Genomic DNA, 207983 nt, shown 5'->3' with positions numbered 1-207983 from the left:
ATAAAGGTTCCCTAGTGCAACAGCGGAAAGGGTTTTATTCAACCCTATTTGTGGTCCCGAAGCCGGATGGCTCGGTCAGACCAATTCTGAATCTAAAATTCCTGAACCTATATTTGAAAAGGTTCAAATTCAAGATGGAATCTCTCCAGGCAGTGATCTCCAGCCTGGAAGGGGGCGATTTTATGGTGTCACTGGACATAAAGGATGCATACCTTCATGTCCCCATATATCCGCCTCATCAAGCGTACCTGAGATTCGCTGTACAGGATTGTCATTACCAGCTTCAGACATTGCCATTTGGGCTTTCCACGGCCCCAAGAATTTTCACCAAGGTAATGGCGGAGATGATGGTGCTCCTGCGAAAGCAAGGAGTCACAATTATCCCATACTTGGACGATCTCCTGATAAAGGCAAGATCAAGAGATCAGTTACTGAAAAGCGTGTCTCTCTCCCTGAGAGTACTACAACAACAACACGGCTGAATTCTAAATCTGCAAAAGTCGCAGTTGGTCCCGACGACTCGGCTGGCATTTTTGGGCATGGTTCTGGACATGGAAAAAAAGAGGGTTTTTCTCCCAATGGAAAAAGCCCAGGAACTCCAGAACATGGTCAAGGACCTGCTAAAACCAAAAAGTCTGTCAGTTCATCAATGCACTCGAGTATTGGGAAAGCTGGTGGCGGCCTACGATGCCATTCCGTTCGGCAGGTTCCATGCGAGAACTTTTCAGTGGGACCTTCTGGACAAGTGGTCAGGGTCCCATCTACAAATGCATCGGAGGATAAGCCTGTCCCCCAGGGCCAGGGTCTCTCTCCTGTGGTGGCTTCAGAGTGCTCACCTTCTGGAGGGTCGCAGGTTCGGCGTTCAAGATTGGGTTCTTGTGACCACGGACGCGAGCCTCCGAGGATGGGGAGCAGTCACGCAAGGGAGAAATTTTCAGGGAATATGGTCAAGCCAGGAGGCTTGTCTACACCTCAATGTGCTGGAATTAAGGGCCATATACAACGGCCTACAACAAGCGGAGACCCTTCTTCGCAACCTACCTGTTCTGATTCAGTCAGACAACGTCACAGCAGTGGCGCATATAAACCGCCAAGGCGGAACAAGGAGCAGAGCAGCAATGGCAGAGACCACCAGGATTCTTCGCTGGGCGGAAAATCATGTAAGCACTCTGTCAGCAGTCTTCATTCCGGGAGTAGACAACTGGGAAGCAGACTTCCTCAGCAGACACGATCTCCATCCAGGAGAGTGGGGACTTCATCAAGAAGTCTTTGCAGAGGTAACAAGTCGTTGGGGACTTCCTCAAATAGACATGATGGTGTCACGCCTCAACAAAAAGCTTCGGACGTATTGTTCCAGGTCGAGGGACCCTCAGGCAGTGGCGGTAGACGCCCTAGTGACACCGTGGGTGTTTCAGTCGGTCTATGTGTTTCCTCCACTGCCACTCATCTCAAAAATATTGAGAATCGTAAGACGAACAAGAGTGCAGACAATACTCATTGTTCCAGATTGGCCTCGAAGTGCCTGGTATTCAGATCTTCAAGAAATGCTCACAGAGGATCCGTGGCCTCTTCCTCCCAGGGTGGACCTGTTACAACAGGGGCCCTGTGTTTTTCAAGACTTACCGCGGTTACGTTTGACGACATGGCGGTTGAACACCAAATCCTAGCTAGGAAAGGTATTCCGGGGCAAGTCATCCCTACTCTAATCAGAGCTAGGAAGGAGGTAACGGTGAAGCATTATCACCGTATCTGGAGAAAATCTGTATCTTGGTGTGAAGCTAAGAATGCTCCTACGGAAGATTTTCAGCTGGGTCGTTTTCTCCACTTTCTACAGACAGGAGTGGATATGGCCCTTAAGTTAGGCTCTATTAAGGTGCAGATTTCGGCCTTATCTATATTCTTTCAGAAGGAATTTGCTTCTCTCCCAGAAGTCCAGACTTTTGTAAAGGGAGTGCTGCACATCCAACCTCCTTTTGTGCCCCCAGTGGCACCGTAGGACCTTAACGTGGTGTTACAGTTCCTTAAATCACACTGGTTTGAACCTCTTCAAATGGTTGAATTAAAATTTCTCACTTGGAAAGTGGTTATGTTGTTGGCCTTGGCATCTGCGAGGAGGGTGTCCGAATTGGCGGCTTTGTCTCACAAGAGCCCCTATCTGATTTTCCATGAGGATCGAGCAGAGTTGAGGACTCGTCCTCAATTTCTACCTAAGGTGTGTCGTTGTTTCATATGAACCAACCTATTGTGGTGCCTGTGGCTACGGGTGACTTGGAGGAGTCCAAGTCCCTTGATGTAGTCAGGGCCTTAAAGATTTATGTAGCCAGGACGGCTCGGGTTAGGAAAACAGAGGCACTGTTTGTCCTGTATGCAGCCAACAAAGTTGGCGCTCCTGCTTCTAAGCTATTGCTCACTGGATCTGTAACACGATTCAGCAGGCTCATTCTACGGCTGGATTGCCGTTACCAAATTCTGTAAAGGCCCATTCCACTAGGAAGGTGGGCTCTACTTGGGCGGCTGCCCAAGGCGTCTCGGCATTACAGCTTTGCCGAGCAGCTACTTGGTCGGGTTCCTTCAAACACTTTTGCAAAATTCTACAAGTTTGATACCCTGGCTGATGAGGACCTCATGTTTGCTCAATCGGTGCTGCAGTCATCCGCACTCTCCCGCCCGGTCTGGAGCTTTGGTATAATCCCCATGGTCCTTACGGAGTCCCCAGCATCCTCTAGGACGTAAGAGAACATAAGATTTTAAACCTACCGGTAAATCTTTTTCTCCTAGTCCGTAGCGGATGCTGGGCGCCCGTCCCAGTGTGGACTATTTCTGCAAGGCGTGTATATAGTTGTTGCTTACATAAGGGTTATGTTACAGTTGAGATCAGTCTCTGGCTGATGCTGTTTTGTTCATGCTGTTAACTGGTTTGGTATATATCAGGTTGTACGGTGTGTATGGTGTGGGCTGGTATGTATCTCGCCCTTAGATTAACAAAAATCCTTTCCTCGTACTGTCCGTCTCCTCTGGGCACAGTTCTCTAACTGAGGTCTGGAGGAGGGGCATAGAGGGAGGAGCCAGTTCACACCAATCTAATGTCTTAGAGTGCCCATGTCTCCTGCGGAGCCCGTCTATACCCCATGGTCCTTACGGAGTCCCCAGCATCCTCTACGGACTAGGAGAAAAAGATTTACCGGTAGGTTTAAAATCTTATTTTCTCCTAGTCCGTAGAGGATGCTGGGGACTCCGTAAGGACCATGGGGTATAGACGGGCTCCGCAGGAGACATGGGCACTTTAAGACCTTTAATAGGCGTGACCTGGCTCCTCCCTCTATGCCCCTCCTCCAGACTCCAGTTATAGAAACTGTGCCCAGAGGACACGGACATTTCGAGGAAAAGGATTTTGTTAATCAAGGGTGGGACACATACCAGCTCACACCACAAACACACCGTACAACATGGTATAAAAGTAAACCAGTTAACAGTATGAACAACAACAGAAAACAGCAACAACCTGATTTCAACAGCGACACAACCTGTGTGTACCTTATCAATAACTATGTACAATTATTGCAGATTTCAGTCCGTACTGGGACGGGCACCCAGCATCCTCTACAGACTAGGAGAAAAAGATTTACCGGTACGTTTAAAATCTTATTTTCTCTTACGTCCTAGAGGATGCTGGGGACTCCGTAAGGACCATGGGGTTTATACCAAAGCTCCAGACCGGGCGGGAGAGTGCAGATGACTCTGCAGCACCGATTGAGCAAACATGAGGTCTTCATCAGCCAGGGTATCAAACTTGTAGAACTTTGCAAAAGTGTTTGACCCCGACCAAGTAGCTGCTCGGCAAAGCTGTAATGCCGAGACGCCTCGGGCAGACGCCCAAGATGAGCCCACCTTCCCAGTGGAATGGGCCTTTACGGATTTTGGTAACGGCAATCCAGCCGTAGAATGAGCCTGCTGAATCGTGTTACAGATCCAGTGTGCAATAGTCTGCTTGGAAGCAGGCGCACCAATCTTGATGGCCGCATACAGGACAAACAGTGCCTCTGTTTTCCTAATACGAGCCGTTCTGGCTACATAGATTTTTAAAGCCCTGACCACATCAAGGGACCTGGAATCCTCCAAGACATCCGTAGCCACCGGCACCACAATAGGTTGGTTCATGTGAAACGACGAAACCACCTTGGGTAGAAATTGAGGACGAGTTCTCAATTCCGCTCTATCTACATGGAAAATCAGATAGTGGCTCTTGTGAGACAAGGCCGCCAATTCTGATACCCGCCTTGCCGAAGCCAAGGCCAATAACATGACCACTTTCCAAGTGAGAAATTTCAAGTCAACAGTTTGAAGAGGTTCAAACCAATGTGATTTAAGACCACGTTAAGGTCCCACGGTGCCACTGGGGGCACAAAAGGAGGTTGGATCTGCAGTACTCCCTTCACAAGAGTCTGCACTTCTGGAAGAGAAGCCAATTCCTTCTGAAAGAATATTGATAATGCCGAAATCTGCACCTTAATGGAGCCTAACTTCAGGCCCATATCCACTCCTGTCTGTAGAAAATGGAGAAAACGACCCAGCTGGAAATCCTCCGTAGGAGCATTCTTGGATTCACACCAAGACACATACTTCCTCCAGATACGGTGATAGTGCTTCGCCGTTACCTCCTTCCTAGCTTTAAGTAGAGTAGGGATGACTTCCCCTGGAATACCTTTCCTAGCTAGGATCTGGCGTTCAACCGCCATGCCGTCAAACATAATCGCGGTAAGTCCTGGAACACACAAGGCCCCTGTTGTAACAGGTCCTCTCTGAGAGGAAGAGGCCAAGGATCTTCCGTGAGCATTTCCTGAAGATCTGGATACCAGGCCCTTCGAGGCCAATCTGGAACAATGAGTATCATCTGAACCTTTGTTCTTCTTCTCAATATTTTCGAGATGAGCGGAAGTGGAGGGAACACATAGACTGCCTGATACACGCATGGTGTTACCAGCGCATCCACCGCTATCGCCTGAGGGTCCCTTGACCTTGAACAATACGTCCGAAGCTTCTTGTTGAGGCGTGACGCCATCATGTCTATTTGAGGGAGTCCCCAGCAACATGTCACTTCTGCAAAGACCTCTTGATGAAGCCCCCACTCTCCTTGATGGAGATCGTGTCTGCTGAGGAAGTCTGCTTCCCAGTTGTCCACTCCTGGAATGAAGACTGCTGACAGAGCGCTCACGTGATTTTCCGCCCAGCGAAGAATCCTGGTGGTCTCTGCCATTGCTGCTCTGCTCCTTGTTCCACCTTGTCGGTTTACATGCGCCACGGGCGTGACGTTGTCTGACTGGATCAGAACAGGTAGGTTGCGAAGAAGGTGCTCCGCCTGTCTCAGGCCGTTGAATATGGCCCTTAATTCCAGCACATTGATGTGTAGACAAGCCTCCTGGCTTGACCATATTCCCTGAAAGTTTATTCCCTGTGTGACCGCTCCCCAGCCTCGGAGGCTCGCGTCCGTGGTCACGAGAACCCAATCCTGAATTCCGAACTTGCGACCCTCTAGAAGGTGAGCCCCCTGGATCCACCACAGGAGAGAGAGATCCTGGCCCTGGGGGACAGGCATATCAACCGATGCATTTGGAGATGGGACCCTGACCACTTGTTCAGTAGGTCCCACTGAAAAGCTCTTGCATGAAACCTGCCAAACGGAATGGCCTTGTAGTCCGTCACCATCTTTCCCAACACTCGAGCGCATTGATGAATCGATAATCTTTTTGGTTTTAGCAGATCCTTGACCATAGTCTGGATTTCCTGAGCTTTTTCCACTGTAAGAAAATCCCTCTGTCTTTCCGTATCCAGAATCATGCCTAAGAACGACAGCCGAGTTGTCGGAACCAACTGCGACTTCTGAAAATTTAGAAGCCAGCCGTGTTGTTGTAGCACCCTCAGAGAGAGCTCCACATTTTTCAGTAATTGTTCTCTTGATCTCGCTTTTATCAGGAGATCGTCCAAGTATGGGATAATTGTGACCCCCTGCTTGCGCAGGAGCACCATCATTTCTGCCATTACCTTGGTGAAAATCCTCGGGGCCGTGGAAAGCCCAAACGGCAACGTCTGAAATTGGTAATGACAATCCTGTACCGCATATCTCAGGAAGGCCTGATGAGGAGGATAAATCGGGACGTGTAAGTAGGCACCCTTTATGTCGACTGACACCATAAAATCCCCCCCTTCTAAGTTGGAGATCACAGCTCGAAGAGACTTCATCTTGAACTTGAAAGTTTTCAAGTACGGATTGAGGGATTTTAGGTTCAGAATCGGTCTGACTGAGCCGTCCGGCTTCGGCACCACAAAGAGGCTCGAATAGAACCCTTCCCCCCGTTGGGACGGGGGAACCGGCACAACGACCCTCTGTTGACACAGCTTTTGTATCGCAGCATTTACTACTACTCTTTCTGGAAGAGAAACTGCAAGGGCCAACTTGAAAAAGTGGCAGGGGGGGGGGGGGGGGGGGGGGGCATTTCCTGAAACTCCAGTTTGTACCCTTGGGACACTATGTCTAAAATCCAAGGATTATTATCTTTTATTTATATGGCACCACAAGGATTCCGCAGCGCCCAATTACAGAGTACATGAATAATCAAACAGGAAAACAGCAACTTACAGTTGGTGACAGTATAGGACAAGTACAGGGTAAATAAGCATAGTTACATCAGCAGATGACACTGGCATAAGTATCAGGTGGCAGAAGACTGCTGGAGTTGATGCAGTTGAAGATTATTAAAGTAAGAAAGGATAAGCACATGAGGGAAGAGGGCCCTGCTCGTGAGAGCTTACATTCTAAAGGGGAGGGGTAGACAGACAGGGGTGACACAGATGGGGTACATGGAGAGTGTAAAACAGAGGGTTAGGATGAGATTTGGCTGGGTTTGGTGAAGAATTGGGTCTTGAGAGCCCGTTTGAAGTTTTGTAGAGAGGTGGAGAGTCTGAGGGGGAGAGGTAGGGAATTCCAGAGAAGTGGTGCAGCACGTGAAGAATCTTGGAGGTAGGAGTGGGAGGAGGTGATCCGTAGGCAGGAAAGTCGTCGTGCATTAGCAGAGCGAAGAGGACGTGTGGGAATGTAAAGGGAGATAAGATCAGAGATGTAGATGGGAGAGGAGTGGGTGAGGGCTTTGTAAGCGAGTGTGAGAAGCTTGAAATGGATTCTGAAAGGGAAGGGGAGCCAGTGAAGGTCTAGTAAGAGAGGAGAGGTAGAAGTAGTGCGTTTGGTGAGGAAAATGAGCCGGGCAGCAGCATTGAGGATAGATTGGAGTGGTGAGAGGTGTTTGTCAGGAATGCCAGTCAGGAGGAGATTACAGTAATCCAGTCTGGACATGACCAGTGAGTGGATAAGAGTCTTAGTAGCATCCTGGGTCAGAAAGGGTCTGATCCTGGAAATATTTTTTAGATGAAAACGGCAGGTTTGTGAGAGGTGCTGAATGTGTGGTTTGAAGGAGAGGGAGTAGTCAAGGATTACTCCAAGACAGCGCACTTGGGGGCTAGAGGAGATAGTAGTGCCATCAATAGATAATGAGATTGTAGGAGGTGAGGTTATGCGGGAGGGAGGAAAGATGATCAGTTCTGTCTTTTTAAGAAAGCGCTGGGACATCCAGGAAGAGGTAGCAGAGAGACAGTTGGAGATACGAGTGAGGAGAGCAGGGGAGAGGTCTGGAGAGGAAAGATAGATTTGGGTGTCATCAGCATAGAGATGATATTGGAAACCAAAAGAACTAATGAGCTTACCTAGTGAGGACGTATAGAGAGAGAAGAGGAGAGGACCAAGGACAGAACCTTGGAGTACACCTACAGTTAGTGGAAGTGAGGGGGAGGTGGAGTCATGAGAAGAGACAGAGAATGAACGGTCAGAGGTAGGAAGACAGCCAAGAGAGGGCAGTGTCGCGCAGACCAATGGAGTGAAGGATTTGCAGTAGGAGAGGATGGTCCACAGTGTCAAAAGCAGCAGAGTGTCACGATCCGGGTATCTGGACGCCATTTCTTACCCATCAGATGCCTCCTAAGGCTGGCTCAGCGCTCCAGGACCGGATCCCATCTGTTATCCTAATGTTCACATTCCTGCATCCTCTCCTGTCTCTCTGAGACGCTGTCACAGTAACGCCTTATTACATCTGGCATGGCGTCTCCCGCGGCCTCCGCCGCCGTCCCTGAGCTTCTGCATGCAGAGTGTCAGAGTGGCGATTACGTCAGCCGCGGCCTCCGCTGTGTCCGCGTGGTTGGATGTGCACTTGTCAGCCTGGCGTCTCCTGTCTCCAGTGGCCGGCGCCGCCATTACTGTTTTCATTACCACATGGATTACAAACCAAACTTCCCTCCAAGTGTCTGCATGGGCGCAGCCATCTTGGATTCTGTCAGCTGATCATTTCCTCCAATCTGTTGTCAGTATTGTTAATCTGCATAATTGCCTAGCCAATCCCTTCCTTGCTGCAGGTATAAATACACTGTGCCTGAGCAAGGAAGGCGTCAGTGCTTTGGTTGTCAAACCTAGTTCCTGTTTGTCTCTCTCCTGTGATTGTCTTCCAGGTTCCAGCTCCTGTCTCAAGACTTCCACCATAGAGACCCGCACCAGCATTCCACCTGCGGTGTAGCCTGACTCTCCAATCCATTGTGGATTCATCTGTTTCCAGCTACAACATTACCTGCTTCCAGCTCAGCTTCCAGCAGAGTACAGCTTCCCTTAAAGGGCCGGTGTCCTTTCTACACTTTACCACTCTCCACCGGTATTATTATTTCTCCGCTCTCAAGTTCTACATTTCAGTTCATATTTCATCGCTCCCAAGTTCATTTATTATTTAACTGGTTCCAGCCAGTATCCACTCCGTGCTAACAACAGTCTGGTTCCAGCCAGTATCCACAGCAGCTGTTTTACCTTCAGCAACCCAGCTTTTCCTGGAACACCAGCTGGCACAATCCTGGGTTATCTCCATTGCTACAGTCGGGCCTGGTAAGGACTTTCCATCTAGAAGATCATAAGAACTATCTCACACTACCAGTGCCCTGTGGCTCCTGCCATCCTGTAGTACCCAGGAACTGTATTTATTATTTGCTGACTTTTACGTTTTCTATTACTGCTGCTGTGTTGCGGAGTTGTCATAATAAACATCATTGACTTTTATCTAAGTTGTCGTGGTCACGCCTTCGGGCAGTTATTATTCATGTTACTTACATGTCCAGGGGTCTGATACAACCTCCCAGGTTCCGGTACATCTCAGCCCCTACAACTGAGGCTGCCTCCCGTCAGCTCAGGCCCTCAGTTGTGACAGTAAGCACTGACCTAATGAATCCAGCCGGAGACCAGGATCAAGCGGCCAGGCCGATGCAAGAACTGGCAGCCCGACTAGAACATCAGGAGGCTGCACAGGGCCACATCATCCGCTGTCTCCAGGATCTCTCTACTCGGCTGGATGGGATTCAGACAACTCTCCGTGGATCAGGCGCATCTGGTGCGTCAACCACAGTGACTCCAGCTATAACCCCACCCACCTTACCCATTTCTGCTCCACGTCTTCATCTTCCAACGCCAGCAAAATTTGACGGATCTCCAAGATTCTGCAGGGGATTTCTCAACCAGTGTGAGATTCAGTTTGAGCTACAACCTGGCAATTTTCCCAGTGACCGTACAAAAATTGCCTACATCATCTCTCTTCTCAGTGGCTCCGCCCTTGACTGGGCATCACCGTTATGGGAGAGGTCCGACACCCTGCTATCTTCTTACACTGCATTCGTGTCAACATTCAGGCGCATCTTCGACGAGCCAGGCCGGGTAACCTCAGCTTCATCCGAGATTCTCCGTTTACGCCAGGGGTCACGTACTGTAGGACAATATCTGATACAGTTCCAGATCCTGGCATCCGAACTGGCATGGAACGACGAGGCCCTGTATGCTGCATTCTGGCATGGCTTATCTGAGCTTATTAAAGATGAGTTAGCTACCAGAGACTTACCTTCTAAGTTAGATGAGCTAATCTCACTCTGCACGAAAGTTGATTTACGTTTCAGAGAGAGAGCAACTGAGCGTGGAAGATCATCTGCTCCAAAATCTTCTGCTCCTCCTCCTCGTCAACTGTCACCATCTAAAGATGAGCCCATGCAAATTGGCCGTTCCCGTTTAACTCCTGCTGAGCGCCGAAGACGTCTCTCTGAGTCTCTTTGTCTTTACTGTGCAGCTCCGTCTCACACCATCAATGCCTGTCCCGAACGTCCGGGAAAACTCCAAACCCTAGCTCGCCCAGGAGAGGGCCGGCTAGGAGTAATGATCTCCTCTCCATCTCCTCATGATTGTAATCTCCCAGTCTCGCTTCAAGTTGCTCAACGTTATCGGAACGTCATTGCTCTCCTTGATTCCGGAGCAGCTGGGAACTTTATTACTGAAGCCTATGTTAAACGGTGGTCCCTACCCACCGAGAGACTTCCTTCCTCCTTTTCCTTAACTGCCGTGGATGGCAGTAAAATTTTTGATACTGTTATTGCTCTAAGGACTCTACCAGTTCGTCTGAGAGTGGGAGTTCTTCATTCCGAACTTATTTCACTTTTAGTGATTCCAAGAGCCACACATCCTGTGGTCCTGGGCCTTCCATGGCTCCGTCTTCACAATCCTACAATTGATTGGACGACTACGCAAATCCTGGCATGGGGTTCCTCCTGTGCAGAGACATGTTTGTTTAAAGTATTGCCTGTCTGTTCTTCCTCCCCCAGGTCGTCTGATGTTCCACCTCCTCCATATCAAGATTTCACGGATGTGTTCAGTAAAGCTTCTGCTGATATCCTTCCTCCTCATAGAGAATGGGACTGCCCGATTGATCTCGTTCCAGGGAAGGTTCCACCTCGAGGCCGAACTTATCCGTTGTCTCTGCCTGAGACGCATTCTATGGAGGAATACATTAAAGAGAACCTAGCAAAGGGGTTCATTCGACCTTCTTCTTCCCCAGCCGGCGCAGGCTTCTTTTTTGTAAAAAAGAAAGATGGTGGTCTGCGGCCGTGCATCGACTACAGAGGTTTGAACGACATTACCATCAAGAACCGTTATCCTTTACCCCTGATTACTGAGCTCTTTGACAGAGTTAGCGGAGCTACCATCTTTACAAAGCTGGACTTGCGAGGTGCATACAATCTCATCCGGATCCGTGAGGGTGACGAGTGGAAGACCGCCTTTAACACCCGTGACGGACATTATGAGTACCTCGTCATGCCCTTCGGATTGAGCAATGCTCCAGCTGTCTTCCAGCATTTTGTCAATGAGATTTTCAGAGACATTCTATACCGTCATGTCGTGGTCTATCTAGACGATATCCTCATTTTTGCCAACGATTTAGAGGAACATCGTTTTTGGGTTAAAGAGGTTCTGTCCCGTCTCCGTGTCAATCATCTCTATTGCAAATTAGAAAAATGCGTCTTTGAAGTCAAGTCCATTCCGTTTCTAGGGTACATTGTGTCCGGTTCCGGACTAGAGATGGATCCTGAGAAACTACAAGCAATTCAGAATTGGCCGGTACCCTTAACCCTCAAAGGGGTCCAGAGGTTCTTAGGGTTCGCCAATTATTACCGAAAGTTTATACGAGACTTTTCCACCATTGTGGCGCCTATTACTGCTTTCACCAAGAAGGGTGCTAACCCGTCCAAGTGGTCTGAAGAAGCCATGCAAGCTTTTCATCTTTTAAAACAGAGGTTCATCTCTGCGCCTGTCCTGAAACAGCCTGACATCGACTCTCCTTTCATCCTAGAGGTGGATGCCTCCTCCGTTGGAGTAGGAGCGGTGTTATCTCAGAGGGCTAAAGATGGCCATTTACATCCTTGCAGTTTCTTCTCCCGGAAGTTCTCCCCAGCTGAGCGCAACTATGCCATTGGCGACCAGGAGTTGCTAGCCATCAAGCTCGCTCTAGAAGAGTGGAGGTATCTGTTGGAGGGAGCTTCTCATTTAATCACCATACTTACAGACCACAAGAACCTTTTATACCTGAAGGGCGCACAATGTCTCAACCCTCGTCAGGCCAGATGGGCACTTTTCTTTTCCAGGTTCGACTTTAAACTCCAGTTCTGTCCGGGCTCTCAGAATCGCAAGGCCGATGCCCTTTCCCGCTCATGGGAGCAAGAAAATGAGTCAGAGTCTTCAGACAAGCATCCTATTATAAATCCGTTGGCATTCTCCACGGTAGGGATGGACTCTACGCCCCCATCAGGGAAAAGTTTTGTGAAGCCGATGCTAAGGAAGAAGCTCATGCATTGGGCCCATGCTTCCCGTTTTGCCGGACATACAGGTATCCAAAAAACCCTGGAGTTTATCTCTAGGTCCTATTGGTGGCCAACTCTGAAAAAGGACGTCTTGGAGTTTATTGCATCTTGCCCAAAGTGTGCCCAACATAAAGTATCCCGCCAGTCGCCTGCGGGGCAACTGGTTCCACTATCCATTCCCCGTCGACCATGGACCCACTTGTCGATGGATTTCATTACAGACTTACCCATGTGCAACAAGTTCAATACCATCTGGGTGGTAGTTGACCGGTTCACCAAGATGGCACACTTCATTCCTCTCACCGGTCTTCCGTCAGCTTCCAAGTTGGCTCAAGTATTCATACAAGAGATCTTCCGACTCCACGGTCTTCCTGAAGAAATTATCTCAGATCGAGGAGTTCAATTCACAGCCAAATTCTGGCGAAGTTTATGTCAAGTCCTCCAAGTCAAGCTAAAGTTTTCCACGGCTTACCATCCTCAGACCAATGGTCAAACCGAGAGGGTGAATCAGGACTTGGAGGCCTTCCTCCGCATCTATGTGTCCTCCTCTCAAGATGACTGGGTTCAATTACTTCCCTGGGCCGAGTTCTGTCATAACAACCAGTATCATTCTTCATCTGCTTCAACACCATTCTTCACTAACTTTGGATTCCACCCTAAAGTTCCTGAGTTCCAACCGCTTCCAGCAACTTCTGTTCCCGCAGTGGATATCACCTTGCATCAGTTTGCCAATATCTGGAAGAGCGTACGATCAGCTCTGCTCAAGGCATCGTTCAGGTACAAGAAGTTTGCGGATAAGAAGCGTCGAGCAGTTCCTGCTCTCAAGGTGGATGATCGGGTATGGTTATCCACGAAGAATTTGAGGTTAAGAGTTCCCAGTATGAAGTTTGCACCTCGCTATATCGGTCCTTTCAAGATTGAACAAGTCATCAATCCTGTTGCTTACAGACTCCAGTTGCCTCCCTTCTTAAAAATACCCAGGACATTCCATGTTTCCCTGTTGAAACCGCTGATCTTGAATCGGTTTCATTCCTCACTTCCTCCAACTCCGAAAGTCCAAACTCAACGAGGCGTTGAGTATGAAGTGGCCAAGATCCTGGACTCACGTCACCGTTACGGTCAACTACAATATCTTATTGACTGGAAGGGTTATGGTCCTGAGGAACGTTCATGGACCAATGCTTCTGATGTCCATGCTCCTGCCTTGGTCCGGAGATTCCATTCCAAGTTTCCTCAAAAGCCAAAGAAGTGTCCTGGGGCCACTCCTAAAGGGGGGGGTGCTGTCACGATCCGGGTATCTGGACGCCATTTCTTACCCATCAGATGCCTCCTAAGGCTGGCTCAGCGCTCCAGGACCGGATCCCATCTGTTATCCTAATGTTCACATTCCTGCATCCTCTCCTGTCTCTCTGAGACGCTGTCACAGTAACGCCTTATTACATCTGGCATGGCGTCTCCCGCGGCCTCCGCCGCCGTCCCTGAGCTTCTGCATGCAGAGTGTCAGAGTGGCGATTACGTCAGCCGCGGCCTCCGCTGTGTCCGCGTGGTTGGATGTGCACTTGTCAGCCTGGCGTCTCCTGTCTCCAGTGGCCGGCGCCGCCATTACTGTTTTCATTACCACATGGATTACAAACCAAACTTCCCTCCAAGTGTCTGCATGGGCGCAGCCATCTTGGATTCTGTCAGCTGATCATTTCCTCCAATCTGTTGTCAGTATTGTTAATCTGCATAATTGCCTAGCCAATCCCTTCCTTGCTGCAGGTATAAATACACTGTGCCTGAGCAAGGAAGGCGTCAGTGCTTTGGTTGTCAAACCTAGTTCCTGTTTGTCTCTCTCCTGTGATTGTCTTCCAGGTTCCAGCTCCTGTCTCAAGACTTCCACCATAGAGACCCGCACCAGCATTCCACCTGCGGTGTAGCCTGACTCTCCAATCCATTGTGGATTCATCTGTTTCCAGCTACAACATTACCTGCTTCCAGCTCAGCTTCCAGCAGAGTACAGCTTCCCTTAAAGGGCCGGTGTCCTTTCTACACTTTACCACTCTCCACCGGTATTATTATTTCTCCGCTCTCAAGTTCTACATTTCAGTTCATATTTCATCGCTCCCAAGTTCATTTATTATTTAACTGGTTCCAGCCAGTATCCACTCCGTGCTAACAACAGTCTGGTTCCAGCCAGTATCCACAGCAGCTGTTTTACCTTCAGCAACCCAGCTTTTCCTGGAACACCAGCTGGCACAATCCTGGGTTATCTCCATTGCTACAGTCGGGCCTGGTAAGGACTTTCCATCTAGAAGATCATAAGAACTATCTCACACTACCAGTGCCCTGTGGCTCCTGCCATCCTGTAGTACCCAGGAACTGTATTTATTATTTGCTGACTTTTACGTTTTCTATTACTGCTGCTGTGTTGCGGAGTTGTCATAATAAACATCATTGACTTTTATCCAAGTTGTCGTGGTCACGCCTTCGGGCAGTTATTATTCATGTTACTTACATGTCCAGGGGTCTGATACAACCTCCCAGGTTCCGGTACATCTCAGCCCCTACAACTGAGGCTGCCTCCCGTCAGCTCAGGCCCTCAGTTGTGACACAGAGAGATCAAGTAGAATAAATAGAGAGTAGTGTCCCTTAGATTTAGCAGCATGGAGGTCATTGCATACTTTTGTAAGGGCAGTTTCAGTGGAGTGGAGAGGACGGAAGCCAGACTGGAATGGGTCAAGTAGTGAGTGTGAGGAAAGAAAGGCAGTAAGGCGGTTGTAGACAATACGATCAAGGAGTTTGGAGGCAAAAGGGAGGAGAGAGATGGGTCGGTAGTTGGAGAGAGTGTTTGGATCAAGGGTAGGTTTTTTTAAGAATAGGAGAGATGAGTGCATGCTTGAAGGCAGAGGGGACAGTGCCTGATGAGAGGGAGAGATTGAGAAGGTGGGAACAAGCAGAAGGAGAGAGGTAGCGGAGGAGGCGGGAGGGGATAGGGCCAAGTGGGGAGGTGGTGAGGGGACAGGAACGAGGTGAGGGGATCCAGGGCCGACTGAAACCAGACCTGACTGAAGAACCGGAGACGCCCCCCCGCAGGCACGGACTCCCGCAGGGGAGCCCCAGCGTCATGCGGTGGACTTGGTAGAGGCGGGGGAGGACTTTTGGTCCTAGGCGCCTGACACTGCAGGTGACCTCTTTCTCCTTCCTCTACCCTTTGAAGCGAGGAAGGACGAGCCCCTTCCTCTTTTGTATTTATTAGGCCGAAAGGACTGCATCTGCTGATGGGGAACCTTTTTCTGTTGTGTGGGAACATAAGGAAGAAAAGATGACTTACCCGCAGTAGCGGTAGACACCAGGTCAGCAAGGCCGTCACCAAACAAGACACTACCTTTAAAGGGGAGAGCTTCCATATTCTTCTTGGAGTCGGCATCAGCATTCCATTGATGAATCCACAGCGCCCTCCTGGCCGAGACCGCCATGGCATTGGCTCTTGATCCCAAGAGGCCAACATCCCTTGCCGCATCCTTTAGGTAATCTGCAGCGACCTTGATATAACCAAGAGTCAAAAGAATGTTATCCTTATCAAGGGTATCCATATCAGAAGCCAAATTATCAGCCCACTTAGCAATAGCACCACTCACCCATACCGACGCCACAGCAGGTCTGAGCAATGCACCAGTATTAACGAAAATAGCCTTAAATGTCGTCTCCAGCTTGCGATACGCCGGATCCTTGAGAGCAGCCGTGTCAGGGGACGGAAGCACCACCTTCTTGGACAATCAGAATAGAGCCTTGTCCACATTGGGAGACGACTCCCATTTCTCCCTGTCATCAGAGGGGAAAGGATATGCCATAAAAATTCACTTGGGAAACTGCCACCTTTTGTCTGGCGACTCCCAAGCCTTTCCACAAAGCGCATTCATGAGAGGGGGGAAACTTCACCTCAGGCCTTTTCCCTTTAAATAAGCAAACCCTTGTGTCTGGAACAGCAGGTTCGTCAGAGATATGTTAAACATCCTTAATAGCCACAATCATGTACTGAATACTCCTAACTACCCTTGGGTGTAAAGTAGCCTCATTGAAATCGACATCGGAATCAGAGTCCGTGTCGGTATCTGTATCTACCATCTGGGTAAATTAACGTTTTTGTGACCCTGAGGGGGTCTGTACCTGAGCCAAAGCGTCCTCCATGGATTTTCTCCATGTTTGTGTCTGAGAATCAAATATATCCAGCCTCTTAGACAATAAAGCCACATTTGCATTCAGTGTACCTGCGCCCCCAGTAACTTCCTCTGGGGAGGAACACTCAGCCTCAGACATGTCGACACATAGTACCGACACACCCACACTCACACCGGCCAAAAACAAGGGGACAGACCCACAGGGAAGCCTACAGAGAGAAACACAGAGGGAGTATGCCAGCTCACACCCCAGCGCCCATATACTACAAAGTTTTGCTCCCTTGTTACTTTGAAGGAGCTTGGAGGTCCAGGCCAGCGTCTCTGCAGCGGCTGTGGAGAGACAGAAAATGGCGCTGGTGAGCTGTGCGGCATACCCCGCCCCTTCCCGACGCGCTGTAGTTCCGCTTAAATGTGAAATATTTATACTGGCGGGGTTATTATATACGGTGCCCGGGCACCGAATATGCCTCTTGCCAGTCAGATTGACCCCAGTAACTGCTGCCCAGGGCGCTCCCCCCCCCAGCACCCTGCACCCTGTAAGTGCCGTTGGTGATGTGTGTGGGAGCATGGAGCGCAGCGCTACCGCTGCGCTGTACCTCCGTTACTGAATTCTTCTGCCGTCTGATGTCTTCTGTTCTTCCAATACTCACCCGGCTTCTTTCTTCTGGCTTCTGTGAGGGGGGTGACGGCGCGGCTCCGGGAACAAGCAGCTAGGCGAACCAAGTGATCGAACCCTCTGGAGCTAATGGTGTCCAGTAGCCTAAAAAGCAGAGCCCTTAACTAAGAAGAAGTAGGTCTGACTTCTCTCCCCTAAGTCCCACGATGCAGGGAGCCTGTGGCCAGCAGGTCTCTCTGAAAATAAAAAAGCCTAACATAAGTATTTTCCAGAGAAACTCAGTAGAGCTCCCCTTGTGTGTGTCCAGTCACTCCTGGGCACAGAGTCTAACTGAGGTCTGGAGGAGGGGAATAGAGGGAGGAGCCAGTTCACACCCAGTCAAAGTCTTTTTAGTGTGCCCATGTCTACTGCGGATCCGTCTATACCCCCATGGTCCTTTTGGAGTCCCCAGCATCCTCTAGGACTTTTATTGAAAAAGGGGATGAACTAAAGTTCTCAAATCCCGTAATTTCTCTATTTCTGGATATCAGCAATAGCACAGAACATGCGGTTTGTATGCCACGACCAGCAGTCCATCAGGTGACAACGTAACACAGCCTTTAGCAGCTATGGAGTTATGGTTCAGCTACAGTGATATAGGAGTAACTCGTACATTACAATTACATCAGCATGGACACAGGGAGCAGCGCACATGTCCGCACTACACGCTCACAGTCTCCCAAACTGTTGCATGTGGGTGTGAGGCGTGTGCTCACGCACTGGCAGCAGCAGTTCCTTCATCATACTGCATGTCATGTGACCGTTACGATCATGTGACCCCAGTGCTGGCACTCCTGCTGGCTGCGATATAAGTAGTGCTGTGTGTGTTACAGAAGGGAAGGAGGGATAGGGCCATCTGCTGCTAGTACTACAACAGGGAAGCAGCAGGGTTTGCGCCTTGTCCTCTGAGCTGATGGCTGCACTTTGGTGGGGCTGTTGGACAGTAATACTTCTCAGCAATGGTCTCGCACATGCTCTGACTGGGGGGATGCTGTATCCCAGAGAAACCCCAACCAGGGAACTGAAGGAGCTGAATGGGATCTGGAGTTTCCGGGCAGATAAATCCCCTGAGAGGGACGAAGGTTTTCAGAAGCAATGGTACAAAGTTCCACTGAGGGAGGTAAGATATTACTTTTGTCTCCTACAAATATTGCACTGAGATTGTGCATTGTTTTGTAAGTTTCTATGTGCATGTCTTCTGGCACACCGTCCTATGGTGGTCATTCCGAGTTGATCGCTAGATGCTTTCGTTCGCAGCATAGCGCTCAGGCAAAAAAACGGCAGTCCTGCGCATGCGGCGCAATGGGCATGCGCGTCATACTCTTACAACGAATGATGTAGTTTCACACGGGTGGTCTTCTGGTTGCCGAATGTTGGGATCCCGGCGCACAGTATACCGGTGCCGGAATCCCAACACCCGGCATACCGACACATATTCTCCCTCGTTGGGGGTCCACGACCCCCTGGAGGGAGAATAAATAGCATGGCGCGAGTAGCGCGCCACCATGCCCGCAGTGCTCGCCACGCTGTTGGTATGCCGGCGGTCGGCCTCCCGGCGTCGGTATGCTGGTCGCCGGGAGCCCGGCCGCCGGCATACCATACTACACCCATTTCACACAAGGTCTAGCGAAGCTTTTCAGTCGCACTGCTGACCGCAGAGTGATTGACAGGAAGTGGGTGTTTCTGGGTGTCAAATGACCGTTTTCAGGGAGTGAGTGAAAAAACGCATGCGTGCCAGATAAAAACGCAGGACTGGCTGGGGAAATGTAGGCGTGGCTGGCCAAACGCAGGGCGTGTTCGTGACGTCAAAACAGGAACTAAATAGTCTGCAGTGATCGCAAGCTAGGAGTAGGTCTGGAGCTACTCTGAAGCTGCACAAAATTATTTTGTAGCCGCTGTGCGATCCTTTCGTTCGCACTTCTGCTAAGCTAAAATACACTCCCAGAGGGCGGCAGCTTAACGTTTGCACGGCTGCTAAAAGCAGCTAGCGAGCGAACAACTCGGAATGAGAGCCTATGGACCTTATTCAGGTTAGATCGCAAAAATTGCAATGATGATGCGGGCGCATGCGCTGGGTCCATCCTACACCTGCATTTACTGTAAATGTGAACGCCTCTGTCAGTCAGGCAGAGGTGTTTGCGGGGAGGCAACGGTCCATTTCCTAGAAGAAACGTTGCTGGGGCTTCGTCATGGAAATTGAGGCATGATCGGGGCGGTTGCGTGATGCCACATGCAGCCGTTTCTATCAAAAAGATGCCAGCGACTGCGCCAGCAGGAGGCATCCACAATTTCTGCGATCATGCTGAAATTGCAGTGCAACCGCAATTTCAGTGTGGTCGCAGAGGGGGTGCGGCAGTTAGCATGCTGGGCGGCCCTACCCTGCGATGGGCTGCCCCCAGCATCTGAGCAAAAGGATTGCAGAATTTGCAGTCGTTACTGAATAGGGTCTATATATAAGCACCTGGCGACACTGTTATCATGCGGCATTATGTCAACACCTGCACAATGTTGACTTGTTCACAGTGTCGACATGTGAAATATTGATAATCTGCAGGGACCAGAGGGTTAAGGTATACACAATGTGCTCCGTGAGCAACATCGCCTTGTGTTCCCCGTCCTGGGCCGGGCTGCCCGACGGTGGGCATACACACTGGGGGTAATTCCAAGTTGATCGCAGTAGGAATTTTGTTTGCAGTTAGGCAAAACCATGTGCACTGCAGGGGAGGCAGATATAACATGTGCAGAGAGAGTTAGATTTGGATGGGTTATTTTGTTTCTGTGCAGGGTAAATACTGGCTGCTTTATTTTTACACTGCAAATTAGATTGCAGATTGAACACACCACACCCAAATCTAACTCTCTCTGCACATGTTATATCTGCCTCCCCTGCAGTGCACATGGTTTTGCCCAACTGCTAACAAAATTCCTACTGCGATCAACTTGGAATTACCCCCACTGTGCGATATCACTAATGATTTTTCACGCACAGTGACGTCATGCCGCTGCCGGCTGGAGTATGCTTCTTGGGACGATGAGTCCAGATTGAGTTGCATGCACGGCTCAGACCGTGGGTCGCTAAAAACAACCCGCGCATAGCTCGGCGGCATGCACACTGGTTGATATATTAAACTATATCACTCAGGAGGGTGAAAATGAGCGATACAGTTCACTCTATTGCAAAGTGCTTACCTACCTTCAGAGTTAGGATTCTGGGGAGAGGTTAGGTTTAGTCACCAGTGGAAAGGTTAGGGGTCAGCAATATCCACCGCTGGAAGCACCTCAGGATCAGCTGGAAGCCGTGTCAACATTTGTGAATGTCATCAAAATATACTGAACCCTCACGCCGTCCTGTGTAGAAGCCCCAATGTATTATTCGTCAGATGCTAGTATGATAACTTTACTTCCAAGTTTAGACCAAGCTGTGCAGGCAGTTGGTATTCACTAACAGGGCCAAGCAGTGAAACGCTAAGCTTTTCAGAGCTTGGTCAGTAGGACATTCTCCCTCTCTTCCTCCTGCTTCTTTTTCTTCTGGGGGGTGTCTACCAAGAGGAAATTTTATATAGATAATAACTCTACCTATGACTGTTTGATGTCATCTGGGAATGTTGTCAGGATCCCAATGGTCACAATCCTGGCTGCGACGAAGAGTATAAGGGTTAGGCACTAGATCAGGGGTGGGCAACATGCGGCCTGCGAACCGATCCTGCCTGGCCTGCTGTCTCCCATCAGTGTGCAATGACAAGCGGCCCGACTGGCTGAGCCGCTTGTCATTGCGCCACACTGCTGCGAGACGCAGCTCCGCTGAGGAAATCCCAGTCACGTCACAGGGTCTGCTGACCGGGATTTCCTCTGTGATGTCATGCGCTGGGCGGCATGGGGGGCGGAGCCACAGCAGGAGCGGCGGGCAGCAGCAATGATTCCGAGGAGCGGACAGCAGCAGCGACTCCGTGAAGCATGGACAGCGGGGATCAGGCAGCGGATCATCTTCCACTGTGAAATAAAGGTAAACCCCCTGCCCAACCAGTACCTGAAATGGATCTGTACTTAAGCTGCAATATGGCTTCAGGGGAGGGGGGAGGGGAGATAAAAACTGCTATATAGGTGGGGGAAAGGGGGGTAGGGACTGCTATATAGATTCAGGGGAGGGGGGTGAGGACTGCTATATAGGTTCAGGGAAGGGGGGTAGGGACTGCTATATACAGTAGGTTCAGGGGAGGGGGGTAGGGACTGCTATATAGGTTCAGGGGAAAGGGGGTAGGGACTGAGGTGCATGCGCAGTTCAGACCCGATTTACAAGATATTTTGTGTTTGGCCCTCGACTATTCACTGGAAGTGTTAAGCGGCCCCACAGCTGAAATAATTGCCCACCCCTGCACTAGATGGAGGTTTAGGCTACGGGAGGGGTGGGTTAGAGTTGGGGTTAGAATACTCACTGGGATCTGTTGGCTTTGTGAGCATAGGGATTCCGCTGCTGGGATGTTGTACCCAACCCGTTGTCTGTCATCAATTTAGTATACATAATATTTAGGTGTCTCTATTTATCAGAGAGTGAATTATATTTATCATTGGCATATATTTCTCTTTGTTAACCTACAATATGTATGACTGATTATCTCCGCACTACACACGGTTTTAGTGCTGCTGAGGAGACGCAGGGAGAGATCCTGCACAAACCCACCTCTCCACCGATGTACTCTAGTTCTTCTATGAAATCAGCATAATAAAGCGTGGATAGTTCCATGAGATCAGTAATATATTAGGCTATTTCTTAAAATGGCTGTTGTCACATGGGCTTTTCTAGCTAGTTAAAATATGTAGGTTGACTCTTCCATGATGACCCACACAAATGCATAGGCAACTTGTAATCAGTAATATCTGTAGAAGCATGTTTGATCTTTTCTCTGACGTCCTAAGTGGATGCTGGGACTCCGTAAGGACCGTGGGGATTAGCGGCTCCGCAGGAGACTGGGCACAACTAAAGAAAGCTTTATGACTACCTGGTGTGCACTGGCCCCTCCCACCAAGACCCCCCTCCAGACCTCAGTTAGATTCTTGTGCCCGGCTGAGCTGGATGCACACTAGGGGCTCTCCTGAGCTCCTAGAAAGAAAGTACATTTAGGTTTTTTATTTTACAGTGAGATCTGCTGGCAACAGACTCACTGCAGCGAGGGACTAAGGGGAGAAGAAGCGAACCTACCTAACAGGTGGTAGTTTGGGCTTCTTAGGCTACTGGACACCATTAGCTCCAGAGGGATCGACCGCAGGACCCGACCTTGGTGTTCGTTCCCGGAGCCGCGCCGCCGTCCCCCTTACAGAGCCAGAAGCATGAAGAGTCCGGAAAATCGGCGGCAGAAGACTTCGGTCTTCACCAAGGTAGCGCACAGCACTGCAGCTGTGCGCCATTGCTCCTCATGTACACCTCACACTCCGGTCACTGATGGGTGCAGGGCGCTGGGGGGGGGGGGTGCCCTGAGGGCAATATATGACACCTTGGCTGGCAAATCTACATCATATATAGTCCTAGAGGCTATATAGATGTAAAATTACCCCTGCCAGTATTCCAGAAAAAGCGGGAGAAAGTCAGTTAAAAAAGGGGCGGGGCTTCTCCCTCAGCACACTGGCGCCATTTTCTCTTCACAGTGCAGCTGGAAGACAGCTCCCCAGGCTCTCCCCTGTAGTTTTCAGGCTCAAAGGGTTAAAAAGAGAGGGGGGGCACTACATTTAGGCGCAATATATGTATACAAGCAGCATTTTGGGGGAAAAATCACTCGGTTATAGTGTTAATCCCTGCATTATGTGGCGCTCTGGTGTGTGCTGGCATACTCTCTCTCTGTCTCCCCAAAGGACTTTGTGGGGTCCTGTCCTCAGTCAGAGCATTCCCTGTGTGTGTCGGTACGGCTGTGTCGACATGTTGGATGAGGAAGGTTACGTGGAGGCGGAGCAGAGGCCGATAAATGGGATGTCGCCCCCTGTGGGGCCGACACCAGAGTGGATGGATAGGTGGAAGGTATTAGCCGACAGTGTCAACTCCTTACATAAAAGGCTGGATGACGTAACAGCTGTGGGACAGCCGGCTTCTCAGCCCGCGCCTGCCCAGGCGTCTCAAAGGCCATCAGGGGCTCAAAAAACGCCCGTTACCTCAGATGGCAGACACAGATGTCGACACGGAGTCTGACTCCAGTGGCGACGAGGTTGAGACATATACACAATCCACTAGGAACATCCGTTACATGATCTCGGCAATGAAAAATGTGTTACGCATTTTCTGACATGAACCCAAGTACCACATAAAAGGGGTTTTATTTTTGGGGAGAAAAAGCAGCCAGTGTTTTGTTCCCCCATCAGATGAATGAATGAAGTGTGTAAAGAAGCGTGGTTTCCCCCGATAAGAAACTGGTAATTTCTAAAAAGTTACTGATGGCATACCCTTTCCCGCCAGAGGATAGGTCACGTTGGGAGATATCCCTTAGGGTGGATAAGGCGCTCACACGTTTGTCAAAAGGTGGCACTGCCATCTTAGGATACGGCCACCTTGAAGGAACCTGCTGATAAAAAGCAGGAGGCGATCCTGAAGTCTGTATTTACACACTCAGGTTATATACTGAAACCTGCAATTGCCTCAGCATAAATAGGGCTGCTGCAGCGTGGTCTGATACCCTGTCAGATAATATTAATACGCTAAGACAGGGATAATATTTTGCTAACATTGAGCATATTTAAGACGTTGTCTTATATATAAAGGATGCACAGAGGGATATTTGCTGGCTGGCATCCAGAATTAATGCAATGTCCATTCTGCCAGGAGGGTATTAGAAACCCGGCAGTGGACAGGTGATGCTGCCTGTAAAAGGCACATGGAGATTCTGCCTTATAAGGGTGAGGAATTGTTTGGGGATGGTCTCTGGGACCTCGTATCCACAGCAACAGCTGGGAAGACATTTTTTTACCTCAGGTTTCCTCACAGCCTAAGAAAGCACCGTATTTTCAGGTACAGTCCTTTCGGCTTCAGAAAAGCAAGCGGGTCAAAGGTGCTTCCTTTCTGCACAGAGACAAGGGAAGAAGGAAAAAAGCTGCACCAGCAGCCAGTTCCCAGGATCAAAAATCTTCCCCCGCTTCCTCTGAGTCCACCGCATGACGCTGGGGCTCCACAGGTGGAGACAGGTGCGGTAGGGGCGCGTCTCGGGAACTTCAGGGACCAGTGGGCTTGCCCACAGGTGGATCTCTAGGTTCTGCAAATAGTATCACAGGGATACAGGCTGGAGTTCGAGGCGACTCCCCCTCGCCGTTACCTCACATCAGCCTTGCCGGCTGCCCTCGGAGAAAGGTAGTACTGGCGGCAATTCACAAGCTGTACTTCCAGCAGGTGAAAGCAAGGTACCCCTCCTTCAACAAGGCCGGGGTTACTATTCCAAAATGTTGTGGTACCGAAACCAGACGGTTCGGTGAGACCCATTCTAAAATTGAAAGCCTTGAACACTTATATACGAAGGTTCAAGTTCAAAATGGAATCGCTCAGGGCGATTATTGCAAGCCTGGAGAATTTCATGGTATCACTGGACATCAAGGATGATTACCTGCATGTCCCTATTTACCCTCTTCACCAGGAGTACCTCAATATTGTGGTACAGGATTGTCATTACCAATTCCAGCCGTTGCCGTTGGTCTGTCCCCGGCACCGAGGTATTTACCAAGGTAATGGCCGAAATAATTATCCCGTACTTGGACGATCTCCTTATAAAGGCGAGGTCCAGGGAGCAGTTGTTCGTCGGAGTAGCACTATCTCGGAAAGTGCTACAACAGCACGGCTGGATTCTGAATATTCCAAAGTCGCAGCTGGTTCCTACGACGCGTCTACTGTTCCTGGGTATGGTTCTGGACACAGAACAGGATAAAAAGGGTTTCTCCCGGAGGAGAAGTCCAAGGAGTTGTTGTCTCTAGACAGAGACCTCCTAATACGTATACAGGTGTCGGTGCATCAATGCACGCGAGCCCTGGGAAAGATGGTAGCTTCTTACGAAGAAATTCCATTCGCCAGGTCCCATGCAAGGATTTTCCAGTGGGATCTGTTGGACAAGTGGTCCGGGTCGCATCTTCAGATGCATCGGCGGATAACCCTGTCTCCAAGGGTCAGGGTGTCGCTGTTGTGGTGGCTGCAGAGTGCTCATCTTCTAGGGGGCCGCAGATTCGGCATACAGGACTGGGTCCTGGTGACCACGGATGCCAGCCTTCGAGGCTGGGGGGCAGTCACACAGGGAAGGAACTTCCAAGGCTATGGAAAAGTCAGGAGACTTCCCTACACATAAATATTCTGGAACTGAGGGCCATTTACAATGCCCTAAGTCAGGCTAGCCCCCTGCTTCAACACCGGCCGTTGCTGATCCAGTCAGACAACATCACGGCGGTCGCTCATGTAAACCGACAGGGCGGCACAAGAAGCAGGATGGCGATGGCAGAAGCCACAAGGATTCTCCGATGGGCAGAAAATCATGTGTTAGCACTGTCAGCAGTGTTCATTCCCAGAGTGGACAACTAAGAAACCTCCACCCGGGAGAGTGGGGACTTCATCCAGAAGTCTTCCAAATGATTGTACACCGTTGGGAAAGGCCACAGGTGGACATGATGGCGTCCCGCCTCAACTAAAAGTTACAAAGATATTGCGCCAGGTCAAGGACCCTCAGGCGATAGCTGTGGACGCTCTGGTAACACCGTGGGTGTACCAGTCGGTGTATGTGTTCCCTTCTCTGCCTCTCTTACCCAGGGTAATGAGAATAATAAGAAGGAGAGGAGTAAGAACTATACTCATTGTTCCGGGTTGGCCAAGAAGAGCTTGGTAACCAGAACTCCAAAGAAATGATCGCAGAGGACCCATGGCCTCTGCCGCTCAGACAGGACCTGCTGCAGCAGGGGGCCTGTCTGTTCCAAGACGTACCGCGGCTGCGTTGACAGCATGGCGGTTGAACGCCGGATCCTGAAGGAAAAGGGAATTCCGGAGGAAGTTATCCCTACGCTATTTGAAGCTAGGAAAGAAGTGAACGCAAACCATTATCACCGCATATGGCGGAAATATGTTGCGTACTGTGAGGCCAGGAAGGCCCCAAAGGAGAAATTTCAGCTAGGTCGATTTCTGCACTTCCTACAGTCAGAGGTGACTATGGGCCTAAAATTGGGTTCCATTAAGGTCCAGATTTCGGCTCTATTGATTTTCTTCCAAAATTGAACTGGCTTCACTGCCTGAAGTTCAGACTTTTGTTAAGGGAGTGCTGCATAGTCGGCCCCCGTTTGTGCCTCCAGTGGCACCGTGGGATCTCAACGTGGTGTTGGATTTCCTGAAGTCGCATTGGGTTGAGCCACTTAAATCCGTGGAGCTATAATACCTCACGTGGAAAGTGGTCATTCTGTGGGCCTTGGCGTCGGCCAGGCGTGTATCAGAATTGGCGGCTTTGTCATACAAAAGCCCTTATCTGTATTTTATATGGATAAGGCGGAATTGAGGACTCGTTCCTAAGGTGGTATAATTTTTTAATGTGAACCAACCTATTGTGGTGCCTGCGGCTACTTGGGACTTGGAGGATTCCAAGTTACTGGATGTAGTCAGGGCCCTGAAATGTATATGTTTCCAGGACAGCTGGAGTCAGGAAAACTGACTCGCTATTTCTCCTGTATGCACCCAACAAGCTGGGTGCTCCTGCTTCTAAGCAGACGATTGCTCGCTGGATCTGTAGCACGATTCAACTTGCACATTCTGCGGCTGGACTGCCGCACCCTAATTCTGTAAAAGCCCATTCCACGAGAAAAGTGGGCTCTTCTTGGGCGGCTGCCCGAGGGGTCTCGGCTTTACAACTTTGCCGAGCTGTTACTTGGTCGGGTTAAAACATTTTTGTAAGAGTCTACAAGTTTGATACCCTGGCTGAGGAGGACCTAGAGTTTGCTCATTCGGTGCTGCAGAGTCATCCGCACTCTCCCGCCCGTTTGGGAGCTTTGGTATAATCCTCATGGTCCTTACGGAGTCCCAGCATCCACTTAGGACGTCGGAGAAAATAAGATTTTACTCACCAGTAAATCTATTTCTCGTAGTCCGTAGTGGATGCTGGGCGCCCATCCCAAGTGCGGATTGTCTGCAATACTTGTTTATAGTTATTGCCTAACTAAAGGGTTATTGTTGAGCCATCTGTTGAGAGGCTCAGTTATATTTCATACTGTTAACTGGGTATAGTATCACGAGTTATACGGTGTGATTGGTGTGGCTGGTATGAGTCTTACCCGGGATTCAAAATCCTTCCTTATTGTGTCAGCTCTTCCGGGCACAGTATCCTAACTGAGGTCTGGAGGGGGGTCTTGGTGGGAGGGGCCAGTGCACACCAGGTAGTCATAAAGCTTTCTTTAGTTGTGCCCAGTCTCCTGCGGAGCCGCTAATACCCATGGTCCTTACGGAGTCCCAGCATCCACTACGGACTACGAGAAATAGATTTACCGGTGAGTAAAATCTTATTTTCTGCATAAAACTTAAGTATCCCTGCAAGAACACAATATAGATGCTGTCAGGTAACCATGGTTTTACGTGAGATGTTGAACAGTGATTGGGGGTAATTCAGAGTTGATCGCAGCAGCAAATTTGTTAGTAGTTGGGAAAAACCATTTGCACTGCAGGTGTGGCAGATATAACGTGCGGAGAGAGTTAGATTTGGGTGTTTATTTTGTTTCTGTGGAGTGTAAATACTGGCTGCTTTATTTTTACACTGCAATTTAGATTTCAGTTTGAACACACCCCACCCAAATCTAACTCTCTCTGCCCCACCTGCAGTGCACATGGGTTTTGCCCAACTGCTAACATATTTGCTGCTGCGAACAACTCTGAATTAGGCCCATTAGCAGAAAACATATAGTGTTGATTGTTTAGTGGCACAGTATTTTCTAAGACAACTAATTATCAAAGTAATTAACTCCAGGTAGAGAACTTGATTCATAGGGGGGGGGATTTTAATTTACCGTGCGGGGAATAGCCTCGGGTCTGAAGTTATTTAATTAATCAGCATTTTCATTGCCCTGTAAACTATGGGTTAACACATGTAAACCCACTGATTCCACGTACAAATGGAATCTAAAAGGTTTTCCTGCGTACTAAATATAGAAGGGTACTGCCTCTGGGGCTTAGCACGTTGGGTTCTTGCAGCTAACTGAATTGGGTAGCACGTTCAGTTAGCTGTGGGGTAAACCCTGCTCCTAACTGAATCTCCTCATAATAAAAATGTATCAGCGTCGTAGGGAGAGATAAAGGCAGGTATCTAATTGCCTGCAATAATTTACCACACAGCATTAACGGCCTTTTTAGCTCTATAGTATTACCAAGCTATCCAATTACAGGCCATTTTTCAGTGTGGTAAATGACCTGTTTTTGGGTCAACACACATGGGATCTGAAAAGTTCAAGGACCCATGCGTGCCGGCAGTCAGGGGCAAATTGGATAGCCCTGGGGGAATCCATTAATCATGGTAATTTATAGCGGTTAATGGATATCCCACAAAGTGTAAGATTTGTAAGCTTTAGATTGTAAGCTTGCAAGCAGGGCCTTCCTACCTCTATGACTGTTATCACCCAGTTTGTTATTGTTATTTCAAATTGTAAAGCGCAACGGAATTTGCTGCGCTATATAAGAAACTGTTAATAAATAAATAAAGTGGAGAAGTTGCTCATACCAACCAATTAGCTTATGTCAGTTTACAGTCTCTCCCATAATTTAAATTTATTGACCTGAGGATAGAGCATTTCTGAAAAGGATTAATCATTTCCTTTTTTATTTTCAATAAATGTTTTTTAGTGAAGTCGCACAAAGATTACATTACATCATAAAGTATATCCGTCACACATAAGTACCATCATGCCAGTGTAAATATGACAAAAAAAGTACACCAGGATACAGTGGGCAGGATTCAATTCTTTTCACCCCTTTCCACACCCGTTATATTTCTGCCCTCAGGGGCGTGGTATCATTATTTCTCTATCGTCCTAGTGGATGCTGGGGTTCCTGAAAGGACCATGGGGAATAGCGGCTCCGCAGGAGACAGGGCACAAAAAGTAAAGCTTTCCGATCAGGTGGTGTGCACTGGCTCCTCCCCCTATGACCCTCCTCCAAGCCTCAGTTAGATTTTTGTGCCCGGCCGAGAAGGGTGCAATCTAGGTGGCTCTCCTAAAGAGCTGCTTAGAGAAAGTTTAGCTTAGGTTTTTTATTTTACAGTGAGTCCTGCTGGCAACAGGATCACTGCAACGAGGGACTTAGGGGAGAAGAAGTGAACTCACCTGCGTGCAGGATGGATTGGCTTCTTGGCTACTGGACATCAGCTCCAGAGGGACGATCACAGGTACAGCCTGGATAGTCACCGGAGCCTCGCCGCCGGCCCCCTTGCAGATGCTGAAACATGAAGAGGTCCAGAATCGGCGGCAGATGACTCCTCAGTCTTCTAAAGGTAGCGCACAGCACTGCAGCTGTGCGCCATTTTCCTCTCAGCACACTTCACACGGCAGTCACTGAGGGTGCAGGGCGCTGGGAGGGGAGCGCCCTGGGAGGCAAATGAAAACCTATTTGGCTAAAAAAATACCTCACATATAGCCTCCGGGGGCTATATGGAGATATTTAACCCCTGCCAGAATACACTAAAGAGCGGGAGACGAGCCCGCCGAAAAAGGGGCGGGGCCTATCTCCTCAGCACACAGCGCCATTTTCCTTACACAGCTCCGCTGGTCAGGACGGCTCCCAGGTCTCTCCCCTGCACTGCACTACAGAAACAGGGTAAAACAAGAGAGGGGGGGCAAAATAGTGGCAAAAATTATATTATAAAAGCAGCTATACAGGGAGCACTTATTATAAGGCTATCCCTGTCATATATAGCGCTTTTGGTGTGTGCTGGCAAACTCTCCCTCTGTCTCCCCAAAGGGCTAGTGGGGTCCTGTCTTCGTTAAGAGCATTCCCTGTGTGTCTGCTGTGTGTCGGTACGTGTGTGTCGACATGTATGAGGACGATATTGGTGTGGAGGCGGAGCAATTGCCAAATATGGGGATGTCACCTCCTAGGGGGTCGACACCAGAATGGATGCCTTTATTTATGGAATTACGGGATAGTGTCAACACGCTAAAGCAGTCGGTTGACGACATGAGACGGCCGGACAATCAGTTAGTGCCTGTCCAGGCGCCTCAAACACCGTCAGGGGCTGTAAAACGCCCTTTGCCTCAGTCGGTCGACACAGACCCAGACACAGGCACTGATTCCAGTGGCGACGGTGACGAATCAACCGTATTTTCCAGTAGGGCCACACGTTATATGATTTTGGCAATGAAGGAGGCGTTACATTTAGCTGATACTACAGGTACCACTAAACAGGGTATTATGTGGGGTGTGAAAAAACTACCTATAGTTTTTCCTGAATCAGAAGAACTAAATGATGTATGTGATGAAGCGTGGGTTGCCCCCGATAAAAAGATGCTAATTTCAAAGAAGTTATTGGCTTTATACCCTTTCCCGCCAGAGGTTAGGGCGCGCTGGGAAACACCTCCTAGGGTGGACAAGGCGCTCACACGCTTATCTAAACAAGTGGCGTTACCCTCTCCTGAGACGGCCGCACTTAAATATCCAGCAGATAGGAGGATGGAAAATATCCAAAAAAGTATATACACACATACAGGTGTTATACTACGACCAGCTATAGCGACAGCCTGGATGTGCAGTGCTGGAGTAGCTTGGTCAGAGTCCCTGATTGAAAATATTGATACCCTGGATAGGGACAATGTTTTACTGTCTTTAGAGCAAATAAAGGATGCATTTCTTTATATGCGTGATGCACAGAGGGATATCTGCACACTGGCATCACGGGTAAGTGCTATGTCCATTTCGGCCAGAAGAAGTTTATGGACGCGACAGTGGTCAGGCGATGCGGACTCAAAACGGCATATGGAAGTTTTGCCGTATAAAGGGGAGGAGTTATTTGGAGTCGGTCTATCAGATTTGGTGGCCACGGCTACAGCCGGGAAATCCACCTTTTTACCTCAAGCTACTCCCCAACAGAAAAAGACAGCGACTTTTCAACCGCAGCCCTTTCGTTCCTTTAAAAACAAGAGAGCAAAGGGATATTCATATCTGCCACGAGGCAGAGGAAGGGGGAAGAGACACCAACAGGCAGCTCCTTCCCAGGAACAGAAGCCCTCCCCCGCTTCTACAAAAGCCTCAGCATGACGCTGGGGCTTCTCAAGCGGACTCGGGGGCGGTGGGCGGTCGTCTCAAGAATTTCAGCGCGCAGTGGGCTCACTCGCAGGTAGATCCCTGGATCCTGCAGATAATATCTCAGGGGTACAGGTTGGAACTAGAGACAGATCCGCCTCGCCGTTTCCTGAAGTCTGCTTTACCAACGTCCCCCTCCGAAAGGGAGACTGTTTTGGAAGCCATTCACAAGCTGTACTCTCAGCAGGTGATAGTCAAGGTACCTCTTCTACAACAGGGAAAGGGGTATTATTCCACTCTATTTGTGGTACCGAAGCCGGACGGCTCGGTAAGACCTATTCTAAATCTGAAGTCCTTGAACCTGTACATAAAGAAGTTCAAGTTCAAAATGGAGTCACTCAGAGCAGTGATAGCGAACCTGGAAGAAGGGGACTTTATGGTGTCCTTGGACATCAAGGATGCGTACCTCCACGTTCCAATTTACCCCTCACACCAGGGGTACCTCAGGTTCGTTGTACAAGACTGTCACTATCAGTTTCAGACGCTGCCGTTCGGATTGTCCACGGCACCTCGGGTCTTTACAAAGGTAATGGCCGAGATGATGATTCTTCTTCGAAGAAAAGGCGTATTAATTATCCCATACTTGGACGATCTCCTAATAAGGGCAAGGTCCAGAGAACAGCTAGAGATGGGATTAGCACTGTCTCAAGAAGTGCTAAAACAGCACGGCTGGATTCTGAATATTCCAAAATCCCAGTTAATGCCGACAACTCGTCTGCTGTTCCTAGGGATGATTCTGGACACGGTTCAGAAAAAGGTTTTTCTCCCGGAGGAAAAAGCCAAGGAGTTATCCGAGCTTGTCAGGAACCTCCTAAAACCAGGAAAGGTGTCTGTACATCAATGCACAAGAGTCCTGGGAAAAATGGTGGCTTCTTACGAAGCAATTCCATTCGGCAGATTCCATGCACGAATTTTTCAGAGGGATCTGTTGGACAAATGGTCAGGGTCGCATCTTCAGATGCACCAGCGGATAACCCTGTCTCCAAGGACAAGGGTATCTCTTCTGTGGTGGTTGCAGAGTGCTCATCTATTGGAGGGCCGCAGATTCGGCATACAGGATTGGATCCTGGTGACCACGGACGCCAGCCTGAGAGGCTGGGGAGCAGTCACACAAGGAAGAAACTTCCAGGGAGTGTGGACGAGCCTGGAAACGTCTCTTCACATAAACATTCTGGAACTAAGAGCAATCTACAATGCTCTAAGCCAGGCAGAACCTCTGCTTCAAGGAAAACCGGTGTTGATCCAGTCGGACAACATCACGGCAGTCGCCCATGTAAACAGACAGGGCGGCACAAGAAGCAGGAGTGCAATGGCAGAAGCTGCAAGGATTCTTCGCTGGGCAGAGAATCATGTGATAGCACTGTCAGCAGTGTTCATCCCGGGAGTGGACAACTGGGAAGCAGACTTCCTCAGCAGACACGACCTTCACCCGGGAGAGTGGGGACTTCATCCAGAAGTCTTCCACATGCTGGTAACCCGTTGGGAAAGACCAATGGTGGACATGATGGCGTCTCGCCTCAACAAAAAACTGGACAGGTATTGCGCCAGGTCAAGAGATCCGCAGGCAATAGCTGTGGACGCGCTGGTAACGCCTTGGGTGTACCAGTCGGTGTATGTGTTTCCTCCTCTGTCTCTCATACCAAAAGTATTGAGAATTATACGGCAAAGAGGCGTAAGAACGATACTAGTGGTTCCGGATTGGCCAAGAAGGACTTGGTACCCGGAACTTCAAGAGATGATCACGGAAGATCCGTGGCCTCTACCTCTAAGGAGGGACTTGCTTCAGCAGGGTCCCTGTCTGTTTCAAGACTTACCGCGGCTGCGTTTGACGGCATGGCGGTTGAACGCCGGATCCTAAAGGAAAAAGGCATGCCGGAAGAAGTCATTCCTACTTTGATTAAAGCAAGGAAGGAAGTAACCGTGCAACACTATCACCGCATTTGGCGAAGATATGTTGCGTGGTGCGAGGATCGGAGTGCTCCGACGGAGGAATTTCAACTGGGTCGATTCCTACATTTCCTGCAATCAGGATTGTCTATGGGTCTCAAATTGGGATCTATTAAGGTTCAAATTTCGGCCCTGTCGATTTTCTTTCAAAAAGAATTGGCTTCAGTTCCTGAAGTCCAGACTTTTGTTAAGGGAGTGCTGCATATACAGCCTCCTGTGGTGCCTCCAGTGGCACCGTGGGATCTCAATGTGGTTTTGGAATTTCTAAAATCTCATTGGTTTGAACCACTAAAAAGGTGGATTTAAAATATCTCACATGGAAAGTGACCATGTTACTAGCCCTGGCTTCGGCCAGGAGAGTGTCAGAACTGGCAGCTTTATCTTACAAAAGCCCATATCTGATTTTCCATTCGGACAGGGCAGAACTGCGGACTCGTCCGCATTTTCTCCCTAAGGTGGTGTCAGCATTTCATCTGAACCAGCCTATTGTAGTGCCTGCGGCTACAAGTGACTTGGAGGACTCCAAGTTACTGGACGTTGTCAGAGCATTAAAAATATATATTGCAAGGACAGCTGGAGTCAGAAAATCTGACTCGTTGTTTATATTGTATGCACCCAACAAGATGGGTGCTCCTGCGTCTAAGCAGACGATTGCTCGTTGGATCTGTAGCACAATCCAACTTGCACATTCTGTGGCAGGCCTGCCACAGCCTAAATCTGTTAAGGCCCACTCCACAAGGAAGGTGGGCTCATCTTGGGCGGCTGCCCGAGGGGTCTCGCATTACAACTTTGCCGAGCAGCTACGTGGTCAGGGGAGAACACGTTTGTAAAATTTTACAAATTTGATACTCTGGCTAAGGAGGACCTGGAGTTCTCTCATTCGGTGCTGCAGAGTCATCCGCACTCTCCCGCCCGTTTGGGAGCTTTGGTATAATCCCCATGGTCCTTTCAGGAACCCCAGCATCCACTAGGACGATAGAGAAAATAAGAATTTACTTACCGATAATTCTATTTCTCGGAGTCCGTAGTGGATGCTGGGCGCCCATCCCAAGTGCGGATTATCTGCAATAATTGTACATAGTTATTGTTAACTAATTCGGGTTATTGTTTAGGAAGCCATCTTTCAGAGGCTCCTCTGTTATCATACTGTTAACTGGGTTTTGATCACAAGTTGTACGGTGTGATTGGTGTGGCTGGTATGAGTCTTACCCGGGATTCAAAATTCCTCCCTTATTGTGTACGCTCGTCCGGGCACAGTACCTAACTGAGGCTTGGAGGAGGGTCATAGGGGGAGGAGCCAGTGCACACCACCTGATCGGAAAGCTTTACTTTTTGTGCCCTGTCTCCTGCGGAGCCGCTATTCCCCATGGTCCTTTCAGGAACCCCAGCATCCACTACGGACTCCGAGAAATAGAATTATCGGTAAGTAAATTCTTATTTTCAGCTCGCTACCCCCGAAGTAGGAAGTCACCCAACCCTTTACACAGCTAAACCTGATCACTATGGGCGCAACATGCGCAGTAACGGAGATAATTTTAGAAAGGAAATTGGGCGTGATATATCATTTGAATCTCACCCAGTATATTTTCAAGGTAGTCCAGTTTCATCTAGGTATCTGCCACTTATTTCAAGTTCTTGTCGACAGACCAAAGGCTTCAGCTATCTTTTCACATTTTCCAACCATTCTAAGTGTGTATGTATGTATGTATGTATGTATGTATGTATGTGTATATATATATATATATATATATATATATATATAATATATATATGTATGTATGTATGTATGTGTATATATATATATATATATATATATATATATATATATATATATATATATATATATATATATATATATATATTTTTTTTTTTTTCCTCTGACATCCTAGTGGATGCTGGGTACTCCGTAAGGACCATGGGGTATAGACGGGCTCCGCAGGAGACTGGGCACTCTTAAAAGAAAGATTAGGTACTATATCTGGTGTGCACTGGCTCCTCCCTCTATGCCCCTCATCCAGACCTCAGTTAGTATCTGTGCCCGGCCAGAGCTGGATGCACCCTAGGGGCTCTCCTGAGCTTCCTAGAAAAGAAAGTATTTGTTAGGTTTTTTATTTTCAGTGAGATCTGCTGGCAACAGACTCACTGCTACGTGGGACTGAGGGGAGAGAAGCGAACCTACCTGCTTGCAGCTAGCTTGGGCTTCTAAGGCTACTGGACACCATTAGCTCCAGAGGGATCGAACACAGGCCCAGTCCTCGGTCGTCCGGTCCCGGAGCCGCGCCGCCGTCCCCCTTGCAGAGCCAGAAGAACGAAGAGAAGTTGAAAATCGGCGGCTGAAGACTCCGGTCTTCATTAAGGTAGCGCACAGCACTGCAGCTGTGCGCCATTGCTCCCTTAGCACACCACACACTCCGGTCACTGATGGGTGCAGGGCGCTGGGGGGGGCGCCCTGGGCAGCAATTAGATTACCTTACTTGGCGAAAAGCACATAATACAGTCTGATAAACTGTATATGTGCATTAACCCCCGCCATTAAAGTACATAAAAGGACAGAAGCCCGCCGCTGAGGGGGCCGGGCCTTCTTCCTCAGCACACCGACACCATTTTCTCTTCACAGCTCAGCTGGAAGGAAGCTCCCCAGGCTCTCCCCTGCAGTATCCTGGTACACAAAGGGTAAAAAAAAGAGAGGGGGGGCACATACATTTAGGCGCAAAACTGTGTATATAAGCTGCTATAGGGGAAAAATCACTCAGTATAGTGGACATCCCTGTATTATATAGCGCTGTGGTGTGTGCTGGCATACTCTCTCTCTGTCTCTCCAAAGGGCCTGGTGGGGGAACTGTCTTCAAATAGAGCATCCCCTGTGTGTGTGGTGTGTCGGTACGCGTGTGTCGACATGTCTGAGGTAAAAGGCTCCTCTAAGGAGGTGATAGAGCGGATATGTGTGTGGGAGGGTGTCTCCGTCGACAACGCCGACACCTGTTTGGATATGTGTAAGTGCTGAGGTAAAATTATTGCACAAAAGGTTAGGGAACAGAAAGGAAATCTACCCTGGTCTGTCCCTATGTCACAGAGTCCTTCAGAGTCTCTCTATGTTCACTATCCAAAATAACAAAGTATCGACACGGAGTTTAACTCCACTGTCGACTACGATAATGCAAAGTTACGTCCAAGAGGGCTAAAAGATATTCAATATATGATTATTGGAATAAAAGATGATTTGCATATCACTGATGACTCATCTGTCCCTGACACGGGAGTACACATGTTAAGGGGAAGAATGCTGAGGTAAATTTCCCTCCTCTCATGAGGAAAAAGAGCGGGAATCTCCAGACAAGAGACGGCAGCTTCCCACAAGAGCCAGGATGTGTTGAGAATCTTCCCCTTGGGTGTCCTGTTTGCACTAGCTATTCTCAGGGATCCTGCAGATAGTGTGCACATTCTAGTATACTACCCAGACCGGCGATTGTGTCGGCATGGGTTTATAGCGCTGTGGCAGCGTGGACAGGTACCTTATCAGCAGAGATTGAGACCCTAGTATGCATATAAATATTTTATGATGCTGTCTTAAGTGATAGATATATAATTATAAAGCATGCCCAAAGGGACATGAGTATACTGGGTCCTAGAGACAAAAGCTATGTCGATTTCTGCTTGACGTGTCCTGTAGAATATACATTGGACAGATGATGCCGACTTAAGAGGCATATGGAAGGCTGAGGATTGTGTGGAGAAAGGTTCTCGGGCCTGGTCTCCACAGCTATAGCTGGTAATTCTGATATTTTGCCTTATATTCCTGCACAGCCTAGGAAAGCACGACATTATTAAATGCAGCTTTTCGAAATAAAGAAACAAGAAAGTCTGAGGTGCGTCCTTTCTTGTCAGAGCCGGGGGCAGAGGAAAGAAGCTGTACAACACAGCTAGTCCCCAGGAACAGAAGTCCTCCCCGGCCTCTACAAAAATCCACCGCATGTCGCTGGGGCTCCACAGGCGGAGCTAGGCCCGGTGGGGACACGCCTTCGTAAGTTCAGCCACAAGTGGGTTCACTCCCTGTTAGATCCCTGGGCAATAGAAATTGTATCGCAGGGATACAGGCTGGACTGTGAGAAGATGCCCCCCGGCGGGCTTCCCCCCAAGAGAGGGAGCCAGTGTTAACTGCAATTCGTAAATTGTATCTTCACCAGGTGGTGGTCAAGGGTCCCCTCCTTCAACAAGAGGGTGTTATTATTCGACCATGTTATAATCCCGAAACCAGACGGTTCGGTTAGACCCATATTGTATTAAAATCCCTGAACATATACCTGAAAAGGTTCAGGTTCAAGATGGAATCGCTAAGAGCGGTCATTGCAAGCCTGAAATGAATCGGGACATAAGGGATGCATACCTTCGTGTCCCCATTTATCCACCTCATCAGGCGTACCTCAGAATTGCGGTACGGGATTGTCATTACCAATTTCACCAAGGTAATGGCGGATATGATGGTGCTCCTGCGGAAGCAAGGTGTCACTATTATCACATACTTGGATGATCTCATAAAAGCGAGATCAAGAGAGCAGTTGCTGGACAGCGTATCACCTTCTCTGGAAGTGAAACGGCAACACGACTGGATTCTATATATTCCGAAGTCGCAGTTGGTTCCTACAGCTCATCTGCCTCGCCTAGGCATGATCCTAGACACAGACCAGTAGAGGGTTTATCTCCCGATAGAGAGAGCTCAGGAGCTCATGACACTGGTCAGGAATCCATTGAAAACCAAAACAGGTGTCCGTGCATCACTGCACTCGAGTCCTGGGAAGGATGATGGCATCATACGAGGCCATCCCCTTCGGCTGGTTCCATGCAAGGACAATGGAACTTACTGGACAAGTGGTCCGGATCACATCTTCAGATGCATCGGTTAATCACCCTATCCCCCAGGACCAGGGTGTCTCTCCTGTGGTGGCTGCGGAGTGCTCACCTTCTCGAGGGCCGCAGATTCGGCATTCAGGACTGGGTCCTGGTGACCACGGATGCAAGCCTCCGAGGGTGGGGGGCAGTTACACAGGGAAGAAAATTCCAAGGTTTGTGGTCAAGCCAACAGACTTGCCTTCACATCAGTATCCTGGAACTAAGGGCCATATACAACGCCCTAAGTCAAGCAGAGTTCCTGCTTCGCGACCAACCGGTTCTGATCCAGTCAGACCGCAGGGGCTCATGTAAACCGCCAGGGCGGCACAAGGAGCAGGGTGGCGAGGGTAGAAGCCACCAGAATTTTTCGCTGGGCGGAGAATCAAGTAAGCGCACTGTCAGCAGTGTTCATTCCGGGAGTGGACACGACCTCCACCCGGGAAGGTGGTGACTTCATCAGGAAGTCTTCACGCAGTTTTGCAAATTGATGGAAACTGCCTCAGGTGGACTACATGGCGTCCCACCTCAATAAAAAGATAAAAAAGGTTTTACGCTGGGTCAAGGGACTCTCAGGCGATAGCTGTGGTCGCACTAGTAACACCGTGGGTGTTCCAGTCGGTCTATATATTCCCTCCTCTTCCTCTCAGACCCAGGGGCTGAGAATTGTAATAAACGGAGGAGTGTGAACAATATTCTTTGCTCCGGATTGGCCAAGAAGGACTCGGTACCCGGAACTGCAAGAAATGCTCTCAGAGGACCCATGGCCTCTGCCTCTCAGTCAGGACATGTTGCAACAGGGACCCTGTCTGATCCCAGACTTACAGCGGCTGCGTTGGACGGCATGGTGGTTGAACGCCGGATCCTAGCGGAAAAGGGCATTCCGGATGCAGTTATTCCTACGCTGATAAAGGCTAGGAAAGACGTGACAGCAAGACTTTTTCACTGTATATGGCGAAAATTGGTTGCTTGGTGTGTGGCCGGGAAGGCCCTACAGAGGAATTCCAGGGGGGTCGATTCCTGCACTTCCTACAGTCAGGAGTGACTATGGGCCTAAAATTAGGATCCATAAAGGCCAAGATTTCGGCCCTATCCCTTTTTCTCTCAAAAAGAACTGGCTTCACTGCCTGAAGTTCGGACGTTGTTACAGGGGTGCTGCATATTCAGCCCCTTTTGTGCCTCCAGTGGCACCTTGGGATCTTAACGTGTGTTGGATTCCTAAAATCCCACTGGTTTGAGCCACTTAAGACCGTGGAGCTAAAATATCTCACGTGGAAAGTGGTCATGCTTTTGGCCTTAGCTTGGACTAGGCGTGTGTCAGAATTGGCGGCTTTGTCATGTAAAAGCCCATATCTGATCTTCCATATGGAAAGGGCAGAATGGAGGACTCGTCCCCAGTTTCTCCCTAAGGTGGTATCATCGTTTCATTTGAACCAACCTATTGTGGTGCCTGCGGCTACTAGGGACTTGGAGGATTCCAAGTTGCTGGACGTAGTCCGGGCCCTGAAACTTTATGTTTCCAGGACGGCTAGAGTCAGAAAAACTGACTCGCTATTTATCCTGCATGCACTCAACAAGCTGGGTGCTCCTGCTTCAAAGCAGACTATTGCTCGCTGGATCTGTAGCATGATTCAGCTTGCACATTCTGCGGCTGGACTGCCGCATCCTAAATTAGTAAAAGCCCATTCCACGAGGAAGGTGGGCTCTTCTTGGGCGGCTGCCCGAGGGGTCTCGGCTTTACAACTTTGCCGAGCTGCTACTTGGTCGGGTTCAAACACTTTTGCAAAATTCTACAAGTTTGATACCCTGGCTGAGGAGGACCTTGAGTTTGCTCATTCGGTGCTGCAGAGTCATCCGCACTCTCCTGCCCGCTTGGGAGCTTTGGTATAATCCCCATGGTCCTTACGGAGTACCCAGCATCCACTAGGATGTCAGAGAAAATAAGAATTTACTCACCGGTAATTCTATTTCTCGTAGTCCGTAGTGGATGCTGGGAGCCCGTCCCAAGTGCGGACTCTCTGCAATACATGTATATAGTTATTGCTTAACTAAAGGGTTATTGTATGAGCCATCTGTTGAGAGAGGCTCAGTTATTGTTCATACTGTTAACTGGGTATAGTTATCACGAGTTGTACGGTGCGATTGGTGTGGCTGGTATGAGTCTTACCCTGGATTCCAAATCCTTTATATATATATATATATATATATATATATATATATATATATATATATATTGTTTTTATGGCAAAAAAGGAGATTGACTTACTGACTGCCTCATCACAAAACCTCTTAAACCACAAGGCCTACGATCTTGAAACTTGGCAGGTAGCTTCTCCTTAGGTCCTAGGTGCTTGCTAAGAACCGGTTTTACTAATGTCACTGTCCATCCACGGAAATTGCAAAAAATTGAGGTATATATGTTCCAGTATAACTCCGGAATGCCTGCAGCAATTTACACCAAACTTGGTACATATATAATTTACAATCTGAGAACAAACACTGTGTGGGTAAGACACCCCTAGCGGTGGGACAGCAGCACAGAGTATTTCAGGAGACCGCATAACTCCGGAATGCCTGGACCAATTTACACCAAACTTGGTACACATATGACTAACAATCTATGAACAAAGACTGGGGGGGGGGGGGGGGGGGGGAGTGACATGATGTGAGGAGGGGAATGGAGGTAGCATGAACCAACACAGAGTTATATAGTGGAAGTAGCAGGGTCCTCCAGCAGCACAGAGTATATCAGGAAATGCATAATGTGATGTACTGTATAAGAAACTGTAAATAAATCTATAATTTCACAGGGGAACTGACATGATGTGAGGAGGAAAATGGAGGCAGCAGGAAGCCATAGACTGAGAGTTACACAAAAAATACAGAGATAGTAAACCACTGCGCTCTAGGCGGCTGCAGTTGCGTAGAGCCCGGGTGTCACTCTACACCCTACAACATAAACATACACGGAAAAAATGAGGACTACCTCAACTGCGCACAGCTTAAATAGTCCACTTAGATGTCTTACATATTCAGAAATACGCCAGTCTGTAAAAAGATAGGAGGTAGTCTTCCAATCTTTTTTTCTTTAGTCCGTTAGGTAAAGAAGTTCCCTCTGGATTGATCCAATGTTCCTCAAAAGAAAAATGGAAGAACAATATCGTGTAGAATGTCCTAAATTTGAGAGTGACTGGTCATTCTAGATTTCGTGGTTTATCAGGATGGTTCATACCGTACTCTCGTCTAAAACGGAAGAGTTTCCACACATAAAGGTTTCTTTATGGGTCCAAACTTCTCCTAACTGGATGGAGGCTATTCGTACTCTTTCAATTCCTCCCAAAGTTGTACCCCAACGCAAAAGATAATAGAGAGAATAGCCCAATTAATAGACCACAGTGGAGTCCATTCCATCAATCCCACTGATAGCCAGAGGAATAAACCAGCGTACCATACTTACACTCCAAGAGTGTTCACTAAGCCCATAAAGGTATCTTTAACAGTTATTCATAATAGGACAAATCAATGAATGTCAGAATATAAATGGGTAAGCGTACCCCACTTACAGCCTTAATATCCATAATATAAACAAAAAATAATAATAATAATCTTGTAAATGTTACAGTGCAAATACTGTTAATTTTCTCAGTGCAGTAAACCGGTAAGCCTTATATTAGTAAATAATTTCTTGATATCGAGTATCCACTATAAATAACACCCTGATCCGTATCTCAGGTACAGGCAGGCTATTACTAATTGAAGTTGTCTGGGCAGACGTATCTAGTATGCCTCAAAAACAAGCTGTAGCAAAATATATATATATAGCGGACAGCAGCAGCGACTCCGTGAAGCATGGACAGCGGGGATCAGGCAGCGGATCATCTTCCACTGTGAAATAAAGGTAAACCCCCTGCCCAACCAGTACCTGAAATGGATCTGTACTTAAGCTGCAATATGGCTTCAGGGGAGGGGGGAGGGGAGATAAAAACTGCTATATAGGTGGGGGAAAGGGGGGTAGGGACTGCTATATAGATTCAGGGGAGGGGGGTGAGGACTGCTATATAGGTTCAGGGAAGGGGGGTAGGGACTGCTATATACAGTAGGTTCAGGGGAGGGGGGTAGGGACTGCTATATAGGTTCAGGGGAAAGGGGGTAGGGACTGAGGTGCATGCGCAGTTCAGACCCGATTTACAAGATATTTTGTGTTTGGCCCTCGACTATTCACTGGAAGTGTTAAGCGGCCCCACAGCTGAAATAATTGCCCACCCCTGCACTAGATGGAGGTTTAGGCTACGGGAGGGGTGGGTTAGAGTTGGGGTTAGAATACTCACTGGGATCTGTTGGCTTTGTGAGCATAGGGATTCCGCTGCTGGGATGTTGTACCCAACCCGTTGTCTGTCATCAATTTAGTATACATAATATTTAGGTGTCTCTATTTATCAGAGAGTGAATTATATTTATCATTGGCATATATTTCTTTGTTAACCTACAATATGTATGACTGATTATCTCCGCACTACACACGGTTTTAGTGCTGCTGAGGAGACGCAGGGAGAGATCCTGCACAAACCCACCTCTCCACCGATGTACTCTAGTTCTTCTATGAAATCAGCATAATAAAGCGTGGATAGTTCCATGAGATCAGTAATATATTAGGCTATTTCTTAAAATGGCTGTTGTCACATGGGCTTTTCTAGCTAGTTAAAATATGTAGGTTGACTCTTCCATGATGACCCACACAAATGCATAGGCAACTTGTAATCAGTAATATCTGTAGAAGCATGTTTGATCTTTTCTCTGACGTCCTAAGTGGATGCTGGGACTCCGTAAGGACCATGGGGATTAGCGGCTCCGCAGGAGACTGGGCACAACTAAAGAAAGCTTTATGACTACCTGGTGTGCACTGGCCCCTCCCACCAAGACCCCCCTCCAGACCTCAGTTAGATTCTTGTGCCCGGCTGAGCTGGATGCACACTAGGGGCTCTCCTGAGCTCCTAGAAAGAAAGTACATTTAGGTTTTTTATTTTACAGTGAGATCTGCTGGCAACAGACTCACTGCAGCGAGGGACTAAGGGGAGAAGAAGCGAACCTACCTAACAGGTGGTAGTTTGGGCTTCTTAGGCTACTGGACACCATTAGCTCCAGAGGGATCGACCGCAGGACCCGACCTTGGTGTTCGTTCCCGGAGCCGCGCCGCCGTCCCCCTTACAGAGCCAGAAGCATGAAGAGTCCGAAAAATCGGCGGCAGAAGACTTCGGTCTTCACCAAGGTAGCGCACAGCACTGCAGCTGTGCGCCATTGCTCCTCATGTACACCTCACACTCCGGTCACTGATGGGTGCAGGGCGCTGGGGGGGGGGGGTGCCCTGAGGGCAATATATGACACCTTGGCTGGCAAATCTACATCATATATAGTCCTAGAGGCTATATAGATGTAAAATTACCCCTGCCAGTATTCCAGAAAAAGCGGGAGAAAGTCAGTTAAAAAAGGGGCGGGGCTTCTCCCTCAGCACACTGGCGCCATTTTCTCTTCACAGTGCAGCTGGAAGACAGCTCCCCAGGCTCTCCCCTGTAGTTTTCAGGCTCAAAGGGTTAAAAAGAGAGGGGGGGCACTACATTTAGGCGCAATATATGTATACAAGCAGCTATTTGGGGAAAAAAATCACTCAGTTATAGTGTTAATCCCTGCATTATGTGGCGCTCTGGTGTGTGCTGGCATACTCTCTCTCTGTCTCCCCAAAGGACTTTGTGGGGTCCTGTCCTCAGTCAGAGCATTCCCTGTGTGTGTCGGTACGGCTGTGTCGACATGTTGGATGAGGAAGGTTACGTGGAGGCGGAGCAGAGGCCGATAAATGGGATGTCGCCCCCTGTGGGGCCGACACCAGAGTGGATGGATAGGTGGAAGGTATTAGCCGACAGTGTCAACTCCTTACATAAAAGGCTGGATGACGTAACAGCTGTGGGACAGCCGGCTTCTCAGCCCGCGCCTGCCCAGGCGTCTCAAAGGCCATCAGGGGCTCAAAAAACGCCCGTTACCTCAGATGGCAGACACAGATGTCGACACGGAGTCTGACTCCAGTGGCGACGAGGTTGAGACATATACACAATCCACTAGGAACATCCGTTACATGATCTCGGCAATGAAAAATGTGTTACGCATTTTCTGACATGAACCCAAGTACCACATAAAAGGGGTTTTATTTTTGGGGAGAAAAAGCAGCCAGTGTTTTGTTCCCCCATCAGATGAATGAATGAAGTGTGTAAAGAAGCGTGGTTTCCCCCGATAAGAAACTGGTAATTTCTAAAAAGTTACTGATGGCGTACCCTTTCCCGCCAGAGGATAGGTCACGTTGGGAGATATCCCTTAGGGTGGATAAGGCGCTCACACGTTTGTCAAAAGGTGGCACTGCCGTCTTAGGATACGGCCACCTTGAAGGAACCTGCTGATAAAAAGCAGGAGGCGATCCTGAAGTCTGTATTTACACACTCAGGTTATATACTGAAACCTGCAATTGCCTCAGCATAAATAGGGCTGCTGCAGCGTGGTCTGATACCCTGTCAGATAATATTAATACGCTAAGACAGGGATAATATTTTGCTAACATTGAGCATATTTAAGACGTTGTCTTATATATAAAGGATGCACAGAGGGATATTTGCCGGCTGGCATCCAGAATTAATGCAATGTCCATTCTGCCAGGAGGGTATTAGAAACCCGGCAGTGGACAGGTGATGCTGCCTGTAAAAGGCACATGGAGATTCTGCCTTATAAGGGTGAGGAATTGTTTGGGGATGGTCTCTGGGACCTCGTATCCACAGCAACAGCTGGGAAGAAATTTTTTTACCTCAGGTTTCCTCACAGCCTAAGAAAGCACCGTATTTTCAGGTACAGTCCTTTCGGCTTCAGAAAAGCAAGCGGGTCAAAGGCGCTTCCTTTCTGCACAGAGACAAGGGAAGAAGGAAAAAAGCTGCACCAGCAGCCAGTTCCCAGGATCAAAAATCTTCCCCCGCTTCCTCTGAGTCCACCGCATGACGCTGGGGCTCCACAGGTGGAGACAGGTGCGGTAGGGGCGCGTCTCGGGAACTTCAGGGACCAGTGGGCTTGCCCACAGGTGGATCTCTAGGTTCTGCAAATAGTATCACAGGGATACAGGCTGGAGTTCGAGGCGACTCCCCCTCGCCGTTACCTCACATCAGCCTTGCCGGCTGCCCTCGGAGAAAGGTAGTACTGGCGGCAATTCACAAGCTGTACTTCCAGCAGGTGAAAGCAAGGTACCCCTCCTTCAACAAGGCCGGGGTTACTATTCCAAAATGTTGTGGTACCGAAACCAGACGGTTCGGTGAGACCCATTCTAAAATTGAAAGCCTTGAACACTTATATACGAAGGTTCAAGTTCAAAATGGAATCGCTCAGGGCGATTATTGCAAGCCTGGAGAATTTCATGGTATCACTGGACATCAAGGATGATTACCTGCATGTCCCTATTTACCCTCTTCACCAGGAGTACCTCAATATTGTGGTACAGGATTGTCATTACCAATTCCAGACGTTGCCGTTGGTCTGTCCCCGGCACCGAGGTATTTACCAAGGTAATGGCCGAAATAATTATCCCGTACTTGGACGATCTCCTTATAAAGGCGAGGTCCAGGGAGCAGTTGTTCGTCGGAGTAGCACTATCTCGGGAAGTGCTACAACAGCACGGCTGGATTCTGAATATTCCAAAGTCGTAGCTGGTTCCTACGACGCGTCTACTGTTCCTGGGTATGGTTCTGGACACAGAACAGGATAAAAAGGGTTTCTCCCGGAGGAGAAGTCCAAGGAGTTGTTGTCTCTAGACAGAGACCTCCTAATACGTATACAGGTGTCGGTGCATCAATGCACGCGAGCCCTGGGAAAGATGGTAGCTTCTTACGAAGAAATTCCATTCGCCAGGTCCCATGCAAGGATTTTCCAGTGGGATCTGTTGGACAAGTGGTCCGGGTCGCATCTTCAGATGCATCGGCGGATAACCCTGTCTCCAAGGGTCAGGGTGTCGCTGTTGTGGTGGCTGCAGAGTGCTCATCTTCTAGGGGGCCGCAGATTCGGCATACAGGACTGGGTCCTGGTGACCACGGATGCCAGCCTTCGAGGCTGGGGGGCAGTCACACAGGGAAGGAACTTCCAAGGCTATGGAAAAGTCAGGAGACTTCCCTACACATAAATATTCTGGAACTGAGGGCCATTTACAATGCCCTAAGTCAGGCTAGCCCCCTGCTTCAACACCGGCCGGTGCTGATCCAGTCGGACAACATCACGGCGGTCGCTCATGTAAACCGACAGGGCGGCACAAGAAGCAGGATGGCGATGGCAGAAGCCACAAGGATTCTCCGATGGGCAGAAAATCATGTGTTAGCACTGTCAGCAGTGTTCATTCCCGGAGTGGACAACTAAGAAACCTCCACCCGGGAGAGTGGGGACTTCATCCAGAAGTCTTCCAAATGATTGTACACCGTTGGGAAAGGCCACAGGTGGACATGATGGCGTCCCGCCTCAACTAAAAGTTACAAAGATATTGCGCCAGGTCAAGGACCCTCAGGCGATAGCTGTGGACGCTCTGGTAACACCGTGGGTGTACCAGTCGGTGTATGTGTTCCCTTCTCTGCCTCTCTTACCCAGGGTAATGAGAATAATAAGAAGGAGAGGAGTAAGAACTATACTCATTGTTCCGGGTTGGCCAAGAAGAGCTTGGTAACCAGAACTCCAAAGAAATGATCTCAGAGGACCCATGGCCTCTGCCGCTCAGACAGGACCTGCTGCAGCAGGGGGCCTGTCTGTTCCAAGACGTACCGCGGCTGCGTTGACGGCATGGCGGTTGAACGCCGGATCCTGAAGGAAAAGGGAATTCCGGAGGAAGTTATCCCTACGCTATTTGAAGCTAGGAAAGAAGTGAACGCAAACCATTATCACCGCATATGGCGGAAATATGTTGCGTACTGTGAGGCCAGGAAGGCCCCAAAGGAGAAATTTCAGCTAGGTCGATTTCTGCACTTCCTACAGTCAGAGGCGACTATGGGCCTAAAATTGGGTTCCATTAAGGTCCAGATTTCGGCTCTATTGATTTTCTTCCAAAATTGAACTGGCTTCACTGCCTGAAGTTCAGATTTTTGTTAAGGGAGTGCTGCATAGTCAGCCCCCGTTTGTGCCTCCAGTGGCACCGTGGGATCTCAACGTGGTGTTGGATTTCCTGAAGTCGCATTGGGTTGAGCCACTTAAATCCGTGGAGCTATAATACCTCACGTGGAAAGTGGTCATTCTGTGGGCCTTGGCGTCGGCCAGGCGTGTATCAGAATTGGCGGCTTTGTCATACAAAAGCCCTTATCTGTATTTTATATGGATAAGGCGGAATTGAGGACTCGTTCCCAATTCCTTCCTAAGGTGGTATAATTTTTTAATGTGAACCAACCTATTGTGGTGCCTGCGGCTACTTGGGACTTGGAGGATTCCAAGTTACTGGATGTAGTCAGGGCCCTGAAATGTATATGTTTCCAGGACAGCTGGAGTCAGGAAAACTGACTCGCTATTTCTCCTGTATGCACCCAACAAGCTGGGTGCTCCTGCTTCTAAGCAGACGATTGCTCGCTGGATCTGTAGCACGATTCAACTTGCACATTCTGCGGCTGGACTGCCGCACCCTAATTCTGTAAAAGCCCATTCCACGAGAAAAGTGGGCTCTTCTTGGGCGGCTGCCCGAGGGGTCTCGGCTTTACAACTTTGCCGAGCTGTTACTTGGTCGGGTTAAAACATTTTTGTAAGAGTCTACAAGTTTGATACCCTGGCTGAGGAGGACCTAGAGTTTGCTCATTCGGTGCTGCAGAGTCATCCGCACTCTCCCGCCCGTTTGGGAGCTTTGGTATAATCCCCATGGTCCTTACGGAGTCCCAGCATCCACTTAGGACGTCAGAGAAAATAAGATTTTACTCACCAGTAAATCTATTTCTCGTAGTCCGTAGTGGATGCTGGGCGCCCATCCCAAGTGCGGATTGTCTGCAATACTTGTTTATAGTTATTGCCTAACTAAAGGGTTATTGTTGAGCCATCTGTTGAGAGGCTCAGTTATATTTCATACTGTTAACTGGGTATAGTATCACGAGTTATACGGTGTGATTGGTGTGGCTGGTATGAGTCTTACCCGGGATTCAAAATCCTTCCTTATTGTGTCAGCTCTTCCGGGCACAGTATCCTAACTGAGGTCTGGAGGGGGGTCTTGGTGGGAGGGGCCAGTGCACACCAGGTAGTCATAAAGCTTTCTTTAGTTGTGCCCAGTCTCCTGCGGAGCCGCTAATCCCCATGGTCCTTACGGAGTCCCAGCATCCACTACGGACTACGAGAAATAGATTTACCGGTGAGTAAAATCTTATTTTCTGCATAAAACTTAAGTATCCCTGCAAGAACACAATATAGATGCTGTCAGGTAACCATGGTTTTACGTGAGATGTTGAACAGTGATTGGGGGTAATTCAGAGTTGATCGCAGCAGCAAATTTGTTAGTAGTTGGGAAAAACCATTTGCACTGCAGGTGTGGCAGATATAACGTGCGGAGAGAGTTAGATTTGGGTGTTTATTTTGTTTCTGTGGAGTGTAAATACTGGCTGCTTTATTTTTACACTGCAATTTAGATTTCAGTTTGAACACACCCCACCCAAATCTAACTCTCTCTGCCCCACCTGCAGTGCACATGGGTTTTGCCCAACTGCTAACATATTTGCTGCTACGAACAACTCTGAATTAGGCCCATTAGCAGAAAACATATAGTGTTGATTGTTTAGTGGCACAGTATTTTCTAAGACAACTAATTATCAAAGTAATTAACTCCAGGTAGAGAACTTGATTCATAGGGGGGGGGATTTTAATTTACCGTGCGGGGAATAGCTTCGGGTCTGAAGTTATTTAATTAATCAGCATTTTCATTGCCCTGTAAACTATGGGTTAACACATGTAAACCCACTGATTCCACGTACAAATGGAATCTAAAAGGTTTTCCTGCGTACTAAATATAGAAGGGTACTGCCTCTGGGGCTTAGCACGTTGGGTTCTTGCAGCTAACTGAATTGGGTAGCACGTTCAGTTAGCTGTGGGGTAAACCCTGCTCCTAACTGAATCTCCTCATAATAAAAATGTATCAGCGTCGTAGGGAGAGATAAAGACAGGTATCTAATTGCCTGCAATAATTTACCACACAGCATTAACGGCCTTTCTCTAACGTCCTAAGTGGATGCTGGGGACTCCGTAAGGACCATGGGGAATAGCGGCTCCGCAGGAGACTGGGCACATCTAAAGAAAGCTTTAGGACTATCTGGTGTGCACTGGCTCCTCCCCCCATGACCCTCCTCCAAGCCTCAGTTAGATCTCTGTGCCCGAACGAGAAGGGTGCACACTAGGGGCTCTCCTGAGCTTCTTAGTGAAAGTTTTAGATTAGGTTTTTTATTTTCAGTGAGACCTGCTGGCAACAGGCTCACTGCATCGAGGGACTAAGGGGAGAAGAAGCGAACTCACCTGCGTGCAGAGTGGATTGGGCTTCTTAGGCTACTGGACAGTAGCTCCAGAGGGACGATCACAGGCCCAGCTTGGATGGGTCCCAGAGCCGCGCCGCCGGCCCCCTTACAGAGCCAGAAGGCAGAAGAGGTCTGGAAAATCGGCGGCAGAAGACGTCCTGTCTTCAACAAGGTAGCGCACAGCACTGCAGCTGTGCGCCATTGCTCTCAGCACACTTCACACTTCGGTCACTGAGGGTGCAGGGCGCCGGGGGGGGGGGCGCCCTGAGACGCAATAAAAACACCTTGGATGGCAAAAAAAATGCATCACATATAGCTCCTGGGCTATATGGATGCATTTAACCCCTGCCAGAATCCATAAAAAAAGCAGGAGAAAAGTCTGCGAAAAAGGGGCGGAGCCTATCTCCTCAGCACACTGGCGCCATTTTCCCTCACAGCTCCGTTGGAGGGAAGCTCCCTGTCTCTCCCCTGCAGTCACTACACTACAGAAAGGGTTAAAAAAAAGAGAGGGGGGCACTAATTAGGCACAGTATTAACTATACAGCAGCTATAAGGGGAAAAACACTTATATAAGGTTATCCCTGTATATATATATAGCGCTCTGGTGTGTGCTGGCAAACTCTCCCTCTGTCTCCCCAAAGGGCTAGTGGGGTCCTGTCCTCTATCAGAGCATTCCCTGTGTGTGTGCTGTATGTCGGTGCTTTTGTGTCGACATGTATGAGGAGAAAAATGCCTGTAATAGTGATGTCACCCCCTAGGGGGTCGACACCTGAGTGGATGAACTGTTGGAAGGAATTACGTGACAGTGTCAGCTCTGTATAAAAAACAGTGGTTGACATGAGACAGCCGGCTACTCAGCTTGTGCCTGTCCAGACGTCTCATAGGCCGTCAGGGGCTCTAAAGCGCCCGTTACCTCAGATGGCAGATATAGACGCCGACACGGATACTGACTCCAGTGTCGACGGTGAAGAGACGAATGTGACTTCCAGTAGGGCCACACGTTACATGATTGAGGCAATGAAAAATGTTTTACACATTTCTGATAATACGAGTACCACCAAAAAAAGGGGTATTATGTTCGGTGAGGAAAAACTACCTGTAGTTTTCCTGAATCTGAGAAATTAAATGAGGTGTGTGATGATGCGTGGGTTTCCCCCGATAACAACGGATAATTTCTAAAATGTTATTGGCATTATATCCTTTCCCGCCAGAGGTTAGGGTGCGTTGGGAAACACCCCCTAGGGGGGATAAAGCGCTCACACGCTTGTAAGGGCTCTACCTTCGCCTGAGATGGCCGCCCTTAAGGATCCTGCTGATAGAAAGCAGGAGGGTATCCTAAAAGGTATTTACACACATACTGGTGTTATACTGCGACCAGCAATCGCCTCAGCCTGGATGTGCAGTGCTGGGTTGGCGTGGTCGGATTCCCTGACTGAAAATATTGATACCCTAGATAGGGACAGTATATTTTTGCCTATAGAGCATTTAAAAGATGCATTTTTATATATGCGTGATGCACAGCGGAATATTTGCCGACTGGCATCAAGTCTAAGCGCGTTGTCCATTTCTACCAGTAGAGGGTTATGGACACGTCAGTGGTCAGGTGATGCGTATTCCAAACGGCATTTGGAAGTATTGCTTTATTAAGGGAGGAGTTTTTTGGGGTCGGTCTTTCAGACCTGGTGGCCACGGCAACAGCTGGGAATTCCACGTTTGTACCCCAGGTCGCCTCTCAACATGAGAAGACGCCGTATTATCAGGCGCAGTCTTTTCGTGGACAAGCGGGCAAAAGGTTCCTCATTTCTGCCCCGTGACAGAGGGAGAGGAAAAAGGCTGCAGAAATCAGCCAGTTCCCAGGAACAGAAACCCTCTCCCGCCTCTGCCAAGCCCTCAGTATACGCTGGGGCTTTACAAGCAGAATCGGGCACGGTGGGGGGCCCGTCTCAATGAATTTCAGCGCGCAGTGGGCTCACTCGCAAGTAGACCCCTGGATCCTTCAGGTGATATCTCAGGGGTACAAATTAGAATTCGAGACGTCTCCCCCTCGCCGTTTCCTAAAGTCGGCTTTACCGATGTCTCCTTCTGACAGGGAGACAGTTTTGGAAGCCATTCACAAGCTGTATTCCCAGCAGGTGATAATCAAGATACCCCTCCTGCAACAGGGAACGGGGTATTATTCCACACTGTTGTGGTACCGAAGCCGGACGGCTCGGTGAGACCGATTCTAAATCTAAAATCTTTGAACACTTACATACAGAGGTTCAAATTCAAGATTGAGTCACTCCGAGCAGTGATTGCGAACCTGGAAGAAGGGGACTACATGATGTCTCGGGACATCAAGGATGCTTACCTTCATGTCAAAATTTACCCTTCTCACCAAGGGTACCTCAGGTTTATGGTACAGAACTGTCACTATCAGTTCAGACGCTGCCGTATGGATGGTCCACGGCAACCCGGGTCTTTACCAAGGTAATGGCCGAAATGATGATATTCCTTCGAAGGAAGTGAATTTTAGTTATCCCTTACTTGGACAATTCCCTGATAAGGGTAAGATCCAGGGAACAGTTGGAGGTCGGTGTAGCACTATCTCAGGTAGTGTTGCGGCAGCACGATTGGATTCTCAATATTCCAAAATCGCACCTGGTTCCGACGACGTGTCTTCTGTTCCTAGGGATGATCCTGGACACAGTCCAGAAAAAGGTGTTTCTCCCGGAGGAGAAAGCCAGGGAGTTATCCGAGCTAGTCAGGAACCTCCTAAAACCGAGCCAAGTCTCAGTGCATCAATGCACAAGGGTTCTGGGTAAAATGGTGGCTTCCTACGAAGCAATCCCATTCGACAGATTCCACGCACCAGTGGGACCTGCTGGACAAATGGTCCGGGTCGCATCTTCAGATGCATCAGCGGATAACCCTGTCACCAAGGACAAGGGTGTCCCTCCTGTGGTGGTTGCAGAGTGCTCATCTTCTAGAGGGCCGCAGATTAGGCATTCAGGACTGGGTCCTGGTGACCACGGATGCCAGCCTGCGAGGCTGGGGAGCAGTCACACAGGGAAGGAATATCCAGGGCTTATGGTCAAGCCTGGAGACATCACTTCACATAAATATCCTGAAGCTAAGGGACATTTACAATGCTCTAAGCTTAGCAAGACCTCTGCTTCAAGGTCAGCCGGTGTTGATCCAGTCGGACAACATCACGGCAGTCACCCACGTAAACAGACAGGGTGGCACAAGAAGCAGGAGGGCAATGGCAGAAGCTGCAAGGATTCTTCGCTGGGCGGAAAATCATGTGATAGCACTGTCAGCAGTATTCATTCCGGGAGTGGACAACTGGGAAGCAGACTTCCTCAGCACGACCTCCACCCGGGAGAGTGGGGACTTCACCCAGAAGTCTTCCACATGATTAAAAACTCGACAGGTATTGCGCCAGGTCCAGGGACCCTCAGGCAATAAGCTGTAGACGCTCTGGTAACACCGTAGGTGTACCAGTCAGGGTATGTGTTCCCTCCTCTGCCTCTCATACCCAAGGTACTGAGATTGATAAGATGGAGAGGAGTAAGCTCTATATTTGTGGTTCCGGATTGGCCAAGAAGAACTTGGTAACCGGAACTTCAAGAGATGCTCACGGAAGATCCGTGGCCTCTACCTCTAAGAAGGGACCTGCTCCAGCAAGGACCCTGTCTGTTCCAAGACTTACCGCGGCTGCGTTTGACGGCATGGCGGTTGAACGCCGGATCCTGAAGGAAAAAAGGCATTCCAGATGAAGTCATCCCTATCCTGATCAAAGCCAGGAAGGATGTAACAGCAAAAACATTATCACCGCAATTGGCGAAAATATGTTGCGTGGTGCGAGGCCAGTAAGGCCCGACGGAGGAAATTCAACTGGGTCGATTCCTACATTTCCTGCAAACAGGAGTGTCTATGGGCCTGAAATTGGGGTCCATTAAGGTTCAAATTTCGGCCCTGTCAATTTTCTTCCAAAAAAGAACTAGCTTCAGTCCCTGAAGTTCAGACGTTTGTAAAAGGGGTACTGCATATACAGCCTCCTTTTGTGCCTCCAGTGGCACTTTGGGATCTCAATGTAGTTTTGGGTTCCAAAAGTCACATTGGTTTGAACCACTTCAATCTGTGGAGTTAAAATATCTCACATGAAAAGTGGTCATGCTGTTGGCCCTGGCCTGGGCCAGGCGCGTGTCAGAATGGGCGGCTTTATCCTGAAAAAGCCCTTATCTGATTTTCCATTCGGACAGGGCGGAATTGAGGACTCGTCCTCAGTTTCTCCCCAAGGTGGTTTCAGCGTTTCACCTGAACCAACCTATTGGTGGTGCCTGCGGCTACTAGGGACTTGGAGACCTCCAAGTTGCTAGACGTTGTCAGTGCCCTGAAAATATATGTTTCCAGGACGGCTGGAGTCAGGAAATCTGACTCGCTGTTTATCCTGTATGCACCCAACAAGCTGGGTGCTCCTGCTTCTAAGCAGACTATTGCTCGTTGGATTTGTAGTACAATTCAGCTTGCACATTCTGTGGCAGGCCTGCCACAGCCAAAAATCTGTAAATGCCCACTCCACAGGGAAGGTGGGCTCATCTTGGGCGGCTGCCCGAGGGGTCTCGGCTTTACAACTTTGCCGAGCAGCTACTTGGTCAGGAGCAAATACGTTTGTAAAATTCTACAAAATTGATATCCTGGCTGAGGAGGACCTGGAGTTCTCTCATTTGGTGCTGCAGAGTCATCCGCACTCTCCCGCCCGTTTGGGAGCTTTGGTATAATCCCCATGGTCCTTACGGAGTCCCCAGCATCCACTTAGGACGTTAGAGAAAATAAGAATTTACTTACCGATAATTCTATTTCTCATAGTCCGTAGTGGATGCTGGGCGCCCATCCCAAGTGCGGATTGTCTGCAATACTTGTACATAGTTATTGTTACAAAAATCGGGTTATTATTGTTGTGAGCCATCTTTCAGAGGCTCCTCTGTTATCATGCTGTTAACTGGGTTCAGATCACAGGTTATACGGTGTGATTGGTGTGGCTGGTATGAGTCTTACCCGGGATTCAAAATCCTTCCTTATTGTGTACGCTCGTCCGGGCACAGTATCCTAACTGAGGCTTGGAGGAGGGTCATGGGGGGAGGAGCCAGTGCACACCAGATAGTCCTAAAGCTTTCTTTAGATGTGCCCAGTCTCCTGCGGAGCCGCTATTCCCCATGGTCCTTACGGAGTCCCCAGCATCCACTACGGACTATGAGAAATAGAATTATCGGTAAGTAAATTCTTATTTTTTAGCTCTATAGTATTACCAAGCTATCCAATTACAGGCCATTTTTCAGTGTGGTAAATGACCTGTTTTTGGGTCAACACACATGGGATCTGAAAAGTTCAAGGACCCATGCGTGCCGGCAGTCAGGGGCAAATTGGATAGCCCTGGGGGAATCCATTAATCATGGTAATTTATAGCGGTTAATGGATATCCCACAAAGTGTAAGATTTTATCCCACAAAGTGTAAGATTTGTAAGCTTTAGATTGTAAGCTTGCGAGCAGGGCCTTCCTACCTCTATGACTGTTATCACCCAGTTTGTTATTGTTATTTCAAATTGTAAAGCGCAACGGAATTTGCTGCGCTATATAAGAAACTGTTAATAAATAAATAAAGTGGAGAAGTTGCTCATACCAACCAATTAGCTTATGTCAGTTTACAGTCTCTCCCATAATTTAAATTTATTGACCTGAGGATAGAGCATTTCTGAAAAGGATTAATCATTTCCTTTTTTATTTTCAATAAATGTTTTTTAGTGAAGTCGCACAAAGATTACATTACATCATAAAGTATATCCGTCACACATAAGTACCATCATGCCAGTGTAAATATGACAAAAAAAGTACACCAGGATACAGTGGGCAGGATTCAATTCTTTTCACCCCTTTCCACACCCGTTATATTTCTGCCCTCAGGGGCGTGGTATAATTATTTCAGCTCGCTACCCCCGAAGTAGGAAGTCACCCAACCCTTTACACAGCTAAACCTGATCACTATGGGCGCAACATGCGCAGTAACGGAGATAATTTTAGAAAGGAAATTGGGCGTGATATATCATTTGAATCTCACCCAGTATATTTTCAAGGTAGTCCAGTTTCATCTAGGTATCTGCCACTTATTTCAAGTTCATGTCGACAGACCAAAGGCTTCAGCTATCTTTTCACATTTTCCAACCATTCTAAGTGTGTGTGTATGTGTATGTATGTGTGTATATATATATATATATATATATAATACACTGCTCAAAAAAATAAAGGGAACACTAAAATAACACATCCTAGATGTGAATGAATGAAATATTCTTATTAAATACTTTGTTCTTTACATAGTTGAATGTGCTGACAACAAAATCACACAAAAATGATCAATGGAAATCAAATTTATTAGCCCATGGAGGTCTGGATTTGGAGTCACACTCAAAATTAAAGTGGAAAACACACTGCAGGCTGATCCAACTTTGATGTAATGTCCTTAAAACAAGTCAAAATGAGGCTCAGTAGTGTGTGTGGCTTCCACGTGCCTGTATGACCTCCCTACAACGCCTGGGCATGCTCCTGATGAGGTGGCGGATGGTCTCCTGAGGGATCTCCTCCCAGATCTGGACTAAAGCATCCGCCAACTCCTGGACAGTCTGTGGTGCAACGTAGCGTTGGTGGATGGAGCGAGACATGATGTCCCAGATGTACTCAGTTGGATTCAGGTCTGGGGAACGGGCGGGCCAGTCCATAGCATCAATGCCTTCGTCTTGCAGGAACTGCTGACACACTCCAGCCACATGAGGTCTAGCATTGTCTTGCATTAGGAGGAACCCAGGGCCAACAGCACCAGCATATGGTCTCACAAGGGGTCTGAGGTTCTCATCTGGGTACCTAATGGCAGTCAGGCTACCTCTGGCGAGCACATGGAGGGCTGTGCGGCCCCCCAAAGAAATGCCACCCCACACCATTACTGACCCACTGCCAAACCGGTCATGCTGGAGGATGTTGCAGGCAGCAGAACGTTCTCCTTGGCGTCTCCAGACTCTGTCACGTCTGTCACATGTGCTCAGTGAGAACCTGCTTTCATCTGTGAAGAGCACAGGGTGCCAGTGGGGAATTTGCCAATCTTGGTGTTCTCTGGCAAATGACAAACCTCCTGCACGGTGTTGGGCTGTAAGCACAACCCCCACCTGTGGACGTCGGGCCCTCATACCACCCTCATGGAGTCTGTTTCTGATCGTTTGAGTAGACACATGCACATTTGTGGCTTGCTCAAGGTCATTTTGCAGTGTTCTGGCAGTGCTCCTCCTGTTCCTCCTTGCACAAAGGCGGAGGTAGCGGTCCTGCTGCTGGGTTGTTGCCCTCCTACGGCCGCCTCCACGTCTCCTGATGTACTGGCCTGTCTCCTGGTAGCGCCTCCATGCTCTGGACACTACGCTGACAGACACAGCAAACCTTCTTGCCACAGCTCGCATTGATGTGCCATCCTGGATGAGCTGCACTACCTGAGCCACTTGTGTGGGTTGTAGTGAGGTCATACAGGCACGTAGAGGCCACACACACTACTGAGCCTCATTTTGACTTGTTTTAAGGACATTACATCAAAGTTGGATCAGCATGTAGTGTGTTTTTCCACTTTAATTTTGAGGGTGACTCCAAATCCAGACCTCCATGGGTTAATAAATTTCATTTCCATTGATAAGTTTTATGTGACTCTGTTGTCAGCACATTCAACTATGTAAAGAACAAAGTATTTAATAAGATTATTTCATTCATTCAGATCTAGGATGTATTATTTTAGTGTTCCCTTTATTTTTTTGAGCAGTGAGATATATATATATATATATATATATATATATATATATAGCAAAAAAGGAGATTGACTTACTGACTGCCTCATCACAAAACCTCTTAAACCACAAGGCCTACGATCTTGAAACTTGGCAGGTAGCTTCTCCTTAGGTCCTAGGTGCTTGCTAAGAACCGGTTTTACTAATGTCACTGTCCATCCACGGAAATTGCAAAAAATTGAGGTATATATGTTCCACTATAACTCCGGAATGCCTGCAGCAATTTACACCAAACTTGGTACATATACAATTTACAATCTGAGAACAAACACTGTGTGGGTAAGACACCCCTAGCACCCCTAGGGGTGGGACAGCAGCACAGAGTATTTCAGGAGACCGCATAACTCCGGAATGCCTGGACCAATTTACACCAAACTTGGTACACATATGACTAACAATCTATGAACAAAGACTGGGTGGGGGGGGGGGGGGGGGAGAGGAGGGGGAGGAGACACCCCTAGCACCCCTAGGGGTGAGGCAGCAGTACAGAGTATTTCAGCAGACAGCATAACTCCGGAATGCCTGGACCAATTTACACCAAAATTTGTACACAGATGACGTACAATCTGGGAACAAACACTGTAGGGGTAAGACACCCCTAGGACCCCTAGGGGTGGGCCAGCCGCACAGACTATATCAGGACATGCATAATATGTCAGTGACAACAGGGCTGCATGTGACAGCGGCAGTGACATGATGTGAGGAGGGGACTGGAGGTAGCGGGAAGCCATCCACTGAGTTATATAGTGGGAGGAGCAGGGTCCCCAGCAGCACAGAGTATATTAGGAGATGCATGATATGTCAGGCAGGACAGGGTTGCATGTGACAGGGGCAGTGACATGATGTGAGGAGGGGAATGGAGGTAGCATGAACCAACACACAGAGTTATATAGTGGAAGTAGCAGGGTCCTCCAGCAGCACAGAGTATATCAGGAAATGCATAATGTGATGTACTGTATAAGAAACTGTAAATAAATCTATAATTTCACAGGGGAACTGACATGATGTGAGGAGGAAAATGGAGGCAGCAGGAAGCCATAGACTGAGAGTTACACAAAAAATACAGAGATAGTAAACCACTGCGCTCTAGGCGGCTGCAGTTGCGTAGAGCCCGGGTGTCACTCTACACCCTACAACATAAACATACACGGAAAAAATGAGGACTACCTCAACTGCGCACAACTTAAATAGTCCACTTAGATGTCTTACATATTCAGAAATACGCCAGTCTGTAAAAAGATAGGAGGTAGTCTTCCAATCTTTTTTTCTTTAGTCCGTTAGGTAAAGAAGTTCCCTCTGGATTGATCCAATGTTCCTCAAAAGAAAAATGGAAGAACAATATCGTGTAGAATGTCCTAAATTTGAGAGTGACTGGTCATTCTAGATTTCGTGGTTTATCAGGATGGTTCATACCGTACTCTCGTCTAAAACGGAAGAGTTTCCACACATAAAGGTTTCTTTATGGGTCCAAACTTCTCCTAACTGGATGGAGGCTATTCGTACTCTTTCAATTCCTCCCAAAGTTGTACCCCAACGCAAAAGATAATAGAGAGAATAGCCCAATTAATAGACCACAGTGGAGTCCATTCCATCAATCCCACTGATAGCCAGAGGAATAAACCAGCGTACCATACTTACACTCCAAGAGTGTTCACTAAGCCCATAAAGGTATCTTTAACAGTTATTCATAATAGGACAAATCAATGAATGTCAGAATATAAATGGGTAAGCGTACCCCACTTACAAGATAATAATCTTGTAAATGTTACAGTGCAAATACTGTTAATTTTCTCAGTGCAGTAAACCGGTAAGCCTTATATTAGTAAATAATTTCTTGATATCGAGTATCCACTATAAATAACACTTTGATCCGTATCTCAGGTACAGGCAGGCTATTACTAATTGAAGTTGCCTGGGCAGACGTATCTAGTATGCCTCAAAAACAAGCTGTAGCAATATTAGATAGATAGATAGATATATATATATATATATATATATATCTCACTATTGCTCTTCATATATATCCATCATTTCAATATGCAGGAATCAATGTAACCAGGGTAAATATCCAATCTATCCTCTGACACATGTGTCATATTGGTGAGTTAGAGAGGTGAAGAGCAAATGAGCTGCTGCAGATTGCAGAAAAGGGGAAGAAAAAGGCACTCCTATCATAGATGTAGTGGGGTGGCTACTGTTCACTGTGTGACATGCATTAATACAGTGAATGAGCGTGTCCCATCTGCACCTAAGGGTTAGAAACAGGTAGAATGCTTCTGCTTTTGAAAAGATCACCCACGGGCACCCTGATGTAACAGCGCAGGATGTCCTCTGAGTTCTCCTTGCGACAATGAGAGAGCATTGAAAAAAGGGAGATTTAAAGATACATGTTATGAGTAAGATGAAATAAAGAGCACCAATCCCCTTATGAGTGTATGCTGCTTCCTTGCATGTGTAAATACATTGATGCAAGGTGAGCGGTACCTCTTTTTTGCCTATAGTGCCTGGAAGAAAGTAGTTTGGTAACAGTGCTGGGACCCTAATGGTAGTAAAGGTCCTGATGCCGCAGGGTATTGCAGGATCCGTTACCCACCATGTGGACCCGCCGGCTGTCACTCGAATGGAGGGTACCTAAGATTGCGCGTGGATATCAGGGTGTGTGGTTCCGGCTCTGGCTGCACTGCACTGAGTCTCCTCAGACAGCTGTTTCGCTTTCTGGCTTCCTCAGTGAGACAGGTGTCTTCAATTAGTAATAGCCTGCCTGTACCTGAGATACGGATCAAAGTGTTATTTATAGTGGATACTCGATATCAAGAAATTATTTACTAATATAAGGCTTACCGGTTTACTGCACTGAGAAAATTAACAGTATTTGCACTGTAACATTTACAAGATTATTATTATTATTATTATTATTATTATTATTATTATTATTTTTTTTTGTTTATATTATGGATATTTATATCCTAGATCCTGAATAAATACTATGATTATTTCGCTACTACCTCTTTATAGGAACCAATGACATGCAATCTATGGGGAGACTGCACTTACCATGAAGTTTGAACACACACTAAACCATCATTGTTACTTATTTACTCTACGCCAGTAGCATTTATTACGAGAGACTGAAGTATTGTTGGTAAATCTATCTACAGTGTTTCTGTTTCCTGTGTTATCCGACTATACCAGCCCACTATTTGTCTCCTTCTGTTAGGGGACTGTTAAGGCTAACTGTTGCAGGAACTAGTGTCAGTATTTATCATATTGGCCCTGACTGCGTCAGGCATATCTCCCCATGGCGTGTTCATACCACACGCAAACCTAGGTATGTTTTTTTTGTCATTTTTTTTTTTTTGTTGTTTTCTATTGTTTTGTCATTTTTGTATTTATGTGTGTATGTTTTTGTCCCAGTCCTGGTTGGTGGCAACAGCTTTTAATGGTAATTAATAAAAGTTAGATTTTATGCAATATTTTTCAATGAGTGCCCCCCAAAAAACGAGAGTCTTTTCCTCTTCTTCTTTTTTGGTATACTAGTCAGGGGTGCACCTCCACATGAGTTACTGCTATAGTATCCTTCAATGAAGGATTAAATTCTAAACTAATGTGGTTTTTTCCAATTCATTCAGTGTCATATCATATTTCACCACCTGTGCTCAAGTTTCCCATATCCCCTTTCTCCCTCTACATTAAAAAGTATTCCTGAATATGTAAGACATCTAAGTGGACTATTTAAGCTGTGCGCAGTTGAGGTAGTTCTCATTTTTCCGTGTATAGACTGAGAGTTGTATAGTGGGAAGAGCAGTGTACCTTGGGGGACCAAAAAGGAGTCCGACCACTACACAAAGTGGGTCAGGGAAGCAAGATATGACTATATACTAGATCTCCAACTAGCGTCAGTTAACAACTATAATTCTAATTTACCATCCTCATCCCGTTGCGAAGCACGGGTATTCAGCTAGTTGTGTATAACAACGACTTCAGTAAGAGCAAAAGAATGAGGAAGAGGAAATAGAAAGATAGAAAGAAAAAGAGAAAAGAAAGAAACCCCACCATCACTACTGCTAGTGGAAACAATTGGGGAGTCTTGTAAAAATAGTCTGGTTTTATGCCATTGGGTTGATTTGAAACATTTATTTTTTTTGCATGGCTTAATAATTTTATATATGCAAGGACTAGAATTTTGCAGTTTTGCTCTTTAGGTCCAACGCTATCTCTACATACTTATTAAACACACAGTTCACTGAATGTACTTTGTTTCCATAACTGGTGACCTACTTCTCTAAGTGTTGTGTTTCTATGTTATAATAGTATCCCAACCAATTTATGTTTCTTCCTGCAGACCGGACCTGTTATAGACATGCCAGTACCTGCAAGCTACAATGATATCACCCAGGACATCACTTTGAGAAATCACATTGGATGGGTCTGGTATGAGAAGGAAATCTGGCTGCCCAGCCGGTGGTTGGAAGACCAGGCCTCTTCCAGAATTGTCCTCCGTGTTGGCAGTGCCCACTACTTCTCTATTGTTGTGAGTACAACTAAACCTCTGACAGACCCGTTATGTGCAAAACAGACTAGATAAAAAACAAAACAGTTTTCATATTGGTTTTTAACAATTAGAAAAGTATTTTTCTAAAAAATCACTTTGGTAGGCTATAATTTTGGTAAACATTTTCTTTATTTGTTTTATATTCCGTTGCAGTTTCCACAGTCTTATGTGACTATCATGTAACCACAGTCACATGGCACATGATGTAGTGAGCAGAGAGACTTTTGGAATGGCCCTGAACTCTGTAAAATCCTGTCCCCACTGCCATCACATGACATACCGAGGGTCAGTTTGTGAGCGTAGCTGGCAGACATATCCACTTATTTATCAATGAGTGATAAATTACACAAACCAATCCGCTCATAACTTTCATTTTTCAAACACTGTCTGTAACATGGCAGGCGTGAGCTGATTGGCTGGTGCAATTTGTCACTCACATTGAAATTTCTCTTACGTCCTAGAGGATGCTGGGGTCCACATTAGTACCATGGGGTATAGATGGGTGCCTTGGGAGCCATGGGCACTTTAAGAGTTTTAATAGTGTGGGCTGGCTCCTCCCTCTATGCTCCTCCTACCAGACTCAGTTTAGAAAATGTGCTCGGTGGAGCCGGTCACAGCTAGGGGAGCTCCTGGGAGTTTTTCTAGTTTTATTGTTTTTTCTAAGAGTTAGGTACAGGAAGGCTGCTGGCAACAGCCTCCCTGCTTTGTGGGACTTAGGGGGGGGGGGGGGGGGAGGGGGAGGAGTAGGAATCAACTCTAGAAGTTAATGTTTCTCTATCTCCGCTGACAGGGCACTGAGCTCCTGAGGGTGCTGATCGCAAGCCCACGAGGCGACCGCTCACTCCCGCAGCACGACCGCCACCCCCTAGCAGAGCCAGAAGATAGAGTGGTGGCATGAGGGTAGGAGCGCAGGTCTGACAGGCTGCACTCCAGAGGGCTCAGCGATACTGATGTGCGGCGGTGTGAAGGGCGCTCTGGGCCAGCCCAAATGCCCTACACTGATCACTGATGCTAACAGGGGCTAATCCCACTGTTAGCAGCCAAATCACCTCAGGCCAGTATAATCCGTGAAAGCGGGAAGACGCGCCATTACAGGGGGCAAGGCTTCTTCCTCAGAGCGGATCCAGCACTCACCAGCGCCATTTTCTCCCTGCAGATCACACTGATGAGATGCTGACAGGGAGCGCTGACCTCCACATAACTCCAGCATACCTCTGCGGTACCAGGGTGTTATAGACAAGGGGGGAGAGTGTAGATAGAACTGTTAAATCTATTAAGGTTATTCAGTCTGCGCCGGCTGGTTACTGTATAAACTGCCTACTGGGGCGCTGTGTGGCTGGCTCCATATACTCAGTGTCTCTCTGAAGGTACTCTGGGGGAAACTGTTTCTGCATTTTCCTGTGTGTGTGTGTGTGTGTGTGTGTGTAAGCTCACATAAACATATCTTTGAACTCTGTATCTTGGCCCTCATTCCGAGTTGTTCGCTCGGTAAAAATCTTCGCATCGCAGCGTTTTTCCGCTTAATGCGCATGCGCAATGTCCGCACTGCGACTGCGCCAAGTAAATTTGCTATGCACTTAGTAATTTTACTCACGGCTTTTTCATCGTTCTGGCGATCGTAATGTGATTGACAGGAAATGGGTGTTACTGGGCGGAAACAGGCCGTTTTATGGGCGTGTGGGAAAAAACGCTACCGTTTCCGGAAAAAACGCAGGAGTGGCCGGAGAAACGGAGGAGTGTCTGGGCGAACGCTGGGTGTGTTTGTGACGTCAAACCAGGAACGACAAGCACTGAACTGATCGCAGATGCCGAGTAAGTCTGAAGCTACTCAGAAACTGCTACGAGGTGTGTAATCGCAATATTGCGAATACATCGTTCGCAATTTTAAGATGCTAAGATTCACTCCCAGTAGGCGGCGGCTTAGCGTGAGCAACTCTGCTAAAATCGCCTTGCGAGCGAACAACTCGGAATGACCCCCCTTGTGCTGCAGAGTGTATCTTCTCCTGAAGAGTCTATTCTATGTACTCAGGACTCTAATATACTGTCTCAGCCTTCTGAATTCGAACCCCCATGGGTGGATTCTCTTAGGGGAATGATATCCCAGATTTCATCTTGGATAGCTCAAATTGAGACTGAAACACAGGTTTTGAGAGTCTGAAGTTTTGTCGTATTCAGCTCCCACTACCTCTTCAAAGACCCCAGTTGTTTACCCTAAGAAACATGCTCTTGCCCAGATAATGCAAGCCGACACGGATACCGATTCTGATACAGGTGACGGTGATGGGGATATGCGGGAGGGGGATGCATCCCTTGCTAAGGGGGTGCAACTCATGATTGAGGCTATTGAGGACATTTTACACATTACCGAAAAGGTATCTGAGCAAGTAGAGTAGGCTTATTTTACTGACCATAAGAAATCCTCCTTACATTCCCTGTGTCTAAGGAATTAAACGCATTGTTTGAAAAATCCTGGGAAAACCCAGAGAAAACAATCCAGATCCCAAAAAGGGTTCTCATTGCTTTTCCTTTCCCTGGGGAGGATAGGAAAAAGTGGGAAATCCCGCCTGTAGTAGACGCTTCTGTGTCTAGGTTGTCTACAAAAGTGGTTTTACCTGTCCCTGGGTCCACCGCTTTAAAAGAGCCGGCTGACCATAAGATTGAGACTACGCTCAAATCCTTATATACAGCTACCGGCGTAGCGTTAAGACCCACTAGTGCTTGTGTGTGGCTTTCAAAAGCCATAGTAAAATGGTCAGGCACATTACTAGAGGAATTAGATTCTATGAATCTAGTGACATTGTGACAAAGTGACATTGAATTGTTTTTATGTCACATACAGGACTCTGCAGGTTTCATGGTGGAGGCCATGAAGGACCTTGGCTACCTTAATGCGAGGGCCTCTTCCGTGGCTGTCTTGGCACGTAGGGGACTCTGGCTGCGCCAGTGGTCTGCGGATGCGGAATCCAAAAAGAGTGAGGCTATGTTTGGGGTAGCGTTAGATGCGTGGATCTCCACGGCAACTGCGGGTAAGTCAACTTTTCTTCCCTCAGCAGCACCGCCGAATAGGTAATCTTATCCTACGTCTACATTGCAGTCCTTTCGGACTGCGAAAGTTAAAAAGTCCAAACCCCCTTCAGCTTTCGTTAGAAGAGGTCGGGGGAAATCCAGAAAACCTGCACTAACAGGTTCACAGCAACAGAAACCTCGTTCTGCTTCCTCAAAATCCTCGGCATGACGGTAGACACCCAGCCTAGAGATCGGGCAGGTGGGAACAAGATTGAGAAATTTCAGTCATGTCTGGGCGTCATCAGGGCTAGACCCCTGGGTACAAGATATTGTTGCCCGGGGGTACAGACTGGAGTTTCAAGACCTCCCACCTCACAGATTCTTAAAATCAGGCTTACCAGCTTTGCTGACAGAAAGTGCTATCCTACAGAAAGCCATTCAAAAATTGCTAAAGTCAAATGTCATTGTTCCAGTTCCACCTCACCTCATGAGTTAGGGTTATTACTCAGACCTTTTTTTGGTACCGAAACCGGAGGGTTCGGTCAGGCCAATATTGAATCTAAAGTCATTGAACTCTTATTTGAGAGCATTCAAATTCAAAATGGAGTCTCTGAGAGCGGTGATCTCAGGTCTGGAGGAGGGGGAATTCCTGGTATCCCTAGATATCAAGTATGCGTAACTTAACATTCCGATCTGGCCGACTCACCAGGCTTATCTCAGATTTGCGCTGCTGGACTGTCACTATCCGTTCCAGGCACTGCCGTTTGGACTCTCCACGGCATCGAGGGTGTTCACCAAGGTCATGGCGGAGATGATGCTACTCCTCCGCAAGCAGGGTGTGAACATAATTCCTTATCTGGATGATCTGCTGATAAAAGCGTCTTCCAGGGAAAATCTGTTGCAGAGCATTTCTCTCTCAACTCAACTACTCGAGGATCATGGATGGATGGATGGATGGATCCTGACTCTTCCAAAGTCGCATCTGGAGCCGACAAGGAGACTGTCCTTCCTGAGGATGATCCTCAACATGGAAGTACAGAGGGTGTTTCTGCCGGAGGAGAAAGCGTTGGAGATACAAACATTGGTCCAGGATGTCCTGAAGCCAGCCCGGGTATCTGTTCATCAGCGCATTTGCCTTCTGGGGAAAATGGTTGCCTCCTACGAGGCGCTACAGTACGGAAGATTTCATGCACGGTCTTTCCAACTGGATCTCCTGGACAAATGGTCGGGATCTCATCTTCACATACACCAGAGGATACGTCTGTCACCGAAAGCCAGATTCTCGCTCTTCTGGTGGCTGCAAACTTCTCACTTACTCGAGGACCGCAGGTTCAGGATTCAGAATTGGATCCTCCTAACCACGGATGCAAGTCTCAGAGTTTGGGGAGCAGTCGCCCAAGGGGAAAACTTCCAAGGAAGGTGGTCAAGTCTGGAATCCATCCTTCCGATAAACATTCTGGAACTAAGGGCCGTGTACAACTGTCTTCTACAAGCAGCACATCTTCTAAAAGATCGGTCTATTCAGGTTCAGTCGGACAATGTAACGACAGTGGCCTACATAAACCGACAAGGCGAAATGAAGAGCAGAGCTGCAAGGTCAGAGGTAACAAGAATCATCCTCTGGGTGGAAAAGCACGCGGTGGTACTGTCAGCAATCTTCATTCCGGGAGTAGACAACTGGGAAGCGGACTTCCTCAGCAGACACAATCTCCATCCAGGAGAGTGGGGCCTCCACCCAGAGGTGTTTGCAGAGGTGACAAGTCTTTGGGGCATACCTCAAATAGACATGATGGCCTCCCGCCTCAACAAGACGCTTTGGAGGTACTGTTCCAGGTCGAGGAACCCACAGGCAGAGGCGGTGGACGCCCTGGTAACTCTGTGGGTGTTCATGTCGGTGTATGTGTTCCCTCCAATTCCATTCATCCCAAGGATTCTCAAACTAATAAATAGAACGAGAGTTCAGGCGATCCTCAATGCTCCAGACTGGCCAAGAAGGGCTTGGTACGCGGATCTTCTGGAGTTAATGCTAGAAGATCCGAGCCATCTTCCTCTACTAGAGGACCTTCTGCAACAGGGGCAGTTCGCTTATCAAGACTTACCACGGCTACGTTTGACGGCATGGAGGTTGAACGACAGATCTTAGCTCGGAAGGGCATTCCAAACAAAGTTATTCCTACCCTGATACAGGCCAGGAAAGGAGTAACGTCTAAACACTACCATCGGATTTGGAAAAAGTACGTGTCTTGGTGTGAATCCAAGAAATTTCCTACGGTGGAGTTTCAATTAGGGCAGTTTCTCCTCTTTCTGCAAGCAGGTGTGGATGTGGGCCTGCGTTTGTGCTCCATATAAGTCCAGATTTCGGCCTTGTCCATTTTCTTCCAGAAACAATTGGCTGTCCTCCCTGAGGTTCAGACTTTCTTGAAAGGGGTTCTGCACATCCAACCTCCCTTTGTACCTCCTACGGCACCTTGGGATCTTAATGTGGTGCTGCAGTTCCTGCAGTCGGATTGGTTTGAACCTTTACAGGAGGTTGATGTCAAGTTTCTGACTTGGAAGGCGGACACACTATTGGCTTTGGCATCTGCTAGACGTGTGTCTAAATTGGCGGCATTGTCCTGCAAGTGCCCCTACTTGATTTTCCATGAAGATAGAGCTGAGCTCAGGAAGCATCAGCAATTTCTTCCAAAGGTTGTGTCGGCTTTTCATATCAACCAACCTATTGTGGTGCCAGTGGCTACTGACTCCTCAATTACTTCAAAATCCTTGGACGTTGTGAGGGCTTTGAAGATTTATGTGAACAGAACTTCTCGTCACATAAAGTCGGAGGCTCTGTTTGTCCTTTATGATCCCAACAAGGTTGGGTACCCTGCTTCCAAGCAGACGATTTCTCACTGGATCTGGTTTACTATCCAGCATGCTTATTCTACGGCTGGCTTGCCGTGTTCAAAATCTGTTAAGGCCCACTCTACTCGTAAAGTGGGTTCTTCCTGGGCGGCTGCCCGGGGTGTCTCGGCTTTACAACTTTGCAGAGTGGCTACTTGGCCAGGATCAAACACGTTTGCTAAGTTCTACAAGTTTGATACTTTGGCCTGTGAGGACCTAAAGTTTGGTCAATCTGTTCTGCAGGAGCTTCCGCGCTCTCCCTCCCGTACTGGGAGCTTTGGTACATCCCCATGGTACTAATGTGGACCCCAGCATCCTGTAGGACGTAAGAGAAAATAGGATTTTAATTACCTACCGGTAAGTCCTTTTCAGGTAGTCCATAGAGGATTCTGGGCGTCCGCCCAGCACTTCGGTTTCCTGCAATTGTTACTTAGTTAATTACTGCTGTGTTACTTGATTAAGTACGTACTGGTCAGCCGTTGCTGAATTGTTTCAAGTTCGTTATCTTGGTTTTCTATAATGTGTGAGCTGGTGTGAATCTCACCACTATCTGTGTATTTCCTTCTCTCGAAGTATGTCCGTCTCCTCGGGCACAGTTTCTAGACTGAGTCTGGTAGGAGGGGCATAGAGAGAGTAGCCAGCTCACACTATTAAACTCTTAAAGTGCCCATGGCTCCCAAAGGACCTGTCTATACCCCATGGTACTAATGTGGACCCCAGCATCCTCTACGGACTGCGAGAAAAGGATTTACCGGTAGGTAATTAAAATCCTATTTTATGAGTCATTGATAAATAAGGGCAATTGTCTGCACTCTAGAATGGTTTTGAAAAGGATTCTTAAGAGATTAAGTTTTGGGGGGGGGGGGGGGGTTTCAATTAGGAAATGACATGGGATTGCGGCTTTAATGATTTTGTCAACTATTATTTATTTGTCACTAGCCATTTTCATTACTTAAATATGTCTGCTGAAGTTTCAGAAAGGAAACTGCAGCAGCACATTGACAGTAAAGGGCAAATTTAATTCCAAACATGGATGTGATGTGCTGCTTCGGGTGTAGCAAAACTATGTCAGCATACCAGCTTAAATAATATATACAGAGTAGTGAGAGGGTACTGTATATTTCAATGATATCTTGAGGGGGGGGGGGGGGGAGAATTGCCCTAGGGTGGTGCACAGTTGTGGACGGTATTGAGACATAACTTTTAATTACTCATCAGATCATGTGATAAAAACTATCAAAATGTAAGATAAAATCCATGCCAATCAGTGAAAGAAATAGTGTGGCTTAAAAATGTGCTCTGCGCACTAGATGCCAGTGGAATGTATAATTAATAAAGTATGCTTCACTTTAATGAAAATGTGTCCCTGTTTCTTATTAGTTTTTTTGTTGTTGTTGTGCATTACTATGTAACACCAGTTGTCGATCACTTCTTGTCACATTAGTATCCATAAACAGATACTCTACGTATGAAGGAAATTCTGTGTGTGTGAATTCAATATCTAATAAGCAGATATCCCATATATATCAAAATTCCTGTATCTATTAATTTGTATCTGTTGAATCCCTCAGGGTGTTAACCCTTCATTTATTTTGACAATTAACTCATGTTACATATCTATCAAGATGCTGCCAGCACTGAGACACAGCTGAAGTAAACGATTTCACAAGATATACCAGTAGTGTTACCAGTATCATCCATCATTCACAAACAACATATTTGTAATTTATATTTCTGCAGCAGGGTACATTGGTGTCCACAGGGAAACATCGGGGTGTAGAGTGGATCTTGATCCAGAGTTACCAACAGGCTAAAGCTTTAGGCTGTCCCAGGATGCATTGGGGCCTCCTCTATAACCCTGCCTCCAGGCATAAGAGCTCAGTTTCGAGTTGGTGCCTGCAGCAGCAGGTCACATACAGCCCTAATAAAGCTTTTCTAAGAAGATTTCTTCTCTAGGCTGTCAGCGCTGTATGTCAGGGTGACACTTCAGCGTATCGGCTCCATCATCACCTCCCAAGCAGCGTTGCATACTTCCGCTGCTCAGTTCCCAAGTACTAACAGCAGAGACGTCCCGGCTTAGGTCGCAGACTGCTCTTCTGGTTCACGTGGCTGCTACGGGGAGGAGGTAAGAGGGCCCCCAGGCAAGATCCGCCATTAAATCACGTTCCGTCCACGACCTAGGGAGACGGGTCGCGGCGCTGGCGTGGACGCTGTCACCTAGCAGGGACTCCACTAGACCACCAGGGCGTCTGAGTACAGGTCAGGGTGTTCTAACACCCCATTTAATAAGACTCTCTAGTACCTGGGGTGGAAGTCCAGCATAGGGGAGCTGGCGCCTGACCTGTAGCCCCTCCCCAGGCACAGGGCGCCATCTCCTCGCTGATTTCCCGCCCTGGAGCTGCCTCACACTCTCCCTCACAGAAACACTGAGCATCATCTTACAGCATAGAAGCAGTAGCTGGTCTCTGGGATTGCAGGGCAAAGTCTCCCATGTAAAGTCGCCTGTATACAGAGCCGTGACTTTACATTCACTTGAGTATCCTACGTGTCTTGACACAGACAGCGTTAGCTGAGAAAAAGTGTACTGTTTACAGAATATAATGTACGAGTATTCTGATATATCCTCCAGTCACGGACCACGCTGTGAGAGAGATTACAATAAATATATATATATATTTACAGTGCAGTTTCATTGTGATAATTTCTGCATTGTCTATGACTGTGTGCCTGTATCTACTCTGTAGTTTCACTCTCAGTGTTTCCCAGATGTAACTGTCACTATATTCTGTACCCTGAGGGCTAGGTGCGTCTCGGTCCGCTAGTATAGTGCGACACAGTATTTATCCAATACGTGTATTCTAGTGTGTGCTCAGTCACATAATACCCGATTTTATCCGCAGGTTTTGTGCTCTGTCTGGCTTTTTCGTACTAAGTCGCTCTGTTGTTGCATTCTCACATATGTCTCACAGAAAGGGCAGTAAATCAGTGGAAGCTCCTACATCATGCAGAGCATGCTCCAAGGATTTACCAGAGGGGGAAGTGTTGTATAATGGTCTGTGTACTATTTGTCATACATCTCCCAGTCAGTCCGCAGCTCCTGCATTTATTCTAAAGCGTACCTGGCTGCGTTCACCTACCTACTGGGTATTCTGGTGGAATGTCTAACGCCCCCTATGGGACCACATGTGTAACTACAGTCACAAATTGTCCCCATGATTAATCCGCTTTGGGTGGAAAATCTATCTAACCAGCTGCAGAAAAATCAGTCATTGGTAAGACAAAAAGGGGCCCCAGGTCACTCCTGTGACCCTGGGTCATTTAAGTGGGCTGCTTCCTCCTCACAATCTACAATCCTCTCTGATGTTTCATCATAAGAAGGGGGGGAAGCACACGGTTCTATCAGACACTGAATCCTGTGTTACTGATGAAGATTCTTCCTTGCAGATTCCCCCCTGGGCTGTAAAAAGAGCGTGGGTTCAGGCACTGGAGGAAGAGCTGCCCAAGGATATATGTGTCATTGCCAGTAAATACCTGTCTCTTTTTTTTTTTTTTTTTTTTTTTCCAAAATATTTTATTGGACATTCACAAAAAATATAAGCATACATTACAGTATACAACAACTGAAAGTGATAACAGCGGATCGACATGGCATAATAGAAAAATAAACATTAATGGTCAGGCAAAGGAAGAAACAAGTTACAAACTATGTCAGTTTCACAATTCCTAGAAAGGGGGGCGACCTAGGATAAGCAATTCAAGATTGTACCAAGTGGTATATTTTACAGCCTGTCGAAGGGAAATCTTGATAGTATCATCGAGCATCTGTACATAAGGGAGCCAAATATCAAAGAATTTTTCAATTTTACATTCTTTATCAATAGACATCTCAAGCCACTCCATATGAAATAGGTATGATAACCTTGGCAGTAACAGAGCTAGGGACAATGAATCAGTAGTTATCCATTGTGACAGGATAGCCTTTTTGCTTGCAGCTGCTATTTTGGTCAACAGCCTGCGCTGGCCAAGGGACAGCCCAGGCGTTGAAGATTGACAGTGGACGTCCCAAATAGCCCACTCAGGGGTGGCCACCACATCGATATGTAGTTTATTTTTAACATAGTTTTGTACTAAATCCCAGAACTTGAGGACTTTAGGACAGCTCCATAAACAGTGATATATATATCTGCCTCAGGCGCTCCGCATTTAAAACATTTGGAGTCAGGAGCCGTACCCATTTGGAATCGTAATTTCGGTGTGATATAGGAGCGATGTAATATTTGGTAGTTCATTTCAGCATAAGATGCTGACGAGAGAGTTTTGTAAATACCTGTCTCTTGAAGTTATATCAACCAAAAACGAACGGCGGCATCAACTTCCCTGATGTCACTGGGTATAATCATTCAGCTATCTTGCGACATTTAAGAGACTGGTTACAGGGGACATCGATTTATACTGATGTTCTCTTGGAACAAGAGTTTTTGAGGGACATTGCATTAATAGGCTTATTACATCAACATGATCAGGAAGTGGAGGAACATATTAAATTAAATCCTTTGCTTTGGACAACGCGGAAGCTCTGGCACATCCTGCGTCACAAAGCTGGACTCAATGGTTTCTATTCTTTACACTTACCCCTGGTTAAGAATCCTCAATTCCTAGACGGCATGGCTGCTCATCCCTTCACCCTATGGAGACACGCAGGAGTGGAGAATATTGGGTCTCTAGTGTCGGGGGAGAAACGCCCTCTCACTTTCACAGAATTATCCACTAAATATGCCATGGTTAGGCCATATCCTCTGGCCTTCCTACAGACACGCTTTTATGTAAGCCACGTCCTACAGCATTTTTCAGACAAAGACTGGGATAACCCCCTAGACGCCCTCTTGAAAAATGCAGTCCCGCAACGTAGAGCTATCTCGATCCACTATACCTTTCTTAGAGATATTATGGATCATACCAAAGTGTCAGGAGGAGTGTCGGGGTGGCTGTCCCACTTCCCCGAACTAACAATCTCAGATTTGGAAAAGACCCTCCTATATTCTCGCAGAACTCTCCCATCTAGTATGTATACTGAACTATTCTTAAACATATTCCATAATGCATATCTTTCCCCGCTGCGCCGATTTCATATAGGTACCTCCGCGACTCATAACTGTCCGAGGTGTCATCAGGAGATGGCAGATAATTACCATTGCTTATGGGCGTGCCCTATTGTAAAATATTTCTGGCATTTAATACGCAGATATGCTGAATTGAAACTGACAAATTATGTCCCATTTACCCCGGAGTGGGCAATTTTCGGAATGGTTAACCCTATGCATCGAATAACCCCGGGTAGTAAGAAATTACTACTAGCCATAAGCGCAGCGGGTAAAAAAACTATATTACAAAGTTGGCTAGATAATTCACCCCCTCAGTTACCATTGTTTTTTAATAAACTGTACTTTCTGTTCCGAATGGACTGGGTAGAGACACTCCTGCATAAGGAAAGAGAAGTGGAGCGTTTCTTTTCACTCTGGGAGTCATACATAGACACGCTCCCACTTACCACTAGAAATCAGATTCATCATAGTCTTAAAGACACCACTTGGTATCTTACCAGGCTGATAACCCATGACCCGCCGATAACCTTGGCGTAGAGAGACACCTACTCGTACATATGGGCTATTATTGAGATTCAGGACTCGCAGTCTTATTGGTGTTTCTGTGTTCAGAATTTAATTTTGAGACATAGCTGTTGACGATTACAGATTTCCTCGACATCTAGAGATGTACACCTTGAACATTTACTGTTATATTCAGATTGACTTATTCGCATCATAGATTTTACTATAATGAGAATCTGTGTTAATGTACTAATTCAGCTTAAACCGCATGTTGTTACTAGAAGTATCAAAGCAACATTGTAACTATTGTGGTATGCTTGTATCATCTTTGTTACCTCAATAAAAATATAAAAAAAAAAAAAATACCTGTCTCTTATTACCACCACCACCTATTACGTTCATGAGGTGTCTACTGAGACCGGTGTAATGGCAGCCAAGGCGTTGTCCACGTCTGTCCTGGCTCGCCGCATACTGTTGTTGGGGTCGTGGAAAGTGGACCTGGACTCCAAAACAACCTTGGAGCTACTCCCCTTCACTGGGGACATTTGTTTGGGGAAAACCTAAATGAAATAGTGTCTGAATTTGTAGCCGCTTTTTTCCCCCACTACTAGTCCTTCTGAACAGAAGGCAAAAGGTACCACTTTTCGGCCTTAAGGGAAAGCAAAAGGTCAGGCATATCTGAGACAATCTTGTGCTACCAAAACCACAAAGCCCAAAGCAAAACAATCCTGGGCAGCCCGCTGCATGACGGGGCGGGCCTTTCCCTGGGGGACCCCAGGGTGGGAGGCCGACTTCTACAGTTTGCCCAGGTCTGGTTAAAGACTACTTCAGATGCATGGGTACTGGAAGTTGTCTCTCACGGGTATGCTGTCTCGTTCCCTCGACAGTTTTGCACTACGGTCCTCCTTTCCCCCTATGCTGGGCCTCGGCACCGGGTACTGTAGAGCCTATGTAAAATGGATTTTCGTAAATCTGACCTGTGCTCCCTGCCCTGGTGGATATAGTGTGGTCCCTGTGCAGTACAGTGTCCACACCAGCGGCGCGGCCCATCTCCTGGGACCGCAACCAGACCACGATTTACCGGCGGGTCCTACCTGGGGGACTCTCTTACGTCCTCCCTGACGTGCAGCCACGCGATCCTGGAGAGCGTCAGCGGTGGTGTGCCTGATGACCGGTGCGCCTCTGCTGCAAGTACCCGGTAACCCGGCCGCGGGAGTATGCATCGCTGCTGGGGAGGTGATGGAGCCGCAGCACAGTATGTCAGAATGACATATAAAGTGGTGCGTCCCTTGAAGTCTACTTTAAAAAGCCCCACCAGTGCCACAAGGCGGGGTTATAGGGGAAGTGGTGCAGTACAACCTGGAAACAGTCAAAGCTTTAGCCTGTTGGTGCCTCGGATCAAAATCCAACTCTACACCCGGATGTATTTCCTGTGGAATCCCAGTGTACCTCGCTGCAGAAACTACAATTCTTTTATCATAACAAATGAAAGGGGAAATACACTGAGGATACAGCAATTACAGATTGATACTCTATGCAGGAAATTGTATATGTATCTGTTTATTGATACTAATGTGACAAGAAGTGATCCACAACTGGAGTGGCATAGTAATAAACCACCAAGAAACAGGGACACACATTCATTAAAGTGAAGCATCCGTTATTAATTATACATTCCACTGGCATCTAGTGTGCAGAATAAATATTTTTAAACCATAATCTTTATTTCTTTCACTGATCTTCATTAATTGTATCTTTTATATTTCGCTAGTTTTTTTTCACATGATCTGATAAATAATTAAAAGTTTTATGTTTTAATACCGTCCACAAATGTGCACCACCCTAGGGCAATTATTTCCTCCTTTTCTTGGTTGAATAACCTTGCTTGTGGAAGCACCCCCAAGTCTTCTTCTGAAAAGAATGTTTCTACGAAAAATCAATGGGGGCCTCTTGAACAGTACAATTGAACCTGTGTAACTAGTATTCATACAGTATTTTTCAGATCTGTGGAAGACCAGAGTATAGTATATTACAGTAAAATAAATATATATATTTTTTTCATTCTTTAAGCCCAAGGTGTGTGGCTTCTTCACTGAGTACGGTGCAAAATCCGTGCCGGGGGCATGGAACTTTGCACCCTCTCTAAAAGGAGAAAGGCCCTGTTACTCCCCAACCCCTCAGAGCCAAAAGGCCTACTGAGGAAAAAAGAGGATCTTCAGGTGCCCCCTTGCCAAAGTTCAGAGGGGCCCCAGGAATCCCCGACACCCCCCCCCCCCCCCCGCCCCTTCCCTCCATAGGGGAGCAGCGGTCTTCAGGCTTCCCCCACGGCTCAGGGTTGCCTCGTTCTCCTCGGGGTTGTCGAATCTTCAGCTCTCCCCAAAAGGAAAGAAACTCGGCAACCTAGAGGTGGAGGGGCCCATAATCCCCACAGAACTGTGACACATTCACAAAAAACATAACAAAATAAATAAAAGTGAGGTGAATAGTGCAAAAATAATGCAATCAAAATAAATAAATAAGCACTAGCCAAAAGGCCAGGAGGGAATAAAAATTATCCTTGCCCTAGCCAAAAGTTCAGTATTTAGTGCAAAGTAACTTACTAGCGCTAGGTGATGTCCCAGACACCATCACCCTGCATTTTCAGTCACCTCTGGCTCTGTCAGCACCAGGGGCACATAGCACCATGGGCTTCAGGCTGCTGGCTTCTTGGCCAGAGGATCAAGTGGATAAACCATCTCTTACTGGTGGGGTGACCAGTCCCAGCAGCGTACATGGACATCTACACTTGATCTTGGCCAAAAGGCTGAGAAGCGATATGAAGAAATACTAATCTTAATTAGCTACAGAAAAAAAATGGTCACGATCATAACCCGATCATAAAACAGATGCTTACTTACACTCCTGGAATGTCTGGGAGACTCCCAGATTAAAGAGGGCTCTCCCAGGAGAGTATCCCTGCCTGCTTTCTCCGCCCTATTCTCTTGGGGCATGATAATGTGATCCCTTGACCACAGCTGCACAATGCTGCAAATCGTGACATTGCATGAGGTGCTGGGCCCGTGTTGTTGCCTTTTGTGGTTCTATTGCTACTACCTAGACCTCCCCTCCAGCACTGCCTGGGTAAAAAGTCAGCAAGTATGATATAACAAGTTAGTGCCTGCCTGTATAAAATGGTGCCATAGGCAGTTGTAGTAAGCTTGCATGGCATTTCAATCACTGGGTGCTGGCGTGCTCTTTTAAACACTGCTCACGTGAGAGACACATCAGACAGGCGCAGAAGAAAGCTGAGAATGTGAGTCGAAAATCACAGGATGAGGCAATTGCCTCAGCACTCTTGGGGGGACATACTGTACAAAAAGGGTGTATAATTCTGGTGGGGGTGGGGTAGATGGAAAGAAGGTGAATGGGGCTAAACCGCAAAGATCAAAAGAGCAGTAATCACATGTAATAGTAAACACGTCTAAACCAGGTGTATATTGAATTTCTTGTTGTATTTTTCACACTTTTTATTATCTATATTAATCTAATTTATTTATGTTGGATATAACACTAATAGTGAATTGATGTTGTTGCAGCTGTTGCTATCTGAATCAAGAGAGCTGTGATCTCAAGTAGCTGCACCTCCATGCAAACATTTTAATAATAAAATGATGATGACAATAAATGTGTTGCGGCAAATTAAAACATTTATATGTTGGTACCAATTAATTTGATATAAAAATGAAGTAAATTAATATATGGAGGAAATGTAATAGGTGTGAGAATCAAAGTGAGAGATTTTGGTAAAATTCTCCTGTTTTTTTAAAAAGTGCCAATCATTCCCATTGCAAAATCAACCTGGTTTTGCCATGTAAATGATTGCCACTTTAAAAAAAAAAAAAAAAAAAAAAACAGGAGAAATTTACCAAAATCTCTCACTTTCTGATTCACACACCCTATTGCATTTCCCCCCTGGTCTTTTAAATAACCTTCTACAGCAGAGGTTCTCAAACGCGGTCCTCCAGGCACAGATGGTTAAATCAAATTAACTGAGTTGGTAATTAAGTCACCTGTGGCCAAGCTTGGATATAGTTAAACCTGGACCGCTGGGGTGCATTAAGGACCACATTTTAGAACCTGTGCTCCTCAGAATATTTGTGTGTGCAGTATAGATGTACTGTAGCAGTTTCATCACATTTGTATCATTTTAGTTCAAACTGATACTTCATGCGAAAAAAGAAGGTGGGAGAACAGCGCTATAGATATATATATCTTACTTGATATATTAAAACCTAGCCTTTGCCCACACCTCTACTTGCGTAGACGTCTTGTTATTGCTCAGCGGAACTAATTTTACAAAGACAGTAGTGGCATCTAACATTGTGATGTATTTTTTTTTATATTGTAGATATTGATTACAAAATGTCTTTGTAAACAATATTTGCAGTTTTTCCTGAGATCTATGCCTGCAGTCCTGAGCGTTTGTCCCTGCGACAGTACACTAATCACCAATAAGCAATAATTCAGTTTTCTATTTTTTTTTTTTTTATCCAAAGCACAAAATCCAATTCAAGGGATAATTAATCTCACAGTCCAGTCTAAAGGGCCCTACACATTGGCCGATGAGCTGCCCGACAGCGGATACGGGCGACCCGGCGGCGGGGGGGGGCAGTGACGGGGGTCATTCCCCCCGGCTCCGTAGCAGTGCAGGCAAATATGGACGAGGTCGTCCATATTGGCCTGCATGCACAGCCAACGGGGCACCAGTGATGAATGAGTGCGGGGCCGCGCATCGTTCATCGCTGGTGCCTCCACACTCAAAGATATGAACGGTATCTCGTTCATTAATGAACGAGATCGTTCATATCTTTGAGTGATGTCGGATAGTGTGTAGGGCCTATTAGTTCACTTTAGTCCAGAGGTTCTCAAACTCGGTCCTCAGGACCCCACACAGTGCATGTTTTGCAGGTAACCCAGTAAGTGCACAGGTGTATTAATTACTCACTGACCCATTTTAAAAGGTCCACAGGTGGAGCTAATTATTTCACTTGTGATTCTGTGAGGAGACCTGCAAAACATGCACTGTGTGGGGTCCTGAGGACCGAGTTTGAGAACCTGTGCTTTAGTCAAACAAATGTTATCTAGTAGATCCCAAATCCATTGCTACTTAACCTTCAGTAACACTGAAAGGTTGCAAGTAACAACCTCTAAGGTTTGCAGCAAGTAAAGCAATGTCCTTTGACATTGTGCACTGTACAGTATATGAGAATTGGATATGCCCTTCTAAAATGTAAAGACATAGTCAGAGAAAACAGACAAATGTTAAGACCATTCTGTTGTACAATCCAGCAATTAGAAGACTATTACCCAGTCAATAAATAGCAAGCAGTATAGTCCCTGCTGTCTTGGATTCCTCGCTAATATGATGCAGGTAAACGGTGGATCCTGGATTGTAAAGGTCCTCCAAATATTGGTGCTGGTCCAGCTGTGTGAAAGTCTGCAGTGAGTGTCTGTTGGGGGCTCAACGCGTGTCAGTGTGAAAGTGCCCACATCTTCCTCAAGATGTACAGTACTTCATGCACTAGAAACTGATTTGACATACCGGTAATTAAGTGCAGTTTTTACTAATTACGTATCCAGCGGATTTGTTATTTTAAAGATTGCCTATTATCCCTGTCATTATAATGTACATAGAGGCATCCATTATTCATTGGAAATATAGTTATAATTTTTTATTTCGTAGTAAGAGCCTGATTTTGTATTCTTAAATTTGTACCATATACCACACTGATAAAAATAGGATTCTGCTCCTACACCTTCCACCTGACAGGAGACGTGTCTTGTTTGACACCAGATATATTTCACTGCTATATAATTGTGTAGATCAGTAGTTCCCAAACTGGGCGCCTTGGGGAACTTGCAGGGGTGCCCTGGGTTGGTGGTCCAGGATCAATTCAAATTACATATGGTCAGTGTAATAGGCAAAACCAGTGCTAGTGAATTCCAGTCATAGGGGTATATTCAATTAAAGTCGATCCATTCCGACATGAATTTGTCGGAATGGATCCGACAAGGGCTATTCAATGAACGTCCAGATCCGACTGTCAGATTTGGCCGCTCCCAGTGTCCGCTCCGCGCTGCTGCTGACAGCACTGATGGCACTCAGCTGCTGTCCCGTCCTCTCCACCGGAGGATGAACGGAGGTGGTGCCCTGCAACCCGCTGCATGTCTACCCACTCCCCCCACCTCGTCCTCAATCCAACTTTTTTTAAAGTCAGATTGAGATTGTCGGAAAGGGAGCAAAAACCTGTCGGATTTGGCCCCGTTTCCAACAGAAGCACGCGGATCGGCGGCTATTCTGCCAATCCACGTGCTTTCCGACAAGTCGGATTTCCCGACTTGTCGGAAAAAATTAGGCCGGATTAAATAGGTCGGAACCCCTTCCAACCTATTACAGTCGGAAACTGACATCTTTCCGACAAGACAGCAGTTTCCGACTCTAATTGAATATAGTCCATAAATTATGTGGACAAACAGAAGTGAATCCTGTCCCTCGCCACATAACTGAACCTAAGGATAACATATAAACACAATTTACTCCATTTAGTATTTTTTCTGAATTTCTCAATATAAAACTTTTGGCCTAGGGGTGCCACGAAAAAAATTCTGATACTTTAGGGCACAGGTTCTCAAACTCAGCCCTCAGGACCCCACACAGTGCAAGTTTTGCAGGTAACCCAGCAGGTGCACGGGTGTATTAATTACTCACAGACACATTTTAAAAGGTCCACAGGTGGAACTAATTATTTCACTTGTGATTCTGTGAGGAGACCTGCAAAACATGCACTGTGTGGGGTCCTGAGGACCGAGTTTGAGAACCTGTGCTCTAGGGTACCGTGACTCAAAAAAGTTTGGGAGCTACTGGTATGGATGGTTTTTGTAGCCTTGGGATGGCTGTGGTTCTGTATGTAGTAAACTGGGTTATTGGTTCTATTGTTCATTAAGTGTCAATATCCCTTCATTACAGTGGATTAATGGTGTTCAAGTGACCCATCATGAAGGAGGGCACCTGCCATTTGAAGCCAGCGTAAACAACGTACTAAAGGGTAATACGGGAAATTTCTGTCGCATCACTATTGCGGTAAATAACACTCTGACTCTGAACAGCTTGCCTCCTGGATACATCCAATACATGCGAGATACCACACTGTAAGTATAATAATGCGTGTGTATAAATGTATACCATTGTGTGTGTCTAAAGCAATTGAGAGAATAAAAACAAACATCTGGCTGATATAACAGCACAAATGTTCAAAAATACTATACTATTAAATGAAGCCAGGACTCTACATAATTCGAGCACCAGGGGAGATATGTCCTCTGTGAATCAGAGTAATGGGAGCAGAGAGCTGTGGAGAGTTGTAATGCGGTCTGAGGAGTAAGAGGATACATATAGGCAAGGTGTACAGGAGTGTGATACAGAAAAGGATTGAGGAGGAGATAGAGAGGGATTATGATGTGGATTAAAGAGGTTTTTAATGTCTGTGGGGGGGTGACCAGTGTGTATAGTGGACAGAGGCTTCCGTTGTTTAATAGCCGATACTGTTTATCACGTTTGAGTTTGCTTGACTTCTAAATTGTCAGGCTAACAAAATGTAAGTCCTGAATTGATCACAGATGTGTTCAGAGTTTGTAAAAGTATGCACATCTTTTATTTTCCCAACAGGTCTAAAGACACCAATTTGATTAAAGGCAAAAGATGGATTGGAATGTATATTTTCCAACCACGCATAACTGGTTTTGCCTTTAATGAAAATGCTGTTTTAAACCCTACCTGGAAAATCGCAACAAAAAAACTTGCTTTTGATACACCTGATAATGCCCATGTATACGTTATTGGTATATAGTAATATGCTTCCAGTAGTTAATTGCATGGTGTTTTTAGACCCGCATTTATATTTCCAATCCTTTTGCACAACCGGTTTCCTCCAATGATACACACTGTACCAGACCTATTTACTTTGCAGATAATTGCTTCTCTCAGAATGCTTGCCGGAAAGCCTTGTATAACTATGTGTTTACTAATCTGCTATTCTTTTGTAACAACTGGCTATTCAAGATTACTGATCTTACTTTTAATCTTAGATATCCCAAAGGATATTTTGTTCAAGAAATAGATTTTGATTTCTTTAATTATGCTGGCATTCATCGTCCTGTGGTTCTGTATACAACACCGGCCATTTACATAGATGACATCACAATTAATACAGACATTCAGCAAAACACAGGTGGGTCAAATTTATTGGCTGTCGGAAATCATGGGCCTGATTTATTTACATAGGCTGCGAAGTGACAGTCTTTACCTCCTTTACCTCCTTTTTGAACTGTACTAAAATAAAGTATTTTATAATCCATTATTGTTGAATAATTTTCTACCTTTTCATAGTAACTAGTGGGTGTGATACAGAAGAAAGACATTATAAAGGTTGACAGCATTAGGTATACAGCAGGGACGTGCGGTGAGGTAAATGGCTGTTGGAGGTACTGGCAAGTTATATGTAGCAGTATATGCTGCTGGAAATTAGGTGAGATTTGATCAGAGATGTGTGGAAAAGATAGGCAGGGGAGGCACTGCCTCGCCTGCCAGAGACTTTTTACTCCAGAGTTTTGACTATAAAAACTATTAGAATAATACAAAGAAGAGATTTCTAATATATTCTTTGTATTGTTCATATACTTTATATAGTCAAAGCTTTGGCGTATACTAGAGTATGACAAGAAAGGCTCTGCCTCACCTCACCACATGTCACAGGTAGACGGTCAAAAGGTTAACATGAAAAAAGTTGACACAAAAAAGTGTTATGTGTTTTTAAACCGATATCACACAAATTTGTGTGAAATGTGTCCCCTCGTGGGCTTGTCACGCTTCGGGCGTGGCAAGCAGGTTACTAAAGGTAATAGTTTGTGACATGGATAGTAAATGCAGCAAAAGTTGTAAAACAAAAAACAAAAAAAAACAATAAAACATTTTTTATGTCGACCCTTTTAACTGTCAACTTATTCACTATCAACCACCTCCCTAACTAGCATATATCAATTTCTTATCTAATGCATTGAAGTGAGGAGCAGTGATGTGCAGTAAAGGGGGGTACTCACGGAGCGATCGCTGCTTAAAATCTGAGCAATCTGACTAGATTGCTTAGATTTTAAGCCTGATCGCTCCGTGTGTACCCCCTACAGCGATAGCGATGCGCAGCCCCGCGCATCGCTATCGCTGGTGCTAGAGGCCAATCTAGCGGGTCGCTCACTTCACCCGCTGGGAGAAATAAGCGCCTCCCCCCCCCCCGTCTCCTCCCGCACGCTCAGCACACATCGCGATGTGCTGAGCGGCGCGAGAGATGTGTGCTGAGCGGTTCGCTCAGCACACATCTCTCCCGCATCGGCCAGTGAGTACTGGCCTTAACTCCTAGCAATCACTCGGAGATTAATCGTTATGTCAGACTAAAGAAAATTAATATCTAGTGTGCTGAGGGCTATAGCAGAGGTGGGGTATTTTTTTTTTTTTAAAACACACTAATTTCTTAAACCATAATGAGACTCATTAATGTGAATTAAGTCTCTTGTTGAGCTGGTTTCTTTTTAAGTTGCCATTATTCAGTCTGATGCCCCTTAGTCAGGGGTAGACCCAGGATTTAATATAGTATCTACAGTATCTCTATCTTTACATCACCAAAACCAACTGACAATACATGTAGTGATAACGCATCTACGTACATTAAGCAAATGTGTTTATTCTAATAAACAAGGTATTGCTGAATGGCCACTCATGTGCATAGTTGGGCCACATATTTGGTGGGGCAAGTGCTATATATTTGGTTGCTGTAAAAATCAGTGTAACAAATATGCTGTAAAAGGACCCATGCACTGCAGCTGACAAAATGCAATTTTCTCATACGTCCTCGAGGATGCTGGGGACTCCAAAAGGACCATGGGGTATAGACGGATCCGCAGGAGCTTGGGCACACTATAAAGACTTAAACTGGGTGTGAACTGGCTCCTCCCTCTATGCCCCTCCTCCAGCCCTCAGTTAGACTTTGTGCCCAGGAGTGATGGGTCACACACTAGGGGAGCTCTCCTGAGTTTCTCTGAAAAGACTTTATGTTAGGTTTTTTATTTTCAGGCAGACCTGCTGGATACAGGCTCCCTGCAGCGTGGGAGTGAGGGGAGAGAAGCAGACCTACTTCTTCTTCTTAGTTTAAAGGCTCTGCTTCTCGGCTACTGGACACCATTAGCTCCAGAGGGTTCGATCACTTGGTGCGCCTAGCTGCTTGTTCCCGGAGCCGCGCCGTCACCCCCCTCACAGAAGCCTGAAGAAAGAAGCCGGGTGAGTATTGAAGAAAAGAAGACTTCAGTGACGGCAGAAAACTTCAGTAACGGAGGTAACAGCAGCGGTAGGACTGCGCTCCATGCTCCCACACACCAACGTCTCTAGCAGGGCGCTGGGGGGGAGCGCCCTGGGGGCATGTTGCTGAGGGTCTAAAATGCTGGCGGGGGGACATATTTAGGTGCCCGGGCACCGGGTATGTTCACCCCGCCAGTGTGCCGCAGGGGGGAGCAACAGCGGTTGCGCTGCGCTCCCTGCTCCCACACACACACCATCGGCCTGCAGGGTGCAGGGCGTTGGGGGGGAGCGCCCTGGGCAGCATATGGGTATATAATATGTAGATCACTGGCGGGGGGACATACTTCGGTGCCCGAACACTGGGTATGTTCACCCCGCCAGTGTGCCGCGAAAGGGAGGGAGCAGCAGCGGTAGCGCTGCGCTCCCTGCTCCCGCACACAATCGGCCTGCAGGGTGCTGGGGGGGAGCGCCCTGGGCAGCATTTATTGAATGATCCCGGGCGGGGGAACATACCCGGACACTGGGTGTCTTCGCCCCACCAGGGTACCGCAGCGTGCGCGCTGCGCTCCATGGCTCCCACACACCAACGGACTCCGTGGGTGCGGGGCGCAGGGGGGAAAGCCCTGGGCTGCGTTTAGACATAAAGGGACATATACAGGGGGAAACTTCCTGTATATAAGTTCCCCAGCTCATTTAGGTATATATATTTCTCTGACGTCCTAGTGGATGCTGGGGACTCCGTCAGGACCATGGGGATTAGCGGCTCCGCAGGAGACAGGGCACAAAAGTAAAAGCTTTAGGATCAGGTGGTGTGCACTGGCTCCTCCCCCTATGACCCTCCTCCAAGCCTCAGTTAGATTTTTGTGCCCGGCCGAGAAGGGTGCAATCTAGGTGGCTCTCCTAAAGAGCTGCTTAGAGTAAAAGTTTTGTTAGGTTTTTTATTTTCAGTGAGTCCTGCTGGCAACAGGCTCACTGCTACGAGGGACTTAGGGGAGAGAAGTGAACTCACCTGCGTGCAGGATGGATTGGCTTCTTAGGCTACTGGACACCATTAGCTCCAGAGGGAGTCGGAACACAGGTCTCACCCTGGGGTTCGTCCCGGAGCCGCGCCGCCGACCCCCCTTGCAGATGCCGAAAAGTGAAGAGGTCCAGAAACCGGCGGCAGAAGACTTTTCAGTCTTCATAAGGTAGCGCACAGCACTGCAGCTGTGCGCCATTGTTGTCAGCACACTTCATAGCAGCGGTCACTGAGGGTGCAGGGCGCTGGGGGGGGCGCCCTGGGCAGCAATGATAGTACCTTATTCTGGCTAAAAATACATCACATATAGCCCCTGGGGGCTATATGGATGTATTTAACCCCTGCCAGGTCTCAGAAAAACGGGAGAAGAAGCCCGCCGAAAAGGGGGCGGGGCCTATTCTCCTCAGCACACAGCGCCATTTTCCCTCACAGAAATGCTGGTGGGAAGGCTCCCAGGCTCTCCCCTGCACTGCACTACAGAAACAGGGTTAAAACAGAGAGGGGGGGCACTTATTTGGCGATATGACTATATATATTAAAATGCTATAAGGGAAAAACACTTATATAAAGGTTGTCCCTGTATAATTATAGCGTTTTTGGTGTGTGCTGGCAAACTCTCCCTCTGTCTCCCCAAAGGGCTAGTGGGGTCCTGTCCTCTATCAGAGCATTCCCTGTGTGTGTGATGTGTGTCGGTACGTGTGTGTCGACATGTATGAGGACGATGTTGGTGAGGAGGCGGAGCAATTGCCTGTAATGGTGATGTCACTCTCTAGGGAGTCGACACCGGAATGGATGGCTTATTTAAGGAATTACGTGATAATGTCAACACGCTGCAAGGTCGGTTGACGACATGAGACGGCCGGCAAAGCAATTAGTACCTGTCCAGGCGTCTCAAACACCGTCAGGGGCGTTAAAACGTCCTTTTACCTCAGTCGGTCGACACAGACACGGACACTGACTCCAGTGTCGACGGTGAAGAAACAAACGTATTTTCCTTTAGGGCCACACGTTACATGTTAAGGGCAATGAAGGAGGTGTTACATATTTCTGATACTACAAGTACCACAAAAAAGGGTATTATGTGGAGTGTGAAAAAACTACCTGTAGTTTTTCCTGAATCAGATAAATTAAATGAAGTGTGTGATGATGCGTGGGTTTCCCCCGATAGAAAATTATTGGCGGTATACCCTTTCCCGCCAGAAGTTAGGGCGCGTTGGGAAACACCCCTTAGGGTGGATAAGGCGCTCACACGCTTATCAAAACAAGTGGCGGTACCGTCTCCAGATAGGGCCGCCCTCAAGGAGCCAGCTGATAGGAGGCTGGAAAATATCCTAAAAAGTATATACACACATACTGGTGTTATACTGCGACCAGCGATCGCCTCAGCCTGGATGTGCAGCGCTGGGGTGGCTTGGTCGGATTCCCTGACTGAAAATATTGATACCCTTGACAGGGACAGTATTTTATTGACTATAGAGCATTTAAAGGATGCATTTCTATATATGCGAGATGCACAGAGGGATATTTGCACTCTGGCATCAAGAGTAAGTGCGATGTCCATATCTGCCAGAAGTTGTTTATGGACACGACAGTGGTCAGGTGATGCAGATTCCAAACGGCACATGGAAGTATTGCCTCAGTCCTTTCGTCCCCATAAGGGCAAGCGGGCAAAAGGCCAGTCATATCTGCCATGGGATAGAGGAAAGGGAAGAAGACTGCAGCAGGCAGCCCATTCCCAGAAACAGAAGCCCTCCACCGCTTCTGCCAAGTCCTCAGCATGACGCTGGGGCCGTACAAGCGGACTCAGGTGCGGTGGGGGGGGTCGTCTCAAGAGTTTCAGCACGCAGTGGGCTCACTCGCAAGTGGACCCCTGGATCCTACAAGTAGTATCCCAGGGGTACAGATTGGAAATTCGAGACGTCTCCCCCTCGCAGGTTCCTGAAGTCTGCTTTACCAACGTCTCCCTCCGACAGGGAGGCAGTAGTGGAAACAATTCACAAGCTGTATTCCCAGCAGGTGATAATCAAAGTACCCCTCCTACAACAAGGAAAGGGGTATTATTCCACACTATATTGTGGTACTGAAGCCAGACGGCTCGGTGAGACCTATTCTAAATCTGAAATAGTTGAACACTTACATACAAAGGTTCAAATCAAGATGGAGTCACTCAGAGCAGTGATAGCGAACCAGGAAGAAGGGGACTATATGGTGTCCCGGGACATCAGGGATGCTTACCTCCATGTCCCAATTTGCCCTTCTCACCAAGGGTACCTCAGGTTCGTGGTACAGAACTGTCACTATCAGTTTCAGACGCTGCCGGTTGGATTGTCCACGGCACCCCGGGTCCTTACCAAGGTAATGGCCGAAATGATGATTCTTCTTCAAAGAAAATGGACGATCTCCTGATAGGGGCAAGGTCCAGAGAACAGTTGGAGGTCGGAGTAGCACTATCTCAAGTAGTTCTACGACAGCACGGGTGGATTCTAAATATTCCAAAACCACAGCTGTTTCCGACGACACGTCTGCTGTTCCTAGGGATGATTCTGGACACAGTCCAGAAAAAGGTGTTTCTCCCGGAGAAGAAAGCCAGGGAGTTCTCCGAGCTAGTCAGGAACCTCCTAAAACCAGGAAAAGTGTCAGTGCATCATTGCACAAGGGTCCTGGGAAAAATGGTGGCTTCTTACGAAGCGATTCCATTCGGTAGATTTCACGCAAGAACTTTTCAGTGGGATCTGCTGGAAAAATGGTCCGGATCGCATCTTCAGATGCATCAGCGGATAACCCTGTCTCCAAGGACAAGGGTGTTTCTTCTGCGGTGGCTGCAGAGTGCTCATCTACTAAAGGGCCGCAGACTCGGCATTCAGGACTGGGTCCTGGTGACCACGGATGCCAGCCTGAGAGGCTGGGGAGCAGTCACACATGGAAAAAATTTCCAGGGAGTGTGATCAAGTCTGGAGACTTCTCTCCACATAAATATACTGGAGCTAAGGGCAATTTACAATGTTCTAAGCTTAGCAAGACCTCTGCTTCAAGGTCAGCCGGTATTGATCCAGTGGGACAACATCACGGCAGTCGCCCACGTAAACAGACAGGGCGGCACAAGAAGCAGGAGGGCAATGGCAGAAACTGCAAGGATTCTTCGCTGGGCGAAAAATCATGTGATAGCACTGTCAGCATTGTTCATTCCGGGAGTGGACAACTGGGAAGCAGACTTCCTCAGCAGGCACGACCTCCACCCGGGAGAGTGGGGACTTCATCGGGAAGTATTCCACATGATTGTGAACCGTTGGGAAAGACCAAAGGTGGACATGATGGCGTCCCGCCTGAACAAAAAACTGGACAGGTATTGCGCCAGGTCAAGAGACCCTCAAGCAATATCTGTGGACGTTCTGGTAACACCGTGGGTGTACCAGTCGGTGTATGTGTTCCCTCCTCTGCTTCTCATAACCAAGGTACTGAGAATTATAAGACGTAGAGGAGTAAGAACTATACTCGTGGCTCCGGATTGGCCAAGAAGGACGTGGCACCCGGAACTTCAAGAAATGCTCACAGAGGACTCATGGCCTCTGCCGCTAAGAAGGGACTTGCTTCAGCAAGTACCAGGTCTGTTCCAAGACTTACCGCGGCTGCGTTTGACGGCATGGCGGTGGAACGCCAGATCCTAAGGGAAAAAGGCATTCCGGAAGAGGTCATTCCTACCCTGGTCAAAGCCAGGAAGGAGGTGACCGCAAAACATTATCACCACATGTGGCGAAAATATGTTGCGTGGTGTGAGGCCAAGAAGGCCCACGAAGAAATTTCAACTCGGTCGATTCCTGCATTTCCTGCAAACAGGAGTGTCTATGGGCCTCAAATTGGGGTCCATTAAGGAAAAGTGACCATGCTGTTGGCCCTGGCCTCGGCCAGGCGAGTGTCAGAATTGGCGGCTTTGTCTCACAAAAGCCATATCTGATTGTCCATTCGGACAAGGCAGAGCTGCGGACTCGTCCCCAGTTTCTTCCTAAGGTGGTGTCAGCGTTTCACCTGAACCAGCTTATTGTGGTACCTGCGGCTACTAGGGACTTGGAGGACTCCAAGTTGCTAGATGTTGTCAGGGCCCTGAAAATATAGGTTTCCAGGACGGCTGGAGTCAGGAAAACTGACTCGCTGTTATCCTGTATGCACCCAACAAACTGGGTGCTCTTGCTTCTAAGCAGACGATTGCTCGTTGGATTTGTAGCACATTTCAACTTGCACATTCTGTGGCAGGCCTGCCACAGCCTAAATCTGTCAAGGCCCATTCCACAAGGAAGGTGGGCTCATCCTGGGCGGCTGCCCGAGGGGTCTCGGCATTACAACTCTGCCGAGCAGCTACGTGGTCGGGGGAGAACACGTTTGTAAAATTCTACAAATTTGATACCCTGGCTAAAGAGGACCTGGAGTTCTCTCATTCGGTGCTGCAGAGTCATCCGCACTCTCCCGCCCGTTTGGGAGCTTTGGTATAATCCCCATGGTCCTGACGGAGTCCCCAGCATCCACTAGGACGTCAGAGAAAATAAGATTTTACTTACCGATAAATCTATTTCTCGTAGTCCGTAGTGGATGCTGGGCGCCCATCCCAAGTGCGGATTGTCTGCAATACTTGTACATAGTTATTGTTACAAAAATCGGGTTATTATTGTTGTGAGCCATCTTTTCAGAGGCTCCGCTGTTATCATGCTGTTAACTGGGTTCAGATCACAGGTTGTACAGTGTGATTGGTGTGGCTGGTATGAGTCTTACCCGGGATTCAAAATCCTTCCTTATTGTGTACGTTCGTCCGGGCACAGTATCCTAACTGAGGCTTGGAGGAGGGTCATAGGGGGAGGAGCCAGTGCACACCACCTGATCCTAAAGCTTTTACTTTTGTGCCCTGTCTCCTGCGGAGCCGCTAATCCCCATGGTCCTGACGGAGTCCCCAGCATCCACTACGGACTACGAGAAATAGATTTATCGGTAAGTAAAATCTTATTATTTATTTAATTTGAGCGGGCTTAAGCGCGCTGGGAAGGGGCGGAGTTTAGCCCTCACAGAGGAGTCAGCGCCATTTTCTTCATATCCCCGCCAGGACTTGCTGGATAGTAAGATGGAGGGGGAGCACAGTGTTTTTAAAGCTATATGGGTGTCATATAGCATTTTGGGGCAGATGTATTAACATGGAGAAGGCATAAGGAAGTGATAAACCAGTGATATGAGCAAGGTGATAAAGGCACCAGCCAATCAGCTCCAAAAAGTAAATTAACAGTTAGGATCTGATTGGCTGGTGCCTTTATCACCTTGCACATATCACTGGTTTATCACTTCCTTATGCCTTCTCCAGGTTAATACATCTGCCCCATTGTTTGATAATGGACGCATAATCACTCTTCTATTACATAAATTCACTGTTTCCCTGTTTGTACTCACTATTGGTATGTCGGCAGGTGTGAGGGCTTTGTCACAAGCTGCTGTGGGGATAACTGTCGGCTTCCCCGGCGCATGGCGGTACTTGATTCGGGAAATTAAGTATTAGCAAATTGGTGTTTGTGTGCTTAAAACAGTAAACACGATAGGGGAGATACAGTTGTTTGGGGATGCCCTGTCGGCATCAACGGGATTTCCTGGGTAAAAAATGATCAGGCTGTTATTGCCTTGTACCTGTAAGTGTGTGTGTGTGTGTGTGTGTGTGTGTATACATATATATATATATATATATTGGTATATGTGGGGGGAGTGTTATCAAAATTGTATTTGTATCCTTCCCTCAGGGCCCTCGGGGTTCCGTGATTATTTTTTGCCCGCTTACTATTCCTTGCTGTCGACATTTACTAAGTTTCTGTCGACCATAACGTTCCTGGTAGATCCACATCGGGGGCATGTCAGTACATGGTCATACACATTCACAACACATTACTGTCACTAGGGACCTGACAGGTCTGGACAATCCACTTGCGTATAGGTTATATCTATATGTGTAGATATAGGTTATATATGCATGGTTAGGATAGATGTGTTTTATTGTGTATTACAGGATGTATATTCATGAATGCTGAAATAATGGTATTCTTATCATGTGCTGGTCGCTCTGTTGATTAAGCTCTAGATTGGCCGTGACGAGTTGGTTTCGATCCTCTCAAGGAGTCCGAATATTATTCTCTTCACAACACGGAGAGAAAATTATGACAGTCAACTCCTGGTCGACGCAGAGCCTGGACGCAAAGGATCATACACAGGCAGCTAAGTGAAATTTTATTTCTATACTTTGACCTTGTTTGCGCTGTATGCACTTGAGGGAGTGTTGTATTCGGGTAGGAATCCGATAGAATTACCCTACCCAGTGTGCGTAGGCTTGCCTATGTTTATTCTACCTTATAACATTACAGCAGGCTGCCACGTGACAGCAGGAGGTGTGACCGGAAAAATGCGGAGGATGTCTCCGGGAGATGTTGGAGGGAGGTATACAGCTATTTGGTGTGGCCTCTGTTCAGTCAATCTCGGCAGATTCCACTGGTAAGTCTAACTTTGTGAGTTAGCCTCTTTCACAACGGTTGGTGACGCATTCTTTTGTGGGATGCAGTCGTTTTAACCGGTTCGAGTCCGTTCTTTTTTCCTTTTCTGTGCAGACAGTGGAAGGTGAAAAGGTAAGTGTTCTGCAGCCTTGTTAGGTTCGCAGTAGTGGATGTCGTTTTCTGTTTCCGCCACATCCACCACTTGTCGCTGAGTCTATCGGGCTGGGCCCCACTCCGGTGGGCACTTGTCTACTATGTTTCAGTTGGTCCAGGAATAGACTAGGACCTGTGGGTTATTTATAGAATCCAAAGGGGAACATTCTGAGTTACGGTTGTTTCCCCTTACTGTTTTTCTAATAGTTCTTGCCGTTCCACTGTGGAAGGAAAGATAGTACGCGATGCAATACAGAGGTGCGTCAGGATCAGGACATTGTCCGGTGGTTCCTGTATAGAGGTGCAAATCGTTGGTTCTCTCTGACTGTTCTTCGACACAGGGATTGGCTGTTGTTTCCAACGACACTGATGTTGGAGGTGGGTTTCAGAGTAGATAATGACCGGTTAAAGTTCGGTGTTTTTCCATGTGAAAAGAGGTCTGAAGATCCAGAGTTGGATCGGTTTTACTGGGACACTTCATCAAGGTGTTCCGTTACTTAACCGGTTGGCTGCGGCCGGAGTGGCCTTTTTTGGTGAGAGGCTCTAATGCCAGAGTGGTTTTCAAGAGGCCAGTTGGAAATGTGGTCCGGGTCTCATCTGCACATGCACCTGAATATAATCCTAACGGCCAGGACATCGCTCCTGTGGTGTCTGCTCGGTTCTCTCCTTCTAGAGGGATGAAGGTTCGGGTTCCGGGTGTAGATCCTGGTGTCCGTGCATACAGATCTCCGAGACGGAGGAGCAGTACTTGCAAGGGACGTGTTTCCAGGGGATGAGGTCGAGTTGGAAAGCTTGTCTGCTATAAACTTTCTTGGATTAAGAGTTAGTTTCGACAAACGTATTCTTCGTGTTCTGCCCGTGTTAGTTCTGCTAGACGACTTGTCAGCGGTGGCATAAGTAAACCGCTATGGCGGAACAAGGAGCAAAGCGGCAATGGCAGAAGATGCACAGTTTTGCAGTTGGGTGGAGAGTCTGGTAAACGCTATATTAGCAGTCTTCGTTCTGGAGGTGAACGACGAAAAAATTGATTTCCTCTGCTGGCGCGATCTCCATCCGGGAGAAATTCAGTCGTCATCGAGAAGTTTCACAGATGTGACAAGTCTGAGGATTGTCGCAATTGGATATGTTGGCTTCTCGCCTCAATGAGAGGCCTCAGGGATATTGTTCCAGGTCATGGGATGCTCAAGCTATAGCAGGGGACAACCTCGTGACACCGTGGGTGTTTTTTAGTCGGTCTAGGTGGCCTCTCCGCTTTCATTTTTGTTTGAAGGTGATAAACGTGCGATGAACAAAGGTTCAGGCGATCCTCTTGGATCCGGTCTAGCCAAGGAGGGTTGGCTATGCAGTTTTTCATGATTTACTCATAAAAGATTCCTGACCTCTTTCTATACGTGAGGATCTGTTACAACAAGATCAGGGCGTGTTTCAAGGCTTACCGCGGCTGCGTCTGATGTTGTGGCGGTTGAATGCCATATCCTAAGCTGAAAGGGTGTTCCCAGTGAAGTCTTTAACTCAATTCTTCAGGCTAAGAAAGAAGTACCGCATAAGCTTTACCACTGTAGTGGGTGTAACTATGTGTTTTGGTGTGTATCCAGGAAGGCTCCTATGGAAGTCTTTCAGCTAGGTCGTTCTTATCCATACTTTACAAACTGGTGTGGATGCAAGTTTAAAGTTGGGAGTGTGGCCTAATAATTTCTTTACAAAAATTTCTCTCTTGGACAGTGGTCATGCTCTTGGCTTTGACATCCGCAAGTCGGGGGTCGGAAGTGGTGGTTTTGTCTCACAAGAACCTGGTTTGATCTTTCATGTGGATAGAGAGGAATTGAGAACTCTGTTAGTAGTTCTGCCGAGAGTGGTTTCTGGGTTTCGCAGAATTTGGCCTATTTTGATGCCGGTAGTTACTTAGGCATTAGCTGATTCAAATTCTCTCGATGTAGCCAGGGATTTGAATATTTAGGTCGCCAAGTTGGCTCAGATTGGAGAAACAGGGGCTCTGTTTGTCTGATATGTTCGCAGTATGGTTTGGGTGGCTGTGTTATGCAGTCGGTTACATGTGGGATCTGTGATGCTATTTGGCATGTTCATTCTACGGCTGGATTGCCGTCACCGAAGTCGGTGGAGGCCCATTTTACTGGGAAGATGGGCTCTTCCTGGGCGGATGCCCGAGGAGTCTCGGCGGTTCAACTTTGCCGAGTGCATACTTGGTCGGGTTCAAACGCTTTTGCTATGCTCTACAAATTTGATACCCTGGTTGAGGGGGACCTTTTGTTTGCTCAATCGGTGCTGCAGAGTCGTTCGCACTCTCCCGCCCGTTCTGGAGCTTTTGTTTTGACCCCATGGTCCTTTTGGAGTCCCCAGCATCCTCTAGGACGTATGAGAAAATAGGATTTTGGTACCTACCGGTAAATCCTTTTCTCTTAGTCCGTAGAGGATGCTGGGAGCCCGTCCCAGTGCGTACTGTGTCTGCAGTTATTGTTTTGGTTACACTCTAGTGGTGTTTCTTCTCTGTCAGACTGTTGCTGACGATGTTCAGGCCATGGCATGCGGTGTCTTATTATTGGTTGTGTTACATATTCTCTCAGCATGTGGCTGTGTCTTTTTCATGCCGTAGGCTGGTTTTCTATTGAATGCCACGCTCTGCGGTACGTTCGTGGTGTGAGCTGGTGTGACACTCACCGTGTTTATAAATTCTTTCCTCGAAATGTCCATCTCTCCTGGGCACGGTTTCTAACTGAGGTCTGGAGGAGGGGCATAGAGGGAGGAGCCAGTTCACACCCAGTTTAAGTCTTTATAGTGTGCCCAAGCTCCTGCGGATCCGTCTATACCCCATGGTCCTTTTGGAGTCCCTAGCATCCTCTACGGACTAAGAGAAAAGGATTTACCGGTAGGTACCAAAATCCTATTATTGGCCACATTTTTCAACCTCCCCTATTTTTGTGTGCAATAGATAAGCATATCTCTAGTTCAGGTAAAAGTTGTTAACAGAATAAGCGGTATATGCAATTGCGGTCGAATTCCCGAAAATGTCGAAAAACTGGACTTTTTCGCCAAAAAAAAGAATTCGACAATGCAATACAGTACTTTTCGTCAAAAAAATTGACTTTTCAAATTCGACTTTTTGAAATTCGACATTTGACAAATTCGACATTTCTGCAATGGTACAAATGCGGCTTTTCGACAAAAGTATATTCAGTTGAAGAATGTAAATTCGACAACAGTGCTTTTTGACAGTAAATTCGTCATTTTCAATCAGCCTCACTTTGCTGGCGGAATGTAATAAAAAAAATGTAAAACATTTTTTTTTGTGGTTTTTTTATTGCTGATAGCATATCTATTTATATTAGAAGGGATTAGGTACTTTGGTTTGTCTATTTAGGAGGCACAAGTATTATTTATATATTTTTAAAAAAAAATATTTTTTATTTTTTATGGAATGGGTTAAAAACCCGAAAAAAAATTGCGTGGGGTCCCCCCTCCTAAGCATAACCAGCCTCGGGCTCTTTGAGCCGGTTCTGGTTGCCAAAATACGGGGAAACAAATGACAGGGGATCCCCCGTATTTTAACAACCAGCACCGGGCTCTGCGTCTGGTCCTGGTGCAAAAAATACGGGGGACAAAAAGAGTAGGGGTCCCCCGTATTTTTTGTACCAGCACCGGGCTCCACTAGCTGGACAGATAATGCCACAGCCGGGGGACACTTTTATACCGCTCCCTGCGGCCGTGGCATTAAATACCCAACTAGTCACCCCTGGCCGGGGTACCCTGGAGGAGTGGGGACCCCTTCAATCAAGGGGTCCCCACCCCCAGCCACCCAAGGGCCATGGGTGAAGCCCGAGGCTGTCGTCCCCCCATCCAAGGGCTGCGGATGGGGGGCTGATAGCCTTGAGTAAAATGAAAGAATATTGGTTTTTTTGCTGAAGAACTACAAGTCCCAGCAAGCCTCCCCCCCCCGCAAGCTGGTACTTGAAGAACCACAAGTACCAGCATGCGGGGGGAAACGGGCCCGCTGGTACCTGTAGTTCTACTGCAAAAAAAAATACCCAAATAAAAACAGGACACGCACACCTTGAAAGTACAACTTTATTACATACATGTCGACACACACACATACTTACCTATGTTGACACGACGTTCGGTCCACTTGTCCAAGTAGAATCCATGGGGTGTACCTGAAAATAAAATTATACTCGCCTAAATCCAGTGTCCAGTGATATTTGTAATCCACATACTTGGCAAAATAAAAAAACGCGTTTACCCGATCCACACGGACTGAAAGGGGTCCCATGTTTACACATGGGACCCCTTTCCCCGAATGCTGACACCCCCTGTGACTCCTGTCACAGAGGGTCCCTTCAGGCAATCGGGGAGCGCCACGTCCTGGCACTCTCCTGATTCCCTATGCGCGTCTGAGCTGGCAGACAGCGCATCGCACAGCACCTCCATTAGTTTCAATGGTGGGAACTTTGCAGTCAGCGGTGGGGTTACCCGCGGTCAGCGGCTGACCGCGGGTGACCTCACCGCTGACCGCAAAGTTCCCACCATTGAAGATAATGGAGTGGGCTGTGCGATGCGCGTGTGACAGCTCCGACGCGCATACAGCCAAACAGGAGAGTGCCACGACGTGGCGCTCCCTGATTGGCTGAAGGGACCTTCTGTGACAGCAGTCACGGGGGGTCTCTGCATTCGGGGAAAGGGGTCCCATGTGTAAACATGGGACCCCTTTCTGTCCGTGTGGATCGGGTAAATGCGTTTTTTTGTTTTGCCAAGTACGTGGATTACAAATATCACAGGACACTGGATTTAGGTGAGTATTAAGTTTATTTTCAGGTACCCCGGATTCGTCGACATTGGAGAAGTGGCAGTCGGCGTGTCAACATAGGTAAGTATGTATGTGTCGGCATGTGTGAAGTTGTATTTTCACGGTGTGCGTGTCCTGTTTTTATTTGGGTATTTTTTTGCAGAAGAACTACAGGTACCAGCCCCCCCCCCCCCCCCCCCCCCCGCATGCTGGTACTTGTGGTTCTCCAAGTACCAGCTTGCGGGGGAGGCTTGCTGGGACTTGTAGTTCTTCTGCAAAAAAACACAATATTCTTTCATTTTTACACATGGCTATCAGCCCCCCATCCGCAGCCCTTGGATGGGGGGGACAGCCTCGGCTTCACCCCTGGCCCTTGGGTGGCTGGGGGGGGGGGGGCCCTTGATTGAAGGGGTCCCCACTCCTCCAGGGTACCACGGCCAGGGGTGAATAGTTGGGTATTTAATGCCACGGCCGAAGGGAGCGGTATAAAAGTGTCCCCCGGCTGTGGCATTATCTGTCCAGCTAGTGGAGCCCGGTGCTGGTACAAAAAATACGGGGGACCCCTACTCTTTTGTCCCCCGTATTTTTTGCACCAGGACCAGGCGCAGAGCCCGGTGCTGGTTGTTAAAATACGGGGGATCCCCTGTCATTTTTTTCCCCGTATTTTGGCAACCAGGACCGGCTCAAAGAGCCCGAGGCTGGTTATGCTTAGGAGGGGGGACCCCACGCAATTTTTTTTCGGGTTTTTTACCGTTTTTTGTACCAGCTGAAATGTCGATTCAAAATCCGTCAATTGGTCCGTTTTTCGACAGCGGGACTGTCGAATCCGTTTTTTATTGAATATGTTGAATTCCGGCACCCGCCGGACGGAATTCGACGGTCGAATTGTGTCGAATTTAAAAACGGGCGAAAAATTGCCGCAATTCGCCCGGAATTGCATATACCCCTAAGTCCTTTTATAGGAGACCTCCATTTAAATATTTTTGGTCTTAGAGCACATCTTCCAATACAGAAATACCAGAGGCCTCCTATGCATGGAAATTACACAGTTTTGGAAATACGCCCACCAGAGTTTCTGCTCTTGTAACACAATCTTCCTGCATCTGTATTACAGGAGCCTCACATCACTGTTATTATTCATTGGGAATCCTCCTCCAGCCTCTAACTCTCATGAGGAAATATAATACAGCTAGCGATATATATTATGCTGGAGACACAAGCTGTGATATTGCCATGTGTCGTACAGGAGGGCGATTTAGTTCCGCACTGGGTTATTAATCCAGACACCAGTCCTGCAGGAGGATATATGTCCGATACCGACTATAAATTAAATGTGATGTGTTCCACAGTATATTTTTCCAATGTCGGTGGTGCTCCCAGAGCCAGTAAGGAATATAGTCTGTTCAGAGGGAGAAAAAAAGAGACTCTTTGTTGGGGCAGTCTTGTAATGAAAAATTAATAGAAGATAAAATTTTACTTTTAATTACAACTGTATAAAATGAATATGGCAAAAGACAAACAAACATTGTGCTGCACACAAACTCATATAAGTTTAAATATATATTTATATTAGACGGGATATATTTGAACAATTTTTTCCAAAGAATATTTTCACCAGGACAATCACAGGCTATTACCATAAGGACACACTTTAACGCGAAGTTCGTTTTTGGCATTTATCCTTGCTTTTTATCATTGTTTGTTTGTCTTTTGCTGCATTAATTTTATACAGTTGTAATTAAAAGCAAAATGTTATCTTCTACTCATTTTTCATTACAAGACTGCCCCAGCAAAGAGTCTTTCTTTGTTTCTCCCTCTGAACATACTATATTGCCATGTGTGCATGGCCCGAAAATGACTACAATGCCTGAAAATGATCATTTCAAAATCAGTGTTGTTATTATTGAATATGTTGGCATATGACCTCGCAAGATGACCTCTGTTAGCCTGTATATGCAAGGATCTTCTGGTCACACAAGACTCTTTAACCCCAAGTGATTGAGCCTTAAGGGGGGTACTCACGGAGCGATAATCTAAGCAATCTGACTAGATTGCTTAGATTTTAAGCATGATCGCTCCGTGTGTAGCCCCTACAGCGATCGCTATCGCTGGTGCTAGATTGGCCAATCTAGCATGTTGCTTAGTTCACCCGCTGGGTGAAATGAGCGCCCCCCCCCGCACGCTCAGCACACATCGCGCTGTGCTGAGCGGGGGGAGAGATGTGTGCTGAGCGGTTCGCTCAGCACACATCTCTCCCTAGATCTGCCCGTGAATACGGGCCTTTACTCTCCATATGACCAGATCCCATCCAGCTTAAGCTCTTGGTACAAGCATCAGGTGTCACCAAGTTTACATGCGCTCTGGCAGAGAGTGTATCAAAGAAAAGCTCAAAAATAGTAATGTGCATAAACTGTGAATGTTACCCTTTGGGTATCTGAGCTGTAAAGGGGGGTACACACGGAGAGATCCGTGCTTAAAATCTAAGCAATCTTGCTAGATTGCTTAGATTTTAAGCATGGATCTGCCGTGTGTATGCCCCCCAGCGATAGCGATGCGCGGCCCCGCGCATCGCTATCGCCGGTGCTAGATTGAGCCTGCATGCAGGCCAATCTAGCAGGTCGCTCACTTCACAGTTGTGTGAAGTGAGCGGCCCCCCGTCGGCTTTCCCCCTCGCTCAGCACACATCTCTCCCGTGAGTACCCCCCTTAATGCCAGGTGATTATTTAGACAATTTACATTTTGACACACTTCCACAGAATTGTAGAAAGAGAAAATCAGAGTCTTTATATTGTATTGTAATGACAGTTTGTACAGTCGTATAAAGCCTTGGTTAACTGACCAATGTACATTTGACTGGTATAATTAACCTGGAGATGTTTGTTTGTTTGTTTTTTACTAGGTTTAGTGAACTATGAAGTGGCAGTTGTTGGTTCAGATTACTATTCAGTAAATGTAACCTTGCGTGACCAAGATGGACAAGAGGTAGCCACTGGTCTAGGAGCTGTAGGACAGCTCAAAGTTGTCAACGCACATCTATGGTGGCCTTATCTGATGAATGTAAATCCAGGATATCTTTACTCTTTTGAGGTAAACTGAAGAGAACTCTCTTCTATTGACTGTTGCTGTCAGTTGGTAGCCGTAGAAGTTATGTGGATTGATGTAATCCCATGTTATCCTTTTGGAGCCTCTGCTCTAACCTAACACTTCCTCTTGAGCATTATCAAGGGCCTGTGAGAAGTAGAGGAGGTGTGGACGGTTCTAGTGCCATGTGAGAGTGTACACCCCTACACTATCAGCCCCAATGTTTACTTAAACAAAAGTAGAAAAATTGCAGCGTTTTGCAGTGAAAATAAAAATACCATGTTAATACTTATAATATATGGATGCCTGGCCATGAATACTGCTGACCTGCCACTCTTCTCTTTATAGAGACAGTCTGCGGTGCCAGTCACAAGTGATGACCTGGGCTGTAAGCTGAATCTGAACCACTAAACTGGTGGGCGGGCATTCTAGAGTGGGGAGAGCCCTGTACCATTTATAAAAAAAAATTGGGGTCCAACTTCATTTTTTTCTGGTTCTCATCATAATTTCTGTTTTTCTATAAAATCAATAATTAACTATAAATATATAATGCCTTCAGACCTCCCCAAATGCTCGTGCAGAATGGGTCCTGCAAATGCGCAAAGTACAAATAATTTGTACTTTGTGCATCACGTAGCAGATGCTACGGAATCTGAATAATCCCTATTGGGCATTACTGTAAACTTGTACTAATTGTCACCTCTTAAAGTAACATGGTAATTAAAATCTATTTTCAAAGAGGCAGATAAAATAGGATTCTCAGATGATTAATATTTTATCTTCTACCATAGATAAATCACTTAATTTGAAGTTCTGTATTTAATGTGATCGCATATGCTACAGAAACACTTGCCCTGTATACCTGTCTTACAACATATGAAAAGCCTTCTCTATATGTTTGGTAATGTACAGATGTAACCGCGCTCATCGTAGCTATAGCTAGGCGCATTTGTGCCTTGTTTGCCGCGACCGCATTATCGTCTAAGGCGTGCACTCCATTCACTTTGAATAGGGCGGCAAAATACGCATCCTGGCTAGGGACGGGCGTGCCTAGCTGTGCGTGCATGTAGACAGGGATGCAGCCACGATGAGCGTGGCTACACCCTGTATTTTGGTTCCATACTATTAACTGAAACAAAGGGAATTACCAAAGAAACAGCCTGCAGCTATTACCAACATTGATCTTCATTTCTGACTTCCTTGCAACACTGATGCATGATATGTGTACCCTATACAAATGAATATTGTCTTCAGCAGTAACCTTTTCTGTGTCAACGCTGCTCCGAAGACATTTAATCTAATCTATTAGTACAGTATTTCTTTGTTTTTTTTGTTGCGGTGGGAGAAGTGTCCCAAGCCACACAATGGTGTCAATCCAATTAACTCACACTCGCACGTCAGGCTGACGAGTTGCTATTGCAATAGTGTGTAAACACCAGCAAAGGCATTGTAATCTTCCCCATTTCCCCTCGAGGCCCGATCTTGACCAATCGGGCTGCAAACGAAAATCCACTAGTCCAACAGTATGTAAGTGCGGCATGTAGCTGCACTTCTACACACCCACAAATAAATTGTGGGTAATTGGATTAACTTTAACTTGTAGAATTTGTTATGATTTGCAGGTGAAGGTGACAGCTGCTACCTCTGTGGATGTTTACACTTTACCTGTCGGAATAAGAACAATCCAAGTGACAGGACAACAGTTCCTCATCAATAGAAAACCTTTCTACTTCCATGGTGTCAACAAACATGAAGACTATGATGTAAGTGAAAGAGGACAGCATGTGACATTGGTAGTCCAGTTTTAACTCCTTTATCATGAGAAGGATCTGCTGTAATCCCTCTTAGATTTACTTGCTTTTCTTTGTGATATAAAATCCATGTTTCTCCTTCATCCACTAGGGGCCACTGGAGCGTAGTTACAATGGGGAAATAGTAGGCAGTAATTGGGAGCTGGCACTTTAAAATTCTCACACTGTGGCTAGCTCCTCCCCTACTATCTCCCCTCCAAGCCAGTCTTACTTTGTGCCCGAGGTGAGCTGGTTCACTTGGGTTTAGCTGAAGAATTTTTTTCTTATTTTATTTTTCTTACTTACACTCACAGACTGGCAGCTCTGCCACTGCCAGTCTGCACCGCGGGAGCTGCCGGCGGGGTCCCATCGCAGCTGCGTGCGGCTCAAGATGGGCCCCGGCTGAGGGAGACGCTGAGCTCTCCTGAGTTGGCCGGACACCGCTGCGTGCGGCGCGTGTCGGGGCCGCTCCACCAGCAGAAGATTCCGGCAGCATGGCAGCGGTGAGTATAAGGGGCCGGACACCGATGCGTGCGGCGCGTGTCGGGGCCGATCCACCAAGAACAGCAGCAGTGGTGAGTGAGCTGTACTTTATTTGTGGTGGCTATTTATGTTTTTAGAGCAATGCACTGTTTATTGTTGTACAACCCACTCCAGAAGGGCTCTCTGGGGCTGTAATATACTGAGTGCTTCATTGTATCCTACCTGTTCCTCCTTATGGAGAAACAGACATGATGAATGGGGGAGGCTGAGTATGTGATTACAAAGTACAAACGGGGTGTGTGTGTCATTCTGATACCATCGCTCACTGATGACCCCCCGCACGGATCCCCGCTCAGCGCGACTCACAGAGCCGGCACAGGGATCCCGCTGGAGCGCAAAGCAATTTTTAAATTGGGCGCCTTGTACGGAGGGGGCGGAGCTAAGTCCCGCTCTGTACAGCGGGCTCAGCGCTCCCTGCTCCCCGGCGGCGACTCGCGCTCTGTACAGCGCAACACTCCCCGGCGGCGGCTCGCAGATACAGGGCTCTACTAGCTCTGTATAGCGGGCTCAACGCTCCCCGCTCCCCGGCGCTGACTCGCAGGTCCAGCGGAGGGTACAGGGCGCTTCCCGCTTCGGTAGATAGAGTTTTGCAATAAGGCGCCATAACCGGGGGGCGGAGCTAACTCCCGCTCTGTACAGCGGGCTCAGCGCTCTCCGCTCCCCGGCCACTGTTATAGTGTAGTGGCAATTTATCTGAGTTTAATGCACATGGTGCTGGTGAGAATGTAATATAGTCAGAGTGGCTCAGCACTAATCCAGTCATCCACTATATAGATTTAATCTCATAATCCAGAGGAGTTTCACTCTGGCGGCCATTTCCTCCCTGCAGGGGAAACCTCTGCCACATCCAGGTACAGACCTGGCTTCATATTTACAGTGTCTCCTATAGCCTAGTGGGCTAATCTTGCATACTCAGAGATAAAGTCCCATGTATATTGGATGTTCAGTTATAAGAGTTAACATAGCTCCGCCTTGCCACATAACATTTCTCCCCAGCTTTTATCACTGGCTAACCGCCATTTGGGGTGACCATCCGGGTTCTCCTTCCCTTTATTATTCCTTTATGTCACTTGTAATTTGGGGAATGTGTGTGGCATCAGACAAGTACACTAGTAGCGGGGACATCTGAACACAGGGACCAGGGTTGTGATCCCAAAAAAATGGAAGAAATACCTGTTAGGAGGGGATTGTGCGGGGCAGCCATCTCTTCAGCCCTCAACGCGGGGGTGTTGCCTTCCCTTTATATTATTCCTTGGTGTCACTAATTACTAATGCTATTTGTAATTTGGGAATGTGTGTAAGGCATCAGACAAATAGCGCGGTGGCTCAGTACGCTAGTAGCGGCTATCTGAACAGGGGTTTGAATCCAAAGCTCCTATAGCCTAGGGCTAAGACTCCTGTCCCACAGCACAGCGCTACTGGTTCAGGTCTCCGCTGCTCCAGAAAGTTTATTTGAATCGTGTCGGTCACACATTATAGTGCAGACCTTACATAGGGCTGTGTTTATTTAACCCACCTTTTCTCCTTTCGTTTGTCTCACCTGGGATAGTCAAAGAATTCCCTCTTAGGTGTGAAGTATGGGGTGGAGCCATCTGCTTAACCCTCCACGCACCTGCAGGACACTCCTGTTTGAACAGCTCAGATTATGCAGGTAATGTCACTCTTAACCAGAGACCTTGTACGTCATTTCACCTCTCCAGGTTTCTAAAGGAACCTTGCTAACCTTCCATGTTACAATACTGATGATGTCTGTTTTCTGTGGAGTCTGAACCAGTGTCTCAGTATATCCAGGTGCATTATACAGCAGTTCGTCTGATACTGCAGGTAAAGGAGGCGGACACGTCAAGTCCATCAGGGTTCAACGCCGATGACGAAATGACAGCGACTGGTCCAGTATCGGATGAGCTGGGCAGGCTCCGGTAGACACCCGAATACACAATTTCAGGTATCAAACAATGTTTGTTTTCCTATCCTTTCCCCGCAGACGGCAGGAAATGGTATCAGTACCTCTCCAGGGTATACCCCTCGATGTGTCGCCGGTCCAACAAGCTGCCGTTTTTTCCTGAGGCAACCTTGCTCAGGGATCCATCGAACGCACATATACGGCAGCGGGGTTTCTACCTTGTCCGGAGCAGGTAGGTTGTGGAACAATTGTCCTCTAGGTTACAGGATGTTTCGCATCAGGATCAATTGATACTTTGGTACGGGTCAGAATCACGATTCTGCTTTATGTTCTTTGGAGGTCTTCACGTCTGCAGACTCGGAACCTGCATTTTCGCTTGGGCTGTCTTAACCCGACGACATCTGGGGCTGCGACAGTGACAGGTGAACATGAAATCCTACGGGGCAGATGGTTCAGGGGAAGGAACTTTCTGCAGGATTTCTTGAACCATTGGAGGTAAGTCCACTTTGCTTTCTCCTACTACTGCCCCAGCTCCAAGACAGACCTTTACCGGTCTTTCCTTTAGATTTTTCCGTGCCTTTTCAAGCTTTCGACTCCACACGGGCGATATCCAGGTCCTACATGCTGAGCGGAAGATAGAACAGCCCTTACTGCCCGTGGGACATCAAAGATGCCACTGATAGCACCCCCCACCCCTACCGCTGAAGGATGGGTAGGGGCCCCAATGCATTGCTTTGCCCAGGGGCCTACCCTGCTGTTAAGACGGCCCTGTTCATGCCATATAAAAATTATTCCTAAGATGTACATATTTATATCCTCCAATATAAACAAAGATCACAGAAGCAGAGGTTCAGCATCCTCGGTCCAGTCTGACTTTGTCATCCAATACACCCACTACAGGTCAAACCTTCCTACCACCTGGAGGGTCCCAGGGTAGGCACATGTCGGGGTCCTACGGGGAGTACTGAGAAGGCTTGGGCGGTTACAGACTAGATTTTGGAGTACAACCGTCTCAGGAGTCAAGAGAGTCATACTGCAGTCGGCGCTCCATATGCTTCTAACCGCAAAGGATGTTGATCCCTGTTTTTCAGATATCATTTGAATCAGGACAGTTCTCAGGCCTTTGTTTTCTTTTCACGTTCCGAAGCCTGTTGGCTCGGCCAGGCCTATTCTGGCCTTAGAATCCTTTCAGTCTGTGATTGCTAGTTTTGGACAAGATAGGGAGTTTTACGTGTCCCTTGTCTGCAGGGAGGCCTGTTTACTGATTTCCGTTGGGTTTCCTCATCGGGCTTTTCTCAGATTCGCATTACAGGATACTCATTTTCACTGTCAGTTAATTTCCATTCGGTCTCTCTTCCGCTCACACAGGGTTCAGGAAGATCCCAGAATAAATCTTTCCCAAGGGCAGGAAGTACGTTGGTTCCCTAATGGGACAATCTACTGCTACTATCCCACTTTGTACATTAGGTGGCTTCTGAATATCCGGAGGATCCAGGAGCTTCTGGTTCGACACGGATCCAAAAATTATGCCCCTCGTAGACGTTTCTCAACACGGTCCGTCGGAGGATTTTTCCTTCCTCGGCACCAGGTACTCTATTTCTTCAGTCAAGCTGCGACGCAATGAGTGGTCGCCTACATTCCCCTCAGAGCGGGGGACAACAATCTTCTTTCCAGGTCAAGCCGCCAGGTCAGACTCCCGGGTGAGGGGACATTCCCCGGAGTTTTGTCAACTGGTCCGCTGTTGGCGGAGATTTCGGATCGACCTCAGGGCGTTCTGACTGACTCTTTAACCCTTTACTACTCTCGGACGTGAGCTCTGGCGGCAGTAGCCGAGGATGCCCTCAGGGCTCCTGGGAGTTTTCTGGTTATTCTATCCTGCCTCCTTTTCTATTTCTACCTCTCTTTCGGTAACACAGGAGGGAAATATGCGTGCTAGTCCTCTCGGTGGCTCCGGTTGGGCCACACATGACTTGAAGAAACAGCTACACCTGTTGTCAGTAGAGGAGCCTTGACTCCTACCTCGACTGGACTGTCTACTTCAACAGGGCCCTTTTCTTTGTTCAATCTTACACTGGTTTCATTTAACCGTGTGACTGTTCACGAGACCTCAGAAGGGAGGAGTTCCCTAGTTCGGTTAGGCCTACTGGGCCCCGATTTCAGAAGTCTGTTACCTCTTCTCGCTTTTGCCACTTTTGGAAAACTGTATGGGACATACTAAGGATAAAAGGGGTTTTCCCCTTCTTTCAGTTACCATTCAGCCGTCATCTTTGGTTTCTCTGGGAGGTTTTGCTCCGCTGTGCTTCAAACCACATTGACCTGAATTTTAGGTCTCTGCCTTTTTCGGTTTTCTTCCAAAAGAGATTAGCCTGGCGGCCGTAAGTTCGGGCTCTCTTTCAGGGAGTTCTCTATTGGCAACTCCCCCGGCTGAGCTTCGGCCTCAGCGGTCGTTTCTTCCAAAGGGGATGTCCGTTTTTCATATAAATCTGACACTAGTGTTTTTCGGTCCTCTTTGACTGTTGTCAGGGCTCGCCGACTCTCTCTACAGAGGTCTTAGGCTATTCGACGAAGGGCTTTTCTTCTTTGTTCTGTACGATGCTCCCGTACTAAATAGCCGGGGTCCCAGCATATGCTGGGCTGTTGGATACATCTGACCATCAGACAGTCTTCTTGGCGGTTGCTCAGGAGCCTCCGTTTTCCATTTCAGCGCACTTTACGCGCGTGGTGGGACCTTCGTGGGTGGCTGCCCGTGGGGTCTCCATGACTACTTTATGTCGGGCGGCTACTTGGTCGGACCGACATTCCTTTTGTCAAATTCTACAGGTTTGACACTTTTGCGGCCTCTGCATCACAGTTTGGCCGAGCGGTTTTACAGGACTCTCAGCGCTCTCCCACCCGTTTTGGGAGCTCTGGGACATCCCCATTGTAACTACGCTCCAGTGGCCCCTAGTGGATGAAGGAGAAATCAGGATTTTGGTACTTACCGATAAATCCCTTTCTCCGATTCCACAGGGGCCACTAGACGCCCGCCCAGCGCTGTTCCTCCTTGTTTTTTGCTTAACGGTTTGCAGATCACCATATGACTGCTTGTTGAGTTCGGGCTAGCCGGTTGGTTGCTAGGTTCTGTTCCAGGTTTGGTCTGTGTTATCCTGGTTTACAGGGCTTCATTAACCTCCTCTACCTTACGGTTTGTTTATTCCAGCTCTCCTCGGGCACAGTTTTACGTGGACTGGCTTGGAGGGGAGATAGTAGGGGAGGAGCTAGCCACAGTGTGAGAATTTTAAAGTGCCAGCTCCCAATTACTGCCTACTATTTCCCCATTGTAACTACGCTCCAGTGGCCCCTGTGGAATCGGAGAAAGGGATTTATCGGTAAGTACCAAAATTCTGATTTTGAATTGCAATATTTTAGAAAGGTACTACAGGAAAGACAAACAAGCCTTCTCTAGAATCCATTATATAAATTCCATTCCATAAAATGTACTGAATGAGTCCAATAGATGTACAGGGTGAGAAAAAACACCTCCCAGATTTTAAAAGTTAACAAAAAAAAACACGGTAAATGCTATTCAATATTTTAGTACATAAACTAAAAGTGCATGGAATACAGTTTATTTTCAATAAGTTTTGACTATGATATTGTAATTTCTTGGCATAGAGCAGCCTGCAGTTCATTAATGGTTCTTGGTCGATGTTTGCAGATGTCAGCTCTCAGATGGCCCCGTTGGCTGCGTAGAGGCCTTTCATGAAGCTGATAGGGATTGTTCACCACCCAGTAACAACAATTCTGCTTGTTAACGTAGCCAGACAAATGAGCGTAAGCTTTGTCAACAAACTGACCCACCGAGTGATGCGAAAACTTCAGAAATTGACTACAAATGTGTATCATGAAAGAAGGCCACCATCTGGACGTTATCATATTCAAAACCAAATTTGAATAGCATATACGATGCTTTTTTTGTTATCCTTTTAAAATCTAGGTTTGTTTGTTTTTTCCCTCACCCTGTGCTAAGCCAAGCCCCTACTTAAAGTGAAATTGGAGAAAGTTTGATATGCTTTGTGCCAGACAAGCTCTCTGTAATGCTGGGCATATATTCACGTGCATATTTGGTCAAACTGTCATGTTTTTTTTTTTTTACCAAACTAGTTGGTAAAATGCACTTTGGACAAGACAGAGTAGGTAGGAAAATATGTTGCACTTAAAAATACAAATGTGTGTTTTCATCCATATGCAGAGGAAATCTCCAGTTAGTGGGTTGTTCACAAAGAGCCTGTGCTGCTGCCTGTACTCATCATTGTCCAGTATTTGCATTGCACCTGCCCCTGACTACCAGCAGATGATCCAACATTCACAAGCATATATATATAAGGTCTTTCAGGGATGCATGTGTTCACATTGTTCCCTTATTGTATTTGGCCTATTTTAGAAAGCGCCTATCCAGGCTCTTCCCGCTGGAGATGGGCATAAGCGGCAGAATGGAGGAAATCTTCACGTACTCACTATTCTGGATAACTGCAGGGCACACAAGTTAAGCCATGTCTGTTGGCATAGTGCTCACTCTATAACTGCTCCCAGCCAACTTATAAATGGGAGCAAACACTAAAATGATGATGATGATCTGGGGACATGTTAGCATGTCTGACACAATACTGAAACATTATTTTAATGTGTGCATACCTCCCAACTTTAGAAAATTGGGAGGAGGGACACAGAAATTAGGGGGCATGACCTCACGGGTAGGGAGCTTGGCTTCAATGAAGTGCCGTGATCATGGGCCATGCCCCTTTTTTTGCTGCTGTGGGGGGCATGCTGAGTGCTTTGTGAGATGCTGCCCCTCTCTCCAGGTGAATAGATATTTATTATTATTATTATTATTATTATTATTAATAATGTTTATTATTATTGTTATTAACTTTCAACAGATCAGAGGCAAAGGTTTAGACTGGTCTTTAATCATGAAGGATTTTAATCTACTAAAATGGATGGGTGCAAATTCATTTCGCACTAGCCATTACCCTTATGCTGAAGAAATCATGGACCTGTGTGATAAATATGGTATTGTGGTCATTGATGAATGTCCTGGAGTGGGAATAAAAAAGCCGTAAGAAACCCTTCTTCTTTCATAGCATTTGTCTTTTAAAGAGTAGTAACACTGCTTGTGTTAATATGTTTTGTTTCTCCATAAAACAAAGTTACTCAGGATAATTTGCTGGACAGTTTGTCACTGGGTCTGAATGACACAGTATTTCATATTGTAAGAATCAGAATTGGACCTATATCAAATGTATAAACACAACATGTTACTAGGACTTCCTGTATATAACAAACATGTTATCAGTGTAATATGGTACCAAAGGGGGGAAATAATGGGGGTGTTTATAGTTTAATATCTCAAATCAATTTGTGTGCTAAATAAATCCAAAGATTTGTTACATACAGCCCCACCTGAGCCTGCATGAATTGTTTGTGCGGCAAAGGGTTAATTAAACAAAAGTACATGGTTTGTCTAAAAACTATTAAAATCACACTTTTTATCACTCAAACTTAATATTAATCTTCCAGTACTGCCATAAAAAAAGATTTGTTTTCATGGCTGAATCTTTGTGGAAGTATTCACTTGCTGTTTAAACTAAAAATATAATCACAACTTAATTTAAACACCGTTCCCTATATTTAGTTCGGTAGAATTTTTTTATCAAACTGCCAAGCTCGTCTAACATGTCAATCCCTTAGGAATACAAATACAGAACCTTTAAATGTAGTTTAATATGATGAAAAATGTCACTATGCTTAAGATATAAAAAGATGATGATAAATGACATACTGTAAGATTATGCAAAGCAGTTTTCTTTAAACAACATTTCTGTACATAAGGTTGGTAAGAAACAAGACAGCTTCTCATCTTATTGACCATCTAAAGAAAAAAAAATCAAACATTACTTCCATTATCTTTGCATTCAATCCATAGGTCATACCTTCTTACGTGTGAAATTTGACAATATTAAAACCATGAATCCATGATTTAGATGATAATTACTGCAGTTTCTCTAGGGACTAGCATATAAATTGAACATGTCTTTTGGAAAATACCTATAGAGTTCTATGCAAGCATGAATGTTGAACAATATTTCTGGATTGGACTATTGACAGCATTGTGCTTTTGTTTTCTTTTCTCTCCTACGTCCTAGAGGATGCTGGGGACTCCAAAAGGACCATGGGGTATAGACGGGATCCGCAGGAGACATGGGCACTTTAAGACTTTGAATGGGTGTGAACTGGCTCCTCCCTCTATGCCCCTCCTCCAGACTCCAGTTAGATTCTGTGCCCAGAGAGACTGGTCACACACTGAGGAGCTCTACTGAGTTTCTCGGAAAAGACTTTATGTTAGGTTTATTATTTTCAGGGAGCACTGCTGGCAACAGGCTCCTTGCATCGTGGGACTGAGGGGAGAGAAGCAGACCTACTTCTGTGAGTTTCAAGGCTCTGGTTCTTAGGCTACTGGACACCATTAGCTCCAGAGGGTCTGATCACTTGGTACGCCTAGCTGCTCGTTCCCGGAGCCGCGCCGTCACCCCCCTCGCAGAGTCAGATGACAGAAACCAGTGAGTAAAAGAAGAACAGAAGACTTCAGTGACGGCAGAAGACTTCAGAGTCTCTGAGGTATCGCGCAGCGGTCGCGCTGCGCGCCATTGCTCCCACACACAAGCGGCACTACAAGGGTGCAGGGCGCAGGGGCGCCCTGGGCAGCAATATACCTCATATATATAGCCTGGCAAAGATGTATACAGTGCATAGGCACTGTATACTGACCCCCACCAGTATAAAAATGTGAAAAACTAGCGGGACTGAAGCGCGCCGATAAGGGGGCGTGGCTTAGTACTCACAACTCTATCCAGCGCCATTTTCTCCTCACAGAGATGCTGGCACCGCCAAAACACAGATGAACAGCTCACAGTGTAAAACGGGGGGGGGGGCACAGTGTTTAGTGCAATATATGTACAAGAATAAAGCACTATATATAAGGTGTGGTGAATGAGTTGGTAAACGGTTTCTGTGTTTTCCCTGTCAGATACTGGGATCTACCCATTATAGTCAGTGTAATGTTGGTGGGTGTTTAGTACACGTGTGTCGGCATGTGCATGTGTGAGTGCTCTGCCACAAACGGCTATGGGTATCCCTCTGTCGGCACCGCCGACTCCTGATGGTACTTGATCCAAGCGATTAAGTGTCAGCATGTCAGTAGTTGTATGCTTTTCCAAAGATAAAACTATATGGGAGATACAGACGTATGTGGGTGACCCTGTCGGCACCAACTAATATGACTGGATATAAATTAACATGATAATGTGATGCATTTCAAAAAAGCTATACGTGTGTGTGTGTGTGTGTGTGTGTGTGTGTGTGTGTGTGTGTGTGTGTGTGTGTGTATGGTACGGTTGCATTGGGCTGTAGCTCGAGCACAGGGGGCGTAATATTAAAAATATGTATATTTTTCCCTCAGACCCCTCGGGGTTGCAAACTTGTTATTTTGCCCAGTTACTACTCCCTGTTGTCGACACGAATACTATGTCTTATGTTGACCATAATGTTTCCTGATTAGATCCACAACATCGGCATTCAGTACATGTTCATACACATTAAGAACGCATTAATGTCACTAGGGACCCTGCTGTTCCTGACAAATATATATATATATATATATATATGAGATATGTTTATATAGATATATGTGTGTGTATATGTGTATTTAAATGTGTATATTTATACAAAAAAATTTATAATGAAAGCTGAAGTAAACTTTTCCTTCTCATGTGCTGGTCGCTCTGTTGAATAACTCTAGGTCAGCCGTGACAAGATGGTTTCAAATCATCACGAGGAGTCCGAGTGTTTATTCTGTTCCCGCCATGGATAGAATAAAGTGAGAGTCATCCCCTGTTCTGCACGGGGCCCTGTCACAAAGGATCGTTTACAGGAAGCAAGTGATATTTTAATTATATGCTTTGATTATACTTGCATTGCATGCGCAGGGGGGAGTGCTTATATTCAGAAATGGTCGGTTACTTGGTCATCCGATATAATTACCCTGAGGAGAGATGTGATACTCCTTAAGTTGGGTCATGTCTAGAACATTGCAACATACTGCCGTGCGACTACAAGGGATGGGACTCTTGGGTGTGCGGGCCACTTCCATGGCGGTCTCGGCTAGGAGGGCGTTGTGGATTCACCAAAGAGATGCAAATGCTGACTCCGAAAAGAAGTGGAGTCTCTTCCCCATACAGGAGAAGCCTGGTTTGGTGATGGCCTTGTTAATATGCTCTCGGCAGGTGTCACGGGTAAATCTACCTTCTTGCCCTATGTTCCCTCACAACGGTTGGTGACGCATTATGGTAGGATGCAGTCATTTCGACCGAATAGGTAAGGATTCCCCTTTCTTTGCAGGTAAAGGAAGGTAAAAAAGGTAAGAGGTCAGCTGCATTTTCAGGTTCACAAGAGCAGAAATCATCCATTCTTTCTGCCACGTCCACCGTGGGACGTTGGGTCTATCTTGCGGTACACACAGGTAGGACCTCGTCTAAAACTCGTCAGTCAGTCCTGGAAAGGACTTGGACCAGTGAGTTAAGGATTTAGTCCCTAGGGGGACATACAGGAGTTCCAGACGTTCCCCTCACTGATTTTTTCAAATCAACCTTACCGATCCTCCTCATGACAGGGAGGTAGTATGTGACGCAATACAAGAGTTGTGTCTGGATCAGGTCATTGTCCTGCTGTTCCGGTCATAAAAAAAAAAAAAGAAGAAGCTGTTGTTCAAGCTTTTTCGTGCTCCCGAGGCCGGACGACTCGGTCAGACAAATCCCAATTTTCCTACTTAAACTCCATGAGGGAATCTCTCATGGCAGGGTTCTCCACTCTGTAAGTGGAGTAAGGAGGTCTAATTACGGTTTCTTCCGCATTAGGCTTACCTTTGGTTTGCGATTCAGGATTGTTACCATTTCACCAGGGTGATGGCGGTATGATGGGTTTCCTTCGATAGTAAGGAGTCATATTTATTCTGTACTGGATCGCTCTCCGAATCACGGAGAGATCAAGAAGCCAAATGGTGCAAAACCGTTGTTTTCTCTGACGTCCTAGTGGATGCTGGGAACTCCGTAAGGACCATGGGGAATAGACGGGCTCCGCAGGAGACTGGGCACTCTAAGAAAGAATTAGGACTACTGGTGTGCACTGGCTCCTCCCTCTATGCCCCTCTTCCAGACCTCAGTAAGAATCTGTGCCCGGCTCGAGCTGGTTGCACACTAGGGGCTCTCCTGAGCTCCTAGTAAAGAAAGTATTTATTAGGTTTTTTATTTTCAGTGAGATCTGCTGGCAACAGACTCACTGCTACGTGGGACTGAGGGGAGAGAAGTGAACCTACCTGCTTGCAGCTAGCTTGGGCTTCTAGGCTACTGGACACCATTAGCTCCAGAGGGATCGAACACAGGCCCAGCCTCGGTCGTCTGGTCCCGGAGCAACGCCGCCGTCCCCCTTGCAGAGCCAGAAGCAAGAAGAACGTCCTGGAAATCGGCGGCTGAAGACTCCGGTCTTCATTAAGGTAGCGCACAGCACTGCAGCTGTGCGCCATTGCTCCCCATGCACACCACATACTCCGGTCACTGATGGGTGCAGGGCGCTGGGGGGGAGCGCCCTGGGCTGCAATTAGATTACCTTAAAATGGCAAAAAACACATAATATAGTCTAATAAACTATATATGTGTAAAAATCCCCTGCCATAATATTAATATAAAGAGCGGGAGAAGCCCGCCGAAAAAGGGGCGGGGCTATCTCCCTCAGCACACTGGCGCCATTTCCTCTTCACAGCTCCGCTGGAAGGACGCTCCCCAGGCTCTCCCCTGCAGTTTCCAGGCTCAATAGGGTAAAAAAGAGAGGGGGGGCACTAAATTTAGGCGCAAAACTGTGTATTATAGCTGCTATAGGGAAAATCACTTTGTGTAGTGTAAATCCCTGTTTATATAGCGCTGTGGTGTGTGCTGGCATACTCTCTCTCTGTCTCCCCAAAGGACTTTGTGGGGTCCTGTTCTCAGTCAGAGCATTCCCTGTGTGTGTGCGGTGTGTCGGTACGGCTGTGTCGACATGTTTGATGAGGAGGCTTATGTGGAGGCGGAGCAGGTGCCGATAAATGTGATGTCACCCCCTGCGGGGTCGACACCAGAGTGGATGGATATGTGGAAGGTATTAACCGACAGTGTCAACTCCTTACATAAAAGGTTCGATGACATAACAGCTGTGGGACAGCCGGCTTCTCAGCCAGTGCCTGCCCAGGCGTCGCAAAGACCATCAGGGGCTCAAAAACGCCCGCTACCTCAGATGGCAGACACAGATGTCGACACGGAGTCTGACTCCAGTGTCGACGACGACGAGACTAATGTACATTCCACTAGGGCTATCCGTTGCATGATTACGGCAATGAAAAATGTGTTGCACATTTCTGACATTAACCCAGGTACCACTAAAAAGGGTATTATGTTTGGGGAGAAAAAGCAACCAGTGGTTTTTCCCCCTTCAGATGAGTTAAATGAAGTGTGTGAAGAAGCGTGGGCTTCCCCTGTTAAAAAACTAGTGATTTCTAAAAAGTTACTAATGGCATACCCTTTCCCGCCAGAGGACAGGGTACGTTGGGAGACATCCCGAGGGTGGATAAAGCGCTCACACGCTTGTCAAAAAAGGTGGCACTACCGTCTCAGGATACGGCCGCCTTAAAGGAGCCTGCGGATAGAAAGCAGGAGGCTATCCTGAAGTCTGTATATACACACTCAGGTACTATACTGAGACCTGCTATTGCTTCAGCATGGATGTGCAGTGCTGCAGCAGCGTGGTCTGATTCCCTGTCTGATAATATTGATTCCCTTGACAGGGACACTATATTGCTAACCATAGAGCATATTAAAGCCGTAGTCTTATACATGAGAGATGCACAGAGGGATATTTGCCGGCTGGCATCTAGAATAAATGCAATGTCCATTTCTGCCAGGAGAGTATTATGGACTCGGCAGTGGACAGGTGATGCGGATTCTAAAAGGCACATGGAGGTTTTGCCTTACAAGGGTGAGGAATTGTTTGGGGATGGTCTCTCGGACCTCGTTTCCACAGCGACAGCTGGGAAGTCGACATTTTTACCCCATGTTCCCTCACAGCCAAAGAAAGCACCGTATTATCAGGTACAGTCCTTTCGGCCCCAGAAAGGCAAGCGGGTTAAAGGCGCGTTCTTTCTGCCCAGAGGCAGGGGTAGAGGGAAAAAGCTGCACCATACAGCCAGTTCCCAAGAACAGAAATCCTCCCCTGCTTCCACTAAATCCACCGCATGACGCTGGGGCTCCACTGGTGGAGCCAGGTGCGGTGGGGGCCCGTTGCTGGAACTTCAGCGACCGGTGGGTTCGCTCACAGGTGGATCCCTGGGTTCTACAAGTGGTATCTCAGGGATACAAGCTGGAATTCGAGACGTCTCCCCCTCGCCATTACCTCAAATCAGCCTTGCCAGCTACTCCCCCGGACAGGGAGGTAGTGCTGGCGGCAATTCACAAGCTGTACCTCCAGCAGATGATAATAAAAGTTACCCTCCTTCAACAGGGACGGGGTTACTATTCCACAATGTTTGTGGTACCGAAACCAGACGGTTCGGTGAGACCCATTCTAAATTTGAAATCCTTGAACACTTATATAAGAAGGTTCAAGTTCAAAATGGAATCGCTCAGGGCGGTTATTGCAAGCCTGGAAGAAGGGGATTACATGGTATCACTGGACATCAAGGATGCTTACCTGCATGTCCCCATTTACCCACCTCACCAGGTGTACCTCCGTTTTGTGGTACAAGACTGCCATTACCAATTCCAGACGTTGCCGTTTGGTCTGTCCACGGCACCGAGGGTATTTACCAAGGTAATGGCCGAAATGATGATACTCCTTCGAAAGAAGGGAGTTATAATTATCCCATACTTGGACGATCTCCTTATAAAGGCGAGGTCCAGGGAGCAGTTGTTGGTCGGAGTAGCACTATCTCAGGAAGTGCTACAACAGCACGGCTGGATTCTGAATATTCCAAAGTCGCAGCTGGTTCCTACGACGCGTCTGCTGTTCCTGGGTATGATTCTGGACACAGAACAGAAGAAGGTGTTTCTCCCGGAGGAGAAGGCCAAGGAGTTGTCATCTCTGGTCAGAGACCTCCTGAAACCAAAACAGGTGTCGGTGCATCACTGCACGCGAGTCCTGGGAAAGATGGTAGCTTCTTACGAATCAATTCCATTCGGCAGGTTCCATGCAAGGATCTTTTAGTGGGATCTGTTAGACAAGTGGTCCGGATCGCATCTTCAGATGCATCGGCTGATCACCCTGTCCCCGAGGGCCAGGGTGTCTCTGCTGTGGTGGCTGCAGAGTGCTCATCTTCTAGAGGGCCGCAGATTCGGCATACAGGACTGGGTCCTGGTGACCACGGATGCAAGCCTCCGAGGTTGGGGGGCAGTCACGCAGGGAAGAAACTCCCAAGGACAATGGTCGAGTCAGGAGGCTTCACTACACATAAATATTCTGGAACTAAGGGCCATTTACAATGCCCTAAGTCAGGCAAGACCCCCGCTTCAAAACCAGCCGGTGCTGATTCAGTCAGACAACATCACGGCGGTCGCCCATGTAAACCGACAGGGCAGCATAAGAAGCAGGATGGCGATGGCAGAAGCCACAAGGATTCTCCGATGGGCGGAAAATCACGTGATAGCACTGTCAGCAGTGTTCATTCCGGGAGTTGACAACTGGGAAGCAAACTTCCTCAGCAGGCACGACCTCCACCCGGGAGAGTGGGGACTTCATCCAGAAGTCTTCCAACTGATTGTAAACCGTTGGGAAAGGCCACAGGTGGACATGATGGCGTCCCGCCTAAACAAAAAGCTAAAAAGATATTGCGCCAGGTCAAGGGACCCTCAGGCGATAGCTGTGGACGCTCTAGTGACACCGTGGGTGTACCAGTCGGTTTATGTGTTCCCTCCTCTTCCTCTCATACCAAAGGTGCTGAGGATAATAAGAAAGAGAGGAGTAAGAACTATACTCATCGTTCCGGATTGGCCAAGAAGGACTTGGTACCCGGAACTACAAGAAATGATCTCAGAGGACCCTTGGCCTCTGCCTCTCAGACAGGACCTGCTACAGCAGGGGCCCTGTCTGTTCCAAGACTTACCGCGGCTGCGTTTGACGGCATGGCGGTTGAACGCCGGATTCTGATGGAAAAGGGCATTCCGGTTGAAGTCATTCCTACGCTGATAAAAGCTAGGAAAGATGTGACAGCAAAGCATTATCACCGCATATAGCGAAAATATGTTGCTTGGTGTGAGGCTATGAAGGCCCCCACAGAAGAATTTCAGCTGGGTCGATTTCTGCACTTCCTACAGTCAGGAGTGACTATGGGCCTAAAATTGGGTTCCATTAAAGTCCAGATTTCAGCCCTGTCTATTTTCTTTCAAAAAGAACTGGCTTCACTGCCTGAAGTTCAGACGTTTGTTAAGGGAGTGCTGCATATTCAGCCCCCTTTTTGTGCCCCCAGTGGCACCTTGGGATCTCAACGTTGTGTTGGATTTCCTAAAATCACATTGGTTTGAGCCACTTCAGACCGTGGAATTAAAATATCTCACGTGGAAAGTGGTCATGCTTTTGGCCTTGGCTTCGGCTAGGCGGGTGTCAGAATTGGCGGCTTTGTCCTGTAAAAGCCCCTATCTGATCTTCCATATGGACAGAGCAGAATTGAGGACGCGTCCCCAATTCCTCCCTAAAGTGGTATCAGCGTTTCATTTGAACCAACCTATTGTGGTGCCTGTGGCTACTCGGGATTTGGAGGCTTCCAAGTTGCTGGACGTAGTCCGGGCCCTGAAAATCTATGTTTCCAGGACGGCTAGAGTCAGAAAGACTGACTCGCTGTTTATCCTGCATGCACCCAACAAGTTGGGTGCTCCTGCTTCTAAGCAGATTATTGCTCGCTGGATCTGCTCCACGATTCAACTTGCACATTCTGCGGCTGGACTGCCGCATCCTAAATCAGTCAAAGCCCATTCCACGAGGAAGGTGGGCTCTTCTTGGGCGGCTGCCCGAGGGGTCTCGGCTTTACAACTTTGCCGAGCTGCTACCTGGTCGGGATCAAACACGTTTGCAAAATTCTACAAGTTTGATACCCTGGCTGAGGAGGACCTTGAGTTTGCTCCTTCGGTGCTGCAGAGTCATCCGCACTCTCCCGCCCGTTTGGGAGCTTTGGTATAATCCCCATGGTCCTTACGGAGTTCCCAGCATCCACTAGGACGTCAGAGAAAATAAGAATTTACTCACCGGTAATTCTATTTCTCGTAGTCCGTAGTGGATGCTGGGCGCCCATCCCAAGTGCGGATTGTCTGCAATACTTGTATATAGTTATTGCCTAACTAAAGGGTTATTGTTATGAGCCATCTGTTCGTGAGGCTCAGTTGTTATTCATACTATTAACTGGGTATAGTATCACGAGTTGTACGGTGTGATTGGTGTGGCTGGTATGAGTCTTACCCGGGATTCCAAATCCTTTCCTTATTGTGTCAGCTCTTCCGGGCACAGTTTCCCTAACTGAGGTCTGGAGGAGGGGCATAGAGGGAGGAGCCAGTGCACACCAGTAGTCCTAATTCTTTCTTAGAGTGCCCAGTCTCCTGCGGAGCCCGTCTATTCCCCATGGTCCTTACGGAGTTCCCAGCATCCACTACGGACTACGAGAAATAGAATTACCGGTGAGTAAATTCTTATTTTCTCCTTGACAGTTCTTCAACAACAGGACTTGCCAGAATCCCTGTTGGTCCCAACGACGCGGTGATCGGCTTGGGCAATATTATTGGAGGCAGTACTGAGAAGAGTTTGTTTGCTTTCAAAAAAAAAAAAAAAGGGGAAGCTCTGAGAATTCAGAGTCTGGCAGACCTGCAATGGTGTCAATCCGTCGATACATTCAGTTGCTGAAAAAGATGGTTGGGGCCTACGAGGCCATTCAGTGGGCAGGTTGCAGGCCTGAGTGTTTAGCGGGACCTGTTGTACAAGTGGTCCGGTTCCCACCTGGGATAATCATGGTTTCAAGACCAGTATCTCGCTCATGTGGTAGCGGCGCAATTCTCACTGAGGACAAGTGTCATGTCAGGATACTTGTCGCCCCATTTAATGGTCGAGACTTAAGGGACGTTTATAACGGTTTTCTACAGACAAAAACCGGAGAAGAAATGGCAGAAGCCAGAAAGATTTTCCGCTGGGCGACGAAAACATTTACGCGCTCTATCAGTAGTGTTCGTTCCAAGAGTGGACAACTGGGAAGCAGACTTCCTCGGCGGACACGTTCTCCTTCAGGAGGGTTGAGTCTTCATCAAGCGGTTGTCACAGAAGTGTTAAGTCTTTGGAGAATTCCAAAAATAGACAAGATGGCATCTCGCCTCGACAAGAAACTTCAGAAATTTTGTTACGGGTCGAGGGTCCCTCAAGCGATAGCGGTGGACACCCTAGTGACACCGTGGGTGTTTCGGTCGGTCTCTGTGTTCCCTCCACTTCCACTCTTTCCAAAAATGTTAAAGATAATAAGAAGAACAAAAGTTCAGATGATCCTCCTTGTTCCAGAATGGTCAAGGAGGGCTGGTATCCGGATCTTCAGCAATTACTCATAGGAGATCCCTGGACTCTTCCTCTGTGAGAGGATCTGTTATAACAGGGACTGTGTGTGTTCCAAGACTTACCGCGGTTTCCATTGACTACTTGGAGATTGACCGTCAGATCCCATCCCGGAAGGGTATTTCCAGTGAAGTCTTCCCTACTCTTCTTCAGTCAGAAAAGAAGTAACGTCAAAACATTACCACCATATTTGGGGAAAATTTGGTGCTTGGTGTGAATCCAAGAAGGTTCCTACGGAAGAATTCCAGTTGGATCGTTTTCTCCCTTCTTTTCTTACAAGATCGTGTGGAGGCGATCTTAGGTTGGGCTTGATTAAGGTTCAGCTTTCAGCCTTATTGGTTTTCTTCCGAAAAACAATTGGCCTCCTTTCCAGAGTCTAATACTTTCGTAAAAGGAGTCTTACACATCCATCCTCCCTTTGTGCCTCTGTGACACCATGGGATCTTTACGTGGTGTTGCAGTTCCTACAATTTCTTTGGTTGAACTTTTTCAGTATGGTTAAGTTGAAATTCCTCACTTGAAAAGTGGTCAGGAGGTTGACCTTGTCATCCGCAAGGCGGGTGTCTGTGTTGGCGGTTTGGTCTCACAAGAACCCTGTTTAATCTTCCATGAAGATAGTGCGGAGTTGAGAATTCGGCAGCAGTTTCTGCCAAAAGTGGTTTTATCGGTTTCACTTGAAACAACCTATTGTGGTGCTGGTGGCTACTGACGCCTGGGCGACATCGGAGTATCTCGATGTGGTCGGAATTTTGAAAATTTGTGTTGCCAGATTGGCTCAGATCAGGAAAACGGAGGATCTGTTTATTCTATATGCTCCCAACAAGATTGGGGTTCCTGCTTCCAAGCTTGCTCGTTTTACGGCTGGATTGCCATTACTGAAATCGGCGAAGGCCCATTCTACCAAGAAGGTGGGCTCATCCTGGGCGGCTGCCCGAGGGGTCTCGGGTTTATAGCCTTGCAGAGCAGCTGCTTTGTCGGGTTCAAACAATTTTGCAAATATTCTACAAGTTTGATACCCTGGCTGTTGAGGCCCTCTTGTTTGGGCAATCGGTGCTGCAGAGTCATCCGCACTCTCCCGCCCGTTCTAGAGCTTTGGTATAGACCCCATGATCCTTTTGGAGTCCCCAGCATCCTCTAGGACGTAGGAGAAAATAGGATTTTAACACCTACCGGTAAATCCTTTTCTCTTAGTCCGTAGAGGATGCTGGGCGCTCGTCCCAGTGCGTACTGTATCTGCAGTTATTGGTTATGGTTACACATGTTGTGTTTCTTTTCAGTCAGTCTGTTGCTGACGTTATTTATGCCATGGCATGTGGTATGATATTATTGGTCGTGTTTACACACAGGTTGTGTTACATTTTCGGTCAGCATATGCTGTATATTTTTCATGCCGTCGGCTGGTGTTCTATTGAATGCCATGTTCTGCGGCATGTTTGCGGTGTGAGCTGGTATGACGCTCACCATGTTTAAACAATAAATTCTTTCCTCGAAATGTCCGTCTCCCTGGGCACAGTTCTATAACTAGAGTCTGGAGGAGGGGCATAGAGGGAGGAGCCAGTTGACAACCATTCAAAGTCTTAAAGTGCCCATGTCTCCTGCGGATCCCGTCTATGCCCCATGGTCCTTTTGGAGTCCCCAGCATCCTCTACGGACTAAGAGAAAAGGATTAAAGTATTAAAATCCTATTTTTTTTTTTAGCTGATTTTTGTGTCTGTGTATAGCCCTTGACATGCGGATTTAATGTGTGATCCTGGGAGCCAACAGTCTTTGAAATCTAAAACCCCACTTCATCTGTGTGGGACATACACCATTGGGAATTCCAAATGTATCTAGATATACTCACAAGGCTTTGAAATGGATTTTGTATTTGACTCTTAATTGGCATACAGACAGGGATTTCACATCATTGGGAATAATTACAATACTGATTATCTTCAGTAAATAGCATGGATGGAAAATAGCATTACCTTTAAGAGAATTCTTCTCACAGAGTCCAACACTTGTTTTGTAAGCCAAACATCAGAGTCCTTTACAATGCAGCAGGTGGGATTACCAGTTCTTTTAATGTAGATCTGGATCCTCTTCTCTACTAGTTTCCTCAATGTACCATGGGCCTGATACTGTACATGTTTGTAAGTAAAGTAAAAACACAAGAAGCTGTGCAAAACCATGTTGCACTGCAGGTGGGGCGTATGTAACATGTGCATAGATTTAGATTTAGGTGGAACATGTTCAAACTGAAATAATTATAGTGTTAAAATAAAGCTGTCTAACATTTGTGGGCTACATGTAAAAGCAGCCAGTATTTATCCTGCACAGAAAGAATATAAATGTGTTTGCTCCCCTTGCATTGCAACATGGTTTGTTCCAGACACAAAGTCACTTACTTTTTTGTGCTTTGCTTACAAACCTGAATCAGGCTCCATGTTCCATAGAAATAAACACATCAGTTGGACTCAGCAGTCATAGAGAATGTTGTCCACAGAGTATATAGGGTGTGCCAGGTTTTTTAAGATAAAATACTCGCTAAAAATGTCCATGTTATTAATCCTGGGCAAACTCCAAATAGGTTGATAGGCTGTTGGTAGGTGATGTCCTGTGAACTATGTAAATGTATGTCTTTGGAGTCAATGCTTTAATATTTACTGCAGTTTGAGTGAGTATACACCTGCCTATTGGTGTACACTATCACACAATTATTGTAACATGCTTTAGGTTGTTTTTAAGCTGTGTCTTGTTTGTATGCCAATAGTGAGAGTTTTGGAAATAAGTCTCTGCAACATCATTTAGTTGTCATGGAGGAGCTGGTGCGCAGGGATAAGAACAGGCCTTCTGTGGTGATGTGGTCAGTTGCCAATGAACCAGCCTCACAGCTCAATGTTGCAGGTTCCTATTTTAGGTAAGTGTCAGAACGTCTTCATTCATTACTTCATTGTAAGAGTTTAGGGCAGAAACCGTCAGGATGAAGTGGCCAGTTACTTAAGTGACAGGGTTTTTTCTTCTCTACACTGCTTTCAGTCAGCTTGGGCCACTGAACGATAAATGCAATGCTATTGCAGAGCGCAGTAATGATTGTAAAATGTATAATTCATACAATAGCAAAGATATTTGTTACCCAATCAGCCGGGAACTTGATAGGTTTATAATATATGGGAGTCCGTTCCAAGGTAATCCCCTGTATTTGTAAAGTCCAGTAAGAACTAAGTCTCTGGAGGTAAGCAGTGTCCAATTGGAATGACTATTACCGTTAGAGGGTGACGTGCTCCAGGATCTTTAGTGATGAGCTCCTCATGCAGTATGGTATAGGTACAATTCCTTGGTGCAACTTGCTGATTTAAAGTCCTCCAAAAGCTGGTGAATTGATCTGGCCAAGATCAGGGAATGGTCCGGTCCTTCACTCCTATGTTCCTGGTGTGGATCTCTGTACAACTAACGCGTTTCGCTGCGTTCAACCAGCAGCTTTTTCAATTGAAATTAACGTTCCCATACAAAGTATTTTGTTTTCTTTTTTTGAGTTTGTTGACCATTTTAAGAACCTGCACATTTACACATCAGGACAAGAAATGTTATATTTTGTTGACCTTCATACATGAGATTGTCGACATGATAATACAGTCGACATGCATGATCAATTCAACATTCATTATCTTGATACTTGAAATGTCGACATGATTAGAATGTGAAAAAAAAGTCCCTTGTAGTCTAGTGGTGACTTGCCTGGTCCGGCGGCACAGGCGGTGTCTTCCGGGTCCGGTGGTGACATCAGGATGACTTCCTGCAGAGCATATAGCAGGAAGTATGGCTAATCTCTAACACTAACCTTCCACTGACGCAGACTTACTCTTACCCACTGCTGCCAGTCTGTGCAGATATAGATATTCTGCAGATGCCGACATGTTCACTGTCAACATTTAAACTATGTAGTCATAACAGAATGTCCGTTACCCGATGTGCTGCTAACCAAGTGCATCACTCCATTATTTGGTGAGCATGACACACTACCAGCTATCCCATTAAGGCAAGACTTTCTGCAGTTTGGTCTTGAGCATACCAGTTTACAGTATGTTATCACTGGCTTTATCAGTCTGGAAAGGATAATAAGTCCATTTCCAAACAATTCAACATTCATTATCTTGTACTGAGAGGTTTTTTTTCAAAATGGAGAACCATGAAAACCATTGCACATATTTCCAGAAGTGGGTATCCCAGAGTATTCCTCCAAGATCAGACTCTATGATGCTGCAAGAAACCTTCATATTGGCTTCTTCTTTTTTTCTTGGTTAATCTCAAAAGAAAAATCTGTTATGGGTTATCTATGCAATGTTAGTAATTGCCGAGTACTAGACAGTCGTTACCTGTGCCCTTATTTGTAAAAGCACAGATTTGAAATACTGTATATTTTTATCTCACATGACTGTAGTATATATTATTATCCTTTATTTATTGTACTACAGATTTTATCCATTCCACCCAGTAATCTCAGCTGATCCAATACTAATTAGCTGATGCATATTTTGTGCATGACTTCTGTTTCCCTTCCGCAGGACTGTGATCGCCCACACTAAACAGCTGGACCACACTAGACCAGTAACCTATGCTAGCAGTGCTGGCTATGACAAAGACCAAGGTGTAGGTTGAGTTCTTACCTTTATTCTATTTCATACAAACAGTCTTTCTGCTGCGGGGTACACTGGGCTCCACAGGGAATTACATTGGGGTGTAGAGTAGGATCTTGATCCGAGGCACCAACAGGCTCAAAGCTTTGACTGTACCCAGAATGCATAGCGCCGCCTCCGTGCACAGGAGCTCAGTTTTGTAGTTGGTGCCATGCAGTAAGCAGGCATAAAACAGGGGGGCTGCACCAGCAGCCCTGAGAAGAAGCTTTTAAAAGAAAAATGAAGACTTCAAGGGCTGCAGCAGAGGCACTGTCTGTGTTAGATGTCAGTCAGACATCTCCTGCTGCAGCTCCATCACCTCCCCCAGCGGCGCTGTATACTCCCGCGCCCTGGTTGCCAGGTACTTACAGCGGAGGCTCCGGTTTTCTTCCAGTTAGTCACACACATGACCGCTGTTCTCCTGGATCGCGTGGCCGCACTCAGGGAGGAGGTAAGTGGGTCACCCTGGCGGGACCCGCTATAAATCGCGATCCCGCGCGGCCCGCCTCCCATCGCTGGCGTGGACACTGTGGTAGTACAGGGACCCCACTAGACCACCAGGGCAAGGGCACAGGTTGGTTTTCTCTCATACACCATTTATATAGCCCACAGTACCTAGTGGTGAAGTCCAGCAGGGGGATAAGCTGATCCTGGGACTGTTTGGGCAAATCCTCCTCTGTAAAGCCGTCTGCATGTCAGCGCTGTGCATTTTACAGGACACTTAAGTATTCTACATGTCTGCTGACAGTGTTAGTTAAGAAAGAGTGCATTTAGTCAGGGTTATATAGTACAAGTACCCTGTGATATACATCCAGTCTTTACTGTGCATTGTTATATCTATTAAGTGTATAGCTATACATAGTACTACTCTGTATTGCTAGTCCAGTGCAGTTTTATTGCATGTCATAATTTCTGCATTGTACAATGTGACTATGGGTAGTCATTCTGACCCGCTCGCTGCATTTTAACGCAGCAGAGCAGATGGTCCCTACTGCACATGCGCCGGCGCCATAGTGCGCCGGTGCATGCCAGACGGCCGAAGGCCGTAGCAGGCAAGCGATCGCCTCTGCCTGATTGACAGGCAGAGGCCATCGCTGGGCGGGAGGGGGCGGAACAGCGGCGTTTGGCCGCCGTTTCGTGGGTTTGGTCCGGCCAACACAGGCGTGACCGAACGGGGGGTGGACCGCAGCGGCTGCGTGACGTCACACGCAGCCGCTGCGGGCCGGGGAGCGATGAGTAGCTCCCGGTCAGCACGCTAAAGCTGCGCTGGCCGGTTGCTACTCTTGAAGTGCAAAGGCAACGCCGCTGTGCGATGCCTTTGCACTTCTGCGAGGGGGGTCGGACTGACATGCGGGGCGGGCAAGCCCTGTGCTGGGCGCCCCCCCCCCCCCCCCAGCTTGTCAGGGAAGAAGATCGTAGCGGCTACGATCAACTCGGAATGACTCCCTATGTGTGTGTGCATATAGCTGCTGTGTGACCTCCATTTCGTGCATCTCACTCAGATTGCTATCCCTATGGGGGTCATTCCGAGTTGATAGCTAGATAAAAATGTTCGCTGCGCAGCGATTAAGTGAAAAAGCAGCATCTTCGTGCATTCGACGCAGTGCACATGCGCGACGTACTTTTCACAACGGGCATAGTATTTTTACACAAGGTATAGCGAAGCTTTTCCGTCGCAATGGCAGCCGCAGAGTGATTGACAGGAAAGGGGTATTTCTGGGTGTCAACTGACCGGTTTCAGGGAGTGTTCGAAAAAACGCAGGCGTGCCAGGAAAAACACAGGCAAGGCTGAGAGAACGCAGGGCGTGTTTGTGAAGTCAAATCCGGAACTGAACAGTCTGAAGTGAGCGCAAGCTAGGAGTAGGTCTGGAGCTACTCTGAAACTGCACAATATTTTTTTTTGCAGTCGCTCTGCAATCCTTTCGTTCTGCTAAGCTAAGATACACTCCCAGAGGGCAGCGGCTTAGCGTTTGCACGACTGCTAAAAACTTCTAGCGAGCGAACAACTCAGAATGACCCCCTATCAGAGCCGGCCCTAACCAATATGATGCCTTAGGCAAGTTTTTGGCTGGTGCCCCCTAGCACCACCGCTAGTTCTGCCTCTGACCCTGCACCCCTTTCCCAGCACCATCATTCCCCACCCATAGCAGTCCTTTTTTTGTTTTCCTACCCCCTGTAATTTAAATAAGAACAGTGTGCACATTCAGCACACAGCCCAAAAAGGTAAGTGTTTTTGTGGCAAGGGGCATGGCCACACAATAGTACCCCCAATTCAACTTATGCCTCACACAGTAGTGCAACTTTATTCACAATTTATAATGCGATAGTGTCCCTTATTCACATTACATCACACAGTAGTACCACTTTACCTTATATACGTTATTCCTCACAGTAGTGCCCCTCATTCACATAACATCATACTGAATTGCTCCTTATTCACATTACACCACACCATATTGCTCCTTATTCACATTACATCACACATTAGACCACACAGTTGTGCCCTTTCTATATGTTACGCCACACAGTAGAGCACCTTATACACATGATGGCACACATTGGTAATGCATTTATACACATAATACCACACAGTAATGCCCCATACACATATGACACACATTAGTAATGTCCTTATAAACATAATGCGGCTTACACATTATGCCAACCCTTATTAATGCCCTTATACACATAATTTCCTTTACACATATGCCACGCATTGTTAATGCCCTTATACACATAATGATACACATAATGTCCCTTACATTATTAGTGCCCTTATACACATAATGACACACATAGTGCCCCTTACACATATTTTACACATTATTAATGCCCTTATACACATAATGACACATATAGTTCCTGGCGTGAGTCAACTGGCTGCTCTGCTAACGTCGGGTGCCTATTTTTTTATGAAAATGCATCTTATTTGCATTGCTTTATGGCTAGGATGCACAAGCAGCTTCTGCTGATTAAAATGATATGCGGCATGCCTATATACAGTGTGCGACTGTGGCTGTATCTGCATACGAAATGCTACACATAGAATATAAGCATGCCACATATCATTTGAATCAGCAGAAGCTGCTTATGCCCCTAGGTATACCAGATGCCCTAGGCAATTGCCTAGTTTGCCTATGCCTAGGTACGGCTCTGCCTCCTATATTCTATAACCTGAGGGGGCTAAGTGCGTCAGGTTTATCATTTAATATACGTAGTTCACAGGATATACAGTACTCAGTGTGTATTTTTCTCTGTGATTTTTAGTCACCATGTACCTCTTGAATTCCCTGTTTGTGCTGATACACTGCACAGGGGGTTCTTTTCAGGTATTGTGCTGCTGATATTGTACTGTGTTGCCTTGCATTGAGCTTTTCGGATATGTCAGCTACAAAGGGCAATGGTGCTGGGGCTGATCCCACATTGCGTGGTGGTGACGCTGCAGACACATTTGAGAAAAACGTAGCAGCTGAGGGTTCAGGTTCTGGGGGATCCTTACCCCCAAGTGATGACCGTAGCAACGGGGTTTCAAAATGACCCACCTTGGGCTACCTTCTCCACGCTATTGAATACGCTGGTAACTAGACTAATGCCCCCTATGGGACCTCCTGTGCCGGTACAACCCCGTATGGTCCCCGCGGTTAACCCGCCATGGGCAGATCAACTGTTTGCTCAGTTAAACTCCTGAAGCTTCAGGACAGGATTCGATACATTCGGCACTTCAAGTGCTAGGTCTCATGGTGTCGGCTTTCGACATGGTGGTGTACGCTCAATTCCATTCCCGCCCTCTGCAGAAGTTGATTCTTGCCAAGTAGGACAGCCTGCCTCACCGGATCAAGTCTCAAATGATCTCCTTGTCTCCGGAGGTCCGTCTTATCACTGAGCTGGTGGCTTCAGGAACAATGATTGAGCAGGGGTCGTCCCTTCTGGATCTCCAACCCTTCAGGGTCGGTAGACCAAGGAGCAGTCTCTCCTCCCGATTAAACATTCTGGAATTGCGGGCGGTGTTCAACTCATTAAACTTGGCCCAGCATTTAATACTGAACAGACCTGTTCAAGTACAGTCGGACAACGCCACCACGGTGGCGTACATCAATCATCAAGGCGGCACTTGAAGCCGTATGGCAATGAGGGAAGTATCTCGGATTCTTCAGTGGGCGGCACGCCATCTGCCAGCCATATTGGCAGTGTTCATTCCGGGGGTCCTAAACTGGGAAGCTGACTTTCTCAGTCTTCAGGACGTACACGCCGGAGAGTGGAGCCTCCATCCAGAAGTGTTTCAACGCCTCGTAGACAAGTGGGGCCTTCCAGATGTGAACCTGATGGCATCTCGACACAATCACAAGGTTCCGGTCTTCGGAGCAAGGACAAGGGATCCTCAAGCAGCGTTCGTGGACGCACTGGCAATTCCATGGAACTTTCGGCTGCCATACGTGTTCCCTCCGGTGTCACTCCTGCCCAGAGTAATAAGGAAGTTCAAGCAAGAAGGAGGAATCCTACTTCTGATCGCTCCAGCGTGGCCCAGATGGCATTGGTTCTCAGACCTACAGGGTCTGTCGATAGAGCGTCCCCTTCTACTTCCGCAGAGCCCAGATCTCCTCGTTCAGGGCCCCTGTGTATATCAGGATTTAGCCCGATTGGCTTTGACGGCGTGGCTCTTGAAGCTTCCGTCTTAAGGGCCAAAGGATTTTCTGAGGCGGTCATTCAAACCGCGTTGAAGGCCCGGAAACCGACTTCTGCTCAGATTTATCATAGGGTCTGGAATTCTTACTTTGCTTGGTGCGCATCTAACAATCATGACGCTTACAAGTTTACTACGGCCAAACTTTTGGCCTTTCTACAACAGGGCCTGGTCTTGGGCCTTCGTCTGGCCTCCATCAAGGTTCATATTTCTGCCTTGTCGGTTTGGTTCCAGAGAAAAATTGCAACTTTACCTGATGGTCATACATTCACTCAGGGTGTGTTGCAGGTTCAACCTCCTTATGTCCCGCCTGTGGCTCCTTGGGACTAGTCGGTGGTTCTGGAGGCGTTGCAAGGGTCTCCGTTTGAGCCTCTTGAATCGGCAGACCTTAAGTGGCTTTCTCTTACGGTGTTGTTTTTGCTGGCTATTGCCTCTGCTAGACAGGTGTCGGATTTGGGTGCCTTGTCATGTAGGTCACCATATCTGATTTTTCACCGTGACCGGGTGGTTCTTAGAACGCGTGCCGGGTACCTACCTAAGGTGGTGTCCTCTTTCCACCTTAATCAGGAGATTGTGGTTTCCGGCCTTTGTCTCTCCTGAATTGTCTTGCAAAGAGCAGACTTTGGATGTGGTACGGGCTCTCCGTATCTGTGTGAAGAGGACAGCTCCTATCAGGAAGTCTGATTCTCTCTTTGTACTGTTTGGTTTTCACAAACGTGGCTAGCCTGCTCACAAGCAGACCTTGGCCAGGTGGATTAGAATGGTGATTGCACATGCTTATGTACAGGCTGGTCGTCCAGCTCCTGCTACTATAAAGGCCCATTCTACTCGGTCTGTTGGACCTTCTTGGGCGGCCCGCCATGGTGCGACTTTTGAACAATTGTGCAAGGTGGCTACGTGGTCGTCGGTGAACACGTTCATAAGGTTTATGTCTTCGATACTTCCGCCTCCCAGGATGCTTCCTTTGGACGCCGGGTTCTTGTGCCTGCTACAGTGCGTCCCCTCCCATAAGGAACTGCTTTAGGACATCCCCAATATCATTCCCTGTGGAGCCCAGTGTACCCCGCAGCAAAAAACAAGATTTATGGGAAGAACTTACCGTTGTTAAATCTTTCTGCGAGGTACACTGGGCTCCACAGGGCGCCCACCCTGATGCATTTAGCTTCTTTGGATTGGTATGGCATTAGCCGCTAACACTTTCTCCTGTCGTGAGAGTGTGGTGTATGTGGCTACTAACAGTTGTCGTCTCTTTTGCCTGCTACTGCATTGGACTGGTTAACAAAAACTGAGCTCCTGTGCATGGAGGCGGGGTTATAGAGGAGGCAGCGTTATGCATTCTGGGAACAGTCAAAGCTTTGAGCCTGTTGGTACATCGGATCAAGATCCTACTCTACACCCCAATGTTATTCCTTGTGGAGCCCAGTGTACCTCGCAGAAAGAGATTTAGCAACGGTAAGTTCTTACCATAAATCTCGTTTTTCAAATAACTAAAATATAATTCGCCACAGCCACAAAGACCTGTCCCTTTTGAGGGTTAAGGTATTTCAGGAAGTGAGCAGTGCCTCACATGTCAGTGGGTTTCTTTTGCACTGTGTAGGCAAGGGAGAATGGAGAGAAAGGTGTTCCCTAATGTAAGTGCAGATGTTGTGAAGGCAAATCCAGGTCTACAACAGTTCCACAGTAAGTTGTACCAGCTGTACCTTAGGTTTAGCTCAAATTATTTGGCATGAAAGTCATGAATCTACATATACAATAACACTTTTTTTTTTATATTGTATAAAAACTCACTCCCATCTACCCACAAAAGTAATGGTTTAAATAAAGCTCCACAGCTATAGCTTGATATCTGCTTAGGTGACTATAGAGATAGATGTATGTAGGATATCTGTATCTTTGCATCTCATTGGGTCTGTCATATGATGATGTAGCACTGGTCAGAACTTTACAGTGCCTTTTTCATCAAACTCTGCCTTCGCTCATCCTAAATCTCTGTTCCATGCTCTTTCTACCCTAACTGTGTCACCCCGTCTGCCTGCCCATCCCTTTCAGAATGTAACCTCTCACAGACCGGGTCATCTCCCCTCATGTTCTACTCCGTCTCTTAGACTATTTTCTATTCCATACTTCCTACAACAGCACCTAAACCTCGGTTTCTGCCACCCTGATGATTATTTCAGTGTCCTGTCCCCTGATGCGGAAATGTTTATATACCATGTACTTGTCCTACATTGTCTTGTACTGAAAGTTGTTTTCTTGTTTTGCTAATTTGTTTATGTACTTTGAGAGGTGCGGCACAACCCTTGTGGCGCCATATAATTAAACAATAATAATAATAATAATAATAATAATAATTTATATTGGACATATATATATTTCCAGGCCCCCTATGTGGATGTCCTCTGTGTCAATAGCTACTTCTCCTGGTACCACGATTCCGGTCACCTGGAAGTGATTCAGCTCCAGCTTAATAACCAATTTGACAAGTGGTATGAGAAGTATCATAAACCAATTATACAGTCTGAGTATGGAGCAGATACCATACCTGGCTTCCACAATGTGAGTATGTAATATGGACTTTCACTGTGACAAATACCTAAAAACCTTGGACCAATAGTTAGTGTCTATTAAGGAATTGTGACACATTAGCCAACACCATTGCCTCTAGATTATTTTGTTTATCTCCCACCATTGGTAAAATATGGGAATGAATAAAACTAGAATCATGATTAGAAGTATGTTCGGTAACCAGTTTCTTACAACTAATGTGTGTTATTTACTGTGGTAATACAGTTTAGGTTTTGTTTTTATTACTTCTGAATTACTGTGGCACAGAAAGCTTTCCCGAGATGGTGCCTCAGCTGATCCTTCAGAGACAAAACAATTTTCTATAAAAGTTAATCAGAACATGGCAGCATGATCTGATGTGCACAAGACATCTCCTCTTCACCTTTACATATCTGTGTGGGGGCTGCTATAATGGGTTGGGTATGATATGCCGGCGGTCGGGATCCCAGCAGTCAGAATACAGATGCCAGGATCCCAACCGCCGGGAATGCCGACACCTGCGCCAGAGCTATTCCCACTCGTGGGTATCAATGACACCCATAGAGTGGGAACAGAACCTGGGGCGAGCGAGGCCACAAGGGGCTTTCTAGCGCTCGCCCCGCTGACGGCCGGGATCCCGGTGTCGGTATACTGATCTTTGCGATCCCGGCCTCCGGGATTCCATCCCCAACTTGCCTGGACACCCAAACTCCAGAATGAGCGTCCAAACAGCGCAGACACTTTAGTGTGGGGAAACTGTGTTTGAGCGCCCTAATGCGGCGCCCAATAAAACATTTGAGATGCGCCCATCTGGGATGACGGAACGGGCGCGAATAACACGCAAAAAATGGGCGGCTTTAATGGACGCCCAAATATAAACAGTTGAATCGGCCCCTATATGTACCGCAATACAAAAATATTTCCTTATTTGCAGAGCTCCTCCTGTCCACTTCCCCACATCTGCTTGCTTTAGCAGGAGGGAGGTGGAGACTCATCCTCTCCTCTGAATACTGGATGTGTGGTGCCAGACTGTGGAGCACAGTGTAACACGGACATTCAGGGGTTGCACCCAGTAGCTTCTCCTTCATGTCCATGGCTGACACACTGGAGCATTAAAAAGCTTGGATGAGTGACAGTATATCAGTTATCCAGTGTTTTTATGTCACCCTAAATGCCTAGGTTCACCAAATAGCAATAGCCCTCTTATTAGAAGCTTTTCAAAGCATTTTACCTCAAAATATTCTTCCTCCCCATAAAAATACATTTCTGCCACAATATAGAGAAATATCTACTGTTGAACTGTCCCCATACTTGCCTATTCTTATATTTGATGTTGGCTGTAACTTTTGGAGCATGCAGGATTCTTTTCTCTGCGCTACTGAATACATTCAGGGTCTTCCATCATGCCTCTTCCATGTCAGCATGGGACTGCCTTGTCCTCTGACAGGAAAGACTTGTGGATATGAGAGCGAATGCCTTAGGTCTCTATCAGTCCAAAAATGTTAACATCAACCATTTAGAAGTTTTACTTTTTGTGCTTGCAGGATCCACCATTAATGTTCACTGAAGAATACCAAGAGATGGTGTTAAAGAACTACCATTCTGTGCTTGACGAGAAGAGAAAGACGTTTGTTATTGGAGAGCTCATTTGGAACTTTGCAGACTTTATGACTGTGCAATGTAAGTCCTATTACTGCATAGGTAGAGGGTGCTAATAACCTACTGTTCTTGAGTATGTATTTTGCAGGGAGATGTCTTGCTGTAGAGGTTATCTTGATCTTCTGGGTCTATTCATGAAGCAGTGAAAATAGTGGAGAAGTGAGCTTGTGGAGTAGTTGGCCATGGCAACCAATCAGCTGCTCTGTACAATTGTATAGTATGCAAATTCTAAATGTTACTTCAATGCTGATTGGTTGGTTGCCATGGGCAACTTCTCCACTGACTCACTTCTCTACACTTTTCACTGCTTCATGAATAGACCCCATTTAATCTGTTTACTAAGGATCTTTTTATAGTTGTCGATGTGTTTTAAATAATATTATTCCTATACAGCGACTACGAGAGTTGTGGGGAACAAGAAAGGAGTCTTCACCCGCCAGCGGCAGCCCAAAGCATCGGCCTTTGTTCTGCGGGACAGATACTGGAAGCTGGCCAATGAGACGGGGTACTTGAAAACTTGTACTAGGTATTAAACCCTTTCCTCTGAAAATGTCATACAGTATGCACTTACACAGACTTGCTTGTGTGCTGCCTAAACACTGGTGCTGAGGACATTGATTATATTTACTCCAAGTAGAGCACAACGTAAAACTGATACTTTATTATTGATCTTTATGTATATAATGTTGCCTTGTTTGCAGCATCATAATAATAATTGGGTATTAATAAATAGACAAAGGGAGCAATTCTATTCAGCTCTAGGTCAGCTCATACATGAGAACACGCAGTGTTGTACTCCTGTCATATCCAGAAGTGTGTGCACTTTAATACCAAAAAAAAGAAAAGTGCCATGAATAAACAAAATGTAAGGTGGAATATGTATTATGTACTGTAAGGTTGCTGTGTGTCAACTGTCTTAGAGAACTCTGTATCCTTGAGAGGGAACAATAATGATCAAAACATAGTTTTCTTAATAAAAATGTACTGAAAGTGAGTGTTGTAACTTGTCTTACTAAAAATGTAAGTTTTGATTATATTCCTGCGTCTCTCTCTCACTCTCTCTTAATTATCATCCTAATATAGCCGGCATGTGCAACAGCTGAATTGAGCTAGTGACCGAGAAGCATGAATATGTACTGCATTCTATGTGCAACAAATTTTCACTCGCATAATAGCACGTAGTATTACATGTTCCAATGCAAGAGCTTTACATCCCATTACATTATATTAGCGGAGGGGAGACTAATCGCCTGTTTGACACTAGCATCAATTGTTTATTTCACCTGTAGTGTAAAGACCTGCAGGCTGTCAGTTTTGTGTTTGTGTGGGGTTTATTTTCTTTATACATGCCCTAGTTATTGAACCGCCGTGGTTGAAGCCATAGAGCCATTTGTATACTACATTCTCCTAACGGGTCAATACAAATCCAATCCTTCAAACAATATTCTGAAATCTAATATTGATATTGCATGACTGTTATAGGGAGGTGTCTGTTTATCCGCACAAATAGATCAATACAGTATGGGTGTAATTATTTCAAATTGCATGAGAACAAAAATGAATAATCCTTGGTGCTTTTTACCTTTTTGTTGCTCCTTGGATGGGCTTGGAATTGTAAAAATGAAAATGTAAATGCTTTCTTATATTGTTCATGTGGTATGTGTGATCTCAGGTTAAAATCAGATAAGAGGAATGCATGATAAATTATTTTTTACTTTTACCATGTTAGTCAGGATGAATATGAGGGACATGAGTGGGTCTGTTTGCACAATGTAAAAAATGTAAATATGTTACGTGAGTTATTACTTGCGTTTTGCACTGAGTGTATCTTGTTGTTGCACCTACTGGTCTGTTCTAGGATAATTAGTGATCTGTAAGGCATGGAGACACAAGTCATCCACATCTCTTAGTAGATGCATATTTTATGATTTACACGTGACTTAAGTTATGCTTTTTTATAAGGCATATCTGTGATAATTACATGGGATACAGTGGGTTTTTCCAAGAGGCAGCTGTGTGACCGGTTGCAGAATAACATGGTAAAATGTATAATTCTGCTTGGTGTAGTCTAGAATAGGCAGAGGGAGGAGTATGTGATTGGGACCTGTAGCTTGAGAATTTGGGAGAATAATTGTATGATATCCATCCAAAATGGCTGCGGTTTGGGCAGCTCCACCTTACACACATCTGCAGGACCTGCCTGTACTCCACTTATGCTCTAACACCCGTGATTCGCTTTTCCAATTGCAAGGGACTGCAGGTTCAAAAATGAAAATGTGTATTTTAAGGAAATCTGCTCTTCCGGTATGTGTTTCTTCTTCAGGAGGGTGACTTTCAAACCATAAATTCAGATGGAAGTTATGTGCAGCTAATCAGTTTTGAACCGAGCCACATGTTTATATGGCACAAATGCACTTGTTTGCAACTCTGAATTTGTCTGTCGTAGTGCTATGAACCATGAATAATTTTATAAGTGGAACCTTGCCAATAATAGGAACCACGTGCAATGTCTCTGTGCACTTTTTCTTCTCTTTCATTTATTTTGGTTTAAAATTGTGGAGCACTCTTTTCTTTCTAAATACACTGCTCAAAAAAATAAAGGGAACACTAAAATAACACATCCTAGATCTGAATGAATGAAATATTCTTATTAAATACTTTGTTCTTTACATAGTTGAATGTGCTGACAACAAAATCACACAAAAATTATCAATGGAAATCAGATTTATTAACCCATGGAGGTCTGGATTTGGAGTCACCCTCAAAATTAAAGTGGAAAAACACACTACAGGCTGATCCAACTTTGATGTAATGTCCTTAAAACAAGTAAAAATGAGGCTCAGTAGTGTGTGTGGCCTCCACGTGCCTGTATGACCTCCCTACAATGCCTGGGCATGCTCCTGATGAGGTGGCGGATGGTCTCCTGAGGGATCTCCTCCCAGACCTGGACTAAAGCATCTGCCAACTCCTGGACAGTCTGTGGTGCAACGCTACGTTGGTGGATGGAGCGAGACATGATGTCCCAGATGTGCTCAATTGGATTCAGGTCTGGGGACCGGGCGGGCCAGTCCATAGCATCAATGGCTTCATCTTGCAGGAACTGCTGACACACTCCAGCCACATGAGGTCTAGCATTGTCTTGCATTAGGAGGAACCCAGGGCCAACCGCACCAGCATATGGTCTCACTAGGGGTCTGAGGATCTCATCTCGGTACCTAATGGCAGTCAGGCTACCTCTGGCGAGCACATGGAGGGCTGTCCGGCCCTCCAAAGAAATGCCACCCCACACCATTACTGACCCACTGCCAAATGGTCATGCTGGAGGATATTGCAGGCAGCAGAACGTTCTCCTTGGCATCTCCAGACTCTATCATGTCTGTTACGTGCTCAGTGTGAACCTGCTTTCATCTGTGAAGAGCACAGGGCGCCAGTGGTGAATTTGCCAATCTTGGTGTTCTCTGGCAAATGCCAAACGTCCTGCACGGTGTTGGGCTGTAAGCACAACCCCCAACTTTGGATGTCGGGCCCTCATGGAGTCTGTTTCTGATCATTTGAGTAGACGCATGCACATTTGTGGCTTGCTGGAGGTCATTTTGCAGGGCTCTGGCAGTGCTCCTCCTGTTCCTCCTTGCACAAAGGCGGACGTAGCGGTCCTGCTGCTGGGTTGTTGCCCTCCTACGGCCTCCTCTACGTCTCCTGATGTACTGGCCTGTCTCCTGGTAGCGCCTCCATGCTCTGGACACTACGCTGACAGACACAGCAAACCTTCTTGCCACAGCTCGCATTGATGTGCCATCCTGGATGAGCTGCACTACCTGAGCTACTTGTGTGGGTTGTAGGGAGGTCATACAGGCACGTGGATGCCACACACACTACTGAACCTCATTTTGACTTGTTTTAAGGACATTACATCAAAGTTGGATCAGCATGTAGTGTGTTTTTCCACTTTAATTTTGAGTGTGACTCCAAATCCAGACCTCCATGGGTTAATAAATTTGATTTCCATTGATAATTTTTGTGTGATTTTGTTGTCAGCACATTCAACTATGTAAAGAACAAAGTATTTAATAAGAATATTTCATTCATTCAGATCTAGGATGTGTTTTTTTAGTGTTCCCTTTATTTTTTTGAGCAGTGTATATTTAAATCGGGATGTTGTTGATATGCTGACGCCGGAATCCCGAACGCTAACAGTGCCGCCAGTCGGAATGCTGACCCACAGTGATCCTGGCAGCCGGCATACCATACCCAACGCTTTATATATAGTATAAACCTAAACGTTTAAACCAAATGATCCTTTTGGCACCTTTAGTCAAATAATATATGAAGATGCACTTGCCTTTTGAGATATAGTGCATTGAGAGCTTCTTGTATTATACATATTCATTGTTTTAGTCTAAATTTATTCTTTAGCAATCACACCTCTTCTGAATTGTTTCCAGTCACTGGCAGAAATCCTAAGTCAACATACTTTCCAAATAGCTGATAAGCTATGACTGACTAGCTTGTTTGGATAGAAATAGCTTTATTTGGAAGTAATAGTTGGTGCAATAAAATCCCCAGAGGTATTTCGGCCTGCCAGCATCCTAAGCTTACCTTCTACTGCTGTTTTTAAGTGAAGAGCTTGTTTGTCCATTAATAAAGAGCTGTAAACTCATATTCCAGCTGTATATTTCTATAATAAAGGTAAATTAATATGTTTCTGTACTCTGCATTTGACACCTGAAAATGATCATGTGTTGAACAGATAAGCTACCTAATATATCTAATAAAATATACAGTTTTTGATTAAGCATGTCCGTAGTGCACCAATCATGTTGACTCATATGCAGGGTACACACTTATAGATATATCTGCAGATACATTAACAGACTGATGACTGATAGGGCAGTGTGTTCTGCATACAAACTGTCTGATGCACCGTGACTAATGTCACAAACTGAGCGGGTTATTTACATGCGCCCACCCTGTTGTGCTATAAATCCCCACCTGCTTCTGCAGGGAGTTTAAAAAAAGAAAAAAAAAGTGTGGGGTCCTCCCTAAAAACATAACCAGCACTGGTCCAAACAATATAAGGAACAAAACGTGTAGGGGTCTCCCGTATTTAATTAGCCAGCGCCGGGCTCTTGGAGCCCTTCTATAAATACAGGGAACAAAAACAAGTAGGGAATCTCCCGTATTTTCAGAAGCTGCACTGGGCTTCATTAGCAGGGGGTAATTCTACAGGCAGGGGACACACTTCACGGGGTCCCGTGGCCGATGCATTCATCCCTTCCTAACTAGTCTGCCCAGGACAGAGATTCTTCGGGATGTGTGGACCACCCCACTAAAGGGCCGAGTTGATAGTCCATAGTGAAAAATAGGATATTGTCTTTTACAGGAGGACTATAGGTCGCACCAAGCCTCCCCTGCATGCTGGTACTCGGATAACCACAAGTAATAGTATGCAGGGCATTAAGGGCCTGCTGGTACCTATAGGCCCCCTCTTAAAGAAATAGTAAAATAAAAACATGACAACAAATGTTTTACTATTTTATTATGCATCACCTTCACCTGTGGGAGCGACCTTTAAGCTCTTTTACATGGACGCCACCCATCCCAGACTTCCCAGGCATCTTTCATCTTTAGGAGCTCTTCGTCGCTCCTCCTGTGCTGTCCGACACCCGCGTAATTTGTTAGACGCGGCCATCTTTAAAATAAAAAAATGGTGGCACCATTTTTGAAATGGGAAATCATGCCCCTCTATTATGCACGCCACCCACTGTCAAATTCTGCACAGGTATAGTATTCTGTCCTGCTACCTTGCTCCCTGCAGCCATATGCTCCACCGAGTCCCACAACAGCGGAGGACGGTGCCTGGGTCCCTCCGGATCCTTCAACACTCATAGTGTGCGGGGGTGCCAGGACCAGAGATCGGCCTCCGGTTTCATCAGCCTACACACTACAGTATCGGTCAGAGGTTGTGTCTCCTAGTTTTTAAGCAGGTTTAAAAACTAGGGAGACCCGACAGGTGATCAGGATCAAGTGTGTGGGTCAATCGGCGGAGGGTACACACTTGTCCAATGTCGGGCAAACCGGTCGGTCGGCAGTCTGAGCTTCTGAGGATTGGACGAGTGTGTATCCAGCATTACCCTGTTCTTGCTCATTGTACACTGGTGTGCAGTACATAATTACAATATGCATTCCGAGTCACTCCACTTTCTACATCCAATCTGGGGGTTGCTGCTGTGATGGGGTTGTGATGAGGGCACAGGCGCTAGACACAAGATTAAATTGAGTATAAAGCTCCTTCCCTCAGCAACCATTGTTGGACAGGTTAAGAGCTCTCGAGTTGGTTTGATTTTATTTGTATTTAACTTTTTCTACAGCATCCGCCTTTCTTTGGATATCCTGAGTGGTAATATATATATGGATGTTCAGCTGTTAGAAGGCTCCTTTGCAGTATCTGCTTTAGTTTACTGTACAGACAGGGCCGCTGTCAGAGTGGTATGGGTCGTTAGGTCGACAGTAAGTAAGTCGACATGGTCATTAGGCCGGCATGAACAAGGTCGACGTGGAAAAAGGTCAACATTAGTTTTTTTGGTGTTTTCTTCGTAGGGTGATCGGGAACCCCAATTAGTTTACCGTGTCCCCTCGCATGGCTCGTTTCGCTCACCATGCTTCAGGCAAGGTGCCTCGCTCCGCTAAAACTGTGTTCGGCACAGATTACTATTCTCAATCATAGTTCACGTGGATCAAAAAGTATGAAAAGTTCAAAAAATGGGGAAAAAATTGTGAAAAACGCATGTCGACCTTTTTCCCTGTCGACTTAAGTGTGGTTGACCTAATCACCATAACCCTGTCCGAGAAGACACCTTTAATACAGAATTTGCTGGAAATAACCTGTCAGAGTTAAGGATCCCTTCAAACTGTTGGATCATGAGAAAGGTTATTATACGACCGAAACGCGTTGCTTGGAGGAGGAGAAGTGAGGGAGCTTTCTTTTGGAGCTGGAGGTGTCTTGCTGAAAAACGCTGAGTGCGGTGGTGCCAGGCTATTCAGCCTAGGACTCCACAGCTATCTTTTAAAAGCTAGCCCACCGCACCTTCAAATAACGGTGAGAGACTGTTCCCATATATATGGAATCAAGCACCAGTCACTTTTACTAAGGCACCCAGCTTATATCTACCTCACTAAAAAAATTGCTTTATTTTGCACATTGTTTTTTAAAAAAGTTATGAGTTTTTTCTGCAATAAATTTTATGTCTGTGTTTTACTTATATGCACAGTGATCATGTTTTAGCACTACTAAGTGTCTAAACACGTCCATGAGGAATATGCGCCAGGGATCCTGTATTACCATGTGTTCTACATCCACTGTGAACTTTCACACAATCAGGACTCCTTCTCAAGGTGATTGACAGGAAGCGACGATCACACTTGCAGCTGAATTAGGCCCATAATTTACTAATCTAGCCGTAATCCTGCTATTGGCAGTTGCACAAGTCACAAGGTCCTCAGATGATTAGAGATTTCAAATGCTGACCATAATAAATAAATAAATAATCCATGTCCAGATCAACGTGAAACCATAATCCTTATTCCCAAATCAGTACTATGCAAAGTAATAAACTTTCTTACAATACCTGGGGGTGTTACTGACCAACGATCTAACCAAATTATTTTCCCTGAATTTTGTTCCCCTTTTGGCCAAGCTTCGCCTAGACTTCCAGAAATGGAAGAAATTAAGACTGTCTTGGTTCGGCAGAATTAACATTGTCAAAATGAATACCCTCCCTAGGATACTATTCTTTCTCCAGACACTTCCGATACACATTCCCCGGCTTTGGCTCCGAGATGTCCAGAATCTTATCCGTGCGTTCGTTTGGGGCTGTAAGACACCCAGGTTTAAACACGACATTTTATTTAGGAGAAAACACCACGGGGGGCAACAACTCCCGCATATTCCTAACTACTATCACGCAGTACATCTGAATAGGATTCTGGAATGGACACGTGCTAAAGACCGCAAACAGTGGGTCCTGCTAGAGGAGGGCTGTTTCCCACATTATATTGAAATTGTACCTTGGCTCCCTACCCTTCCAAAGGTTTCACACCCCACGGTCTCACCCACGCTCAAATTATGGGCCACGCTGAGATCCCAGAGCCACATATCCTCCAAATGGTCCCCACTAACCTCCCTTCTCTATAACCCTGAGTTTACTCCGGGTCTTCATGGGACAGCTTTCACTCCATGGGCAGAAGCCGGGATTTTTAGAGTTGGTCAGCTGGTGAGCTCGGGTAGGGTGCGCTCCTTTTCAGATGTTCAATCCTCCTGGAACCTACACAGCGCTGAGTTCTGGAGGTTCCTACAGGTTCATCATTTCATATCATCCTCTAAGAACCTCTCGGATATAACCAGGGACCTCACTGCGTTTGAAAGCCTATGCACCTCTCCCGGCTCTCCCACACATACAATTTCACAAATATATGTGCTTATCATGGAAAACTTTTTCCCACAGCCCCCTACCTTTATGGCTTCCTGGGAAAAGGAACTATCAGGGCTACCTTCGCAGATTAATTGGGAGTCCGTATTTAAGAACGCCCAGGCGAGTTCTCTATGCTTATCGACACTTGAGACCCTCTATAAACTTATATATAGGTGGTATAGGACTCCTCGTGTTCTTAATAAAATGTTTCCCTCTCTTTCGAACCTGTGTTGGAGATGCAAAAATGCCCCAGGGAGCTTCATACATATTTGGTGGGAATGCCCTCTTATAACCCCATTTTGGGCAGAGGTATTTAAATGCACCGAACAAATAGTGGGAGATAAGATCCCGAAAGACCCAGGTTTTTGGCTCCTCAACCACACCCCCACGGGAACACATTCCTACAAATGTTCACTGTTGAGACACCTTAGCAACGCAGCAAAAGCGGTTATTCCACTCCTTTGGAGATCCACCTCACCACCCTCGATTAAATTATGGATTTCAAAGGTCGATTACTTTTTGGACATGGAAGACCTTGTCTCCTTCTCATCTGGGAAAACCGTTAACTTTATAGCCACTTGGTTTCCCTGGTACGACTTTAAAGACACACCTCTGTATCGGTCCCACATGACGACATAACCCCCCTCTTATTCATATCCATATTTCGGTTATGATGTCTCTTTAATATGGCTTAAACCCTTAAGTGGTAGAGATCCCTTCCCCTCCGTCCCCCAAACTACCTGTCCCTACTGCGCAGACTTTCACACCTGTCTTAATTTTCCCTCTCCTTTTTCCTTTTCTTTTCTTCTTTTTTCTTCTCTTCTCTCTCTTTTTCCTCTTTCTCATTCTCCTATACTTTTTGTTAAAATGTTCCCCATTTATAAGTTCTGAAGTTGTAAGCAAAGCAGACAAATTATTTTTCTACTCTGTGCGCTGTATGTGTATTGGACTGACATGTATGACAAGTGATGTTTTTGTCCCTTCTGCTTTCTTTCTGGAAAAGTATTGCTGCAATGTTTTGTATGCTGCTTTATTTAATAAAAAACAGTTTACACAAAAAAAAATAAACTTTCTTACTAAGTACACTGCCCTCTTTTAAAGCTATCATTAATGATGTCATAATAAGTATGTCCTTTTAAGTCATGAAAATATGAAAGTAGAAATTTTCACTCCATCATGATTCTGATCCTCTCCCAGTGTGCACTCTCTTATACCCCTTTCACACCGCAGCTTGTACCCGGTAATTTGCAGTTTTTACTGGCTTCCTAAACGGTTCGAGCTGCGATGTGAAAGGGTCACCTTCAATTTACAGTTTACAAAATACCGGTATTTTGAAACGGTAAAAAAGCAGGGTCCTACGCGTTTCAGACCCGTTTCATTGTGCAGTGTGAAAGGGTCTGAAACGGTATTTGCAAGCCCCAGAAGGTGATAGGCTGTCTCCATGTGTGATATCACCAGGTAGAAGCAGGAATAAACATTTAAAATGACAACCACTGTTTTGTATGGGTGAAACGGGTTCAGTGTGAAAGGTACCAAAACGGTAATGAAATGGTAATATACTGGTTACAACATGCGATGTGAAGGGGGTTTAACTGCTAAGACCCGTTTTAAGAACCGTTTAAAGAACCGTTTCAAAAGCAGGTTTTGCGATGTGAAAGCAGCATTAGCAGTGACCTGTTGTGCCTGTGCCATCACAGGATATTTTCAGGAGATGTACTGACTCCAGTCTATAAAGCCCCAGTTTCTAAGATAAGAGTTTTTATTGCCCTGTTTACAGAGCAAATGGTGAGAGTTCTATAAGCTTTTTATTAAGGAGATGGATACATAAAAGTTATCACTTTTATCCTTTATGCAACTTTTGTAAATCTGATTAGTGCACCAAGGCACATCTATTACGTTAAACACAACTAATGGGGCCCACACACGGTGCTGTTGTGCTAGGTGCGATTTGAGCCTATACAATGTGTGCTATGCGATTTGTACTAAGTAGGGTATGCTATTTGAACTACATGCTATTTGGAATACACTACAATGTACTATATGCGATGTAGTACAAAAATACCTGCCTGCACATACTATTTTACCTTGAGATATGGACTAGACGGGAGCGCACATCGCATCGCAAGGGACAATAGACACGGTTTGATTTGAACTAGACGCGATGCTATTTGAACTAAAAAGATCAAATAGCATGTGAGAATCGCACAGTGTGTGGGCACCGTAAGCTCCAAGAATATCATAGTAGCCTAATATTTCATTAATAGATTTGTTTGGAAGAATCATGTCTACATATTTGGTAAATGTGTCATTTGAATTTGAAGGTGAATTTATCTGTGATATTTGTGAGGGGATTTATGGCCCTATAAAAGGGTTTCTGGTTATTATTGATTCAGAGCGAGTGACATCATTAGGAGCAGAGGGAAAGTTAACAGCTATTTCTTATACCTGGAGATCATTCTAATTGGCATTGTGGTCCATATGTTTGTCCTGGAAGTAAGCAATTCAGTAGTTTGTTGTTTCTGTACATCGCATCATTATCTTGTTTTGTTTATTCATTAAGCATTGTCAGTATTTTTTCATAACACCTTAGTATCCTGAGCACTGGGATGCCGGCAAATGAAAGGAGAGGACTCCCTTCCCATTCACACTAGTAGAGGTCTGTGAACTTTCAGCAAATGAGAGAATCCTGATACAGAGGTTTTAGAGGAGGCTATTTTGCACAGCATTTAGACACCCGGTATGGCAGTGTTTCCCAACTCCAGTCCTCAGGGACTTCTAACAGAGCATGTTTTACAGGTCTCCTAGTTGGTGCACAGATATATTTATTACTGGCTGACACATTTAAGAGATCCACAGGTGCAGCAAAGTATTTCAATTGTGATACTGAGGAGAGCTGTAAAACATGCACTGTTAGGACTGGAGTTGGGAAACACTGATTTATATCTGTAATGGGTTGAGAACAAATAGGACACTTATGAAGTAGTGAATTCAGAAAAACCTGCTAAAGCTAGTGTCTGGGATGGCATGGCCCAGTTACTCTCATCCAGATGAGCTCCAAAGAACCTAATCCCATTCTGGTAACACCACTAAACATGGATTCCATGCAGAGTGAAAGCTGTGTCGTCTCCCCCCCCCACCACCTACAGCAGGCATACAGATGAGGGAGACTGCTGGGGCAACACGTAATGCATACGTCCCAACATGACCCTCTCCAGGAGGGATACAATGCTCTGCTTCTGGACTTTTCTCTTAATTTATGATTGACGACACCTGTTTTCGACAGGTTGATGGATAAGAAAGGTGTTTCACCACAGGTGATGGCAATCATACATTAAGAGGGAAATCCAGAAGCAGAGCATTCTGTCCCTCCTGGAGAGGGTAATTTTGGGAGGTATGCAAAATCCGGGTTGCTGCGAGTTCACGTGCAATAACCTGGCATTTTGCTTGTAGTGTGAAAGGGTATAAATCAATGATTCCTAATTCTGGCCCACAAGTCACCCTAATTCACGCTTTAGGTATATCCATGCTTACACACAGGTGACTTAATTACTACCTCAGTCAGTTTGATAATGCCATATGTGCACAATAATTGATATCCCTAAAATCTGGACTGTTAGGGTGTATTGAGGACCTTGTTTGGGAACCACTGTTCTGAGCACTTACAGGGTTTTAGGATTGTTTTCCAAAACATAAGTTGTACTTTATCCTGGCCTGTTTTAGTATGTCCAATGTAAATCATACAACTTAACTAGGTTCCAGAACATGGTAGAAATAGGACAATGTATACTGCCAAAAATGCATAGTCACTAGTTTACAGAAGTTGTATTCAAAAATACCTAGACCCTTAAATTGTCTATAGAGATCAGATAAAAAAAAGAAGGTCTTGAACAGCGCAATCAGTGTATATTCAATTAACTGGATATAGATGGTGTGAGGGTACAATAAAATAATTATATTAAAATCTATGAAAAGCATAATATCACTGCATGTACTATATATGCAAGTATTCACTTTGTAGATAGATAGATCTGATGAATGTCATACAGAACCAGGATGGTAGAGCATGTTAATTCCAGTACAATCCTTGTGCACCATATAAGGATATAGATTGGTGAATCCTGTAGCGATAGCAGCAAATACCTGTGCCCCATGCAAGGTCTGCTAATAGAAAGTTTATAGAGCTGGAATGAGTCTCCTGCAGGTTCTGTGAATTTGCAGGCTCACTAAGCAAGTCTGTGCAGTCCCGCTCGATGGTGTGGTGACTGTGTCAGTGCGTTTAAATGCTGCTTTGACAGCCAGGCAGCGTGGAGTGCCTGGGCTGGGGGGAGGTGGGTCATGTACAGCCTTGTAGAGACCCGTTGTTTGTATATTCCCTGCAGTATGCCGGCAGATGGATGACATGCAGTGTCCTTACATAGAAAGTTCTGTCCCTTCCACCAAAAAAAACGTCTGCTATAAATCCCGGGAATATGGTTCCATTGCTGATTCTAAACACCAGCTCCAATATAAAGTTGTCGAATGCATTTCCCTGTGAAACAAAGCTTCATCAGAGGCATGATCAATGAGTGTCTCCAGGCGATGTAGAAATACATTCCTTAATTGAAGTAATTAAGGGGGTAATTCAGACCTGATCGCTGCTGTGCATTTTCGCGCAGCAGGCGATCCGGTCTGAACTGCGCATGCGTCTGCACCGCAATGCGTCAGTGCGTCAGACAACTGCACTGGGCATCGGTGCATAGCGACGGGATCATAGGCGCGCGCAGCTAATTTTATTAGGGGGTGCACTACTGGAGGGGCGTGTCAATACACACAGGAGAAATTACATGTGTAACATAATGGTGCTACCACCGGCCGCTAATGACTGCCCACTACGGCATAACCCTGACTCCTAGCTACACCCTATCGCTGCTTGCACTTCCCCATCCTATTCCTGACCCAATAGCGGAGCTAGAGAGGGGAGAGCCTAGGTGCATGTGCACACCCCCCACACCTCACCACCACACACCACACCTCTTGCACCACCACCCAACCCCCAGCAACTACACTCTGATTTTGAGTGGGCCACTCTGGAAAGTACGGAAGGTTTAGGGGAATAAACATTTCAGTTTTAATATAACACGACTAAAATTTCAAATTTACACATATGCCATCACAGACACATATGCCTCTTTCTATGCCATCAGCCTCCTCCTCTGCAGCACACCAGCATTTGTCACACATGTCCCCATGCTCACCAGCTACTGACAGTAGTGCCCCTAATTCACATTACGCCACACAGTATGAGCCAACTTCATATTACACTACAGCATGAGCTGAAATTCACATTACGCCACACAGAATGAGCCGAAATTCACATTACGCCACACAGAATGAGCCAAAATTCACATTACGCCACAGTATGAGCCAAAATTCACATTATGCCACAGTATGAGCCAAAATTCACATTACGCCACACAGTATGTGCCAACTTTACATTACACCACAAAGTATGAGCCAACTTTACATTACGCCACACAGTATGAGCCAACTTTACATTACACCACAAAGTATGAGCCAACTTTACATTACGCCACACAGTATGAGCCAACTTTACATTACGCCACACAGTATGAGCCAACTTTACATTACACCACAAAGTATGAGCCAACTTTACATTACGCCACACAGTATGAGCCAACTTTACATTACACCACAAAGTATGAGCCAACTTTACATTACGCCACACAGTATGAGCCAACTTCATATTACACTACAGCATGAGCTGAAATTCACATTGTGCACAGTATGAGCCGAAATTCACATTACGCCACACAGAATGAGCCAAAATTCACATTACGCCCCAGTATGAGCCAAAATTCACATTACGCCACAGTATGAGCCAAAATTCACATTATGCCACACAGTATGAGCCAACTTTACATTACGCCACACAGTATGAGCCAACTTCACATTATGCCACACAGTATGAGCCAACTTCACATTACGCCACATGATATGAGCCGAAATTCACATTATGCCACACAGTATGAGCCAAATTCACATTATGCCAAACAGTATGAGCCAACTTCACATTATGCCACACAGTATGAGCCAACTTCACATTACGCCACATGGTATGAGCCGATATTCACATTATGCCACACAGTATGAGCCAAATTCACATTACGCCACACAGTATGAGCCAACTTCACATTATGCCACATGGTATGAGCCGAAATTCACATTATGCCACACAGTATGAGCCAAATTCACATTATGCCACAGTGCCAGATACACGTAATGTCCCCAGCAGTGGCAGATACACATAATGCCCCCAGTAGAGCCAAATACATATAATACCCCCAGCAGTGCCAGATACACGTGATGTCCCCAACAAGTGACAGATACACGTAATGCCCCCAGCAGTGACAGATACACATAATGCCTCCAGCAGTGACAGATACACGTAATGCCCCCAGCAGTGACAGATACACATAATGTCCCCAGTAGTGCTCACCGTTATTATTTAATAATAACAACACATTATTAATAATATATATTTCAAAGAATAAAAATAATCTAAAGTAATTAAAAAAAATACAAATTTAACATATGTTAAACAATATATATAGGCGGCACTTGGAAACAATTCTCACAGAAGCTGCGAATATGCTATCAACGTATCGAAGTTTATTTGCACCTCATCATCAGGATTTAAATAAGTATAATAAACGTACCTTATAAAGCATCTAAACACCACGTGCAAATGCCTCTGCTGCCGGCTCTGGTGTGAAGACGCCCACCAATGACGTTGATAGAGCTGATTATTTACCTTAGAACACAAGCTATATACTAATACCGTGTAGCCGTAATGGCTGCTAAACCACGTGCACATGCTACGCACTCCGTACTCTATTTGCGTATGAAGACCTCGCACGTGGTACGCAAATTAAGTACACACGCTGTGCTGGGTGTACGGAATACCCACAGCGAGCATACACACAGACAGTAACCTTTATAAACTTTAAACACAGAATATGCTTACACTGTAAACCTTAATACCGTGGTACTATAATGCATTTTAACACTGAACCTTTGTGAGTATGCAAGCTGTTTGAGCAATTGAGATACTCAGAAACCCTTTGTACTAGCTAGAGAGACACAGACACCCTGCTGAGGTTCCAACACCTTTACTAACAAGCTTTTAGTTATATCGAAAAGGGGAAACAGTTTACAAGTCACACACTACAAGCTAACATATCATTCTAACAGAATATCTAGACAGAAATATACAATAGCGTCACAATCTTATACTATAACAGAGTGAGAGAGAGAGAGAGTATGGCCAATACAAACAGGGAACAAGTTGATTACAGAGAATTACTTACACACACTAGGAATGAATCGCTGCACTAGTCCTGGTTACCAGCTCTGGGTTAGTCAATGATGAAAACCGTTGTGGAGAAAAGACTGAGCTGCTTCAGGCTGGCTTGTTCTTATATACACTACATACAGTACACTACAAAGGGACCTATAATCTCATTGTTCATTGGACACAGGAATGTCTCCTCGCATCATAACAAAAGGTCATAGGTTAGTTTGAACAGGTGGGCTGTGACTATATCAAATTGCTCAGGTGGGAGGGAAACTCAGGATTTCCAACACATGGACAATAAATAAATGTCCAGAAACTACTAATGGCCATAACTATACGCCGGAGCGATTCATCTTTACCCAACCAGCACCGGATTGTTTCTAATAAAATGTTCTTTAGTTAGGTACCAAACACAACTGCTCAAACCCTGTCTGACTCCTTGTACCATGAAAAGAGGAATTCCTTTGTCCAGGGACCAACTACATTAAACAAGCTTAGTTATTATTAAGGGGAACATTATCTATAAAACGCACTATTTGGATTTATTATGTAACGATTGAGTCGCCCGCTAGACGCACACAAACTCTACCGTAAATGCACATACCATGCGCTCGAGCGCATGGCCGAGGAGGCGCCGTCACGCAACTGAGTATGCGCACGCACGGGAGAGAATGTGCATGTGCAGCGGGCAAGCGCTTGGGGAATATATGACAACGTGTAGCATGATATTTTTCTGACTTTGACAACGTCGTCACCCAGTGTCCGGTGCCATGACTACCAATAAAAACCAAAATACAACAAACATTGTAAATCTACAGCAAGTGGAAAGTATCAAAAATCTAAAATAGCAAAACATACATGTATTCAGCCATAGTAATTGTGTATCATAATCAGCTCCATAATCGCAACAGAGGTAGTTTGTTGTGATTATGGAGCTGATTATGATATGCTATTACGATATCAAGGTGTAATGATATACTGATTATGATACGTCTGAGTGCCGACTATACAGAGGTTTATATGAGACCTCTTGCTGTGGAGTCTTAAGGAAGGCACTGGTAAAGCTACCCGCTGTTGGGAGTGCTGCCTCCACTAACATATATACATAGAACGGAGAAACAATGGCGGCACTCTGGAGATTTGGTTAAAGATGTGAGTGCCGTCATTGTTTCTCCGTTCTATACAAGCAGACCGCTGTGTTTGTCGAGGAGGGCACCGGAGCAGGAGCTTAGCTCATTTTGCCCATGGGGGAGTGCCAGACGTGTTTGTTGTCTATATATATATATATATATATATATATACCATTGTTCTCAACAGCTGAAAAGCCCTATAGAATGTCAGGCTGTACAGGAGACATTCTGATGACTGATTAGCCCATTTAGCCACACTACAAATAATGCATCACGGCAGTAGTGTGTTACTGCTTGCAGCCAGCAGAGTGACTCTTCACAACATCCCAGCAAATAATTGTATGGAATCCCCGAAAGCATCTTACTTTACCGGAACCCCAAATGGCATGTGGTTTTAGTCCGGTGTATAGACAGGTCGGCACACGGGGAAAGAGTCCAGGCGAGGGGAGACTGAGAGAGCGCAGGCTGCGGGCAGGGATGGAGGACGCACGGCGGCGTGACATCAACGCGGGGTGGAGCCAGCAGCATGAATCTATCAGACAGTGCACCCAATGCGGCCGCCGGCCAGAAAACTAACTTTACACTGTCACTCACATGACCGGGCAGCGGGTGCAGCAGCAGAGGGGTAGAGGAATGAACACTGATCACCATACTGCTGGCGTGCGGGGGGTGCCCGACATTAGGGGGTGCCCGTGTGCACCAGGCACCCCCCGTGCGCACGCCTATGGACGGGATGGTGCTAAAAAAGCGATCGCACGGGCAATTGACAGGAAGAGGCACTTTGTGGGTGGCAACTGACCGTTTTAAAGGAGTATCCGGAAAAAACGCAGGCGGACTCAGACGTTGTCTGACGTCAGCTCCGGCACCGATCACCAGCAATCCATCGCAGTGGCACAGTAAGTCCTGGGCTGAGCACAGGCTGCACAAACTGATGTTTGTACAGCTCTGCTACAAATGCGATCGCACACCTGCACACAAAATATACCCTCCTCCTGTAGGTGCCACTACCTGATTGCAGGGATGCAAAAAAACGCACCCTAGCGATCAGTTCTGAATTACCCCCCAAGTCCATCTGGAGCATAATTAGTAACCGCATTTAGGGGTCTATACATGAAGTAGTGAAAAGTGCGAAGAAGTGAGCCATTGGAGAAGTTGACCATGGCAACCAATCAGATGCTCCGTATAAGTTTATAGAATGAGCTTTATAAAAGTTACCGAAACACTGATTGGTTGCCATGGGCAATGTCTTCAGCCTTTTCACTGCTTCATGCCCCCTCAATCTCACACCATCTAAAAAGATCAACAAAAGTTATATAATATATATAACATTTATATATAAAATTAAAATAGAAAATGTGAACAGTCAGAGACAAAGAATATTATTTTGTTACATATGTTACTCAAGGGGGCATCTAGGTTGGGAAGTGCGATTACGATATGAAAAACTCCTCGGTTACCTCCAACTGTTCACATTTTCTATTCTAGTTTATATATTTGCTCAGTAAGCCTGCAAATTCACACAAGCTGCAAGAGCCTGATCCTGGCTCTATAACCTTTCTATTAGCGGACTCTACTTCTATTCTTCTGCCCAATTCTGTTTCTGTCTCAGCTTCAGCTCTTGCTTACAGAAAGCGGCCATGTTGAAGCCTGTGAGGGTCCTAGTGATTGCAACTGTTGCTATAGGGGTTAAGATTTATGAAATCTCAATGGTCAAGCACATTTTACTTCCACATAGTCTGGCTACATTAACTTCTATCATTCCCATTTAAAACAGCTCTCCAGATACTATGTGGAGGAATCCTATCACTCAAGACACGTATTGTAGCAGGCAAGACAAAGTGACTGCATCACATCTCCATAACCAAGGCAATGGCCACTGATGAAAATATATATGGGTCCAACAATATTTTATTAAACATACATATGGTATGTACACATATACAGTTTTTTCATAACCATGTTTTATGTGTAGAAGTTGAAGCATGCCTCATTTTCCATGCTGGAGTAGAGTGGAATTGTTTAGAGAATAAATAAGTGCTTGTTTTATTGTAGCTTTTCATGGGTTGAACAAGGACAAGTATTGGGTGAGCCTTAATGCCATAAAAGAACAGAAGCACCAGAATTATGATATTTAAAACAATCAGTTGATCTGATACATGAAGAATGAGTAACCAGAACATGTTCAGCACTGTCACTTTCGACCACTGTACAGCATGGTACAAATAAAGATTGTTTATTTTAAAGCACTTGTGTCATCTATTTAATAATAGAAAACTTTCACTATGAGGGGCAGTCAAAGGGGAGTAGGACATATTATTATAGTAGATGTATGTTCTTCAGGTGTTTGTGTGGTTGTTTTTCCTACTAGAGTCAAAAAACATAGCTGTATACTCATAGCATCTGTGCCCCCTAAGCCGCTATGAAATACACCCAAAGAACTAGGAAAATCAATCATTTTGCTGAAATACTATATAAGGTATCCAGATGATTGGTCAACAGTCAGTAGGTTGACACCATATGATCAACATGGTCGGAAGGTCAACACAACTGTTTTTTTGGGAATTTTGCATTTTTTCAACGTATTTATACTTTACCATGCACATGGACTATGATTGTGAATGGTAACCTATGCCAAGCGCAGTGGTAGCTGAGCGAGGCGCCTTGCCTGAATAATGGCGAGCAATATGGTACACTAATAGTGGTTTCATGTGCTGAAACCTACAATATGACATCCTAAAAGCATAAAGACCTTTTCATGTGTCCACCATTTTCACATGCTGACCTTTTGCATGTTGAGTATTTGGGGTCGACCTAGACACATACCTATGTAATATGTTCAACACATTCCTATGAAAAAGTAATTGCCACTAGCCCAGTTTTCTGCATTATTGCAGTTCTTCATAGTGAATTTGCCAGGATCTTTTCGTGGGTTGTGGTATTAAGAGGAGAATGGAAGTCTGCTGCTACTTTATTTTGTGGTATGAAAGGTAATCAAACATATAATTTTATATTTAAGAAGCCACCTCTTACTAAAGCCAACTTAATTATAGTTGTAGTGGAAAGAATTTCCTGAAGACCTCCAGGAAAAAAAATTATTCATGTCCATGAAGCTGTATTTGGTTAACAAAAATTTCTAAGGCTCAGGGTCCAATGAACGCTAGTCTTAACCATATTTTGTATGGTAACCTGTTTGCCTGAGACTCTTCTTGGTGCTCTGGTGCCAAAGTGTAAAACTACCCGTGAAGCCCAAAGGACTAAAATCAGCGTTCATGACTCCACCATAAGGACTTTGAGATCCATGGTAAAGTACCAAGACCTATGCTCTATATCACAGGTTCTCAAACTCGGTCCTCAGGACCCCACACAGTGCATGTTTTGCAGGTCTCCTCACAGAATCGCAAGTGAAATAATTAGCTCCACCTGTGGACCCTTTAAAATGTGTCAGTGAGTAATTAATACACCTGTGCACTTGCTGGGTTACCTGCAAAACATGCACTGTGTGGGGTCCTGAGGGCCAAGTTTGAGAACCACTGCTCTATATAACTGCATGAGACCATTGATAGTTTTATGTGAGACAAATGTATACCTTTTTTGTCATTATGCGACCACTTGTATAGAAAACTTAAAATTGCAGTTCACCAAAAGGACCTCCCAACAGTGATCAAGCTTGGCAGTGGTATAATGGCTTTGGTATGCTTTGCTACATCTGGACCTTACTGCCTTGCCATCAAAGTACTGTAGATCAGTAATGAAGCTTGTGATACACAGTGCAAAACATCTGGCACATCCAGCACCTGTGCACCTAGACGATCCATCCAAAGCTCATCAAGGTGCATAGTTGCAGCCTACTTTCAGGAGATATATCCGCAAACTGGAAGCGCAGCTAGGTGGTAGAGATGGGGAACACATAAAGTGACTCACTGTGTAAATGCTAAACATGAACGGTCTACATTAATACTATTTAAATACCAGCCATTAAATTAATAGTTTTCGGTTAATCCTAATTTATGGCTGAAATTGCTTATGAGAATAAATGGATGAGGAGGTAGGCCATAACATATGGCACCTTTGTGTGTTGAAAATTTGACTCCTATTAAAAGCAAAGACCAAGACCTGATCTCCAACAGTTCAGAGCTGGTGCAAAACGCAAGTATGCATGGCAATGGCTAGGCGTCCCTCCATAAAGCACAAAACATCCCTTACAATATGTCCTGTATACCTCTTTATCTTTTCTCAAGATTCATTTTTGCAATGTTCCACAATATGCCCTCCCTTCCTCCAACGGATTCTTGTGTTTCTTAGAAAATGTCTCCATACCGCAAACCTACGCACTTTGGCAGGAATGTAGTGTATAGTACCTCAGCCATTTAATGCTTTACAGATGACCTCCACTGAGAGAACTAAGAATCCTACTCCAATGGTCACTTACCATCTTCTGATAAATATAGAGGTAAATTCAATATATGGCCCTAGGGACTAATGCAGAGTTGGACACATGCCAAATAAAATTTGTTCTGCATACTGGTTTTAATATTCCCAGTGACGTGCTGACGAGGTAGGCAGACCCTCACTCCAGTACACTCCAGAAAGAAATAGCATAATACAAACATATTATAACTTATAAATACTGATTATTCTAATAATTTTTCTAGTCAACTCACCACCAAATCCTATATCTGTGTGTAAATCTGGTTCTGATACTAGCCAGCGCCTCGCCAGTCATTGACCTCTCTGAATATTCCATAGGTTGGTTGGGACTCATTCATGTAGGCTTTAATGTACCTGTTACAGGGGTAATGCCAAGTACTCAAAAGTCCTGCTTTTATCTCCACAACCAAGCCTGTCACAGTTACTCCGACAACGCAGAATGTATAATGTGACTGGGATACATGGTCACACTAACATTTACTTTGCGTTTTATAATTCTGTTTCACAGTGTGGTTGAACAGAAGCTGGCATTCATGCAGGCAGCACTGTAAAACACAGCTCCTATTACCATTATTAGTATTTATTGTGTAGCACCATACGCCACAATGCTTTATTTCTGTGACCTAGTAATACAGTGCATCTGGAAAGTATTCACAGCGCTTCATTTTTTTTCCACATTTTGCTATGTTACAGCCTTATTCCAAACTGGAATAAATAAATTTTTCCCCTCAAAATTCTACACACAATGGGGGTCATTCCGAGTTGATCGCTCGCTGCCGTTTTTCGCAGCTCAGCAAACAGGTTACTACTGTGCATGCGTATGCACCGCAATGCGCACGCGCGTCGTACGAGTACAAAGCGGATCATTGCTGGGTGATGGATTTAACAAAGAATCCATTTGCATAGCCGATTGTAAGGAGACTGACAGGAAGAGGGTGTTTGTCGGTGGCAACTGACCGTTTTCAGGGAGTGTTTGGAAAAACGCAGGCATGTCCAAGCGTTTGCAGGGCGGGTGTCTGACGTCAATTCCGGGACCAAAAAGACTGAAGTGATCGCAAGGGCTGAGTAAGTCCAGAGCTACTCAGAAACTGCAAAAATCTTTTTCGTGTTGCTCGGCTGTACACGTGTTCGCACACTTGCAATGCACAAATACACTCCCCCGTGGTCGGCGACTATGCGTTTGCACGGCTGCTAAAAGTAGCTTGCGAGCAATCAACTCGGAAAGAGGGCCAATATCCCATAATGACAACGTGAAAAAAGTGTTTTTGAGATTTTTGCAAATTTATTAAAAATAAAAAACTAGGGGCATGGCCTGGATGCTGCTGAGAGAGGACGTGCAGTACAGGAGCTGCTGAGATTCCAGCTCCTTTCTACCTGCACACCTCTCAATTACTTGCCCCTGTTGCTCCCTCTCCTCCCCATACTGTCAGGCTGCTAGTAGGCACCGCTGTGAGAGGTCTGCAGAATCGGGGAGTGTTCGTGTACACTCCCGCGTATTGCAGCCTGCTCATGAGCTGAAGCCGAGGACTAGAGTGTGTGGGTGATCCAGGCTGGACTTCTGGAAATGGGGCAGCTGCGCCGTGTCACCTCTGGCGGGCTCCTACTACTTGCTGCTGCCCCTGGAGTGTTCCCAGTGGCCCCAAGTCTGTGCCCCCTGCTTCCTACCTCTGTGGCTGCTCACAGGCCGGGAGTGCTGAGTGTGGTGCTCTGCCTGGAGGGGTGCTGGTTACTAGCGGTGGCCATCTTGGATTCTTATACAGCAGTGTGTATCAGCCCCTGAGCCTCAGCCCTAGGCAGGATCAAGACAAGGGGTCTCCTCTTTGGTGGTGCTCCTCCTGTCCATTCCTACTTGCTACTGCCAATATCAGCTGGAGTAGACTCTGGATTTCCGGGCTCTCTTATTTCATCGCAAGGTGCCAGTTTGAGACTTTCCTCTGTTCTGTGTGTACCCGACCTGCTGGTTGCTTTAGTGCTGCCTATCTCATGTGCTCATATTTGGATGTGCGTCTGATGTAATCCGTCCCCTCTATGCACCCACCCGGGGTTTCCCTGTATGTATCTTAGTGTCTATTGGAACCGACATACCTTTGTGCCTGCTGGACTCCTGATATATCGATATCCTCTCTTCCTGCATATTTGCTTTGATATTATAATTTGTTTGGAAATGCCTCCTAAGAAAATTAAAGGTTCAGTACCTCCACCGGTGTCCTTTCCTACCCAAAAACCAGCCCATGCATCCTCATCATCGGCGGGAGATCAAGCCCCATCTGGTAGATGCGACCCCGCAGTGGCTGGCGTGGCCCCCCTCTAGCGGTCCCTGGCGTGTACCCCAACTCAAAGGAGCCTCTTGCTGTAAAGACACTGTGCCAGGTCCTAGCGGCCTTTAAATCGGAGTTCACTCAGGATTTCTTTGCTGCTGTTCGTGAGGTTAAAGTGGAGATAACTGCTATCTGGGACCAAACGGATCATTTGGAACATAAAATGGAGGATGTGGTGTCCTCCCATAATGAGCTTATTTCGGCCCACTACTTGCAGCGTGCCGAGATGGAGGCGTTTAAAGACGAAATGGCAGATTTGGAGAACAGGTCTAAGGGGAATAATATTAAAATCTGTGGGATCCCGGAATCAGTTGCTAATTCGGAACTGCAGGACTATGCTATGTCTTTATTCTGTAAACTGCTGCCGGAGGTGGAGGACAAGGACCTGCTTGTCAACCGAATTCATCAGCTCCCCAGACCCCGGTCGGTTTCTTTCTCATACTCACGGGATACGAGCCTTCGGATCCAATTTTATACCACTGCGTACCATGCGCATGCGCATTTTCGCCTTAATCGCTCCGTTGCGAAAATCGGCAACGAGCGAACAACTCGGAATGACCGCCATAGATGGGGCTTTCTGGTGAAATTGCTGATTACCTACAAGAACTCCTCTGATGTGGTATCCAACGTGGATGCTCATGTCCAATTGCTTGCTGACTGGGATATCCCTGTCACACTACCTTCTACATCCAAGAAGTAGACTTTGCCTTCGATTGAGTGGTCAACTACTTGACTGTATTCCTCACTTATGTGGCTTTTCATATTTTTCTGTTTTCAGCTGAGATTCCAGCGATACCAGAGTTATGCTTCCGATACGTGAGTTTATTTGCTGCATTTATGTACACTTTTGGTTCCTTTAGTTGCTATATAAGTGACCGTGTGTATAAGGAGATTTATGGTAAGAACTTACCTTTGTTAAATCTCTTTCTGCGAGGTACACAGGGGTTCCACAGGGAATAGCATCGGGGTGTAGAGTAGGATTTTGAACTGAGGCACCAACAGGCTAAAAGCTTTGACTGTTCCCAGAATGCATAACGCTGCCTTCTCTATAATCCCGCATCCATGCACAGGAGCTCAGTTTTGTTAACCAGTCCAATGCAGTAGCAGGTAAAAGAGACGACAACCGTTAGTAGCCACATACACCACATTCTCGCGACAGTAGAAGGTATCAGCGGCTAATGCCATACAAACCCAAAGAAGCTAAGTACGTCAGGGTGGGCGCCCTGTGGAACCCAGTGTACCTCGCAGAAAGAGATTTAACAAAGGTAAGTTCTTACCATAAATCTCCTTTTCTGCATCGGGTACACTGGGGTTCCACAGGGAATAACATCTGGGATGTCTTAAAGCAGTTCCTCATGGGAGGGGACGCACTGTAGCGGGCACAAGAACCCGGCATCCAAAGGAAGCATCCCGGGAGGCGGAAGTATCAAAGGCATAGAACCTTATGAACATGTTCACTGAGGACCACGTAGCCGCCTTGCACAATTGTTCAAGGGTCGCACCACGGTGGGCCGCCCAAGAAGGTCCAACAGACCAAGTAGAATGGGCTTTGATGGTAGCAGGAGCTGGAAGGCCAGCCTGTACATAAGCTTGTGCAATCACCATTCTAATCCATCTGGCCAAGGTCTGCTTGTTAGCAGGCCAGCCACGTTTGTGAAAACCAAACAGTACAAAGAGAGAATCAGACTTCTTAACGAAGGCTATCCTCTTCACATAGATACGGAGAGCCAGTACCACATCCAAAGACCTTTCTTTGGAAGACAATTCAGGAGAGACAAAGGCCAGAACCACAATCTCCTGGTTAAGGCGGAAAGAAGACACCACCTTAGGCAGATAACCAGGGCGCGGTCTAAGAACCGCCCAGTCAAAATGAATAATCAGATAGGGGGACCTACAAGACAAGGCACCCAAATCTGATACCCGTCTAGCAGAGGCAATAGCCAGCAGAAACAAGACCTTAAGAGAAAGCCACTTAAGATCCGCAGATTCAAGAGGTTCAAACGGAGACTCTTGCAAGGCCTCCAGAACCACCGATGGGACATAGGGAGGTTGAATCCGTAAAACACCCTGAGTGAATGTATGAACATCAGGGAGAGTTGCAATTTTTCTCTGAAACCACACCGACAAGGCAGAAATATGAACCTTTAGGGAAGCCAGCCGAAGGCCCAAGTCCAGGCCCTGTTGTAGGAAGGCCAAAAATTAGGCCGTACTAAACTTGTAAATTACATGATTGTTAGATGCGCACCTAGCAAAGTAAGAATTCCAGACCCTATGGTAAATCCGAGCAGAAGCCGGCTTACGGGCCTTCAACATAGTTTGAATGACCGCCTCAGAAAATCCTTTGAACCTCAGTACGGAATCTTCAAGAGCAACGCCGTCAAAGCCAGCCAGGCCAGATCCTGGTAGAAACAAGGGCCGTGAACGAGGAGGTCTGGTCGTTGTGGAAACAGAATAGAACGCTCCAGCAGCAGACCCTGTAGGTCTGAGAACCAATGCCGTCTGGGCCACGCCTGAGCTATCAGAAGTAGGAATCCTCCATCTTGCTTGAACTTCCTCACTATTCTGGGCAGGAGTGACACCGGAGGGAACACGTACGGCAGCCGAAAGTTCCATGGAATTGCCAGTGCGTCCACGAACTCTGCTTGAGTATCTCTTGTTCTTGCTCCGAAGACCGGAACCTTGTGATTGTGTCGAGACGCCATCAGGTCTACATCTGGTAGACCTCACTTGTCCACTAGGAGTTGAAATACTTCGGCATGAAGGCTCCACTCTCTGGCGTGTACGTCCTGACTACAGAGGAAGTCCACTTCCCAGTTGAGGACCACCGGAATGAACACTGCCGAGATGGCTGGCAGATGGCGTTCCGCCCATTGAAGAATCTTTGACACTTCCATCATTGCCATGCGGCTTTGAGTGCCGCCTTGATGATTTATGTACGCTACCGTGGTGGCGTTATCCGACTGTACATGAACACGCCTATTCTGTACCAGATGCTGGGCCAGTTTCACAGCATGGAACACTGCCCGCAATTCCAGAATGTTTATTGGGAGGAGAGACTCCTCCCTGGTCCACTGACCCTGAAGAGAGTGTTGCTCCAACACCGCGCCCCAACCTCTCAGACTGGCATCCGTGTCAGGAGGACCCAGTTGAAGATCCAGAAGGGACGACCCCTGCACAATTGTGGGTCCTGTAGCCACCAGCTCAGTGACAGACGAACCTCCGGAGACAAGGAGATCATGTGAGACTTGATCCGGTGAGGCAGGCCGTCCCACTTGGCAAGTATCAGCTTCTTCAGAGGGCAGAAATTAAATTGAGCGTACTCTACCATGTCGAAAACTGACACCATGAGGCCTAGTACTTGCATCGCCGAGTGTATCGACACTTGCGGGCGAGAGAGGAAGAATCGCATCCTGACCTGAAGTTTCAAGACTTTCTCCTGAGACAAGAACAACCGCTGGTTGTGTGTGTCCAACAACACCCCCAGGTGCCGTATGCTCTGAGCAGGGACCAGGGATGATTTCTTCCAGTTGATGAGCCACCCGTGGGCTTGCAGAAACTGGACCGTCAGATCCAGATGACGGAGGAGAAAATTTGGGGAATTCATCAGGATCAGCAAAACATCCAGATATGGTAGGATCCTGATAACCTGATGGCAGAGCAGGGCCGTCATCACCACCATTACCTTGGTGAAGATTCGCGGAGCCGTTGTAAGTCCAACGGGTAAGGCCCGGTATTGATAATGGAGGTTGCCAATAGCAAACTGCAGGTATAGCTGATGCGACACGGCAATAGGTATATGTAAATAAGCATCCTGTATGTCCATACCATATAGTCCCCTGGCCCCAAAGCCAGAACAATATAGTGAAGGGTTTCCATACAAAACTTGGAGACCCTCACAAACTTGTTCAAAGACTTAAAGTGTGAGAATGGGCCAAGAGGAACCATTCGGTTTCGGGACTAGAAACAGTGTTGAATAGTACCTCCTGCCTCTCTGAGCCTGAGGCACCGGCACTACCACTCCTGTGTCCAGGAGGGACTGAACCACCGAACGAAGAGTCTTTACCTGATCCGAAGGGATGTCTGTCAGGCAAAAGTGATGAGGGGGACGTTTCTTGAAAGATATGGCATATCCGTGAGTGACGACTTCCTGTACCCAGGCGTCTGAAGTTGTCTTCAACTCTGTTTTGGAAGCAGGCTGACGGGCAGTCCAGGCACGTTTAGGTTTGGGCTTAGTGGATTTGGCAATGCGAGCCTGTATCGGGTACGCCTGACCCTTTGCCTAACCTGGAGGTCGAAAGGAACGAAAGGAAGTACTTTTAGCCTTCGGAGCCGAAGGAGTAGTACTAGGCAGACATGCAGTCTTAGCAGATGCTAAGTCAGCAATAATCTTGTTGAGATCTTCCCCAAAAAGTATGTTTCCCTCAAAATGGATTACTTCCAAGGCCTTTCTAGAGTCCAGATCTACAGACCAGGACCGCAACCAGAGGATCCGGTGAGCCAGAATAGACGTAGTAGATGCTTTGGCCGCCAGGATACCTGCATCAGATGCTGCCTCCTGAATATAATGGGAGGCCGTAATAATATATGAAAGACACTGCCTAGCATTATCAGGAAAATTAGATGGTAGTTCCGCCTCAAATTCCTAAACCCAGGCCTCTATAGCTTTAGCAGCCCAAGAGGCCGCAATAGTAAGCCTATGCATTGCTCAGGCAAGAGTGTAAATAGACTTCTAGCAACCCTCCACACGCTTATCCATCGGTCCCCTCAGGGAGCTGACGGTAGTGACAGGCAGAGCAGATGAGACCACCAGACGTGCAACTTCTGAGTCCACATGCCGCGGTTAACTCTGCAGTGAGGGGATAATGAGCTAGCATCTTTGTAGACAAGGAAAATTTCTTACCCGGTTTTCCCAGGATTCCTGACTAATATCAACCAAGTGGTCAGAATGAGGTAAAAGCAACTTAGTAACCTTCTGACGTTATCTGGTTTCGCTGAGGTAGCTGGAAGCCCTTCTTCTTCATTGATTTGAAGTATCAGCCTGATAGCCTCCAAGTGGTCAGGAACATCTACCTGTGTCAGAAATTCCCCATCAGAAGCATCTGCATCAGAGTCTGAAGGGTCAGTGAAAACGCCATCTACATCTGATTAGGTTTTCGAAACATGTGTGGATTGTGAGGAAGTAATGGCCCATTTAGATGACCCCCTGGTCTTAGGTGGGCGAGAGTCAGGATTTTGCTTAGCTAGTGACTGATGTAATTGCTGTAACTGAGAGAACAGAGTATCTGCCCACAGCGGATTAACTGCAGGGACAATATGTGACTGGAATGGCACAGGAGCTCCCACAGGGGGCGCAAGTCTAATTACTAGCGTAGTCAGTAAATTAGAGTAAACAGCCTAAGGGTCTTGATTTGCCCCCATTGCTGCAGACTGACCATGGGGTATAGAACCCTCAGCTGCTACTTTTTCCTCCGAGAAATCCGTGGCATCAACACTGCATTGTGCAGGATTAGCCATGGATTTACCACCCTGTGTAGCAGATATGATATGTAAGCGTAACCCTAGAGTGTAACAGTACAAGATAAGCAGACAAACTACCTAACAAAAATCCCCTGTATGGTGTGACTGCAAGGTAGAGCACAAACAGAGGATTTCTGAGGTAAAATGTGACTGAAAAACACAGAGAAAAATACAAAATACGCATATCCTGTGAAATACGTATATTATCTAATAACCCTGATGCACAGAGCCCCCTCAGGGTACAGAATGTAGGGATAACCATATGTGTGAGATACACGAAAATAGGATTTTGGTTACCTACCGGAAAATCCTTTTTCTCGTAGTCCGTAGAGGATGCTGGGGTCCACATTAGTGCCATGGGGTATAGACGGGTCCACTAGGAGCCATTGGCACTTTAAGAGTTTAACAGTGTGGGCTGGCTCCTCCCTCAATGCCCCTCCTACCAGACTCAGTCTAGAAACTGTGCCTGAGGAGACGGACAACTTTGAGAGAAAGAAATTACACAGATAGTGGCGAGATTCACACCAGCTCACACAAACAAGGCAAACCAAGCTAACTATCTTGAACACAGCAACAGCTGCACAACATTACTGTAACCAAATAACAACACAGTACTTAACCAAGAACAAAGTAGTACTGAACCAAGTAACCATTGCAGGACAACGACGCGCTGGGCGGGCGCCCAGCATCCTCTACAGACTACAAGAAAAGAATTTACCAGTAGGTAATTCAAATCCTATTTTCTCTTACGTCCTAGAGCAGGCATTCCCAACCACGGTCCTCAAGGCACACCAACAGTGCAGGTTTTAGTGATATCCAGGCTGCAGCACAGATGGTTAAATCAAAATAACTGAGCTACTAATTAAGTCACCTGTGCTGAAGCCTGGATATCACTAAAACCTGCACTGTTAGTGTGCCTTGAGGACCGTGGTTGGGAATGCCTGTCCTAGAGGATGCTGGGGTGCACATTAGTACCATGGGGATGTACCAAAGCTCCCAGAATGGGAGGGAGAGTGCGGAGGCTCCTGCAGAACTGATTGACCAAACTTTAGGTCCTCAGAGGCCAAAGTATCGAAATTGTAGAGCTTAGCAAACGTGTTCGACCCTGAGCAAGTAGCCGCTCTGCAAAGTTGTAAAGCCGAGACCCTCCGAGCAGCCGCCCAGGAAGAACCCACCTTACGAGTAGAGATCTTGGACACGGCAATCCAGCCATAGAATATGCATACTGAACAGTGAACCTGATCCAGCGAGAAATCGTCTGCTTAGAAGCAGGACACCCAATTTTCTTGGGAACATAAAAGGACAAACAGAGTCCGATTTCCTGTGACAAGCAGTCCTCTTCACATAGATCTTCAAAGCCCTCACAACATCCAAGGGCTTAGATGTAATTGATGAGTCAGTAGCTACTGGCACCACAATAGGTTGGTTGATATGAAAAGCCGACACAACCTTTGGAAGGAACTGCTGACGCATCCTTAGCTCAGCTCTATCTTCATGGAAAAGTAATTAGGGTCTTTTACAGGACAAAGCCCCCAATTCCGACACATGTCGAGCAGAAGCTAAGGCCAACAATGAGACAGCCTTCCACGTGAGAAACTTGACCTCAGCCTCCTGTAATGACTCAAACCAACCTGATTGCAGGAAATGCAACACCACGTTAAGATCCCAGGGTGCCGTCGGCGCCACAAAGGGAGGCTGGATGTGCAGAAACCCTTTCAAAAAAGTCTGAACCTCAGGGAGGGAAGCCAATTGTTTCTGGAAGAAAATGGATAAAGCCGAAATCTGCATATTTATGGATCCCAAACGCAGGCCCATATCCACACCTGCTTGCAGGAAGAGGATAAACCATCCAAGTTGAAACTCCACCGTAGGAAACTTCTTGGATTCACACCAAGACCCATATTTTTTCCAAATGCGATGGTAATGTTTAGACGATACTCCCGTCCTAGCCTGTATCAGGGTAGGAAGAACTGTGCTCTGAATACCCTTCCGGGCTAAGAACTGGCGTTCAACCTCCATGCCGTCAAACGTAGCCGCGGTAAGTCTTGATAAGTGAACTGCCCCTGTTGCAGAAGGCCCCCGCGAAGAGGAAGAGGCCTTGAATCCTCCAGCAGTAAGTCCAGAAGATCCGCGTACCAAGCTCTCCTTGGCCAGTCCGGAGCAGTGAGAATTGCCTGAACCTTTGTTCTCTTTATGAGTTTTAGAATTGTTGGAATGAGTGGAAGTGGAGGGAACACATACCCTGACTTGAACACCCACGGAGTTACCCGGGCATCCACCACAACTGCTTGTGGGTCGTGCGACCTGGAACAGTACCTCCGAAGTATCTTGTTGAGACGAGAGGCCATCATGTCTATTTGAGGTACGCCCCAACGACTGGTCACGTCTGTGAATACCTCCGGATGGAGGCCCCATTCTCCTGTATGGAGAACTTGCCTGCTGAGGAAGTCCGCTTCCCAGTTGTCCATTCCTGGAAGGAAGATTGCCGAGAACGCCCCTGCGTGCTTTTCTGCCCAGAGAAGGATTCTTGTTATCTCTGACATAGCAGCTCTGCTCTTTGTTCTTCCCAGTCGTGTTATGTAGGCCATCGTCGTTACATTGTCCGACTGTACTTGAATGGCCTGATTTCGCAGAAGATGTGCCGCTTGGAGGAGAACGTTGTATACGGCTCTTAGTTCCAGAATGTTTATTGGAATAATGGATTCCAGACTTGACCACCTTCCTTGGAAGGTTTCCCCTTGAGTTACTGTGCCCCAACCCCTGAGGCTTGCATCCGTGGTTAGACAGATCCAGTGTGCTGAATCCTGAACCTGCGGTCCACCAGGAGGTGAGGCATTTGCAGGCACCAGAGGAGTGAAATCCTTGCTTTCGGCGACAGACGTAGCCTCTGCATGTGTAGGTGAGAACCCGACTACATGTTTAGGAGATCCAATTGGAAGGGTCGAGCATGAAATCTTCCGTACTGTAGAGCCTCGTAGGAGGCAACCATCTTCCCCAGAAGTCGAATGCACTGATGAACCGTTACCCAGGCAGGCTTCTAGACATCCCGGGTCATTGATTGTATCACCAACGCTTTCTCCACTGGTAGAAACACCCTCTGCACTTCTGTGTTGATGATCATCCCCAGGAAAGACAATCACCTAGATGGCTCCAAACGTGGAAAAATTTGGAAAATATGTGATCCATCCATGATCCACGAGCAGTTGAGTCGTGAGAGCAATGTACCGTAACGACCACTCCATGGAGGATGCCTGTAACAGCAGATCGTCCAGATATGGAATAATGTTCACTCCTTGCCTGCGGAGGAGTAGCAACAGCTCTGCCATCCCTTTGGGGAACACCCTCGATGTGGCAGAGAGGCCGAACGGCAGTGTCTGGAACTGAAAGTGACAACCCAACAGCGCAATCTGAGAGAAGCCTGGTGCTGTGGTAAGCGGAACATGGATGTAAGCATCCTTGATAGCCAGGGATACCAGGAATTCCCCCCCCCCTCCCAACCCCTTCCGACCTGAGAGCACCGCTCACAGAGACTCCCTGTTGAACTTGAATCCCCTCTAAGAAGGGTTTAACGATTTCAGGTTCAAATTAGGTCTGACCAAACAGTCCGGTTTTGGTACCACAAAGAGGTAGGAATGGTAACACTTGCTTTCAGATGAGTTAGAACTGTAACAATGACAGTTACCATTTCTCATTATTGAATGGCTTCCTGCAGGATAGCCCTTTCTGTCAGCAGAGCTGGTAAGCCTGTTCAAAGAATCAGTGAGGTGGGAGTTCTTGAAAACTCCATACTGTACCCCTGGGACACCATATCTTTTACCCAGGGGTCGAGTCCTGATGACATCCAGACCTGACTGAAATGTCGGAGCCACGATCCCACCTGCCCGATCTCCAGGCCGGGAGGTCCACCATCATGTAGAGAATTTTGAGAAACAAAGCCAGGTTTCTGTGCCTGGAAACCGGCAGGTGCGTGTTTTCTGGATTATCCCCGACCACCTCTGAAGAACGGTAGGGGCATTGGACTTCTTACCCTTTGTGGTATAAAAGGACTGTAATGGAAACATAGAAACAGATATTTTTTCCCCCAGTGTCTGAGTGGCTGAGAGAAGAAGGGTCACTTACACACTCACCTTGCATTCAGGTGACCCAGGTCCTTCACGGCCTCCACCATGAAACCAGCAGAAACCTGTATGTGACGGAGAAACAATTGAGAAATCAATCCAGAGAATATAAACCTTTAGTAATGTGCCTGACCACCTTACTATGGCTATAGAAAACTATGCACAGGCAACCGTGGGCCATAGCACCACGCCTGAAGCAGTGTATATGGATTCTTGTCTCAATCTTGCAGTCCGCCAACTAATTAGAGTGACAGACCCAGAACAGGTAAAAGCACCCGTTCTAGACAGTCCAGTACAGAAGCGCCTACTATAGGGAAGTTCATTCCCCTTTTTTTCTTCTTCTTTTTTTTTTTTTTAGGGAAAGGGAAGGCCGTGAGAGCCCTATTAGGGATCTGGAATTTCATCTCCAGGAGTTCCCCGGATATTTCTAGTAATGTGTAACACATCCCCAATGGCCTCCATCAGGAACTGAACCCGTGGGCAAGATATGTATCATCCCCCCGCATATCCCCACCACCGCCTCCCGTATCAGAGTCGATATCCATGTTGACTTGCATAATTGGGCAAGAGCACGCTGTTGGGCATATACCAGGGTATCTTGATGAGGCAGTGGAACAGGACCAGACAAAACCTCTACAGAGTGTCTCAAACCTGCGTTGTAGCCCCATTATGAGCTATCCCAGATGAAATCTGGGATATAATTCCCTTATTGAAGCCACCCACAACTGTCCGAAGTCAGAAAACTGAGACATAATATTACATTCTTGAGCACATGGAATGGATTCTCTGGAGAAGATACATACGCAGCAGTACCAGACACAGAGTCCCTGGACAAGGGAAGGTGGGATATATGTACATACACACATACACAGAAAAGTTTCCCCCAAGTGCCTTCAGAGAAACACAAAAGTAAAGGAGCCAGCACACACAGCACCCCAGGAGACAGTATAGAACACAAGCCTGGTGCTGACTGTGCACCCTACCAGACTACACAGTTGTAATAGTGAGTAAACACTCTCCCTCCCTTCTATAACCCCCAGTACCTTAAAGCACAGGTTCTCAAACTTGACCCTCAGGACCCCACACGGTTCATGTTTTCCAGGTCACCTGTAGATGTTTTAAATGTGACAGTTGGTGATACACAGTGCAGCTGCTGGGTGACATGGAAAACGTGAACCGTGTGGGGTCCTGAGGACAGAGTTTGTGAACCACTGCCTTACAGTATACTATAGCTGGAGTTATGTGGATGGTCAGCGTTCCCTGTCAGCGTAGCTGTGCGATGATCTGCAGGGAGAAAATGATGCTGGTGAGCTGCTGGATCCGCTTTGAGGAGACAAAAATGGCGCATCTTCCCGCACTTTTAATTCTTTAGACTGGCCTGAGGAATTGATTGCTGGTAGTCGACAGAGCTCCTGAAAGCAACGGTGACCAGTGTAAGGGTATTGCACTGGCCCAGGGCGCCCTTCACAGCGCCGCACATCTGTACCGCTGAGCCTTCCGGAGCGCAGCCTCAGCACTGCGCTCCCACCCTGATGCCGCCATTCTCACCGGCTTCCCGCTCGTCGGGGCGCCAGTGTCCTTTCTCACCACCTCGATCTTCTGGCTCTGGTAGGGGGTGGCGGCATGCTGCGGGAGTGAGCGGTCGCCCTGGGTGGCTAATGATCATCACCCTCAGGAGCTCAGTGTCCCGTCAGTGGAGATAGTGGCCAGTGACCTCTCAGGGTTGGACACCCCCCCCCCCCAAGTCCCACAAAGCAGCTCTAAGAAAAATAAGAAAACTAGAAAAAACCCTAGCTGTGACCGGCTCCATCGGCACATTTTCTAAACTGAGTCTGGTAGGAGGGGCATAGAGGGAGGAGCCAGCCCACACTGTTAAACTCTTAAAGTGCCAATGGCTCCTAGTGGACCCGTCTATACCCCATGACACTAATGTGGACCCCAGCATCCTCCAGGACGTAAGAGAAATAGAGACCACAGCAACCATTGGCACACACTCAGTCACATATACAATGCAGAGATTATTACCAACAATAAAACTGCACTGGACCAGCAATACTAAGTAACTATACCACTGGGCAAAGCTATGTAGATATATATATATATATATATAGATACAAGCAAATGACTGGCACTCCACTTTCCCGAAATCAACTGCCGCGGTGCTCAGCTTCAGAGAAGATGTAGAGGACGAGATGAGAGGCACTCAGCGGTCTTGTATAAATGAGGAAGCAGACACCACGTGCATTGCCATCCGTGGTGTCTGCTTCCTCATTTATACAAGACCGCTGAGTGCCTCTCATCTCGTCCTCTATATATATATATATATATATATATATATATATATATATATATACACTGCTCAAAAAAATAAAGGGAACACTAAAATAACACATCCTAGATCTGAATGAATGAAATATTCTTATTAAATACTTTGTTCTTTACATAGTTGAATGTGCTGACAACAAAATCACACAAAAATTATCAATGGAAATCAGATTTATTATCCCATGGAGGTCTGGATTTGGAGTCACACTCAAAATTAAAGTGGAAAACCACACTACAGGCTGATCCAACTTTGATGTAATGTCCTTAAAACAAGTCAAAATGAGGCTCAGTAGTGTGTGTGGCCTCCACGTGCCTGTATGACCTCCCTACAACGCCTGGGCATGCTCCTGATGAGGTGGTGGATGGTCTCCTGAGGGATCTCCTCCCAGACCTGGTGGCGTTGGTGGATGGAGCGAGACATGATGTCCCAGATGTGCTCAATTGGATTCAGGTCTGGGGAACGGGCGGCCCAGCCCATAGCATCAATGCCTTCGTCTTGCAGGAACTGCTGACACACTCCAGCCACATGAGGTCTAGCATTGTCTTGCATTAGGAGGAACCCAGGGCCAACCGCACCAGCATATGGTCTCACAAGGGATCTGATGATCTCATCTCGGTACCTAATGGCAGTCAGGCTACCTCTGGCGAGCACATGGAGGGCTGTGCGGCCCCCAAAGAAATGCCACCCCACACCATTACTGACCCACTGCCAAACTGGTCATGCTGGAGGATGTTGCAGGCAGCAGAACGTTCTCCTTGGCGTCTCCAGACTCTGTCACGTCTGTCACATGTGCTCAGTGAGAACCTGCTTTCATCTGTGAAGAGCACAGAGCGCCAGTGGCAAATTTGCCAATCTTGGTTTTCTCTGGCAAAAGCCAAACGTCCTGCACGGTGTTGGGCTGTAAGCACAACCCCCACCTGTGGACGTCAAGGCCCTCATACCACCCTCATGGAGTCTGTTTCTGATCGTTTGAGTAGACACATGCACATATGTGGCTTGCTGGAGGTCATTTTGCAGGGCTCTGGCAGTGCTCCTCCTGTTCCTCCTTGCACAAAGGCGGAGGTAGCGGTCCTGCTGCTTGGTTGTTGCCCTCCTACGGCCTCCTCCACGACTCCTGATGTACTGGCCTGTCTCCTGGTAGCGCCTCCATGCTCTGGACACTATGCTGACAGACACAGCAAATCTTCTTGCCACAGCTCGCAATGATGTGCCATCCTGGAGGAGCTGCACTACCTGAGCCACTTGTGTGGGTTGTAGACTCCGTCTCATGCTACCATTAGAGTGAAAGCACCGCCTGCTTTCAAAAGTGACCAAAACATCAGCCAGAAAGCATAGGAGCTGAGAAGTGGTCTGTGGTCACCACCTGCAGAACAACTCCTTTATTGGGGGTGTCTTGCTAATTGCCTATAATTTCCACCTGTTGTCTATTCCATTTGCACAACAGCATGTGAAATTGATTGTCAATCAGTGTTGCTTCCTAAGTGGACAGTTTGATTTCACAGAAGTGTGATTGACTTGGAGCTACATTGTGTTGTTTAAGTGTTCCCTTTATTTTTTTGAGCAGTGTATAGATAGATAGATAGATAGATAGATAGAACAATGCACAGTAAAGACTGGATGTATATCACAGGGTACTTGTACTAAATGACCCTGAATGTATGCACTTGTTCTTAACTAACACTGACTAGACGACATGTAGAATACTTAAGTGTCCTGTAAATACACAGCACTGATGAAGCAGGCGGCATTACAGAGGAGGCATTGCCCACCAGTCCCAGAGTCAGCGTAGCATGTGTGTAATGGCGCCCAAACGCTGACAGGGAGTGAGGGAGACAGAGAGATGCAGCTCCAGGGCGGGAACATTTACTCTAAATGGTGCCCAGGGGCTGGGGGAGGGGCTACAGGTCAGAGCCTTATCCCCTTGCTGGACTTCACCACCGGGTACTGTGGGCCATAATAAAACAATTATATATATAACCGACCTGTGCCCCTGCCCTGGTGGTCTAGTGGGGGTCCCTGTACCAACACAGTGTCCACGCCAGGGCGTGCGGCCCGCCTCCTAATGGCCACGCCGGATCGCGATTTTCGGCAGGTCCCATCTGGGGACCCTCTTACCTCCTCCCTTGATGCGGCCATGCGATCCTGGAGAGCTGCGGCAAGTATGTGTGCCCTAGGTGGAGAACCGGAGCCTCCGCTGTAAGTACCCGGCAACCAGGGACGCGGAAGTATACAGTGCCGCCGGGGGAGGTGATTGAGCTACAGCAGGAGATGTCAGAATGACATCTAGCACTAAAAGTGCCTCTGCTGCAGCCCTTGAAGTCTTCTATCTTCTTTTAAGAAAGCTCTTTTCAGCCTGTTAGTGTCCTGCCTGCAGAGCACCAATTTACAAACTGAGCTCCTGTGCACGGAGGCGGGGTTATAGAGGAGGCGGCACTGAGCATCTTGGGAACAGTCAAAGCTTTTAGCCTGTTGGTGCCTCGGATCAAGATCCTACTCCACACCCCGATGTTATTCCCTGTGGAACCCCAGTGTATCCCGATGCAGTAATATGTGTTTTTTTCTCTCCCTGATGTCCTCCTTTATTTGTGTATTGACAGTGGAAGATTGAGGTATACTGTAGGCTATGTTTGATACTATGTCTGCAGTCCGGTCTTACCCTCAATGCTGCTTTCCGATAGGGTATATTTCTGTACTTAACATGTATATATATATATTTTTGGTACCCCGGGTGGTGAAGCTATTGCCACTACCCTCCCTTTTTTTTCCTACCACACTCCTCTACACTGTGGTAGTGATGCGGACCTAATTCCCTGGGTCCTTTGTTTTCTTTGCCTTGTCCTGTCCTTTCCTTCCCTGTGTTTTGTCGTGTCCCCCCCCCCCCCCCCCCCCCCCACCACCACCACCTATATGGGACGTTAGCTGTTATACTTTTTGAATGGTATGAGTTTATTCCTTAAATGTTAAAGGATTGAATACTCCACATAAACATAGGTTAGCCCTAACTTCCATCCATAAGCAAAGGGCTGATATAGTGGCGTTGCAGGAAACCCATTTCTCAGCATTTCCCCTTAATTTCGCCCCAAGGCACTAAGGTGGCCAATTTGTTTGATATAGCTATTCAATTTGCTAATTACTATACTAATTTATATAATTTATTCTCCGATCCCCAGACTTTTCAGCCACTTTGGAAACTGTTAATGCCTTTTTAATGGATGTTAAACTTCCCGCTCTTAGGAGCTAATTCAGACCTGATCGCTCGCTAGGAGTTTTTTGCAGTCCTGCGTTCGCATAGTCGCCGCCCATAGGGGAGTGTATTTTCACTTTGCAAGTGTGCAAACGCATGTGTAGCAGAGCTGTACAAACAGATTTTGTGCAGTTTCTGAGTAGCCCAAGACTTCCTCAGCCGCTGCAAACACTTCAGCCTGTCTGGGACCGGAATTGACGTCAGGAACCCTCCCTGAAAACGCTTGGACACGCCTGCGTTTTTCCAAACACTCCCAGAAAACGGTCAGTTGACACCCACAAACGCCTTCTTCCTGTCAATCTCCTTGCGAACGCCCGTGCGAACTGATCCTTTGCACAAACCCATAGATGAGCGGCGATCCGCTTTGTACCCGTGTGACGCGTCTGCGCATTGCGGTGCATATGCATACGCAGTTTAAACCTGATCACCAACTGTACAAAAATGCAGCCTGGCGATCAGATCTGAATTATGCCCTTATTGAGGAACAATTGACACTATTGAATGCTTCTTGGTCTCCTTCAGAGGTGGCACAGGTGATTAGGACGCTTCCGCGTGGAAAAGCTCCGGGTCCAGATGGCTTCATTAACGAGTTTTATATCTCCCTTAATGACCACCTTAGCTCTCTTTAGTATTTAATGAAGTGTCTACTCTTGGGGCTTTCCCGAAAGAAATGCTGGAAGCCCAGGTTATCACGTTGCCCAAACCTGGTAAAAACCTAGCACACTGTCAGAACTATAGGCCTATTGCACTCCTGAACAGAGATATTAAATTATACGCCAAACTTATAGCTACCTGTTTGAATGCTTTATTACCGTCCTTGATCCATACTAATCAAGTCGGTTTTGTGCCCGGCAGACAGGCCTCGGACAACACCCGTAGGGTGTTTGACTTGATTTGACACAATTGGTTCTCGTTTTGGCCTCCTGCTGCTCTCTGGACGCAGATAAAAGCATTCGACAGGCTCAATTGGTTGTACATGCGTTCGCTTCTAGAGAAATTCGGATTTAGTGGTCAAATTTTGTCTTCAGTACTAGCCTTATACAGCTGCCCCTCTGTCCGAGTTTTCAGCAATGGGTTTTTATCGGACGCTATCCCAATCACGAATGGTACCCGACAGTGATGCCCTTTGTCGCCCTTGATTTTTACTTTGGACATTGAACCCCTTGCTGAAAATATTCGGATGACTAGGGAATTTCCTGGGATTATGGTTGGTAATAGTGCACGTAAATTATGTTTATTTGCGGACGGTGTCTCTTTTTTTTACTGAGCCATTATCTTCCCTCCCCAGTTTACATGGTATATTACAAAACTATAGTGAAGCTTCCTATTACAGGATGAATACGACTAAAACTGATGCCCTCTCCATTAATATTCCAACCCGGTTCTTTCTGTCCTTAAGTCCCAGTACCCATACAATTGGCGCTCAACTTCACTTCCATACCTGGGGATTCATATTCCCCCTGCCACCCCTTCTGTTTTTTAAGTTAATTTATCTCCGCTACTTGATAGTTTGTTGGCCTTGACTACGTCCGACTAATCTCGTTGTTAGGCAGATTGGCAGCTTTTAAAATGACTCTCCTCCACAAACTTTTGTATTTATTTCGTACAATACCCTTTTTCTTTCCTAAAACGTATTTAGATAACACAATAATATAGTGCGACCCTTATGTGTGGAAGACCAAACTCCCTAATCTGGCTCACTCTAGAATGATTCTTCCCCACAGGAATGGAGGCTTGGCTTTGCCTGATCTTGTCTTATATCAGGAGCAGAGGCAGAACTCTGGGAGGCAACGGAGTCAGCTGCCGCCGGGCTCCTGCTTTGAAGTGGGGCACCTCTCCTTCTGTTACATGTGTTCAGCGACATTAATCAATTAAGTTAAATGACAGCAGCCGGTATCTCTTCGGTAGCCGACTTCCCCACTAGTCACTGCACCTTACAAATCACACCCTCTTTATTATAGATACACTAGAAGCAGACACCTTACTGATGAAGCTATTTGCTCCTATAAAGGAAGCATGAGAATTCTAACTATATGAAGTTATTTCTCTGACAATTACAAGTAACTTCATATACTGTAGTTAGAATTCTCATACTTCCGATGCAAGAGCAGATATTTCCATCAGTAAGGTGCATGTTTCCAGTGTAATAGGTTGTGGGTTCTAATCCTGGATATGACACTTGCAAATTAACTGTCAGAGAAATAATCAGCATTGTGAGTGACTGAGCAGATCTATGTAGTGTGTGGCTGGACCCCTACATAGATCTGCCCAGTTGCAACGGTTTTGTGGGCTTGCTATGCAGGAGCAAATATGTGTATGTTATATATATATATATATATATATATATATATATATATATATATATATATGGCACCAATATTTTTCTTGCCTCCAGGCAACTGGGACAAACTTGCGCCACTGATCAGGAGGCTTGTATGCTAGCACAACTTAAATATTGGTTGTGTGGACCTTCTCTTGTCAGCTGGGTAGCTATTGAAAAAAATAGGTTTTTAATTACCTACCGGTAAATCCTTTTCTCGTAGTCCATAGAGGATACTGGGGTTCCATTTAATACCATGGGGTATAGACGGGTCCTCTAGGAGCCATGGGCACTTTAAGAATTTGATAGTGTGGGCTGGCTCTTCCCTCTATGCCCCTCCTACCAGACTCAGTCTAGGAAACTGTGCCCGAGGACACGGACATACTTTGAGAGAAGGACAGATAAAGATGGTGAGATTCCGAACCATCACACAAAAACATAGGAAAGCTATGCTAACCCAACCTGAAACAGGAACAGCAACAACTGAACCAACAATACTTAACCAAGTAACAGTGCAGGAAGAACGAAGCACCGGGCGGGCGCCCAGTATCTTCTACGGACTACGAGAAAAGGATTTACCGGTAGGTAATTAAAATCCTATTTGCTCTTACATCATAGAAGATACTGGGGTTCCATTTAGTACCATGGGGATGTACCAAAGCTCCCAAACCAGGTGGGAGAGTGCTGAGGTTCCTGCAGAACTGATTGACCAAACTGAAGGTCCTCAGAGGCCAAAGTAACGAACTTGTAGAACTTAGCAAACGTGTTTGAACCAGACCAAGTAGCTGCTCGGCAGAGCTGTAAAGCCAAGACACCCCGGGCAGCCGCCAAGGAAGAACCCACCGACCTAGTAGAGTGGGCCTGTACAGATTTTGGAACCGGCAAGCCTGCCGTGGAATAAGCATGCAGAATAGTGAGCCTGATCCAGCGTGCAATGGACTGCTTGGAAGCAGGACACCCAATTTTATTGGGCTCATAAAGAAAAAACAGCGAGTACGATTTTCTGTGACGAGCTGTTCCTTTTACATACACCTTCAAAGCCCTCACAACATCAAAAGACTTTGAAGTAGCAGAGGTGTCGGTGACAACCGGAACCACAATAGGTTGGTTGATATGAAACGCCGACGCCACTTTAGGAAGAAATTGCTGACGAGTTCTGAGTTCAGCTCTGTCCTCATGGAAAATTAAATAGGGGCTCTTGTGAGACAAAGCCCACAGCTCCGACACACGTCTTGCTGAAGCCAAGGCCAACAGTGTGACGGTCTACACGTAAGATATTTTACGTCCACCTCCTGTAAAGGTTCAAACCAGTCCGATTGGAGGAACTGCAGCACCAAAATGAGATCCCAAGGTGCCGTGGGAGGCACAAAGGGAGGTTGGATGCCTAGAACACCTTTCAAAAACGTCTGGACCTCAGGGAGAGAAGCCAATTGTTTTTGAAAGAAAATGGACAAGGCTGAAATCTGGACTTTTATGGAGCCCAAACGTAGGCCCACACCTGCCTGCAGAAAAAGCAGGAAACGTCCCAGGTAAAATTCCACCACAGAATGAATTCTGCTCTCACACCAAGAGACGTATTTCTTCCAAATACGGTGGTAATGTTTAGACGTTACCCCCTTCCTGGCTTGGATCATAGTCGGGATAACTCTGTTAGGGATCCCTTTTCTGGCTAGAATCAGCCGTTCAACTTCCATGCCGTCAAATGTAGCCACAGTAAGTCCTGATAGATGAACGGGCCCTGTTACAGAAGATCCTCGCGAAGAGGTAGAGGCCACGGATCTTCAAGGAGCATCTCCAGAAGGTCCGCGTACCAGGCCCTTCTTGGCCAGTCCGGAGCAATGAGGATTGCTTTAACCTTTTCCCTTTTCATTCTTTTCAGAATTCTTGGGATCAGAGGAAGTGGAGGAAACACATACACCATATGATAGACCCATGGAGTCGTCAGAGCGCCTACCGCCACTGCCTGTGGGTCTCTCGACCTGGAACAATACCGCTTGAGCTTTTTGTTGAGATGAGAGGCCATCGTGTCGATTTGTGGATATCCCCACCAACGTGTCAAGCACCAGAACACTTCCAGGTGAATGCCCCACTCTCCCGGGTGCAGGTCGTGTCTGCTGAGGAAGTCTGCTTCCCAGTTGTCTACTCCCGGAATGAAGACTGCTGATGCCACAGTGTTTTTTTTCTGCGCAGAGGAGAATTCTTGACACCTCCGACATTGCTGTTCTGCTTTTCGTTCCGCCCTGTCGGTTTATGTACGCCACTGCCGTTACATTGTCCAACTGGACTTGAATGGCCCGGCCTGCAGAAGGGCGTTGTATATGGCCCTTAGTTCAAGAATGTTGAATGGAAGGACAACTTCCTGACTTGACCATCTTCCTTGAAACTGCACCCCCTGGGTGACTGCTCCCCAACCTCGGAGGCTTGCGTCTGTGGTTAACAGGATTCAGTCCTGAATTCCAAACCTCCGACCCTCGACGAGGTGAGAGGTCTGTAGCCACCACAGAAGGGAGATCCTGGCTTTTGGCGACAGACGAATCCTCTGGTGCATGTGAATATGCGATCCCGACCATTTGTCCAACAGATAGAGCTGAAATGGTCTTGCATGAAACCTTCCGTATTGAAGCGGCTCATAAGAGGCCACCATTTTCCCCAGAAGGTGAATACACAGATGCACCGATATCCAGGTTGGCTTCAGGACATTCCGAACCATCGACTGGATTACCAATGCCTTTTCCAATGGAAGGAATCATTCCCAGGAATGGGAATCTCCGTGTCGGCTCTAGGTGAGATTTCAGAAGGTTCAGAATCCACCCGTGACCCTGGAGAAGTTTGGTTGAGAGGCCAATGCTGTCCAGCAACCTCTCCGTGGATGGCGCCTTTATCAGAAGATCATCCAGGTATGGAATTATGCGGAGTATAAACATTATCTCTGCCATCACTTTGGTGAACACCCACGGTGCCGTGGAGAGACCAAATGGCAGGGCCTGGAACTGGTAGTGACAGTCCTGTAGTGCAAACCGTATATAAGCCTGGTGAGGCGAACAGATCGGAATGTGAAGGTACACATCCTTGATATCCAGAGACACAAGGAATTCCCATTCCTCCAGACCTGAGATCACCGCTCTCAGGGACTCCAACTTGAACTTGAACACTCTTAAGAATGGGTTCAAGGACTTGCGGTTCAGAATTGGTTGTACCGAACCGTCCGGTTTCGGTACTACAAACAAGCTGGAATAGTACCCCTTGTTGTGTAGATAAGGTGGAACCGGAACAATGACTTGAGTCTGTACCAGTTTTTGGATGGCCTGCTGTAAAGTTATACTTGCCTCTTGTGAAGCTGGTAAGCCTGATTTGAAGAATCTGTGAGGTGGGAGAACCTGGAACTCCAGTCTGTAGCCCTGGGAAATAAGATCTATTACCCAGGGATCCCGGCACGAACTTGACCAGATGTGACTGAAGAATTGTAGTCGTGCTGCCACCTGACAGACCTCCAGGCCTCGCGGTCCACTGTCATGCTGAAGGCTTTGAGGAAGCAGAGTCTGAGCTCTGTTCCTGAATACCTGCAGTTGCTGGTTTGCGTGGTTTACCTCTTGCGCCGTAGAAGCACCTCTGGATTTTCCCTTAAACTTGGCTGTCTGAAAGGACTGTAAATTTGAAGCTGAATAAGCTTTCCTGGCTGGGGGAGCTGCGGAAGGAAAATACGTGGACTTATTCGCAGTAGCTTTGGAGATCCATTTGTCTAGTTTGTCTCCAAACAAGGCCTCTCCTGTGAATGGTAGGCTTTCCACTTCTTTCCTGGAGTCCGCATCAGCAGTCCACTGGCGTAGCCACAAGCCCCTGCGTGCTGACACTGCCATAGCGGTGGTGCGTGCATTAAGCAAACCAATCTCTTTTATGGCTTCCACTATAAAGTTTGCAAAGTCCTGTATATGCTGCAGGAGTAAAACAACATCCTCCCTAGACAAGGAATCTAACCCCTCAATTAGGTTACCTGACCATTTAGCAATGGCTTTTGTGATCCACGCACATGGAATAATGGGTCTTTGGGCCACCCCAGCAGCTGTGTACAATGATTTGAATGTAGTCTCAATTTTACGATCAGCCGTATCTTTTAGGGAGGCTGCACCAGGGACAGGCAATACAATTTTACGTGACAGCCTAGAGGCTGATGCGTCCACTATCGTGGATTTTCCCATTTTCTCTTACGTCCTAGAGGATGCTGGGGACTCCGTAAGGACCATGGGGTATAGACGGGCTCCGCAGGAGACATGGGCACTATAAAGAACTTTAGATGGGTGTGCACTGGCTCCTCCCTCTATGCCCCTCCTCCAGACCTCAGTTAGATCCTGTGCCTGAAGGAGACTGGGTGCACTACAGGGGAGCTCTCCTGAGTTTCTCTGAAAAAAGAATTTTGTTAGGTTTTTTATTTTCAGGGAGCACTGCTGGCAACAGGCTTCCTGCATCGTGGGACTGAGGGGAGAGAAGACCTACTTAAATGATAGGCTCTGCTTCTTAGGCTACTGGACACCATTAGCTCCAGAGGGTCGGAACGCAGGTCTCACTCTTGCCGTTCGTCCCGGAGCCGCGCCGCCGTCCTCCTCGCAGAGCCGAAAGATAGAAGCCGGGTGAGTATAAGAAGAAAGAAGACTTCAAAGGCGGCAGAAGACTTCAGATCTTCTCTGAGGTAACGCTGTGCGCCATTGCTCCCACACACAACACACACAGCGGGCACTGAAGGGTGCAGGGCGCAGGGGGGGGCGCCCTGGGCAGCAATAATAAACCTCTAGGGACTGGCTACTATGTATATAGGCTGCGGAGGCAGTATATTATATAATCCCCCGCCAGTATAGCAAATTTGAGCGGGACCGAAGCCCGCCGCTGAGGGGGCGGAGCTTGATCCTCCAGCACTAACCAGCGCCATTTTCTCCACAGCACACTGCAGAGAAGCTGGCTCCCCGGACTCTCCCCTGCTGAACACGGTGACAGAGGGCAAAAAAGAGGGGGGGGGGGGGCACTTTTAATTGGCGTAGTGAGTGTATATTTATATATATTATATATAAAAGCGCTGTTTTGTCTGGGAATTTGGTTTCCAGTGTCAGTTAGCGCTGGGTGTGTGCTGGCATACTCTCTCTCTGTCTCTCCAAAGGGCCTTATTGGGGAACTGTCTCCATATAGATATATCCCTGAGTGGGTGGGGGTGTCGGTACGCGTGTACCATCTAAGAAGGCTCATCTAAGAAGTAAAACAAAATAAGACAGCGCTAACTGAAGATGGATTGTGGATAATACAGTACTAATTTATTAAAATGACAATATTCAACTAAACATTTTTAAAAAATTCATAAAATCTAATTCACTGCACTTTTATATTGTGGTCACCATACGTGTACTTATTGATCATTTGTTGTTATGTCCAAAGTCCCCGTGAAGTCCGCTCATTTAATGTCCCATATCCTGGGGTTGTGGCACAATCCCTGGGCCGATAGTACGCTGGAGGAATGTCTTATCCCAATTCTTAAACAAGGCAAAAGGGAAGTGTCCTCACCAGTATTGCGTGTTGGTAATTCTCTTCGGTCCTTATTGTTGGATAGGGTGTAAAAACTTGCGTTATTCAGCGGATTCCACAGAGGTCCAGACAGTGTTGGGTGATCAGGGTAGGTGACACCTGTGTCACCTACCCTGATCACCCAACACTGTCTGGACCTCTGTGGAATCCGCTGAATAACGCAAGTTTTTACACCCTATCCAACAATAAGGACCGAAGAGAATTACCAACACGCAATACTGGTGAGGACACTTCCCTTTTGCCTTGTTTAAGAATTGGGATAAGACATTCCTCCAGCGTACTATCGGCCCAGGGATTGTGCCACAACCCCAGGATATGGGACATTAAATGAGCGGACTTCACGGGGACTTTGGACATAACAACAAATGATCAATAAGTACACGTATGGTGACCACAATATAAAAGTGCAGTGAATTAGATTTTATGAATTTTTTAAAAATGTTTAGTTGAATATTGTCATTTTAATAAATTAGTACTGTATTATCCACAATCCATCTTCAGTTAGCGCTGTCTTATTTTGTTTTATTTCTGTTTTGCATGATATAGTGGGCGTGACTAGCCCACTCAGACAGCTGCTTATTATTATTTTTTATCACTATACTATTTGGAAACACAGCTCGAGCGCCCCTTCCAATTTGATTGGTTCTACATCCTTCATCTAAGAAGTAGGTGGAGCAGATGATTGTGGTGTCTTCATCGGCAACGCCGACACCTGATTGGTTGGATATGCTGAATGTTTTTTGTTTTTTTTTATAAATCTGTTTTATTGAGATTTTGCAGTTTAACAAAGTAATAAGGCATCAGGTATAAAAGGTACAACAGGCATGTAAGGCAGGTGACATGTGGACGAAATGAGTAGCAGGAACAGTAGTGACAAGCAATAAGATTGCATACAGTGTAGAGGCAGTTAAGACAGGCCCTAAGTCAAAATAACAGAGACAAACGAATGGACATATTTTAAGACTCCGAGGGTGAGGCCTTCCATAGATGCCTTGAAAAAACAGATAATGCATTTCAGAATAATAATAAACCTGTTATATCAATTAAACTATACTAAACTAAACCTGGGGGAGGGACACACATGAGGGGTAGAAAGGGGAGGGGAGGGTGGGGGTGTTGCTAGTTCAAGTGTTCAACTATGGTGATGGAGGCTGTAGCGAGAGCTGACGGAGCAGGCACCATTCAGTCGATTCGAAGACCGTGAATATGTGAGCTTGCGTGGAAAGAGGGAGTGAGTCAATATATTTTTCCCATCTAGTATAGAATTTAACATCAGTTTCTATATTTACCAATGCAGATCAAAGTATAATATTTGTAACATTTTCCTGTGTACTTCCGATAGTGAAGGTTTCGATTTGGAGACCCAGTGGGTGAGAATGATCTTTTTGGACACTGTGACCAATATGGTCAGCAACGATATGTGTCTTTTTCCTTGAGTACCCAAGTCCCACTGAGAGAAATTCGCACATAAACAAGCTAAAGGGTCGGGTGTGACTCGGGTGTGGAGTAGAGTGTTGATACAGGAGAGTACCGTTCCCCAAAATTTCCTAATGTGCCCACATTCCCAGAAATTGTGGTAGAAAGTTGCTGAGTGGTAACCGCATTTAGGGCATTCCCCTGATATCAGGGGGTTGTATTGGGCATGGTGGATTTGAGGGACATAGGCCCTTTGTAGGGTCCGGAGATGGACTTCCTGTAAATAAGCAGAGGACAGGGCTTTCATAGTGGAGCAATAATATGTGCTTAGAGCTGTGGAGTCAGTCAGGGAGGGAATATCTTTCTGCCATTGCGAGAGTAACATGGACCATCTAGGTGACGAGGTTATGTCAGTGAGAAGGTTGTACAGCATCCTGGTGCGAAAAGGTACACGTTCACACAAGGATATCACTGATTGTAATGGATCTGGGAGGCTAGATGGGGGTGAGGTGTGACCCATAGAATGGAGAATGGAGGTAAGGTAGTGTCGAGCTTGTAAATACATGTAGAAATGTGATTGTGGGATGTCGTACTTATCCTGGAGGTGAGAGAATAAGACAAAATGTCCTCCCGGGTCATAGACCTTGGAGGAACATGACAGCCCCTTAGCCCTCCAGAGTTTAAAGGTAGAGTTTGTAAGAGATGGAGGGAACGCAGGATTACCCCAGAGAGGAACTTGCATTGTGAACCTGTGATTCCTGTGAAGCAGTTTGTTTATCTTAAGCCATGCATAGTAGATATCATGAAATAGTGGGGAGCTAAGAATGTGAGGAGGGATAGATTTCGGGGTAGAATGAAGGAGTGCGCTGGGAGAAAAGGGAGAGAACATGGCCTCATCTAGAGCGGGGTCCGTGAAAGCGCAGCCTTCCGTCAGCCAGTCAGCAGCCCAACGAAAAAGGGCAGACAAGGAGTATGAGAGGAAGTCAGGCAAGCCGACTCCCCCCGCAGTTCGGGGAGCAGTCAGTTTTTTAAGGCAATGAGGGGTCTCTTGCCTTTACAGAGAAATTTGGTAAGGATCTTGCGAATGTAGGCCAGGTCCCTCGTGTGAAGGCGGATGGGTAACATTTGCATGAGATAATATAAATGTGGGAAAAACACACTTTGAAGAACAGCCACTCGGCCCAAAAGTGAGAGGGGCAAAAGTTTCCAAGAGTCAAGGGTGGTGGTAAGTTTATGTAGCATGGGTGTGAAGTTGGTCTCGTACAAGGTGGATAAGTCTGAGGGGATTTGTATACCTAAGTAAGTGATTTTATCCAGAACAGTCTTAAACGTCAGCGTCAAGGTAGAGGCAGGTCGGGTGGTGGGTGCTTGGGGGGTTCCCAGGGGTAGCAACTCAGATTTGGAAACATTGATACGATAGCCCGAGGTTTTCCCAAAGGACGATATTAAGCGGAGAATCTCTGGGATGGAGACGTCAGGGTTGGAAATGAAAAGAAGCATATCGTCTGCGAATAACGCCACCTTGAGCTCCACATCTCCAATCCGGACTCCCTGGAAACTCCTGGATACTCGCAAGGCTATCGCCAGCGGTTCCAGAGCTATATCGAACAATAATGGAGACAATGGGCATCCCTGCCGTGTACCCCTGCCAATTGGGAAGGGAGCAGACAAGACACCGTTGCAGGATACCTGGGTTTGGGGATGTGTATAGGAGTTTAATCCATTCTATAAACTTCGACGAGAATCCAAAGCGTGCTAGGGAGTGGTGTAGGTGGGGCCATTCGACCAGATCAATCGCCTTCTCCGCGTCGAGGGAAAGGATATAAGTGGGGTCAGAGGAGGCGGAGGATGCCTGTACAGCTGACAACACGCGTCTGACATTGACTTCCGAATGTCTGCCCCATCTAAAGCCCGTTTGATCTGGGTGAATGATATGGGGAAGGAGCAATTTTAAACGATCAGCCAGAATTTGTCAGCAGCTTATAATCGAGGTTTAGTAGGGAGATGGGACGGTAAGATCCCGGGAGGGTGAGGTCCCTGCCCGGTTTCGGTAAAACCTTAAGGATTGCCGAGTTAAAATGTAGAGGGAGAGTCCGTGATGTAAGCATAGAATTAAGCGCATGCATCAATGGGGGTCTCAATTTTTGGCAAAAGCAGCTTGTAAAAATCGGTAGAGAAACCATCGGGACCCGGGGCTTTGTCTTGCTTGAAATGACCAATAGTCTAGCGCAGGCATGTCCAAACTGCGGCCCTCCAGCTGTTGTGAAACTACATATCCCAGCATGCCCTGACACAGTTTTGCTGTTAGAGAATGCTAAAGCTGTGTCAGGGCATGCTGGGATGTGTAGTTTCTCAACAGCTGGAGGGCCGCAGTTTGGACATGACTGGTCTAGCGGATCTCCTCCAGGGTAATCGGGGATGTCAAAGATTGACTCCGCTCCAAAGACAGTTTAGGTGTCGGCAAGGAGTCCCAAGTATCAGGAGAAGCAGGATCTCCAAGGGAGTCCGGGGGGGGGGGGGGGGGGGGGCGGAGGACGGGGAACCGTAGGGAAATAGAGATCTGTGTAAAAGGAGCGCATGACTGCAGAGATTTCTGCAGTAGTGGCAGTCAGTCTGCCCGAGTCTGTCAACAGTGGTCGTGTGGTCAGGGGAGGGTGAGAGCCACGCAAGAGGTTAGAAAGCAACTTACCCGTTTTGTTTCCAAATTTGTGAAACCGATAGCTGACATTGAACATGTATTTATCTCCAAGTGTCAACAGAAATTCGTCAAGGTGTGTTTTTGCCAAGAGATACTTATGTTTAGTGACATCATTTGGCGTGGATTTGAACTGCTGAAAGGCTGAGGTCAGGGCTGTCTGGAACTCCAAGTAGTGTTCAGTGTGTTTTCTACGTGAATTGGCCACGTAAGATATTATCTCCCCCCGCATTACGGATTTGGCAGATAACCAGAAGAGCATGGGGTCAGAGTCTGCATGCAATGCATTATCCAAGGCATATGTTTCCCAGGCAGCTTCAAGTCTATTTCGGAATTTCAACGACTTGGATAAGTAGGAGGGGAATTTCCACAGCCTGGGGGAATCCTGGCGCTCCGAGATTTGGATAGAGATCGTCACAAGGGCATGATCTGAGAGGGATATTGGAGCAATGAGAGCATCTATTATGCTAGGAAAGAGGGTGTGGGATGTGAATATGTAATCAATTCGGGACAGGGTGGGATGTGCTGAGGATAGGCAGGTAAACTCCCTATCAGTGGGATGGAGGGCCCTCCAAACATCCATAAATGAGAGTCTATCTGCGAGTAAAGACATGCCCAGTTTAGGGAGGGTCAGGCCATTAGAAGGGGTGGATGATCTATCTAACAGGAGGGACGTTACCAGATTAAAGTCTCCGCATAGTATGATAGAGGCGGAAAGGTGAGGGGTCAGTAAGGCAATAAGTGATTGAAGAAATCTCTTGGTATAGGTTGATGGTGCGTATACATTACAAAGTGTCAGGGGCTGTCCGTAAATCTTAAGGGTCAGCAGCACTGTCCTACCTGATGTATCAGAACAAATCGTCAGATCTTCATAGGGAATATGCTTTTTGATTAGAATGATTACACCCCTGGCCTTAGAATTATAGGAACTAGAACCTAGAACAGCCCAGCCTAACACGTTTAATTTTGCTACTTCAGTGGGAACTAGATGGGACTCTTGTAGGAATGCTATGTCAACGTTTTGTTTGTTGAGATAAATGAGGATCTTCCTACGTTTCGCTGGTGAGTTGAACCCGCCCACATTCCACGAGCGAAGCGTCAAAGTGGGTATGGCACGGGGTAGGGGGCCAAAGTGAAACCATAGCTTTCAACACCTAAATAATGCAGTAATGCATAGGCTAATGCTGCGGGAGGGGGGAGGGTTGTGAGGAAAGAGGGGGAGGAAAGGAGGGGGGGGGAAGACAAACAAAAAACATAACATGACAGTCCTATATAACGAGTCCAAAGAGTTAGTGGAGTGATCAGTGAGGATTCTACACGCCATGAGGACTTAGGACTTCCCATATAGCAAATTAGCACAGTAAGAAATTTAAACCATAGTAACATAACAACCAGTAGTGGAGTGTGAGGGAGGAGCTCCGCCAGCCCAACCACATCCACTAGATATAAGGAAAAAGTGGCTTTGTCCTGCACACAGAGGCGGAACTACCGGCAGGGCAAGCAGTGCGTTGCACTGGGGCCCGCCTCTGTCCAGGGGCCCAAGCATGTAATGAGTCAAACTGACTCATTACATGCCGCTGTGCGCTGCGGGCAACCGCTGCCCGCAGCGCACAGCCGCCCACAGAGGAGAAGAGCAGCGGCACGGACGGGGGAAGGAGGACGACGGAGGTGAAGGAGGGAGCCGCAGCAGCGCTTTGTAACTGGTGGAGGCGCTGCTGCCCCTCTGCTTCACTATAGGCTGTCTTCCGAGAACAGCCTATAGTGAAGCAGGGGGGCAGCAGTGCCTCCACCAATAATACAGCGCTGCTGCGGCTCCCTCCTCCACCTCGTCTACTGCCCGGGAATCGTCAAGCTGCACGAGGAGCCTGAGCCAGCGGAGAGGGTAAGTATGATTCTACTTTCTTTCTTTCTCTTTATTTATTTCTTTCTTTCTTTCTGTCTCTTTATTTCTTTCTGTCTCTTTCTTTCTTTATTTGTTGGGACTGCCTGCCGCTATGTGTAAAAATGGGGGACTGCCTACCGCAATGTGTAAAAATGGGGGACTGCCTGCCGCAATGTGTAAAAAGGGGGGACTGCCTGCCGCAATGTGTAAAAATGGGGAATCTGCCTGCCGCAATGTGTAAAAATGGGGAATCTGCCTGCCGCAATATGTAAAAATGGGGAATCTGCCTGCCGCTATGTGTAAAAAGGGAGAATCTGCCTGCCGTAATGTGTAAAAATGGGGAATCTGCCTGCCGCAATGTGTAAAAACGGGGGACTGCCTGCCGCAATGTGTAAAAACGGGGGACTGCCTGCCGCAACGTGTAAAAAGGGGGAATCTGCCTGCCGTAATGTGTAACAAGGGCACGCTGTCTGCCATAATGTGTAACAAGGGCACGCTGTCTGCCGTAATGTGTAACAAGGGCACGCTGTCTGCCGCTATGTGTAAAAAGTGTACGTTGTCTGCCGTTATGTGTAAAAAGTGTACGCTGTCTGCCGTAATGTGTAAAAAGTGTACGCTGTCTGCCGTAATGTGTGAAAAGGGGACGCTGTCTGCCGTAATGTGTAAAAAGGGGGACGCTGTCTGCCGTTATGTGTAAAAAGTGTACGCTGTCTGCCGCTGTTTAACAAGGGCACGCTGTCTGCCGTTATGTGTAAAAAGTGTATGCTGTCTGCCGTAATGTGTAAAAAGGGCACGCTGTCTGCCGCTATGTGTAACAAGGGCACGCTGTCTGCCGTTATGTGTAAAAAGGGGACGCTGTCTGCCGTAATGTATAAAAAGGGGGACGCTGTCTGCCGCAATGTGTAAAAAGGGGACGCTGTCTGCCGTAATGTGTAAAAAGAGGAATCTGTTCGCTGTAAGGTGTAAAAGGGTCTCTACCTGGTGTAGTGGTGCTACTGTGCGGCATAATTTGAAGAATGGAGACTACTGTGCACCGTTTTAGGAATTGGTATTATTTTGTGGTCACACCCCTTCCCCACGAAGCCACGCCACTATGTATTTTTGTGCATGCCTACGGCGCGCACTGCCCCTGTTTTACATGGAGGGGGGGGGCTCCGATGCCGTTTCTTGCACACAGTGCTAAAATGTCTAGTTACGGCACTGTTGCTAGGTATCCATTTCTCTGGCCCTGAGCAGGTCCCCCTCACCAGATCCTCTCAAGGGGTGAGGGGGTGTACTTGGATGGGATGGGGGGGGGGGGGGGGGCCCAAAGCATTTTGTCGCACCTGGGCCCACCGCTTGCTAGTTCCGCCACTGCCTGCACATATATAAAGCATGCAAGGTATGTAGCGAGTGATGTTGGCCCTATGATATACAGAGGCAGAGAAGGATGAATAATTAAACCTATACTCCGTAATAATAAGAGAACCAGCATTTCTATTAACCTGGGCAGTCTCAGCATTAAAGTATACTGGGGCCATTGGAAATAGAAATTAGAGAGCTATACGAGATAACAAAACATGTGAATATCGATGAGATACAATAACATAAAATATGAAGTTGCAGCATGACCCTGCGGAGGATAAGCATCATATCCTAACATAACATTACATAACAAAGGCTTGTGAGACATCATAACATTGGGAAGCAGTGTTGCACAGTTATGATAGGAAAAACCTTCAGGTGGATGAGGTAGGTGGTGGGTCGCTGATGTCAGTATCCGGGGGTCGAGGGAGCTCGCTCAGAAAAGCATGGGCGTCTGCTGGGGAGAGGAAGTCTTTATAGGAGGAGCCATCATAGATACGTAAACGGGCTGGATAGAGCAAGCCAAACTTGCGGCCCTCTGCAACAAGTTGGGAGCAAATTGGTGAGAATGCTTTACGGGCCCTCGTCAATTCCACGGAGTAGTCCTGGAAAATAAAAAGCCTAAGACCCTACCATTGTAGGTCCTTGATACGTCGTGATGCAGACCAGAAAGCAGTCTTATGTAGAAAGTTCAAACAGCGAAACAACGTGACCCTCGGGCGAGGCTTATTTGGGGTGAGGCGATCCATCAGGGTCGCGGGTGCGGAGGGATGCCGTGCAGGGCAAATGGAGGCCGTCAGAGGCCTTTAGAAGGTCGATGCAGACGGATTGTGGCGGAGCTCCGGGATCTGCTGCCTCACGCCATCAACCCGGAACCGGAAGTCCATGCTGAATGTTTTAAATGCAAATGTGTCTTTATTACATCAGAGTTTGGACAAAGCAGAGTTTAGGGATAGAACAGGGAGTCAATACATGGCTTTGGCTGTGTCACAGGGCCCTTCAGGGTCTCAGAAACGTCCCCTGTCCCAAGTAGCAGACACTGATACCAACACGGATTCTGACTCCAGTGTCGACTACGATGATGCGAGGTTACACCCAATGGTGGCCAAAAGTATTCATTATATGATTATTGCAATAAAGGATGTTTTACATATCACTGATGACCCCTCTGTCCCTGACAAGAGGGTACACATGTTTAAGGAAAAGAAACCTGAGGTAACCTTTCCCCCATCTCATGAGCTGAACGCGTTGTTTGAAAAGGCTTGGGAAACTCCAGACAAGAAACTGCAGATTCCCAAAAGAATTCTTATGGCGTATCCTTTCCCTGCGCAGGACAGGTTACGGTGGGAATTCTCACCCAGGGTGGACAAGGCGTTAACGCGCTTGTCCAAAAAGGTGGCGCTACCATCCCCAGACACGGCCGCCCTCAAGGATCCTGCTGATCGCAGACAGAAAACTACCTTAAAATCTATTTATACACATACGGGGGCCTTGCTCAGACCGGCAATAGCGTCGGCTTGGGTTTGTAGCGCTGTTGCGGTTTGGACGGATACTTTGTCAGCTGACATCGATACCCTGGATAGGGATACCATTTTATTGACCTTAGGTCACATTAAAGACGCAGTCTTATATATGAGAGACACTCAGAGAGACGTTGGTCTGCTAGGTTCAAGAGCCAAAGCCATGGCGATTTCTGCTAGGCGAGCCCTGTGGACCCGCCAATGGACGGGTGATGCCGACTCAAAGAAGCATATGGAAGTTATACCTTACAAAGGTGAGGATTTATTTGGGGAAGGTCTCGCGGACCTGGTTTCCACAGCTACCGCGGGTAAATCTACTTTTTTACCTTATGTTTCCCCACAGCAAAAGAAAACGCCACAATATCAGATGCAGTCCTTTCGGTCGCATAAGTCCAGAAGAGGTCGGGGCTCTTCCTTCCTCGCCAGAGGTAAGGGAAGAGGGAAAAAACTGCCTGCTACGGCTAGTTCCCAGGAGCAGAAGTCCTCCCCAGCTTCTACTAAATCCACCGCATGACGCTGGGGCTCCACTGAGGGAGTCTGCGCCGGTGGGGGCACGTCTTCGACTCTTCAGCCACGTCTGGGTTCAGTAAGACGTGGATCCTTGGGCAAGGGAAATTGTATCCCAGGGTTACAAGCTGGAATTCGAAGACGTGCCTCCTCGCCGGTTTTTCAAATCGGCTCTACCAGCTTCTCCCCCAGAGAGGGAGATAGTTTTAGCTGCAATTCAAAAACTGTGTCAACAACAAGTGGTTGTCGAGGTTTCCCTAGTTCCACAGGGGAAGGGGTACTATTCAATCCAATTTGTGGTCCCGAAACCAGATGGCTCGGTCAGACCCATTCTAAATTTAAAATCCCTAAACCTGTACTTGAAAAAGTTCAAATTCAAGATGGAATCGCTCCGGGCAGTTATCTCCATCCTGGAGGGGGGGGGGGGGGGAATTTATGGTGTCACTGGACATAAAGGACGCATACCTTCATATCCCCATATATCCCCCTCATCAGGCATACCTTAGATTCGCTGTACAGGACTGTCATTACCAGTTTCAGACGTTGCCGTTTGGGCTTTCCACGGCCCCGAGGATTTTCACCAAGGTAATGGCGGAAATGATGGTGCTCCTGCGCCGGCAGGGAGTCACAATTATCCCGTACTTGGACGATCTCCTGATAAAGGCGAGATCGAGAGATCAGTTGCTGAAAAGCGTAGCGCTCTCCCTGAGAGTGCTGCAGCAACATGGCTGGATTCTGACTCTACCAAAGTCACAGTTGGTTCCAACAACTCGGCTATCTTTCTTAGGCATGATTCTGGACACGGAACAAAAGAGGGTTTTTCTCCCAATGGAAAAAGCCCAGGAACTCCAGAACATGGTCAGAGACCTGTTAAAAACCGAAAAGAGTGTCAGTCCATCAATGTACTCGAGTACTGGGAAAAATGGTGGCGACCTGCGAAGCCATCCCCTTCGGCAGGTTTCATGCGAAGACGTTTCAGTGGGACCTTCTGGACAAGTGGTCCGGGTCCCATCTTCAAATTCATCAGAAAATAAGCCTGTCCTCCAGGGCCAGGGTGTCTCTCCTGTGGTGGCTGCAGAGTGCTCACCTTCTAGAGGGTCGCAGGTTCGGCATTCAAGACTGGGTTCTGGTGACCACGGACGCGAGCCTCCAAGGATGGGGAGCAGTCACACAAGGAAGAAACTTTCAGGGGATATGGTCAAGCCAGGAGGCTTGTCTACACATCAACGTACTGGAATTGAGGGCCATATACAATGGCCTACATCAAGCGGAGAATCTTCTTCGCGACCTACCGGTTCTGATTCAATCAGACATCACAGCCGTGGCTCATGTAAACCGCCAAGGCGGAACAAGGAGCAGAGTGGCAATGGCGGAAGCCACCAGGATTCTGCGCTGGGCGGAAAATCACATAAGCGCTTTGGCAGTAGTCTTCATTCTGGGAGTGGACAACTGGGAAGCAGACACGATCTCCATCCAGGAGAGTGGGGACTTCATCAAGAAGTTTTTGCAGAGATAACAAGTCATTGGGGACTTCCTCAAATAGACATGATGGCGTCACGCCTCAACAAGAAGCTTCGGAGGTATTGTGCCAGGTCAAGGGACCCTCAGGCAGTAGCAGTGGACGCCCTGGTGACACCGTGGGTGTTTCAGTCGGTCTATGTGTTCCCTCCTCTTCCACTCATCTCAAAGATATTGAGAATCATAAGCCGAAAAAGAGTGCAGACAATACTCATTGTTCCAGATTGGCCTCGAAGGGCCTGGTATTCCGATCTTCAGGAAATGCTCACAGAAGATCCGTGGCCTCTTCCTCTCAGAGAGGACCTGTTGCAACAGAGACCCTGCATGTTCCAAGACTTACCGCGGTTACAATTGACGGCATGGCGGTTGAACACCGAATCCTAGCTGGGAAAGGCATTCCGGAAGAAGTCATCCCTACTCTGATGAAGGCTAGAAAGGAGGTGACGGCGAAACATTATCACCGTATCTGGAGAAAGTATGTATCTTGGTGTGAATCCAAGAATGCTCCTACGGAAGTTTTCCATCTGGGTCGTTTTCTCCACTTTCTACAGACAGGAGTGGATATGGGCCTAAAATTAGGCTCCATTAAGGTACAGATTTCGGCCCGATCAATTTTCTTTCAGAAGGAATAGGCTTCTCTCCCAGAAGTCCAGACTTTTGTAAAGGGAGTGCTGCACATACAGCCTCCTTTTGTGCCTCCAGTGGCACCATGGGACCTTACGTGGTGTTACAGTTCCTAAAATCTCACTGGTTTGAACATCTTCAAACGGTTGAATTAAAATTTCTCACTTGGAAGGTGGTCATGTTGTTGGCCTTGGCATCCTCAAGGCGGGTGTCTGAATTGGCGGTTTTGTCTCACAAAAGTCCCTATCTGATTTTCCATGTGGATAGAGCAGAATTAAGGACTCGTCCTCAATTTTTGCCTAAGGTGGTTTCATCGTTTCATATGAACCAACCTATTGTGGTACCTGTGGCTACGAAGGACTTGGAGGATTCCAAGTCCCTTGATGTAGTCAGGGCCTTAAAAATGTATGTAGCCAGGATGGCTCAGGTTAGGAAAACAGAGGCACTGTTTGTCCTGTATGCAGCCAACAAGGTTGGCGCTCCTGCTTCTAAGCAGACTATTGCTCGCTGGATCTGTAACACGATTCAGCAGGCTCATTCTACGGCTGGATTGCCGTTACCAAATTTGGTAAAGGCCCATTCCACTAGGAAGGTGGGCTCTTCTTGGGCGGCTGCCCGAGGCGTCTCGGCATTACAGCTTTGCCGAGCGGCGACTTGGTCGGGTTCAAACACTTTTGCTAAATTCTACAAGTTTGATACCTTGGCTGAGGAGGACCTCAGGTTTGCTCAATCGGTGCTGCAGAGTCATCAGCACTCTCCCGCACGGTCTGGACCTTTGGTATAATCCCCATGGTCCTTACGGAGGCCCCAGCATCCTCTAGGACGTAAGAGAAAATAAGATTTTAAACCTACCGGTAAATCTTTTTCTCCTAGTACGTAGAGGATGCTGGGCGCCCCTCCCAGTGCGGACATATTTCTGCAAGGCTGGTATATAGTTATTGCTTACATAAGGGTTATGTTACAGTTAAGATCAGTCTTTGGCTGATGCTGTTTTGTTCATACTGTTAACTGGTTGCGTATATTCCATGTTATACGGTGCGGATGGTGTGGGCTGGTATGAATCTTGCCCTTAGGTTAACAAAAATCCTTTCCTCGTACTGTCTGTCTCCTCTGGGCACAGTTTCTCTGAGGTCTGGAGGAGGGGCATAGAGGGAGGAGCCAGTGCACACCCATCTAAAGTTCTTTATAGTTCCCATGTCTCCTGCGGAGTCAGTCTATACCCCATGGTCCTTACGGAGTCCCCAGCATCCTCTGCGGACTAGGAGAAAAAGATTTACCGGTAGGTTTAAAATCTTATTTTTTCCTATCCTCCAGAGGAAAATGAAAAGATGAGAGCAACCTTTTAGGGATTTGAAAATTTATCAGGATTAACCCACGGTTCTTCAAACGGTATTCAATTCCTTTGACGTAGGAAAAGTGACTGACGACTTCTTTTTTTACATTAAAATAAGATTCCTTACACCTTATCAGGAATTTGCAGAACATCTCTGATAGCCTCTATAAGAGCCTCTATTCTCTGTGACAGAGTAGCATCCCCCATCCAAATCCACCTCACCCTCCACCATGTCTGACCCATCAGCGTCAGACTGCAGGATACGGGCCAGAGATAATTTTTGCAGACAAATGGGAGGGGATTGAGACGCTTGTTTGGGGACTGAGTCTCTATTCATAAACTCATCCACAGTCTGTCTTAAGTATTGCGTCTCTCTCTCATTGCAGGATAGCTTTATAGAAATATTTGAGATCATTCCCTTAATGGAACTAATCCATTCCGGTCCTATCACATTTCAAGATGTCTTAACCACACGGAGATGCACATTAAACTCTTACATAAGTTGTACCTAACGCCTGATAGAATTCATACTTTTTGGCTCTCGTTCAAAATTTTTTGGGAGGAACTATGGGGAGGTGGGTCATCTTTTTCATATTTTTTGGACTTGCCCCTTTATCCAAAGCTTTTGGTCTGCAATATTTCAACTAATTCATGAGGTGTTGAATTTGTCATTGATTCCCACTCCGGCCTTGGCTTTATTCCACATTTCTCCTGCCGAAGTATTGCCTCAGCAGAGATAGATGTTGGGACATACATGGATAGCGGCTAGGACTGCATTAGCTCAGTGTTGGAAACAACCATCTCTTCCCTCCCTTTCTTTGGTTGCTAAAAAGATTACATTTCATTATACTATGGAAACTAAATGTATGCCCTATTTCTCTCTGGCATCCTCACCTATGGTGAAATGGATGGCTTGGCACGAATATATGGCAGGTGGTGCAGGAGCTTCCTCTCCATCTTAAATGTCCCTAGGCCCCTTCTCTTTCTCTATGACTCACCATGTTTATGGGTTTATTACCTACTGTTCAGTTTTATAGTGTGACTAATGCTTATTTGTATAATTATTTCTTATTGTATATGTACTCTCTGATTACTGTACACACTATATTTGTCCTCTTTTTTCTTTTCTGTATCCTATTCCCCCATAAAAAATGAGAATTTTGTGCTCTTAATAAAAATTGATGAAAAACAACCAAAAGAAAAAACCAACAACTAAGAAATCACATATACAAGTATTCACAGCCTTTGCCATGACACTCAAAAAACAGCAAGTATATTGTATGTATTCTGGGAAAGCAGCTTTACTTGTGGAAAAATGAGGGCAATTCTAATAGCCTGCGAGTCGCAACTTATTTTAGCGTTAAAGCTGTAAGGTTTTTTTTTTCTTCCCAGGAAAACCAACCTGGTTTTGTTGTAGTTTATTTTTTTTTATTTTTATAAACTGCGCTTTAAGGGCCTCATTCAGAGTTGATCGTAACAGCAAATAAGATTTTACTTACCGGTAAATCTATTTCTCGTAGTCCGTAGTGGATGCTGGGGACTCCGTAAGGACCATGGGGAATAGACGGGCTCCACAGGAGACAGGGCACTTTAAGAAAGAATTAGGATACTGGTGTGCACTGGCTCCTCCTTCAGACCTCAGTTAAGGAAACTGTGCCCGGAAGAGCTTACAGTACAAGGAAAGGATTTTGGAATCCAGGGTAAGACTCATACCAGCCACACCAATCACACCATATAAGTCGTGATAAACTTACCCAGTTAACAGTATGAACAACAACAGAGCATCAGATAACCCTTATTTAAGCAATAACTATATACAAGTATTGCAGAAGAAGTCCACACTTGGGACGTGCGCCCAGCATCCACTACGGACTACAAGAAATAGATTTACCGGTAAGTAAAATCTTATTTTCTCTAACGTCCTAGTGGATGCTGGGGACTCCGTAAGGACCATGGGGATTATACCAAAGCTCCCAAACGGGCGGGAGAGTGTGGATGACTGTGCAGCACCGAATGAGCAAACACAAGGTCCTCCTCAGCCAGGGTATCAAACTTGTAGAACTTTGCAAAAGTGTTTGAACCTGACCAAGTAGCCGCTCGGCAAAGCTGTAATGCCGAGACCCCTTGGGCAGCCGCCCAAGAAGAGCCCACCTTCCTTGTGGAGTGGGCTTTTACTGATTTTGGAAGCGGCAATCCAGCCGCAGAATGAGCCTGCTGAATCGTGTTACAGATCCAGCGAGCAATAGTTTGCTTTGAAGCAGGAGCACCCAGCTTGTTGGATGCATACAGGATAAACAGCGACTCAGTTTTCCTGACTCTAGCCGTTCTGGCTACATAAATCTTCAAAGCCCTGACTACATCCAGTAACTCGGAATCCTCCAAGTCACGAGTAGCCACAGGCACCACAATAGGTTGGTTCATATGAAAAGATGACACCACTTTTGGCAGAAATTGCGGATGAGTCCGCAATTCTGCCCTGTCCATATGGAAAACCAGATAGGGGCTTTTATGAGACAAAGCCGCCAATTCTGACACACGCCTAGCCGAAGCCAAGGCTAATAAAATATCTCACGTGGAAGGTGGTCATGCTAACTCCACGGTTTTAAGTGGCTCAAACCAGTGTGATTTCAGGAAACTCAACACCACGTTAAGATCCCAAGGTGCCACTGGAGGCACAAACGGGGGCTGAATATGCAGCACTCCCTTTACAAACGTCTGAACTTCAGGAAGAGAAGCCAGTTCTTTTTTAAAGAAAATGGATAGGGCCGAAATCTGGACCTTAATGGACCCCAATTTTAGGCCCAAAGTCACTCCCGACTGTAGGAAGTGAAGGAAACGGCCCAGTTAGAATTCCTCTGTAGGGGCATTCCTGGCCTCACACCAAGCAACATATTTTCGCCATATACGGTGATAATGTTTAGCCGTCACGTCCTTCCTAGCCTTTATCAGCGTAGGAATAACCTCATCCGGAATGCCTTTTTCTGCTAGGATCCGGCGTTCAACCGCCATGCCGTCAAACGCAGCCGCGGTAAGTCTTGGAACAGACAGGGCCCCTGTTGTAACAGATCCTGTCTTAGAGGTAGAGGCCATGGGTCCTCTGTGAGCATTTCTTGTAGCTCTGGATACAAAGTCCTTCTTGGCCAATCTGGAACAATGAGTATTGTTCTCACACCTCTTTTTCTTATGATTCTCAGCACCTTGGGTATGAGAGGAAGAGGAGGAAACACATAAACCGACTGGAACACCCACGGTGTCACTAGTGCGTCTACAGCTATCGCCTGAGGTCTCTTGACCTGGCGCAATACCTCTGTAGCTTTTTGTTGAGGCGGGATGCCATCATGTCCACCTGTGGCAGTTCCCATCGCCTTGCAATCTGCGTGAAGACTTCCTGATGAAGTCCCCACTCTCCCGGGTGGAGGTCGTGCCTGCTGAGGAAGTCTGCTTCCCAGTTGTCCACTCCCGGAATGAACACTGCTGACAGTGCTCGTACGTGATTCTCCACCCATCGAAGAATTCTGGTGGCTTCCGTCATCTCCACCCTGCTCCTTGTGCCGCCTTGGCGGTTTACATGAGCCACTGCCGTGATGTTGTCTGATTGAATCAGCACCGATTGGTTGCGAAGCAGGGTCTCCGCTTGACTTAGGGCGTTGTATATGGCCCTTAGTTCCAGGATATTGATGTGAAGGCAAGTCTCCTGACTTGACCACAGACCCTGGAAATTTCTTCCCTGTGTGACTGCCCCCCACCCTCGGAGGCTTGCATCCGTGGTCACCAGGACCCAGTCCTGAATGCCGAATCTGCGGCCCTCGAGAAGGTGAGCACTCTACAGCCACCACAAAAGAGACACCCTGGCCCTGGGGGATAGGGTGATCAGTCGATGCATCTGTAGATGCGATCCGGACCACTTGTCCAACAGATCCCATTGAAAGGTCCTCGCATGGAACCTGCCGAAGGGAATGGCCTCGTATGACGTTACCATCTTCCCCAGGACTCGCGTGCAGTGATGCACCGACACCTGTTTTGGTTTTAAGAGGTCTCTGACCAGTGTCATAAGTTCCTGAGCCTTCTCCGTCGGGAGAAAAACCTTCTTCTGGTCTGTGACCAGAATCATGCCCAGGAAGGGCAGACGCTACGTAGGAATCAGCTGCGACTTTGGAATATTCAGAATCCAGCCGTGCTGTTGTAACACTTCCCGAGAGCGTGCTACGCTGATCAGCAACTGCTCTCTGGACCTCGCCTTTATGAGGAGATCGTCCAAGTATGGGATAATTGTGACTCCCTGCTTTTGCAGGAGCACCATCATTTCTGCCATTACCTTGGTAAATATTCTCGATGCCGTGGACAGACCAAACGGCAACGTCTGGAATTGGTAATGACAATCCTGTACCACAAATCTGAGGTACTCCTGATGAGGTGGATAAATGGGGACATGAAGGTAAGCATCCTTTATGTCCAGAGACACCATAAAATCCCCTTCCTCCAGACTTGCAATGACCGCTCTGAGCGATTCCATCTTGAACTTGAACCTTTTCAGGTATATGTTCAGGGATTTTAAATTCAATATGGGTCCCTGAGACACAATCTCTATAGCCCAGGGATCCACCTGTGAGTGAATCCACTTGTGGCTGAAATTTCGGAGACGCGCCCTCACCGGGCCAGGCTCCGCCTGTGGAGCCCCAGCGTCATGCGGTGGATTTAGTGGAAGCCGGGGAGGACTTCTGTTCCTGGGAACTAGCTGCGTTGTGCAGCTTCCTTCCTCTGCCCCGGCCTCTGGCAAGAAAGGACGCACCTCGGACTTTCTTGCCTGTATGTGATCGAAAGGACTGCATTTGGTAATACGGTGCTTTCTTAGGTTGTGAGGGAATATATGGCAAAAAATTTGACTTTCCAGCCGTAGCTGTGGAGACCAGGTCCGAGAGACCGTCCCCAAACAACTCCTCACCACTGTAAGGTAAAACCTCCATGTGCCTTTTTGAGTCGGTATCGCCTGTCCATTGCCGAGTCCACAGGACCCTTCTGGCGGAAATCGACATTGCATTTATTCTAGAGCCCAGTAGGCTAATGTCTCTTTGGGCATCTCTCATATATAGGACAGCGTCTTTTATATGCCCCAGGGTCAGTACTATAGTATCCTTGTCCAAGGTATCAAGTTCCTCAGATAAGGTATGTGTCCATGCTGCTACAGCACTACACATCCAGGCCGACGCAATCGCCGGCCTTAGTAGGGTACCTGAATGTGTATAAATGGACTTCAGGATACCCTCCTGCTTTCTATCCGCAGCATCTTTTAGGGTGGCCGTATCCTGTGACGGCAGGGCTACCCTCTTGGATAAGCGTGTTAAAGCTTTGTCTACCCTAGGGGAGGATTCCCAGCGTAACCTGTCCGTAGGCGGGAAAGGATACGCCATAAGCATCCGTTTGGAAATCTGCAGTTTTCTATCCGGAGAGTCCCAAGCTTTTTCACATAACTCATTTAGCTCATGTGAAGGGGGAAAGGTCACCTCTTGCCTTTTTTCCCCATACATATAAACCCTCTTGTCAGGGACTGGGGTTTCCTCTGTGATGTGTAACACATCTTACATTGCTATAATCATGTAGCGGATGGCTTTAGCCATTTTAGGCTTCAACTTTGCATCATCGCCATCGACACTGGATTCGGAATCCGTGTCGATATCTGTGTCAACAACTTGGAATAGTGGGCGCTTCTGAGACCCCGACGGCCTCTGCGCTGTAGGATCAGGCATGGGTTGAGACCCTGACTGTCCCAAGGCTTCAGCTTTATCCAACCTTTTATGCAAGGAATTAACATTATCATTTAAAACCTTCCACATATCCATCCAATCGGGTGTTGGCGGCGACCCCACATTCATTTGTACCCGCTCTGTTTCCACATAGCCTTCCTCGTCAAACATGCCGACACAAGCGTACCGACACACCACACACACAGGGGATGCTCTATTTGAAGGCAGTTCCCCCACAAGGCCTTTTGGAGAGACAGAGAGAGAGTATGCCAGCACACACCCCAGCGCTATATTACCCAGGAGTCACACAGTAACTTAGTGTTAACCCAGTAGCTGCTGTATATACTGTTTTTGCGCCAAATTTATGTGCCCCCCCTCTCTTTTTACCCTCTTTCTACCGTGATTCTGCAGGGGAGAGCCTGGGGAGCTTCCTCTCAGCGGAGCTGTGGAGAGAAAATGGCGCTGGTGAGTGCTGAGGAAGAAGCCCCGCCCCCCATCAGCGGCGGGCTTCTGTCCCGCGTTTTGTGTAAAAATAATGGCGGGGGCTCATGCATATATACAGTGCCCAACTGTATATATGCTTTTTTGCCAAGAGGTACCTAATTGCTGCCCAAGGCGCCCCCCCCTGCGCCCTGCACCCTACAGTGACCGGAGTGTGTGGGTTTAGTGTGGGAGCAATGGCGCACAGCTGCAGTGCTGTGCGCTACCTCATATGAAGACTGGAGTCTTCTGCCGCCGATTTCGAAGTCTTCTTGCTTCTCACGCCGGCTTCTGTCTTCTGGCTCTGCGAGGACGGCGGCGCGGCTCCGGGATCGGCCGACCGAGGGTGCGTTTCTGTGTACGATCCCTCTGGAGCTAATGGTGTCCAGTAGCCTAAGAAGCAGGACCTATCTTCTAGTGAGTAGGGCTGCTTCTCTCCCCTCAGTCCCACGTAGCAGAGAGTCTGTTGCCACAGATCTCTCTGAAAATAAAAAATCCTAACAAAATACTTTCTTTCTTTAGCAAGCTCAGGAGAGCTCACTAAGGTGCACCCAGCTCGTCCGGGCACAGATTCAAACTGAGGTCTGGAGGAGGGACATAGAGGGAGGAGCCAGTGCACACCAGTATCCTAATTCATTTCTTAAAGTGCCCTGTCTCCTGCGGAGCCCGTCTATTCCCCATGGTCCTTACGGAGTCCCCAGCATCCACTAGGACGTTAGAGAAAGTTTGTTAGCAGCTGGGCAAAACCATGTGCACTGCAGGGGGGGGGGGGGGGCAGATATAAAGTGTGCAGAGAGAGTTATATTTGGGTGGGGTGTGTTCAATCTGAAATCTAAATTGCAGTGTAAAAATAAAGCAGCCAGTATTTACCCTGCACAGAAACAAAATAACCCACTCTGCAAATGTTATATCTGCCATATAAAGGATGTCAATCCTTTCTGCTGGGAAGCTCGCGGCCGTGGCGATGCCGGAGGTCATGTGACAGACACTAGGATTCAGACACTCAGAACGCCCGTTCACAGACAGACAGCCAGGGTGCCCCCCCCCCCCCCCCCATCAGCACTCAGAAGGGAAATGGGCTCCTGCAACAGACACGTTTGTGTAGGTATAAAACAGGTAGGAGGATACTGAGGAGATAAACAAAATGGCAATATGGCTATAATTCCATAGCGCGATAAGGACCATCGGTTGAGATTCCTTCAGTCTGCATTGGCACCCCTCCCCACCTGCCTCTATTTGTTTTTAAGCAGTGAACTATCATTTAACTGCACATTTACACATAATTATAAGTCCTTTATATAGTTATAGTGTCATTTGTGGGGTGAGGATTGGGGCATGAGGCTCCCTGCGCTGCTCTAGCTGGGCCACTTCAGGACATCACCACTTAACACTTTATATCACTTTTTGTTCTTATCTATGTATATTTGCACACATTGTTCCCTCCTAACACTGGTTAGCTGCTGCTTTCACTTATCTGATACTTTCTAACATTAGTGCCATCTTTCATTAGTGTGGTGCAGTTTTTTTTTGTGGGGTGGGGTTTCCAGTAGGGCTGGTTTGGGGGTGCCCTGTGTTCCAGATGTGAACTCCTAGAATGTTAGGGACTTGCCTGATATAGAGGTGACCAGGACGTTGGTGGTCAAGCCCTTATCACTGGCCCAATATATGATATTTAATTGTAATATGTATTTCAATTTTGAGTAGTAATGATTGCATATAGTGCACCTGCATCCCTTTTTTGCAATGGCTATCCTTAAAACCTGGACTGTTAGAGTACATTGACTGCCAAGTTTGGGAGCCACTGCTTTACGGTCATACCAAACCAATTGCTTCAACCATTTGACTGACACTTTTTTCTTATATTATTGTAACATTACCTTCCACACCCCTGTGGCAATAGATCCCCAGTAATATTACCCCCACTTACCTGATGGCAATAGATCCCCAGAGACGGTGTCACTGTTGGGTACGTGCCCAGCACCTACAAAGGTGCTGGGCTTCCCCCAAGCTCTCTCCCACACTGCACGTCATCTTTACACGCTGGGAGGGCAGGAAGCGGACGGCTGTTTTAACAGGGCACCGCAGAAAGGGCAAGGCAGATAGAAAAAAATCGTGCAGGGCGCGGCGCCCTGCTAAAGCAGCCTAGCGTGAACACTAGGTCTCTATGGCAGCACCATCGCCCCCAGTGCCCTGTGTCACTAAGTATTTTACTCCCAGCACAACCATGGCCAAAAAAACCTTTATGTGGGGCCACTAGTTCCCACTCAGTGGTATTACCCACTCCGCACAGCAATTAATCCTGTCATTACCCCTAATGCAGAGCACAGCAGAGTGTCAGGGTGGACTGATCACCACTCCCTTGCAGCAGTCCTTCCATGTTTAGTAACGGCAAATGCACTCCAGAATGCCATTTGTATGGTATTCTGGGGCACAAATTTGTCAGTGATGACTGACAGTAGTCACTGACAGCAACAACACTGCAGGGGGGTGCCAGAGGGTGTAGACAGATTTCCTGTTTAAAAGCCAGGAAACCCAGGCAGATGGCAAAGTGGCATGGGAGGTAACAGGGGCTGTGATCCAATACCATGCAACCGTGCCAGCTGAACAGTTTAATGGGGTATGAGCATGTCTTGGTTCTAACACACATTCAAGACAAGAAATAACAAACAAAGCAGCAAAAGTGAATGTTTATTCACTGCACTGATTCGACTAAAACAACTGTAATCTAAAACTTTAGTCTCGCTCATATGCTGGTGCTTGCTCCTTTTTTCTTGAATTCTGACGACACTAATTTCAATACAATAGCACAAGCATAGCATTACTGCCTCACAGCAGGTCATGGATTTGATTCCCACCATGGCTCTGTGTGGAGTTTACATATTCTCCCCATACTTGTGTGCGTTTCCTCCCCCAATCCAAAAATATACTGGTAGTTTAATTGGCTCCCAACAAAAATTAACCTGTGTGTAAGTGTGTGCATGTGTGGTAGGAATTTAGACTGTAAGCTTCACTGGGGCAGGGACTGATGTGAATAGCGAAATATTCTCTAACACTACGGAATATGAGCGCGCTTTATAAATAACTGGTAATAAATAAATAAAACCAATTGAACAGTTTAAAAAACAATCCAGACATTTTGTGTTTCTACATTTATTTTATACCAAAAATATGCAACCAAAAAAAATAAAAATCTTACATATTTACATGACGCTATTTTTCAACAGAGATTAAAATAGAGCTCTGAATATGTCTGACAGAGGGCCTGTTAGGGAACTTCAGACCAACTCACAGGTAATTTTGCTTGAAGTGTTTACTCTGGAGTCACAAAAGCAGTAGTTCATACATTCTGAAGAAACATTACCATTTACATCAACACTTAATATTTGGCCATGCTCATAACAGTTTTACAGTTAAAAACAAACTCGGGTTTAGCGGTTGTTACTGTCTTGTGGCCTAAAGCTCCAATTATAAAAAGATCAGCCTATCTGTAAAAGGATGTTACCTGGCACCAACTGGGAAATACTGAATCTGCCAAATATATATGGTTATGTTGATATAATACTGTTAAAAAAAACCAACCTTGAAATGAAGGTCTTGCTCACTGCGCTTTCTGAATAGAAAGTGTTATAATTGGAAATATATTTAGCCATCTACATAAAATGACTGAAGGATAACTGTTCTTGCCACCAGCAGCTAACGTGAGGTCCTGACAGAAAGGTCACCACGCCAATGCAGCAAACAGTTGCATTTTCATTTACTCTTACTATGTGGAAAAATCAATGCTGATTGTACATACAGCAGCTTAACATTGTGGCCACTCAGAGTGCCCACCTTATGTCATCCATGTGAGTGGAGCAGCGTAGTAACCTACACCTGTTTTTGGGACTTCGATACATATTCTAAAGGAAGAATTTGTTTAAAAATAAAAAAAGTTTAAGCTTCTGGAGGGATCGTAACGATTAAATTGTTTAATATTAGCTACATTTACTAAAAATGCATGTAGTGATGTCTGTACTAATGTCACCACAGCATTAATGTTCTAGAGCAGTGGTTCCCAACCTCGTCCTCAAGTACCCCCAACAGTTCATGTTTTCCAGGTCACCTAGCAGTTGACCAGGTGTATTCAGTACTCACTGACATTTTAAAAGACCTACAGGTGGAGCTAATTTTTCACTTGTAATCCTGTGAGGAGACCTGGAAAATATGAACTGTTGGGGGAATTTGAGGACCGCGGTTGGGAACCACTGTTCTAGAGTCACGGTTCCTATGAAGCTAAGCCTGTGTTTCATTACTGTTAAATGCTCATTACTGAATACCAAGAATGGATAAGTATTTAGTAAATGCAGTTTCAGGATAATTGAAAATGTATGGCAGTGATACTAAGTGGAAGTTATGGTGCTTTAACAGACCAAAAGGAGTTAGTCAGCCATGAATATGCTGTCTGTGAGATGACACACTGGACTTTCCTTCAGTCTGACAACTCAGCTTTGTTTCCCAGGTAGTGTGGGGTGTGCAGACAAACTGTAGTGTGCAATGGGCACAAGGCATCAGGGAACCTTCTGATTATTTGAATGCTGGATCTCAGATTAAGAAATCTTTGGGGACAGGAGTTTACTTCTATTTATTCCAAAATTTCATTTTCCTTTTTGGTGGAATAATAATTTAATAGATTTAAAATGTTAAAAAAAATTTTTTTTTATAATTAGGATTAAAATTTTTCTTTTCCATTTAACCAAAAGCCTTCGACAAACATCTGTCATAAAGCTAAAACCCACCTATAAAAAAAACTTAGTTTCTCATCCTCACACGGACATGCAAACCCTTTCTGGAAAGATGGTTTCCGTCCTCTACAGCCATCACTAATTTTTAGAATGCACCATATGAACAAGACAAAGTGCGCTTTTCAAACCTCTTTATCTTGGCAACCACTTGGGTACCGGTATTCTTTATACATAAAATCATATTGAAGGAGAGTTCCATTTCTAGTGCCACCGCTTACAATTATACAATCCTTACAGCATTTAAAAACTCTAATTGAGTTATCATAGGATACACAGTGGACTAATTCCTGTTAAAGCATTTCCAATCTAGTGGGTTAAACCTTCTAGATTGCTAGTTTTCATTGTACAAATCATACTTGCCTACCTGACCCACCCCATGGGGGAGAAAATGCTCTGTTCCTGGACTTTCCTGGTAATGTATGATTGCCATCACCTGTGGTGAAACACCTTTCTTATCATCTAACTAGCTCACCACAGGTGATGGCAATCATACATTACCCGGAAAGTCCAGAAACAGAGCATTTTCTCCCTCATGGAGAGGGTCATGCAGGCAAGTATGGTACAAATATGTAGAGATATTCCAGCTCTTAATTTGACAATAGAACCTGCAGCATCACATACAATAAAAGATAATCTTGCTAGTTTGTTGCTAATCCCACAAATAGATGCAAAAACACAAGTGAGGTTAATATTCCCATCAGAACCTCAAGTCTAATTGAGTCAGGATGTGAAAGTTACTGGATCACAGGAATTTGGTTTTCATGAGGTGGGAAATACACACTTCAAGTACATTACCAATCCTTATATACTCATTTGTCCACACTGCAGTTCTAGTTGTCCCTTTTTCAAAATGACCTTTTTTCTCCAAGTTATTCCCCAACATCAGGTGTTCAGCTGAATATTTCGGAAATACCAATGGATGGTTTGAGGAATACACACTGCCTACTTGTCAGCTATATATTATTGGTAAACTGGACTCAAACAGCAGAAGTTACAAGAACAGGATACAAAGCAGTGCAAATGGTGTCATGCAAGCTTGTATCTTTTGCATGGAATTTGTTTTGTAAACAAGCTTTAACTGTACTTAAATGGAATTACCATTGTGGCTAGCTATAACAAACACGCTGTTCTATTTCCATGGAAGCAAATCAATGAATTACAAAAAAAAAATTACATTAATCTTCAATTATTGGAAAGTAATGCTTTTTAGTTGTCAATTTTATTATCAATTGTAGACATAAACCACAATAAACGTTTAGTATCCAACATTTCATAGTGTTTAAATATGCTAAGTTACAGTACAGAGAAAACATTTACCTGGCAGGAGGAAGGGGAACAGAGTTTTGCACCACCTGTAGCATTATAAAAATAGAGAGTGATTGGACTGGAATTTCCCCCCAGTTAGAAAGAAAACTTTATTGAAACTACATAAATTGTTTGGGGGACTCAAACACATGCATAGCTGTTTCATCTGATAAACCCATTGTAACTCACGCTAGAGATGTAGCCTCCTAGTTTGGCAGGTGAACTAAACACCTGAACAATGAAATACTGTATTTGGCCCACAATAGTTTGTTTTCTTGTTTTTTATCTGTACATAATAACTATACAATGGAATGTTTGATAGCTCAGGCTCTGCAAAACAAAGACAGTAGCTTTCACAAGAAAACATCCTCAGATTAGTAAGACACCAGTTGCTGATGAAGCTTACAAATTTGGTACCTCGTATATTTAAAATAGCCAGGTTGAAAGTGGTCTTGGACATGCAACACTTGTAACATTATACAGTAAGGACGTCATTTAGCGTTCCAGCTACTAAGACGCCCTGGCTGAAGTAAAGTTTGTTGAACACAGCTGCTGCATACACATTATTCTGTAGTCACAAAAAAATACAATGAAACTGTGGTGCAAAGGAACAATCTATATATCATGAAGACTTATAATGGCGTTTAAAAGGTACTTTATAAATGTAAAAAATACTTGTTACACAGTGTTCATAGAGGGATTTCTTTTCTTAAAATGACAACTACATACTTCAGTGCAATAAGAAGGTTGATTAAAAAACAAAAAAAAACAAAAGGGACCAAAAATCGAATCTCTTTGTATATGAACAGACTACCTGTAAATCCTGGAACTTGCGCTTTTCCATGTGCACCATTCCCACTATATATAGAGTGCACAGATTAGACACTCACCATTTATGCAGCTACAGAATGAGAGACATGACTTAGACCAGTATCCAAATGCTTGCGGTAAATTACAGCACGGCAAAAATGGGCTAAAATAGCCCGATGGTATTATTGGGCTATCCAATAATAGCCTGTTTTTATAGTGCAGTAAATTACCCATTTTGGGCTTATAACACATGGAATCCAGGATAAGTTCCCAGACCCATGAGTTATCGTGCAAAAACAGGTCTCCGGCAGCTGCTTATCGCAGATTAAGCTTCAGGTGCCTTAAAGTACATTGGTGCTTTGCATGCTTATAAACAGTAAATAACAATTACAAATAAAGGTACATGCAGCGCTGGTTTATGCCTTACAAGGGGATAAAAACAAAACAAAAAAAGTGATGAATAAAAGCAGATGTTGAACAATTAACGCAGCAATGCTCCCTTTTCCATCTCTAATCACGCAGCATACGAAGTACGCTTTTTTGTTTTCTACACTCGGCTTTTAGGAACATTCAGGAATGTACAATATGCATTTCCAAGCTGTTTGAGCATGTGCCTAACATGGCAAAAACACAGAAGCATTTAAAAGTGGGAGGCATATAAAACCCCATACACAAAACCATATATAACAGCTTAAAGAAAAAAAAACACCACTATGTGCACTGTTCTGATGGGAGATAGGTTGTTTAGGGAACAAAAAAAACTCACCTCTCCCAAAAAAGCCACCTGTGTGCACATACCCTAACAGTTCAGACATAAAAAAGTTCTCTGTTTGTTAGACTTGTTTGCTACACTCCGAATTGGACACATGCTTTACTATGACTCTAAACTCAGTGGGTCTGCACCGGTAGCATTACTAGTAAATGTGGCCAGTAGACACCTGACACACAACTGAGAATTTTTACCAGTTCTATAAAATCCCCATTCTGCTCACGTCCCACTACAAATGGTATTGGTTTGGCTGCACAACACTACGCTAGCAATGCAAAGGAAAAGAAAGCAAAAGAATGTCATCTGTACATGGAATTATGGTACTGGGGACATTTTCCATAGACTACAAGGACTGGCTGGGCTAAACTAACACACCATGGCAATCCTATGCCATTTTTAAAAGGCAGGAAGCAGAAGGCACTTTAACCTACTTTTTGACAACACTTCACACAACCCAAAGTTTTTCTACATACGATTTCCACTGACCTATCTAACAAGGTTATGCCTGTGACAAGGACTATGGTCAGATGGCTATTTTACTATTGTCTGTTTAGTCACTGGAGTACGTGTTAGTAACAGTAGATGATGACATGATGTAATACTTCCAGATGTCCAGATTACTAGTCAACTGGCAAAAAACAAAAACACTCCTGTTGAATTCTGAACAAACAGGCTTCCCCGCTCTATCCAAATAAAGTGCACTCTAAACTACATACGAGACGTACATGACAGAAAGAAATAAGCTGGTCAATAGTGTTCATACAAGTTGGGACCGATCTAAGCTGTTTATAGACAATGTTTTATGGGATGAACGATGCAGATTTCTGTATTGTACATTACCACAAGTCACAGGTGCAATACTCCCATGGGGCAGGATGCGCAAGAGCAGAACCACACATATACTGTAAATGTTAGTGTGAATATGGACAGGCTATGACACTCAGTATATTTGGGGCACATACTGCTGGAAATATGAGTAAGTGTATAAACCCAATGCCACATGCAGCAGGTGCAAACTGAAAATATACTGGCAGTTTGAGGTTTCCAAACAGTGCACAATGACTGGAGAAGTAAGTCGGCTGGAACTGGCATACCCATGAGATCAGTATCTGCAACCTGCACATGGCCTCCTTTCTGACACAACACTGCGCATATTTGTTCCTCACAGTACTGACTGCTAAACAATACCTCATAAAAACATACCAATACTTGGGCATTATCCTGTTGTTGCCTATCCACTGCCAAGCACAGCTTTATAGATCTGTAGAAATAGTCCACAACATAAAAGCAGAGATCTTCACACAGTATAAAAGCAGTTTGTGTACAAAGAAAGCCAGTCTTGCACCCCTTCCACCTTCAGTATACAATTTATATGGTAAAAATAATTTATGTTTTCCTAATTCATAAACAAAATGGGGACATTTCTAAAAAACAAACGACAATTAGGGGAATTCAATTGTTTTCTC

General features: G+C 46.6%; 1 protein-coding gene across 2 annotated transcripts; it reads left to right on the top strand.

Moving 5' to 3' along the window:
- Positions 1-17843: 17843 nt before the first annotated feature.
- GUSB (glucuronidase beta) lies at positions 17844-152199 on the top strand. 2 transcript variants are annotated; one of them, XM_063953838.1, is made up of 14 exons: positions 17844-18187; positions 61895-62083; positions 80606-80787; positions 81724-81866; positions 99355-99542; positions 101159-101299; positions 108692-108870; positions 122218-122364; positions 124010-124094; positions 131181-131357; positions 132890-133025; positions 133398-133530; positions 151731-151882; positions 152009-152199. In XM_063953838.1, exons 1-13 carry the CDS (start codon positions 17981-17983, stop codon positions 151834-151836), a joined length of 2013 nt encoding a protein of 670 aa, XP_063809908.1. In that variant the 5' UTR covers positions 17844-17980; the 3' UTR covers positions 151837-151882; positions 152009-152199. The 2 variants fall into 2 exon arrangements, with proteins under 2 accessions (XP_063809908.1, XP_063809909.1); XM_063953839.1 differs by lacking the exon at positions 151731-151882.
- The last annotated feature ends 55784 nt before the right edge of the window (positions 152200-207983 follow it).

The sequence above is a fragment of the Pseudophryne corroboree genome, chromosome 2 (genome assembly GCF_028390025.1).
Source record: "Pseudophryne corroboree isolate aPseCor3 chromosome 2, aPseCor3.hap2, whole genome shotgun sequence".
Lineage (NCBI taxonomy): Eukaryota > Metazoa > Chordata > Amphibia > Anura > Myobatrachidae > Pseudophryne > Pseudophryne corroboree.
The sequence above is the reverse complement of the archived record's forward strand: the minus strand, read 5'-3'. Positions and strand labels throughout refer to the sequence as shown.

Bases quoted from the DNA above. Each gene is read 5' to 3' on its own strand.
- GUSB (XM_063953838.1), top strand. From the start codon at position 17,981: ATGGCTGCACTTTGGTGGGGCTGTTGGACAGTAATACTTCTCAGCAAT. The intron at 101,300-108,691 runs GTAAGTGAAAGA...AACTTTCAACAG, and splicing joins ACAAACATGAAGACTATGAT to ATCAGAGGCAAAGGTTTAGA. The intron at 122,365-124,009 runs GTAAGTGTCAGA...TCCCTTCCGCAG, and splicing joins GTTGCAGGTTCCTATTTTAG to GACTGTGATCGCCCACACTA.